The sequence below is a fragment of the Oenanthe melanoleuca genome, chromosome 1, assembly GCF_029582105.1.
Source record: "Oenanthe melanoleuca isolate GR-GAL-2019-014 chromosome 1, OMel1.0, whole genome shotgun sequence".
NCBI classification, from domain to species: Eukaryota; Metazoa; Chordata; class Aves; order Passeriformes; family Muscicapidae; genus Oenanthe; species Oenanthe melanoleuca.
This window is the reverse complement of record NC_079333.1, coordinates 55281107-55569464: the sequence shown is the minus strand read 5'-3', so window position 1 is coordinate 55569464 and position 288358 is coordinate 55281107. Positions and strand designations below refer to the sequence as shown.

At 40.9% G+C, this 288358-nt stretch overlaps 7 protein-coding genes and 1 long non-coding RNA gene across 36 annotated transcripts; 4 read left to right on the top strand and 4 right to left on the bottom strand.

The window, feature by feature from the left end:
* Positions 1 to 18652: 18652 nt before the first annotated feature.
* PCDH8 (protocadherin 8) lies at positions 18653 to 22979 on the top strand. 4 transcript variants are annotated; one of them, XM_056493671.1, is made up of 3 exons: positions 18653 to 21154; positions 21285 to 21492; positions 21958 to 22979. In XM_056493671.1, exons 1-3 carry the CDS (start codon positions 18743 to 18745, stop codon positions 22329 to 22331), a joined length of 2994 nt encoding a protein of 997 aa, XP_056349646.1. In that variant the 5' UTR covers positions 18653 to 18742; the 3' UTR covers positions 22332 to 22979. The 4 variants fall into 4 exon arrangements, with proteins under 4 accessions (XP_056349646.1, XP_056349638.1, XP_056349661.1 ...); XM_056493663.1 differs by having other exon boundaries at positions 21282 to 21492; XM_056493686.1 differs by having other exon boundaries at positions 18653 to 21013; positions 21958 to 22977.
* A 20510-nt stretch (positions 22980 to 43489) lies between these two features.
* CNMD (chondromodulin) lies at positions 43490 to 59702 on the top strand. The gene is made up of 7 exons (XM_056493949.1): positions 43490 to 43623; positions 43852 to 43986; positions 46349 to 46489; positions 49521 to 49634; positions 52184 to 52337; positions 53475 to 53677; positions 55993 to 59702. Exons 1-7 carry the CDS (start codon positions 43552 to 43554, stop codon positions 56206 to 56208), a joined length of 1035 nt encoding a protein of 344 aa, XP_056349924.1. The 5' UTR covers positions 43490 to 43551; the 3' UTR covers positions 56209 to 59702.
* Positions 59703 to 62442: 2740 nt separating this feature from the next.
* SUGT1 (SGT1 homolog, MIS12 kinetochore complex assembly cochaperone) lies at positions 62443 to 86901 on the bottom strand. The gene is made up of 13 exons (XM_056493961.1): positions 86769 to 86901; positions 86647 to 86692; positions 83157 to 83247; positions 82407 to 82476; positions 82019 to 82089; positions 77960 to 78013; positions 77120 to 77136; positions 76119 to 76150; positions 75603 to 75699; positions 74585 to 74692; positions 65032 to 65122; positions 63582 to 63763; positions 62443 to 62975 (listed from the first exon to the last, which is right to left on the bottom strand). Exons 1-13 carry the CDS (start codon positions 86810 to 86812, stop codon positions 62874 to 62876), a joined length of 1005 nt encoding a protein of 334 aa, XP_056349936.1. The 5' UTR covers positions 86813 to 86901; the 3' UTR covers positions 62443 to 62873.
* A 2384-nt stretch (positions 86902 to 89285) lies between these two features.
* On the bottom strand, positions 89286 to 175427 carry ELF1 (E74 like ETS transcription factor 1). 14 transcript variants are annotated; one of them, XM_056493765.1, is made up of 9 exons: positions 175275 to 175427; positions 126093 to 126402; positions 117683 to 117857; positions 109193 to 109300; positions 108424 to 108585; positions 103488 to 103571; positions 100319 to 100511; positions 98792 to 99259; positions 89286 to 90969 (listed from the first exon to the last, which is right to left on the bottom strand). In XM_056493765.1, exons 2-9 carry the CDS (start codon positions 126162 to 126164, stop codon positions 90354 to 90356), a joined length of 1878 nt encoding a protein of 625 aa, XP_056349740.1. In that variant the 5' UTR covers positions 126165 to 126402; positions 175275 to 175427; the 3' UTR covers positions 89286 to 90353. The 14 variants fall into 14 exon arrangements, with proteins under 14 accessions (XP_056349740.1, XP_056349699.1, XP_056349755.1 ...); XM_056493724.1 differs by having other exon boundaries at positions 108424 to 108588; positions 175275 to 175421; XM_056493780.1 differs by having other exon boundaries at positions 89286 to 90966; positions 108424 to 108588; positions 175275 to 175382.
* An 8-nt stretch (positions 175428 to 175435) lies between these two features.
* On the top strand, positions 175436 to 198064 carry WBP4 (WW domain binding protein 4). 3 transcript variants are annotated; one of them, XM_056493921.1, is made up of 10 exons: positions 175445 to 175535; positions 181882 to 181954; positions 183357 to 183419; positions 183520 to 183643; positions 184428 to 184640; positions 185435 to 185490; positions 188316 to 188382; positions 190361 to 190500; positions 191530 to 191762; positions 193016 to 198064. In XM_056493921.1, coding segments are annotated over exons 1-10 (1179 nt in total). In that variant the 5' UTR covers positions 175445 to 175533; the 3' UTR covers positions 193224 to 198064. The 3 variants fall into 3 exon arrangements, with proteins under 3 accessions (XP_056349906.1, XP_056349915.1, XP_056349896.1); XM_056493931.1 differs by lacking the exon at positions 181882 to 181954 and having other exon boundaries at positions 175436 to 175535; XM_056493940.1 differs by lacking the exons at positions 181882 to 181954; positions 183357 to 183419 and having other exon boundaries at positions 175439 to 175535.
* Positions 196991 to 220005, bottom strand: MTRF1 (mitochondrial translation release factor 1). 9 transcript variants are annotated; one of them, XM_056493901.1, is made up of 12 exons: positions 215348 to 215449; positions 214056 to 214139; positions 211930 to 212237; positions 211779 to 211841; positions 208503 to 208594; positions 207597 to 207678; positions 207289 to 207396; positions 207025 to 207197; positions 205733 to 205850; positions 204444 to 204580; positions 202740 to 202838; positions 196991 to 201147 (listed from the first exon to the last, which is right to left on the bottom strand). In XM_056493901.1, the coding sequence occupies exons 4-12, from the start codon at positions 211786 to 211788 to the stop codon at positions 201028 to 201030; spliced, it is 939 nt and encodes a 312-aa protein (XP_056349876.1). In that variant the 5' UTR covers positions 211789 to 211841; positions 211930 to 212237; positions 214056 to 214139; positions 215348 to 215449; the 3' UTR covers positions 196991 to 201027. The 9 variants fall into 9 exon arrangements, with proteins under 9 accessions (XP_056349876.1, XP_056349824.1, XP_056349869.1 ...); XM_056493849.1 differs by lacking the exon at positions 215348 to 215449 and adding an exon at positions 219600 to 220005 and having other exon boundaries at positions 211779 to 212237; XM_056493894.1 differs by lacking the exon at positions 215348 to 215449 and adding an exon at positions 218943 to 219033 and having other exon boundaries at positions 211779 to 212237.
* LOC130254447 (uncharacterized) lies at positions 209052 to 211772 on the bottom strand. Its single transcript, XR_008840727.1, has 2 exons — positions 210227 to 211772; positions 209052 to 209576 (listed from the first exon to the last, which is right to left on the bottom strand). It is a non-coding gene; the product is annotated as an uncharacterized LOC130254447 (long non-coding RNA).
* Positions 219368 to 281131, top strand: NAA16 (N-alpha-acetyltransferase 16, NatA auxiliary subunit). 3 transcript variants are annotated; one of them, XM_056493705.1, is made up of 20 exons: positions 219395 to 219675; positions 231667 to 231751; positions 233983 to 234087; positions 234660 to 234817; positions 235909 to 236043; positions 242032 to 242185; positions 243694 to 243813; positions 245938 to 246033; positions 249521 to 249627; positions 268759 to 268831; positions 269073 to 269242; positions 269604 to 269760; positions 271674 to 271798; positions 272343 to 272556; positions 274296 to 274489; positions 275195 to 275303; positions 275803 to 275901; positions 276487 to 276630; positions 278977 to 279074; positions 279332 to 281131. In XM_056493705.1, the coding sequence occupies exons 1-20, from the start codon at positions 219622 to 219624 to the stop codon at positions 279530 to 279532; spliced, it is 2598 nt and encodes an 865-aa protein (XP_056349680.1). In that variant the 5' UTR covers positions 219395 to 219621; the 3' UTR covers positions 279533 to 281131. The 3 variants fall into 3 exon arrangements, 2 of the variants coding, with proteins under 2 accessions (XP_056349680.1, XP_056349670.1); XM_056493695.1 differs by having other exon boundaries at positions 219397 to 219675; positions 269604 to 269756; positions 271670 to 271798; XR_008840675.1 differs by lacking the exons at positions 269073 to 269242; positions 269604 to 269760; positions 271674 to 271798; ... (5 more) ...; positions 278977 to 279074; positions 279332 to 281131 and adding an exon at positions 259568 to 259740 and having other exon boundaries at positions 219368 to 219675.
* Positions 281132 to 288358: the final 7227 nt, after the last annotated feature.

The window sequence follows — 288358 nt, the reverse complement described above, 5'->3', positions numbered from 1 at the left end:
AAGACAAAACCACCAGAAACCAGTTAATGCTCCAGGCTACTCTGAGCTGACTTGTCTCTCAGCTACAAAAGTTGCCCAGTAACTCAGGGGATTCTCACAGTGATGCTCACAGAGGCATGTGGTCCATAGCTGAGTGAACAGAAAATATCAGCTGACTACAGCTACATCACAAAATAACTATTTCCATCCCTGCTACTCTACCTGAAGAAAAAATACAGTTCTATGTTGATAACAAGCTGGTATAATGGGGCTGATCACCACTCCCATGTTGCTGGGCCAGCTCACCTCCCACTGCAGGCACTTTTCTGCTCCAGTCTCTTGCTACCCTTTTGTACTCATCCATTTATACTTTGTCACACACCAGCTTAGTGACACAACAGAGGATTTCAAGGTGCTGGCCTCAACTGTCCACACTTTCATTCTCTTGGGTTGTTTGCATTTCTATAACAAGCTTGCTTACCATCAGCTGTACTTTTTAAAGAGAGATAACGGGAATGGGAATTGACAAAAACTACTGAAGGTAACTTGGACATTTTGAAGCCTGGTGTTGTAGCTCATGTTAGGTTGCAAAAGTTTTGTGTTTAATGAGTCTCTCTGCTGCTCTGGCAATATTTACATAAGGAATAGAGCAGTCCACTGGTGTAAGGATAATTTTATATATGATGGGGTTTAGGTGCCCCATTCAAAAGCTTTTTAGCCCTGGAAGTACCTAAATTCAGTATTCATTCTCTTTCCAGTTGAAAACATGGAAACCATTCTAAAAGATTCAAAGTTCTGGCTCCTGGCAAGCCTTGACTTGCTCCAGGTGTAGGGAGCTCATATAGACTCAAGATAGCTCATATAGACTAACAAGATGCAGGCAAAATATACAACAAAGTTCCCTGTGCAGCCCTCTCCAAGACTTACTGTTAAAGCACACCTAACACTGATGCAGTCCCAGTGCTCACAAAATGTACCCTGAGGCATTCTACTTTTAAAAAGCATCTGGAAAAGGATATGTTGAGGGTGGTACTTTTCATATAAATAAAAGCTTGAAGGGGCTTTTACAGAGTTCACACAATTATCTTGTCTCTAACAATTCTTGTCTCTTCTTCCATCCCTTCTCCCTGGAATCATGTTTAAGGATTGGTTGCTTTTTTTTCCCTGCAATGTTCCTCTCCACTTTATGAGCCCATCACCTGGTAGTTGTGACCTACACGTTCAAACCCTCTCCACGAGAGCAGAGAACAAACCTGGGTCTGTCACTTGGATAAATGTCATAACCAGGAGGCCACCATGCAAGAGACAGACCCTTTGCCTTGTTCTTGATGTCTCTTGCAGAAATATAAAGAGACTTGTTTTATCCTTTAAGAAAAATAAAAAGTGTTGCTTGCAATCAGTGAGGTGAGACCTGCTCCCTTACTGCATTTGGAGGAGGTGGGCATCTGGGGCTGCAGGCTGGGAGGGGTTTGAACTCTGTAGCCCTTAGCCACTCATTCCCAGCTCACAGGTCTGGTCAGCCCTCCAAGCCATGGAAATACCTTTGGGAAGCCAAGCCCATAGCCATGTTTGAGTGCTTCAGCTTGGCAAGTGAAAGATGGGCAGCAGACCAGCCACGTGGGATTGGAGCACTTCTTGCCTCTGTTTTTTTGGGTACTGCAGTGCCTTGGGCTGGAAATTCTGTAGCATTCAGTGTCACATTCATTACAAAAATGAAGGATGTTTCTAAATTAAACACAAGGATGAATAATGAGTGCACACACGCTGTTATTTATCTGACTTTTTAAATAATTTTGCATATTTTATATATCAGACCACTTCAAGAACAGAATGAATCATAAATTTGTGTGCAGCTAACTCAGTGTCTGCATCTTCAGATTTTCCAATACACCTTCTGTGGGATAACTTGGTATCCGGGAAAGAATGGAGTAAATTTGGTTCCTGGATGTCCCTGATAAGAAGCAAGCAGCAAAAAGAGACAGTTTTGCCATTGAAATGTTAACTTTCCTTTGCTGCATTGATCCAGCTCCTGAATAAAGCCAATCAAATCCCTTTAGATGAAAACTATGGCTTGAGGCTATCTACAGCCACTTATGGATAGTCTACTTTTGGGGCATCTTCCTTTTCTGCTCTTTCTGGGAAAAGCTAATTCCCTGGTCACAGTTCTGTGCCAAGCTATAGTATCCCCAGCAAGTTCTTTATTGGGGGATTTACAGACTGGGCACCCAGAGCAAGCAGAGAGTCAAAGCTGAGCTGAATTAGCAAAAGGTCTATTTAAGGAAACAAGTCCAGCATCTGTTTTATCGAGCATATGTACTCTGCTCATTGCTGTGCACCATTTAGACTTCATGCAGAGATCATAAGGCACACATGAGCACTGCAGAAGCTCTGAGATTGCTATTTTTTTTTTTTTCCTTCTTTACTTTGCCTCATCAAGATTTCATTCAGGACCACTCTAGCCTAAAATTACCCCAGTAGTAAAATTAAAATCCCCCTGACAATGATCTGAAGGACAAGGAGGCATCAAATGCAGAGGGAATTTTCAGAGTGACAAATACACATTGGGGACGTGACCTTATTTCAGCTACAGGAGTCTGGATCTCTGAGGACAGATGCACTATGTGATACATGAAAACACATGTTTAACCACTGCTAGTAATGACAGGTTCTCACAAGGCAGGGTGCTCTGTCCTGTCCACAGCCACAGGATGGCTGTGTTGATCCCAGCAGAAGAATGTCCTGAGTCAGTTTGCCTTCCCACACACTGAGGGAGGACATCCAGTGGGAGAACAGTCCCCCCTTCCACTATCCCATGTTCCATGGAGTGTCTTTTTCAGGAGCACCTTCACCAAACACAGAGCCTCCTCCCCACCTACCATTCATGATGGATGGGACAGTCCTCTGCCACATGCTTCTGGTCCCTGGCTCTGCACACTGGGAGAACCTGGCAAGGAGCCTTTCTCCAGACTATTCCCAGAATGAAGCATCCCAGCTACATTTTGTGGAGTCTGAACCAGAAGGGAAGAAACAGCCCTGCTCAAACACTGAGCTGTCTCACTGCCTTATTTCTGGTGTCGACCCCCCAAAAGGCACACAAGCCAGGAGGTTAATCTAAAATAACAAGGATGTTCAGAAGCTGGCAGCTGGATCTCCTCGGGGTTCACAAGGGGCAGATCAGCCACTCATTGCTTTCATTATCTGGATTACAATAAAAAGAGAGAAAAGAGGGTAAGAGGCAGTCACTTCCCTGCAGACTTCTTGCCCAGATGTTAAACCAGCTGGCTACAAATCCCACACAGAGGCTTTGCTGCCAAAGCCAGGGTTGACAACAGGAGATGGAAATATGGCCTCTACCTTTTCCTCTCCCAAAAAAGCAGATCAAATTATCTGTATCACAGCCTGAACCTGCCACAGCAGATGCCACCTGGGCTGCTGCTCTGCAGAGTCACATGTCCCCATTGGCACCATGTCCCTCAGGTTTGGAGAAGACCTTTGCCACAAGCACCACCTCTAGCCAGTGGGCCAGGAAGGGCAGTTTCATGAGGATTACAAGCTGTGGGACCGTGGGGCCCATACTTTGCATTGCTTTTGCCCAGAACATCTGCATCTCCATCCCCATATGACCTCACAAAGTCTTACACTCCCCACCACTGCTTCAAGCTGTCACAGCTACCCTCCTCCAAATACTTTTCATCCTTCTTCAGTTAAATCTTCACCTTCCCATTTGTCCACCACACATCTCCTGTTTGTTTTTAAAGTACACTGCTCATGAGAAATGCACTTAGTCCACCAGGCAGGGCAGGAGAGAGAGAACAGTTCTGCCTTCATCATATTCTCTGCCATATGCAGGGAATTCAGCAAATCCTCCTTAGGAAAACTCCCTTGTGTCTCTGAACTGAAGGGCTGGCACTCTGCACCCTGTTCAGCCACAAAATGCTGGCTTTCATAACAGGTAAATAAAAACATTATTGTCAAATGCTTTTCCCTTCTTGTTTCAAAAAAAAAAAAATCAACCCAGCAGTCTGTTGATAAAAAATTTTGATTTACATAACTATCAACAATCAACCTGATAACACAGAGCAGTCAACACCGATAAGCAGAAATTGGGACATTTACCAGCTTCAGCATGCTTGAAATCCTGTGTTGTCTCTTTAAAAACAATGAAAAACCATTCTGGATAAAATCTTTCAGAATGTTTTATTTCCTCAAGAGAACAGATCTCTGTTCTTGAAAAAAAAAGCCTCTCTAATATTAAAATATACTTAACCTGATAGAACAGAATGTCTCCTTTGAAGTTGCTTCAATCTTTTTAAATATCTAAAGGACCTAAGCCACACAGGGCTTGCACGTTTTCAGCTTGAAAAAAAAAATCAAAGCTTTCTCCCCTATTTTCCCCCATGTACACCCGCTTGCCAATTATGGGAATTAGAAAAAAAAAAATCAATGTATGAAAGAGGTAGAGCTTTTTACACTTTTGTAATTATGCACAGGATTTAATCATTTGGGGAGAGGGACTGCTTGGGGGAAGAGGAGAATTTTATTCCAAGGCACTTTCATCCTGGACCAAGTGTCAGGCGCCAGGTGATTTTTCACAGGGATCGCCACGCTCCTCTGCTTAACAGCTCATCTCCGATTTGCACCAGCGATCAACAGCTCCTCATCTTCTTTATTAGTCTCTCTGTTTATCTGCCCAGCAATGAGCTCCAGCTCCCGCAGCCAGAGAGCAAGCCAAGAATAGCCAGATCCAGAGCTGTGAAAGATATTCTTCCAGCATCATCTGGCTCCTTGGCAGAGTCTGCGGGCAGCTGTACTCACAGCCCTGTCCCTGCCGCTGGCTATGTCATGTGGCCGTGCCACAGTGGTACTGGCTGAGCATCTCTGCCCTCCTGGACACAATTTTCCTTTGATTCACCTTGAATTCGAGAAACCCGTTATGTGACTGATGTCTGGGATTTGATAAATAAGGGCTTTTTTTTTTTTTTTTTTTAATGGTTGCCCATAAAAAATAACCAACACCTCTTGTTTCTGCTGTCATACTTTATAAATCTACATTCTGCCTTTCAGGACCATTCCCTTTGCTGAACAGGGCATACTTCAGCAGCACTTTTTCACAGCACACGAGCAGGATCTTTTCCAGCTGATTTGTAGCACAGGGGCTGGACTTCTTCACTGAGGGATAAACAAAAAGCCTGAAAAAAGAGGCATGGAGCAGAGGACAGGAGGGATACCTCACAGCTGCTCTGGAGATTAGAGATATGTTAGTCCGTCCACGATTTTCAAAATATGTTTACCTTTTTTTTTTTTTTTTTTCATGAAAACACACCAAATAATTAAAGTAAGCAAAATATTATCCCTGATTCAAAGGATGCAATCCTACACAGTTATTGCCTTGTTCTTTTCATTTCCTTCTTTCCTCCTTCCTCCTTTTCTTCCTTCCACAAGAAAGACCAGTAAAAGCTCTGTGTATATTAGATATCTATAAAAATGCTGTCTTAAAATATTACTCATATCACACTGTTGCACAGTCAAATTTCATTGGAAACAAAGCACTAAATGCAACATAAATTACATCAGCATTGCAATTTGGGCATAAATTATCTGAAATAAACAAAATCTGACCTTGCTTCTACTAGTTTGATCAGTGTCTCCATTTTAGATGCTGCAGGTCATCCTTAAACATAAGTTTGTCCTTTCAGTTGATTTTTACATTTAAATTGATTTAATAAATCATGACATAACAAGCATTAAAATATAAGCATTTTCTACCTAAGGAACTAGCCGTCTGTCATCTTCAGCAGTAGATGTGACACAGCTGAACACTTGAATCAAAAAAAAAGAGAATATTTCCATGGACTGCAACTGATGCAATTGTATACAGGCATTTATTTGTCTGCTTAAAGTTTCAACCCCAATAGTTTTTCCCTTTCTTATTGTATTTGTTTAAATCCAATTATGAGTTCTTCAGGGCAGCAATCTGTCTCCTCATATGTTCATAAAGCACCATGTACACCTATGGCACTCTGTAATAAGCAATTTCTGATCTGTTTATGATTAGAGAGGGATTTCAGGTGAAGCATTTTAAATTGAAATAGACAGGCAGCGAGGACAGCTCACACTGCCAACATCCTTAGGTTGGACATGGTGCTCAGCACAGCATGGCAGCCAACATGCTATGCACAGTTTGAGCTTGCCCATGTGCATCTCTAAATGCATTTTGAGAGCCACCCTACAACCATCCACCATGCCCTGACACCATGCCCTTAAAAAACACATTCTGCAGCATGGGAGCACTCTCTGTGAAATGCTTTGAGCTGTGATAGCCTTCTCTTTGTAAGGATATCTACTGCTTTTTCCAGGGGTACTCTCTGAGAGCAAGCCAGACATGCTGCAGAGTGACTGGAAAGACAGGAGTGCACTGTCTCGACAGGAAAGAAAGTGGGACAAGCCACACATGGGGGAGCAAAGGGAGAAGGTGAGAATTTGTTATATTAATAGGATCACCTGGTGGCTTGCTCAAGGGATGAACACATCCAGACCAGTCTGTTCCTCATTTAATGGCAGTTGATTTGTGCAGGTGATATATCTAATATGAGAGTCCAGCTGCCTGATGCATGCACAGATGAAGCTCCCAGCATGCTTAAGATTATCATATTTATGATGGCAAGAAGATATGTGATAGCCTTCTGGGAGCAAGCATCAGATCAAGCCTTTGCCTGCACCCCAGGGCAGGATGATGCTATTGGTGGCCATCCTAAAATCCCCCATCTTCCAGAAACTCAGCCCTACACATGCCCTTGCTGGCCCAAACACAAGGGCTTTTCCTCAGCACTTCCCAGTCCAGATTCCTCAGCTTCCCCCAAAGTGCCTATACCCAGAATTTGTGGTCCCAGACCTCTTAAACCATTTCAGAGTTAAAATTCCCCAGCTACTTCCAGACCCAGGTCCTAGCCTCTCCCACTCCAGCTGCTGTCCCCAAAGCCAGCATTCCCACCATATCTCTCCCATCACTTTCCCCACCAAGACCTCAGCTCCCCAGGATTCCCCAAACCCCATAACACCCCCTCAAAACCCTACCCTGCACCACAGACTTGTTATCTCACAGCTCCCTTTCCTCCCTCCAGGGTATACCCATATTTCCTCCCTTTCAAATAGTCCCACCAAGTCCCTTTACCACCCAGTCCCCCCACCTGGTCCTCCCTCTCCCACTTTTGCTCACAGCCAGAATTTTCCCATCACCCCATCTCCCTGCTATGTCCTCTCTGTACAGGGATCCCTACCTGTCTGCATCCCTGCCATTTGTATTTGCCATGCTGCTGGCAGGCCCCACATCCCAATGGGAGCTTCAGCTTCCCCCACCAGATGAAACCCCACAGCTCCCTTTCCCTGCCCACTTCTTCTCCAAAAGAGTCAGTCTGAAGGAAATTACCATCCATAAAGACTTCACTGACATTTTAGGGTCTGGAAAGGATTCAGAAAAATAAAATCAATATCTTTGATTTTGTTTCATTTCAGGATTTCAAAAGGAACTAGCTACAGACTGAACCCACTGCCCTCTGTGGAGTGCAATTTTAATGGCAGCACAAGATGTCTTGCCCAAAAACACACACAGAGGCCAAGACCTGGACCTTCAAACTCACAACACACACCTTAACCAAACTGTGCCTGTGCATCATTTTTGGCCACCCAAAATGAGTTCTGCACAGCTCTGCTTTAAGGCTCACCTGGGTCATCAGTCTCTGACCACCTTAGAAGCCTCCTTTCTTCCTCAGAAAGCTGCAGTCTCCAAATAAAACTTTGCTGCTATTTATTCTCTAAAGCCACATTCCCAAGGCAGCAAAACGAGAAAGTTCCATGCAGAGGTTTCTGCCTCAAGGCAGGAAGAGCAAAGAAGGTTTACAGCTGCAGGGAAAAGGAGACCAGGAAGGTCACTGTGTACCAGGAGGACAGTAACAAAAGAAGTCACCACCTGGGCAGCCAAAGTTTGTAGCTTAATAAGCAATCACTGATCTAAACCTCCATCATGCCAGCTCGTGTCATTACAGGGCAAACAGGACAGGGTTTTCCCTCCACAGACCTATATACTTCCATGGCTGTGACACCCAAGAGAACTGCACTGAAGTACATTGGTAAGACTGCAAAGTCAGGCACTTAAACTAGAAAATATGGGGCCTAAGGTGGTTTGCAGGACCGGTCACACTGTGATGCAATCCTTATTTTCCCAGAGAAGTGTCACTTCTCCACCATTCTCCTGCTCTGCTCCACAGACCCAGTGGCATATTCTGGGTCCTTGCTCCTTGGTCATAATTTCCTCACATCACTCTAGCCCTACTCAGGATGGAAGCAATAATTTACTCATAGACTTTTCTTTGGCCTTCCCTGCTCTTAAATTAGAGTGATTCACAGATGTTAATTATCTTATTTCCATAATGAACCTGTGGAAGGAAGGTGTATCATTAACTCCGCATTACAGCTGGTGAGCTGAGACACAGAGCTGCAAGTTAGTAGATTAATATCCGCTAATTTTGCACACCTAAGCTGAAACACTCGAGGCTAGCTTTCCTTTCACTCTGTAGGGCCTGACATTGCAAAATCCATGATGCTTTATTCACATCTCCTTGGACTTTTAGGTACAGATCTTGGAAAAGCATAACTTCATCACCAGCTCTCCTGAAGCTGTGCCCACAGTTGCAAACCTTAGGTCCATTGTACAGAGCACATTTGAGGAAGCACAGAGCCAAGACCAGCATTGGGCTTCCATGGCCAACCATTCCAGAAATCCAGAGCGTTAGGGATGTTTTGCTAGAGGATTTTGGTGGCTTCTTCCTGATACCAGACAAATGGTTGGCTCTGTCTCTCAAGTAGCCAGAATACCAACTCAAGTTTGTAGCAGACCAGGAAAAAAGAGGGGAAGGTTGCCTGCCTAACCTCTACTCTACTTAACTCCTACAGGCTGGGCCATTTAAAATGTGTAGCCCAGTTTGGTTGAACACTTACCAAAATGGCACAAGTCACCTGGCTGCATCTTCTTGCAAAACATCAAGTCCTCAAATGAAATCATGAGAACTCCATGATTAAGAGAGAGAGAAAGAAAAAAAAAAAAAAAAAAAAAAAAAAAAAAAAAAAAAAAAAGAGGCTGGATATTTATCCCACAGGCAAAACAACCATTAAAAAGCCTAGGATAAATTTACCCTAGTTTCCATTCTGGAGATAACTAACCTGCTTCAGCTGAAACTTTCTCTTAGAAAGAACAAACAGCCTGGAGTCAATACCCAGGATGGAAAATTTCAGCTTATAACAGTTAATACATGCTGAAGAATGAGCTCCTGTAGACAGGACACAGTGACTGAGCCCCGAGTGCCTTTCCCAACAGTGCCTGCTGTCTCTGCCTCCACTACCTTTGCCTGGCTCTCTGCTGCCCCTTCCCAGCCAGCTCTCCCAAGGCAAGATTCACATTACCACCCACACAACCCGACCTGACAACAATTTCTCACCCTGACTGTTTTACCTGGGGTAAGATATCACAGCAAACCAAATTCTGGGGAGTCACTAATCCAGAACCTTCAATCCAAACTATGGCACCCCAATATATACTTGCAGTTCTATGTATTTTGTACTTTTTACTGTCCTTATCTCCTGTGGGTCTGCCACAGGTTTTTTGACTGGTTAATGACTTCATCCCCAAGCTGAGCACACAATCTCCAGTCATTAGTGAGCTGCATTTGGATGTGATATATCATCCTCTTTGCAATGCCAGGGGTGTCTTGCACAAGCCTCCCTCACTCTTTTGATGGACTGTAGACAGCTTGCTCATTAGTTTGGTATCTAATTGCATATCAGTCACACTCTCAAGCTTCTCATTACTTCACTTACACAGCTACAGTAATTAGATTTCACATTTCTTTACACTCTCATGGCATTGTTTTAGCCTACTGAGGAGGCACTCATATATAATACACATATATTATAAATTATCTCCTGTAATTATCATATTCATTATAATATATAACACATGCATATACATACATAATGCTGCTGAGGCAAACTCAAACCTCTTCAGTTCTAAATGTTCAGGATGCTCCAAGAGCATCTCCAACTGCTTGTTTGTTAGTTTTAACTTCAGCGAGGCTTCACCCATCTGTGACCCTTCTCTTACAAACCGTGCCTGATTGCATCATTTCCTACTTTTCTCCCACCACTATGCACCTCTCTGGAAAAACAAAGCCTTTGGATCTGCTCACTGCAGAGATGCAAATTCTTTTAGGCAGAAAAATGAATTTGATGTTTAGTACAGCAGCAAACAGTAAAGTCACTTAAGCCGCCAGCCCTTATCTTTTGGGATAACATAGATTTTATGCCTCTTTTTTGGTTTAATTTGATGCATTTCTTTAGCACCTACTCTCTAAGCCTCCAGCTTTTATGTGAGATCATTCCATACATTTATTATGGCATTTAAGAAGCGATAACAATTTATTTAACATTTCAGAACAGAATTCTGCAGACTTCAGGGGCAGATGATATTTTTTTCCTGGGAATCACATGTGAAATATGTATTTCCAAATGCAAAAACCACAGACATGGGGTAGCAATGTGCACCTCTTTTTAAAGGGAGTTAAATAAGTGAAGGCACCAAATGGCTAAACTTGAAAAGGCAAACAGGTAATTCCCCACAAACTGTAAAAGGGCTATATCTTCATAGAATAAGTCTGCAGAAGTAAACTAAGCAGAGTCAGAGTATGGAGTGTTTTATTCATTGTTGTAGATGTAGCTGCAGAGACTGCAGTGGTTTCCAAATTGCCTCCTTGTCCTGCTGTGATGCACATTTACAGGTGCAGGAGGGACGGGTGACATTTGGGGACTGACTGGCTGACTCCTGAAAATGGGCAAACATGCCCTTCAGGGCTGTGGTACACATGTATGCTTCAGCCACAGAAACAGCTCCACTCCTCTCCGCTCTGTCACCAGCTCCAGCCCCAGGTCACGTCACCCTGGGCCAACATTCTGCCTCCTCAGCCAGCGCCCTCCAGTGAAGCATAAGCAGGGAATGAGCAAATGCCATGCATGAAAGATGAACTGTGAGTACAGGAATGTTTCATGGGTCTGGAGGTGCTGCAGAGGTCAAAGAATTGCAGATATGGTCAAAAAAACCTACCAGTGGCCTCAAAAATCAATCTGATCTAATCCTGAGCAACACCCCAATCTCATTAAATGCAGCAGAAAACCTTAAAGCAAACATCCTGGATGAAGCACTCAAGAGCACCAAAATTATTTAATAACCAGATTTGCCAAGCTGATGAAAAGTTTGCTTCTCATCAACTCAGTAGGAATATCTAAAGCCTTTTCATCTCTCTTGTAATGGGATGTGTTTGCTCTCCATCCTCCTCTGTACAGCTTTGTGCTGTTTTCCTGCCGTGTTCTGCCTGGAGCTGGCTGCACGTCAGGCAGTAACACCCTGACAGACATCGAAGATAAAATCCGTCACCGACACATTAAGGGCGGGGGCAGAGAGGGACATTTAACACTGAGCCCTCCTGCACGTTGGAAAGGCAGATGATCCCAAAACCAGGATGAGGCCGACCAGCCTGATGGAGCTCACCAGCACTCCCCCCACATCCTACAGGCGCGGAGTGCTCCTCGCTATGCCAAAACGAAGCCCGGTGCTGGGCACACTCCCAGCCCTGGAGGCAGGCAGCAGAGGGAGGATGCTCGCAGAGTGCTCCTGCCCTGGCAGGAGGCCAGGAGCGGCAGCCGCCTGCATCTGAGCTCTTGCCCTGCTCTCACAGCCTCTTCAGCAGAAGTGACACGAGGCACACTCTTGCTCACAGCCGGCTGCCGCTCAGGAGCCAGGGAGAAGAAGAGACTTAGTCCTTCACAGCTGGGGGCTCTGCCTTTGCAAGCTGAGGCGCGATTAGGATGGAGGACGGGGGGGAAGCAGGGGGGAAGGAGAGGAGAGATGGAGGAAGGCACTCATGGCACATGTCTGAGTCCCTGATTCTCTGTCGTGTTCTCCCCCCATGCTGCCTCTCACTATAACCCTCTGGGAAATGACTGGGAGCAGAGCAGGGCTAGAACCTGCAGGCCCCCTCAGCCTGGGAATCAGAAGCTGTGGCACTGTGCCCAAACTCATTAACCCCGCTGGGATATTGGGCTAATTAGCTCCAGCATGGCATCAGGCTAATGCAACTTCTCAGTTTCCAGGACCTCGACAAGGATTGCTTCCCAATATCTCCTCCTATGCCAGATGTATCAGTGGAGGGGATGAGAAATCACATGTGCAGGTAATATCAAAAACATAAAGACAGCAGAGAAATGGGAAGGCTATTTTTATGGGCATAGTAAAAATATATTGGCATGTATGTAACTATCCTTGTGCTTGTATAATGATATTATCTTGCAGGGAAGGACATCCAAAACTGTAGGAAGCAGAGTCCAAAGAGAGACTGGGCCATATTTGTTTAGTGTGGCACTGGGTGGGTGACATTGGCTGGGCAGGGGCAGCAGAAGGACATGCAGAAAGGGACTTTTTGCACATCAAATAGCCAGGGAGCTGTTTCTCAGAGAAATCAGTGGAGCCCACCACAACCATCCCACATAAGTATTCGCAGAGGACTGTACTTCTTTTCTGGGAGCTAAGAGGTGTATTTCTTCCACCCATTCATCATTTGTAAGAGTCTAAAATTCCAAACAGTCCTTCAAGGAGGAGAGTGTGAATGAGACCCAGGAGGAAACAAGGAGCTGCTGGAGGAAAGCCAAATATATCAGTCCAGACACCTTCAAAGTGCTATGAAAGACATCCCAGCCAGGCATGCAGCAGCAGCCATGGAGCAGGAGCACCAATTCACACCAGCCAGGGAGAGAAGCTGTGCAAGTCCCCTCTTCAATATTCCCATGATCTGATCAGACCACAAGCTATGGAGAAGGTAAGCACTTCTCCTAAAGGTCCAGATTGGGGACAGACATGAATAACTGCTCTGCTACCTGCAGTCCCTAAAACCAAAGGCACCAAGGCAAAAGAGCCAGAAGGGATGTGCATAATAAAGGTAGTTACTTCTCAGGGCATCTCTGATCTCCTAACAGACCTCGAGGTGGGCAAACAGCAGGACTTGGGCTGTCACCTGTGCAATGCACGCATTCTGTAGATGTGAGGGGTTGAACCTGAGAGAGCCTCAAGCCCTCAGTCAAGCTGAAATATGTTCAACTTCCACAGTGTTCAATGACAATTGAATATGTAACTACCTCAGACCTTGGTGGGACTGAGCCTTGCTCCAGGTGAGAAAGTTGAGAACTGAACATGAGAATCTGCCTCCTGGTTTAACAGGTTAAAAGTCTCATCTCTTCTGGGGCAGAAAACATAGAGGGTAAAGAGAGCTGAAAAAGGGGAGGGCGGAAGAGAAGAAAAAGAAAGGGGCATCAAGTAAGGTTATGTGGGAACATAAGCTGAGTTAAGAGGCAAAACCTCTTATTCAGATACCTTGCAGGCAAGACAGACCAGTAAACACCCTCAATAAACCTGCAGCAGACCTGGCTGAGGACAAGAAGGGGAGACCTTTAGGAATGCACTGCCCCAAGGATACCTCTAGGCAGCTCACACGAGGCCCACGCTGTGTGGGGAATGCAGAAAACTGGTCTTTTGTTTCATGCCTCTTTGTTTTAACCTCTTGAATCAAAGACCCCAGCTGCTACTCCGGGAGAGGCTAGAAATTAATCCAATTAAAAAATAAATTCCCTGTGGAATCAAAACTGCTTGCCGGGTGGGGGGTACGGGCACACGATTTCTTTCTTCTGCAAAACAAATTCCTTCTTCTAACTCACATTTCACAGAGGGGAGATGCAGGCAGGGAAGCATTTGAAGCAAATAAACAAATGATCAGGATGATTTATAACCCTGGTACCAACCCACAGCTCAGGGGAAGGTTTGCAGCCTTCTATAGCTGCATGGCCAGAGACAGAAGCACAATGCTGCATGTTACCCTCCAACACAAACAGGCAGAGAGCAACAAAACCCTGCCTCGCTTCGTTCCACTCCTTTGTTTTCCAGGGGTTTTTGGTCAGCCCAGGCTGGCAGAGCTTGACAGGTTAACCCACACTTCCTTAGTTTCAGCAGAAATTATTAAACAGGGGGGATTGTTTAGGCTCTGAAGCAGAAGGAATTCTTTTGTTTTTGTAGATCACTCCAAGGCAGCCAAGCCATGGGGATGCCCAAGAAGAAAGAGGCAGGGCCTGAGCATGGAGATGAGTTTCCAGGGAGGGAGGACAATGTCACCACTCTGCAGGCTAAGAGACAAAGGGTGGGGGGACATGTTGCAACTTCATGTCTGGAGAGAGGGTCAAGCAGACCCTCTGGTATGTGGGTGAGCAGGATCAACTGGAGACCCTGCTCAGATAGCCTGGCTTCTCCTGAGAGACAGTCATACCACCCTAGGGCTTGTGCTACAATGGGATCCCACCCCAGCACTCCCAGGACATGCACTCACCATACAGCCTATGTTGAGAGAGCCAGAAGGGGACACCTTCAATAGCAAGGCTTGATGCCCTTAAGATCTCCTGGGAACAGGGAAGCACACTGCCCTGTGCTTGCATGAAGCTGCACACTCTTCCTCAAGGTACATGTGGTCGTGAGATAGATGGGAATTCAATGGGAGCCTTACCCTCTCTCATACCTCTAAAACATAAAACCTTCTAGCTTATCTCCATGAACAGAGATCCCTAGGCAGGATCCCAGGCACCTGTTGAGAGGAGGAAAATCTTGCCCTGTTGCACTGGGAACGCTTGATGCCTTGAGACATATGTGAACCTACAGTGCTGTAAGTGATGGGAAAAAGCAATAGAGTGTCATTGCTCAGCTGGAGGAGTGAAGAACAGAATGAGATCCTGGGGTTTTGCCATCCTTTGTAAGGCAATAACTACCTGGGGAGAGGGAAAAGCACCCACAAACTTTATTCCCAGGGCTGAATAGGGGGGAAAAAAGAAGGAAGTTTAAAGCTGAAAAAGAGACACCTGGAGTGATTTGCTGGTAATCACTTACTTGACTGATATTGCCAACATATGGTGGTCTAGGAGTGCTCCCCCTCCTTGGGAAGAGCATTACCCAAGAGCCCAGGTTCACAGAGGTGCGTGGGGAAGCCTTGCTTTTTCCTTTGCCTAACACCCCTCTCTTGGAGCAGCTTTGATTTCTGTGTCTAAAGAGGTACAGAAAGGATCTTGGCAGTAGAGATCAGACCTCTGGACACCACAAAACACCTCCTTCTTTGCACGCTCTGAGTCTCCGCAACAACGCTAAGTGCTAGAGAGCTGGTAAATTATTAAAACAACCTTGCAACAGCTCCAGAGAAACCACCAGTGCCTCAGATTCAAAGGAAAGGCTGTGGTGTGAGAATCCCCATTAGTAACAATACGCACAGTTTGCAAGAACATATGTCCCCACATGGAGCAATCAACCAATCTGGGCTGTTTAACCACAATATTTCAAAGAAGTGCTTTTAATGCAGCTGATCCGTATGTTTATTTTGAGCTGTAGAACAGGATTCTTCACTAGCCTTTCAGAACATTTCTTTGGTGGACTCTACTGGGGAGAAGGCAAAGAGACTGATACATTGGGGTTTTTTTTAATCAAAGTCATGATAGTAGAAAAAAAAATAACCCAATCAGGCAGAAAGTGCATTTGTATTCTAAAACAAAACAAAACAAAACAAAAAAAGTGGGCATGAGGAGCAAGACCCCACTGTGTCCCTCTTGAAAATAGGTTTGGCTAGAAAGCATGTGAGAGCAGGACCGGATGGATGGGAAAGGGGGAGGGTATCCAAGCCTCCCCTTCTGATTCAGATACTTGAGCACACATTGAAAATACAGCCCTCTTCACCCTTTTCTCCTGCAAAGTGCGTGGGAGGTGAACACAGGTCCTGGTTTATCGATTGATTGGCCTTTTTGTAAAGAATAAGAGCTCCTCGTGGAATAGCCATGCCTTTTCGGGGAGGGGGAGGTGGGGGAAAGGTCTGCTCTCCTTCCCTGCTCGATCTAATCCTAATTAAAAATAAATTACATGCTGTATGGAACTTGAAATGGCAAAGATAATCCTGTTACACACGAGGGGCCGCCCCGCTGCCCACTGCCCGCTCCCGACCAGCGGCCCCGTTCCCAGGCAGCCCGGTCCCGGTCTCTACAGCCCGGACCTCTGCCCGGTGGGGACCCCGGCCCGAGCGCTCCCCGCTCCCCGGGGCTCCCGCGGGCGGGGGAAAAGAGCTCCGCGCAGGTTCGTTCGTATGGAAACCGCGCGTTCAGGGAGCTTTTGTTGGCGGCGGAGCGTGCCCCCCTCCCCGCGCCCCCGCAGCCAGGGCAGAGGCGCGATTTAAATCCCATTTCCATAAGCCGGCGCTGCGGGCAGCCCGCCGCCCCCCGCTCGCGTGCCGCCCCGCGCACCCCGCACGCAGCCCGGGATGAGCCCGGGATGGGGATGCCGGGATGAACCCCGGAATGAGCCCACGGGATGAGCCCCGGGATGGAGCCCCCGAGGTGGAACCCCTGGGATGGAGCCCCCGGGATGAGCCCCCGGGATGAGCCCAGGGATGGAGCCCCCGGGATGGAGCTCCCGGGATGAGCCCCGGGATAAGCCCTCGGGATGGGGCTCCCGGGATGAGCCCCGGGATAAGCCCTCGGGATGGGGCTCCCGGGATGGAGCCCCCGGGATGGAGCCCCCGGGATGGAGTCTCCGGGATGAGCCCCCGGGATAGAGCCCCCGGAATGGAGCCCCCGGTATGCTACAACTCTCCGTGTGCCCAGCCGAGCGCTTCTATCCCGGGTTTCCAAAGGAAACCGGCGCGGGGTTGGACCGCACCGCATTCTGTTTGTCACCCTCTTCCTTCAAAATGCATCTCTTGAGTTCCCTGAGACATCGGGAGAGGAGAGGAGAGGAGAGGAGAGGAGAGGAGAGGAGAGGAGAGGAGAGGAGAGGAGAGGAGAGGAGAGGAGAGGAGAGGAGAGGAGAGGAGAGGAGAGGAGAGGAGAGGAGAGGAGAGGAGAGGAGAGGAGAGGAGAGGAGAGGAGAGGAGAGGAGAGGAGAGGAGAGGAGAGGAGAGGAGAGGAGAGGAGAGGAGAGGAGAGGAGAGGAGAGGAGAGGAGAGGAGAGGAGAGGAGAGGAGAGGAGAGGAGAGGAGAGGAGAGGAGAGGAGAGGAGAGGAGAGGAGAGGAGAGGAGAGGAGAGGAAAAAGGGAAAGAGGAGAGGAGAGGAGAGGAGAGGAGAGGAAAAGGAGAGGAAAAAGGAAAGAGGAAAGGCATGAGGTTTCCCGGAGAACAGTTGCCTCTCAGGACCCCCATCTTCCTCCCCGTCAGGCCTTCTCCCCTCGCCCAAGGCCGGCTGCCGCCCTCCCCAGCGCTGCTGAGGCGCTGCGGGGCCGGGAGGCTGCAGCGGGCTCCGCGCAGCGCCTCGGTGCCTTGCGGGGCAGATGGTTTCGTTCCCCCCGGTTCGTGCCAGGTTTCAGCCTCATGCTGTTATTTTGTTCTTCTGGAACGAGACTGGTGTTGCTTCCCAGAGAGGCCCTATTAGGACAAAAAGAAAATCCTGTGAATAGGCGTAACAGGGCACCAGGAGGGATAGGTCTTAAATGTATTTTAATATGAGCAGGGCATTGTGTGTAATTCAGCGCTCATCATCGTTTAGTCAAAGAGTTATGGCAGTGATTGGGAATGAATAGAGGGACATAATGGATACATGTGGCGTTTGCTCATTATATTCAACTTAGTCCAACTCCTCTGTGGAAACTGTTCAACTTTCTCTCCCTTTAGCCTGTCATAGTGAAATAATACAGACATTGGTTCCTCGAATGGGATAGCCTGCCATGCTATTATATTTCTACAGCTAACGAGGGCTTCATAAGCCTTTGATACAGCCTGATCTTTGAAACCTTTCCAAATCTCCTCAAGCTTATGCTAAATCCTATTTGGAACTTTTTTTTTCTTTTTTTTTCCTCCTCGCCTGCTAGTGCCCCAGGCTTAAGAAACCCGGGCGGTGACATGCATACTAAAGCATGCGGGGACACCTCCTGAAAGGCGACTTACGGCGCTGATCACAGGCTCTCACGCGAGTGACACACCACTCCGGGCGCAGCTGAATGCCGCCCCGCCGCCCCCCCGCACCCCGCTAATGCGCGCCCGCCCGCGCCCCCGCCCGCGCCCGCGGCACGCCGCGACACGGCGCGACATGCCACGACACGGCGCGACATGCTTCGGCACGGCGTGCCGCGGCATCCCGCGACACGGCACCTGTCCCGACTTGCTGGCAGGATTAACAAACCCCACCGCGCATCGCGCTCCGCGTTCCCCGCGCCAGCTCCGCTGCCGCGCCTCCGGAGAGAGGGAAGAGAAGGGAGGGGGAGGAAAGGAAGGGGGGGAAAGGAATAAACAAATGGGGGGAAAGAAATAGCGACGGTGCGGGGAAAGAGGGGAAAAAATGAAAAAAAAAAAAAAAAAAAAAAAAAAAAAGAAAAAGAAAAAAGATAAGAAAGCCCGCAGACCCCGCAGAGTTAAAGAAAACAAAGGCGAGCGCCCCGCGACCCCGCTCCGGCCCGGCCCGGAGCGCCGGGGGCCGCCCGCGCCCGCCGCGCCCGCTGCCATTGGCTCCGCCGCCGCTCATTTGCATAGCGCCGTCTATGAAAGGCGGCGCGGCGGCGCGGGGGGCGCACACGGCGGCCGAGCCATCCCGGCGCGTCCGCCCGGCACAGCACAGAACAGAACAGAACAGCTCCGCGCCGTCGGGCTGAGCCCCGCCGCTGCCATGAGCCCCCTGCGGCTGCTGGCCGCCGCCTGCCTGCTCGCCCTGTCCCGCTGCAAGACGGTGAGGTACCGCACCGACGAGGAGGGCGCGCCGGGCACGGTGATCGGTACTCTGGCCGACGAGATGCCGGTGAAGGCGCCGGGGGAGATGAGCTTTCGCCTGATGCGGCAGTTCAGCAACAGTTCGCTGGTGCGGGTGCGGGAGGAGGACGGGCAGCTGAGCATCGGTGAGGCGGGGCTGGACCGGGAGCGGCTGTGCGGCCAAGCCCCGCAGTGTGTCCTGGCCTTCGACGTGGTGAGCTGCTGGCGGGAGCGCTACCGCCTGGTGCACGTGGAGCTGGAGGTGCGTGACATCAATGACAATGCACCGCGCTTCCCCCATGCCCAGATGGCGCTGGAGGTGTCGGAGAGCGCTGCACCCGGCACGCGCCTCCCGCTGGAGGTGGCTGTGGATGAGGACGTGGGCTCCAACTCCATCCAGAGCTTCCAGGTCTCCCTCAACAGCCACTTCGGTGTGGAGGCACAGACACGGGCAGATGGAGCGCGCTGCGCCGACCTGGTGCTGCTCCAGGAGCTGGACCGCGAGCGGCAGCCCTCCTACACCCTGGAGCTGGTGGCCAAGGATGGTGGCAGTCCGGCACGCTCGGGCACAGCCACCGTGCATGTCCGTGTCCTCGACGCCAACGACAACAGTCCCACCTTTGCCCAGAGCTCGGTCACGGTGGAGCTGCCCGAGGACGCACCGCCCGGCTCCCTGCTGCTCGATCTGGATGCTGCTGACCCTGATGAGGGCCCCAATGGTGAGGTGGTCTATGCCTTCAGCAGCCAGGTGCCCCCTGAGGCACGGCGGCTCTTCCGCCTCGACCCGCGCTCGGGCCACCTCACGCTGGAGGCCGCCGTGGACTACGAGCGCACCCGCACCTACGAGCTGGACGTGCGCGCCCAGGACCGCGGCGCCAGCCCCCGCGCTGCCACCTGCACCGTCGTCGTGCGCCTCACCGACGTCAACGACAACGCCCCGCGCATCAGCATCAGCGCCCTGCGCGGCGCCGCCAGCGCCGCCGGCGTGGCCTACGTCAGCGAGGCGGCGGCCACCGAGAGCTTCGTGGCCCTCGTCAGCGCCACGGACCGCGACTCGGGCGCCAACGGGCAGGTGCGCTGCAGCCTCCGCGGCCACGACCACTTCGCCCTGCAGCGAGCCTACGAGGACAGCTACATGATCGTCACCACGGCGGCGCTGGACCGCGAGCGCATCCCCGAGTACAACCTCACCGTGGTGGCCGAGGACCTGGGCTCGCCGCCCTTCAAGACCGTGCGCCAGTACACGGTGCGCGTGAGCGACGAGAACGACAACGCGCCGCTCTTCGCCAAGCCCCTCTACGAGGTGGCCGTGCCAGAGAACAACCCCCCGGGCGCCTACATCACCACAGTGGTGGCTCGTGACCCTGACCTTGGCCACAATGGTAAGGTCACCTACCGGCTCCTGGAGACGCAGGTCATGGGGGCCCCCATCTCCACCTACGTCTCGGTGGACCCCGCCACCGGGGCCATTTATGCCCTCAGGACATTCAACTACGAGATCCTCAAGCAGCTGGACCTGAGGATCCAGGCCACCGATGGTGGCTCCCCGCAGCTCTCCAGCAGCACCGTTGTCAAAGTGAGAATGGTGGACCAGAATGACAACCCTCCCGTCATCATCCACCCGGTGCTCACCAATGGGACTGTGGAAATCGGTGTGTCCAGCAAGACCTCCCGTGATTCCCTGGTGGCCCAAATCAAAGCTCGAGATGCAGATGATGGGGCCAATGCTGAGCTTACCTTTGCCTTCCTGGAAGAGCCCCAGCAGGACCTTTTCAGCATCAACCCAAGTACTGGGGACATCATGCTGAGGGGTGACCTCTCTGAAGAGCTGGGTCAGCTATTCAAGGTCATCCTCACTGTGACAGACAATGGCAGACCTCCCCTGGCCACAACTGCCACAGTCAACTTCCTAGTGACTGCCACTGCTCCGTCCAGTATCCAAGACATAGCCAAGCCCAGCTCCTGGGAAGGAAAGGCTTTACAGTGGGACATCCCTCTGATCGTGATCATTGTCCTGGCAGGCAGCTGCACCCTCCTCCTGGTGGCTATAATCACCATTGCCACCACCTGCAACAGGCGCAAGAAGGGCAACAACATCAAAAACAACACTGCTTTGAAGGACCAAATAGACATCTCCCACCTGGAGAAGGGCCATCAGGAGGAGGGCAGCCAGAGGGGGAACATTTTTGAGGTACGAACCTTTCCCAGCAAAACCCCTTTCACCAGCCCCGACCCCTCTCCAGCTGCTGAAGAGATCTCCACCACTGAGAGCGGCAGCGACAGCACTTGCCTCTACGAGGGTCAGAAGAGGCTGAGGGGACAGAGTGGGGAGGTAAGGTCCCACCACAGGGAAGTGGGGCATGTCTTGGAGGATGTGAATTGCAGAGGTGTAGTTAAGGTTGGTTTACCTTTTCACCGCTCCCCTTTCTCATGTCTCCTTTGATTTTCCTCCCCACCAGCAGGGTTTTGCTGCCACTCCGAGCTACAACAAGGAGCCTGCTCCCCCCGTGGCCATTTGGAAAGGGCACTCCTTCAACACCATCTCTGGCCGGGAGGCAGAGAAGTTCAGTGGCAAAGACAGCGGCAAAGGTGACAGTGATTTTAATGACAGCGACTCAGATATCAGCGGAGATGCCCTGAAGAAAGATCTCATCACACACATGCAGAATGGTAAGGGCTCTGCCCCTGCTCCCCACTGGACCTCAGACAGAAAGATGGATGGGTGGGGAGGTGGATGGAGGGATCCATCCGTGGGGCACGGTGATCAGCGGGGCAGCTGGAAGGGAAGCCAGACACTGCATGCCTCAAACTGCCTATTTCCATGAAGCTGGCTGTTAGATGTTGGTTCCCTCTGCACTGAGAGTCCAGCACTAATTAGCATATGCTGGAAGTGCTGTAGGATTTTGTTTTCTTCCCAAAAAAAGGTTCCCTTAAAGTTAGAATTGTGAGGAGTGTCCCTAACAAAACAACATTACCTAACCAAGCATGGGTTTTTGTTATGCTGTAAAGCATCACCTCCCCACTCCTACCGTCAGTGCAGTGAATCATCCTGTGACTGGTAACTCTGAGGATTGTGAACGGTGTGGATTTATTCCTGCAGTAACGACAGGTTTCTCCTCCCCTATTTCTCTCTAGGTCTGTGGGCATGCACAGCTGAATGCAAGATCCTGGGGCACTCCGACCGCTGCTGGAGCCCCTCCTGTGGCCGAGCCAACCCTCACCCCTCTCCACATCCTTCAGCACCCCTCTCCACCTTCTGCAAGAGCACGTCCTTGCCCAGGGATCCCCTTCGCAGGGACAACTTTTATCAAGCCCAGCTGCCCAAAACAGTCGGGCTTCAGAGCGTCTATGAGAAGGTGCTGCACAGGGACTTTGACCGGACGATCACGCTCCTCTCCCCGCCGCGCCCCGCACGGCTCCCCGACCTTCAGGAGATCGGGGTGCCCCTCTTCCCAGCCCCCTCGACTAGATACCTGGGCCCCCAGACTGAGAGCTCTGAGAAGGCATAGCCCAGCGTGCTCCCCCTCAAGTGCACCCCTCCCTGCGCACACAACTAGGTCGCTCCCGAGAGCCTTTAAGTTATTGACCAGATCCGGTGTCGTATGTGTAAATATGCAAGATGTGCCTTAAAAATGAAGTCGTTTGGGAAAGATTTCCAATCAGATCAGTACTGTTTGATATTTGCAAACAAAAAAAAATTGTTTGTAGTTAATGTAATTTTTATGAAATGTGCAGTATTTAAATTTCCTCTCATGTTTTCTACATTGGGGTTTTTTCTTTTGCTTTTGGTTTACCCATGGCCTGCCATTTTTTGTAGTGTTTTTAACCTGTACATTGTGTAATGTAATGTTTGTACATAATGAAAATTTGTTATATTTTTATATAATAAATACTTAAAAATGGGAATTCTTGCCAAAGGAGCTGTCTGAAAGACACAGTAATAATAATAATATCCTGAATATGTAGAATCTTGTAAGGGAAATTCCTCTTTCACGGTGTAATAATAACATAAGCAACCCAGTGTACTGAGAAGTTTGCCTTGCCAAATGTGACTTGTATTTCTTGAGTCTGTGGTCAACTTAAGTGTTATTTAATTGCCTTTGGTTCCTGTAATCTGTATCACTGATAAACACTAATAAAGGTTTTGTGATGTTCAGAGGGTTCAGTCCATGGATTTTATGCTTCAGAGCATAGAGGTCTTCACAGGTCAACATAAGTATTTTGTGCTGGGAAATGCAGTGGGAAGGAGCTACTTTTAGTCTTGCCCATCATTGGTCTCTGGCAATACCTCTGGAGGTTTAGCTCTAAAGCTTTTAATGCTGGATGGAAAGGAGGCTTGGGTGACAGAGCCAGCCTTTGCTTGTCACTGCCTGGTCTGAGCTTTTCCAGCTCGATCCTTCACGGGCAGAGAGCAATGTAATTTTAGTGAAGCAAGTGAAGCTCCGCTCATCAGAGGAAATGTTCGTGCTGTGCCGATGTTTCTGCATCGGCAGCCACCAGAGCTCTTTGCTTTCTGTTCTGGCTCAGACATCGAGTCAGGCTCTATGGGTGTGTGCTCAAATGTTTGCCCCTTGTTAAAGCAGCTTTGCTAAAGGACAGTAGCTTGTGTTTGTGTACATATATTTATACTTCAAGGGAAAGGTGCATAAAACAGGAATTTAAAATGTTGATTATATTGACATTTTCTATAATACACATTTCTCACCTCCCTGAAATGACTGTCCTGGGAAAAAAAGTCATACAGAGCTTTGAAATTTTTTCCTATGGGAATTTCAAGCTAAAAGCAGATCTCATATTCTTCTGCTGAAATCAGGTATAGAATAGCATTTAATGAAACAAACTGAAGCATGAATGTTTCTTCCTGTGTTCAAACAGAAGTAATACTTTGAATGAAGTTTTAATATTTGATTGAAGTTTTCCAAAAGGGAGAACTGCTCCTTATGTGGACTATATAATTGCACATTTTGTACAAATTAACAATCCAAAAATCTGTACGTGGCAAAGCTTTGGGGTTTTATCATGAATTCTTTAACTATTTATCCAATTAGTATGGTACACATATATAGAATATGACTCACCAAGGAAATATAAAACCTTAGATGTAAACGAGGCTGTATTTGGCTTTGTGTCTCAAAATAGAAGTAGAAAATATTATCTCACCTGTATGTCCCTTAACCAACAAAAATCCCCTTTCTCCCCCAGCTTCCAGCTTTCTCAAGCCCATGTAGCAAGAGTAGCAGAATCCAATCAAGCTTTTATGCATGCAAGGAATGAGTTTTAACTGGGGCTTCATAAAAGCCACGGTGTGAAGATTTGTGGTAGGCAAAGAGTTTCAGAGATTGTACTTGAAAGGAATTTAAATCAGGCTAATGCAAAACTTCATTGGGAAGCAATGTTAGTGCTACATCTCCTATGGTCAGGAAAACAGGTGAGCGTTTCTGGTGATTCCTCTAAAGTCTGGTAGTAAAAATCGTGATGCATCTAATGAACTTAGAGGGTCATTTTGGCTAAATTTAGAGCTGAAGTTGTGGCTGGAGGATGGGTGCTGAGAAGGAAAGCTGGTAGCCTCCCTTCCAGCTAATCACCAGTGATGCAGAGCAGCAACGCCTGCATGGGAAGTAATTAGTCATAACTGAACTCAGGGAGGGAAAGGCTCTCTGTCAAAAAAAAAAAAAAAAAAAAACAGGACCGTCTGATAAGCTGGTTCTTCACCTAGTTCAAAAGGCTGGGTTACATACCCCAACATCTTCACACAGGTCCCTAGGCTCCCCTGGAAGGGTCAACAGGAGGTAGTCACATTTGATTTGGCATCAAATTCATGCTGTTTCCTGCAACAGAGCTTATGCCCTTCTGTGAAAAGATTGATACTCCTCACTGCCTGGGCAGGAGTTTGGGCCACCCCAATGCAAGGCAGCCTTGAAAAGGCAGGAAAATAAAGTCGCCTGTTCCTGTTCCCAAAACAGCTTTCAGCAGCAAGCAACCACAGTCTCATTGGGGTATGGGATCTGTTTGTTCTGGTATCCCACGTGCTGTAAAATGTGGGATTTTAGTATTAAATACCACTTAGTATTTAAATCTGAGCCCATCATTTCACAGGGACTCTCTGGTTTGTGGGAAGATACAGGCTTCTGAGAGCTTCTCATCTTGGCCTGGCCAGGCAATGGTGACTGTTCAGGTGCATCACTGAAGCTCCTGATCTCCCCTCTTCTTGTAGGGCAAGGGGCAGCAGTCTAGACTCCTGTAAATTTAGATGTTTAAAATTAAGTGAGGGAAGTTTCCAAGCTCCATTGGATAAGAGCACACACCACCCAAAGTGCAGCTGAATGCAGAGGAAAGCCTAAGGCTTAGCTCCTGGGCTAAGTCCCCTGGATCAAACATTTGCTTCATTGATGCTATTTCACTCTGTATGTTCTATTTTTTTTCTTTTAGTTTTTTATTATCATAACGGAGATTTTTGCTAACATACTTCAGAAATTAATGCAGCAGCTCTATCAGTTAAATTCCATTTTGCCAAGCATGATGTGACATCAGCCCTATGTCGCATGGTGAGACTGTATGACCACAGAACCTCTTGGTCACAAAGAGCTACCTTCTCCTCTCTGCCTTTCCCTGGCTCAGAGGGAAGAGGTGAGGATGGGGTGCCAAGACACAGGACTGGAGACAGCACTCCTTCACTGAGCCAGCATTAATTCCATGGCCCAAACAGGCTACAGCAGCAGGACATCACAAAAGCACTGACACTGAGCTTGAGCCTGCTCCTGCTGAAATCTGTGGTAGTCACCTACAATGGAGCCAAGCACCCTCGACACCCTCCACAATCACTGGGGAGAAACAGGCACTTTTAGGACATGAAACATAGAAGTGGATAATTCCCACAGGCTCTTTTCCAGGTATACCTTCACAGCCATTAAGGCGTAACTGCAGTATGTCTCCTGAGTGCCCCAATGATATTCTGGGACTGTGGGCTTGCATCTGACACTATGCACCTTGGGCAGGCCTCCAAATCTGTTTTAACTCTCAATAATTTAAATTAATTTTCCCAAAGTCAAGTCTGTTTCATCCATGACAGTAATTGGTAAGTGATCTCTCTGTATCTATCTCGACCCATGAGGTTTTCTTCATCTAATTTTCTACCTGCTGAGGACAGGGACTGAGTGAGAAATGGCAACAGGTTCTGGCTGCTGACCAAGGTCTACCCACCACCCACACCAAGGAGACAAGGTCCCAGGAATGCCTTCTCTGGTGCTTCAGCCAAAAAATTAGTCAAATTCCCACTGACCTGCTCTTCTGTCCTGTGCCACTTGAATGCCTTCAAGGATGCTTTATGTATTGAGATATGATGGAGACAAACGCTGCTGAAGTGCCTGATTCTGGTTCCTGCAGTGCATGCCATAGGTGCAGGACTCCTCCTAATGCAGTAGGCACCTGTATTCTCTTTTCACAAGTGCTCTCTAGTCTCCCATAACTGTGTTGACTACCTCACCATTGTATAAGACAGCAGACTAAGCACCTGCCCTAAACACAGGCACAGACCTTGTGGATATAGAAATTCAGGTGAGTGCACTGTCACCTAAGGGGATGGTCTATCCTCTCCAGCTCCAGCTTCATTTTCCCCTGACTCCTTTGGCATCACTACCCAGGAAAGTCAGGACGGAGGTACCAAAGTAACAAAATCAGGTAGATTGCTCCACATTTAGCTCATCTGGATGTCAAGCAAATGTTAGGAAGGGGGCAGAGAGAGAAGAGGGCCCCAGGGCCTGGAAAGAAGATAGGACTGTGTTTTTGAGCAGCAGCCAAAAAAGTAGATCAGCCTATATGTAATGTAAAACCTCTGGAGGTTTCTAATCGATTTCAAGGTTGGTCAAGGAGAAAACATTGCCTTGTGGATAATTTGAAGGCTAAGCATCACTAGTGGTAATGCCCACTGACTCTTAACTGTCTTCTAAGCCCAAATTTAGGTTGAAGAATGCAGACTAGTAACTGAAGAGAAGTGTTACTTCTCACCATATACACCAAGGTCTTCAAGTATTCCTTATTTATATGGACGGTTAGGAGAAGCTCCCTGAAGTTGGGTTTCCCCCTCAGCTCCCGCCACATACAAAGCCAATTTCACACTCCTGCCCGTGATGCCCATGGAAAGGGAGTAGATGGCCACCAAGCTGAGAAAAGCAATTACTTAGCCTCGGTGTGAGAAGCCAGTGGGTTCACTTCATTGATAAACATTTTTTTTTTTAGTGGGCATTAGAATCCTCAGGGTCATAGGCATGAGAACTCAGCCTGCAGCAGGCAAACCCCACTTGCCTGTCAACTCCTGCTGCAGTAGCTGGCTGGCTGCTGTGCCTAGAGGGTGCCTTTTTGAGTAAGGAGGACACATCAGCCCCACAACTGAGGCAAGGAAGCAATCCTGTGTGGTGCTATAGTCAAATGCTGCTAAAGAATGCAGAGGTACTTGTGGCAACTTCATCTTTCAGATCTGAAAACTGTTCCAAGTTGTGCACCTTTGCCTTAACTGACATCAGATGAATGTGCTGGAGGCCAGAAATGGAGGTTGCCTCTTACCCATTCTCCTAAGTGGATGGCCCAGTGCTGGGTGACAGGAATTACATTTGTCCCTGCAGATGTCTGCTAGGCAGCCCCATCTTTGCAGCCCAGCTCCCAGGACCTTTCACCCCCCTTGACTGCTGGCTGCAGCCTTCTGCCAGGGTGGTGAGTCCTGGCCCTATCTGGGTTGGCTGCTCTGGGGATGGTCACTGTACCCCAGCCATGTGTTCCATCCCCTCAGGATGGGCCAACTCGCTGAAGAACAACCAGCCCAAAGGTCCCTGCAGACAAGTTCTCCATTTTTACCAGTTCATGCTCTGTGTAGAAATACTCCTTTGTGGTTAAAGCAACATAGGTCCAGCATAACTTAAATTTGCTCCTGCAAGAAGAGGGGAGTTTTGCAGAGGTCATGATGATAGAGAGCTCAAAGGGACAGAGAGACATGAAAAGAAGAAAGGGCAGCAACTTCCTCCCTTCACCTGGAAAACTCTTCTCCCACTCACAGTGAGAAGACAAAAAAAGCAGGGAGTTTGGGAAGACAGGAGAGAGGGACCCACATGATAGGGGAATAAGCTGTCTAGAGGCTGCAAACACACAAAGGTTTGAGAGGATGATCCCAGTTAAATAAGTAATTTCATTATGTACAGCGGATCCTCAGCTTAATTCATCCTCTTTTTCCATGCAAAACATATCCACTGGACTTGGAAGAAATCCAAGAACCTTGACTTTCCAAAAGTCCTCCAGCAGACACTAAGAGCAGGTTCAGTGGACAGCTAGCTAGAAAACAGCATAAAGAGGCACCTTTGCAAACCAAAATCTTAACATTGCTTTTGCCTGCAGATTTGCTGCCTGAATCTCTGCATGTGGGACAACAGTACACAAGTGTATTTGGGGCATGAGCCCTAAGGGAGAGCATTCCATCCCCAGCTCTCTACTGCACCTAGAAAAGAATTCACCAAGGTCTCCTCCCTCCCCAGAGTTCAGTTTCAATTCTATGCCAAAGATTTTCCTCCTTCCTCTCTCCCTCGGTGGCTAGATCTCTTCAGAAATGGGATCCATCCAGGGCTGGCAGCCTGCTGACCTTTGGCTGTTGGAGTAATCTACAATAGCAAGAGACCCAAGATACTTCTGAACACACAGCTTGGCAGGATGTTAATTAAAACAGAGTAACACTACCTCTACCCTTTGCAAGGCCGGAGCTGAGAACATTTTATGAACCTCCAGGAGGTAAAGGAACTTGTTCAAGGCTATGCCACGTATCTGTGAGAGAGCTGGGAGTAAATCCAAGTGCGTTTTGTTTACATATCAGCACACAACCTGACACATGCAATGAATCCAGGACAAGACCAGATGGATGCACCAGAGACCAGTGGCATGAGAAGGTAGAAAAAATTTCTTCCAGTCGCTTCACTTGAAAGAGAAAGAGAGTCTTGCCTCCATCCTCTCTCACCCACACCAGCAGCAAGCCATCACTGTCCAAATGGCCTTTGTGAAAGTCCCCACGGTCCCTTGGTCCCCTGTCAGATGATAACAAAGAGGTTCAGTCTGTCGCTTCCAAATTCACGGCTCCTTTGGGCCCCAGGATGGCCGGGGTACTGCTTTGTTTTACCACCCTGGCATGACCTGGGTTTTCTTAGCAGTTATTTATTTTTATTTATTTAACTGCGTTAATTGATTATCCATGTAACAACTTTAATCAATTATCTGTGGCAAACAACTTCTCTGCAACTTAATTTGCAAAGTTCTTCCCTGACCTAGCAATATCTGGTTGCATCATATAAGAGCTTAACTTTGAAATGGCAACACATTTCATTAAAAATAACTAATAGCTGCAGGGTTTAAAGATGTAAATGTTAATTTTCTTAATGAGAAAAAAAAGGGCATGCAGACTCTACCTGTCTATATTCATTATACTGTGTCCACATGGGATGACTCACATTTGCAAAACTCAGGTTTAATTAACATGCTTATTTTTACAATGATATTTCTCATTATAATAAATTAAATGTTTAAACAGCCAGTGCAAACATTTTGATCCAAGACAAAAATGCTTGCACAGTGCTAGTTTAAGCATTTAATTTATTATAATCCTTTCCATAACAAATGCCTTAGAAGTCGATTTCTTCGCTGTGAAAGGCTATTAGTACTATTTCCTCTGGTAATGTTTAATCCAAGACAATCAGAAGCGTGAGGCGCGAAGGGAGCGGGGCTGGAAGGGATGATGCGGATGCGATAGGAGGAACCTGCCCGGCCGCAGCAGCGGGTGCCAGCCCCGCACGGGAGCCCAGCCAAGCCATCCGAGATCCGGAGCGCCTTTGGGACAGCAGCAGGGTGTCTACCCCATCCACCCCATTGCCCGGGCCCTGTAACCGGGCGGCCCAGCGGGGGCTGGCGCTGCTCCGGAGCCCCGCTCCGCCTGCCCCGGCGGGATCGGGGCTGCGGCCCCGGGGCCGGGGCGCTGCCGGCGGGCGCCGCCAGGGGGCCGTGCGGGGAAGCCCCGCCCGGGGAGCCGAGAGGCAGCGGGGTGTGCTGAAATCGTGGTGTCCGTACGGCCGAGGAGCTCTCTGGTGGCGGAGCTCCTTATTTCCCTGGGGTTCCCAGCCCGGGGCTCGGCGGGGCCGGGCTGCGGAGGGAGCGCCGGAGCGGCGCTGCTGTGAGGGCACGCTGGGCCTGCTCAGCCTGGGCAGCAGACAGCTCCGGGCGACCTTGTGGCACCTTCTTATAGCCCCTCACAGCCCTTCCAAAGGGGCCGCAGGACAGCTGGGGAGGGACTCCTGACAAGGACGTGTAGTGTGGAATGGCTTTGAGCTGAAAGAGGCTGGGTACAGATTATACATTGGGAAGAAATGAGGGTGGTGAGGCACTGGAACAGGTTCCCCTTAGAAGTCGTAGATCCAGGTTGGATGGAGCTCTGAGCAGCCTGGTCTAGAGGAAGGTATTCCTTGTCAGGGCAGGGGAGTTGGAACAAGATGGTCTTTAAAGTCCCTTCTGGCCCCATGATTCTATGATTTCTAAAAAGCTTCTGACCCAGCTGCTGCATGGCCAGGGTCCTGGCAGCAAGCTGCATCAGGGAGTGTGTCCTTCTCCTCTCGGTGTAAATCCACCGAAAGCACTATTATTCCCGAAACAGATGCCAGCTGTCTGGGCTCTGTCAGCTCCCACTCGGGACTGGGACTGGGGCATGAGGCTCTGTGAGAAGTTGGGAAAGCAGACCATGGCAGAGCAGAACAGAACAGGGACTCTCCTGCGGCATGGGAAGGAGCAGGGAGGGTTGCTCAGCCTGGCTGCGAGCACTGAGACAGCCTCCATCTGACTTTCCTAGGGTTTGTGCTCCCAGGAGACATCTCCTTCACCTCCTCAGGGGAAGTTTCCACCTCTGAGCTGGAGTAGTGTCTGCAGAAAGAAATGGGCCAGGAGGCAAATTCCTTTTGAAGTAATCCGAGAAGAGAAGTCTTGGAAGAGCTAAAGCTAAGGCAGGGTGGTGCAATCAGGTGAGAAAAGCCCATGTGTTCGAGCCCCCCAGCAGCCAGAGAAACACAAGGCAGGGAGCTGCCTGGGCTGGGGACAGGCACGCAGTCACCCACCGCGTGTCCCCAGGGTGAAGCCACCGGCATTCCCTGTCACCATCCCACCCTTGCACCCAGGAAAGCTCCCACCCCAGCTGCGGGGCCTGGCACCAGTGACAAATATCCATGGCTGTACAGGGTATTTCGGTGATGCTAAAAAGTTAGTCTGCAAGTCACTCTAGTTTACTTGGTAATTCAAAAGTATATAATTTGAATTCAGAAGTAAAACCCTTTAGGGGATCTCATTACTCTGTGAAGAGCATTAGCGAAACACAAGTTGTCAATCACTTTAGCCAGCAGACAAGCTAGAAACCAGATGATGATCCAGGCTGAGCCAAATCAGCAGAGTGGAAGAAAAATCTCTCCTGAATTTACTTCCAATGAATGACCAGTGACAAATGACCAGTGATTTTTTTCAAGAAATGGGCATTAAAACATTCATGCACAAATCGCCAAATCTCCCCAGACCACTGAATTATGTTTAGGGGTTACTCATTGTCTGAAAAATGTCCGGCCAGAAGGCTCCCATTTATTTTCCATTGCTTGCTGCCTGACAAATCTCTGGGCTCACAAAAATTCAGCAGATTAATAAGCTGATCCCACTGCTTAATTAATTGTGAAAAGCAAAAAAGTGATTTGAGTAGAAGTGCGATGGTCATTACAAAAATATCCACTGACTTTGGAAAATTGAGGGCACAAAATTTTTACCTCAGAGGGCAGATTTATGTAGGCCACAAAGTGCCTTGGGTATTTCTTAGAGTCCTCGAGTTTATTCATGTATTATTTCCTCCAAAATTCAGTATATTTTTCCAGCAGGCAAGAAACTGGGGCTTCTGTGTACAAGTTTCATCTGCTCAAAATGTGAAAAAATATAGATCCCCTTAGCACATTTTGCTACAGTAGAAGCAAAGTGTAAAAGAAAAATTCCAAATATGTAGATTTAAAAATAAAAACACAGAACTCTCCTCCCTAAAAGGGATTTGAAAGGGGAAAAAAATCCCTCAGCTACAGATAGGTCTAGACTTTAATTGTGGAGCTGCCTAAGAAAAATTGTTGGCCTGAGGTCATTTTAATCAGGTTGCATGTCAGCTTGCAAAATCTCCAAATTAGCTTACAGCTTGGGGAGAGAAAGATGTTTTTCTTTCCTGAAGAACGCAAACAGATTGTTGTGACATGTTCTCAGTCATCATGACAGATCAGATCCCTGCTTTGCTCTGTGAGCTGGGAAAGAAGGCAGCCTCTTCTCCAGCTCCTTCAGAGATTTGGGCATCTCCCAGTTTGTCAGAGCTGGGGATGGAGTTTACAGAAATCCTTATGAAAGGGAGGTTTATATGCAAAGACTCTGATAAAAGAGGTTGACCTTAATTGGGAAGCAAGTTTCTTTCACATTTTTTAACAACCTCCAGGCCTTCCTATCAGTCTGATGAAAGGGAAGTTGTGAAAAGAAACAATCTGTATTTATGCAGCAGAAACTATCATATCCTGAGCTATGCAGAGAATGACAAGGAACCGACTCATCCTTTTAAAAAAAGGATTAATTTGCCATTTTCTTCCCGAGGTTGTAAAAAGCAAGGATGTGGGTGGATTTCAAAACAGGCTGAGTACTTTAGGTGGATATACAGTGAGCCCTGAGCCTGTGTGAGACCTGCATTGTGGTGTGGAGTAGCTGACCTGGGGTGATGGCCCTCCCAAGGTGTCCTTAGCTTATGTGTCCAATTCAGTCCCTGAGCAGTAGCACATTTGGATACTCTTTTTATTTTTTGCTTTTTATTTCTCCATGCTCAGTTTTTCATCAGCATCAGAAGATGGTTCCAATGGGGATCACAGGAGAAAAAGAAGCAGGAGGACAGGAGCTGGGGCGGTGACTTGGTTTCATCTGGAAAGACTCCCAAAGGGAGAGGCAGGGGAAAACTGGCTGGTAGTGGGACACATCTCACCTGTTTGGTGGCCCCCAAAGGTCTGCATCTGAGCCAGTAACCAGCAGTGTCCCATTCATAGGAGTGGAAGAAATGGGTGTCTCTGAATGGTGACTCCTCCAATTTCTAGCTGCTACCTTCTTCTCTTGACCATCCTATCTAGGGAAAAGGAATCTATCCTTGTAGAGGCTCAGTAGTGCCTGCAGCTGAGAAGGGCTGCAGACAGAAGCCCAAGACCCTGGCATGCCACAAACAGGTGCATGCCTGGATAGACATGGATTTGGGACCACTTTGCCAAACCAGGAAAGGATGCCATGTGCAAAAAGCGCCCATGCATTTGCCATGAAGGCATCATCCTGAGTAGCTCATTTACAATCATAGAATCATTTAGGTTGGAAAGACCTTTAAAATCATCAAGTCCAACCCTCAACCCAGCACTGCCAAGTGCACCACTAAGGCATGTCCCTAAGTGCCACATATGCATGTCTTTAAATATCTCCAGGCTGCCCACTTCCCTGGGCAGCTTCTTCCATGTTTGACAACCCTTTCTGTGAAGACAGTTTTCCTAATATCCAATATAAACCTCTCCTGGAACAGCCTGAAGCCATTTCCCCTGGTCCTTTTTCTTGTTACTTTGGAAAGGAGATCATCCCCCACCTCGCTGCAACCTCCTTTCAAGGAGTTGTGGAAAGTGGTAAGGTCTTCCCCGAGCCTCCTCTTCCCCAGGCTAAACACCAGCTCCCTCACACCCTCCTCATAAACCTTGTGCTCTGGAACCCCCCCAGCTCCATTGCCCTTCTCTGGACTTGCTCCAGCCCCTCAATGTCTTTCTTGTACTGAGGGGCCCAGAACTGGACAGAGGATTTGAGGTGTGGCCTCACCAGTGCCGACGACTGGAGGCAATCCCTGCCCTGGTTCTGCTGGCCACACTGTTTCTGATCCAGGCCAGGATGCCATTGACATTTTTGGCCCCCTGGGCACAGCTGGCTCGTGTTCAGCTGCTGTTGACCAGCACCCCCAGGTCCTTTTCCACCAGCCAGGTTTCCAGTCACGCTGTCTCCAGCCTGCAGCACTGCCAGGGGTTGCTGTGACCCAAGGGCAGGACCTGGCATTTGGCCTTGCTGCACTTCATACAAGTGGTCTTGGTCCATCAATCCAGCCTGTCCAGATCCCTCAGAAGGGCACCAGAAATAAGACTCTCAGGGCTTTAAAACTGGATGGGACAAGACAGTGGGGTTGTCCCAACAGAGACAACCTGGTGTCAGGAGAAGAGATTGTATTTCCCTCTTCCCACTCTCTCCTTAGGTGGCTTTGCAAGCCAAGAGAAGCCACTACTGTACATCTCAGGTAGAAACTTCCAGCTTATTTCTCCCAACAGCATCCACATTGACAGCATAAAAATCTTCATCTGCCCTGTTTTAAGAGTTTGGGGAGTTATTTTTTTGTTTTTTGGCTCCCCGCCATCAGCCCTGGTGAGACCCAGGACAAGGAAGCAGTGCCACACAGCCCAGATGTCAGCAAACCATTAATCCCAAGGGACAGACCCCTGGGGTGAGAATCCCGCTGCAACTTCTCCAATTAGACAGCTTACCTCCTGCTTTGCCTCTGCTTTAGCCATTTCAGACCGAACATATTTTATTGTTCAGACTCCTAGTTAAACGGCTGGGAAGCTCTGGATGTAAGTACACGGAGATTACTGGTTCAATAATAGAGTCAGGCACGTTGGCTCTACATCGTTTTGCTAATAAAGCTGCAAAATAAAGCTGTTGACTCTTCTTTCATCAGCATCAGCCCCATGAGGCTCTCCCATGTCTCGCACGGTGATTAGAGCAGAGGACTGGGAACATGGGTCTGGAGTTCAGCCCTTAATGAGCCTCCTGTTCGGTGTGTTTCACTCGGGGATCTTGACCTGTTTGCACCTCAGCCAACTCAGCTGTAAAACTGGCTGAAGGATGGACCTCGTGGAAACCATCCACCATGCCCCAGTTGAGCCTTGAGTCCAGATTTCATGGGTAAATACAAAGTAAAAATCAACAGCAATTTGAATCTGCGGTGACCCAGCTCAAATGCCACGAGGTTGTCAGGCCTTGCCAGTGTAAACAGTGCTCAGTCTCTGGGGTCCCCCATTACAATGTCAGAGCAAATCTAAGAGCTATCCCTGCAATTTGTGCTGCAGTGAAAGAAAGCAGTGCTGCAGTCTCCAGCACACACAAGGCAACGTGGTGCCAGCTCCAATATCCAGGTACATCAGCGCCTGCTACACCGAGCAGTGCTGGGAAAACTGGGTGCCACATGTGGTCCCAGCTAAGGGAAGCAAGGTCCCCCTTGGTCCCTAAATCTCTGAGCTGCCAGTCAGTTGACATCTCTTCCCTTATCCACAGAGGCCCCTCATGGAGAAGTTGGTATGAACCATGCTGAGGACAGGAAAGCCTTAGTCCAAAATGCTTCCAAACTGTTCCGCAGGCAGCGTGGCACCTCTGTCAGCACCTGTCACTCAGTGCAACAGAAGGAGGCGGAAGGAGGTGCTGGCACAGCTTGTTTGCTGTGCAACACCTTCCAAGTATGACAGTGATGCTGAAGAGAAGCTTTGCCTCACCACCTCACCCTGTCCAGCACCACACACATCTACTCACACAGTGATTTCTCTCAAAGTTGAGAGCAATTGAGAGCTTTTTCCCTCTTAAGTGGAAGGTTGCAGGTCAGACTTCTAGGTTGCATAGAGGAGCCAGAGCTTCCAAGCTGGCACGTAAAGGTAGGGAGCAATGAAGAAGAGAGAGGCACCATGCCTTGGGATTTCAGCAGAGTGGAGTCAGCTTTGCACATGCCATTTGTCACAGCAAGCTTAGCAAAACTGAGCAAGAAGCTGTTTCCAGACAGATCAAGAGTACCTGGGATCCAGTTAATCCAGTCCTGTCGTGAGACCATTTGCTCCCAAACCTGCTCTGCACCTTCTCATACAGTCCTGCACTCTGCAGCCATGTGAAGATGAGACTCCTGACCAGAAAGGTCTTTCTTGGACATCAGCAAGAATCCCAGGTGTACTTCTCTGTCTTAATATTATCTCACCTTGCACCACGCAGAAATACCCAGCCAAGCACAGGCTTGGAAAAGGCTGAGGTTGAGAACTGACTTCCAAAGCCTTCTCCATACCAGGTACCTACCCCTTATAACCCTAGCTGCCCCAGAAAGTGCCCTTTAGTGACTGGTGGCTTGTATGTGTGAAGAAGAGGCTGGAGTGAAGCCTCCTCTGGAGCTGGGAAGGTGGGAATGTGCACAGCATGGTGGGATCGGTACTGGTGGCTAGGTTTGAGCACAGACCTTCCCCCTACAGTGCCAATCTCTGTTCTGGTGTAAGGATCCTTTTGCTGAGGCGTTTCCATCCCTTGAGGAAAATATGCTAATGGACTTTAAATAATTAAACAAATCACATTGCAGGCAAACTCAAGTTGATCTTTAAAATGCATTGTGCTCAGAAGGCACTAGAAACACTCAGTGCTTTACACCCTCCTCAGAGCTCTTCACACATTAACTAATTCATCACACAAGGGACCACCCAGCTGCATCTGGACCAAATGCTGTGCCAGTCACTTCCACCTTTAAAACTGTGTTGCCACAGCTGGAGGCCAGGTTTATTCAGCACCAACTAGCTGAGGCAACAAAGCTCTTTTCATCAGGCCAGGTTTGCACAGAGGACGTTTCTCCCACAAAGCCACTTGCCGATCCCGGATGGAAGGCGGGTTTCCCTTGTGGCCACGAGGTACTCTGTGGCAGCAGCAGCCACCTCCTTGCAGGAAAGGGGAGTCATGTATGGTAAGGACCACAGGTTTGGCTTTCCATAGACAGAGGCCAGGAAATCAGCTGCTTTGAGTATCTCCTCTGGGCCAGCAAGGCCATGGATTGTGGAGAGACATTTGCAGAAGAAAGAATACAGGAAGGCAGGGCAGCTGCAAGGCAGCTCTGTCCACCTAGCATGATGCTACAGAATGTATTTATCTGGCTCTCTGTAAGCTAATTGTTCTTATTCCCCAAACCAGACCCAAAACTGCCCTGATGATAAGTCCTTGCTGTCCCTGACACACTGTGCAAGGACAGGTGAACTGCTTGAGGCAGCAGCCAGAAGGTCTGACAGCCACGAGAAAGCCTGGCTGGTGAAGAGGGAAAGTCTATGCCCATCCCCAGCCTTCACCAGTGTCCCCAAGTCAGGTGTGCTGGGCATTGCCCTTGCACTCACAAGGACCCCACACAGAGGACAAACTGGTGGACAAAGGGCACTGCCACCCCTTCTCCAATCAGACACTTTCCCATGGTGGTGTTTGCCACCCTCAGCTCTCCCCCATGCCATGCATGGCCCAGAGCAGATGGCCTATAACAAATGGAGTTTAAATTATTTGGCAGTTCCCCTTTTGGAATTTGGTAACACCATGGAAATGGCTGCGTATCCTGGAGGCAACTGCAGCTGTGAGCCCCAGAGCAGCTCACAGTTCCTTCTCCAAACTCACCTGGCCTCTAGGGTCACAGGCTGCCATTCCTCCCTCCTCCCTTACTCTTCCAAGCTGTCCAAAGTGAAAGGTCCAATCTTTTTTCATGCTATTTCTCAAGCATTTGTTCCCCTCAGCAGTCCACAGTGGACACACATGACAACCCTGCTGCTCCAGGCTTACCAAATAACATCTTTGAGATAGGAGATTTGGCCCATAGCCAGTTCAAAACTGTTGTTGTTGCTAGTGCTTCATTTCTTAGGGAAAGTGTATCATAGCACTGTCTGCTGGACTTCCCAGCAGGAATTCACCCCTTTTCTTGTCCATGTTCCAGCCTAAGCACACAGGTTCTTAGAGGCAATGCAGCTCTCACAGCTTTCAGTGGGGAACAGAGGTCCTGGTACACCTTGATGGATATGTTGTAATCTCATGGTCATTCCTGAGGGCAATGAGGCTCAACAAAAGGGTTTGAAGACAAAAAGTCCCACAGCACTAACATTTCTCATGGTTCTTTCACTCTCCTAGGTTTAGTTTATGAAATCTGATGTGAGGAAGGGCATTATGGAAAAGAAGAAATTTAAGTAAAAATATCTAATCTGGGGGAAGAAGTATTGTAGATTGGCTAAAAAAAAAACCAAAAAAAAAACTGATATAAGAGGCAAAATAATAGAATAGGTGAATAAGGATTCTCACAGAGGTGATGAAAGCAAAAAAAAAAAAAATGTGTAAAGTGTTGTCAGAAGGCTGAGTAAAATACACAGTTCAAAAGATTGGATTTGTAAAAAACATTCTGGTGCTGGAGATGCCTGTGGGACAATCTCATTGGAAATATTCTCTAAAGTCAGGTCATGAAATTATTAGGAGAGCAGTCCATAGATCGATATAGTTGATTCATGGGTGCTTTTGGGTGAGGGGAAGAAAAAAGAAAAAAAGAAAACAACTAGGCTCAGCCTTAGCCACAAAGCAAAAGGAAACTTAGCAGATTTCTCATCAAAGTGTAAAGGAGCCTCTGGGAAAGAAACAGATTGATGCTACCAAGTTGTTTAAGATAATAACTACCTCCAAAGCATGAAATGGGGTTGGAAGTTAAGAAAGACAGTAGCCTATGAGCAATTTGCACAGAACAGCTACAAAAGAGACCACATCGTTAAAGGTAGGAATGAAAGCATGTAATGACAGCTAGTTATTTTATTTTATTTCTTTAATTCAAGGAAAACAGAAGGCACAGCCACTAGCTAAATGAAGAATAAGATGAAGACATATGGATAGATGGGAACCAGCCCTGAGGAAAAACAAATCAGCCTTTAGTGTCCTGGGGTGAGGAAGAGCAAACTGTGACAGGCCATATGTCCCCACCCAGCCACAGGAAAGAAGAGGGAGGATTGGGATGAGCAGCATCCTGCACCAAGCACATTTAAGGCCATCCTGGGGCCAGCTCAGCTGCACTGGGATGTCCTGCTGGATGTGTCCCAAGCAGGGCAAACAGGGATGCTCATCTTCCCCAGAGAGTCGCATTAGAGCACGGACCTTGCAGGGCTTTCCAGGGAGAATTTCACAGCCTACCAGGAAAAGCAATGGGTTTGAAATTTCATGAGTTGCTGGTCAGAGAAGGGAGGACTGTGTCAGCAGGGGAGGAGAGGAAGAAAAGAGAGCATCCCTGGAACAGCAGAGTGTCCAGGGATACCACATAGATGAGAGCCATGGTGATGACAAACACACATGGGTTTTCATCCTTTGGCCTCAGTGCCAGCAACAATCTTTAGAGTTGATAAAATTCTTAGGCTGTCACAAGTTAAATAACTGGTTTTAGGAGCAGAAGATCTGTGGGGGCAGCTTCTGTGAGAAGCTGCCAGAAGCTTCCCCAGTGTCCAACAGAGCCAAGGCCAGCCAGCTCCAAGAAGATGTGCTGCTAGCCTTGTCTTAGCCCATCAGGGACAGCAGTAGCACCTCTGGGGTAACAGAGTTAAGAAAGAGGAGGAAAAGCTGGCAAAACAGCAAATAGAGACAGGAGTGAGGATATGTGAGACAAACAGCCTTGCAGACACCAAGATCAATGAAGGAGTGGGCAGGGGTGCTCCAGGAGCAGATGGATGCCAAAAGCAGGTTGTTACCATGTTGGAAGCCCGTGATGGAGCAGGCTCCTGGCAGCACCTGTGGCCCCACGGAGAAAGAAGCCCACCTGGAGCAGGTTTATTGGCAGGACTTGTGATCCTTTGGGGGACCCAGCCTGTTCCCAAAGAACTGCACCCCATAAAGGGACCAAGGCTGGAGCAGTGTGTACAGAACTGCAGCCATGGGAAGTTCTCATGCTGGAGAAGCTCATGGAGGACTTATCTCCTAAGGGAGGGACCCCACACTGGAGAGGGACAGAGTCTGAGGAATCCTTTCCATGAGGAGGAAGAAGCAGCAGAGACAACATGTGATGAACTGACCACAGACCCCATTACCTGTCCCATTACTTTGATTTGATTGTTACTAAATTAAACTAATCTCAGCCTGTCCTTATCTTGACCCATGAGCCTTTTGTTGTATTTTCTCTCCCCTGTCCAGCCAAGTGATGGAGCTTGGCAGGCACCTGGCACCCAGCCAGGGTCAGTCCACCACAATACCAAAGTTAACATTTTCTTTTTCTGTAGAATTTCTTTTCCCCAAAGACTTTGGTTATTATTGAAGAGATATCAAGTATGAGGAACCTGAATTGGCACCACATTATGGTGGAGCAAAGCCAAGGAAAAGCAGAGCAGTGAATCAGGTGGCCAGTCTCAGTAACCCTCACAAATTTTAATTCAGGCCATAATGGAGTTCAAACAACTATTTGGACCACTTAGAAAATGAAGATGAAATGCATAAGGCATCACAAGAGACTTTCAGAAAGGCACACAGCATGACCAAATCCTTCTCATTTTTAATATTTCTATTTCTTCTTCTAAACTTTTTCTTTAAACTTGAAAATAATGAGAAAATGTGCTTCCTTGAGACAAGCCAGTACTATCAGCTAAGCAGCCTCACATTCATCGTAGCACTCCAAGTGCTCTGGAATGCTTTTCAGCCCAGAGGATAATAGTATTAGACGACCAGAAAGGCTGTCCTGTAAAAGACTGTTATTATGATTTCCAGTCTCAGAAGTTGGCTTAATCCAGCTGAGCACACACATGTTATTTAGAGAGGAGACTGAGCTCAGACACTGCTATCACCGTCATCTTTATTGCAAATGAAGGGTTCAGCCAGTGAAAGGCAAGTCACGTTTTTTTTTGTCCTAAGCCCTGCAAACAGTGGCTGCTGCAATCAACTTTGCACTCTGCAGCGAGAGTCTGGAGCTGCTGAATGTGGAGCTGTTTGCACAGATTTGCATCTGTCTAAAAACTCCTGTTTTCTCTGTTGTCACCTAATCAATCAAACAGCAAAAGATGCACTCCCTGCACCCTCCAAGGAAAACAGCTCTGTGCCCACACAAAAGGCAAAGCGTGAGCATAGGGGTTAACTAGGGGTGCTAAGCTGTGAACCCTGTAACAGGAGCATTTTTTTCCACTGCTTGAAATTTCATGCTGCTCTTCCTCTATCTGTGGAACAAAAGAAGAAGAGGCAGTGATGCTCTGAATTGGGAAAAAAATAATCTGGGATTGTTCCCTGCATGAGAAAAATATGTTTGGAGGATTACTTGGGGAATTTGCACCTTGACTTGAGGAGGAAACGCTGCATAGCTTCTCTCCCAGGGTTTAGTCAGAACAGCTCCCTCCCAAAGGACTGGTTCTCCCACCCACAGTCCCCAGGCGAGCAGGACCCATCTCACACTGCAGCTGCCAAGGACCAGCAGCCAGGCACCAATCCCTGGGGGACAGCTTGCAGCTGGCACCACTGCTTGGAATTGCTCAAACCTGCCCGTGCCAAAACCTGCCAGGGCCACTGTTGCCCCATCAGTAGGGTGGGGGTGAACCTTCCAACCCTCTCTTTTTACTCCAGGGATATTGCATTTCACCACACAGCACTGAAGGCCCCTCCATGAATATCCAGCACAGAATTCTACCTATTCATTCTTGTACTGGTAGTGTCTTTGCTAACACTCCTTGTCAAGGCAGCCTCAGCCACACTTTTGCAAGACAAAACAGCTCAGCCTCCCTCTGTCCTTCCAGTCACCTCCCTAGAAAGGAGCCACTGGGCACTCAGATTCCTGCCAGGATGGGAGGGACAGCAGCTTCCTCTCCTTAGTCTCAGGGAAGCAGCTCAAAGAAGCTGAACCCCAGTGAGCAACAGCAGCTCTTCCTGGGCAAGCACTCCTTCCCTGGCACATTTTCCCATGGGAGACAAGCACAGGGGCCTTAAAATAAATCTGTCTTTTTAAAGCAGTGATGCTAAATGAAGGTTTGAGATCAAAGGCTGGGATTCTCACATTTTGCCAAGATAGACATATCCATTCACGAGATTTTTGGTGTAACAAAATACTCGCTAATGAAGAGGATCATAATCTTATTATTAGCCTGAACTACCACAGTATGTCATTCAAGAGCGGGTTGGAATATGTCCTAGTTTAGGAAGTTGCACAGTGGGTTTGGTTTTGATTTAATGAGCTGTGATTGTGTTTATTTTCAGCAGCAACTATGCCCGTTAAATTTTGGTTGAAGGTCTGATCGTTAATGACAGTAATCGACGGAAAAGATGAATTTAGGTTGAAGGGGAGGAAAATGGAAATCCTATGTCTCTGGTATTCAGTCCCCAAGCAAGCAAACACAAGGTGGTCAGGAGAGCCTGAGTTTCTCTGCTTTTGCAGTGCTTGATGATGGGTTTTCAACTACTGCTTAAGCCAGTTAAGGGGATTCAGACATGGAAAAACAAAAATTTTCTCTGTTATGGAGTGGGGCACAGAGGAGACTCAGGTGTAGGTAATCAACAGGGAGGGCCAGACTTTTCTTTTGTGGGATGAGCCACAGTGTGACAAGGTCATCAGCTGGCTTCCACTATCAAGATCCCAGAAATTCTAAGATGGGGGGGACATGTCAGTAGTGTGTAACAACTGAGCAACCTGCCAGATGAGCAAAATGGAGAAGAAGGGGGAAGAGAAGTATAAGTAGAGACACATATTTTGAAAAAAACTATTGCTGCAGCAGAGCTGGTTAGTGTAGGCCCTGCTCTGGAGTGAGATGGCAGGGTCTCCCCAGATGAACCCCCACTTACTGCTGCCTGTCTGGGTAACTGGAGCTGAGCCACTGAGCAAGAAGGGCAGGGCAGGATGGGTCACAACTCAGACCTGCCCCCCATCACACTCCTTTTGGTGTGTCTCTGTTTCCAGCCTTACAAAGGATGCTGTACTTTGTGCTTGACACCACCAGCCCCAAAGGGGTCCAGCACAGTTTATTTTCCAGCATCAAAGCATGCACACACAGACACATGCATGTATGTGCATGTATGCACAGGCAGGACATCCATAAGGGGTGTGAAGGAAACACAAACCTGGACAGACACATGGATAGACACACAGAGCCAGTTGCAGCCCTTAAAAGCATGCCATGTACAGTATTAGAATGAGCCAACAGATGTAGACGGATATTCCTTCCACCCAAAATTTTTGATCCTACCATACCTCAGATACTCAAAAAAAAAACCGCTGAGCTGAGCCTGGTGAGTGACAGGAAACAGAAGAAATCCTAGGGATACATGTGCTTCAGGTATAAGGATGCAAGGTGTCCTTATTACATGGAAAGATTAAATTTCCCCCTCACTTAGCCTGCAGCAGGCCCGGGCCCGCTGCTCCCTTTCCTGGGCTGTGCCCAGGCTGGACACGGGGCTCAGCCGGAGGCTGTTGGCTTGTGCCGCCAGCGAGGTGTTCGGCGGAGCACTCACCGACCTGGCAGCTGCAGCGCCTGCGAGTTCCTGTGGCAAGTGTAAAAAATCAGTTAACACGTTGTTCTATTTTAAAAGCTGTTTGGTTTTTTGTTGTTTTGTTTTGTTTTTTATGACGGCCGTCTGTCTGACGGGGCACCCCTGCTCTCCGCCACGGCGTGCGGGGGGTGCGTGTCCCCCGCAGCCCGAGCCCTGCTCGGAAGCTGGAGACGAGGCCCAGGGGCCGGCTGGAGGGGCCGGCAAAGGGGCAGCAGGGCACAGCCCCGGGAGCAGCTGAAGGGGCTCATTGTGGCCGGGACGGGGCGGGCCGGCGCGGGAGCGGGGCGGGCCGGGGCGGTGCAGCCCCACCGGGGCCGGGGCCGAGCCCAGGCTGCTCTCCCTGCCGCGGCAGCCATGGCAGGGGGCTCCGAGAAGGTGCCCATCGCCCGAGCGGGGCCCGACGATGTGGAGCTGTGCCTGCCCCCCGTGAGTGCTGCCGGCAGGCACCGCGCGGGACAGGGTGGGATCGGGACAGCGCGGGCGTGAGTTGGGATGGGACGGGACCGAGCGGGTCGGGACGGGATGGGACGGGACGGGACGGTAGGGAACGGGTGGGGCCGGTCAGGTCGCGGTGTAACGGGACGGATCGGGACGAAGCGGGCCCGGTCGGGTCCCGGTCGGGGTCGCTGCCCGCTCCCACCCCGCTCTCCGCAGGCGTACGCGGCGGCCGCGCCCCCCGCGCCCGGGCGGCTGCTGAAGGCCGGGGCCGCCGTGCTGATCGCCGGGGCGCTGCTGCTGCTGGCCGGGGCCATCGGCGCCTTCTACTTCTGGAAAGCCACGGAGCGGCAGGTGAGCGCGGCGGCCGGGCCCGGGCGGGCAGCTCTCGCACCTGGGAGAGGCACGGGCTGGAAGCGGTCCTTGCGAGCTCTGTAAAGAGGTCTTTCAGCACACCTGTCGGTTTTTTCCCGTGCTTTCAAAAATCCCAAACACCTAAAAACCCAAAGCCATAATCACGGTCTTTGGTGGCTGTGTGGATGGAGCTTCCTGGAAGCACATTTATTAGCGAACACGAAACACCTCTTTGAGAGCACAGACTCTACATTGATTTTTGCTCACAAATCCTCAGTTAACTCAAACCCCAACAAGTCCCCGGGGATTCACATCCTGGGCAAACTCCAGCTCTCAGGACAAAAAAAGCATTGAAATGTGTAAATTCTTTTTTCACAGCCATCTGCATTCTCGGTCCAGATTCTACCTGGACCCTCAAGTATGTAATGCTATAAATTAACTCATTAACAGGCACCGTTAGTTCTGGTGCTCTGGATGACTGTGCATACACTTAAGTTTGCAGCTGTGGAGCAATTTTTAAAGTTAAGTTTTTTATTTATGATTTCTGGGGTTCACGAGAAATACTTTATGCAAAGAATGAAACTGAGAAGCTGATGATCAAACTTCAGAGCATTAGAACATGTTTACAGATTAACTTTTCTTTCTGTTTACACAGAATTTGTGTTTCAAACATATTTGAAACATGATGGTCCACATATGAATATAACTTCCTCCATAAATCAAATTAGTACCCTTGAGTTTACTTTGGAAGAAGTTTTGCACTGCCTCCGGCCACATGCCAGCCCTCATCAAGGAGAGCCTTGTGTGAATTCCAGCAGCCAGAGCAAAGGTGGCCCTGTGAGATACACCCCCACACATAGGGATAATTCAGATAACCAGAAAGAAAAGTACAAGGTTTTACAGTAAAAGGACACATTGCTGGCCTCCAAGACCTGCTGCAAGAACCATGTGCTTCTCTAGGCTTTTGAAAAGGGAGAGGCATGCACATGGGACACAGGCAAGGGACAGTGCTTGCAGCTCTGAGCAGGTGGGTACTTTTGTGGAGTACAGGACAATGCTTCCCTTTTATAATGCTTCTGTCATCTAAATTCAGCCATACAAATTATGTCACATTCACAGTTTTCATTACGCTTCAAAGTTGATCACTAGGTGAAGACACTAGGAAAGCTGAGAGTTACTTTTCCAAGCTGCCTTCAAATTCAGAAAGCTGCACTTGACTTGCAAATGTTTAGGAAGGAACTGCAAAAATTACATCCAGAGTCAACATTAAAAAAAAAAAAAACAACATAAAAAACAAACTAAGGCAAATTTTGAATTCTTGGGGGTTTTTTTATATCCTTAAATTCTTCCCTAACTGACAGGATCAGTCTCAACTCTAGCTCAGCCCCTATCAGGGGGAGACCATATACACTGGTCTGGTTTTATGGACCACATTCAACAGGAGTCCTAGAAAGCAGAAATATGGGAGTGGCTGTGTATAAGTGAGGAACCATAAATCTTTAGCACCTTAGACTTCCATGAGCGAAGGTGAGAGAAGAAGAAATTTGTCTCTAGTTGTCAGTGTAGATTTTTCATTAAAATGCTGTAAAGGCTTTTTTAAGACCCAAAATAAACTGCTTGTGCAGCACTTTTAGAAGAGCTGCACAAGAGAATCACAAAACCCCTCCACAGATTGTGGTTCTCCAGCAAATACAAACCACACTGTAGCTCTCCTCATTGAAAATAGGATAAGGGCAAATACGCTGACAAGGAAAATACGAGTCTATACAACTTCACATCCAATTTAAACAAAGTTCACATCCATTACAAGCTGGGAAGTATGTTCGTATTCAAGAGGAACCTGTTTTCCTGTGCCTCAGCAGAACATCCTAAGAGATAAATAGGGGTTGGCTCCTTCAGAGCAGGACATTCACGCCTGCTGTCCTTTGGGAATCATGCCAGCATAACAAGCAATTCCTAAAATGTCCTAGAAGAAGGTTTTTAGGTGAGAGTGAACATGGATGTGGGCTCACCCCACTTTGTTTTTGAAGTAAAACTATAAGCACTCCCTGGAATGTGGATCTCAGGTCTCTGGTCCTGCCTGATGCTCAGAGCAAGGACAGCTCTGGGGTCAGAGATGTTGCTCAGGGCTTTATCTAGTCAGGCCTTCAAAACTTGCAAGGATGGAGACTGAACAACCTCTCAGGGCTGGCTGCCCCTGCGCTGAAGTAGTGCAGTGTTGGTTGTTGGAGGGTTATCAAATGCCTGCAGCAGCAAAATTTAGGAGCTAAAGAGGGATATGAGAGTCTGACCCATTGCCTGGTGTAGGAGGAAGGCAGTAAGTAATTACTGGCATGTGCTACCGCTCTTCTATTGATTCCAGGTGTACAACGTTCACTATACTATGAGCATTAATGGAAAAGTACAAGATGGATCAATGGAAATAGATGCTGGAAACAACTTAGAGACATTCAAAACAGGAAGTGGGAGTGAAGAGGCTGTTGAAGTCCATGATTTTCAGATCGTAAGTAGTGCCACTCTTGTCCTTCATGTAACACACTCCAGAGCTGGACTCTTAAGGACACCTACCCTAGCTGGTCTCAGGTTCCAGCCTCCAGCCATCCACAGAAACATTTTTGCTCTCCTGGCTTGCTTTCACAGGGAGACAGGCAGTTTCCTCCAAATCAAAAATCTAAGTGCTTTTTGGAGACCAGCCATGCCAGGTACCACTCCGGGAAGTGGTGTGGATTAGGCTGCATCAGGTTTGTCTCCATGTAAATACTTTGCATTTTCAATCCACTGAGCAGAACTGTGACACGTGACATTGGGCTCTTACTAGCAAAACATTCTGTCAAGCTGTGACACAACTCTCGCATGATTTCATGTGGTTTGAACTGACAAAACCACCTCCCCCAGACATCCCTGTTTGAGGAGCCTAGGGTCAACACAGTGAGCCAAGGAGATACCAAGGAGAGACCACTCTACAGTGCTTGCCTTGGGGAGCTTCCTTTGCCCTGAGGTCAAGGATGGGATCTGCTCTCCATGGCTTGGCCTGGGTTCATCCCCATGGTAGAGGATGGAGGCATTTAGCACAGTTCATGTATCCTTGCACCAAACACCAGGTGCTGTGCCACTTGGGCTGACAGCAAACATATTTGGGCACCCCAGCAACTTATGGCTGCTCAGCACAGAGCCTGCACTAACAGAGCTCAGCAGCTTGGATATAGTGGGTCTCTGAGCTGCCCTGAGCTACTAAAGCACATCTATGTGATCCTGCAGAAACCCATTTACAGGGCCCAGACCCTGCAGTTAAATGTTCTTGGGTGCAAACTCAGGTTTTCAGAGTTAAGCACTCTCCAAGTCAAAGCAGCACCTAAAATAAAGATGCTGCTGCTGCTAGGAAGCATCTCTGCTTCTGGAGGGCTCACCTTTCTCTTGCTGGATCTGTAAAGGCAAGGAAATCCAGCTTCTTGGCTTTTCAGCAAGAACAAACGAATCCAGGAGATGCTGGACCCCAACTTTCCCAACAGCTGTGGTTCTGCCTTTATGCAACTCTCATTAGCATCACCATAGCAACATTATTAGCAGCTGACTAAGAGCATCCGCAGTGAGCTCTTCTCATTTGTCTTTGCCATTTCACATCTGCACAAAAGCACCAGTGCACTGGAGAGATGCTGAATTCATTTTGCCTCCACGTGTGTTGCTGGTGAGGTCCTGCCTGTCACAACCAGGTCATGAATCAGCTCATAATACCAACCAGCTAAAGGAACCTCCCAGGGGCAGTGCCTGCTTGTATAGAGGGCCAGGACAACCTCAGCAAAGGGATGATGCCACTTGGGTTTTCAGCCAACAGTCCACACAAAGCAGAAAGCAACTGAAGACATGTGTTTCCAAGTCTCCCTTTATTTACATCAGCAGTAAAAACTGCTGGTGTTTACATTAGCAGATTGCCTGGCACTGCTGAAATGACTGCATGGTCAGAGAAGTCTTGGAATTTGGCAATATTAGAGTATTCCTAGCACAGTTGGTACACCACAAAGCCTTATGTCCTAACGTCCATCCTTGCATAGCCGTTCCCTCTCTCACTTTTTGTAGTTATTTTGTTTTGAAGGGCGTGTGTCTGGCTACACAGGACCTGTAGACACACAGGACAGGCTTAGTTGCCCCAGTACCATCCATCTCATGCTGCACATGACCACAATGTGCTGAGTTAGAAGGGACCCATATGGATCATCAAGTCCAACCCTGGCACAGCACCATCCCCAAGTGTCACACCCTGTGTCTGAGAGCACTGTCTAAATGCTGCTTGAACTCTGCCAGGTTGGTGCTGTGACCACTAACCTGGGGAGCTGTTCCAGTGCCCAAACACCCTCTGTCTGAAGAACCTTTTCCTGATATCCAACCCAAACCTCCCTTGACACAGCTTTAGGCCATTCCCTGGGGTGCTGTCACTGTCACCCCAGAGCAGAGATCAGTGCTGCCCCTCCTCTTCCCCTCACAAGGAAGTTGTAACTCCAGTGAGGGCTCCCCCCAGTCTCCTCCAGGCTGAACAGACTAGGTGACCTCAGCTGCTTCTCATACAGCTTCCCCTCAAGGCCCTTCACCATCTCCAATTTCCTCCTTAGGATGCTCTCTAACAGTTTAATGTCTTTCTTCATTGTGGCACCCAAAATGCACATAAAGGCATCCATGATACCCCTTCAAGGCAGATGAGGGGTCATACTGACACCCACACCCCTTTCTCCTGGCAGCTAGAGGCCAGGCAGAAAACCAGCACAACTTAAAGGGCACCAGGTAATTATATTTAGGTGGTTGACTGGAGCTTGTGCAACCACATGAAAAACACAGAAGTTTTGCAATTTACAATGAGATATCTAAATTTATAATGTAGAAGAGAGCTCCTTTATGGATACCCAAAAACCTACAGCAGAAACATAGAAACTACAGACAATGGCAAAATGTTGATGCCTGAGGTTCTGGCACAGGGTTGGAAGGTATATCCCAGGACTTGCAGGAAACTTGCTTCCTTCTCTTGTGTAAAACTAGACATTTATGGTTTATGTAATTGCATTCCACCCTAGTAGGCCAGATGAAGTCCCACACACAGATTTCTGCACCAAACTGCCCATCACAAACTTCCCTTTGCTGTCATAGTCACTTAATTTGTACAAACTGAACCAAGGTGCCCCCACATTTTTGCAAAACTGTGTCACAAGGGTACCACATCACCAGCTAACACCATTTCAAGACTGCCTACGTTAGGTGCTAAGTTACAGTTCAAATCATGTCAGCTAATTCCTTAACAGAGCTACTCCAAGTAGCCTACAGCCTGCATGGAAGCACTTACATAAAACACCCCCCACTTTCAGAAATCAAGCAAAAACTTCTAGATCAATTTGACCAAAATTGTGAAGCTACAATGATGAAGTAAGAGCGTTTTATTGCTTCTGGTTTTGAATAAGATTAACCTTCAGACTGAAAATCCAGTGGCACTTCCTTGGGGGTGGTGAGGAGCTGGAGAGCTGTGCACAACTCCCTGCCTTCTGCTTTTGCAGGGCATAACTGGGATCCGTTTTGCTGAAGGAGAAAAGTGTTACATCAAAGCTCAGCCAAAAGCTCACATCCCTGAAGTTGATGCTATGGCTAAAGCAAGCCTCTCATCTGAGCTGGTAAGGGGTTGTTGTTGGGTTTTTTTCAACTAATCTTTGGATAGAGAGAGCCTAAAGGAAGTACTTAAGTACAAATGGCATTTGAAAGCCACTCAAGCTCATGGGAGGGTTGTTGAATGTAGGATAGAATAGCTGAGGATTCATTGATTGGTTGCAAGGAATGAAAGGGTAAGAAAAGGCAAGAAAAACAAGATTGGTGTCAGGCATGTCACTGTGTCCAGGGACATTGTAAGAGGCTGCAGATTAGTGAGTGGGGAAGCCACAGACTGATTTCTACCCGATCCACAGGAGACTTCCATGACAAGAGCACCTGCCTGAGACCAGGCTGTGCACAAGGCTGGAAGGAAGGGCATGGAAGAAGCAGCTCTTTAGTCAGTGCAAAGGAGGACAGTGGGAGACCACAGGAGATTTCTATCAATGCTTTTGAGCAGAAGCATGAACTCCATCACTCTAGTCAGTAAACGGGAATTGTGGAAAACATGGCAAAAATTAAAATTGCAACCCAGAAGAAATAATTTCTTTTAAAAAATATGACTTTGCCTTCTTAGCATAAAACTCTACATGTTAACTAAATTTCATAGAATTTGCATCATAACCAGTACAGAAGCTTCAGTTCTCACCCAGATACCACCAAACCTCCTCAAATTTTCCCAAAAAGCTGATTGCTTTATGTGTTCAAAGCCTGAGTTTTCCAGCACTTAGACCCCCAGACTCGTTGCTCACACAGGAGTGACTCCAGTGACACAAGGAGATCCACAGCCCCTTTCCCTGGGTTTGCTCTGCTCCTGCGAGAATAAAGGCAGATAGAATTAGCTGGGAGAGAGGTGCTGTTAAGGCTGCACCTCCCTGCAGTGGTGCTGTGACTACTGAGCACCTGCTTTAAAAGGAAGGGGAAAAAGATCTCTCCTAATAGAATCAGAAAGGCTGGCAAATGTTACAAAGCCTCCTGAAGCTGGCAGGATTCTCCCCATGATGGGAAAGAGAATTTGCATGGATTCCAGAGAGACAGCTCCATCTTTCCTGCTTTGCCTTAAAGGCAAGCTATTGCTTGAAGTCAAAGTTTGAATTTTTCATCTTTCTGTAAAAACAAAGTCACAGACCTGAAGACATCATCCTAGATAATCAAAAAGTTATTTCTAATTCTACCTGGTGACAGTAAAACTATTTCCTTGTCCTGTTTTTTATGCATCGTCTCCAAAGATGCATCACCTATGTGACTGTTGCAATGAATTGCATGCACCAAGCAGGTGACTTAGTGCTACCACTAAGACATTAACTTTTCCCTGTCACTCAGTTTTCCAGGCCAGATGCACTACAGGAATGGCAAAGTAGTATTTGTTTTTCTAGGCCAAGTCATCTCTCTGGTATGGAAGTATTTAGGAGAAAGTATGCCTATGCTGTTTTCCTACAATGGGCATCATAACAACACTATCTACAAGTAATATGAGTTTTATAGATAGCTAAGTTCTGGCTGCTCACAAGCCAGGATCATTTCAAACAGAAACAAAGGATGTTTTTATTTCTGAAAATTAGAGTCAGATATTTCTGATGTTGTTAAAAGCTTTAGTGATAGAATATAAATAAAGAGCAGTAGACAGATTGGATAGCAAACTTAAATTATTTGAGACCTACAAAATAAATCAATAAACACACTAAAGAAACAACAACTCAAGGGAATAAATTGATCTAGTCAGTTATATAACAAGTCTTGATGACTTTTATGAAAGCAATTTAGAATTTTAACTTTGAAATCATGCTGGTTTTCATGATTCAAAAGTTAGTTTTCTTTTAATATTTCACCGTTGCTATAAAATACTTACACTTTTTATGTAAAATAATACTTTGAACTAACAACTTTAAAGAATCAATCACTGGCATTTTCCTACATTACTTTGAAGATATGAACCAAAAACCTGCAGGGTACACTTCAAAAAGGCAGGCTCCTTTAACTTGCACTTCAAGCTTTTGGTCAATTGAATTGCTTTTACCAAACAGGACCTTTAATCAGACCGATCACATTGACTTAAAACTGGAAGCTGGAGCAGTTCTCAAGCTATAATCCTCTCTAAAACTTTTGAACAAGATTCCACCCCTCACCCTCCCTACACACATTGTAAATACAGTTATATATTGGGAGTATGTCAAATGAGAAGAGGGCATGAGAAAAATGAGGGGCTTGGGTTTTGCTGGTATTTCATTGCTGCTTTGCTGAAGGTGGTAGATGTTCGGTTTCCCCCACCTGAAATTCTGGTGCTTTGAGCTGAAGGATCTGACACCCAGCCCTCATGCATGGGGCAGAAGCCTTCTAGGAGTGAGATGGGTGAAATCATAGCCCCAGCAAAGCTGACAGTGGCTTTGCCCTTCATTTCAGCGGTGGCAGCCTTTTCCCAGGCTTTGGCTCAGCACGATCCGCTCACATTCATGACATAGAAGGATGCTCGGTATTAGTTGCAGTGGATAATTATACAGTTTGGTGCTCAAGAATTAACAGCAAGCAGGCACATGACTGCTCACTGAGCAGCAAAGGATTTATGCTCTTCTATTTGCAGGAAGATGAAATCATGCCTGTGAGATTTGACAAAAACTCCCTTATCTGGGTGGCTGCAGATGAGCCTATCAAGCATAACAGCTTCCTAAGCCCCAAAATTTTAGAGCTTTGCAGGGATCTTCCAATTTTCTGGCTGCGACCAACATATCCCAAAGGTAACATTTCTTTTATTTGAAAAGTATGTTATCTCTCCCTTCATCTGAATGCCTTCCCTACATCAGGTTTGCTACTAAAACTAGCACATCTGGGAAACCAGACTCCTTTCCTCCCTTGCCCTCGCCTTTCTGGGCTTGTGCCAACATTGTGGGTTTGGAGTTTATCTCCTAGATATTTTCCATCCTTGTATTTACTCAGACAATTTGCATAGTCCAACTGGGTGACTTGCTAGGAGATGAAACATTTCCAAGAGAAGTCAGCCTCCTTCTAGAGACAAGACAAACATGTAGGCAGCTGACATCAGGTAGCAGAAACACTGGCCAGAATTGGGGACCACAGCCTCTCCTGTTTTCTACCCAGCTTCCCCAGAGGAATTTAGTGGAGTGGGAGGAAGATGCTTTAAGCCAGCCTGCTGGTGGATGGTTTATAAGACCCTGGGACAGTCCCAGCTCTGAACTCAGGGCCCATAAGCAAGCTTATGCAAATAAGCAAAGGTGTTCAGGAGTCACCAGGAAGATGGCAACTCCTACCAGTAGCTTCCAGGCCTAGGAGGAGAGAAGGCTCAAAAATATTTATTCCTCCTTCGTCCAGTTAATATCAGAACACTTGGATGGGACAACATGTGTGAAAAAACAATTACCACATTTTAGAATACCTGTGGATCCAAGCTACCAGTATTTTCCACTTTCCTCATGATCTTGCACATCCCACTGAGCAACAAAAAAACAGTATCAAAGCTGTCCATAACCAGATGTCCTTGAGAGCAGGGCACCATCCTGCTATAAGAGCATTGTTAAAAAGTGAGATGTGTACAGCTGGTCTTGCTAGTGCTGGAAACTGCTGCTGGGTTAGTATCGTTGACTACAGGCTGGGTGAAAAAACCCCCAACAAATCTCCTCACACACATTTTGCCTCAGGGAGAGGTGGGAGGGGGAAAGGCAATCATACTGGCATTAGCTGCAGACACAACATAGGAAGGCAAGCAGCAGCTCCCATGGCAATGCATATCAAGTTCGCCAAGACACAGTTTTGGCTTTCTCTGCTCTCCATCCTCTCCTTTTTTAATATTTGAAGAAATCACTGAAATACTAGGACACACTCAAGGTAGGATTGTCCTCCGGTGATTATTTCTTCAGATAACCAGTGGAGAGAAATGAAGAGAAACAAGCGCCAATCAGAATCAAACTTTGGTGAGGAAGACTTGGAAGCTGCTTCTGAAGAAGTAAACCCCAGGTCACATGCTGTGCAGCTGACTCAAGAGCTTGGCCACCAGGCTAATGAAACCAGGCCAATGGGACAAGAAACTGATCAAGCATTTAATCCAGACAACCCATACAATGTAAGTATTTGCACTGTAATCTTCCTTCAGAGCCCAGGACTGTGTTGGGCAGGTAACATGGGTAATGTGGGGCTTGTCTTTTTTCTTTTTTTTTAAATCTGCATAGTCTTTGTTTGTTCAGCTTTTCTAGGAAATAACAGGCTTGTTAAAGTAGCAAAGAAGCTCAAAAATGTCTTCCCTCTGTCCTCTTCTCCCAGTTTTCATTAGATTTCCGTCTGAAACAAGCACAAGTGCTTGAGGTTACAAGGTTAAGGCAAATTGATGCCTTAAGTTGCTTTTTGACATTTCCAGGCACATATGGAAACAGCACTGGAGATCTGACAAGGGCAGAACCTTCTAGAAACAAACCAGAGCTGGTCTTGATCAGACAGCTGAGCCCCATAATTTGCTATGTGAAGAGAGTCCAGTAGCTAGAAATAGGCTTAGTTCTCCAACAGAAATTAGCACCAGACATGACTGCTACAGGGAACACAGCAGAAGTGTCTGGGTACAAAGAGATAAAGGTCCAGCCAAATAAATTTCTTTATCAGCCTCTTCTCTATGAGGATAAGCAACCCTAGACTGGCAAGAACCTGACAGAGAAGAATCTGTTTTGAGACAGCAGCAGTGGGTGGAGGATGACTGTCGTAAAACTTGTTCTCACCCTTCAAGAAGCAGCAGCCCCCAGAAAGAGCAGAGGAGCCACCCCGCTGTGTCCCAACACCTCTGCCACGCTGCAGGGACACTGGCTGTGCAGGAGGCACCTTCCAGTCTGCTGCACCAGCGCCAGACAATTTACACCCACCATTTGGTGCAGCAGGAGTAAGTCATTTTAATACAACACTGTCACAAGATAAATGCCTCCTTCTTTGGAAGTAAGTCCCAGCTTTGACTTGACATTTATGCAACAGCAGGAGATCATTATACTGTGACAGCATTCTGCCGAGTTGACATCCCTTAATTAAACTTAAATTAATCACTCCAAATAAAGTGGATCTAAATCGACTCTCTCACGAGGTCAGTAAAACAGCAGTGGCGCTGGAATGTAGCTTCTCCTCACAGCTACTAACGTGACCATCTCCACGAGGTCTGAGCTGCCCTGCCTCTGGAACTGCCACAGGTCTGCTCTTCCAGCCAGAGGGCAGCTGGGCCAAATGGAGAACAGCCAGACAGACTGCCCTCAGTCAGATTTGCCTTCACCAACAGCCTCTGCACCGATGCCTTCACCAGGCTTTCTCAGAGACCGAATCATTGGACTGACAAGGACCATTAATCATGCTCCAGGTCTTTCCTGAAGGATGAAATGAATCCTCCCTAGAGCTGTTTCTCTTTACTCACTCTAAGTGGAGCCTGGATGATGAGCTCAGATGCAGGTATCTGAATTCAAGGATGATGCATCCTTGAAAAGAAAACATCTTCCCTGCTCTCAGGGCTGGGAAGGAGTTGCTGGGGTCTGTAAAAACACCCGTCATTAGTGTCCTGAATAAGCCCAGACAAGGGGTGGGCACCTTTCTGTGTCACTTTTTTTGTTGTGCTGCTGCTTTTCGAAAATGAATGAAAAATGCTAAGGTAAAAAGCTGGACTGATACTTCAACATTTGTGCATTACTGCTGCTTTTCTTGAAACACCAATGGGCAAAGAACAACCCAAGTTTCCAAAAGCAGAATATCTGGTTACCTTTTTTCCCCCAGAGATGAGGAAAGGAATTTTGAAGGGTAAAGAGTTTCAGGTATTTTGTGCGTGCTTTGCTCCATTTAACTTCTTACTGTCAGCTACAGAACAGGCAGAATTCTCACTGTCCACAAAGCAGCTAAGTGTGGTGGGGTGGGAGGGAAGGAATCAGACTGAGACAAGTGCCAAATCCTCAGAAAAGTGCAGGGGACCAGAGGAATAGTTTCCTGAAAGTGCTATAAAAAGCATTAAAATACACTAACTAAAACTAATCATAAAAACCACATAATATATTTCAGGAATTCTCACCTTCATGAAAGATTCAGGTAAGTATCTTGAAATCTTTTCCATTGCTAATATTTAAAAGCTGGGAGAAGGTTACCGTTGCTGAAACTTTTGCAAGGACTGTAGAATAAAAATAATGAAGTTAGAGCTGCCTGTCCTTTCCATTTTACAAGGGTGATCACACCAATTCTACACTTCTGCCAAAGAGAGAAAGACAAACAGAATAATAAAGCGAGATGCATGGGTCACTTGGTGGGAGTTCTGTCAACTGCCCAAGACTGCAGGTCTTACCCTTTGTGGGGATAACAGGAGCATGGATGCATTCTGCTATTCCGTGAGAAGCAGAGCACCAGGATGACATGTAGTGTTTTACATTCCAGCAGCTGGAAGGTGAAGGGATGGCTTTTGACCCCATGCTGGATCACCTGGGCGTGTGCTGCATCGAGTGCCGGCGAAGTTACACGCAGTGCCAGCGGATCTGCGAGCCCCTCATGGGCTACCAGCCCTGGCCCTACAACTACCAGGGCTGCCGCACCGCCTGCCGCATCATCATGCCCTGCAGCTGGTGGGTTGCTCGGATCATGGGCGTTGTGTGACAAAACCCCCTGACCAAAAAAAAAAAACTGGAGCCTTGACAAAATAAGCAGGAATACAATGAACTGGTAAAAGACTACAACCAAAGCAGTGATACCAATCCTGCCTTACAAAATCAGAGCTTGTTCTTCTACACCAAAAGCAAGGTCAGATAGTACAACTGCAAATTAAAATCTCAAATTAATATTCCATTAGCTTTACAAGAGGCAAGGGTGTATACTAGCACTTCCTGAATAAAAAAACTGAGATATCAAAAAAAAAAGACAATATTAAACTTTGCTCATAATTGGTTTAGCATTCCAGAAGCTTGCCCATACATCTAAATTCAAACTTTCAAACTCCTTTCTTTCCAAGTTGTATGTGAAAATTTACATCCAATTAAGCAAGTAGCTCAACTTGTACACTTGGGAGTGCCTTTAATCCATGTAGCTTACTTAAATAAATCACAAGTTAAGTTGCTCCTTGTTGCTATTCAGAGTTGCCAGGTCATTATGAATGGTTATAAACCAATTACAGCATACCTTTCCCACAAAGCTGCTCCAGGGGACACGGGAAAGTGCACATTGTGCTAAATCGGAAACAAACAGCAGGAAAAGGGGCTGTGGAAGGGAATGTGAGTGGCCGCAGAATCAAAACCCTTCACACATCCCAACATCAAAGAAGCCCCAGCATCAAGAATCCTGTATCCATGATACCACTGTAGTGTCTAACGAGTATCTGCTATCCAGCTACTACAGCAAAAGTATTTACATGCAATTGCAGACCAAGGAGTCTCAAGACCCTTCAGAACCTACAACAGCCCCTGTTATTTATAAATCCTTGAACTAGACACTTTTGACACAAGATTACAACCCCTCTTTATTTCACATGGATAGCAGCCATTTACACCAGTTCCTTTAGTTTTGCTGAAGCTCACATCCCTTCCCCAAAAGAGAAACTGTTTACCAGAAGGGAGGGGAAAAAAAGCCGCCTTTTTTTTTTCCATCTCCTTCTCACCTCACCTTTTTCGTTGAGGCAAACTCTGCAATTATTTGGATTGATCCCATTACACATTAAATCTCCAAGGAAGGTACTAAGCTGAAACACTCAAAGGTTGAACAACTTAGTGTTTCTAGCCTTGAAAAACAAAAATAGTGATATTGCACAGCCTTTATCCATACTATGCATCTTGAACCCTACCACTGAGTTTATGGAGCCATCTACATCATCTTTATTAACAAAATGGTTCAATTTTTCTTAAAGTTTGCTTTCTGGAGCATTCATTTTTGTGACTAAACAGCTCTTGAGATGTTGCAAGCCCAGTAATGTTATTAACACTGCATGACACACAGAAAAGAGGAATTAATTTGACATAATCGTGGCTTAAATAAAGACAACCTCATGTGAAATGCTAAACTGCATATCTAAAAAGCAAAGTGTTAAATGAAAATAAGATGAGAATAGAACTCAGTATTTTGTTCTATTGTAGCTTTTTAGTATAAACTTCACCTTCCCTTAATCTGAAGGACAGACTTGCTTTGAAATATTTAAATTATAAACTTCTTAAAGTGGGATTTCAAGGCCTGTTAAATTTGAGTTTCTGCTTTTTAAACTGAAAATGACCTTGATCATTATGCTGTTTTAGAAGTACGTCTATCATATGCTTAGAAAAGTCAGTTTTCCTTTTTTTTTACTGCAGATTAAACAAACACATTAAAAAACTCCAGTTGCTTTCTGTGCTTTTTTCAATGTAAAAGGTGTAGCAATTCTTTCACATACTCATTCAAGAACCATCTGAAGAGGAAAAGAAGGGCATCAGCAAGTGAAACACTGGAGGCAAAGAGAGAAATGTGACTGTGTGTATGTCTAAACTAGACGGTTGCTCTCTTTTGCATCTTAAGGCAACCTGTTATCTGCTTCTCCCTGTGTCCCCCAATAGAACAAACAGCCTTTTTCTGAAGACGCAAAAACAACTTTCTTGTAGGTGCTTTTCATGTCTACACATAGTTAACAAAATTAATTCTTCCTTCACAAAAGCTTGTAATCATTTGCTTTCTGTAGGCAGTCACAAAAAAAATGTAAGAAGCAAAAAAAGCATCCTGCTCATGGATATGGAGCTGTCACATATGGCACAAACGTCTTGAGAACACATCTACACCATGCCACAAAAGCCCCAGTGACCATAAACTTTATCTATTTCCAGAAGACAGGCAACAAAATGCCTTCTCCAACCCAAGCTTCAAGCAATCAAATTCCTATTTACCTTCATATCAGATTCAAAGAGAAAAGTAAAGATCTTGTGCTGCAGCAAGGTTGGAAAAAAAATCCTACTTCAGCATAACATCTGATTTTGAAGGAAAAGTTCTGAGGCAACACAGGGATGGCAGTAAAACCAAAAAGCCAACAGTGTGAAAAGATATTGTGATATTCCCTGCAGTTGCAGCTCAGACTCCAGCTCTAACCCTCCACAGTGATCCTTTCACTGCTGTACAGTATTTACTACCAGTGTTGAAGTTTCTAACTGCCATCACAAATGTAATACCTTGGCACACTAAAGAGGTTACAACATATCACAGCATTTGGGGAAGTATGGAGCAGGGTGTTCCTTGAATCTGACCCTGGGCCAGCAGAAAACAGCTGAAGGCCTTCCTTTGGCCAAAGTTTAGGGAAGGAGAAGAAGAATGAGTTTGTCATCAACAGTGTCTCCCACCACAGGTGGGTGGATGTTTGTCACAGCACTGCAGTTCCATTATCCTTAAAACTTAATTACCCATGTGATTTTACTAGCAGGATTAGAATGGCAGAGCAGATTAGAGCAGAAAAAGGGGCTAGTGAAAAGAGATGGAAAACAGGGAGCAATCCCATATGGTTAAATAGATTGAAAGCCAGTGATGGGAAGGCAGGAGGAATATTTTTTCTATATCTACAGTTCCCTTTCTCCACACTTAAAACAAATTAACCCTTTGTCCTTTTTCATACAAGAATCACCCTCCACTTTTATCTACACTAAAAAGCAAAAAAGCTTGGAGGCATGGAAGGAAGGTGATGTGGCTTCTCCTCCCATGTAACACTTCACCCCTACTGCAGCACAAAAAAAATCCAATAAAGTCTCAGTGAAGAAAAGACTAATCACTTGTTCTATCCAGTGCAGGGGGGAAAAAAAAGTAGTGAAGCACAAAACTACAGTTGGCAATGAACTGATTGCTGATTGACATGTCTGGGTGGACAGAATCTCTGGTCAGAAAGGGCAAAAGAGAGACAACCAGGAGCACCATCTCCTGCTTCTGAGAGGCTCACCTGGCCTTTTACAAACACACATCTACAAACTGGTCTTTCACAAGCAAGTATATCAAAGATGAGAGAGGCGGCCTTAACCTGCAACAGGCGTCTTCCCCGAGAATACGAGCAGAGAGCAATCCCATCTATGGCATTAAATGGCAACTGTTTCATCTTGCTGTCCTGTTCCAGTTTTTGCATCAGTACAAATCAGAGCACTGAGGTGAAACTTCCTCAGTCTTCCAGACAGTACTATCTATAGAAGACCAAAAGGCTTGGGGAAAAAAGCCCTCAAGCAGTTTGAACACAATTATAACATCATCCGCTCTGTCCTTGCAGGCAGTTCTCTTCCTCCAGCCAACTCATTATCAGTGCTGCTACATATTCCACTCACTCTCTCCAGTCCCAAAGGAAATTCCCTTTGTCACATTGTTTTTTTGCAGAGCCTCTATTCAACACCCAAGCTACTGCTAGCATTCTATTGATCTATGGATTCTGGTACGATTTTGTGTGTGTGTGTGTTTTGACAAGAACAAAATGCACTGCTCATTAAGTTCATGAAGCACCTTTCCCCCAGCTTTCTAAAGAAATTTTGTCTACTTATTTAATCCAAGCCCCTCCAAACAAAAAACCCAACATCTCTCCCTCCCCCACAAACACATTCCCCTCTGCCTATAAGGCAGCAAGACTTGCCATTATTGATCAACCTAAACCTGAAGGAGGAACACACACAGATTATCTGCCTGTGCTCAGAAACATGCTGGAATTATGTCTAGACCTGCAAACTTGGCTAACAGTATTGAGATGGACAGGAAGCTCTACCACTTGATTGCTACAAGTTTTAGCCTGAAGCTAAAGCATTATATTTGCATTACATATGCCTCAAGAGTACTTGAGTAGCAATGCATTTTATTTTACTTTTTGCCTTAAGCTAAGTGAATTGAATCTCAAAGCAGTGAAACAGTACCCATTTAATACAAGAATATATTGTGTTTATCTGACATAATACTCCCATGGTCTTTCAGTAAGTGAAAGACAGAGGAACCTCTGCTATGTTCTCTTCTATAAGTAAGAGCAACTTGATTGGCAGAAAACATCTTCAAATTACTTTTTAATTTCTATTTAAGAGATTTTTACCTAGGCTTTTCCCCACAGCAAGCCTTTACTAAGCTCTTGTTAAGTACTCTGAATGACATTTAAAAAGCAAGGCTGGCCAAGAGACAAGAACCCAATTTTGTGACAAAGGGAAGCACTCAGACTTTGTCTTCCTTCTACATTAAAACGAAAGAAATGCTTTTGCGCATAAATAAAAAGCAGCAAAGCACTTATCTGGGAGAATGGAGTTCAAGTACCTATTCCAAATCAAATGAACTCCAATGGTAGCATCCCATATGGACAGACAAATGCTCTACTTTTGAGCAACCAGCTACTCAGAATTCTCTGAAGGTCAAGAAAAGCCTCACACCAAAGTGAAAAATCTTCTCTGAAACACATCCTAAGTATATGCTTTGAGAAACTCTTCCAAGAAGCAGAGACTGTTCAGTAAATGTTAAGAGGTAAGGCACACAAAACCCTTCCTAAATACAACCCACCTCGGTTCATTGCATTCAAAGAGCAGGGTAACATTCAGTTCTGAAGGTTATCAAATTTGAACTTTGGAAAACATGTATAAATTCTGAAGCCAGAAGTGATGCAAAAGAAACCACTGCCCAGCCAGCATTACAGGATAGCAATGATCTAAGTGCATTGAGAAACTGCAATTATATCAAGACTTGCAGTCACAGTCTATATCCAGAAAACCTCTCTTTTTAACATTTGTGAGATTTTAAAATCTCAGTATATCCATACAGTAACAATAGTGGGGAAAAGCCACTGCACTTTCCCAGCATCACTAGGTTCCTATCTAGGTTCCTATTCCTCAGGAGGAACAAAATATATCCTTCCTTCCTTCCTTCCTTCTCTTTAATTTTCAATCATCATTTAATACCTAACAGCTGCAGACTTCACTCATCCTATTAAAAACACCTGTTCTAACAGCCTTTCTATTTTACCAAGCTCATCCAATTGACACTCTAGAAAAATAACACAACCAATACAAAGACAACAAGCAGAATAAAAAGTGGTCAGGAAAACTCATGTAATTAGGAAAGCAAGGAAAATAGCAAACTTCAAACAGCATCCAATGGTTAGCAAGGAATGAAGTGGTTTTCATGCTGCTGTCAATATTTGCAATTAATGGTGTTTCTATGATGACAGAACATTTGGCTATCTCTGAATTCCCAAGAGAGAGTGGCACATGGGCAAGGCACATTTAGCACAATTTTCTAAGTTCATCTTTCATGGATAGAAAGGCTGAGGCTGGAAGGCACCCCTGGAAGCAGCATCTTGAGCCAGGTGCCCAGGAACACATGCAGATGGCTTTTGAGTTTCTCTAGGTCCCTGCAAACTCGTACACAGGAAGTACAAGCACAGACAGTACATAGATTCTCAATTCTTTTTCTCTATTGTTATTTACAATTTGATCATGACAATAAAGCTGCACTGATGGAAATAACTTGCTGTTCTTTAAAAACAACTTGTTCTTTAAACAGTTTCTAGTATTCAGAAATTACAAAACTTAAAGCAACTGCTTGCTGGCTTTGATTCCAGGTAAATTTATTTTTACTCTAGCAGGCAGACAGAGGACCTACTTTTCTGTAAAAATTTCCAGTCACAACAAATTTGCCATGCTCCATGACTGTGACTACAGTTCAACTTATCACACAGGTGGAAGGACTCCAAAGAGGCTATTTAATGTCTGCATCAAGAATAGTAATCTCATCCTCTTCACCAAATGCACATTCTGCTCCTATACATACCAGCTTTTCTTTTGAAGCAATACATTCACATCCTTACCTTTTCTTTACCTATATGCCCTAAGTGATTCCCCTATCAAAAAACAATACTAAAAATGAAATAAAGCAGCTTCCTTATAGAAAAAGTTGTATTTACAGTTTTATTTAGCAGAGTTAAGGAGCAAACAATTTTAACACTGTTGTGAAAAGTGTTTTTACCCAAAATTGCTAAGATCTAATAAGTTATTGAACAGAAATACCAGGTGTAAGGCAATAATCCTGACCAGCCATTAGAGATCACCCTATCCCAAAGAGCAGAGCTGATAAAAGTGGTAGAAAATTTGGACTGATGGACCCAATTCCCAGAAATTAAGACAGAGATGATAAAAATAGGGTTCCACTCTTGAGTATATCTTTAAGATCTGCAGATGAAGGAATTTCTAAAGCACGCAAAATGTACAGACAATTCCTGTTTTCAAGGGAACATTCAGTGCTTTGAATCCAAGAATGCTATGTCCATACATAGGTGTCAGTACATGACTATGGCAACATATAGATGGTAAGGATCAGAAATAGGATTAGAATTTTTTCCATTCCACGTCATCAGGAGGATTTACTTCTACCTTCCTTTTACCAACATCAGACCAGTTGGTGCTCAGAACTGTGCCACCAGACTCCATCTGCAATATGAGAGAGAGTTTGTTTAGTTTGCTGAGAATTCCAGTAACACAAAAGCCACATTTCCTACAGCAAACTTCAAAGAGTAGTGATTACACAGAAATTGTGTACCTATGAAATAAAATTTGACAGAGCAACATTCCATAATCTCCACCCCAACAGCACTTTTATCACTGCTGGACACACTGAGATGCTGCTTCATTAACAAGAAGCTTTTAAAGGGTCAGTCATGTCCTTGTCTGTGATGACTACAAATTAAACTAGATTCAAGCAATCAAGAAGAACTTGATCCTTTCACCCCTGGCAAGTCTTCAAGCTCTGTATGAGCCAAACCTCTACTTCCTTTGATAACACTTTGATTGAAATGAAGAGACCAGTGACAAAGCACAACCTTGGACTTAAAGAGTCACATTCATTACTGTACATCCCTGTAGTTTTCAGTGAGAGTAATTGTACCAATATCTCCAACAGAACCATGGCCAAAATGCATTCATTTATAGGCCCAAAATATTGGTAATGGAGGCTTTCCCCAACATATCCAAAATTTAGTAAATCATATCAGTGTGCAAAAGTCACACGTTTCTTCAGAGAAAAGAATGAAGACTTACAAACGATTTGTTCATGGCACGTTTTACTTCATCTGTACCATCTGAATAGATTTGCTGGAAGAGTTTATTTAAAGCAGCATCTCCTTCTAACTTCTCATTTTTCTCCTCTTCTTTGATTTCAACTACTAGTTTGTCCCAGTTCCTTGTATAGTGAGACGATGATGGGTATAAGTGCTGGGTATCTGAAAAGAGAAGTGTTAGTTAACTAAGCATTTTCTCACGACTTTGAGAGTGGCAGAGAACACAAACACATGTACCTGATGAATCAGAGATGATAATGGGACATGAAAATGCAAATGGACTCCTCTGAACTGATATAAGCATTGAAGTAACAAAAAAAAGGAGACTAAGAAATGCAGGAGTTTATTTTTAAGTAAACAGTTATATAATTTTGTTATCCAACACACACAAAAAAAGCTGGCCAAGAGCAGCACAGATAATTTAAAGCAAAATGAGGCAACAGACATTGGCTGACAGAAAAAAAAAGCCCAGCAGCCTAGAGCCACAGAATAAGTTAAGCTAAATATTAAAAAAACTGAAATCAATAAATCAGGGAATTCAAATTCTGCCAAAGATAGAATGTTTACCTGTACTGAAAAATTCCAATGAATTAGTTTCCCAGAGAAATCCAATACTTAAGGAAACGATAATTATTTAAAACAACAGGTCACATAACAGCTGCTGTCCTGGGTCTGGCCGGAACAGAGTTAATTTTTTGCAGGAGTGGTGAGGGGTGGGGCCTGAAGCTCTGTGGGCATGGCCAGGAAGATACTTATACCGGGGCAGAGCTATAGATGAGACTAAGGGACTCTGGAACCCAGAAGAAGGGCAGGGCTTCCAGTCAAGAAAAAGGTGTGGGGAGGGGAAAGCCATCCATCATCAGGTCATTGTTACCCGGGGTCCACTGGAACATTTTGCATGTAAATCACTCTCTCTTTTGTAGCCTTTTGTTATTCACGTTGTTGTTGTTACTGTTTGTTTCCTAATTTAATTGTTGTTTCCAGTAAACTGTTTTTATCTCAACCCTTCACCTATAGTGCCTCCAATTCTCAATTCCATCCCACTGCAGTGAGAAAGAGGAGGGGAAAGGAGAGTGAGATCATGACATTGTCCTTTGTGAGAGTCTCAGGGGGGCACTGAATTTGGAGGTACCATTCCTGAACCACAACAGACGCACTTAACAACATACAGAACTGCAAAACAGGGACCCGAACAGATAAGCAGAATTAATGACAACCATATGCCCTTAACAATTCATCAGATTAACAGAAGTTATGACTAAATTTAATACCCATGTTTCACTAATGGCTTGCAGACTTTCTGTCAATTCTTGGCAGTGAAGACAAGACTATTAGGCTTTTAACTGCAAATATGAAGCTGTAAACAACACCTAACACAAAATTATTAATAATAACTGTAACCCACTCAATACAAATAAACACAAACAAACCTGGTGTAAATTGCTTTAATTTAGGAGAATCTCCCTGGCCCTCCAGCTTCTCCCATCTTACAGCCTCTGTCTTCTTCATTTTTATCTCAACCTACAAAACACAAGACAAATGAATCCAGATGCAAACGCATCTGCCAAAGTAGTTGGATCCTGCAGCTGTAAGAATATACATACGAAGCCTGTATCACAGCCAAATTTACCTACAAGACAAAGTTACTCGAGTTCAAGTAACACATCAAGTAAGCTCCCATGTGCCTGTGCAGCTTTTGTATCAGACTTCTACCCTTTGGTTTAGGACCACTTAACTTCCTTTTTCTTACTATTCATTTGATTCTTTTTGTAAATTAAGGCATCCCAAATGTAATGATCAGTCTCAATGTCTCTACATTGCCAGGCTCCAAGGTATTGCCTTTCAAGCATCCCATTCTTGGCAGTCAGCTCTAGTAAGCAGCAGTTTTGAAAGAATACAAAATCCAACTTTATAGAAGCTTACACTTCATTTACCAAAAAATTCCATGTTTGAAATTCCATATTTGATGTGTAGTACACAAACCAGAGAAACACCCTGGGACTATGCAGATCTTCCCACAGGAGAAATTCAGAAGCTGTATTCATTTGGTTCAATGAGCAAACACTGCTATGGAGAAAATTGTCGAGTATTCATTGACAAAACTGGCAATTAAAAATGGATGTGGTTGCAATTATCATAGGAGAAACAAAATTAAGTGAAGTATGTCATGCCCTATTCACAACTTCACATAATCCCTTTAGACAACCATACTGAAATGTTTTTTTCATAATTAACCTTCTCCTTTGTTTACAGGGTTACAAAGTTGCAAAACAATGTCTGCGAAACAACGACTGTCTAATGTCACTCCAATTCACTTAAGGAGATGTCACAAAGTTCATCTGATATTATTAATTAACTGAAATCAGTGCTTGCTAAACTTCAGTGCTTCTTTATTTATGAACAGCACAGCAGAAGCAAGTTCTTAGTGCTGCCTAAAGCCACTACAACCTGGGGATCCCTGCAGACCCAAGAACAAAGGCACCACTGTAAAAGCTAACCTTAGATTCAAACAGCAAGCTCAATGCACACAGCATTACGTTGATCTGAAATTTGAACATTATTTAATCAATTGTTCAAATCAATCACTGGTAAGCAATAGAGTGAGGTATCTTACCAAAATAAAAAAAATTAGCTCACTGAAGTTTCAATGTTTCCATGTTTGCAATCAGGATGAATTTTAAGAAACAGAATATTCAGTTATAAATGTTTCTTTTTATTATTTATCCCTCAGGAAGCTACAAATTCCCAAGATAAGTTTAAATAGTTATTTGCCACCACTAACATGTACTGAAAGCAACAAAAAGTCTAAGATAAGAGGCATGAAATGTCCTTCAAGGCAGGGGAGAGCTTCAGTAAATTCTTAAGTCCAACACCCACATGTATTTGATTTCCCACTCCCTGCATCTGTTGGATTTTTTCAGTATTTTCAGCCATTTTACAAGTCACAAATTCGGATTATAGTATCCATTTTTAAAATAACATCACAGAACCAAAACTGACCAAATAAAATCAAAATGTTGTTAGTCTGGATGACCAACCTACCATCCCTAAAAAAGGCCTGCATTCCAGAGTTTAATATCACAATCTGTATGGATGCGGAGATTTCTGTTAAACAACACAGAAGAATTATTCTTCAGTAAAACAAAAGTCAATAAAGCTACTTCCACTGGACTCTTTTAAAAACATTTTGAAAATTGCAATTCTAACATTCATTTTTTAGCACCTACACTCATAAATCTAATGCTCTGTGATTAGCTTAAGGAAGGAAAAAATATTTTAATATCTACATATAAGACAGTCAAGTAGTTCCACAAGTGGCAGAACTAGCAGGTTTTTTTTTCCCAGTGGATTTGGATCTCCTGAGCCAAACATTTAAGTTAATTAGCTACTTACAAAGGAACTAATTAGTTACAAGTGAAACATAAGTATTAATTTAAAACTACTCTCCTCTGTTTCTTATATAAACTCTTCTCAATCTGAGGAGACTCTGCTATCGATTGAGTTGTGCATTTCAGTTGAGGCTCTAACGTTAAGATTTTATACTCTACTTATTAGTTCATTCCCCAACATGTTTTAGGGGAGTGGAAAAAAGAAAAAAACAGATGCTTGACACTGAAACTGCTCTGCCCTATACCTCTTAAATTTGTCTGTTCAGTTTATCTTTCACTAACTCCTCATGCCCTTCAGGCTTTCTACCAATACCTTCCACTATCTCAAATACAGATTATTTCATCATTACCAAGAATGACCTCTAATGCAATATAATGCTTGATGTGAGCTACTAAACATGGACTTCTTTCTTCTCAGAATACAACCCTCCTCAATGAGGGCTATTGGCTAATTGTCCTTTGGCTATTCATCACAGTACTCTGCCCATGCATAAAAAGAAAATAAGGAAGAACTTTAGTTTTGCTACTCTGGTAATCCCCCTTCTTTTCTATTCTGCTAGCTCTTACATTTTCCTCTCTGAAACTGTCACTAAACCATACTGCATGATAAACATCCCTAGGGAGAAGCCAATGACACACACTAATTCCCAGTATAAGGTACAGATTTCTTAACTCTAAACCGTTTCAACCCTGCCAAGCTGGAAGTGCACACAGCTGAAGAACTGAGACAATGTATTTCTGACACGATTAAACTTTTACTCTGTCTACTACATCCACTTCAACTGAAGTTACTCATTAGCCGAAGTGGCAGGCAGGAGCAAAGCTAGGGAAATCATTAACTTCGTACTATTATACAACCACATTTTCCAAAAATATAAAGTTAAAAAGTTCTGCTTGTGAAGGCACATGTTTCTTCAGCTTGAGAGCTCCATTTGATCTCAGAAGGAACAACTTTGTGAGCCCCAATTACGTGCACAAATGGCAATAAATGCATTTTAATGAAGGTTTTAGTACAGATACTGATAGCTATCACACAGAAAAGTAACACATCAGCACAGACATTTGTGTCATATCTAGCTTTCTCCTCTCCTTTGAAAAAAATTCACTTGGGCAAGAGAAATACATCAACACTTTGCCAACTACTTTGATTCAACATTTATATTTCATAAAACGTATGCCTGTGTGCCTTGTGCCAACTTTAGTATATAAGACAGGAAAATTTAACTGCAAATTAAATGCTCTGCATGCCACTTAAGGACAAGCCTGATTCCTCAGCTTCTCCTTTAGCTCAAGCCCTGCAGTCACCTGACCATCTTGGCAGCCCCAACAGGACTTGCTTCACTACATCAGTGCCTTTCTTGTACTGGTAAACCTACAATGGGACATGGTACTCCAGACCTATAAAAAATCCCAATGTAGATATAATACACTTTCTCTTTAGAATCCCTTGTGTTTTGGGTTCAAAGAGAGCAAAGCAAAAAGGAAAAGACACATGGAATTTTGAGAGTAATTAGTGTATTACTTGTTTGAAATACCATCTTGAGAGATACCTACCCCTCTGAGATAAGGGATTTACTGTCTAGAAGAAACACCACTGACAGTGACAGGACACAGGTCAATTTCTACTCAGAATTTTCTAGTCATAAAAGTAATCCATTTTTTAAAGCATACCAGAGATTTGGACACGCTTGTTTGCGGCTTAATCCAAGTGCCAGCTATCAGGAAAGACACCACAGTTTACTCTCCAAAGCTGGTCTGAACTATTTCATTGATAGCATAAAAATAAAACACTACCACCTTATTTTAAGATGACTGGCATAAAAGAGCATTTGATCCAGTTTTAGGAAATAATTCCTCCCCTTTGGTAAAGATCAACATAACATTAGTTAGACAACATTTATTTTCTAGGTAGATACTAATTGTTAAAAGTGAAAACCTCTGATGAACTTGATTTCACCTGAATTTACATTCTGGGACAGGCAGTGTCAGTCTAACTGAGATACATTAAAAGGGGAAGAATTTTCATTTTCCACTCTAAAAGGAGATTCTGGCGTACACTGACAAACTTCAAGGGATTTTTTTTTCTAATTTTTACTGTGTTTTATATTTTACAGTCCATGATAAGGGAAAGTTCATTTACCACTGGCAAATTTCTGTCAAACTCTGATCAGATGGATGAAGGAAATCAGAACTGGCAAAGCTTAAGCAACAGTCCAGCCATTAATTTTAAGACACACCAAAAATACTCTTTTCAATTCTGGTGTTCTGCTGTATCAAACACATGAAAACAAGGACTTAGTGTTTCTAATCAACTACTTTTTTATTTACTGAACTACTGATTGACTTAAGTTGTAAATCTTAAGGGTTTAGAGTTGTCCTTTTGTGATCATCTCATGATTTTTTATGATAAAATAGAAAAATCTTCTGAAAATGTAAGACCTATTCAAGTGTACCTCTAAGAGCACATGTGCCTACAGTTTTGGTGCCCTAATGATTCAGCAACCTTTTATATATTGCTTGTAGTCTAAATTCCAAGATTTTTGGTCCGTAACTTTAAACAAAATATATTAAGATGAAAATAATTCCACAGTGTTATCACATACAAATGATAATTAAGAAATTTATTCTATAGAAAGTATACTGCAATGGAAGGGATTTATTTTGTTTCTTTGAAAAAGGTTCAAGTTTCCTCTGAATGATATTACATAACCAACACAAAATTTTTGAATTTTAGAGAAGCTAGCAACACAGATAATTTTGGTATTCTAAAGCTATTTGTCACTTTATTCTCCATGTAAACCATCATTATTCCAATAGTTCTCAAGACAGATAAACCCCCTTATGCATCGTTTTCTTTTATGCATTTATATAAAGCATGGGCACTGACTTATATGCTTGTATAAAATAATAAGTCTAAATCTGTCTCACATCCATCTTCATTCATACAGAAGGAAAAGAATAAAAAATCAAACTTATTGTTAAATAAGTCAATATCAAGCCAATCACAGTAAAGGTTTCTTTCTGGTCTATCCTACTCCAACTAGCCCTGCCTAAAAGATGCAAGAAATTTCAGAAAATTATCCCTTCATTTTAAATATTAGTTAATAATTTATAGAAAATGCTCAAGAATATACATGGGAGATAGCAATCTGCATGAAACCCTCATAGGGAAAACAAGTACATGAGAGCAGCCAAGTCTGCATTCAAGTGTCTACAAGCAATTTAATGCAAGTACCCGAAACAGGAAAGTACCTTTTAAGGATTGGACTGCAATGGTAAGACCCAACTTGAGTCAAAATAAATCTGTTCCTCTGTTTATCTATTTGTGCGTATTTGCCTCTGAATAGAGACTCTGATGACAGTCCAAGAGCGTGTGAAACAGTTTCACTCTTTGCCTTTTCCCTTACATTCAGCAACAAGCATCAGTTCCAGTTAGCTTCACAGGATATTTCAGCGTTTGCAAAGCAAAATATTGGTTCAAGGAAAAAAAAAACAACATTCCACTGATGCACACAACCATATTCTTGGCATGAAGCTGCTGAGAGTGTGCTTCTACCTCAGACATCTCTATTAAGCAACAAATGTCAACTGTAAAAGAGGCTGAAGCTTTTTAACACCATCCCAGTTTGCAGCACAACTTTTATTTCTAACTAAAGGACAGTTCTAGGGTAAAAAAACCACTTTTTACCACTTTTTCAAGTGGCTCTACACTGCTGCAAGTCATTGCTTGCAAAAAGCCCAAGGCACTACAAACTGAAAACTCACAGTAATTGTCCTGTCTATCAGTGGATGGGGGAAAACCAGAAAGCCCTACCTCAAGTTTCCTTCAAGGTCATAAGCACACATGCTAAAAGCACACAGTCATCTTCACTCCCCTAAGTCTGAGGGGAAGAAAACCCCAAGGACCACACAGAACTCATGAGAAGACCTACAGAAACTGCTCATGTTACACAAGCTTCCAGGAGAACATTGCAGAATGCTCCCCTGGAATCCCAAATACACTAACTAATACACTGAGCAGAAGAGGGAAAAGAGAGTGAGGCTGATTCTGCATGTTTAGTAACAGTAGAAATCCTTACACTATTTGTGCATTTCTATTTTCCTGACACATTTTCTGGACAGATACAGATTGATTAGTCTTTTCTTAAACCTATTTAGTCCCTCATTTAAATTTTTTATGCCTTTTTCCTTCTGTGAAGGGAACATGATGACAGTATGCACACTGAGCCAGAGGGCAACTGCACCCAGGCAACTTGCAAGGAGCAACGTGGTCCAGCCTTTACATTTTGGCTCCCTCTTCTGGAAAGAAGCAAAAAACCAAGCAGCACTACTAAAGGTGCCTTCCTCCTGTGAAATGCTGAATGCAACAGTTTTCAGCTTCCATTTGTAAGACACAAAATCTCAAATTTCTCCACTGCTTTTAGGAGCAGCTGTTACTTTTCACTTGATCAGATTGCTACAGTCAGACACCTCTGACAGATGAGGAGTACAATCAATAACATCAATTGATCTAGTCATGATCAAGGGCTCAGTTCAGAGCTATTCAGTATTTTCTAACACAAACGTTAACCTGAAGTCTTAGGCCATCAGAATTAAATCCTGAACAAGAAGCAACTCTAAGTAACTTGCCACTAAATGTGAACCATGAACAACTCAAAGCTGAATTTGCCAGCAGTATTATCTATTGAACAGCAAGTATATTTTCTAATTAGGTTAAAAAGAAAAAAAAAAGGCTTCAAGTATGGCAATAACAGATACAGTCACTATTAAAGGCAGCCTGTATCATCTGTAAAACTGCTGACAATTGGATAATATAAAATACTAGAGGATGCATAAAGACAAATTTTAAGATTTTATCTCAAAACTGGACTTCATCCACACACTATGCTGTTCTTGAGTTGGCATTGAGTATTTCACATCTTCACAGCTTGAAGTCTGCAGATGACAAACACTAATTTATTTCTGCTCTAACAGAAACTATTGAAACAGCTCAAAACATCTGTCTATGCTACCTCTGTAACACTTGCTAGTCCTGTTTTTTTCCAAGCAGACTTTGTATTTCAGAGCTTGACACAGCATGGATTGATAGAAAGGTGTAATTTTAATTTCCTTGCTAGGGAAGAAACAATCCTTACGTTAGCAATTGTATTTTTCACCACTGTCAACACTTGCTGAAAGAAACAATTCAGAGTCTGCTCTCTGCAGTCACTTTAGAATTTGTAATTCTGCAAATACAGTTAAGGCTGTTTTCTCCTCCTGAATTTTCATCTTTACCTTCATGCCCTTCCATTTGTCAAGTGATGCTGAATTTCAAGCCAGAGAAAACTCTCTACAGCTTCCCTTAGCTCCAAAATACACAGGGTTGCTCTACTCTCTGCCAGTTCTGCTGTTTCATCCTCTATTCATTGAATTTTTTAGTTGTACAAAGATCAACTGTACCCAAACTACCCACCACATAGCATGCTCTTACATTTCACTCTTTTCTCATATATTTGCTTGTGTAAGTGAAAAAGAAGGGCCAGAGCCTTTGTTGCCCAGTGATGATTATAGGATACTAGTGGCAATGTGGCTCACACATTCAAAACAGCAGGACAAAATAAAGCAGTATGAATAAATAAAGTTATTGTCACCTGAAATTACTAATCTGCAGGAATAGGTCTGTTTCTATCCTATGAAAACTCAACTTTTTTAGGAGTGCATAGTAACAAGTTCCTGTAATTGGGAAGATAATGAGATTATGTCTTTCTTTCCAAGTCCTTCCAAAAGGACTTCATGTAAATAGTACAAAATAATATGTGAATGGTTTGAGAAGTTTTGATCAGTAAGTGTTGGATAATTTACTCGAAGTACTATCTGCCTGTTTTCCATGCTGCTCATAAAAGCCAAGTATACACAAAGCTAAGAAAACTGAATTTCTAGTAACCAAACACTAAGGCAATCAAACCTTAAAGTGCTTAATATTTTCTAAGGAAAATATTCTAAACCTGTAAAGAAGTCTTGACATACTTACATAGATCAGCTTTTAATTTTTATTTTTTTTTTTTATTTCCAGACTCCATCTGGTGGTCAGAACAAGAATCAGCTGGGGCATGGTTTAAATTGTATTCCTTCATTATGCCCTCACAAACAGCTTTATACTACTCCTCTCTCCAAAAGTAAGGACATGCTGAAGCCCTTACTTCTGCAGTTAGAACACCTTCTGTGTTACCACTTACCCATTTTGTCTCAAAAAATAGTCTCTCACAAGTATTTAGGAACAATTATATTTGAAAAGAAATGCAAAATATTTACAATTCAGACAATGCTTGAACATAACTCAGGCTTTCACTAAAATTTTGGAACCTCAAAGTAAACCAGGGTTTAGACTACTAGAGATTATTTCAGAGAAAAGCCCAGGCTAGAGATGGCAGTGTGGGAAAGACAGTCATGTGAATTTCACAGTTTATGTAAATGCCTCCTAAGAAAGTAATGGTAACCTTCAAGACAGAATTAAAAATATAACACAAGCTAGGTAAGAACATAAAGAAAACAGGACCTCACAGTTACTCTTCCTGACAAGGTCTATCTTCATTCCACTCAAATTTATACAAATACTAATGGACTACCAGATTTCCTGCATACTTTGAGCCATGTAAGCTCTTACACTGTGGGCGGATAAGTAAAGTGCTCAAACACACAACCTGCCCAGGATTCTTTGTACAAGGAGTGGAAAAACAAGACCAACTTTCTGTGGTAATCCTCTCATACCATCCTTAAGTCCCTCTTCCATGAAATGATGCAAGAATTATTATAAGTACCTTTCTGAGAACAGAACAGGTAAAATGGAACATGAGTATACAATTATGGAAAGAATTTCCATAAGCTCTGCAGGACCACTGCTGAAATACAAGAGAAGAAGCAACATCATATTCGAGCACTGGGGATTCAGGCTTGGCTCTATGGACAAAGCATATGTCTGTCTATCTATTACACCAACAAGAAATGCTATGCCATACCACTGTGTCTTACTTTTTTATACTTGTAATGTAAAAGCAGCAAAATGCTGGGACAGAAGCGTTTTCTCACATCATGCCATTTTCAAGTGTCTCCAGGCATGTACTATTTCCGGGAGCAGCATGGAATAACATGCTCTCATGAAAAGCCATAAACAGTTAACCACATGGTTAACCTTTACCAGTGAGAAACCATGAAAGGGTAGAGAACAATTTCACTGAAATCTTCCAAGTCTGACTTTTATCTCTTGGGCACACAAAGACAACAATGCTTTACCAAGCAAGACTGGCTCCTGAAAGTTTTGTAAATGGGTGTTCATGCCTTCCTAACACCTGAATTTTAACAGTGAAGATCAGCCTTCTTTCTCTAGCAACAAGTGAAAGAATCCTCAACATAACTCTGACATTTACACTTCAATAAGTACCATCATATTACTATTTCTGATATTTGCACGAGTTTAGAAGGCCTCTCACCAGCCGAAAGATACCTTGAACAAAGAAAAAGCATTTCTGTATGAAAAGCAAGACTGTTGCAAAGAGACAAGACAATAGAACAGAAACATTTTCAGGACTGCAACAGTCTTACACTTTAAGAAGCTTACCTTTGTCGAAAGCACTTTAAACGTACTTTGCTCTGGCACTATAGAATGAAGAAGATCAAGCTTTAAGTTGAAGTCTTCACCTGATGGAAGTCTCACTGATGCATTCATCTGTTTAAAGTTAAAAACACTCTCTGGTCATCTTTGACAGCAGCTCCATTTTCAAATAAAGAACAGTCATTTCACACAGAGATTAAGTGATTAAATCAATATAATTTCAGACCATGCATTAATGGACAAGATGTTTCTAAGATACACTAGAAAATGAACAAAAGATTTCAGTTCTTGCTACACGTCTCAAAAACCTCACTATCTGGTTAGCTTGATCTGAAGTCTTTAGGGAAAGAATTACACAACAAATGGAGTATCAACACATTAATAATGGAACATGAAAATAATCTGCAGCTTCTCTTCTAATATAAGCAAACTACAGAGCAAGTGCTCAGACTATTTTAACAACCCAAAGCAGATAATAATCAAGTACTTCTGGTATTTCACGAAGCTGAGAATATTGGTATTTCATTAAAGAGATTACTGTGCTTCCTTAAAAATATATTTTGCTGCCACAGTTTTAGTGGTGCCAAAAGAAAGAAAAATCCACCCACCAATATTCAGTCTGTTTCTATAACTGTCCTAGAGCAAAATATTACTCATTCATACCTATTTTGAGAATACCTTGTTTCTGCCCAGTCCTGCTCCAGTTGTATGCATAGTCTAACATTTAAATCCACATCACTTCTTCCCCCACCCCCTCCACACAGGCAGCTGAAAACCAGATGCTCCCTTGCAGTATGCACACCTCATACTGCTTGTTTTAAGTCCTATGGACACTGCTGTGGCCACTGATCCCAAATCACCTGACTGGGCATACATTCCTGTGCAGCACAAAAGTACAGAAGAGCTCTGGCAGAACAGCTCCCACCCCATTCCTTTCATGCTACTGCAGCATATAATGCTCACTGTCTGGAGTACTGCATCTCAGGGAATTTAGGGATGAGTATCAATAACCAATAAAAACCACCTTTCTCTCCAAAAACTGCACACTGACATCATCCTTCTGCGCGTTCTTGATCATTATGGTCACAATTACTTGAGATTCTGTCTGGTACCAGTCATATCTTTAAAAAAGAAAAAGAGAAGGAACAATTTTTTTTTTTTAATATCACACACCATATAAAATTAGATCAATTTCTTAAACTATTCACTTTTTAGTTCAGAATCTTAATATCTCTCAAAAACATTATCTATAGCAGGCACAATGGAACAGGCCTTGACTTAAGCTCAGCATGAGAATGAGAAAACAGAAGCCAGGATGCTGATGCTATTCCACTCTCTCCTTGTTAGGTTTAACTGCCTGAAGGTACCATTTAGTCTGAACAAAAGCGATGGCACTGAGAAACACTTCACTTGGACTACCACATTTCTAAAGTTACCCCAAAAAACCTGTTACATTCATTATCCTGCTCTTCAATCCCCAAGACAAATAGCAAATATGTCAATTACTTTAAATTTCACAGTAAAGCTAAAGTAAACTTACTTGATCTTTGGTGGCAGGGGCTGCTGTGTATTCTAGTCGAAGCACATTCAATTGGAAAGAAAGTTACATCAGTGTAAGTGAAAATATACCATTAAGTACTTTTCAAGGCACAAATCATTTTCACCAATTGCTCCCCTTTTCTTGATTCCAACTGCTCCCCTTCCTTGATCTACATGTGAATATTAACTTACAGGTAAAGCTCTTCAGTTTAATAATTTATGGCAGATTACAAATTAAAAAGTTTCAATTCATATTAAATATGTCAGTCTGTAACTTGAATGTATTTTATAAATAGCAATTTAGCTCAACCTAAACTCATTTCTTCCTGGATAAGACATATACCAGGAAAACATTCAGTGACTATGCTGCTAATCTATAAATCATGAAGAAAACCTGAAACAGGTCTGAGAACTCAAGGTTTAACTTTTAAATATAAAATCCTTCTAAATCTAAGATGCCTTTACATCACCATGCTTCCTGTACATTTTTCTCCTCTACCCCATTCTTAAAATGTAAAAAATTTAGGTAACTATTAAAGAGGGAGCAGAATATCCAAAGCAAAGCCTTTTTTTTCCCAAGGGGAAAAAAAAAATCCAGAAGGACAGGTCAATTTCAACATTTCCTGCGAAGACTTTCAATTAAAAAAACCCAAACCTGAAAGTTGAGCAGGTTATAACAGAAAAAAATGACAACACAATTAACCACAACTGATTGATCTGTAAATTAGACTGCAGACTGTGAGCTAGAAAGTAAAATTTTACCTCAATGAATGCACAGTAATTGCCAGATTTGTTAAACATTCCTAAGAGTTTTCAGGATTCCAATTTTGCAGCCTTGGTCTCAAAAGCACTCATGTTTAGAAGAAAAGCTAAATGCCTCAGAATTGCACGCAATATGAAAGTTTCTTTTTAAAGTTTGGAAGTGAAGCCACTGATGCAGAAAATATACTGTAGCATAACAAAAAAGTCAACACAGTAAACATATTAAGGAAAACATCTTACCAAATCAGTCTGTGAGGCTGAAAAATAAAAAGAGAATTTTCAGAAAAAGACATACTGAACTTACAAGGCAGATTCTTACCCTAACTTGTTTCAGTTACTCCAGACATCCTGCACTCACTTTAGTCTCAACAGCAGAGGAGGTCAAGTTTTAGTCAACACATTGACACAAACATGTTCTACTGTCCCATTCTCCAATGTGCAGCACAGAGAGGAGGGCAAGTCACAACAGATGGAGGAAAAAACTACAAGAGTTATTCTGCTTTCTTTCATCAAAATCCCCCTTAAGCTCTGTGGATGAGTTAATTGTCAGTGCGGTCTGTCTGTAGGAAGGCATGAAAGGAAACTATACTCAAACACAGTGACTACCATGGGTAAGTTACCAGAACAGCCATTAGCACCTATGGTACTTTCCACATGGAATCAAGGAGTAAAATCTCCAAATTTCTATCTCTTTCCAACTTCACTATCTGCAAGACTTCAAAACTTATTTTGATGTAGGCTTTAGATACCAAGCTGACACATACTTCTACAATTAAAATTAGTTCGCTGTTGTGTATGAAAATAAGTTAAAATTAATCATGATAGTCTGATCTTTAAATAGGCACTCTCCTGGCACACTTAATTATTACACTAAAAACCCAATATAAATGCTCCTATAAATCTGAATGAAGCATACATGTGCTAAGGCTGTTTACTCCAAGAAAAACATGACTTCTAAAAAAGAAAAAACAAGTAATTTTGTTCTAAATAAGAGGAAAGCAGCGAATCTTGGAAAAACATACATAGCTTCCAAACACAAGGCATATCAAATCCATCACTAGTAAACATGTTTTTTCTTACCATTTAGTGTTTCTTCACATCTTTTAATCCAAATAGTAAAGGTATCATCTACATCTAGAAGAGACCAAACACAGTAATATTAAAACTCTTCAAGCATTACATGTATCGTATGAAGAAAAGGCCTCTCAGTTCCCAGCTGAAACAAATCCATCCCAAACTTGGATCAATTTACTAAAAAAGGTGTTACCTTTTACCTTCTTGTAAGCTCTGTCATCCCACTTAGACTTTATGTATTTTTATACAACTCTACTAGGTGTTATACTTAATTAAATTCTAATTAATTTGTAGGAGATTAGATTTTGTCTAACAGACACAAATATGCTATTGCTTTCCAGTCTGTTCAACCCCTATGTAAATGTTTAGAAAACAAGAAGTACAGTTTTACACATTTTTCTTTAAATTACTTTTTCAAACAGTCACACACTTCCTCTCCAGAGAAATGTAAGGAGAGACAGTCTTGTAGGTGGACAATCCAAAGTTGTGCAACTTTTGACAAACATCAAATACTCTCTCCTGGAAGCAAGCCCCCCAGATAGAAATTAATTCACTGGAAAATAGCTAAAAAGATGATAGTGTAACAACAGAACAATTATCTTATTTCAACAATATTACCAAAAATTCTTTGACAGTGAAGAAAATAAAGAAGTGGCAACAATACTGACCAACTACTAAGAAGAGCTGAACTTTTTCTCGTTTTACAAGTCAATAAATGCTGTTAATTATGAGGCAAAGAACACCAAGAAGCTCGACAAGAGTTCCCAGCAGACACGCACCTAACACCAAGTCTGACTCCACTGCAGCTATACAATGTTACCCAACCCTCCAAATATAAAATGTACATAAATTCTGAGGTGCATCTCAGGTCATAAAATTGCTACCCTACTTCTCAAGCCATTTCATCTCCTCTTTTCTTCTGCCATCTTAAGAGTTATCTAAATTTTTTACTAAAAGAATGGGCAAACCCTTAAGCAGGCTACCCAAAGAGACTGTGGAATCCACAGTCTTGGAAATACTTGGAAAACAACAGCAAAAAGTCCCAAGCAAACACATGGAAGTTCAAAATTAATATTATTTTCGGTCAGAGCATAGAATTATATGAACTGCAGAGCTCCCCTGGAACCTAAATTAATATTTTCAAAACTTAGTACCATAACCTAAAGATTTCCAAGTTTTTCAGCCTAAGCAAAGTCTCCACTGATCCAGTCTCCCTCATCAGCAGGTAAGGAGTCCTCTTTTTAACCACAGCCTATGACTAGACTGCTATGCAATACAAACCTAAAAAGAAAACACCAGAGTAAATCCCTATTTTCCAAGATCACACTCTTTCCCTGCATCCTGGCATATTTTCTAATTTGAAGCAATTTTTTTTTTTCTCTAAAATTTTATTATCCTTCCAAATAACTTATTTCTATTAATAACTGTAGCTTAGAAAACTTCCTGGGTTTTCACTTACTAAAAATCTACTAGATTAGAACACAAAAAGTAAGTTTCTTTAAAAAGTTGCCACATTCCAGCTTTACTAAACTCATTCAGTGGTCACAGAAAAAAACCCAAGAAAATATGAGAATAGTTCTCCTAAACTCACATAGCCTACTGAAGAGTACCAATTACACTCGTTCCTCAACTAAAGCAAGAGGAACTGCAAAAATCTACATGCATAGCAGAGCTGAACAAAAGAAGTATTGCTTTCTAAAGTTATTTCATAAAATAAAGAAACATCATACATTCCAGACATCATCATATCAAGTCCTACTTTGATATCCTTGTAGGTGGGTAATGGGAAGGTTGCTGTGGTACCCTGGGCCTGTCAGTACTACCAGTGATGAGCACAAGTAGGAAGCTCATCCTTGTCAGCATTCCAGATTGAGATTTAAAACAGCCCTTACATTAGTGAAGAACAGAAATGTGCATCCATGTACTTCTGCCCACTTGTGTGGCAAAGAAACCAGCTTTGCCAGCAAAGCACCACAGCAATTCTTCCCAAGGCAGCAACAGATGAAGTCTCTCCATCACCTGCTTAGAATATGTTGCAAATTTTCCCTCTGTGCTTTGTTCATTTTGCATTAGCTGCATTTAACTGGAAGTTATTTGTGTTACCAAAATGCCTATGCTCACAATTGTTTTCACCCGGGATCCATTAAACATTCCACAAAGGTAAATTGTTACTGACACAAAGTTGACAGCAAATTAGGCAATATATGAAAGAGAATCAACTAAGTCTGTAATTTTAAAAAGGCCTTCAGGAGACTCCTCATCTCACAGCAGGCTACAGAATTTTGTAATGAGATAGAGGAAGCACAGCAGAAAGTATCTCCAGATAAGAGAGTAATCAGGAAGTGCCAGGAAGCTTCAGAAACTCTTCAACTGAGTAAGCAGCCAAACAACAGCAAATTAAATTCAAACAGGTAGAAATGAAGCAATTCAATACAGGAAAATGTGCTGTATTTCAGGGATTCTGAATTACCCAAGAGAATCCTGTTATTCACTCACTTATGTAAAAAAATATCTGTAGCTCTGTGTTGTACTCTACAACATAAATAGAATGTGAGGTTATCCATCCACATGAAAAACCTCAAACTGATATTGGCTGCCTGCAGTGGGGCAAAAACATGAAAATAAAGATTAGTCATTCAATTAAATTCAGCAGTGATGAGCTTGGAGATATACAAAAAGTTACCTACCAAGTAAGGAAAGCATTGTAGATCAGTGGAAGGAATCTCTTCCTCTCACAGAGAGTTACTAAATAGAGGACTTCACAAGATTGCAAAGACAAACCTGTCTCTACTGCAAAATTCACAGAGACCACCTGGTTATCCACACTACCAAAACAGAAAGAGCTTAATGAAATTTCTTATTTTCAACTCCTGCTCCAGGGCAGCCTAAACTGACAGCCGTGAGTTGCTGCAATTTCATCACATCCCCCTTCTACCACTGGCCCAACACTGCTTTGCCATTTCACTTTGGATGGCTTCAGCACTCAGATGCTTTGTTGGGCCATTTCAACACATTCATCCAGGAAGAAAGACTTTTAAAATAGTAGCTTTCCGCAGACTTAATGCACTGAAAGAAGAGGCTAAACAAACACAAGAGTAATAAGGAGCATGACCACCTGGCATCAAGCACAAACTAGCTTACACTTCCATGAAATGCCACTTTTAAATCAGATGATTAGATAATTTATTTGGGAAATGCAAAGTAATTAAATTTTTGCTAAGCCTACATGTCCCAGCCACTACTACTACGGATAAGACAACACACTGGAAAGATCTGAGACCATGACAATTCTTATGAGATTAGCACACTTTGCATCACCTTCCAAGGTGCCTTTTTTTACCATCTTTTCTTGCTGTTTGGAAGGAAGTTTTACTTATAACAGGGGATAGGAGAGAAAAGAAAGCTGTCACAACCATCTTGCAATGCTTTGTTTTGTGCTTCCCTATGTGTTCTACCAAATCTTTCTGTTTTAAAGTACTTCTTTCCTGCTTATTGAATAAAGTCAGGTTTTAAAAAAGTTCTAAGCGTTCCCAAACTAAAAAGTGCTCAAGTCCAGCTGAAAAGCCAACACTGTAAGAAGAAAGGAGATATATAATAAATATGCTTCTCTAATTAAGTGAAATCTACTTTATCCGTTTAAATACCAACCAAGTTGCACATTCTTTCTAAAGACTGAACTTACAAACTGTTTAAGAGGAAATTCCAGTTATATATAAAGAGCCTGCTCTATTAAAAAATTTTTCTATGACACTTAACACTACAACATTGCCACTGTTTATCTTCAAGCCCTCCAGGAAGCAGGAAAACACTCCCCATTTTATAAAAAAAAAAAAAAAAAAAATCAGCTACTAATTGCTAAGAACTTCATTACACATTTTCAAACAGTTTAACACTTTCATGCAGTGACTGCATAAAGGTTCCCAAAAGTCAGACAGCTGATGTTAGGGACACAACACATTAGACTTTAAAAAAAAAATAAAAATCTTTGGTCTACATTTTAATCTAACACATACCCATTATTTTAACATAAGGAGTACTGTACGCACAAGAAACTTTAATACTTACTGTCCAGTCTCTGTCCCTCTCTGAAAGACTCTAAAGCAGATGCATAGTTTTTGATATGATATTCACCTAACCTGCCATAAATAAAGAAAAACAGAAGAAAACAGTGATTACTTTTTAGTGTAGTCCACATTCTATGGATAACAAGCTGTATTGCTTAAAATTACATGTAGGAATTTAAATTACTGAAAAGCTGTGGTTTTGGAATAGCGAGAGCATTAAGATAATCACCCCAAACTAAATGGCTTTATTACAAATGGGTTGCAAGCAGCATGGCTTTGAATTTATTCATCCTCAGTGTTGTAAAAAGCTTGCACAGAACCATATCCAAGCTCTAGTATTGACCTACAGACTATCACAATATTCCTGAAGTCCCATAAATGATACATACCCTTTTCTAAGGAGCGCTACAGCATTGTTTGGGTTGAGTTCTAGAGACTTTTTTGCATCTGCAACCGCATCTGTTGAAAGTCAGTTTAAAGTTGAGAAACACAATAATGTTATAAAAAGCAGTGAATTGTCATGTCTTTAAGTAGTGAAATTTTTCTAGCATTCCTATGTTATCTTTCTTAGCTTGCACTCAAATCACACTGTTTCAATTAAGTCTAGTCACAACTGCCAAACATTAATCTCTCATGGAGCTGCAGAGCTCTTATGTAAGATGCAGCATGACTTTCATTTAGTGAAATCCTCTGCTTAGATCTGAAGTTTGATTCTGTTTGTTTTTACTGGGAAGAAAAAATAAAACAGATCTTACTCAGTCAATCTTTCTCCTAGGCATTATTCACTCATCACATTCCTACCACGACAGGATTCAGTCACTACCAAGAACACAACCATGGAAGACACAACGCAGAAATCTCGAAATCTGCGTAAGAAGTTTGCTTATAAAAAGCTGCCAAGATAATACTAGACTGGAATCAAATAGAAAGCTGGGACTCTAGAAAACTCATTTCACTGAGTTTTTCTGTAACAAAACAATCTGAGAAAACTACACGATTACGTCCCAACACCAAAATTTATATTAAGTTACAGATAACACTTTCACTCATTACTGTTTCTGGCTTCAGATTGAAGACATCTCCTGTAAAACATGTGTTATGATACACTTGTAAAAGGATTCTTAGACTGAAGATGTTACCAGCATATTTCTGTAGAAGAATATGAGCATAAGCTCGTTGACAATAACATTCGGCATCATCTGGATTCTCTTCCAAAGCTGTTGTCAGTTCCTGTAAACACACATTAAAAAAAATGAAATGGTACTTCAGAAATCCTCATAAAAACAGTTTCAAACTCTGTCAACTAAGAGACATTTCAGAAGATAAAATCCTAACTGATATTTCTGTTTACCTGTTGCTTAGTTCTCAAGCACAAAGCTAAACATCAGAGCCTGAAGTACAAGGAACCTGCCAATTATACCAAATTCAAGCAGACTGCTTCTTACTGCAAAGGAAATGGGATTTCAAATACTCTAAACATGACGTCTAACACAGATGATCCTCTCTATTCCAAAAACCTTCCTACAGTTTTTAGCACAGGTTGTACAGGTTTGTACACAGGTTTGCTGGATTTGAGAGAGCAGTGCAGTATTAGAAATTTGGAAGTCAATGCACAGTATGTCAGAACAGCTGTACAGAGATAAGATGCTATGAAATACCATATAACACATATTATAGGGCATAAGAAATTGTTTCAATTTATGCTGAGCACAAAAGTAGAACAAAAGATTTATGCAGCACAGGGCTCAAAGGAGGTACTATTGCACAATGGAAATAAGCATAAAGTAGTCCTTTGTTAAGGCAATCACTGGATATATGGATTGAAAATATAACACACTGCTCTCTCTAAAAGTTCATGACTTGGCATACAGAACAACATCACCGCGACTTGAAGAACACACCTAGAAAGAGCATCTCCAGTTCTCTCCTTACTGGTGAGAGAAGTTCTTCCCTTTGCTAGAAGCCAGTCAGTCTTCCAAAAGTGACAACAGTACATTGCTACAGTACAGTAACTCTGTTTGCTAAGCTGACTTTACTCAGACTTCCACTTGGAATCTAGCAAGCATGAATGCAGCTAAGATAAAAGCTTTCAACCTGCAGAAATATTTGTAGAGCAGTCGCCAAAACTCTGTCCCACCAAGAAAGAGAAAAAAGAAGGGAAGGAGGACTTGTCTTAGTTCTAATTCAGACCAGTGTCTTTTTATAACAGATGTCACATAAAGTGCTTATGCCATATAGACTTATGGGGCCAGAACAGCTTCTTCGAGCAATGGCACAAGTTCTTACTATATAAGATACATACACCTCTATAGAGGTACAGCACATAAGCCTTGGGGATCTCTGAAGAAAGGGGCAGGCAGTGGACAGCAGTAACCAGCAGTAACTTAATCTAATTGTACCGATGCCTTCCTGAAATTTAAAGTCATTTAAAAGCAGCTGTCATTATGGAAATACTCATGGCTACAGGTATTCCATATGGCAGGGATGTGAGGCAACACACATATTAAAATTGGTTCATATTATGCTGAGAGGTGAAATACTTGACATTCGAAACCAAGCACGGTCTGACTCTGAACATCACAGGCACACCTGTGCAGAGGCACTGGTTTGACAGATCACCTCTTCCCCCAGACATTACTTCCTGTGTTTATGCTGATGACAGATGCACTGATAAGAGCCGGCAACATATGAATGGATCCTCCTATAAAACTAACCCTCACCTCAGGAAAGCAAAGCAAAGCCAAGCATTTTCAACAGTGTGAATCTTCTCTCTTTGTGTGCTTTTTATCAGCAAGTCACCACACCTCATTCAGGCACACGCACGGAGCAAGTAACTCCTGTAAGCTATGTGAAAAGCCAAGTAACACAGGAGTAGCACTGTGAACTCCAGATTGTGGACATCAGCAACAGTTACTTAGCTTAGACTTTGTCCTCACACTCAAGTATGTGCTTTCTGCATATTTTGACTCTAAAGGCCCTTACCATGTGACCATATTGCACATCTGTTACTAAACACACTGTAAATTTGATAGAGTTTGCATTAATTAAAGGTGCCTTCTGTCTCCACATAGCAGCCTATATTTTCAACTTAAAATGAGAAGTCATTCATGAGTCCACAACTTTATCATTCACACAGTATTAAAAGATGGATGATGATCTTTCAATTGCATCAGATCCAGCTGCAATTTATGTACGATCTCCAGAAATTAAAGCAATCAAAAATCCCACAGACAGTGCAAAAATGCCAGGCCAACTGAACAGAAGCCTAACCAGGTATGAAAACATTACACAGCACCATCTCTACAGAACTGTCCCTCAGATTAGAAATATTAAGCACAAGAACATAGAGACCACACATAAGACCCTGCAAACACAGTGTAGCACCTGGAGACCCGAGCCCCTAAGTCAGCAAAATGCTACTCTGAGCTGTGGGACTTACCAGCTCAGAGACCACCAAGCACAGTCTGCCTACTCAATCCATGAATTTGAGAACAAGGCCTAACAACTGACACCAGTATTATTGTGTCAGGTATTAAATAATGCCTATAGAATGTGTTACATAATGTTCTGAAGTACTGAATGCACAAAGAACTGAAATATAATAAAAAGCAAAACAATTATGTTAATCCAGGAAAAAATAAAGAAGCACATTCTAACAGTATTCCTTAATATTTCTGAAGACCTTTTGGTGTCAGGGATTTTGGGTTTGTTTGCTGGTGGGCTTTTTAAACACAAAATGTGAAACTTCTATTTTTTTAGATCTTGAATTAGTTTTATTACGCCATGTAGATTTGACTATTCCAAAGAAGTTTTTAAATGTCATTTATCTTTTGAAAAACCTCTACAAGGTACAGCCTAAACCCCAAAGAACTGAAAAATTTAGCTTCACCATTTTCTTTGTGGAAAGATAATTTAGTATCATTTAAGGGTTCTACCACCCACTCTCTTCAAGCACTACTAACCATTTACATCCTCTCCCCTCTCAAGTAGTTAAATAGAAATACTTATCCACCCTCCACTTCTCATCAACCGTCTGTTTTATGTAAAAAATAACCTTAGAAAACACATTAAAACATGCTAACTGATAAACTCATAGAACAGGCCAGGTTGGAAGGGACCTCAAAGGATCATCTCATCTAGCTTTTCATGGGAAAGCCTGCCTAGGTGAGAGTATCCAGCAACCTGCCCATTCGTGCCAGGACGGCCTCCAGTGATGGGGACTCTGACACGTCCGTGGGGAGAGTACTTCAGTGAGTCATCCTTCTCACTACTTAAAAATTATTTTCTGTGGAGATGAAAGTAAGATCAGTCGTGGTGCCCACAAAATACAGGGAGAGAAGAAAAAAAATAGAGAAGAAAAAAAATAGACCAGGGCAGAATAAAAACTAAGCTGGACTACCTCCTTCAACAAGCTTGGGGGTTTTATACCCAGAAATCTTAACTGATTCAGTTATGTGACCTATCACCTACGGACACGGAAGAGAAAGTTGGTTTGTTTCGCTCCCCCCCACTCCCTCTTGCCCCACAGGCAGCACTAGTACCGTGCCAGGTCTGCGCCGGGCTCCCCTGCAGCCCGACCTCACCTGAGCCGGGCTCCGGGGATCCCGCCCGGCCCGGCCCGGCCCTCACCTGCGCCGCCGCCCCCGGGTCCCGGTCCACGTCCGCGTCCGAGAACCTGCCGAGGAAACACAACGCCGTCAGCGGGCGGGCGGCGGGGCCGCGGGGAGGGCAGGGCCGGGGAGGGCGCTCACCGCGGCGGGGCCGCTCCCGACGCCGCTCCCGCCCCCTCCTCCATGCCGGCCGTCGCCCCTGGGAAACTTCTGGAGCCGCCGAGGCGCCCGCGCCGCACGCACCGCGCCAGGCCGCGCCGCGCGAGGGCTGCCGGGAGCGGGGGCGCCGCGCAGGCCCCGCCCGCCCTTCCGCCGCTTCCTGCCCGCGGCGCGGCCGCCTCCTCTGCCGCGCGGCCCCGGCCCCTCGGGCTCTGCATCGAGTTCTGCGGGGTTTGTCACTTGGTAACCGGCGGCTGTAGCTGCACCAGCGAGGATGAAGCAGTGTCGTTGTGAGCGTCGTATGCGTGGCTAAACTTTAGTTTTAAAGGAGAAGGGAAGACAGTCACAGAGGAATGGGCTGTGTGGAGGAGCCGGCAGGAGTGAAGTCAGCGGCGCTGGGCAGGAACCGGGGAAAGGTCATTGCGGCAGTGGGACGCGCTGCCCACCTGCTCCGAGCGGAGCGCAGGCTCACAGGGAGGGCGGGAGAAGCCAGGGACCGCAGAGGAGTTTGGCTGGAAACGACCCCGGAGATCATCGAGTGCAGCCCCGACCGAACACCTCCATGTGAGCCAGGCCAAGTGCAGTGTTTCCTTAAACACCTCCACCACCTCCCTGGGCAGCCCATTCCCATACCTACTTGCCTTCGTTCTTCCTGATGTCCAACCTAAACCTCCCCTGGTGCAGTTTATGATACCACTAGCAATAGGGGTTAGAGTAATCTGTAACTAATGAAGGCTGATGCCTTTGTTTGTTAAAATTTATAACAAGTGTGAAGTTTTAGTAATCAGAGAACCAGCCTTTTGTGGGTCATCACCTAGTTCCCTACTTTGCAAATCAGAATTAAAGCCAGAAATATCTCTCAGTGTGTGAGCTGGTGTGGACAGGGCTTCCCAAAGGCAGCCGGAGGCCCCCATCCTCCTCCTCCGGAGGAGGAGAAGGATGGCATTTCCTTCTGTGAAATGCCTCAGAAATAAAAAAGTGCCTTTTTTTCTCCGTGGCTTCACACACGTGTGGAAAAGAACTGCGGCCTCAATTTTTCTTTTCTGACTCAGAAGTGGCTGGGATTTTAGCTGTCGTGTTTTGTTTGGCTGCTGCCACAGGCACAAAGGGGAGGGGTTGCTCAAACTCCCAATGTGAGCTCTCATTTTACGATTTACTCCAGCTTCTCCCTTCCTTTGCAAAGAGAGTTCGAAGTACAGATCCACCCAGCTGGCACACCGGAGCCCAAGGGATATGGGGAAGGAATGATTTCCATTTTACTGTCTGTTACACAACAGTCTGCTGCTGGAGACACGTTATTGCTGCTGGAGATTTTCTCCACTTCTCCAACTGACATAAACTAAACTGACAAATAATTTTCCTTGTGTAATAGCTGCATCTATGGCATGAAGTTTTGTTGATGAAGCTTATGGTGCAATTTTTTTTCCCTCCCACATTCCCAGTAAACACCAATGCAACTTCCCTGTATCAAAAACCACTAATGTCAGTCAAGCATTATCGTTTCAGTTTTTCTAAAATTATGAAATACTTGTAGTACAGGAAAACATCCCTATTTAATAGCTTGATTAAAAAAACTAGCCTCCCTCTCTAGTGCTTCCATCAATCTAACATAGCACTCGGGATGAGGACTGTTACCAGATACACTTCCACAAAGCTTATCCACATTCCTAAAAATATTGCCAGCACTCCCCAGCTGCAGGGAGCGCTGCCAGATCAACAACTACCGGTGTGGGTATGACCAGCCTTCCTGTAAATGGGGTGAGGCTGGGTTTGCAGGTGGAAGCCTGACTGCAGAGTCAGAGGGAACAAACAAACATTGAACTAACACTGTAGCTGTGGCAGAGAACTGCTTGTTCAATAGTTTGTAGAGTTTCTTCTGTCAAGCAGCAAGACCATACTCCCTCTGCCACAATTTCTGATCCTATTAGTTTTTCTAATAGGATTTTTTTTAGTACTAGTGCTAAAAGTTATATTTAACCTTACCAACCAATCAATAAAACTCCAACATTAATTCAGTCATAGAAAGTCATATTCCCTTTCATTTTATACTGACAGAATCATAATAATAGGCATCATATTTTTTATTAACTTACCCTCTGCTTAAACACTGCAACATAGAAGTTTTTGAAGCCCCAATAGTTCGGGCTGTCAGTTGTATCATATGAGCTACAACAACCTTTGCAAATTACACTCAAAATTTTGTGCTGTTTGTCTGTAACGTACTGGGAAGTGATGGAAAAGGAGAAGTCTAGTTCCTAGAATTAGCTCAACCTTCAGTGCAGCTATAAAAATATACATTACTGCTGTTTCAAAGGATACCAACAGCACACCGACTGCGTTCAAGTCAGTTCAGAAGTGATTTGTGAATTGCTCATGTTCCACCCCAGACCCACACTGACTAATCACATTGTCCTGTCCTCACTGTATTTTAGTTATTTATGATGATTGTAAAAATACTATAATAATAAAAAAAAACAACATTTCAGAGTAAATACAAAATGTTTTTCCATTTGATTTATTTTCATAATAAACCAATTAAAAATACAAAAGAGGGACCCAAGGTTCAATGGGCTCCATCATTTAAAAATTTGTCTTTAAATACAAAGTCACTCAGTAATATGAATACATATAACATTAGACCTCTAAACATAACAATCTTATTGATCTTATTTGCATCTATCAAAAATTTGTATGGAAAAAAATTAGCTGAAAAAACTTCCCTGCAACATTGAATATACAGTATTTACAATCAAAAACAAGAACTCTTAGCAGTATTAATCTCCAAAAACCTGCATAAATTGTATATATTTAATTTCCCTCCCCCCTTACAAAATAATCTGAAGTAGAAAGCGAGATTGTTAAGCTTCATAGACGCAAAATGGCATGAAAAATTTGCACCTGTAGTGATGCCGTTAGCTCCTGTAATTAAATATATCTGATGTTTTCATATAAAATATAGACATGGCATTGTCCATTACTGGAATATATGTTTCGAGTACTCTCAATAGGAGTGTATATTCAATTTTGCACACACAAGAGCTTGTGCTGCAAAAAATGCAAGAAGGATACCTGGTTATCAAAGTCTAAAACTGATGTCATTCACTGATATGAAACAGATACTCGATCATAAAAATTCAAACACATGGAATGAAACTGCTGTACTAAAATTAAGTGCTGCTTCCAAAGGTGATACACATACAGATTAAACAGAAAAGGTTACAATAACATTACTGCAATGTAACTGGGCAACAGACTGACAACAAAATAAGAGAGAAGTTTGAAACTTTGGCCAACCTCAAGAGAAAGTTTTCATAGCATAAAAAGCATGTTCCTTCATGCCTGTACTTTGAAAAATGAGTAATATATAATTTTATTTATATGACATTTAGCAATTAACAGAAAATCAAAATCCATCCTAAAGCATGAGTTCTAAGAATTAACTGCAGAAATTGAGTAGCTTTGCAACATCATGCTTCAGAATCAAATAATATATACATAACTGAAAAGGTCCCATCACATTTATGAAAATAATCATCCACAGGGTCTTTTTTTAAAATTATTTAATTATCAATACAAATTGGGCTCCAATGGCTCATTTTCTTGCTTCACTTGCACAGTAGATGGGAAGTTATTTGAACTGGACACTACCATCACAAATGGTTGCTGCTGGAATCTCTGCTCTGACTGCTCAGCATCTTCTACTTTAACACTCTCCTCCTTTTCCTCTTCTTCTAGGCCAACCTGCTTCGTGTCTGGTGCTTTAATGACCGAAGTGATCACCGTGCCCGATGGCTGAGACACCACCTGTGAGCTGCTGGGCGAGAACGTCACCACGGGGGGGGTGGCACTGAAAGATGGAGATGAGGCCACGTTGGCTGTTCCATTGCAAATTGTCTGCACGCTGCTGGTGAGCACCTGCTGGACTTGTGCTGGGCTCAGCACAATCGAGGAAGGAGGTGAGACTGGCTTCTGAGACTGTAGCATGATGTTTTCTTTAAGAACCGTCATGGGCTGGGAAGTAGGAATGGCTTGTAAAATGAATTTCTGTGCTGCTGTTACTGAGGCTGGATCTGTGCTGGCTATCACTGTAGTAAGAGGCACTGTCTGGAGTGTTACAGTATGCAGCTGTTGATTTCCAGGAGAAACAACCACTGGAACCTGGGCTGGAGTCTGTAAAGTCCTGCTAAGATTAGAGAAGATTATTGGGTCAGAACACTTCCATGCTGAATTTTGAAAAAATAATTATAGATTTACTACAGAAAAAAACATTTGGCCTCATAAACATTTAATTTACCCAACATTTCCAAGAGGTAGCAGAATCTCTCTAACAAAACAAGAACTGGACCTGACCCCTGAACTCAGCAAGATGGTTCCCAAAGTAAAGGTACCCTGCATGAACAATATTGCCATTGGCAAGCTAACAGCCTGCCTTTGAGACATTCAGTGTTCATCAGGAAACCTGGGAATCACATCCAAGACCTCCATCTCAAGCATCAAAACATCAACATCAAAAGCACAACCCACTAGATAGCTGCCATCAGTTTCAAAAATTAAGCAAAGTAATTAATAAATCACAAGCCTTAATAATTTGCAAGTCAGGCCTTGATTGTCCTGACATCCCCATATACATTTAACTATATTCAAAAGTATCCACATGGTAGCAGAGTCCAGGCATAACCTTGCCACACTCCCAGGAAACAGAGCTCTCTTGTCTGCCAGGCTCACACACACCTTCTGGTAAAACAACTGATCAGAACCTGCTTCCAGAACATCATTTTAAGTTAGCAGTGATTCCATCAGTTGCAATTACTGTCTAGAGATGTAGAGCTGTGGGGACAACATTAGAGAATTAAGAGCTGTATTGCTGGAGTACATAGCTACTGCAGTGCACAGCAGTGACTTCAACATGGAAACACACTCCAGACACACAAATTAAAACAAAATAAAACAAAACCAAACCCCTGGAAAACATAAATGGTTACCATGGGAAGGAGAGAAAGGAAGGGATGGATAACTGCCTAGAGATCCTGCCACAGCTTGTTCCATCCCACTGTGCCATGCTGTCTCTGGCACTCTTTCTTTCCTTCTGTTTGTCCTGCAGAGTTCTCTCCAATCTTCCTGCTTCTCCTCCCTCTTTTGTGTTTTCTTAAAAATAAAAAATTAGCTATCTCCACCCCCTAGCTTGTTTCTACCCCTGTCAAAATCACTTTAGATGGAAAGTAATTTACTGTCAACATTTGTGCTTTCACATCCATGCACAATATTGCCTGCTCTTCTTTGTGAAGACTGGACCTCAGATACACTGTAAGGTTTGTCTGCCATACATCAACCGTGGAATGTCCTCCATTCTACAGTCCTTCTACTCATATAGAATTTATTTTTCACAGCTCTGTGAAAGTCTACATGTCAGCATTTTACCACTGACCAGTCCAACCCAATTCAGCATATTCAAAACTTCAATTTAAAACCACACTCTGGATACCACAGTTGCAACAAAAAGCTTAGCAAAGCAGGACTTAGGTGGTGCTGAAGCTATGGGACAATGTGGATGCAGATGCTGCTGCTGGCCATAGTCCAACCACACAGGGAGCTGCATTCCCCCTTTCTTAGTGCAGCAGCAGAGACAAGTGCAGGAATTTATGAAGAGGATTCCTCATATCCAACTCAGCACAGTCCGCTGGAAAAGGCCTCTAGCTGACCTCCAAAGACTGCTCCAGCAAGAGCAGGCCCAGTAACCCTGCTGGTGCCAGGCTTAGAGTACATAGGTGCTTCCCTGAGGATCCTCCAACTGCCAGTGCCTGCTGCAGGCAATCTTTTATCCAGTACTCATATAAAGAAACAAAATTTCCATCTGTAGCTTTCTTTTCCTCCCAAGAAAGACAGTTGCAATTCCCAGCAAAGCTGCTACAGCAAACCAAATCCAAATCCTTGCCAAGGAGGCTCCCATGCAGGTCTCATCACCGTGGCCATCATAACCGTGGCACAAAATTTGATGTGACTGACATCAGAGTCAATCTTGAGCTCCTTTTTCACACAATGGAAGAAATCCCAAGGAAGAAGTTCATGGAAATGGGGCTAGTTGAAGGTGAAGAACCAACTAGAGTGATTGCTTCTTCCTTTCAAACATCTGGAGAACTTGGTGCTGGCACAGCAAATACCAACAACCAAGCCTAAAGTGGAGGGCTCAGAATGACAGTACCAAGGCTCACACCAAGTCTCCTAAGGGTTATCAGTGCTAATTATTTTTTTCCCTCAGCAATTCCCCTGGAATTTTGACAGAAAAGTCACTATTGTCTGTCAGAAGTAGCAACAGGATGAGGACATCCACTAGGTTCTTTAAAAAAATTTAAAAAAATAAAATAAAACTACCTACAGTTAAATAAACTTGTAATAAAATCAAAACGTCATATAGGTACAGCTCAACCCAGGAAAGTCTACAGAGACCAGCAATGCAAGTGGAACAGCTATGAAGGAGAGATAACTAACACTGTCCATTAGAAAAGCATCAAAAGTATCAGAATAGATACCAAGCCAGTTCTTTAATCCATGAAGAAACTTCCCTGAGTTTGAAGGATTAAGAACAACTCAGTAGCTGCAATTTTGAAAGTAGGGGCTGAAGCTGCTAGCCTGTGCTAGTACACCCTCCAGGTATTACCTTGAAGCTACTTCCTTGTTCTGCAGTTGTTTGTAAAAATAAAAGCTACTATCTACCAAGTGGCTTTGAAGGATAAACTCAAAATGTGTGAACTGCATCCAATCAATGAAGGTATCTGCAAAGCACTAGGAGCAACAGCTCTGAGACAAGAAACCAGACCATTTGTCTCAGCACACTCTAATTAGTATCTGCATATTGATCTTAAGCCATTTTATTTCTCTTGAAAGGCAATTCCATGCCTGAGGTTTATTCCAGATATGTTGTCTTCTCCATCAGCCAAGATACAAATATATGATACACACAGATATACATACACACACAGTGTGAAATTGTTGCAAGGGAAGCATGCAGTAGGTATCTGTATAAGTACACCATAAATATTTCTTTATGCTCATGGTGGCCAAACAAGACATTTATTTGCTAAACCTGATTACTAACTATAATTGGAAAAGATATAGCTTGGTTAATCATTTTGTCTGTTTTACAAAAAAAAAGTACACAATAATTAAGGTGATTTATTAACACTGGGCTACACTATTTAAGGTGGTTTTAAGTCTATATTTTGCTATTTTGCTATTCTGAATTTCACTGGCATTTTACTAACAGCCTTTCTTCTCTAAGGTACAAATCTTTTGGGTGATTATTTTAAATGATGCTGCTGAGGTTTCAAAAATAACAAGAGCATTGTTTTATGGCAGCATTTCCTTTCCATCACTGTTGCTCAATCTGATTACAACTGAGAAAGGAATGACAAAAATCCTGAAGTCATTTTAGCTTGGCAGAAAATGATCATCTATTTCATTTCATCTATTTCATTTTTTACTGTTAATGGCCTAGAATTGTGAAGTATCTTATTAGTTCATCAAAACATAAATAGTGACAGGCAAGAAAAACAAGTTTATTTATGGTAATTTATGTGAAATTTATTATATGGAGAAGACACCAAAAATATTGAAGCTGCAAGCAAGGTAAACCAAGTATTTCACAGCACAGTAATAACATGAAATAAAGCAATATTAAGAAATACACAGAGAGAGGTAAGAGAGGACAGAAGCAGAGGCCTCAACTCTCAAGGTGTCCTTTTTACTGAACCACAAAGTCTAACAGTCTTTCCAGAATTTTTCAAAACTGCACAGTCAGTGCAGTTAATTAAAACTCAGGAACTTTGCTACTAACAGACCTGCAGAGCCTCCATCTCTTTCAGCAGTGCTGAAGAAAGAGAGCTTCTGTGGATATCTTCTTATTGTGCAGAAACAACAACTAATCTGATTAGATTACACTGTAGTCCTTTCTGTCAATAAGCAGACGCCTTCTTGCATATCACAGAAATTAAATCAGAACTGGGCTTAAGAAAAGGTCTTCTTCAGCTATAGGAAAATCAAAATGTTTGGTTATAACCAAAGTCTTTGCTGTGATAGAAGTTGTCCATATTGGAAATGTGTTCTGAGAAACACACTCTGTTGTAAGCTAAATCAGGGTTTCTTGTAGAAGCTCACTGAGACCACATCAGCCTATTTCTGACCAGCACCTCCCTCAGGAATTCTTGGCTTTGTCACTGCTCTTACACAGAATGCTCATGCCCTGAGAACACACGATTCACGTTCAGCTACTTACTCTTCCTCTTGAATCAGGATCCTGCCACTGCAATCCATGTTTCTGTCACCTTCAGAAGTAACTTTCTACTTTGAAGGTTGCAAAAAGATAAAGATGAGAACTATGGATGATTCATCATGTCAAGGTTCTTCCATTCAACGTGAACACAGAGAGCACATGCCACTGGTCCTCTGTAGCCTGTATTCCCCCAGCTACAGAACTGAGTCAGGATTCTGGTCTTCTAACATGCTTTGTCCAAACTATCACAATGACAACTTGCAAGCACAGAAAGGAAAGATGAATTTTGATAGAGATAGATTAAAACCTGAAGTGTGCCAAAACTTTGCACAGGGTCTGTCAGAAGTCAGCTAATTGCAAGTTTCTTGGTATATAGAGCTGCCAGCTAGAAGGTTCACAGCCATGACCCGTACAACCAGTAACAGACAGACATATAACTAAAAATTAGTTCCTATATGATATTCTCTGAACTGTAAGCAACATAAGAATCTCTCTTCACTCCATCTTATATCACTACTGCTCTAGATTAAAGGTAAATGAAAGTGCATCTCTCTTATCTGCAGTCCTCATCATTTAAGGGAGAAATTTACTTGTCCAAATATGGGCACCTTTCAGCCCTGCAGGATACCCTAGGCAAGGTAAGTCACTAGCCCAAGAGGAGAGGTGCACTTTCTGCAGCAACAGAAAGGATGCCCTTTAATGCTCTGAGTGAGCCAATGTACACAGAGCTAAATCCCAGGCTGGTGCCTCCTAATTCCAAGGCCAAATACAATTACTCCAATAACCCAGGTATTCTGATTAACCTGTGGAAGTTATTCTGGTTTAAACAGAATAATTTTACAAGCATAAAATTCAAAGAAACTTTTTTTTCCTCATAAAAGCTGGCATATTGGAAAAAGTAAGCAATAAAACGCTCATCCACAGAGGCATTTTTGGTTTTGTCTTCTCACTGGAAAGATGTGGTGCCAAACTTAGTTCCCAGTTGCACGACTGGAGATTGCAATAACTGTGCCTGCAGATACCGAGCCAGAACAGTTAGACCTGCAGACCAGCAGTGTGTTTACAATTCCAAATATTCCCAGTGGGGATACTAGATGTTTTCCTCAGTCAGCAAAACCCAGTTTGCTTGACCTGACCCTGCTCCTGCCCTGTTTCCCAAGCCTCAGTTAGCACATCACAGCCTTTCTGTTTAAGCACTGGGGCTGAAGAAGAGACTTTTATCCTTATAAGTAACTATTCTCCTTGTCTCCCTTTCGTAGAGCAGCACCAAAACTTGTCCAAAAAGCACATCAAAAGCCATCCAAAAGCCAAGACCTTTCCACTTCAGAGTAAGATAGAAGCAGCTATAAATAAAGTCACATGAAGATTCAACCAGAGATTTACATCAACATGCCCATTCCTTTGAGAAATGCCAAGAGGCCTTGGGGAACTTGGGCCTTGGGCTGCAACACTCTCCCAGTGATATTTTGGGAGTGGTCTGTATCAGGCAGTGCTGCCTAGTGCAGGTCAGGGATGATGACACAAGCACTTCAAAACAATCTTCAAACATGACTCTTTTACCAAGTCTCTTCACAGAGAAGAAGCACGTTCAAACCTTCTCTCAAGGCTATGGTTAAGTGTTAAGAAACCAATTGTTTTGACCTCAAAGATACTCAATATTTTCTCTATTATTTTTTTCGTCTCACAACAGAACAGAAGCAAATTGCTGCAGAGGGAAAAACATTTATTTCCATGAAGAAGAAGGGTGAACATTTACATGAGTAAAACTTTAGAAACTAAATTGCATAAGGCAAATTATATGGGTTCAAGATGTTCATGCTTCAAGGCATAGCCCAACCATTTACCAGTATGCATCAGAAAACCTTTTGAGGATCATTACCATGGTTGCTGTTTTGTCCAAATGACCTTGGCTATTTACATGCCCCAGCCACTGAACAGCAACTGGCAACCAAAGCTGCTATTTGTCCTCATGTTTCCCACACTAAAAAGTGACTTCAACCACAATGCCACAGAGTGTGTGCATGCATCAGACGGTTTGTCAATTCTTAGTCTACAATGACAGTCATACCTGCTGTACATTTTCAAATCATGCAGACCATTCATTTCAAGCCTTATGGAAGCCCTGCTGCAGCAATTCAGAATGTGTCCACAAACACATTCATTGGCCTAAGATTTACAGCTGTCTGAACAAACTTTGGTTTCAGCCTTATTATAAAACAAGATGTAAAACATATGCTCTGAAAAATGTTCAATGTGTCATTCTACCTCAACTAACTAGCTGAAGCTTGACCTTTGAAGCTGAGCAGAAATATATATGTTATAAACAGTATTTTAAGAGCCTGTGTCTATTGCACAGGACTCATCAGCACCTATTTTGCAGCTTGTCCCAACCTGGTTTAAAACTTACAAAAAAAAGTCTGGATTGTAGTTTTTATTTTCACTCTAACTGCTCAGACCCTGTAGTATAAACTTTCTTAATCAGCAGTACTTCTGTACCATTCTGAAAAGGTTTGATGCTTCTTTTTTAACTCCTTCACTTTGTCATCATGGCTAAGTATAGTTAGAGACTTCATGGAATAAGTTCTAGTTAAAAACAATGGATGTAAACCAACATAATACAGAACTCTAAGGATTTAAGGCTTCTGTTTCATTTGTTTCATTTGAACTTAACACATGTATCATCTCTACTATTTTTTCCCTTAGGTTATTACCCAAGGTCTGACTGGGAAATACTATAAAATGCAATAATTGGATGTTGTAATGTCACTGAATAGTTTTCCAACTGTTGGGCTGGACTTCTTGCCTGCCTTAAGTCTTACAGCTACTTCTGTTTGTGGTTACCATTCTTTTTACTATCTATACCACTGATATTGTTTGTAATCCATAATCTAGAGTAGGTCTAGCCTAGAGCTATTTAACTCTGCAAATTGCTGAACTTTCCCCTATTCATATTTAGTATTATTGTTCTGCTGACTTATATGGTTCACTATAGACTCAATTATGTCTGTACTGCTTTCCTTTTACTATATTGCCCTTGTCCATTTTTACAAGTAAATCCTGCTACTAAGGGGTGGGTACAAAAGAGCCATGATGCTTAAGTGCTGTGTAGTGTTAGCCAGCTGACTCACAAATTAAGCATAGAAGCATAACTTTCTCCCAAATGTCTGCAGATGCACAGCTCCCAAAGGATTATTCTCTTAATTGCTTCCTACAATCAGAAGAACTTGTAACAGCAGTAAAATGCTACAGCAGGTAATATGGAGCTTTCCCTTGTAACTGGGGACAATACAAAATATGACAAAAATTCTTACGAAGGAAAATTAAGAGCAAGAAGGAAAATAATTTTGAAGGTATCATGCAGACCCACCATTTATAATTCAAAAGCAACAACACCAGTGTAAAAGCAGATATGAAAACACAGCTTCTGCTGTGGGACAGAACTGACAATGTCAATTTTAAAGAGAAGTTGTATATCTTTCCTTTTTAAATGATATGCATTGGGCCTAACACCATGGAAAAGATGAGCCTCCCTCTGCCATAGGCAGTACAGTTATGTGTGTACCTGTCATATTATGCTGTAGTAACTCTAAATTCCTAGAATGAGCCACAAAGACATTTCACTTCAACCAAACTGGAAGACTAACATTTCTTGGAAGCAAAACAAAGAATCAAGTCTATCTAGGCATCATCCAGTGAATTTATAATTATTCAAATATTTATTTTCTGTACATTTTCTTACCTTATATTCTGAACTGAGGAATTTAATGATTCATCTGGAACATTACTGGTTACAGCTGCTTGTCCTTCTGTGAGGGGCTGCAATGGCTGCATTACATGAACTGTCCGAAAAAGCTGAGTGGGATGTACTGGCTGTGGAGATTGCATTGTCCTCAAAACTTCTGAAGTCAAGCCAGGTGTCTGCTGCTGTACAACTTCTACTTGCTCCTTCAGCTTAGCAGGCTTTGAGTTTCCTGTTTTTGCCACTGAGGTTGATCCTCCCTTTGTTCCTGCGTTTGCAGACGCTCTAGTTCTGCCTGATTGGTTTCTGTTGGCCACAGCAGGTGAGAGCAGAGTTGAATCTGATGATTCAGTGCTAGGGCTTGCATCTTCATCATCAATATAGATGAGGTCTTTTGGCATGTCTTTAAATTGATATACTAGGCGCTGACCTTCTACTTTAGCAAGGATTCCTCTTTGGTAATAGTATCTGTTTAAAGTGCACACACATCAAGTTACATAGGTTTTTTGCCAAAAACAAAACTCCCAGAAAAAAAACTCCAGCAGCAGCAGGTTAAAAAACTTCTGTGTCTAGTTTCCTCATTATAAAAAGTGGCCAATTTAATAGTATACTTTTTCCTCAAACAACTTTCTTTACTGATATTTCATGCCACCTTTTAACTTCAAACTCAGATAACTCTGAGAAAAAGAAGAACTCCATGACTTGGCAGATCTGCTATCAACTCACATTTTGTAAAAAGTTGCATGAAACTTCCAGTTCTCCTTTTGCCTCCTACAGTTCTGTCAGTTATCTGAATTCATGTTTATTCACCAGTGAGCACAGAGAGATATTTTAGCTACAACAAAGTGAAGGGAACAGGACAGGAGGGCACTATTTCAAATATTAAAAATTAGTAGAACAACTTGAAATCACTCACACCAAGGTGACAGGAAATGAAAAGAAATGCATACAGCTCAGTTGGACAATTATCAATCAGCTGATAAGGCTGAAGCTCCATGGTTGTCTACTTACTTTGCACAGTTTTTTATGTATGAGAAAACTTTCAGCCTGACAGGCAGTGGTACACACTTCTATGTTTTAGAATTGTCTGTACACACAAGTTCAGAGAAATGAAACTAGAGCTAAATTCTAAAACTGATTTTCCCTTGGAGATGGAATCATGTGCAACAAATAGAAATAATTTAATGAATACACATAAATGTTGGCGATTTTTTTTTAAAGAGATTCAAATTTTATGTAAAAGGTTTACCCCACTTGAAATCTTCAGTCTCTTACTTAGTCTGTGTCTGACTGTGAAGATGCAGCAGCAGTACTGAAAAATATCTATTCTGAAACTAAAGGTGACTGATTTGGAATTGAGGTTAGTAAGGGTCACTTTTAGTTAGCTAATTTATTTTGCTGAAATAACATTTTCATTTCCCAAACTAATAGAAAACTAGATTTTTCCGTTATTCAAATTAGATGAGGCATTTAATGCACACCAACACTAAGGCAACAAAAACAGTCTACTATTAAAAATGCACATACCTGAGAGCTCTACCCATTGTTTCATAATTCATGTCAGGTTTGTTTTTGTGTTTTCCCCACAACCTGGACACAGCTTTGGAATCTACCAGTTTGAAAATGCCCTTCTCTCTTTGAGTCCATTTGATATATTTAGGACATGTAGCTTTGTCCTGGAGCAGTGCTAGTAAGAACTCCCAGAGATAAATTGTATTTCCTAGAATAAAAGAATTTTGGAAATGAAACAAACAAACAAACAAAAGAAAAAATAAGTTACTTTGCCATATTTTATATATATAATAATATATATAATCTTAAAATTAAGAAGTTGGTATCTTTACAAAATACATTATATCATCAAGACTAGAAACTAGTGATGGAAAGGCATGGGAAGAGAAGGTATTATAATCTTGTGAGTTATCATAATCTAGGTGTCCAAATACCCCAGCCACTCTGTAACCTACAGCCACACTGTTTGGACCACCAACATTAGACAGCATTTGTCACCCACGTGCCCATTTTCCTCCTGCCTAATCCAGTTACAGAAGCAGTCACTTTTGCTTTACCATGAAAAGGAACAGTTTTATCCCCTAAAAATGCTGGAAATTAAGCTGTTGCTTAAATGCTTTGTTGAATCAAGGTGAGTGTTATAATCCTTTAAAAGGCTAAACAAAATCCTTGCCTTTAGCAATGAGATTTATATGGGGCAATCAGTGATATGTGCTGAGGTAGGCAAACCTTCAACAGCAAAGTACAGAAAAAGATAATTTTTTTTAATCCAGTGAGTGCTTGTGCTTGCTGGTAGACAACATTCAAATTTCATTTTACAAACAAGCGGGGACAAACACTTCTATATGGAAATCCGTCACATCTGTTCAGTGTTTACCACATATAAAGAAAGAGTATTAAAATCACAGATTGTGAATACTTAAAACTAGCACAAAATTTGCATTTTTTTTTCAAAACCACATTTAAGGAGTCTAAACTCATATGACTAATGAGAACCTTTTTCCTGCTTTTTTTTAAGGCTTTTGGTGTTTGATGTTCTTTTGGGAATCTGAAGCTGCACATAAGCTTCTTAGCTTATGTTAGTCTGAGAAAGCAAGAAAAAAAACTTCTCGTATCACCTCCCACAAGTAGCTGTGCAAAAACAGCAAGGATAGCATGTGTTGAAGTTTCACAAAAAATTATGCCCAGCACACCAGAAGGTGACAGGATCTCTTTTCATAGCTTCAATTTAGCCCAGCAGGTTTTTTTCAACTTTAATGGCCATCAGGCTGAACTTTTTTTCAATAAGAGATTTCTTAAAAACTGAAATTCCTATAATGCTATATTATAAACTGTATTTAGCAAATATTCATCAAAGTCATCAGCACTGCCAATACAAAAATGTTAGCAGCTCCTTCGGCAGGTGGAAGCTTGAAAAATGAGCATTCCTAAAGAAAAAACACTGCCTTTGCAACAAATGTCTCCCAGCTTCCTTAAACCAGCCTCCTGGCCCTCAGATACCTCAAAGGCAAAGACAGACTGCTCAGGCAAGACACAATGGCAGACAGGAGTGAGAGCATTCCCAGCTATTTACCATCTAATCCAGTATGCTTTTGTTGTAGTCTAGAATAAAAATGTCAACTGTATCAAAGCAACCTGAAAATTTGTCACTGCTTAGCCACTAAAAATCACTGTGGAGAGGGCTGGATGCAAAAAACAGGTTTTCTTTACTTACAGGCAGAATATTTAACCTCCTCTGAGTTACAGCGGAAAAAGAAATATGTGGAAAAATCAGTTTTTTCTATGCATTGTATCATAGCATTGTAATTTTAGCATACAAGCTCCCCCTAGGTAACAGACAGGCAGTTCTTGTGATTTTCTAGCTGCTTCCCTGCCACGGATGGTCATATTACTATGTTTTTTACTTCAATTCTGTGTTCCTAAAAATGCAAAACAAATGGTTTTCATAACAAGCAGTGGTTTCAGGCAACGTGCTCCATTTTATTCCCTTCAGAATTAACAATTTTATAACAATGGATAAATGTGAATTATGGAGTATCCTTGCTATCATTAACAGAACTATTAGACTCTTCCGCCTTTTAATTTTGTGGCTAGCTGCTTCCATATTTTCTGTAATTTTATTTGAGCATCACTTGGATGCTCCTCTGATACTCCTTTCATTTTAATGTAAAAATCAGGTATTAATAAAAAAAATAAAAGCAACAATGCATATTTAAAATGGATGGCATTGACATGTAAAATATTTATTGATTGCCAACAGGTTTTTCTGCCTGTTATTGCAGAAAATGCCTCTTCAAAAGAAACAAATAAACACCCCACATACTCATTTGTCAGAATAGAGATTTTTCTGACCTGAAGAGTGTGACATTCTTTTGCCACCAGTGTCCAGGACTGGCTGGGCTGCTGTCCTGGCAAGTACATCTGTGCCCAGGTGTACCAGCAGGCACATATGTCACAGGAGAGGCTGATTCCCAGCCCCAGTGAGCTGTGCTGCACTCAGTGGGAGCTGGAAATGACATCACTTCCCTTCAAACACCAGCCTGGGCATAGGTGCAATGTTGGACCTCACAGCAAAGCAACCCATTTGTTGACAAAACTCACAGACACTACTGAACAGTTCAGGCTGAGCAAATGATTTATTGTATCAGTTATGTGGCATTTATTATTATCTCTACCTTTTAAACACAGAAGGAATGAAAGTATCAAACCCTCAAGTTTTCTGCCTGAGTGTTCAAGCTGTGGTATAACTTTTTTCAAAATTCAGGACTCGGTACTTCCTGCTGTCAACTGGCAGCCTTGGTTAGCCTCATGCAGAACTAGACACATACAGATGGAACACATTTTCAAAGATCATCTGTCAAAATAACCACAGCCTAAGAAGCATTAATATAATGCAAAGCACTCCCCAAGACTTCATTGAAAACACAGCAAACTCTGCAGGGATGTTGAAGAGTTTCCAAGAACCCTTGCAACTAAAGTGACAAACACATTATTCTCCCAAGGAACTGAGTATTTCACCAAGAAAACTCATGTGCTCATCTTTTCCTTGCCTTGAGACGTTAACCACCCCTGAATATAAGACCTATATTTACATCACAAGTGAACTGGTGAATTTTTTTCTTTTTACAGATCACTCAAAAACAATGTTCTCCTAAAAATTTTGGTGACAACTATTTTGACTTACCCTTTCCATCTTTGTTTTTCTTTTTCACAGATATGTTTGGAGTTGTAGTAGGGGACTCAGAACGAGACGGTTTTGGTTTCTTCCCTGAAATAAATCACCAGTAAGTTAACTGCAGCTTAAGGGGCGGGGGTGGGGGGAAAATAAAAGAAAGGCCTAAAAAGGAAACAGATTTGCTTCTCCAATTCAAAAAAGATTCAATTTCTAGTAAGTCAGGAACTTAGCTCTGTGCTGAACTTTTTTTCTATGGCAGCCTGGACCTCCTATGCTCTGACTTCTAAAAAAAGACTACACTACACACTTTCCTGAAGTCGATGTACATTGGAAATTTCTGTGGCTATTTAGGTACTCTTAAGAGCACTTGAAACAGACAAGATGAGAAAAATAAGCTATTAATTATGTGTAATGTCTTAAACAGGAAAGTTAGACAAAATACAGAGCATTATCATGTTCACTCAATTGCCAAAATGGAAGTTAGGGACAAAAAAAGCTTGTCTCCTTGTTTAATCTATTGCAAGTGTACACTGACAGCAGCAAACTATGCTATCATCTGAAACAAACTTTTTTTTTTCCAGTCCTATTGTCTTTTACACCATCTTTACAGTGGCTGCAGGTAAAGGGAAGTCACTTGTTTATGAAGATCAGAAGAACCAGTAACAGGCTCTGAAAAAATACCCTTTTTTAAACTCATAAGCATGGTGGCTCTCTGGTAAGGAAGACTGAAAGGAAGAAGTTACTTAAAACTGATTACAAAAATGAAGAGCACTCATTTGAAAATGTTGAGAAATCAACTACTGACACAGAAGGAACAAAAAAGCTAAGTCATGCTGAAATACTTCTCAATACAAAACCTTGAACCTATTGTTTCATTAGTTCTCATTCCCTGCAATGTCAGCTTTTACAGGTGACATAATTAATCAAAAGCCTTTAGAACTTCCTTATGAAATCAAAGTTTATCTTACCAGATTTTGCAGCAAACCATTACTACATTGACATTACCTACACTATTACCTATAATCTTTTTAGAGGTAAAATAGACTAAGCATACACAAGACTCAGAGAAACATATTTCTAGTTCAGATAGAATACTGCTACAGTTAAAAATCTAAAGGATTTTTTTTTCTCTACTTATTGCATTTCAAAAGTGTTGATGCTCTAAAGAGGCAAGACCAAAAGGTCTGTGCAATCCCATACACTCAAATTTTCCAGTTTTGGTTTTGTTTTGAGGGGCTGTTTTAGTAAGGAAACACCTCTGCTGCAGAGTGAGAGAGAGCTTTTCACTTGTTCTGAAAAAAAACAACAAACTAGTTCAGTGCCAGCCTGCGCTATTTCCATCATCTTAAACTTTCAGTATCTACAGAGAAATAATAAGAAACTTTGGCTTAAGCACTCACTTTTTGACATTAGCAGTCTTGCCAAGTCCATCTTTGTACCCTTTTTTTTTTCTTTTGACAGTGCATGGGGGAGGAGAGGCATGGGATAGCTAGTTGAGAGGGCTATCGTGAGTAAACTAAACCTGGAGTCCTCTAGTTTTCTTGCTTTCATCCAGACAGAATTCATGACTCAGAATGGGACATAAATGACACCCACTGTTTTGACCAGTAACGTCATCCTTGATTTGAAAGAAGGTAAAAGGGAGAAAAACATACAGCATTGTTTTTTTCATATATCATTATATGAAAGGATAAAGAACTACTGGAGTATATTTTTAGCAGCTTCTCTCCAATCACCACTGCAGGTTGCAGAGGTGTCAATTTTACCTAAAACATCCTAGACAAAGTCACTGGCATGGATGAGCTTCTTACGAAGAAGATGTCCCTCAGGGTAACTTGGCTAAGTGCTTTCCCCATTAGAGCTGTGGGAAGACTCTGTTGTTTCATTTCCCCTCTTGAACAGGTGTAAATGTAGCCATTAAGGAGTAGAGAGTGTTATTTTGATGTCACTAATTTAGACATTATGTCTAAATGAGTTCAGTTCTTAAAAGGAAATGAAGTGGATGAGAGCTCAATTAGGTCAGGACTGAACTACTACTCAGCTTCAGGAAACTTAAGTACTGATCCCATATAATTTATGCACTTCTGATTAGAGATAACCTAGGCTACTACATAGGAATAGGACTGCAAGAGCAATTCTAGGCTCTCTTACTTCAGCCTAGACTACTTCAACGCTCTATAAGAAGCCCATCCAAAATTAGAAATCAGTGAAGGATGTGAAACTTGTTTACAGAAACGTATTGCTGTTACTGCTGTATATCTGGACTAGAGAAACTTTATTTGGATAGTTTTAGACTACACTGTGAGCTATTGTCTCCAGGCACTGACTGATACCATCAAAAAACAGTTAACAGAGACACATCAGATATGCTTCCTTCGTTTAAAAGAAGATATTTTTTAAAAGCACATTAAGCACTAGCATGCTTCCTCCTTTGCTTCAATAGAGCATGAATTTGCTGTTCTTCAGAGTAAATTCATTTCAGGAAAGAATTTTGCAAAGAGGAAGGATAAAAAGTGTGCAAGAGCTAATCCTTATGTGGGCCTACCATAATTTTGAATAGCTAATTGGATTTACAATTGGTATTTTCACTTTCCTATTTTCAGGCTGTAGAACACTTCAGGTTAGAAATTCATGCTAAAAGTTAAGGTGACATTAGGCAGTGAGATGTTCATCCTGATTAAATATTTTATATCACACCAGAAAATTTAAAAATCCATTTTCTTGCACTATTTTCAGTGAGTTTTGTTAAAAAAATTACATATGTACAAACAAAATAAATTACATCTATCTAAAATACTATGATTACAATTTATGTGTCCTCCTGCTGCCAGATATCCTCCACAGCAAACACAGAACTGAAGGTATTAATACAGCAAATTTCCAAGTTTCTTTGTCTGACATCTCTTTGTTTTTCCTGTCTTTCTGATCCATAGCTGAGCAGTTCAGTGCTCAGACATTCATAAGTACAAACATCATGCTGAACATGGGTTTGGAGTTGAGCAGATGGGATGGATGGATGCTGCAGCTCTTCTGCAGCAATAAGGCCAAAAGGAAAGGAAGTGAAACCACCAATTTGCTTCAGGTGAACATTCTTTTGGAGGAGCTCTACTAGGCAGCACCATTCTGGGCCAGTTAGCTGGCAATGCTCTGCATTGTGCATCCCTCTAACTTTAGCCAATGGATTATGTATGCTGTAAGTCTATAAAAGAAGTCTATAAAATCTGTAAAAACCCTATAAAATCATGAGTGATATGGACAGGGCAAAATGATCACCATCCTTTGCCATGCCTCAAAACTGACCAAAGGAAGGTAAACAGAGTGTACTTAAAAAAAATATATACCCTACAAACAAACAAAAATAACAAAACCCCAAATTGCACATTATCCTAAAGTGCACTAAAAACTTAATAACATTTTGCAGCAATTCTTGTACAACAATGCCTTACAAATCCCCAGATATTTTGAAGTAACACTTCTACATCACTCAGACCATACCATCTAATTTATGAAGCCTCGAGTTCACTGAAAACTAGTACTTAATGAAACACTAAGCTGATGCATGCTTTCCAGCATTGTTTTTTTCTAAAACAAATACACATTTTCTGTGAAGCAACTGGTTTTCTAACCTACAGCTAGGGAGGAGGAAGGAGTGGGAGTAAGCAGAAGCACAACACGAAAGAGCATGAAAACATCAAACCAAAGAGGTTAAATGTCTGGCAGACAGCAGCTCCTTGTTTTGACCCACACAGCAGTCAACATTAAAAAAGAAGAAGGGAAGAGAAGAACAAACAAAAACCCCCCAGTTCAAAATCCTCTTACAGTTGGTTATCTCACAGTAGTGTGCATAGCCATAGTAGCTTCCCCAGCAGCACTTTCAGGGTAGCTGCTGGTAAAGCTCTCCTCCACAGCAGTTTCAGTTCAGCTTTCTTAGGGGAATCAGAGACTTCCTGACCTACACCCATCCCTATGAGACCTTGTCACACACACAGGGCTCAGGAAGCTTCCCCAAGATCTTCACAGGCCAATGTGGTCTGTCCCACACATAACAATTCCAAACATTTGGAATTAGCAGCAAAAGTAGCAGCAAAAATGCACTATTCCACAGGAGTATAGCTGAGTAGCCGAAGCTGTATTCTGGAAGGCTATTACACAGGGGAACCTGTTAAAGTCCTCATGCTCTAGGATGAGCCCTAGGATTAGTTCCAGAAACATAACCTCCTTCATATATTTTTTTTTTATATTAATTTGTTGCAAGAGCATTTAACATCTATATGTACTGCATGATTGACTCCCTTTTCCTGAAGACACCAGCTTCAGAGCCTCTAATGGGGTCTACACTGAAGCAGGGTAGTAAAATAGGAGCAGAATGTCTGGCTAACACCACTTCATGGCTCTTTGGCACAGCACTGAATGCAGTGGAACATCACTACACTATGTAAATGTAAACTGTTACAAATGGGAATAATACTTACTGCAGCATGCAGCTGCTAATAATAATTTAAAATTCAATAATATTTAAGAAAAGCTAAAAGTCCCTCCCCATTATCATCCCGTTTTCTGAACTGATCAAGTATCTTCAGTTGAAGCTAAGTAAGAGCTAATGAAAGTTATCCCAGATTCACAGCAGCAAAGCTCTATGGCTTGTATTGCAATTCTGTTCTGAAGAAGAAACTATAATAGGAATTAGTAGAGATGTAAGAGAGAGATGTATGATAAGTAGAGATGTATGATAAGCCACCATTGCTACCTCTACAATATCATTAGTCTAAGCATCTGTAAATGTGCTCACACTATACAGGAAGAAAATGCTTTCCCTGAATTTCTGGCTGAGCTCACTCAGTTATTTTGGCCTGACACCCAGAATGGTTCCAGACACCTACAAGGAAGCAACCATGCCACCCACTACTTTCCTGCTTCACACTGCTGTTCCCTGGTAGCATCTTACCTTTTTTCTTCTTTGGTTGTTCAAATTCTGGAGTCTCTGGTGATTCAGCATAAGGGTCTGGGGCTTGGTGAACTTCCACCACCTCAGGGATCCCATCGAGTGTCACTGACACATGTGTGATAGGAGGCACCATTTCTTCCTCTTCAGTTGCTCCAAACATAGCTGCTTAAGGGGAAGGGACAAAAGGAGTATTTTCAAATAGACAAGAGGATTTTAAAAAGCTGGATTTAGAGCAAAAATTTAAACATAGGATCAAATCAAACTATGACACTTAAGTCTTTCAAGTGAGAGAAGTTTATAGTTCAATAGAATCGTTTATAATTCAATATATGTACCAACAACATTTTACACAAGCAGAAGCACTACTAAAATAGAACAATTTAATGACAGAAGCTACCCCACAAAAAACACAATAATCTGCTGATCACACATTCATATTTAAGGCAATCTGTAAATGTAAGTGTACATTGTTTTATCCTGACAACATAAGCATCAACAAACAAAATACTGCAATCTAATCCATCCAACTTCATTCACACTTTCTCTCTGTAATTTGTGACTTTTTCCTTTCCTGTTCAACTCTGGCTTGGCAATGAAATCTTTCATTGCATATGACACTGGATTTCTGATACCTAATTATGTATATAAAGGCTATCTGGAAATTATAAAAAAATTTACCAATTCTATGCAGCCATGGTGCACTGAATCCCTCCTCCTTTCACAAATAAACCTGGTAAATACAGATTGGATTTTAATTAAAAAAACTTACTCATCCTTTTTTCATCCAACATAGGATCAGGGGAGTCCATATTAAGAAGAGCTTCAGCAGCCTCAATTGTTTCCATCGTTTCATCTCCATTATGACAAGATGCTTCAACTAAAAGCAAGGAAGAAAAATATATTCTTAAGAAGCTATAAACTAGACTTAAAGCTTAACATGATATTTATTCATATTAAATTCCCAGAAAAAGAAAAAGAAAGAAAAAGTGATAAAGATGGTCTTTTACTAGATGTGTAGCAACAGATTAGCTATGGAGAAAATGCAGCGTAATAATTCCATTTATTTAGTACAGTACATTTTTCAGATTGCATGTATAAAAAAACCCCAAACAAACCCTTTTGTTTCTGTCTTATCTTGTTAACCCCTCTCTTTGCTGATCAAGCACATGCAGTAAAACACAACACCCATGAAACTAAGAAATATCAGTACCACAAGCAATATTCCAGAGATTATTTAAAAACACAATATTGGTAACTTCTTATGATGCTCCTACGTCCTATCCCCAGAAAAACATGTGGATATGACACTCAAAGACATGATTTAATGGTGAACATGGGGGTGGTTCTGGGTTGACAGTAGGACTTGATGATCTGAGAGGTCTTTTCCAACCCTAACAATTCTGTGGTTCTATGAATAGAAGTGAACTCCATAAATAAGAGATGCCCATCAAAACTATTCAGTCATTTAACCTGGAGGAGAGACATGAAAATATTCCACAAGTTCTATTAGAGACCATTTGATGTAAAGGTGTAGCTGAATCCTAAACCAACCAAATTCATGGGAATTACATGTAGGACTAACAGTGCAGTCTCCAAGAATACACTGGAAAGCAAACATGAAACACGAAAAGCAATATAGAAGGCTGGCAACCTTTTCAAAATTTTTGACTTCTAGACAATTCCTCATCAATCTCATGAGGGCAGCCATTAGATAAACCCAAAGCTCCTGAGCATTAATTAAAATGCTTAAGGTACATGTTAGGTCATCTGGGGGTACACAACAAAAAAAAAAAATCCAATAAAATATCATTTTGCAAAATAACAGCTGCTCCAAGAAGACAATGCTGGTTTAACTGGAAGAGTACTTTACCAGATGATTTTTAAAAAATAACTGTAGCATAAAAAATAACATGGATGGTACCATAAACATTTACAACTGTTCAACACATCCTTTTAGAAATTACTGCTTGTTGAATGGAAATGATTGGGCTGGGCTTCCTTATCCTTTGACATGAACTTGATGCAAGTTTAGGGAATTGGGAACTTGCATCTATCAAAATGATAAAAAGGGCTACATTAGTATTCCCCTCTCTAGGACACCAAGAAACCTCAGCTACTTTCACAGGCTTTTCACCCCTCTCCCTGTTAAGATTTGAGGAATTTTGGGTGGGGCAGTCACATTAAAAACCAAAACAAAACTAAAAAACCACACTGACTGACAGAGCAAGCAAATATACACGTTAAAACACAATGTAGTGACCTTTGAATATTTTTGCACACAAAAGCAAAAAGTTTATGCCAGAATTTATGTATTTTAACCTTAAAAATATCACAGCAACAACAAAGCAACCAGTTCAATTAGCACTAGGCAATTATATAATTAAAAAACCAACCAAACGAAACCCACTGGTTTCATACCAAATGTTTACAGCTTCAGCTGGCATCCACACATCAGCCCTACCCTCTTCTACAAGCTGTGATTTACAGAAGCCTCCTTACCTTCTGGACCTTTCCTTGAGCCCTTAGTGTACGACTAATACAGAATAAAGTAGACAGGTGCTGGGAACCCCTGATCCACACAGCAAGTCACCCTGTTTTCTACGAGGTCACCTCCACCCTTTATCTGGCAAAGACATTCGGACAGTTAAGGATCTATCTGCACCTTCTGGCTAACATCTCCAAACAATATTAAGAAATGAGAAGCACAGAGCTGGGAAGGAGGATAGCATGAAGAGAAAGTGAGTATGGACTAAGGTCCTGAACTTGGAAGCAAGAGAGAGCAGCAAATGGCTGACAATTTTTTCAGGCAGCTGACAGGCTCGAGAGTTCAGACCCAGGGCATCCCAGCCCCAAGAGGTGTACAAGGAACATCTAGGGAATGCCTGGCCATCAGGAGGGGACAGAACATGCTCATCCCATTCAGTCTGCAGCCATGTACACTCTTGGTGCTGGTGACTTGATGCTTCTGGTTCTAAGTTTTATCTGGATGAGAACTTCCCGTATCATCTACCAGCATTACCAGGACCTCAAGAACGATGTCACATCATACAAATATAAGTAAATATACACAGCATTGCCAAAGCAGCTGTTCTCAGTTCTCACATTGTTTGAATGGACAGGAAGGTTAGCCTGCCACGAACCAGCTCAGTCAAAATCACGGAGGATGGCTGGCTTACCACATACAATTTTAAAGCCAGCAATGGTACCCCCAGGTTCTCAGTTCTGTAGGCAGGAAGGAGAGAGCTGCTGCTGCCTGCTCTTTCCTCAGAGAGAGCTGCAGGAGGACCAAATAGACTTACTGGCTTTCATGTACTAAGGTGATGGAGCAGAGCCAATTCTTCTTTGGAAGTGAGCAGGTGAGGAAGAGGCTATGAGCTTTACATCACTGTTACACCATATGGCTAGAAGTTTACTATCCCTATCCAAGACTAATGAAGGGACCTTATAATAGCCATATAAATAATGTAAACATAGAAACCAATATGATTTGCTGCTCACAAAAAATACAAGCACGTTAAGGAAACTTCCCAGTGTGACCATTGATGAGACTCCCTGGCAGTCCCATCCCAAGGCCAGACACGGCCCCTGCTGGGTCAAAGCCCCTTCACAGCGGGCGGCTCCTGTCACGTGTGCCCTGGGCTCCCCACACAGCCCCTGCACAGCCAGACCAGGCTTCCTCACCAGAGCAGCCCCAGCTGTGCCCTGGGCTCCCCACACACCCACTGCTCAGCCAGACCAGGCTTCCTCACCAGAGCAGCCCCAGGTGTGCCCTGGGCTCCCCACACAGCCCCTGCACAGCCAGACCAGGCTTCCTCACCAGAGCAGCCCCAGGTGTGCCCTGGGCTCCCCACACAGCCCCTGCACAGCCAGACCAGGCTTCCTCACCAGTGAAGCCCCAGGTGTCCCACAGCAGTCTCAGATGTCTTGTTCCATAAAGCCATTTATTCACAGCACATAACACAGAAACAGCCTGAGCTGGTGCCCCCAAGGAGGACCCCAACCAAGGAATCCCTGGGATTTTATAGCCTTATGGTCCACCCAGGGCAAGTCTCCCTCTTCCTCTCTGTGTCCATCCACCCTGCTGCCATCACCTGTCTTCTTCTCCTTTCTTATCCAAAAGACCAGCAATTCCCAGCTTCTCTCTCGCTGTTTATTGCCTGCTTGGCCCTGGTGCCCTTCATTATCCCAAAGGCTGGCAGTTCACAGCCTCTTGTGTCTGGCTCACACCCTAAGCTCAATCTGCATCTCACCTTGCCATTTGCCAGCAGAGCCACCTGGAACAGATGTATTCCTCTACAAGCAGCAGCACTATCTTTCTATCCACAAACACAGGATGGCAATAATAAGTTTCTTAACCACTCCACTCCTCTTGCCAACCCTTCAAGCATCTTCTGAGAAGATGATTTCACACAGTGGTTTAAGACAAGTTAATATTTCCCTGCTGCTGAAAGAACCAAAAGTTGTGGTTTTGCTCCCATCCCTGCCCCTGGTTTGTGATCCAAACTACTGTCACTTTACACATGCCAGACTTTAAGCTTTTTTGATCACATAGTGAGACAACTGAGATCTATAAAATGACTGAAAAGGTTTTGGGTGTATTGCTGGGTAAGCAAGTTGAATTACAAGAACTCAAGAGCTGACACAAAAAAGGTGTGGGGCACCTCACAGAAAAAGTGGAGGATCACCTCTTTGTCCTTTTAACAGCAAGATGCTCATTTGCATCCTTCAGCATGAGACCATGTTCAGAGATAACCAGCTCAACTACCAAAGGCAAGCTGTGTCTCTTATTTTAGCATTTCCATAATGCTGAAGAATGGTATTCCAATCACTGGCTGTTATGATATAGTCCCAGTTTTAAGAAGAACTAGAGTTAAATGGCTTATTTGTTCCTCTTTGCCAAAGTCAGAGCTGAAAAACTGGGACAGCAGGGAGTGTCATTTCTGCAAAGTATCAGGTTTCAAACGTTATTTGAAATAGGAAAAAGTTTTTTTTAAAAAAGGAAAAAAGGGAGAGAGGGAAGAAAAAAACTGGAAGAAAAAATAAAAAAAAAATGAAAAAGAGAAAAAGAAGCAGGGAAGAAAAAATGTGTAAGAAAAAAAGGAAAAGCGAGATGGAAAACCACACCTAAAAATATCTTCAGTTTTTCCCAGGGTACTCTACAAGTTTTTGTTTATCTGAGCAAGCCACAAACATAAGCCTCTGTATCTGCATGCCAATTTCTGCCTAGTTACTGTGAATCCAGGTTCCCTATGAATCAGCATTAGCACAAGGCTTGCCCAAACACAGCGTTCTGCTCTGAATTTATGCCTCATGTTGGAAGTTCCCCACCTCAAAGACCTGCTTTCTCTACTCCTGTCCAGTGCCTTTATTGAAATTTTCACACCACTTTGGGTAATTCTATCCCACTCCCATTGCTTCCCTGGTGGCTGGAAGCTCTGGAGAGTGGGCAACAGGAGTCCTTATCCAAGCTGAGATAAAGGCTGTGCTAGTCACAGCTGTGTTTAAATTCACTGCTGGTTTTACTAGAGACAAAAACAGGGACTGCAGAACCTCAAAATAATGTCAGAAGAAATCTAAAGTTGCTAAAAGAAGAAAGAGAACCATTAGACGTGGACAGATGCCCCTTTATTTACAGAATAGCTGGCTGTTAAATTTAAGCACTTACATTTTAGTATTCACTTTTAGCTGATTGTTATCTGACACTGGAAGACTAAGTTTTAAAACACAGGTATTTCATGAGAGCAGCAAATCACCATTTTCTTTTTTAAATAAGGCTTTACAATTTGTAAAGAAAATTATCTCACTGAGGAGGCATATAAAAAAAAAATCCCTCTGGTTTTACCAGAGCTACAGGCAGCTGTGAATAATTTCTTTACAAAGTAACTGAAACCAAAACCTGTTTTTTGCAACTGGCATCTCATCAACTCACAATCCTCACAGATTAACACTATGAAGTTCAGTTTCCACCTAACTACTCCTTTGGATTTCTTTGTAATATCAGAAATGACCACCAAATAAGTTGTGTTTGTGCAGGACTGCTAGAGCTTCACAAAATGTACCAGGCAAATGGTACCAAACTCCAAAATGTTGCAAAATGAATTGGTTATTAAGAAGCATTATCAATCTATGAAAATGCACACTTCCATGCTCCCTATTCAGATGAGGGCACAGGACATCTAAACTCAAATTTTCTGTCCCTGCTCTCTCATCCCCTCCCCCCCAAACTGTCTCAGTGCAGACACTTCCCTGATCCCATGAAAACAAACAATGCCAAACAGGTGAACCACAAAATGGCAGACTCTGATTAACTGTGGTTTTCAATAAATTAAACTCACGAAAATTGAGAAAGTTAAAAAAAGATTACAACAAAAATTAAAAATAAATGTTTTCAGGAATTACATAATCTGATTAGTTCCTCCTTCCTGTGCACCTTATATCCATAATTAGCCACATTAATAAGATATACAAAGTGCAGCAAATTGTACCATCTGACAAGTTGGTCTTGAGTTCTCCTGCACAAAACATTATCCCCTATATATTTAAGAGAAAAAATATTTCAATATTCCCTTTAGAGATAAAACTTCATGCAAAGCCAAATGTTCCAATTAATTTTGTTAATCACCCTTTACTACATGATAGTTAATCATTTAAAATCCCATAAGACTGGCAACAAACTGACCATAAAATTGCCATTGCAGTTCTTCCAGGGAAAAGTGCTTTTAAAGAGGAGAGTGACAAGGCACGTCTGCCAATTAATTACAAAAAAATTACAGCATAAGAATTAACATAGGTAAAAAGCTGATTGCTGGCCATGTCTCAGCAGGGTTTCATGTGCAACAGATGCTGTTCTTACAGTTTTATGCAGGTTATAATTTATATGGCAGGTAAGTAATAACCAATGTGATAGTTGTGCTTTTGAAGGACTGAAGCTACATCCTATAGATGAAAAAACCTATCAGAATCCACTATTCTGCATATATATCCCTAAAAACTGATAGGTTCAGTTTCACGAGGCCTACTGCTAATTTCTGTTTATCTAGGAGAAAAGAGAAGCCCAGTGGATGACAGTCAAAAAATAGTACTGAAAAACTAGAGATTTAAAAAAAACCTAAATCCTTAATATTAAACAGTAATTGCTCAGTAACTTTAGTCATAAATTATGGTGGTTTCAGTTTTGTTTTGCTGTGAACTTCAGTCTTATTAATATTTTAATGTGGAATTAGTAAAGTCTTTATGATGTCTGATCCTCTCTCAAAGGCGTAACGTGGAAGTGACTGAAAAGACCGGTATTAACTTCAAAGAACAAAACAACACATTTCACTGTTGAGAGCAAACAAAATCAAGAAGCAAACTTCAAAGAAGGGAGAAAAAAAAAAAAGCAGCTGAAAAATAGAGTAGGTGGAAAAATCGAGCTATGATTAGCCCCATTTCAGAGGCAGCCTACAGCAATCTGTACTTGAACTGAGGTCTCTTCCACACAGCAGCCTTGCAGTTCAACTGGGCAGCTTGGCCACAGCCAATGCTTGTCCACAGTGGGCAGGGAGCTAACAGGGGCTCCTTCCCCAGTGTCCTCTTGTCTCCTCCCGTGGGGTGCCTTCACACTCCTGGGCCCCAAATTCTACCCCACTAGAGTCAGGCTGGATGGCTCCCTGCCAGGGACCAGGGGCTGGGCTAGTGTTGCCAGCCTTGTCCTGTGCAGGAGCTTTCCAGCCACAGTGCTGCTCCTGGCTCAGCCTGCATTCATCCCCTTTCCCCTCTAAGGAAATCCACAGCATGCACAGGACAGACACTATGGAATGAATAATTAGTTAACATCTCCTTCACAACAACCATCTCTGCAAAGGGGCAGTCTCAATTTCTAAGGACTTTGCCTTTAAAGAAAACCAGATTTCTTGAATTATAATGGATGATGGGAACAATACTGTACTTGTCTGCCTCCAAAGTATCCCAGAAACCCTTGGACACCATCGGTTACAAGGATTAAATATTTTCAGTTTCTGGCAGCAATTTGCATACCCTTCTCAAGTGACCAGCAAACAAAAAAAAAAAAAAAAAAAAAAAAAAAAAAAGAAGGTTAACAAGGGCATTCACAAAAGTGGAGTTTCACAATTACTCATGCATGTAAAAATTCACACACAATATATTACAGTGAATATAGATTCACAAAAATGATCTGCTATGAAATTCATACGGACACATTAAGTGGTGCTTAAGTAACACACTGGGGAAATGCCAGTTGTAGTGTGAATAATTAATATGAACAGCAAGTTGGCAAGAGGTCCCAACTTGAAATACTGTTGGAGTATGGAAAGCCTTCTTGAATAATAACCTAACTTATTCGTATGGTCACGGTTTGTACACAGATAATTCACTACTTTAACAAAAAAGGAGCCATATTCATCAGATAAAATCATTTACTGAGAACAGCTCATGTCAGTTTAGTCTGTGAACTGTTTCTCATGTCATATTATATTGAGTTCCTGTTTTGCTTTTGGTAGTAAAAGATTGTATCAGAGCATATCTTTGGAAATAATATCAAAAGCATAAGTGAAACCAGCAAGCTGTCTCCATCCCTGGAGACAGTCCAGGTGTGGAGCCTAGTGGCTGCAAGGAACTCTCTGTAAAGTATCTACCTTGCCTTTGAGACTTTTTCGGCAAAAGCACTTCAAATACATGCATTCAGTGTGGGGTTGTTCTTAACACATGTGACAAACCTTTGAGCTTTCCTCTTGAAAATTGTTTGCTCTTTAGGGCTACCTTTTCTAATAGAATTTATAAAAAAAAAAATAAATCTGTATTTTAGGTGTGAATCATTACTAGAGATCCAAAATTAATACTATACTGAGTATACTTACACCAGTAAGTCACACCAGCATGTACATTTTAATTTATAACTGTATACCCTCGGGAAGTTAAAAGCAGGAATATGCAGCTTGAGTAGATGTACTGCTTGTTGGTATATATGTTTATTTAGGAACGTACCACCTATTAAGTAAAAGCAAATAAAACCTATGAAGAACAAAGAAAAACCTTGTTGGTATACTCCAAGCAGGACTCTGCCTTAATCACCATTATCAGCCGTGCAACTGGGATTGCAAGCCACCTGCTAACAATATTAATGCCATTTTCTCAGTCTTGTACAGAATTAACACCATTAAATGCCACTATTCATTTTGCTCCCTGTTATTTTTTGTCATTAAACTTTCTTCCTCCATTAGTCACAGCCATCTTGGTGCACAGAGATGGTTTTATTGCCCACCTGTGAGGGTGATATCATCATCTTCTATGATTTGCTCTTCTGCGACATCCAGAGAGTTCTCAGTGATCATGTCACTAGGTTCATCCACACAGGTTAAACCAGAGTAGTTATGTAGGAGTTCTGCACTTGGAACATGTTCCACAATGACAGCAGGGAAAATAGATGGATCACCAAGCTGGGAGGGGTGGAGAAAAAAATAAACAACAAAGTATTAGTCAGACTGCCTCCAATCTAGCCACCTAATGACTAATACTTCAACAGACCTGTACTAAACCACCTGGATATTAAACTGTCAGGAGGGAGTACTAAAGGACAAGATGATTTTTAGCACCTGAAAGCAAATAGCAGCAGTGTCCCACCAGGAGCCAGAGGTGGAATGTTGCTGTAGTATCTACCATACTGACTGTTCTGTACTTCAGTATGTAACACCAGACTTGCACGACACAGATTTGCAGCATTAAAGTTGACAATACAGAGAGGTGGCACAGTAAGTGCTACATTTTCCTGGCAATAATACTGGGTGAACAACTTGCTGCAAAAACCTTCACCTTCTGCTCTTCCCATCAATCTGAGAGTGAAGGAGTCTTGTGGCTAGGAGTACTGGACAAAGCTCTTACAGGCACCAAGTTTCCTATGAGACACTATTGGAAAATCAAATTTTAGGGGACTCTTGCTACAGAAGGTAGGGGTGTAACAGGTTGATGTAAGGGCTGCAATACATTCCCTCTCTAATTCTTATGGCTTTACTAATTTAACATTACTCACACCACACACCCCTTGCTACTTTCCTTCCTAACTCTGCTTTTAGATATCATCCTTTGGCCTTGATAATAATTTTGCATCAGACACAGAAGAAAAGAGGCAGCTGGGAAACAGAAATCAAACTGACCAGCAATAATAACAAGATCCACTCTCTCTGAAAAGGCAACCACTCAACAGGAAGAGGTTTTCAGCAAATAACTTTCAAAGTGAGTGTTTTAAAATGCCATTTGCAAGAAGAAAGTCATAGCAGATTGATAGCAGAACAGGTTCAAAGAAAGTCCAGTGTAACTCTAAGGTTCCCTGACTACAAAAATAAAACACATTATGAATGTGTCAAGCTTGAAAAGAAGAAAAAAACCTTAAAAAGTTGCAAAAACACATTTCTGAAAAAACTAGTATATGTACATTTGGTCCCACCCTCCACAGAAGAGCACAGATATGTGTAGATCACAGAATCACAGAACGGCCTGGGTTGGAAGAAGCCTTAAAATCATCTAGTTCCAATCCCCCTGCCTTGAACAGGGGCACCTTCCACTACATCAGGTGGCTCTAAGTTTCACCCAGCCTAGCCTTAATCATTTCCAGGGATGGGAATACCCAACTTTTTTTGGGCAACCTGTTCCAGTACCCTTCCACCCTCACAATGAAGAACTTTTTCCCAATATCTAATCTAAACCTACTGTCTTTTAAGTTTGAAGTCATTCCCACCTGCACTGACACCACAGGCTCTTGTAAACAGTCTCAATCTTTCCTGTAGGTTCCCTCCAGGTATCAGAAGGGAGATCAAGCAGGTTTTTTAACCACACAAGTTAAAAACTCAAGGGAAAACCCAACTGTATGATTATGCCGTTGTTTAAGAATTACTCATCTCTCCCTCTTGCCGCTACGCACACCGTCACGGATGGAAAATGGTATCAGAGCCATCTGCTCAACCCAGACAAGCTATGGGAGTAAGCCTCCCCTAGGGAAGAGCCTGGACTGTAAGTACTGAAAGTAGAAAGTGCAATTAGAAGTTTTAAAAGGCAGTAATTACCACTTTAAATTGCTCTGTGTTTTGTAAAACATGTCTCAGCAAAAACCGTGGTAAAGGGCAACCAGGAAAAAAAGAAGAACTAAAAACCAAAAAGAGTATTTTAATGGGCTTTTATCATAGACAGTCTCCTAAACAAAAACAAACAAACAAAACCAAAAAAAGCCAACAAAACCAAAATTTTTAAAAAAGACACAACAAATAATGACCTAATCTAGGAAACATGTTTCAAAAGACAGCAATATGGTAGAAGATCAATAAACATGAACAAAGTGCAGACCAGTTAAGGTCCTCTTGTGCAATCTTATCACCAGATGACAGGTGTATATCAAGACATGCAATGAGACAGCTGCTACTCCACACCTTTGTGGGCACCTCTAACCAACGCTGCATCGTTCTGGAGCTGAGAAACCATAAATCATTGATGGCCAAGAGGTCTGTACTGTTCCTTAGAAAAAGTAATGTACACATTTTGCATCCTATTTGTTTACTGACCCTAATATCCTTGATCCTATTTGCTTCCAGGCAAGAACAAGCAAATAGATTTGATTAAATAAAAGCCATATCAATAAAAAAAGATTAAACACTGTAAAGAGAAAATAAAAATAAAAAAATTATATGCATTTAAAAAAAGTTTTATTTTCAACAATACATTCCATAAGCTACAAGGTAGATGGTCCATTACAGCCTCATTCCTGAGATACAATTAGATTCTCAAAACAGTGTAAATATCTCAGTTTCAGTAATATGCCATGATACATAACTTTTGGGATTTAAGTTACAGACAGCTATGGTGCAGGCACTTGGACCAAGCTCTCTTCCCAGCCAACACACAGAAACAGTATTTCTAGGGCACAGTTTCCCTGCCCAGTTTTAGGTCCCTGTGCTACGACAGGATGCCATGCCCTAAAACCACCTATTTCTCTGCATTGACTATGACATGGCAGAGGGGTTGGGGTGCTCCTTTCTGCTGTAGGTATCTGTGTCCTGCACACTCATCAGCAAGCGGCCAGCTTCCTCCTCCCTGCACGTCTGCGCAGCGAGGCGCGCTCCTCGCCCTGCTTCCGCCCTTGCACCAGCTCAACAGCTGCAGTGTCTGCAGCCACAGATCGAATTGCCTGTGCTCCAGATAAGCCTTACATTAGCTTCTTCTGGAGAAGAAAATTACTTTGGCTCAGCACTGGCCTTCTCTAATGACTGATGCTCTCACCACTGGCTTGGCCTCTGAGAGGACAAGTTGCAGAAAAATGTTTGAGAATAATAAACAAAACACAGATAAAATCAACTGATTTTCATATGTTTTCAGATCAGTTTCTCACAGCCCTATTTATATTACACCCTACTCACTTTGCTATGAAATCTAGTTACAAAAGCCCAAACATCCACATGTTCCTAAAACACACTTCACTACATACCAGAATGTTTCCTGTGATAATGAACTGTGCTGCTTCATGCAGTTCAGAAGTACTTGGTTTGATCCATATGACCAGATCTAAGCTGCTTTCCAAGATTTAACTGTATTTTGAAATGTCTAGGAACAACCATCATACACATACTCTGATATGGTCACTGTGTCTGCCTGCAGGCAGAGGAATCTCCATGATAGGGCTATACCCTCTTTACCTGAACTTGTGCCGGACTACCCAAGGAAGCTGTTGGCACACTATGCTTCCAAAAGACTGGAGATGAACAGAAAAGCATTCACCCATGGTAAGACACTTTAAATGTGTTTTTCTTTAACTTAATCACAGTTTTGAACTGGAAGAATCAGAGTAAATATCACTTCTTGTGGCCTTTTATTTTAAAACTATTGTTATAACTGCTTCCAACTTATACCCTACAGTGGTACCATCTATGGACTTTCCTTCTCCTTTCTTCTGCAATGTTTGTGAAAAGTAAAGAACAAATTTTAATATGATCTTATTGCAAAAAGTATTCACACAACTGCAAACCAATATAATTTGAAATTCATTTTTGCTGAAGTGGTCATTGCTTTTTTGTACAGTACTTGCAAACGGTTATGATTTCCTTAGCAAGCCTTTCATTCAGTAATACTAATGTACACAAATGTACACATGACTGTTGTGATGTTATCACCTCGGTACTTTTATAATGTTCTTGATTTCACTGAAAGCATCTGAATCGCAGTTGAGAGCCACACTAAACCTTCCTCTAGATCTGGTGTTTTGTAAGACACAAAAATAATGGTACACATTTGGAACTGCAAAACAGCCCTTTTTTACTACAGGGCCCTTTGAATCTAGTGTGCAATGTGTATTACACACAGGAAAAGCATTAAATTAATAACTACAAGGTAGTGATCCAATTAACACAAATTAACATATCTCTCTAACAGCAAGATCACAAAATAATTTATTACTAATACAAACGTGCTTCTATACGCCCTAGCAAAAAGAAAGAGTGCAGACTATCCCAAAGTTCTAAAAAAGTCCCAAATTAAGGTGTCAGCAATGATTTTCAAGAAATCAATACAGACATCCATAGAAGAACAATTTGTGTTTTTAAACTTCTCTTACTTGTGCTGCTTCATGTTTCTCACATAAAATACAGGTAAAATATGACACCCTAGCTCCAGCAAAGCTTTGACTTGGCTTCAACTCATCTCCCATATCTGGTGAGCACATAAAGCAATCGAGCTACTGCTAAAATCTTCCGAATCTTAGACACAAAATCCCTGTAGACTGACTTTTACCAATTCAGAGGAGTGCAAACTTCATACAGATGCTGAAGTTCATGGAAAGTCCCACAAGCAGGCCCTGAAAGCATTGTTTATACTCCACAATCCCCTAAAAATTGAACCTGGTCCTCCTCCAGGGGCTAAAGGCAGCAATCTTCCTTCCTGCTCTCTAACTCTTTTAGTGTATTTGACATGCTGACAAGGTGTTTCTTTTTTTCTCTGAAAATTGTCTCATGAACTGTCACCAACTGACAGAAGATCAAAGCACCATCCTGCCCACGGAAATGGAAAATAAGGAAGGGGATTTCTTCTGCTTTGGAGGTATTGTCTTCTTATACAGTCTCATACAGGATGACAACTTGTCCCAGGAATAAGGTGACTAGCTTTTAACTGGTATGGAATATATTTTGTGCCAGTGAATGATGGGTAGGAAGAAATACATGCAATAGATAGTAGAAGGGAAAAGCTACATGGGAGGAAAATAAAGGAGAAAGCAACCTCAGGGAAAAAACAACTGTCTTTTTAATCAAACAATAGCATTCAGACTTGCAACACAGATGGCCATTTACATTTAAAAAACAAACAAACAAACCACTCCCAAAGGAGCAGATAAAACACCCCAAAATGCCAAACAGAACTAGGGGAAGTGACCTTAGTGACTAGAAAACAGCTTTTGGTTCTTCCTTTGCTGACAGCCCCTGTGTAGAGGCAGCTGCGTAACTTTAAAGGTGTTCCCTCTGCCAGCATCTGAGAAGTGACCAGATTGCACAGAGAGATGCTGCAGGCAGACATATGATGCTCACTTTGCTGGGAAGACAACCGCATTACAGATTTCATATTTTCCTTAAAGTCTTCATAAAACTGCAAGTGGGTAAGAGGGAGGAACCTTCTGCAGAAGCTGGAAATAGCAAAAAAAAAAAAAAAAAAAAAAAAAGTAGACCTTCATCTTGGCCTGGTGGCTTAATCTTTCTGAAAGCCCATGGTGATACCAGGGAACATGGATGAGCAAAGGTAGGCATGAGATGATGGTGCAGAAGTCATGGCTCAACCTAAGGTCTCAGACCCCTCCTTATCAGAAGAAAGGAAGAGAGAAACAATTGCTAGAGGTACAGAAGGGATCTTCAGGCAAAGGTTACTACAAGCATCAGACCACCTGAGAGAGCACAGCCCAACACAGAGCAGTCATACTGGGAACTATGTTAGTAATGTAATGGTTGTAATGATTCAACTTCTCCCTGGCACCATTTAAAACTTCCTACTATGGATCTAGCCACTGTGGCTGCTTTTATACAGCTTTTCAAATTAGGAATGTCCTGATCAAACATCACATTAGTTTTAAGTCCTCAAAGGACTAAATGAAAAGGTATTGAGAGGAGCTGCAGAAAGAAAGAGAGGCAGGTTTAGGCAGTGGTGTTGACTCAGCCAAAGCCTGCAGAAACTCCTGCCCAGTTTTGTGTGTGTATTCTCTCTCTGTATCACAACAACAACATAAAAACCCAAACAAACAAAACAAAAACACAGAAAAGAGGAGAAAAAAAAGCAAACTCTATTATAACCAGATCCCTGGCAGGTAGCAGAAGCCAGACAGGTTATCAGCAGCCTTAGCCCAAGCCAACTTGTTCCTTTCTGAAAATAAGGATATTTTCACTTCATTTCTCCCTCACCACAGATCTACTATGTAATAAATGAACCCTCCAAAAATAACAAAAAATTTAAAAATCATTATTTTCTAAACTGCAAAAGATAAAGCTGATAAAAGCAAGCCTTTCCCATTCACACGGGTCCACGTGATTGAGTCCCTCCCATTGGCATCTGTCACTGAATGCTGAATGCTTGCATTTGAAAATGGACGGTTCATAATTTATGGTTGTTTAACCAAGACAAAAAAAATTTAAACAAAATAGCCATGAATTATGACTTCCCTGAAATACTGAGCACATTTGCCACTTAGACCCTGAACCTCTCCCCACAGCTGTTCCATGTCCCAAGAGCTCTTGGCACAAGAGAGCTCCAGGCAGAGATTTAACAAGAATAAAGTACCAAAGTTCTTAAAATGCCAGCTTGTGGGGACATTGCAAAAATAATTATCCAAAGATGAGTTAAATGACACCTTTTATGATGAAGATCCAAAAAAATGTTTTTGCCCAACACAGAGCACTTACAGAGCTAAAATTTTTGCAAAGTATGCAAATTGTATTATCCATCTCTAAATACAACTAATCTAAGAATTTAAAAACTTTAGGAGTAGCAATAGCTCCTGTGTAATAATAAGCAGGTCAATCAAGTACAAGCTAGAAGCAGTCTTTTTGGGCTAAAGTACTATGAACCATCAGTCAAACTAAACCTTGTTCCAGCTTCCCAGCTCTTTGCCTGTGCAGAACTTCTCTTCCACAACTGAGCATTTAAGATTTACCTTCAGCCAGCCAGCTAGCTGGATTTCTGAACTAAGTGAACCCAGTGATTTAAAAAGAGTTTGCATCTGACTGCAGCAATGGACTCTCTGCTATGCACCCTTTATCTCTGGCCTTTCATATCTTTGATTTCACCACCTTTAGGGTATGCTACAGAGCATCTTTTCTTAGACTTCATCTAGAGCAGAATTTAGTGGGGTTATGAGATAAACTTCAAGTTTGAGCTTGTTCTGAAGCTGTAGAAAGCTCTGTTTATAAAGGTTTATCTGTCCTGTTGAGTTCTCTTTAGTATTTTTAGAAGTTTCTCAAGTGAGCATCTGAAGTAATTACAATTGTAAGAAGCAAAATGCACAGCTTTCACAAACAAAACAAAATCATATCTGCTTGCACTACCTCTCCCAGGAACCATACTGAAGTAGCCCTCCCTACCTCAATTCTGCCCTCTCCTACTGGCTTGTAAAGTAAAACTAGCAATGAACAACCAGCAGAGGTAATAAGTAAGGCTCATTTTCAACTACGCTTGTGCAATTCCCATATCTAAATCCCTAGGCTACCACAAGCTCTGGAAAAATACAGGGAAGGAAGTTACATTACTAATTCCACCCAAAACTGAGTTAGCACTTTAGACAGACAAGACTCAGTTCATTGAAATGATCGCATGACTCTGACAGCAGAAACAGGCCAGTGACCCAGCCAGACATTAGGACACACAGAAAACCAGAGACAAGATTATAAAGCCAAAAGCGGATTTTTTTTAAGAGAGGAGAATAAATGCTTTTTACATTAACAAAAAAGGAACAATTTGTCATGGCACTTAGCCTTTTAAAAAGGCTCATACATTTCTTGGTAATAAATGCAAGCTCTCATATCAACCACCAGCTATAGAGAAGCCACATGATTTTTACAATAGGAATCCTACACTGAAGCTACAGGACTCACAGGATGTGGTTTAAATAATCAACACCTAACTGAGAGTTTGCTCAGGTAGAAACAGATGTATTTTCCCTGTGTAAAAGAAAGCAATTTAAATTACTTTCAAGCTTGTTTCTAAATAGCCAGCATGCAGTAACACAATTTAGAAACCAATCTGTAAATAACAGTGAGCAGGTACGTACTGCCCCTTCCAGTCAACTGCAGTGTGACTATTACACCTACTCAGAATTTTATCCTAGCACACTAGAGTTGAAACTACTATAAAATACTGTAATTTTGGGAATTCTACATCACACATGCATGGATTCTACTGGCACAAATTAACAAAACAGGAAAAATATTTTTGGAGGAGAATGTCTCTGCAATACTGCAGTGTTATAACATTTCAACCAATTTCTGTTCCGCACATGCAAGTTACAGGAAGCAACAGGAAGCTTTTGAAACAGCACAAAGATCTGCTGCAACAATAATGACCTCAATGTTTCCTTTTTGTGTTTTACACCACATTTTTACCTCTGTTTCATATTTCTCTTAGCACTGACTTGTACAAATATGGTTTCTTACACCATCCCATACCTGCTGCTCATCCTCCATGACGTTGCTGGCAAATTCAAACACAAGCTCATTCTGCTGTACAACTGCTGCCATAATAACGCATTCCCAGGTCTCAGCTCCACATACAAAGAAAAATGTTCTTGAATGTGAAAGAACAGAGAGCTTCACTGAGGTCCAGCTGGGCAGAAAGGCAGGTTCACAAAATGAATTGTGTATCAATGTTTGTTTTTCTTAGATCATCAGTGTTCCTGGGTTCTTCTCTTCTCAAAGCAAAACAAACCAAGGCAAATCCTTTCCTGAATTGTTCTTCCCACCTTGATAGCCTTTACCACTGCGGAGGGAAAAACAAAAAAATCATCATTAAAAAGATGTTAAATAGTAGCAGCGGCAATAAAGCTTTCCACATATTAAAACTGTTGTATCTACATCCAAGGAAGTCAGACACTTTTGTGTCTCCAAAGGTATTACTTTTACTGATTATTGTACAAGAATTAATGTTTCAATATCTGAAACAGAACTGTTTCAGGAAATAAGACATCAGTTTCAAAGTGTTTCATATTAAAAGCATGAGACTAAGGAAAAGTTACAAAAGCTAACAAAAAGAAAATCCATATTTTCATTTGGTTCAGATAAGCAGTTTTCACACTCATTAGTACCTCTCATCTTCATAGGTTATTCAGAGTAAAAATACAAAACTCAGACCGACCTACTCAACTGTAGGATATCCCAAGTATATCACATTTCTTCTTCACACACAGTTCAAATTTAGCAAAGTTGTTGTTTTGCAAGTAAAATGCTCTGGATCTTGAATCCCCGTGCCAAAATGATGAAACCAATACAAAATTTCCTTGTTTAACCCAGAGAGTGCCCACGTCCCCACATGAAACAGATCTTGAGCTTCATGTTAAAAATGCACTGTAAACGGAGCCTTATCGCTGCCAGAGGCTCGCAAGCAGCCGGAAGGAAACAGCACTGACCGCGTCATGGCAAATTAGAACTATCAAAAAACCTGCAGAGTACAAAGAAAAAAAAAATCCCCAACTACAGAATGTAAACAGCTTCAGTGAAGGGATGCATGCCCACAGCTCCCACGTTGTTACTGACTCATTAGTGCCAAAGGTAAACTCGGTTAGGGTGAGCTGACCAAGAGGCTGCTGCACCACCTCTGGGGAAAGAGGCAAGCGCAAAAGAACTCATCGTACACAACTCAGGTGACCCAGACACTAATTAAAAAATCTACCACTTCAAAATAACAGCAGGAACAGGTGTCTAAAATTAGGAACCTATGGAGTATGTTGGTGCCTAGGAATTTAAATCAATATATTTTAAAGGAAAAAAAATGTGTGGTTCCTAGCGTTTTGAGCAAAATTCTTTAAACTGTCTTTGATTAAGAGCTGCTGTGACAAAGCATAAGGGGCAGAGGTCTAACACATACTCATCCAGAGTGAGACCCCCAGGAAAATCAACATCAGTGCCATTGGTGATGATTAGCATCTGTCTTTGTATAGGAGGTTTAACTTTGCCTTGTTTTTGCAGTAGGCTGAAACTCAAAAAATGAAGAGCATCTTCCTCTCCCCAGTGCCAAGCAATTTAATTAGGGAGGATCATGTCAGAGACTTGTACTCCCTCACTCTAGGAAATGTAACAGCTGTTTTTCCTATGTAGATTGTGGTATTCCCAAATTCCTAAGTAGTGATGGCAGAGCATTTAGGCATTTAAGTCACTGGATCCCTTCCCTTCGAAGAAATCAGGAAACCCAAGATTATGCAAACATGAGAACCTCCCCAACTTCCAAAGCGTTCTCTAATTAGCTGTTAAAAGGTTTGTAAGAGTAGCCACAACCCTAACTACAGAATATTTGCTTTAATGAGAGTTGCATGCATGAACAGGGAAGGAAGTGCTGTGGGAACCATTTCAACCTCAGCACCTGCCATTTTACTGGTTGACTTGAATAGTTAACATGAATTTCTCCATACTTCAGCAGGGTTATGGCACAAAATGAACATGAACATGAATTACATGCAACCATATAATCCTGGGTGTCTTTGCTAAATGTAATTATTTGGCCTTGCCTTTTAAAGATGTGGATACCATTAGGAAGTAGATACAGATTGCCAATACAGTGTGAGTAAGCACAGCTTGGCCCATCCTAGACTTCTACCATCCTGTATATCAGCCTGAAAATAAAGCATTTAACTATATAATATATAAGTTAATATTGCCTACAGACAGCGATTCAAGTGGTTGCCAACAGAGATTTTCCAAATTTTTTCAGAAGAGGAGACAGTTAAGGAAATTTATTGAAGTACAACTTCCATTTTGGTTCCTGATTAGGAATAAACTGTAACTGTCCAAAAAGATTAAATAATATTTTAAAGTCATACCCTCTATACAGTGAAGAGTAACTTCACTGTAATGGATCACAAGGCAAACATGGAAATACAACAATTGTATTTCCCTCAGTTGTCCAAATGGCGACTGTTTAAATGGGGGTTTAGCTAATTGTCCAGAGCCAGAATACTGCAAGGGCTTATTATCATGGCCATTGCACTAACTGAAGCCACATGTATGAGCAAAGGCTACAAGTTCTTAATACCCAATAACTTTCTAAGGTCAATAACAATTAATAGAGTCAATGTAAAATATTCATTATTCTGTAAAACATTAATATTTTACAGTAGATACTACAATACCAAAATGTACACTAAATGCATAAGATCCAAAAGCTGTGGCAGTAAACTTACTAAAAGCCATAAGGAAATATTTTCTTACTTTTTATTTTAAAAAAGAAACAACAAAACTCTCAATGCAAAACTAATTATCCTGATTTAATGTAATTTAAGACACTGCAGCAGCATAAATGCATTTGATTCACACAAAGACTACTTAAACCAGTCACACTTTAGGCTAACATGAAACTCCTAACTATCTGATACCATTGTAGGAATGGTCAGTCAAAATCTGTTTTATGAATTCTGCATTGCGGTGATGCAGTGATGTGAGATTGTTCCTTCTCCCCTACACCCCGTCCCCAAAACCACCAAGAGCTCTATAGATAAAGTCAAGTGATACATTATATTTTTGCAAAAAAAAAAAAAAAAAAATCTAACCACAACATTAGTATCAAATCCAAAGACAAGTAAGTGAACAGGCTTTAGTGAACTTTTATGCCTATATATATTTTATAAAGACATATATTTATCTTATAAAGGTTAGGGACTCAGACTTACTGTTTGCAGGATATTTTTCATTACTTCTGTTGCAGTGTATGGTAATAGCAAATGATCCGTTGGGCAACAACAGCATAGCAGAATAATGCAAAAGTGCTTTCCTTTAACCCACATTACTTTTTCTGCCATATAGAAAACAAGAGCAGCTTTTCACAGAAGCCAGCAGAATTCTAAACCAGCTATATTTTCCTTCACATCTATTTTTATAAATTGTGCTTTCATTATTCCAACTATCACAGGGTCTTGCTGTCTATAGGCTAACACAAACACAACTATTGTTTTTGTTGTGTAATGCTACTTATCCCCTGCCTGAGTTTACATACATCTGTGAGTAGAACATACGTTATTTGTAAACAGCATAAAATGTGCAAATTCTATTCACATTCCCAGTAAGTCTGACTACATACAAATAATCCCAGGAGAATGGGAAGCCCATATATATTATCATAAAATTTACATCAAATTTTCAGAACTACAGAGGAAGTAAGGTTTTGCTTTCATTTTTACTAATTGTTGTACAAATACATTATAAAAAGCAGCATTAAGACACAACAGTATAAACAAACATCTTAATTTTGCTTAATCCTTGAAAGTGATCTCAAATTATTTCAATCCCCCTGGAAACTCCTTACATCCACTGAATTCAACATCTAGAAACAAGCTCCTCAATCAATCTGTCAAAAAGCACATTCAGTCAATCTAAGCCTTAGTATGCTACAGAAGACACACTGTAAGATTCTGTCCTAGACATTAGCTAGACATCACAACTTTTTCCCCACCACTCTTCACCATTTATACCCTCCAGTTAGTACTAGCCTGTTGAGGACTAACTGAGCCAATAACACTTCTCAGAAATACCTCCAGAACCAACATTTTTGGTCACAATGGTGAAGCTGCAATATTGCAACTAGGCTCCATGTTGGAATCCACAAATTCTCCTTCAAATCCTGATAATATGAGTCAGTATAAGCCACACTGCCTCATCATTGAAGCACTGTAATGCAGAACACCAAAATAAGATAATGGCACCACACTGGAACAGGTGTAGCAGGCATCAAAGTACCAGGGAGAAACACAAAAATTTGCTGAAGGTCAGCTATGAGCTTAGAAGACTCAAGTCTTAGTACTGAGAGCAGATGAGCCAAAAGATGCCTCCAGCAAGCTACTGGATCCAGTCCTGTTTAGAATTACTAAAGATGACTATAATCATCCTACACTGCCTTTCTCAAGAAATTAATAAGATCATTCATACATTTAAAATAAGAACCAGCTTAGCTGCTTTAAGATTCACGTGCAGATCTGAATTTTGAGTTACTGATGAAACAGCTCCACTCATTCAACACGGGAACAAATCACTTGAGATTGGAATTTCCCACTGATTTCCTAAGACAGTCTGCAGCATTAGCACTAGCCTAGAAATGTCAAAGTTGTGACTTAACAGAAATGCAAAGCTGAACTCTCTCTCCTCTACACTATCTTGGATACAGGGAAAAGAGGGACTGATTGAGAGGAAAGGGAAGATTAAAGATATCACCTGGAAATCTGAACAGAAGGACAGAAAACCATCTCAGGTGAGATCAAACACACGGACGGTAGCCACATCATTTCACTCAAATTTCTAACTCCATTCTACCAGTGGAGGTTAAGGATAGCTCAACCCAGGGTCAGTTCACCTTCTGAAGAGTCACATCCCTTTAAGATAATGAGCAAGTATCATCACAGAGTCAGGTTTTCTTAAAAAGGCGGGCAAAGATGAATGATATTGCAGCTCTGTTAATGTATGAATCCCAGATCAACAATGACCTTTATACACAGTCAACACCAAGTACAAACATTAACAGTTTAGTATTCTGCGTCATTCTTCATGGATTGATTTTTACTATTCAGTAATATTACAAATTTGCACAGGATAAGGGATTTGAAACACGGCCTTAGACACAGGGCATCTGCATCGATGAAATGAAAAGAAGAACAAATTAATATATGTCACTTGGCACAAAAAGTTTCTGAAGGCTCAGTATTTCAACTGCTCACACAAATTAAAGGAGATAGAAAAACAACACGGTTAAGAGGGTAGCACTAAGGAAGGAAAGAAACAACACAAGGAACAGACTCAAGTCTTCTGAGAGCATCCATGCTGCCTAGGGCAAACTGTGCAAAGGGCAGCTGACATAATAAAAGCCAACAGAGTGACCTTTGCTGAGCTTTCATTAAGGACAAAGAAATCATTAGTATCAATAAATCCCTGTTTCGCAGCCCATCTGGAAACCACAGGCTCTCAGTGCATGTACAGCAAGGAAAACAGAGAGTAAGAGGGTTTATCTGTTAAATATAAGCAAGAATAAAACCCCAAAACTGACACAAAATCCAGTCAATATCAAAGAAATGAAATGAACCCACTTGACATAAAAACAGATGTTTACTCAAAAGACAGCAAAAAACCACAAACAACAAGCTCTTTGCCATCACAAAAAAAAAAATTAAAAATCACATTTTCATCTATTTTTTGTAACTATCTCTTTTAGACTGAATATTTAATTTGAGGCAAAATTCCTTTCCAGATTGTTAACAGTAATAGCTCCAGCACTGTTTACAAACTCTCCCACCCCTGAAAACCCTTTTCTTCCAATCTCCCATGTACCCTCATATTTTTAAAGTCTCTTTTATTCAGCACATTTATGTAACACAGTTGTTGTACACAAACCCAGCAACCTGGCAGAGCACTGCTGGGAAAGCTGAAAAAAATTAAAGCATGGTTGTGGCTTTTTTCCCTCTGTATCCTTTCCTGCCAGCACGTCCAATGTGTCAAGGCAGCCCCAAATCAGCACACGTGTGTAGATGTGAAGCACTGTAAGTAATTGATTTATGCTGCAACAACAAAAGATCAGCCTATCATTAACAGGCCAGGCCTAAAGAGCAACCTAAAAGATATTGAGGTGAGACATGCTCTCCCCAGCTTTATGACTGAAACTCCTGAGCTCCAAAAAAAAGTATTTGAGAATCTGTTAAGAGCAAGCCTCCCTAATTTGATCAGGCAAGGAAGGGCCAGGCTGGGTTTTAGTCACCTCACTGGAACATTTGCTCTAGAAAAGTAGTGCCAACTGAGAATAAAAAGTTAGCTGACCTAAAGTAAGGGAGCAAGGATACTCCAGGGGGTATAGAGGGTCCAAATCCACTCTCCTGCTTCCCCACTCCCCAGGCATGAAAATAACTGAATTTTGCACTTTCATGGACTGACTGCATAGTGTGACAAGAGGTTAACGAGATGGAACATGACCCATCCTCCATGATGGGACAACTCCATCCCACCCCTCCTCCCCAAATCACGTGAGACCTCTTTTCCTCCTTGCCTGCCTTCCCCAGCGCTCCTCCCATCCCAATCAAAACTGTTTAGTGCATTCAAACATCATTTTGCAGGTGTCCGACTTTCAGCACATTAGACACCGAAAAGAGAAGAGCAGGGTAAATTTTTAGAAGTGGTTAAGCCATCACATGGCTACTCATACAGCTTTGAAACGTTTCAGATTGAATTTGGGTTACTGAAGCCTCAGGTCACAGATAAATCACTTACTTCAACTACAGTTAGATAAAAGCCACGTAATGTTGCTCCACTGCACAGCCCCTACTCTATCTGCCTGCACGGACACAGCTGCAATCGCACGAACATGCTCTACATCCATGTGCACATGCACCACACATACACCAAAGCATATGTATGAAATGTGTGCCCTTCTGCTGACTTGACTTTTAAATTCTGGTGCAGCTGTTTTACCTAGCAAAGATTTTTAAAACACCCCACAATCTCCCACATCTCTATACAACAAGGGGATATGCCAAAGTCCTCCTTCTCTGCTTCCAGTTCAGTCGCCTCTACCCACTGCTGCTCATCAACACCCCAGTGCTGCTGGGAAAATATTTAGCTTGACCTTCCCCCCCACCCACTGAAAGCCAAACAAACAAGATGAACTGCCCCCCCCCACCACACACACCCACCCCTTAAAAAGGACACCTAAAAGGACAGTGTCGCCCCAGGCAGTGCATGGGGACAGGACACAGTTTGCCAAGCCTGCAAGAATTCCAGAGTCTGTCTACCAGACAGGGAATGGAGCAGCACCAACATCTCAGGGCAGTATGAACATCTTGGTCTTGGAAAGCTAACATCTGTGTATAGGCATTGTCAAAAATGAGAGAGGGGTGTAAGTCAGGCCTTCACCACCTGAAAAATGCTGGTCACAAGCACACCATCACACTGAGCTCCATGGCAACCAATAGCATGACTGCCCATCTTTCTAAGAATTCTCTATAAGACTATCCAAAGGTCTCTAATCCTAACAAAACCATCAGGTTTCATTATGTAGAATGTTTCTGAAACCATGGCCTTGCTCAGCAATGTAATATGGATCCAAGGAACAGCTGAAAACATAACATTCATAGCAAAGATCTGCTTCTCCTCTTGCTACTCCATAATGGTACACAAACATGCTAATGTCCAGTAAAGGCAGAGACTGGGAAATGTGGCTTGATGGTTCAAAACTCCTGGCAATCACTAACTTGGTCTGCCCCTTGATTCTGCCTTTTGAAGTTAATTCATCACTATTGGCACAAAAAAAAAAAAAAAAAAAATCAGGTGATCATATTTCCCAGCTAATAAAATGAGAACAAGGAGACATTCAATTTAGTAAAGAAGCAAGCAGTTTTGAAAGGATGAAAGGAAAGCAATTAAAAATGCATCAGCTAGATGTGCTTGCTCAAACTCCTTGCTATAGACATCACAGAAGTCAAAACCCTAGGAAAACTATAAAATGTTTTAAAAGCAGCTCAATGTAATTAGACCAAACCAGCCCCATTATATAAGGATTTCTTTTTAAACAATGGAAAAGAGCTGTCTTAATACATGACAAACCTTCAGTAATGAAGATTGCAATCACATCTCTAAATGCAGAATTTTGCTGTCATTTTATTCCTGTTAACTGCACACTTTTGGATTTACATATTCTCCACCAGAAAAATAGTAATACATTAAACTTTGCAAAACCAGAATATATGGCCTACAAGTTGGACAAGACACTGCAAATGTCCACTTAGTCTAGCTCATCAAGTGGTAAGTGATACTAATTAGAGAGAAAGGAAAACAAAAGATCTCTCATTACTTCCTCTCCTACAACAATTAGTATATGCTATTTTATCCAATAGTAAATTTGCAGAGACAGGACTGGTTTTATGTCTTGTAATAAGATAACCAAATCACCAGCATTAATAAGTAACATTAGTGTCAAATATATCTTCCTATTGTTTACACTGCACAAAATCTCAAAAAGCTGTTTTAAAAAAAGATAGCAAGAAAACAGTAATTGATGAAATCCCATATCTGGTTCAGAAATTTTTGCAAACCAAACATATTATTCCAGTGACACAAAATAAATGTTTTAAAAGGCACCTTTAAGTGGTTTCTGGCATTTAATAGCACCTTTTATGGAGCATTAAGACCACAAGCCCATAAGCATCTATAACAATAAAGCTGCAAATAAGTCAAATTTTACTGATTTCCAAGGGAAAGATCCCAGTACAAAAAAAGCTCAAGGTCTGAGCCCCAAGACAGCTAAAACAGGATATGAGGAAACCTGTAAAAGAGGGGTGGAGGTGGGAAGAACTGTTTGACCCTGAAAGATCTTGCTCTTTTGATTAACGCACACACACAGGAAAATGAAGTAGTGGCAGTGGGAGGAAGAAAGATCAGAGAAATTAAATATAATTGCTTTGGAAGGGTGCCAAACTTCACAAATTACCAGTTGCCAGTCTGTACTCAATACTGACATAAAACTGTCAATCGTTTTCTAAAAACTATTTTGCCCATAAACTAGTAACACAGTCATTATTTTTAAATTACCTGCAGGTAAAAGTTAAGTTTACCAAAGAAAAATGGATGGCCAAAAACAGTAACTTTTTTTTCAGCTGAACTATGGATGAGCACTACATATATATAAAAGAGGAAAAGAATAAAAAAAAAAGAGGCCAGCAGAGATCAAGTTCAAGTTAAAAGTTTCTTATTGCAGGCAACCTCTTCCAGCTAAGCATCAGTAATTCTAGAGCAGGGAGTTAAACTCCCACAGGACTTTTTCAGTGTTCTGCCAAAGTTGCTACAAGACCCAGCTCAGTAAAAACCCTATCACAACTTCTGCAACACAGATTTTTAGCATTTTGTAGATCTTGTTTTGCAATTAATTTTTACAAAAAACTTCTTCTAACTGGACTGAAAAGCGCAACAAACAAAATATTTTAATAAATTCAAAATTACTCACTGATATAGCCATAGAAGTGTTGTGATTTGCATTTCTATGTTTGACTACCCGAGCAGTTTCAGAAGTCTGAATTTAATGGATGTGCACCAGCTAGAAAGGGGCACAAACTAATCCACACAGAACCTGCTGAGGCCTCCCCTTTCCCAAACTCACAGACCTGTACTTCAAGCCTCAGCTTGGTAATTTGCTCTTGTCAGCAATGGTGATGTTCAAGGTTGCATTCGCCAAGTGCCAGGTTGAAAAATATAAAGGGTCTTACCTTTGCAGTGTCTTTAAAAAAATCTGTAAGAATATAGAGCAGATTAGGCCATGTTTCTGTTGTTTGCCTCTCATTTGCTGTCAGCTGTCAGCAAAATGAACAGTCAAAAGCCTCTGGAGCAGGCTGGTATTAGTCAGCTAGACTTGAATTTCCAGTTCTTTTACATTGCTGTCTATTTTCCTCCATTAGGTTAGCCTGTCCTACCCTGGTATCAGATTACACGGAGCCAACATTTATAGCACCTTGCAAAACAGTCGAACATATCACATACCTAAGTCTGCCTATACCTGTTGCCCTCAATGCTTAACCCTTTCTACCAGCAGCAGAAACATTCACTCTACACTGTATCACCTACAAAACATTTGCAGCAAAAGGAGTCATTTTTCCTTCTTAGCTCACAGCTGGAGTGAGATTTCATTTTAGAAGCTGTTATGCCAAGAACAGAGGCTTCAAGATGCCCACAGAAACAAACCTGCACCTGCAGACCCTACCTCCAACAAGAACCCTGCTCTGGAAGCACTTGCTGCTTATCTCAGTGGGTCTGAGAAACCCCAGTTCCCATTCTGGGTTCAAGATCATGTAATTGCACTGATTCCTTGCCTCCTCTCAGACCCTGGTGCTACAGCAGGAGGCAGGGAGGTGTGTTCTCAGCATATAACTGGAATGGTGCAAGGAGATGGTGTTTCCAGCCCACAGCTCTCCCAGCAACACCAGCTTCCTTCTGCCCAGCCAGGATGGGGTGCTGCCCCTGGCTTGGCTGTTCCACCATGTCCCTGATGGCTCTTAGCCCAACTTCCCTTTCTGGAAGGTGTCCTGCTAACCCTATTTCCACAGACTAGGGGAATTTACCACAATTTAGACAGTGCCAAGTCAAACCCTGCAATGCTGAAACTAAAGGAGCAGCGATTTCCCTCTTTACACAAGATGCATGGCCATCCCATGGCCATCAGCTGCAGTGGTAGTGCTTCAGAGAACTACACAAGGTATTTTATGTGTTCTGGTACGACAGGTACCTTAGGTTTCCTACTGCTCATCATGCATCTTTGACTCAAACAGTTTTAACAAATGAGTATGTATATTCTAACAACTCATCCAATGTTATTTAGGCATCCTCCTTCTTGGGACCAGTGGTTTTGTTAAAGCTGAGAATATAGGGTGGTACACTGTTACACTCTTACAAGCAAACTAACTCAAGAGAGCAGAGATGAAACACACAAGAAGACCTTTAATTACATGCTGCTTTAACTTAAGTCTTTACTTAAATAAGTTTTACTCCTTCAGATAAGAATCACAGACCAAGAGGGCTTGTAATAAGAAACAGTACAGCCCATACCATGAAGCACTGCAACTAACACTTATCTATAAGATGCTCTACTCACCACTAGACAAGCATTTTGGTCTTCAAGAGATTCTACTCATTTAAAAGAACACTTTTATTTATATTTAAGATAGCACTGTGGTTAACAATGACATGTGAGTAAAATAAAGATACATATTTCAGTCTTATTTATAAAGCTTATCAGTTAAAACATGTTTTTGCAAACCATGCCTGAAGCTTTTTAAACTATTTGCCACAAAGATCCTCATTTAGCTTTACCCATAAATATAAGAAATTAAGTACTCAGTCACGCATTTCCAATGGTTATGCCACAGGAATTAATCAGTGAGAACTTTTGCACAAGGCAAGAAGTCACCTGTTTTCTCCCATCTGTAACCAGTCAGAGCACCTGTACAGTGCTTCAACACACACCTTCCCTAAGCATCTCCAAAGGTCCATTTTGTCACCCATTCAGTCACAACCATTAAAACTACTTCTTTTCAGAAGTTTTTTCTGAAATAGTTTGATGAATGAACTAAGGCAAGTAGTATTGTGAACTTTTTGGTTTAAGGGCTTGGAGAGTCCAATGCTATTCCTAACACAGGCAGGAATTTACTCATGAGGTTGGGATGAGAGAGACAAATCTCCATCAGCAAATCACTTGGAAAAATTAAGGCACATCTCCTACTGTCAAAATCACAAAGCTGATACTTGCATGGAGCTTTCGTATAGATTCACAAAACCCCAAAAACAACAAAAATGCTCAGCCCAAGAAAAGGTGACACCACCTCCTTACATCAGAGTCACTTAATTCCCAATCAGAATTCCTTAATTCAAAAGTCTGTAGAAATTGCAACGAAAGGTAACTTAAGCAGAGGTGCAAAGTACCAAGCCATACCTACAATCAGGTAGACTGATAAGGAACAGCTGCACACAAGGAAGTCAGAGCCCTCAGTCAGATTTCTGAACTCCCTCTCACTGACCTCCAGGTCTGATGAGTCTGGGTTATTCTTTTTCACTGCTTGTATTTTCTAATATAATTGCCTGGAGTTTTTTAGCACAAGAACGTTCAACTTAATTTTTGGCTTTAACAGGTTTTTTTGTGGTAATTCAGACAGCATTTATGTAGGCCAGGGTAGACCTGGTCTCTTAAATAAGACACCAAAACAAACTACATGTTTAAGAGAGTCTTCCAAGGCAAGACATTTGTTACTTCTTTCTGAGGTGAAATCTACTGCCTGATACCAATGTATCATAATTTACAGATCACTGTAGCTGCAATTCACACGTCATCTAAAGGCTAACAAAAATTTTTAAATTTATTGAAAATTGTAGACTGAAGGACATAAACTTTTAAATTCGTGGGTAGAAGGGTAAAGGCTAATTTGGGTTGGAAGGCTGTAACTGCATATTTTCCCTCAGCATGGGTCACAGCTTTGAGCTGGGACATGCTTTTCGCTTGGGCAATTTGTACCAGTGTCACAGCTCACCAAGAGAAAGACAAGAAGGAACAAAATACTCCAGATATTCTCAAGTAAAAAACAATAGGTAAGATCTACAACATGCAGGAAACATGCTGATGAGTTTGCTCTGAACTCAAGGAATACTTTCAAAACATTAGCTTAAAACTGAATTTGAGATTGGATACAACTTTCAGAAAATACCAACACATACAGAGCACTGAGACACGGAAGAAGGCACATGGTCTTGGTTAGAAAATGTATTGCATAGCCAGAGGGACTTCAAAAAAGAAAACAAAGGAAAAAAAAAACCAACTAGCAAAACCCAGACCTTAGGCTCTTGCTGTAACTTGTTTGGTACACAAACCACTTTGTTACTAGACAGCCAACTACTTATGGGTGTGGAGCACATAGCACAAAGAGTTCTATGTGCAGGTTATACCAATAATCTTATCCAGTGCAGACACACTGAGTATCTCCCCATTGTACCCAGAAAAAAGCAACACAATTCACTTGTCTCTAAACCTTCCAGAAATGACTCCTTCATCCCTGCAGAGAAGCTGCAGGTTTGAGTTCTTTATCTCCAATCTTAATAATCATCTTTCCTTCTTTCTCCCTACCAGCATCTTTAGCATTACTCACTTGATATGCTTTAAGAATAACATTTTGACAGGCAAATGCTTCTACACTGTTCTTATTTCTCTTTTGCATATGTTTGTCTCATTACAGCCAGCTTTTCAAAAGGTAATCATTACCTTTCAGGTTCCAAGTCAGAAATTCACTGAACTGCACTGTTTTCACAGAATCACAGAACTGTGGGCTCCCAGGAAAGCAGAGCAGAGGGGCAGAATCATATCCCTCACCCTGCTGGCCACACTGCTTTTGATGCAGCCCAGGATGCAGTTTGCTTTCAGGGCTGCAAGAGCACGTTGTTGGGTCCAGCTTTTCATCCGCCAGTCCTTGGATTTGGAGTACGACAGTATCTTTGCTTCTGAATCCTGCACAGTAAGAGTCCTAAACCAAATGCCTTTTTAAAAACAATGCCCTTCACCTATTTGTTCAGTATTGCCCTTCCCCAAAAGCCACTGCTGGGTTAAATCAATGAGGCACTGAAGGCTGCCTGAACTGGAGAAGCAGCATTAACAGTATGAAGACTGCAGCCGTTTCTGCCATACTGAACATCTATCCAGGACATAACATGTTACAGACCCAAGTAATTTAAATGTCTGCAGAAAGAAATCTTAGTTAAAGAACCAAACAGAGAATGTCTAAAATCATGCCTTTAAAACCTCAAGGTGAGAGACTGCTTACACAGTTGTAGTGGAGAAGAACATACACTCAAGACATAATAAAAGTTAGTTTTTTGGGCTTTTAAGCTCCCAATTTTAATGCACTCTGAATGCAATATATTTATTCAGATTATTCTAAAAATGCATATGCTTTATGATGTTTAGCATAATTACAATAATAAATACATTAACTTGCAGCTATGCAGAATAAGACAGAAACTAATATTCCCATGCCATTTGTACATTTTTCTTTTTACAGATTAGTGCATCTTAAATTCATGCTCTAAAGTATTTGCATAGGGTGGGATTAAGAAGGGAGACTATTAGTCTGGGGAATTTCAAACTATTGAACTTGGCTATTAAGAGAGTATAAATTATCTTCTGATTTGTTGTTAGACTAACAATTCCCACCGTGGCATTTCAAACAGTGACAAAGCAGAACTTAAAGATCAGCAAGATCAAAATAAAAAAGCAGAAAGATTTTTCTTAAGAGTGTTATGGAAAAGGAACAGGGTCTGCAAAACTCCCTCCAGGGAAGGCAGTGTCTGGACATGCCAGTATTTCTGATTTCGTAATGTCTGGGGAAGTGTACACTAAGCCTAAGTCACTCTCATATGAGCACACACCTGCTCCTGGGAGACACCGAAATTCACTGCTAATGAAATGAACTTGACACAGAATTTATGAGTGTTGTATGAAAACACCTACAGAATCAGTGTATTCTGGAAACAGTCAGAGCTCCCACAAACCAGGGATAGAGAAATTCAAGCCTCACTTCTTCCTCATTTCATCATTCAAGTTCCCATGTCTTTTGCAGAACTAAATAAGACATCAGAGGTGGCTGCTGCGCATGTGCCTGCGCCATCCAGCTGCATCCCCTACCACTGGGCTCTCTGTGAGCCAGCCTGACTCCCCAGCTGTGGGGGAAAGAAAGGAAGCAGGCAGGGCTGGGGGGGAAACCAAATCACCTGGGGAAAACACAAAATCGTCCCATGACCTTGTGATGAGTTGTGCGCCCAAATCAGCCTCATTCTGCAAAAGGAAGCAGCACAATCTCACCACAGCCAGTGGCTCACAAACCTAGAGACCTCTTTCTACCTCCCCTCAGCTCTGCAGAGAGTAATACAGATATTTCAGCATGCACTTGCCCCCTCTCTCAGGCATTGTCTGAATGAGGCTGTTGCACAAGTCCACTCATGCTTCCCAAAAGAGAAACCCTTACAGTATCATACACAGAGGGGGAATTGAGGAGATGTATTTCTCCTACAGCAGCTTTCCCCCACTTAAACCCACAAGGATAAACTGTTCCTACCTTTCCTTCATTCTAAGAACCTCAAATGCTTCCATCAGAAAGGACTGAGATTGCTCTAAGTTTTCCATACAATGAATGGGAGCAAAGGTAGGTTTGCATCTCCTGAAGATGGAAGGTCCTTCCTTAGGTCACTTCTGACTTGGCTAAATTATTAGGAGTTGATGTAGGCCTCAATGCAGAGGACCAGAAAATGGTTTGGATTGCAAAGGACCTTTGCAGATCATTGAAGTCCAACCCTGCTGCAGGGACATCTGTCACTAGATCACATTGCTCACGGCGCCATCCAACCTAAGCTTGAACACTTCCAGGGACAGGGCACCCACAACTTCTCTGTGCAACCTGTGCCAGTGACTCTCCACCCTCATTGTCAAAAATGTCTTCCTTATGTCCAATCTAAATCTTTGCTCTTTCAGTCAAAAACAATTGTCCCTTTTCCTGGCACTACAGGACTTGGTAAAATGTCTCTATCCTTCTTACAAGTCCCATCTATACACTGAAAGGCTGCAACAAGATCTCCCTTGAGTCTTCTTTTTCCTGGGCTGAATAACTCTTAGACTTTCTTCACAGGATAGCTGTTCCAGCCCTCTGACAATTTTCGTTTAGGTCTCTGGGAAAACAAACATTCCAGCTTTTCTTGCAGCACCACAGCCTCATCACGCAAGAAGCTCCTCAGCAGACATCATCTCTGTTATGAAAACCCACAAATTATCATAGGAACCAGAGGCAGAATGTTTTTTATGCATCACTTCTAACTTATCCTTTCCTCTCCCAGTACAACATTCAACTCATACAGAGTTAGGAGGAAAAAAAAAGAAAAAGAAAAAAAGATAAAATAACAACCCACCCTACACCACAAAACAAACAAAACCCAAACAAACAAAAAAGCAAAAACAAAAAAGCCCAATGAAACAAACAAAAAACTGTACAAAACCCTCCACCCAAAGAATTAAAAAACCCAACCAAACAAAAAAAAGCACCAAAAAAAGCAAAAGAAGAAAACACAAGGGAAAGCTGAGGGGTAGATGGAAGATTAGCTAGTGCAATAAACAAGGTAATGCAGAGACAAGCTGCTTTACATAGTTTCTAATCCATCCTTTAATTTATCCACCGTTCTGCTTTCTTTTCGTCATTTCTGTGTCTAACATTCCATCTGCTTCTGTGAAGTCTCAGTGGTTTACTGTGACCATAGATACATTGAAATAATATCATTGAAATTGTGTGGAGTTGGGTAAAAACCCCCAAATCTATGCATTTTTTCAAGATGCCATACACTTGAAGTGGTTTTGTGAAGATTTTACTATGTGCTCCCCTCAGAGGCTGTGCCCTGTTTGTATCTTCCCTTTCTCAAACATGACAGTACTGAGAACAACAGTGCTCAAAAACTGAAAGGCAGAAAGGCCAGCAGAATCATCCTGTCACTGTGAAAGGCTTCCAGCGCAGCTATGTTAGAAATGCAAGAGCTGGTGCCTTTCACAGGGGCAAAATGCCGAGTTTTGCCCTTGTGGTGCTGACTCCTGGCTCTGCAGAAGCCCAGGGGACCAGGAGCTCAGAGCAGTGCCTGCCTCGGTGAGAGCAGCTCTTCTGTCTATGCAAAACCTTTCATGCAGGCTGCAATGCAGAGCAGCCCATAGTCCAAGGATGCAGGAGAAAAACACCTACACGAACAGCAACAAAAAAATCCCAAACCCCTTACCCATCCAATATCACTGTCCCTACAACCTTTCTAGTCTTCCCCACCCTGAGCAATGTGCCCCTCAGGCTGAGACCCTCTATTTTAAAGAGCATATAGTACAGAAACATTTTATCACATGGCAAAGACAAACCTACTCAATGCTGGCTAGTCAACAAACATACAGAGAGAAGAGAAAAAAACAATATTCTGGGAGCTGTGATGTCACATAGGAAGAAAAGATCACCAAATAAGACAAAAAGGCTGCAATGTATGCACAGTTTCACTTCTAAAATAATTTTGATGTGCAGAGTACTCGGTTCCCTAAAACCTGATGCTGGGGTAGCTACTACTAGAGTTTCTAGTTTCAGTAAATTAATTATGTTGCAATAACACATATATCTTCAGAAATCATGCAACCTACACTAAAAAATTTCATCATTTACAATAGAATGTTTTATGTGCTTTCTCTGTGCACTACTAAAAAGCTGTTTAACTGAAAGCCAGAGCTATCTCAAAAGCAAAAGTGTATTGAGATGAAAAAATTAATAATTAAAAAAAAAACAAAAACAAAAACAAAGAAAACCTTAAAAGATCACAGATTTTACAATAAAAACTGATCAGGTAACCTGCCCAGAAAGACATTTGTGAAATTGCACTTCTCAAGGCCCAACGTGCCCGTTTCTCAGCAGGATTTAAAAACTCCCACACTGGTGGCAGTGGAGAATGAAACACTGGACCTCAGCTCTTGCTGTATTGGGATAACTCCCATAGTTACTCCCTTACAATTCAAGCTTCAGGAGCCCAAGCCCTGCATTCTGTTGAGCTAAATAAACCCTACTCTTGCCTGCCAGGTGCCCAAGCAGGGGTTTGGAGGGAGGCACACGGGGTGGCGGAGCATGGCGCGGAGAGGACAGTTGGTGACACAATGGCTGCTCGGGGCAGGCGGCGGCGTTGCCATCTCCGGAGCATCTGCTCCCCTGCTCGTGGTTTAACCGACAGGAAGCGCAGCCCAAGGCAGCCGGGCCCGGCCGCCAGCGCTTCCTGCCTGCTCTGTCCCCCCGCGCGGAACGCAGGCTCAGACACCTTCTGAAGAAACAGAAGGAAAAAAAACAAGCAAATTAGGCCCCACATGCAGAAAGCCGGCCAGATGGATGGATAAAGAAGCAAACAGGTCAAGCGTATTGAAATGCGGCCCCAGAAGGCCACCAAAGCAGTGTACAAAACACTGGTGGCACTCACAGGGCCCAGGGCAACAGGCAGGCCAGCTGTGGAGGTTTTCAAGTCTGATCTTTCTCAACCAGACTTGTACACCATCACTTTACTTAACAAATGAAATATTTTAAAACTCTTTCTGAAATCTTCAGATGTGAACCACAACCAGTGGCAAAAAACCCACTGCCAAATACAGTATCAGCCTTTTCTATACCCACCCTGTCCTAGAAACAGGACAGGTTAACGATCTACAGGGCTTTTCCAACACTAATTCCTGGAGTAACACACCTATTAGTCTACTGCAAAACTGAAACCCTGAAGAAGCACTGGGTACCCACACGGTAAGCACAAAAACCAACTGCTAGACAAAGCAGAACTTCAGTGAAAAGCAGAAACTCCAGCACAGCTAAAACTTCTATACTATCTGTATGTGGAGAAATATGTTATACTCAGCCCCTCTGTAAGTTGTCCGCTGCTCAGTCTTAGATTGCCTCATTATATCAGCTGTCAGAAAACATCATCTCCTTAGTCGGCCTAAAAACTATTTTCAGGTAGGATGAGAAATTTTTAAAATGGCCTCATATTCTTCCTCCATCAATGGCCAACTGGTGGTATAAAATGGAGGAAAACCGATTTTGTGCTGGTATCTGCAGGGTTGCCAATTAAAGCAACAGAAGATAGGTCGGTCATGTAGTTAAACTGGGAACTGTATCAACCAGTAGATATTTAGTTAATTTAACACTACCACATACTGCTGTAGTCTAGGAGAATTTTCTGCATAAACTTAAAAGCAGTACACATCTTCATTGGATTTCAAGGAGTATCTGACACATTTCACCCTTGGCAGAACCAAGGTGTTCCATCCTAACATGGTCTCCATCCCCATTCCAAAACAGTTCAGAATAAAATCACCTTCATTTGGTGACTGGCACTCTTAGAAGACCACCTCAAAGTCAGAGGTTTACAATTCCCTGGGAAAGAACAGGGTCCAAATTCTCCTCATTTCTAACATAGAAACATTCCTCAGTTAGGTTCCTCTGATAGAGCATATTGGCTCTGGCTTTCATGCACTCCCACATGAGCTCTGTGGCCACCTGGGTTATTCCACAGGTGTCCCCTGCCCCAACAGACAAGACTACATCACTCCATGTCACTGAACACTCGACCACTTCATGCCTTGGAAATCAGAATGAAAGCCCTAAACTAGTACCCGTGAGACACTAAGAGCACGTTTGCTTCGGCAGCATTTCTGACATACACTTAAGATGCATCTCCCACCCTTGACAAGTACTCAAGTAATCTCAAGCAGCCAACAAATAAAAAAAATAAAAAAAAAAATAAATAAAAAAAAAAAAAAAAAGTTGCTCAAAAGTATTTCTGAACAAAAATGCCTTGCAGCATGAACTGAACCTTACTAAATTTTGCTGGATTGGCAAAAGGAGAACTGAAAAAAAAAAAAGTATTTTCCATCTCAGATTCCAACAATACTATGTAGCCAACAGCATTTTGCAGATTTGCTTCTTAGTTTGTAAGTCACGTTGGTCATATCTTGCAACATATACTGGCAGGATTCAATGTTTTCCTAAGAAAACTAGGGTGGCAGATGCTGACACTGGTCCAGAAATGGTTTGCTCTCAAGCTGGATATTCTTTTTAACCCTGAAAGCTTATCTGTGTTCTGCTACAGAACAACAGATTTTATCACAGCAAACATTTCAAAATTCTCATACATATTTATTTTCATGGTGTATTACTATGGTACTAGCTCTAAACATAACAAACACAAAAAGTATTTACATGGAAAGTCTATTACATGGAATATCTATTACATGAATTATAGATTATTAACTTAGAAATTTAATGTAAGAAGCATAAACTATTATAGGGGGAAGGGGTTGTTCGTTTATAAATAATTTTGAGGCATCTTAATATCATCTAATTTTCCATGCTCTGTATAGTTTAAGCAAAACTGCAAAGACAAATATTGTGGTATTTAGAATTATAAAAGCAGAACAAAAATCAGGATGACTTAATTCTTAAGGGACTGAAAATTTATTCCTTGAGACTGCTGCTGCACAGCATCTGTAAGGTACCCACATGCTCCTGCATTTATTCTTCTGTCTCAGTTACAGCTAGCACGGGAGGAGTGGTCTCCACAGAACAGCTTTCCCAGTAGAACAGCTATGAGTGAACTTGCCTCATGTCTCTGCACCTAAAAGCCCAACTGCCTGGCTCTGGTGTGCTTTTTGGGAAGGTGGAGGGATCACACCTCATCAAAGCACTGCCAAAAGAGAGGAGCAAAAGCGAAACCAAGCCGACCAACAACAACTGATCAGGCTTCTTAGACAGAAAGAAAGAAACTGCCTCTGTGGATTTCTACTGGTTTTAACCAGCTTCAGAGGGGCACATGATTTTTAATTCTACCATATCCCTTTAATAAACACCCCAAAGAAGACATTTTCCAGATAACTGAGGAATTTTTTACAGTGTTGACTTACCAAGCAGAGCACAATAACCAGCTATTCTGTTTGCACTACAAGGCAGTACAGTGCAATGAGTTAATAATTTATCATGGCATTGCTCTTGGCAACTGACCATAATCAACTTCTAAAATTCTTCCTCATTCTTACATTTTTAGTCTCAGCAAAAATATGGCACTCTTAGAACCTCAGCGCTATCAGAACACTTTTTAGCTGAGGTAAGAGGTTTAATCTTCTCAAACACCTGCTTTCCTTCTGGATTGTTTCAGGCTCAGAGCAAAGGTCATCATTTCATTTCAATAACCTGATTTAGCAGACAGGAATAACTAAAATATTTTTAAACAAAGTAAGAAGCTAACATTCTTTCAAAACTGCAGCAATGCAGTTCTCATCTCTGTGCTTCCTTCCCCTTCTTCTTACAGAAGTAAAAAGAACAAAAAAGTCCAAGCTTCTGCCTTCACCAAAAGCTTTTATTTGCACATGATCCCAAACTAACAAGCAAACACCTTTTTCTCCCATTTTACATTATTGAGACTTATGCCTTTACATAACTTTGGGCATGACTATTAGTTAATAGATTCTTCTTCTCAATCAGAAGCATCTAGCTGTGGTGTTCAGATAACTATTGGAAATCAAGTTTTGATGTGATGTGCAGAAGAGAGTAAGTCAATCATACTAAGGTATTGCTTTGTTGAAGCACTGGCCATGAAAAATGGTCCTTTACCAAGGACAACTGTGCTACTTCGTCCTTCCCCTTATTGCTCAACCCCAGTACTTACAAACTCCACAGCTCCACCACTCTGAAATCAATCCCCAACCTAGTTCAGTCAACCAGCCCAGCAACTTCTGTGGCATCGACATCTGACTTGCCAACTTGGCTCATCTTGGCTGAACCAGATAAGGAAAAGGTTGCTCTTGGCAAGCAGCTTGGACTGCAGATAGGAGGGGAAGGCAATAAAGCTCTAGGAAACAATCTATGCTGTCAGCCAGTGGCAGTCCTCAAGCAGGTGGATGAGTGCTTCCGCCAAGGAAACATCCAGGAATGACCATGGCCACCTCTGACTGTTTCACTAAAGGCACATTTTAAATTAAATTAGACTGGTGCAGGCTTGCATGCTCACAAAAACATAGGTCTAGAGTTTAAACTGCAACTTTACCTCAACTAATACAGCTTTACTGTTGAGCCTTACCCAAGGGCAAGCTAAGGGCCTGGGCAGCTGAGCTGTTTCAGGATTTACAACCCATCACCTCCAGGACAGCTCACTATCCAAGTAAAACTTGCTTAGCCCAAACCTCCCTCCTGTGCTCCAGGGCATATCCACGTAAACCGCTGCTATGTGGGTTTAATGGGATGTGCCACCAAGCCAGCAGGGAAGTTATATATGCTGCCTTCACTTATGAGTGAAAAAGCAGCTGGTGTGAGGCTGAAACACCTTCAGTGTGCACCTAAGCTCTGTAATACATGGTGTGTGAAAATACCAGAGCCAGTATCGAGGCACTAGCATTATTCTCCCACCTAGTTAATAAATACTAGGCTTGTTCATGACAGACAGTGTAACAGGTTCTCCAAAGACAGTCTCTGTCAGAAAGAAACTGCTTTCTCCACACAGTAGAGGTTTCACCCCACCTAGAGATCCTCATTTAAGGCAGCAAAAATCAACCACCAGACTTCACACTGATTTTTTCTATCTCCTTTTTTTAGTGTCATGTTGCATCTGTGCAGCATGCACGCATCAGTAGTCCTGGCCTTCCTCTCTCAAGGCAATGGGATTTTACCCAGCCAGCTATTTGCAAGTAATAACTGCTACCGTCTCTCCCCTCAAATGCACAGATTTCATGTTATCATATAGCAAAAAATGTCATCACAGCTTTTCTGTTTACGAAGTCTAAAAGCACAAATTAACAAAATGCTTCCAGAGCCCACCTGAACACATGGCACCTGTAAGAGACACTTTAAACATTACCAACACCAGAATCCAGACACCAAATATACCCTTCTAGCTACATTGCTTCAAAAGTATTAAACCTTTCCTGCAAATAACCCTGTTACAACTAAAAAACCCGAACATTTGCAAGTCCAAGCTGTTGTCTTGTAGTTTGGCAAAAGTTTTTAAATATTTCTGACTGCTGAGAATTATTTCTAGTCCAGTACCACTGAAACATGATTTAATACGTGTCATTTGAAGGACCATAATAAAAGACAATTAGGTCTTTATATAAACAAATGGTAGAATGTTGCATTACATCAAGTATTCATAATCAGATATATGTATTTCAGAAGTGCCCCAATAAGAAAACATTCTGCCAAAAGAACTTTCTTGATGCTTTTTTCCTCCGGAAATCCCTTCATAGTCCATATTTAAACTGTCTAAATTAATGATTTCTGCATAAAAATCATAGAACAGTTTGTGTTAGAAGGGACCTTTATAGGTCATCTAGTCCACCCCCCTACTGTGAGCAGGGACATCCTCAACTAGATCAGGTTCCTCAGATTACAGCCCTTTCAAACAAATTAAAACTGTGTTTCACTTAGTTGCTTCAAAAGCAACTTATTTCCTTGTTGCTTTGAACTGATACTAAAAGAAATACATTTTTTTCACGGAAAAGAACCAGCACTTTTGAAAACGTTGCAAGCCGTCCTCAGCAAACTTCAGACTGTTTTTCAGCACAGAAAGTTTCATTTTCATTCATATGACTAAGCCATCTTTTTTTCCGTAAAGAAAAAAGGTCCTCAAATAGACACTTCCCTCTCTATAGTTCCTTCTTTTCTCTTTTTGAAATTAACATTAGCTGGTCTTTAGAAAAAAATACCTGAACCAACAGGATGGCCTCCCAATAGCACACCAGCAAGAGTACCTGGAGCTCTTTGCTGGGCTGACATAGCTCTCAACAAGCTGCTTTGGAGGCACTGTGAGACAGGGAAGTGAATTCTTGCAATGTGTGCAGTTTGCGACCCTTTGCCCTCCATGGCCCATAAGGTTCACTATTTTTTTTTTCATTTTCTTCTTTTACTTTCTTGATAGCTAACACTCTCGTTTGCATGCTTAATTTGCAGGCAAAATCGGGACAAAAGCTTGAATAGATACAGAGAGTAAATAGTTTACAGAGACTCTAGAGATGGGGGAATGACAGCCCAAAACAGAAAGCATATTAAGAGGATGAGAGTGGACCTCTGAGGACAATGCCAGGCAAATTCTGTCACCAGCAGACAATGTGCAAGTCCTAGTGCCTTCAAGACAGTTTTCATGAAAGCTAAGAGGGTCATCTTCTGGTTGGAAAGACATCCTCCACTAAAAACAAACCATGTCATCACATCCTTGGGAAACTATTCCTGTTAGCTCCAAAATTATGTAGAGCAGCACATGTAGCAGGCACAAAGAGTGGGAAACTGACAGTATCCTTGTCAACTTGCTTTTAACTTGAAATTGAGTCTAGTTGGAAGGGCAAGTTAAACATTAATTTTCTGACAGTGGTCAGCACTGGATATCACAAATTGTAACTGCAGTTTCACAATCATATTTTGCTGCTTCTTTCTGTAGCTGCAGCTTAAAACTGAATAAACACCAAAATAACTAAAAACTGGAGAACAAAAGAAGTGGCTTGATACAAAGCTCAGAAAAGCAACGTAGTTTTCTTCTAACCTGTCAGCTGAAGTCTGTCAAAGGATTTAAAGAAAAACAAAAGTAACTCTAGAGGAACATACAAAAGAGTATATGCAGCTACAATAAGTAAAAATGTTTATTTCTCTCAAGAGCAGACAAAAATTTGAATAATCCAAGCTCACCCCTTTCTTCCAACACAGAAACTCAAGAGCTGTGTGGCATGACATTTATACTGAGCCCACTTCAGAAGCCAAACCACTACCACGCAAGAAGGTGAAAGAAATGCGGAAGGAGCTCATAAGTGAGGCAATGAAACCGTTAGTACACTAACAACATTCAAGAAGTGCAGTACATTCCCCTCAAAACAAAAAATGTATTTAGTATATTCGCACAGAAATGTTGTTGATGAGTTAAATATAGGGTGTTCTGGAAATAGACTAAAATGTCTAATTATAGATGAAGACAGTGACATTCAATCCACCCCAAAGCAACTCTTTCCCACAGTTTCCAACCTATGTACTTAGCATTCCTATTCTTAGCAAATTATCCTAACCATAATATCTTTTCCCCCAAAACAGAGAGAAATCATTTTTACATGCAAATTTAGGAATTGGAGGTTCTTTCCAGGCTAACAAAACTACTATCAGTTTTACATTGAAGCTTGCTTGAACCTAGTACAAACTCACAAACGACACAAGAAGAGTGATCTCTTTAAGGACAAATAAATTACCTGAGCTCCAACACTCTGAAACAACACTGAAGATGGCTGACAGGTAAGGCCTAAAGCACACCAAGGTAAGAATGCATAAACTTTGATTCCTATCCAATGGGATCCTCTCAGCACAACCACTAACACAGTGGAAAACTTTGCCAAAGGCTCATATTGAAGAATAAATCGTTTTTACCTCTAGATAGAATAGCCAGGTCAGGAAAGTGAAAACGTACAGAGCCTTTCACGCAACTGCTGCAGACTTGTGATAAGAAAGAGACTTAAAATTCCAGTATGTATAGTCCCTGTCAACTACTTTATCTGTGAAGAAACACTTAGATAAGATTTAAGAAAGCAAGATTTAAGAATGCAAATAATCTCTAAAACACGTCAGCAACATCAAAATTATAAGCACCATAAATCACTGGCATATGGTAGCAAAGTTTCAGACCTTATGGTACAGATTGTAACCAAGGCTGGAAAGGTGAACTCCACCTCCTGCCACTCCTGTGCTGAATCACTGTGTTGAGGGAAAGTCCTTGCTCCTTCTTACACACCCAACAAAACTCCAGCGAGTTACCAAAACTGTCAGTGAAAACAACAAAATCTGCAAGCAAAACCTGAGAAATTTTTGCTAACACCTGCAAGAAGAGAAAGCTGTTTTGGAGATCAAAGCTTCTCCTCAGACACAGAGAGAAAACCTCTATTTTTCTTTCTGTCAGCTCAATGAGGAAAGTCCCGCCACAGTTCCCTCCCTTGAATATTGCTGTGCTGAAATAGTCCTCATGTATCTGGCTTTTTTCATACATCAAGTGTCCAAAAAGTACCATGCTCAACTGAAGTATGAGTTTGCAGCAATCCTGAAACATCAGGCTATACCAGGCCAACAACATTCTTCAGATCTGGATGTCTACCTCTTACCTTCTTCTCATTTGAGGACCAAGACCATGGACTTGATAATTCTAATATTCAATGGATGAGAAAAGAGCACATTAGAAAACCAACACTTCTGTAAAAGCAGGTATCTGGAAATAATGTTCATACTAACTGGTATCTAATGACACCACTCCCATGGCTCTCTCAACAATCACAAAATCAATCCATATGGAAAGATCCCTTCCTTAGGGGTGTGGGAGAGGAAAGGTGGGATTTTTTTTTTTGAGACAAACATGAGCTTCAGCTATATAAAAACTAATATCGTTTCTCTGTACCTTCTAATCCACTTCTCTGCCTTCTAGATCTGTCCAAGCTGTCATCCATCTATCTTGGGAGAACTTTCAAATCACTTTTTTCTAGCTCCACCACTGTACCACAGATGCATCCATAGCCCTGGCAAAGTTCTTGTACAAGAATAGAACATGGCAGCTTTTGTACCTTCAAAGAGGAACTGCTCCTCTGTGAAGCCCTGATCAAGAGAAAGCAGCAGCAGCAGCCACACACCCTTCAGAACACAAAAAGTCTCCTGCCCAAGATAAGCAGCTGCAGCTTGGGAGATGACTTAAAAAGAAAAACTTAAAACATCAAGTTTTTTAGGGCTGGATGTCTCAACAGGGTCTGGTGCAAAAGAAAGAAGGGGAGAAAAGAGATAAGGAAAGGGAGGGTCATGTTCAACCAGTTGCAAGCAGAGGGCCCCAGGATCTGAAAATAAAAGTCATGATGATAAAAAGAAAGATTCAAATATTTTAAGGATTTTTCAGAAAAAACCTTCTATTACTAACATAAAATATTTTTTTCAAGTAGTTCCTCTTTAATTTTATCCGCGATTTTTCAACATGTAACAATGCACTAAGTAAATCTCCCAAACACTTGCAAAACTTGCTGCTTTTAGAAAGAAAAAAAAAAAAAAAAAAAAAAAAGCAAAATGTAAAATGAAAAGATAGTGAAAACACATTGTACTGTAAGATGCCAAAGAAGATACGGCTGAACGCTGGGAAGGATGAAGACAAGAGACAGCCTCACCCAAAACATGACCATTTACTTAATGGTTGCCTCCCTCTGTCCCTCCCCTGCAACTGATCACAGCACTAAGCAAGACTCCATTATACTTCTCAGATACAGGCTCGGGACAGTAAACGAATCTGGAAAGCATTCCCCTATGCACAACAGCTCAAGTGCCCGGTCATTTAATTTTCAGTAAGAAGATATCGAATTTGATTTCTAGAGTGACAGACTGAAATACAAGGTCCAAAGTTACATACTCAGACAAAACTTTTAAAGAAGAACATTTTCATTCAACAAAGATGGAAACAGTGATTCTTTTTCAAAATACTTTGCTAGAGTTCAGAAGTACATAATTAGGAGAATCGAAGTGGTTTTTATCCACTGGAAGTTTAGGAAGCAATTTGACGCACCACAATTACCTCCAAGATTTTCTTCTCCCTTTACAACTACCACTAAGCCTATTTTCTAATTAGCCTGCCATGCACACCATCACCATAACTTCCATTTCTTAATCATTTTCAGGAAAAGGTGAGTACCTGCCCGCGTAACAACTTAACTCTTCTATTTTGAAACGACACGGTAGCGGCTGCTGCCAATGGCTCTGTTTCGGCAGAAAGAGAACTTCAATTTAAGGGCGTAAAGAACGATCTGTCTTTGAAATGATATTTTAAATCTGCCATTTTAAAGTCACCACGGACCACACCGGGCGAACAGCAGCGGAGCGAAGGTGCTCAAAGCCGCAGAGCTGATAGCCAACACTTTGCCCGAATCGCTCTGGACCGTGCTCTGCTCCAAGCTAGCCGAGTCCAGGCAGCCGCAGCTTCAGAATAAATAAAATTCGTGTATTTTACAGTCCGCTGAGCGGCGGCTGGAGGGCTCAGACCGGCAGCCTGCCTGGCACCCCCGCACCCTTACAAGGAGACAAAAGTATAAAAAGCAGCAGAATTACAAACCAGCTGTCACACTCGCAGCGCGCTGCTCGGAGCGGCACAGCCGCGGTGCCCTTTGCCCGCAGCAACAGGCTCAGCTCCAGGCAGCTCACGGCGCTGCTGCCCCGAGACGTCCCTTTACTCACGGCCCAAGTTATATTTCGCCTTTCCAGAAGTTCCCTCTCCCCGCAGTTTCTCCCGACGGCCCGGAGCGCTGCCCCGGGCGCGGCCGCCCGTCGAGGCAGCGGCAGCCGCCGCCCGCAGCCCGGGGCGCCGCGTCCCCCGCCCGCGCCCTGCCCGCCCGGCTCCCGCTGCCCGGGCAGCACGTACCGCCCGGCCGCGGGGCCCGCGGCGCCGCCCCGGCCTCCCCGCAGCGTCGTGCAGCTAAAATGGCTCCTGTCGAGAGGGGGAAGTGGTGCCCGGGCCCCGGACGGTGACTCACCGCGGGGCCGGGCGGCTCGGCTCGGAACGACACGACACGCCCCGGGGCGGCGGCCGGCGCTCGGCCGGGCCCGGCCCGCAGGTGGCGGCGGGGTGCGGGGGGACGGGCCGGCGGCGGCCGCGTGACCCGCCGGGCTCCGCTCGGCCCGGTCCCGCGTGTGCGGAGCGCGCCCGGCCCGACAGACACCGCACCCGCTCCCTTCCATCAGTAATAACTCACAGCGCCAGTTAGGCTGGAAAAGATCTCTGAGATCATCGTGTCTCACCCATGACCAAATACCCCCCTGTCAACTAGACCATGGCACCAAGTGCCACCTCCAGGGACGGTGACTCCACCACCCCCTTGGGCAGCTCGTTCCAATGTCTAACCAGCCCTTCCGTGATGAAATTCTTCCTAATGTCCAACCTAAACCTCCCCTGACACCGTTTAAGACTGTTCTCTCATACTAAACAAAATGAACAAACGCGTTTCTGTGGAACATCTCATCTTTTCAACCAATATCATCTTGCTCACACCAAACCCCTGAAAAAGAGTGAAACTGGAGGGCCAAAAAGCTTGGGGAAATTTCGTTAAAGTCAAGTACCAATAGAGCAGAGACAGACAGCCAATGTCAGAGGTGGGGTTCCTGGGATTCCTGGTAAATTTCTGATACACTGTTCATGTTCTTTAAACAAACTTTGTGCCTGGTAAACAAACCTTGTGCCCAGTAAACAGCATGCTGAAAGCCACCTAGCCCACAGCAGCGTAGGTGCTTGGGATGGGCTCTACAATCGCACAGGGCACACTGAAAGGCCTGACAGAAGTGTAATCTTAAAAATATGGCACAGCGGATGTGGACAGAGTTACTTCCACCTCGTTCCTGTAGGAAGTGTAAGCTCATGCTCTGTTTGCAGGCTGGCATGTGCACTGGTTTTCCACAAATGCCCAGAAAGGTAGAGTCAAAGCAGTGCAATGCCATAAGGGAAGGCATGGCACAGGGACCCAAGCCATGCAGCCAACTGAGAGGGTGTACCAGCAGGGCAAGGAGGTGGGAAGTGAGGAAGCAGCAGGAGCGACCTTGCAATGAGCAGGGAAGATGAGAGTAAGAAAAACTTGCAGGTACTTGTAGCAAACCCATTGAGATAAATTCAAATATATTTCAGGACAGCTGTCATTAGCGCTCCCAGTAATAACTAAACAATAATCCCACAAGCTTTGCACTGCATAAATCCCATAGTTCTATGGACATTAATATCTCCAACTACTGGTTATGTTTAATTACCAAGAAGAAAATTTTGGGGTTACTTCCAAGTAATTGAGTCCTTATGACACCTGCATGGCATTTAAAATAAAAACTGGATTGCAGTTTATTGTTTGAAGGTCAGTTACCCATGTGTGATTTTATTAGATGTAATTTGTCATTCTGTTTTTGCAACCTGCTTTAGTGGAAGATGTGAAAAAAGAAGAAGCAGTACAATTTTTATGACTTACTGATTAAAAGTATTAATAAAGTCAGTACTAAAATATCTTCACTATAGCTCTTTATCAAAATATGACTTCATTTGTATTTCTCAGTTGAAAAAAGTCCATGAGGAGACAGTGTCATTATTTTAGTCACTACATATTTTCCACATCTCATAACAGACGTATATTCTTTCTCTCTAGCAACTTAAGTCTAATCCAATCTTACATCTAAAAGCACTTGTTTCTTGTGCTGCAAAACCCTTTGTAAATCATGAGGCACAGAGGGAAGAAATCTGACCCAGGTGCACAGTGGTTACAAGGACCTGTAACATGGGCAGAGGGAGAGCACTATTTTAATAATTAAAGAAAGTCTAATAGTTATGTTTTAGAGAGGAAAGAAACAACACGTTCATATCCAGGCAATCAACTAAATTGAAAAATCATTTCATAGTGATGTATCAGCACAAGCTATGCAAACATCTTGCTGTTTCTAAGCTAAATCTGGAAGCAGTATGTTATTTAAAAGCAAATATAAAATGTAAACATATTTAGCAAGAAAGAATACAGGTGGATGTTCATCCCTGGAACCGTATCAGGTTTCTTGCTAATTATAATTTTGGCTTGAAGAAGAAGTGACCCTGCCCATTGCTGTGATGAGTATTTCCATGAAACTTAGATCACCGTTTGCCCAAAAGACATAGCTAGACACTGACCAACAGCACAGCTTAAGCCAATTTAAACAGCTTTAGCCCTCCACTCCATCCCAGCCTCATATTCCTCACACTGAGCTACTCCCACCACTCTTTCCCAGAGCAAATATTTGTGCAGCCGCACAGCGTGGCAGAGGGTGGAGCCCACCAGCAGAAAAGTTAAGGCTGCACAAATAAATAAATAAATAAATAATGCACAATCCAATTTTCACATCGCTGTTGGCCCCAGCTCCCGCAGAAACACATGCCAAATCATGTGCTCCGAGGGGAGCAGTGAAGCCCAGCAGGCCTGGATGTGGCTCTCACTTCTGCTAGCCTCAAGTGAGAACCCAAGCAAGCTGCTTCTCTTTTCACACCCTGCTTTGGTAATCACCTCCGTCCTTTACAACTGGCTTTGAAAGCTACAGGTCTGCAAGGACAGGATGAGATGGGCTGCCAGGAGTCACAGCAGCAGAACAAAGCAGCTCTCCTGCACAAGGGGCAGCCTGAAACTGAAGCCACACGAGGACACACCAAGAATGATGTGCTCTGGAGTTATTCTGCCCCACCTGAAAGACATACCATTTAGTCTCATAAAAACAAGCCAAAAGGAAGGTTTGTGACTGTTCAGCTTTCAGTTTTGGATGGGGGCTGGGGAGGAGAAAATACCGCTTCGATGAAGGAAAGGGAGCAGAAAATTTAGATCCAAAAGCTCTTTTTATTTTTCTGCTACATTATACACAAGTTCACCACATGAGAAGCCCTAGCAAGCCCCCATTTATGTGACACCCTGTGATACCATTCCTAAAGCAGCTCAAGATGCTGCAACTCCTTTCCACTCTTGCAACAGCAATCCCACTACCCTGCTCCTAGCTCAGGCTCATACAGTCACCTCATGCAGACTTGGAGCTTCATCAAATTCTATCTCAAGACTGGATAAAAATCTGATTTAAGAAGCTTCTGGTTTGTGTTTGTTTTTGTAGGATCCCAGTATCTCAAGCTTTGCAAAATAGTGTGTCTCTGGAAAGGAAGGAAAAATTCCAACAATGCGATTCACAAGCACAGCCCTAAAGAACACCTGAGCAACGGATATACCCAACATGACACTGTGTATGGAAGGACAACACTTGAACCTGCTTTCACCCAAGTCTTAACACCCAGACTCCTGCACCTTCTGCTCTCCTTGTGTACAACACCAAGAAACGTTAGTAGCGGTGCTATCACATTTTAATCCAATAAATATTATGTGCATCTATCACAGTGTTACTGTCCTGGTATTTTGGGTTTGTGGGCCAGCACCTCTTACATAAAACACAGGCTGACACTGCTGTATGTTTCTAATGCTGACCAATGCATAATGACCTAAATATTTACACACATAGAAATTGCATCAGGAGATAAGGTAACTTAATCCTATGCCCAAAGGGAGTATATACTAGGACTTTAGGCATAGAAAAATTCCTACCATTGTGTTATTTAAAAACACAATCACAAATTCAGGCAATACACTTCTGGTATTTTTAAGACAACTGTTTGCCAACTACAAATGTGCATTTTCAAAGATTTCAATAGAAAAGAATCTCAGAGAAGAAATGGTGATTACACCTGGATAGTAACCCATGCAGCTATCAGTTAATTTGCAATTTAAAGGTATGGTTTAGTGATATTTTAATGCACATTGTGAAAGTAGAGCAGAATCAATTTGAGAAAATACAGTCTACTTTTACCCTGAGCTTGTCTTCTGAACTTTAGTTGAATTGTTGGAAAAGAAAGGTAAAATTAAACAAAGTGCACATTAAAAAGCCTCTATATTTTCTGCAGTTGAGAGGGGCCATCCATGTTTAATTGAAATCCTTCAGAGAGTAAATGTCATTTTTACAAATACACAAGGGACTTTTTCTCAAGTCTGTGATAGCATAAGTCTCCAGAAAAGATTCCTTGTTAGCAGAAGGGCTAGAGAGGTTTCTGAAATTAAATGGATTCACAATTGAGCACCAGGAAGCTTTAACCTCGTTCATTTTGTCCTTTCAACTGTGCCTCCAGTGTTTCCTACTGAAGGCAGATGCTGCCTTTGCCAGCAGTACAGCAACATCCCACACAACTTCAAACCCCTGACCTTATACAGCCTTGCACAAACTCTTCTTGGATCACCTCTAGGTTACATCCTAGCAATGGGAAGCCTCTAGGAAAATCTAATTTTCCTCACTCTTTCAAGTTCCTCCCTTCCTCCTTTTGTTATAGGTTTGCCTCTGCTGAGAATCTGGGTATATTCTCCTTTCTACTGACAAGCAAGCTGTGGAGGAAAAGAATTGCTAAAATCCAAGTAGTAGATACAGCTCTGACACAGGATAATCTTATTCACTCTCAGCCAGAAACTAACAGGCTCCCTGGCACTTCTTTACCAACCCCAACCATACTTTTCCCTTCCCATCCTCTCCTTGCACTGGTTCTGATCCATGTGGTACCTGTTAAGCCTTCCACTGATCCTATTAAATGCCTTACTGTGGCAGAAAGCTGACTGGGGTGGGTAGGGAATGCTGGCTGCTCTTAAACTGGATCAGACTGTGATGAGCACTGCCAGCCAAGAATATTAGACCTCCCTCTGTGGTAGTAATAACTAGTACACTGGGCCAGCACTCAGGTAAATTTTTCACCCTAAGATTCACATGATTGCACAACAGCCACCAAAAAAAAAAAAAAAATTACTTGGGAATGTTAAAGGCAGAGGGGAGGGACAGAGATACTGTTTAACCCATGGCTTTCTGACCTGAGTTAGCTCTTATTCCATCCTCCCTCTGCACACTCCTTGTCTGCTTGTTTCAGAAAGTGCACTGAAAGTTATTTAACATTCTATAAATACCCCTGCCAGTAAGTGTGACAAAAGTCACACTTGTAAACCCACAGCTCAAAGGCAAGTCATGCAAAGAAATGAAAATAGAGATAGGACAAATTTATATCTCATACTACTTCTCTCAGTGAGCTTTAGACCCCACAAAAATAATGAAACAAAAAGAGTTAAATCATGATCTGCAAATATTTGCAAAATTCGCAATTGCAAATTGCAATGAAATGTTACCAGGTTTTCCCAGGACAAAAATGATAAATCGACATGTGTCACCTAATGCTATTGGTAAGCACTCTCAGACAGACAGTTAAAGCTTCAGCACCCTAAAATCCAGCTCATTTCTAATTTTCTAATTTCCAGTTCTTCATTCAGAATCACTAAACTGATCCAAAAAGGTCAACTTTCCTTACAACTTTGAACACCATCTGCAGAAACTGTTCCAGCAAGACAGTTGCTACAAGAACACCCTACAAGAAACAAGGCAACTAACCAGAAGGAAATGGACAGAGGAATGCATTTTATACCAACAAAGAGCCAACTCTATCTGGAATTACTTTTCTAAAAAACTAGAAGAGCTTACTGTTTGAAAAGGCACAACTTGTTATTGAAACAAGGCAGAAAATAGTATAATTCTAATTAAGGCCCAAGCACAGCATTGCATTATAAAGGCAACACTATTTTATATACAGAACACCTCACTGCAACATACTTGCAACAAACAAAGCCAAAATGAACTCATTTTGTTACTGAATTACTGAATATCCCAAGAGAACCAACAAGGGCATAGCAACATCATGTCTTTATTCCGAATTATCACACAGAATGTGTATCAACTCTGACAATTCCTTTAAAATATACTTTAATAAAATACAAATCTGTACAACCCTGACTGCAGTAAGATTATGCTAGATCCTTAACTTTGCAAAGGAAATGATCACTTGTGGGTACAGCTGGTTAGAAAGACAAGTATTAGCTTGCCTATCTATCTCTACAGATTTGTACTCACAGCTTTTAAGCAAATATGGATTTCCCACTACTGTGCAAGAAAGATACAAAGGGGGTACAAGACATGAAGTAAAATTTATAAATACTGATAAAATTCAAAGACATATGAATGAAAAATAGTTCAGAGTTTCCAAGAATAAGAACCAATCTTTCCAGTTTTGATTCTTGAAGAAGAACAGCAAACCCAACATCATCCCAGAAGCTTCAGATCCCCCACTGTTATACTCCTTCAAAGCTGCATTAACAGGATGGTTGTATTTGCTCTGGAATCCTTGCAAGGATAGTTTTTGAAGAATACTAGCTTAATCTGAAACCATTAGAGATGTCACTGCACAAGCAGTGACAAACTTGGCCTTTGCTCTTTTCCTTTCTTCTTTCACACACTAACACAAAATCCAGAACTATTTGTAAACAGGTTGTTCTGTAGTCTTTCTTTTTGATGTTGGAATGTTGTAATCCCTGATGCAAGAAAGAAAACAAATCGGAGATGTGAATGTGCAGAAATACATACTAAGTGAAACTATATTGCAAATACATCCAGAAGGAACATAAAACCGAGGGCTGTGTAAGTTTTATATGGTCCAACAGTGGTTTCTTAACTGGGACACTTTGTAGTTTGCTAAAAATCCTCATTAAAAAGCTGTAACTGTATTTTTTCTTCTGCTCATTCTGTGAGTCACTCACTACATTTTTGGATGTTGCAACACATTTATGAATAATAAACATATTGGGAAGAAGAAAAAATAAAACCAAAACAGTGTTCATGGTGGATTTTTTTAATGTCTGTATTTATCAGTATAAAAATCAAGAACTTCTGAGATTTTCAGAAGTTTCTATGCAAGGAATGCTATTAATCACAGACAAAGTATTTGGTACACCCAGACACTAGTGCACAGACACATGCCAAAGTTACAGCACAGCAGTGTCAGTATTGCTGTTATTGTTTGGCCTCTTTACAGGGTGGGAGCAGAAAGGGAGGGATCACTTGTTCCTCATCAAACCCTCTCCTGAGGAAGAACGGCTAGGCACCGCCCTTAGCTAGACAGTTCTGGACCCAAAGCCACAGCAGCCTTTTTTTTTTTTTAAACTAATTTTCTTTTAAAGACCAGAGGGTTAGGTTGTGGAGGCTGTGCAGTCCCAGAAAGCCACCCGTGCTACAGGAAATTACTGTTGATGTCTTAAAGAAGTATCAGGGAATTATTTATCCACATTTGTGTTTTGGACAATAACAAAATGGGCATCTGACAGATGCCTGTGTCAGGGTGGCTGGTGCAAGTTTTTCTACTGCTCCAGTCAGATGAAGAAATGTTTGCTTCTATTCTGATTTCTTTTATCCTTTCAATCTTTCCACCTTATGCAGACCACACTGGCTACCTCACACACATGTGCTGACTCCCTGTGTGGATGCAGACAAAATTAATGGAATTAAAGGAAATCCAGATAAACATTATTTTTAGAAAAATGTTGAGCTAGAGTTCCATGAATATTTTAGATTCTTACAAGAATGCAACAGGGTATTTCTCCACTGCTCAGGATATGAACACAAAGGAAAGGAAAGCATGTTTATTACTGCTCTTCCAGCTGCTCTAATTAATGGAGAAAGATAAAAGCAGTAACTTGGAGAGGCAGGAGACAGAAAATGAATTGTGAAAAAAAGAAAGCTCATGTGTATGAATCAATTTTCCATTGCAACTCACTCAGGCAGACACCTGGCTATTAAAGAACAGTTAGCTAGAAACGCAACCTGGTTACTTGGTTGTTCAGGAAATAATATTTTTAGTAGCAGGCTTACCTATCCAAATACATGCTACATTAACCAATTGGTGAATACATAAATCATGAAGAGAGGGAAGAAAAACAAAGACTGCAGGACACAAAAAGGAGGGGTGTTGAGCTCAGTGTTGCAGGGAAGGGGAGCTGGCTGCTGGAAGGCCAACATTTTTATCTCTCAGCCACATTTCAAGTCACAAAAACAACAGCTTTCACCTCTAAGCTCATCTTCAGCCAGGCAAGCAGTCCTACCAGCAAATCCTGTAAGACTGACATCCTGTGGATCTGTCCAAGAAACCAAACCATCGCCTCTGTTATTGTCACTTGCCCATAAAAACAAGGTACAGCAGTCACTCATATCCTGAACAGGGATGGAGTTTCAGTTCCAGAGAGAATTGCTGCTACTATGATGTGTTTTCCAAAAGCCTCCCAGGAATCATCTTTCTTGGTTCTGTGGTTTAGGGAGCCCTGAAATCAAAACTGGGAACCAGAGGCTAAGAGAACAAGAAGGCATTATGGCAGGTACAGTTTCACATATGTGATTTTTCTCCTTTCTTCTAACAGAGGTCATTCTGTTATTAATGGAAGCAGCTCAATATTCTCCCCAAATAACCTGTCACAAAGATTTAGTATTCTCAATGCTACATTCAAAGTACTATATATAATTTATATTTATTATTTCAGTCTAATTCTGTCTCTTTGGCATTTCAATATATATGTTTAACCTTATAATCCATTTTCTTCTGCATTTATTGAAGGTCCATAAGGTTTAAAGATATGTGTGCTCTGAAAAACACCCACTAGAACTGAGTGATTTCAACTCCCTTCACCATCAAGGAACAGAAGTGCTCACATTCTAGCACTGTAGCCTAAATTCAGAGTGTCTCATCTACTGCTTCCCTGTAACTAATTTTATTTCTTGAACTTTTCCTTTTAATGCTCCCCATATTTAGCAAGATTCATTAAAAATGTTTTCCAGCTTTGCATAACAGACAAAAATATATCACTTGTGACTGAGATCACAGAAATCTTCATGTGTGAGTAACTGAAGAGTAACATCAAACTAATTTAATTTTAATATTCAGAATAACAATAATTAAAATAACCTTTTTAAGACAGTAGTGAATTATCTCATTGAGGAAGGAGAAAGAGTAGTGAAAACTACTTTTTTGTTTCTTTTTTCAGTAATTGCTCTCATCCTCAGGCCTGTTGGTTTTATGATATGATCCCTTGCTGCTTTGCATAAGCTAGCAGCAGCTTACTTCCTGCTACTGTTTCATGAGAAAATGAATTCCCCTACCATAAACAAGCACCCTTTAATTCTTTTATTGCTAATCCTTACTTGCATGCAGCTGGCTGCTGCTTCCCCAGAAGATCCTAAATAATCTGTCTCGGGGTTGTGGTTCCAGGTGATTGTAACAGTATTAGGCACATTATTTCCACTTAACTTTCTGAGAATACACTAATTTCCCTTAATATACTAAAATATACTAAATTTCCCCCTTTCTACTCAAGTAGATGACATTATTTAGTAAATGTTTTCAAAGTTACCCAAGTAAGTTATTTGTGCATCATTCCAGCAAAAATCAAATTTGGAGGTACAGGATTTATGGAACAAAATTATACAACACATTGGAAAATTCAGTACACAACAAACAGGAAAAATGCTGCCTGCATTATCAGAAAACACAGATTTGCATTTTTGTGGTGAGATGGTGGCTGGATATCAAAGAGGGAGAAAATAAAAGGACAGAGCACCCTGCTTTGGGTACAAATCTACAGGTACAATGCCCAGGGAACAATTCATGCTTATAGGCAGAAAGAAGTAGGCTGAAGACCTGGCCTGAGGATCTGCAGGTCAGAGTTAATGCAGCAAAAAGTTGTTAATAGACAAAGCAAAACAGAGGAATGGGGGAAACAGTGTATAATCATTTAGTAGTTGTGTTGGCCCACTTTGAGCTTAAAATCATTGCATATTATCACTATCTGACATAAAAAGTCCCTATCGCTCCTTTCTGTAAGTCACGACAAGGTCTCCTTGGAGCCTTCTCTTTTCCAGGCTCCGTCAGCCTGGCTTTGTAGGAGAGGTGCTCCAGCCATCTGATCATCTTCATGGCCCTCCTCTGGACCTGCTCTAACAGATCCATGTCTTTGTTTTTGCTGAGAAGGCCAGAGCTGGATGCAGCACTCCAGCTGGGATCTCCCAGAGGAGAATTGCCTCCTCACCGTGCTGGCCACACCAATTTTGCTGTGGCCCAGGATGTGATCAGCCTTCCAGGCTGCAAGCACGCACCTGTTGGCTCATGTCCAGCTTTTCATCCAAAAGAACCCCCAAGTCCTTCTTCACAGGGCTACTGATATTTTGTTTTGTTACAAAGCTCCTCTCTGCCATCAACATCACAGAATCATAGAATAGGTTGAGTTGGAAGGGTCCTTTAGAGATCATCTAGTCCACCCTATTCATCATGGATAGGGACTCCTTGCACTAGATCAGGTTGTTCAAAGCCCCACCCAACCTGACTTTGAACACCTGTTCATCCACACCATCTCTCTGACTCTGAGTAGAGCAGAAATACACTTCTACTAGCTATGGAAACAAAGCCCCAAAAAGATCTCCTTGTCATCCATTATTTTCACTTTTATTAAACACCGAAAGTACAAAGAGTTGAAATCCTTAGGGGAAAAAAAGAACAAATATCATTACTGAGCTAAAACAGAGCAGGTGGAAGGCTGCTAAGTCATATACTTTTTTCCTCTACATCCCCAATGAGGTCTTACTGCCTCACTTTCCCCATTACTTTCCCCTCAGGTATGATCACTGGCACCAATTCCAAGCTAACAACCACACCTGACTCCCCACAGAACTGCTCAGGGCTTTCTGTACCTCCCTCCTCATTTGTAAAGCACAGCAAAGTAAGTCCTGACTGTCCAAAAGGAATTGGAAGATCTTGAGTTTGAACTCTTGGTCATAGCTAACTGGGAAAGCTCTGGTGCTTCACTGATGGCTATCATTCATTTAGAAAATCCGATCATTAGTTACGTGAAAAAACTGCTTGTCCACATTTCATGCTCTTAATCTCCTCAAAACTATATCACACTAACACTATGTTCAAGAGCCAAGGGGAAAGAAATTTAAGATGTAATTACAGGTATCTTGTCTTCAATGCTATTTGGTAGCAGCACTCAGATTTGAGTCCATTTTTCTCACATTTAACAAAAGGTAACACTGTTCTTAAAAGGACACCAAAAAAATCCTTCAGTAAACAAATATCCACACACTAAGCTAGATGAGAGGGATGTACATTTCTCACTACAGGTAATCAATAAAACTCAACAGTCTTCGGCAAGCATTGGTCTAGATCCCAGTTATTCAACAGGAGTTTAAATTATCACAACTGGGACTATTCAAGTTCTTTTGTGTCTCATTTCCCTGGCTCATGTTCTTATGGTGAGAAGGAAAAAGCTAGTTTGGATTGCCTTTCTCTATTTCTTCCCCTTTCTAATTTGTTTTACCTTATTTTCTTTCATTTCCAGCTCTATTCCCTATTCTTCAGGCATATAAATGAACATTCAAGGCACATTTTGTAACAAAGATAGGAAAATTCAATTGTGGTGGCTCTCCAGAGCAAAAGCATGGAGACATCTGCTTTTAAGCCACCCGAGCTCTGATCATGTTCCAGCCAGAATCCACATACAATTGTCATTTCCTCCCTGCTTATCTGGAGATGGTAAGTAATATTTTTCTGGCAGATGAAATGAGTAATCCCAAAAAAGGGCTTCGTCCCCAGAATGGTGAAAAAAAAAAACCCAAACAAAAACACCTTTGGAATTTTTATTTTTACTTGTCTCCAATTCAGTAACAAACTGAAAGCCATGATTTGAAAAAACTTAGGTAGAAAGTTGGAGCACATAAACAACAAAGCACCAGTGACAGCATTCATAATGCCACCTTCTCACATCTAACCTCCAGTTTCTTTAACGCAGTATCTAAATCCAGTTGTTTCCCTAATACTTCCCATTTAGGATAGGTTGCTCGGCTAAAAAGCAGTCCTCCTGCAAACAGTGCTATGCAACAGAACCACAATTATGCATTTTCTCCCTTAAACAATACCTGAACAAATACTTCTGCCTATTGAAACACCTATAGAAAGACTACTGCTCAGTCTGGTAATAACATATACAGAATGGAAATTTATATCTGAACATACATGTTCCAACTCCAAAAAAAAAGATGGGGAGAGTTGATTTGGTTATCCACCACATCATAAAATAGAAACTCCAACAAACTACACAGTGTCTAACTTCATTTAATGTTGCCACATGTCTTGATGTCCATCTGAAACAAGGAAAGTCAATTCAGGAGACCTAGAGGATTAAAGAATAAAAAAGAGTAATATTCTTGACAGGTATTGAGGCAAAGTCATGAGATCTGAAACCTAGTCTGAATCTGAAAGTATGGGAAGAAGTACACAGTATTTTGCAGTTATTCTCTCTAAAAAAATACTTATTTTTTTTTCCTTCAGGAAAACTTGAAATTAGCAGTTTTCTTTGACTAACATGTATGGATTTGGGAAAAGAAGCAAAATCCCCACCTACCTGGTAAACACAGTGGAGGGCTTGTACAATAACAGTCTCATGTATGACTTGACCTTTCAGCTGCTAGTCACACACAATGATGAAACAGAGACTACAAACCTCCATTTCTGATTCAGCTTTTATCTCAGAGCCACAAAACACAAGATCTACAAAGGTTAACACAATGGTTTTCTCACAGAAAACACACGAAGACCTTTTACGCCAACAACATCCTGAAAACATGCTGTCCTGAAAATCTGTTCTGTCTGACCTTTGCTTTAGACTGCCCCAAAATGTACAGACTTTAGGTAATGCATTTGCAATAATTCATCTCAAATGAGGTACACAATGATGCAATCACCCTGTCTCCTCCCAAAAGAGTACAATAATGATAGAAGTATATTGGTATATTCGAGCTTAAGGACAGGAAAACAATTTAACATCAATAGATGCATCCTGGAAAAATTTCAGAAACGGTCATTTGCAAATAATATCAAAGTGTATTTCTGACTCTCAAGTCAAGTTTTGCTACATTATAATATCAGCATTTGAAAACTGAATTTGAAAAATTCTTAGTAGTCATTTTATAAATTCTTCAGACCAAACCTATTAACCCACAAAATTAGATCAACTAAGAAAACCTGAAAAAAAACAACCCTAGAGGTTTGTTTTGGATGGCTTAAAATGAAGGTTTCAATTGAAAAAGCATTCAGTGAAAGACAGCTGCACAGAGCACATGGAAATTCAAACACATAAGAAAAGAGCTCAGATCTACCTCAGTGGAGGTAAGCAGGTGCTGGGGGATCTATACTCTGTGCTAAACTACATGTGGGTATAATTCCCCTTTATCAGAGTAAAATGCTGGCACAGGTCTGCCAGCACAAGGTTCGAGAAAGGTTTCCAGTTCTACGTTCTGTGGATACATCTCATTTCCAGTATCTCCACTAACACACCAGTGATTTCCTTAACCTTTCCCCCAGCAATTTCTCAGCAGTTACCAGAAACTGCCTCAGCTTTGCCACCTAAGCTACTCAGTCCATTTTGTGTGAAATAAATAAACTGTTTTAACCAGGTAAGTTAAGCAAAATAATTTTGGCAGAAACAGAAGGGTTCCTGTTTTCAGCTGGCAGGTCAGGAGCAGTAAATGCAAGCAGAAGATGAGTGACCAGCTGCTGGGGGTGAGGGGGTGACTGATGCAGAAGACAAGCAGACATCACAGCTATGGACTGTGCTCTAGAGATTCATTGTTTGTTAGACAACACATTATTATCACAACATAAGCTGGATGTTGGATTCAGCAGTGACAAAGTTGGATCAGACAGTGTTCCTATGGCAGTACATGAACACTAAGCACTGTCACTATCCTTTTTTTGACCAGTCTTGCTGTTCTCTTACCCACAATACCACTTCCCTTGCCATTTATCTTAAAAAATACGAAATCCCATGACACAGGATGGCATAACCTCATCACCTCTTCAGTAAACTGGTGACAAAGTCCACCCACAGCTTCCCTTAAAACAAACAAATCTGCTGTAATTCTCTTGATCAACAGTGGAACTTAAAAACAACAGACCTTTCAATTTCTCCTAGAACTTTCCCTTTTAACAGAATCAAGGAACAGAGAACAGATACTAGAATGCTGCTCAATACCCTCTTGCCTGGAAGAGATCTTTAAAGATCTGCAGCAAGATGCAGGATCCTACAGCTTTTGCACCAACAGTTCCACTGCTCCACTACCAGTTCATGTCCCCTCTCCAAAGAGCCCAAACACACTCCAGAATTGTCCAACACAGGCTAATGTGCAAGCTGCTGGAAATGGCACAGTGGCAGTGCTTCTCTGGGCAGCAGCAGATGCTGAAAAACAGAAGCTGCAGCAGCAGATACCGTGTGAACAACCTTCTGCCAGGACTTGGAGAGTGCTTGGCTTCCTACCTGAATCCATGACAAGCAAATGAGTCACAGAACAAGGTCAAGCAAGCTGAAACACCTCATTAAATTTTGTTGATGCCTGTATCACCAGGAACTCCAGACAATGTAACAGCTTAATGTCACTATTGTATTCATGAAGGAAAAAAAACCCAGGATATCCATTGCCTAGAGTAGACAAGAGGGTTTTAGGACTAAGTTTTAACAAGAAAAAACTATTTCTGTACACACATACAAATAAAAGAAGGAAGTTAAATTCTGAAGAGTGGGCAAAATTACATCTTCACTGGCCACAGGTATGCTCGATTAGGAACCAAATGGGAAGTTTGCACAACAGCTACAGAGAAATAAATTCCACAAAGACACCTAACTTGACTATTCTGATTATAGTGGCTGTGGAGAGGTGGAAAATCAAATAACAGTCAGATAACACAGTCCTACTGCTATTTCTAGCATTTGTTAATTCACGGTGCATAATCATCCTACACATAAAAATTTGTCCTGTTAAGCATACAGTCAGCTACATAGCTCAACTATTTAACAGTATTTTGTTTAAATCTGATATGCCTCTGAGATGGACACTTAACAATTCTGACAAGTTTAATCTCACCCTCAAACATTGTTTCACCTCACAACAAGGAAAGGAAACTCACTAAATATTACAAACACTGTAAGATGTCACAAAGTGGCAAACTACAACCCATGAGTGCACTTTCAAAACAGACACAATGTGGCAATACTCATTACCATCTTACATTAACACAAGTTTTATCCAAGTACTGAAACATCAAAATAGAATGTCAAATTCACTGTTCTCTGATTCTACCATTTTCAGAGAAGAAACTAATTAAATAGCCTAACTAGAACTCTTTAAAACTGAAAACATCCAATCTGATTTGTACTTTTGTTATTAGGTCAGCTCCTGCATGTCCTAGAAATCAATAGTGCACTATTATTAACTCAAATGAACAGAGCAACAGGCATATGGGCCAAACCCTAGAAATCAGTGGAAACACTCACATATACATGCTTTCAACTCTAAAGATAGTGACTTACAAGAACTTGGCCTCCTCAAGTTTCAGTTGTTCTCAACAACAAAACTTCTAGTAAACTCATCATATACGGAAAATATTTTATTACCTTAAAACCTTCATAGGATATCTTAAAGTGTGAGTGAAAAAGCCAAACCAAAACCACTGTAAAAGATCGAACATCAGGCTTTTGATACCATATATCGCTAGAGTACATGAAATAAAACAAGTTTTTTACAGAAAGAAATAATTCAGTGTTTTAGAGTATATTTGTCTTAGTTCAGCTGCCAGAGGGAAAAAATGTGTCTGTTTGTTATATCAAAAAGAATGGACTATGGGATTCTAAAGCATCATCTCATAGCTATCTAGGCTCAAGTTCAATTCCCAGGCCAAATTAAACCCTCAGGTTTACTGTGAAGCTGCCTGAAAAGGAGTGTTGCAGGTAATACTTCAACTTGATTCAGGCAGTCAGTCGTGTTTCAGGTTACAAAATTATTTCACTGACATACCCTCTGTTGTTCTAGTGACTGCCAGGGGTGTTCTGCTGCCAGGCCATGTGCACATTGCCTGCCTCTGTCTGCTTGCAGCAGATGTGGCTGCAGGAGAGGAATGCTCGAAGGACAGAGAGATGGTTAAGGGGAGAGCAGTGAGCAGCTGACTTCTGAACACTGAGCAATGTCCTTGCCTATCTAAAGGCAGAATTTTTTTTTTTTTTGATCCCTGGATATAACTGACAATACCCTGAACAAAGAAAGATGATACACCAACCTGGGAATAGGAGGGGACTCTGTAAAATGAGGACCTGATATCCTGTCACCAGCTGCCACCAGATGCTGATACCCCAGAGGAAAGTGTACAAAAATTAATCACACTCCCAGAAGTCACATTAAGCACCAAGAAAAAATGGTTCTCCTGACCCAAGAGAAAACCAGCCAAGTTATGAAGTATGGCATTTTATTGTAATCTTGTCAAGATAGCAACATGTGCTACAATACATGGAAAGCACTGCAAGTAATCTTGTTTTTTCAATCTAGGAAAAAAAGCAGGTGAATGGAGTACAGTCCTTCCCCCTTCTACATACACTGGAAAAATCCTCCACCAAAGCAGTTGAAAGCACATCTTTGAGAAGAAAACCCCAGTAACGTTAAACACTCTCAGCAACTGCAAATCCACTACAATCCTTTAGTGCCCTCGTTGCTACTTATTAGTTCAAAGTACAACATGCCTATCTTTATCTCTCAGGCACTGGATGAGAGATAAATATCATGTATTTTCCTTACACACATGTATGATATATACAGGCACCATTTCCTCTCTCAGATGTACAATCTGCAATTTTGACACCTGGCCTCCAAACCCTAGATCACTTTTGTTGCTGTGCCCTTAGTAATGTTTCAAATCCTTCCTCATGTGTGAGCAGCAAAACCAGACATGGAATTCCTGTGATCTTACTAATGCCATGTACTTTCCTACTTCTATGCAATATTTATATTGCTACACAGCCAAAGACCACACTTCAGTTGTAGCATTGCAATGAAAATTCCTGTTGAGATGATTTTCTGCACAAATTCTTAAGCCCTCTTTCAATAAATCACCAGTCTGAAGACAGTCCCCTCTCATGCTGCTGTAACCACAATCCTGGTTTCTTTGTATGTGGCTGCATGAAAAATGCCTTCTGATGGATGCTGATCATTTTAAAAAATTATTTGGAGCATTGTGTACTAGTAACTTGTTCTGCACGTGCACAAACCTGCACATAATATGCTGGTAATGATGCGATATCATCACAAAAGCTGTGAATATATTGAAATTAACCAGCCTTACACCAAGATCCAGCCCCCAGGGAACCTCACAAGAAACAGCTGCACTCCCATAGAAGAAAGTCACGCCTAAGTTCCTCTCTAAACTAAGAAAGATTTATGAAGCAACTTTGCCAATGTTTGTGGTATTTATTCCACAGTGACTCCATGGCACAATTGTTTTAAACTCACACTTCACTGCAGACTTAGTAGATATATCAGGACACAATATAGGGTGAGTCTGCTACAATATAGCAGTTGATTAATAACTTAGGAATTTGGGAGATGTGGGTTTTTTACAATTCAAAATGCTGGGAAGCAAGTTGCTTTAAGTCTACTGTAAACTGGTCTTTAACAATCATTAAGTCATTTTGAAATATTCAGAACAAGTAAGCCCTGGCTTGTCATTTATTTCAGAGGTCCCATTTTAAAGTCTTCAATTTTTCAGCCAGGAAAACAATGAATAATGTGAGTAAGGAAAATCATTCATAGTATTAAATAAAGATGTTTAGGTTCCTTTCTCTAGTAAGGAAAAAAACTCAACAAACCAAAAGAACAGTTAGTAGACTAGGTAACCAACCAAATAAAATTGTACTTCAGCAGCATCTTTCCATGTACATAAACATATACACAGGATTCATGAAGCTTGTAGCATCGCCTATTAGGCAGCTGCTGAACACTTCCAATGCAAGATGCTGCTTCCAGCTGCTTGTAACTTGGCCAGACTTTGACTGCTTGGGTTGAAATTTTCCAAGCTGAATGTCTGCCTTAGGCTAAATTTTGTTCCATGTGCTGTAGAAGTTACCTCTGAGTGAGGGGTCCAAAAAAAACGCAGACTAGGATTAGAAGAACTCAGCCAAAATACTTGAGCTGTTTTTGGAAAAACAAAAAACAAACAAACAAAACAAAACAAAACAAAACAAAACAAAAAACAAAACAAAACCAAAACCAAAAACAAAAACAGGGAAAATGCTTTCTCCTAGTGGCAATAGGCATCTGGCAAACTTGAAAGGCTATAATGCTCTTTCATGTCCTGATGACAGATTTGAATGAGGGGTGGAGCCATATATTGGAGGTCCCCCTTTTGCTGCCCCCATGAAAAGTCCACCTACATTTGGTCAAATGTCCAAAAGCAAAATGCACTGTGTTCATTTTCAGTAGGTGTTTGCTAGGCCACATCCACTTTCTTCTCAGCTCCTCATGGTGATCACGATCAGACAACACAAGGGATGTGAGCAAGTACAGCAACACAGACCACAGCCATGACCTATCACCACTGGTTACCCTCAACAGGGGGCTCTGACAGCAGAGTCACAGGTGTCACATTACAAATCCAGCTGATGAAGGACAGTGACACAAATATGCTACTTCAGGCCACCTATCTGCTTTTTGGCACTTTTCCTAAGGGAAATCTAGGAAGTTACTTCCAAAATGCAGTATTAAAAACATGATAAGCAAAGCAGCATTTAGAATCTATTAGAACTAAGTGGCCTATGGTAACTAAAAATGTCTTCTAGTGTTCATATGCATCAATCTCTAATTAGATCAATCTGTATTTGCAACTGACCTGGTCACATTTTTTCCCACTGAAGCTTTGCTATAATTAACACACAAACTCCTCTTTTTGCCCTTGTTCTCTAGAGCATTACCACACACTTTCAAATCACAGGGGAAATTATTTCTTTTCTCTCAGGTTTTTTTTATGGTTCTCATCACTACAGTAATCTGTAAGATAAAGGATACTGTTACCCGCTTATTTTTAATGTGGGAAACTAAGATAGATTAAAGCAAAAAGCTACGGACACTGAGTGAGCAATTCTGACACTCAAGGCTTGTATTTCTAACATGCTTAGACCTGCAAAACATCTTCTGTACACAGAGAGCAAACAGACACTTCTGTTCCAGATGGATAAATTCAGCATAACTATGAAGCAGATCCCAGGGATTCAGGCCAGGCTCCCAGAAAACCCAACAGACCACGAGCAAAAACCTTTATGTTTATATGGAATGGCAAAGGCCAGGGCTGCAAAATCTGATTCTCCAGCTGTCTCAGCTACGAAGCTACCTCTACCTCTGCATACAGTTGTTTGCCTAATTCATGTTAGCTCTTCTCACTGCTGCCCAGCCAGAGAGCTGCTAGACCTTGGGGGACACACCTGTTGTCCGGGAAGACCAGAGTCCAGACTCAGTGCCCAGGAAGGACGCTGGCACATCCTGTCACGACCAACACCATCCTCGGGCACAGACCCGCGGCACACGGATGAGCCCGGCATCCTGAGCACTTGGCTTTGCAAACTTACCGACGGGGTAGGGCAGGGCACAGGGGAGAGGCGGTAAATGTATAGAATACATATAGAGATCAGCGACATCCACTGGGTGGCAGGCATGTTTCACGGGAGCCAGAGACAGCGCGTATACAGAGGTATACAAAACGAAACTCCTAAATATTGGGCTTGTTCTCAGAAGCAGCAATTGAACGGACACGGTGGAAAAAAAAAAAAATCCCACAGAGGGAAATTAATGTATTCTGCCTTGATTTTAACACCAGCTTCTTGTCCACGGTGCTAAGGCATTGGAACTACCCTGGCACTCGGGGGTTAGAGCTGTGTGGACACACAGTACCCCATATCCCTTCTGTAGGTGGGTGCTCTCACTCAAGGTAGCAAGGTAGGAGTCTTCAGAGTCTCTGCTGCACAAATTAATGACCGATGCCTACAGAGGCAAAGCCTTTAAACTCTCCCCCAATTAACAAACTCAGGAGGAAAGAATTTTTTTTTTGGACTAACAGTTATAAATGAGCCCATGTGTGTAAGCAGCTAAATTTTAAAGTTGAAAGAAACATAAAAAGCCAGTATTTTCCATGGACTTCCACTTAGCATCTAAGCAGAATCATTTCAAAAGTTGTTTAGATGGAGAAGAGGCCACCAACCAAATTTCAACCCAGGGCATATATTTATAGCCATATTGTGAACTACATAAAAAGTACACTTATAATGGAAATGCTGACAAATGCAAAACTCCTGCAGCTAGCTATGACAGTCTGACCACAAGCCCTCCTTGTGAGAGGAAAAGGCAACCTCCCCACCTCCTTTCTCAGGCAGCCCGACTGGGGCGGGGGGTGCTCGGTACAGGCAGCACTGCCCCGTCCCTGTAGGATGGATCGAGGCAACTCCCCGTATTTCCCACATGTTGAAAGAGACACCCCCCTGTTTTTGCCATAAACAACCGGAGGGCCTCTTACAGCCATGACTCACTCCGCAGGCTTCTCCTCCACCCCTGTGCGTGACTGTAGCAAACAGGCTGCCAGCTGCAGCCGGTGAATTAACACGACTTTTTTCGTAGAACCGTGGGGAGATCAGTCACACAGGGCTGGGCGGGGGGGAGGGGAGGGTGAGGGAGGGCTGTGGAGCACCAGCCCGGGGTGAGTTTTACTGGGGGGGAAGCAGCGGAGGAGGCGATCCAGGGCCAGTGTGCCGGGGCCGCCCGGGTGTGACCGTGTGGTGCCCGTCCCCCCCCGGCCGGGACGGCGCCGGCCTTGCCCCCCTCACCCGCGGCCGCCCCACGACGGCGGTAGATAGGGAGGAAAGGGCGGCGGCGACAGGGGCAGCGGGGAGAGGGAGAGGTGAAGCCGACACGCAGCAGGAGCCCGCCCGACACACGCACCGCCGAACTCCCAGAAAGTTGGCAGCGGCGCCCGGCGGGACGCGGCTCAGCTAGCCGCCGCCCCAGGGCGCGCACTGCCGCCCGGCCGGGCCCCGCTGTCTCCCCGGCCCCTTCGCACCCTATCACCGCCCTTCTCCCCACTCCATCTCCCACGGGCGCCGCGGGGCAGGGACAGCCCGGCACAGGGCGCTGCCGGTGGCGGGGCTCGAACCCGTGGTCCGAGGTGTTTCTCCCCACCGCAGGGGAGGCGGCTGAGCCTCCCGGGGCCCCCAAGCGCGGGACTCGGGCGGCGGGCGGCACTCACCGAGCGGCCGCGGCTCCTTCTCCCTGTCCGGGCGGCTCCCGCTGAGCGCTCGCCTCCTCGGGGGCGAGGGAGGAGGAGCGGGCGAGGGCAGGAGGTGGAGACGGGCGGAAAGCAAAGCGCGGCTTGAGCCCTCCCGGCTCCCGTCGCCGCGCTCCCTCCCTCTCCCGGCGCCGCCCCATCCTAGCCCGGCGGCGCGGCGAGCGGAGGGGAGCGCAGGGCAGCGGAGCGGAGCGGCGGCGGGGCTGCCGGGGGAGCGGCGATGTGAGTGCCGGGAGCCGGGAGGGAGCGGGCACAGCCCCCCGCCCTGCCAGCCGGGGTCGGGCAGGGCTGGCGGCCTGCGGTGCGGGGCCGGGCCGGGCCGGGCCGGGCCCCCGCAGGCCGTGGGGAGGTCGGGGCTAGTGGGGCTGCGGCCGTGCCCCGGCTGCGGCCGGCGACCCCCGCCCCGCCGAGTGAGGTGTTTCACTGTCGCTGCAGCCCCTCTGCTCCCGTCCGGCCTGCCGCTCGCTTCAGGTTGTTTGTTTTTGCTGCGCCGCCTTGCTCTTATCGCCCCGACACACGCCGGGCAGCTTCGCCTCTCTCCGGCGGGGACTCGGCGTCCCTCAGAGCGGGGCCGTGGGGCCCGTGGCTCTCACCCTCCTCTTTACCCTTCTTCACCCCCCTCTCTCTTCTCCCTCTCCCTGCACTCCCCCGCACTCCCTCCCGGCCGTCTCTCCGTCCTGCCTCCCTCCCTCCCTCTCCCAGGTCCCCCCACCTTGCGGCCTCGTTTGCCGCCTTTGGTTCTGGGCGAGGCGTGAGGAAGAACATTGTCTGTGCCTTGGTCTTACCTGGCCATCACTACCTGCTTGAAGCTTTTAGTTAGAAAATTTGTGTTAATACCTGTGGGGAGGGGATGTGTAAAAATCCAAGCTGCTTCTTTATTAGGTGAGAATGGCATACAGAATGGTATGTCTGTTTGCTTGTTTCTGTTACTTTTCAAAATATCCTAACTTCCCTACTGAAAAAAAAAACCATAACCCGGTCAAAAATTTCTCCAGAGGTCTGTCTGTGGGGCAGTGCTTGATGGTGAGCTGTGTGAGCCTGCTTTGCAGACGGGTATTAGGTACAGCAGCGTTCTTAATTTTAGTTTTTGCTAAAATTATACCTGAACAGATTCCTGACCCAATTTATGTTGCTGGTTTTTTCCTCTCTTCTAATTCTTATCACGTTCTTCCTGACACAGCCCATATCTTCCTTCTGCATCTACAGCAGCAGACCTCTGCTCTCAGGAGATATCCCTGACTTCAGATATTTAACTTTTGAAAGCTGACTCAGGCAGTTCACTTTAGGTTCTCTGTATAAGGATGAAACACGCACCTAAGGAGTTCAATGTGCTTCTCAAGTGTCTCTTTAGTATGCAAAGAGTGCTGTTTTTGAGATGACAGTTTCCATCTATTGGCAGGGAGAACTGAGACAACTCTACCTGACTATTTAAAAACTGAAGTTAGAGGAGATGAGCTAGAGAATTGGAGCTCCATACATGCAGAAGGCTGCTTTCCCTGATATCTTTGTGCTTTCTTGTATGTTAAAAGTATTTGTGGCATTGGAAGTGGTTTAAGTCAACATCCCTGGAGGTAGTTAAAAGACAGGCAGGTGTGTCACTTAGGGACATGGTTTAGTGGTGGATTTCGCAGTGCTGGGCTAAGGGTTGGACTCAGTGGTCTTATAGATCTTTTCCAAACTAAATGATTCTGTGATTCTGTAATTTACAATTTTGAAAAGAGGTCTGGTTTCATGCAAATACAGGTCAGGCTGGGCAGCTTCTGCAGACTCTGTTTTCCATTGGATATTGTAATTTTTATGTAGTTCATAGGGGCCCAATATAATGATAAAAAGAAGCAGACGTTTGGGTTGTGAATTAGAATTTATGGAGGGATTGCAAAAAGTATAATTGACTTGAGGGCCAGAGGAGCAAAGCCCTTCAGAGAACTGCCATGTTTCATGTGGTTGAATCTCCCATCTGGTTCTGCTCTGTAAGAGCCCATGTATAAACATATATATTGTGTAGTCTATTAAAAAGCCAATAAGCTGGGGTTAGAAAGAAGGACAGTCCCATGTACTCACAGTGTCACGGATACTCTTTTCTTTAGACTTTATATTTAAATACCTTAAAAAAAAATTGAGGGTATTTAGCTAAGAAGAGTGTTTTTAGGGTACAATTAGTACACTATGGATGAACAGAGTTGCTGTGAATTATTAGGGAGTGAGAGTCATTAGGGGCCATAGTACTGGGACCTACTTCATAGTACAAGAAAATATTTTTTATCTTCTTCTCTGCCAATCTTAGCATTGCAATTTTAGATCTCACCAATGAAGGGATATTTGAATTAGAATTAGCTGTTCTGGAACAGCTTCCCATGTGGAGGAGGGTTTGTTGTGAAATACATGGAATTTTTTTCTTTTGTTTTTTTTTTTTTTTTCTACTTCTTTCCATTACAGAAATGTTACTTTTGTTCAGAAGTACACAGTATTTCTAAATAGTGCTCAGAAATAAAAGCAGATTCTGTCCTTTTGAGTGGCTGTTATAGAATAGCCACAATATCTACCCTGAATTAATTTGCTTATGTAGTCAAGAAATTGACTCTTACTCACAAACATGTATTCAAGGCGATGTAGCAGCTCTTCAGTGCTCAAACTTGCAAAAAGCTGTAAGATGTTAAATTCTTCTAAAGTGTTTGGAAGTTGTAGATACTCAAACCAAAGAAGACTGCTGAGCCTGTGTGTGTGCTGTTTTTTACCCCCGGGGGCTTCTGATTTGAACAGATACATCCCTAATACAAACCCCCTGCATCCCTGCCAGATTTCAAGTCAGAGATTTTAGAACAGAGTTATTCAAATGCTTCCAGATTTTGTTTGTACAATAAAATTCTTTTTCATTGTGTTCTGAACCACCAAAACCAGTTTGATTTCAGTACATGGTAGGAATAGAATTCTCCAACCCAATCTCCATGTAAAGTTTAGCAAAGCTGTCTCAGCTCAAGAAAGCTATTTTATGAGAGGTTTTAAGCTTCCCTGTGTAAGGAAAGCTGCTTGCACCACCTGTTGGAACATTAACAGTAAAGTAACGTGAGGAGAAGCAGCCTGCAGGTTGAGGGTTCAGGGCTCTGGACTACAGTACTTGAGTTAGTTTGCAGGTTACTTCCTGAAACTGTCCTTTTTGCATACTCCCAAACACGTGGTTCCTGTGCTGGGATGCATAACTTGGTCACTGTAGCGTAGGCTGTGTGATTATTCTGGCTCAAGAGATGTGTTGTGCAGAGTATAAATACCTGAGTTTCAGGTATTGATGAGTTTCATCATTTTCATACCTTTTGGAAGGCAAATGGGACAGGCATTGTTAATGCAGAGTTGTTACTTCTTCTTTCTTTTCTTCTTGTTCACTGTGGTGTTTTAAATTAATTTCAGAAATCTGAAAATGTTTTTAACATTGATCAGTTTGCATTCTGTGGTTTGCAGCCAAGACTTTGTCATCTCATGAGCTTCAAAAAAACAGCTTGATGTTCATTTCCTTCTTTTCTTTCCTTTTTCTTTAGCCCCCTTAAATGTTGTACATTCTTGTTGTGGTACATTCTGAGTGGTATAACTAGTAAAAGTTGAAGGAAAATCTTCATTCTTGAGGAGACACAAATTGGTTGCAAGTTAGTATGGGATTTCCAAGTCTGGATGAGTCTACAGCATTTGCCCAGTACCCATCTGTATTGGTACTGCCCTGTTCTCTGGTAGCAGGCTACCAAGTTGATTTGCTCAGCCGACTCTGGAAAGTCAGGTTCCAGAAACAGTTGGTCTAGAGCCCTTCCCTCGAGTTAAAGCTTTGCAGTAAGACTGGCACTGACTCTCTGGGTCTGTGTCACTAAGCTCCCTTTTTTCACACCTGGTGAAATGTGTGCTAAACCTCAACCCTACAAACATGGACAAGGCAGACGTGCTGTGTTCTAGACTGTGTTCTTGTTTTATGAAGGGAAGAAAGGGAGTTATACTGGTGCTGGCCAACTTTCTAGTCCTTAGGAGGCTGGCCCAGCTGCAGAGCTGAAAACAAGAATCAACCTTTACTTCTGGCAGAAGACAAGGAGTCTTAAAAGCTGTTCCATTTTGACTGCAATGACTTTATAAAATAACTGTGTTTCTCATGACTTGTACACAGTTGTTCAAGAATAAAAGAACTCTGTACTACTTTAAGAGCATCTACTCTCAAGCCTGTGTTTGTCAGATTGATAAAACAATCACAGACTTAAAAAATTGTCATGGATCTGAATTTTGACAGGAGCCCATGAAGCACTTGTAGCATCTCAATAAAGCGGGTTTTTGCTTCAGTAGCTGCTGCTTTCCAAATATTCCTCTTTGGTTTGCTCTCATTGCAGCACCACTGAAACTTTGCAGGTTCTACTGTTGTTACAGTGGCAGATGTTATTTCATGGATATTTCAGCTGAACTTGCTCTTTTTTTTCCCAGTGGTGTGAACTCAAGTAGAAAATCTTTAAGAGAATTATTTGGTAAATAAGTTTCCTCATGCTCATAAGCCACAGAATTGAGATCATAAGTTACACAATTAATTTCATTAATCATGAAATGCAGGATTTAAGGTTCTTAGGATATCTGTGCACACTACCATTTACATTTATTTTATATGTAACAGTAGAGAGACAGCTCCAGTTGTAATGAAAACCAATAGGAGATGAAGCTAAAAGACTTTTATCAAGTTGTGGATTTGTGCTGAAACCACAAGTGTGCCCTCAGGTTCTCCAGAGTGATTACCTATGTATTGCTGCAGTGATTTGCAACAGATGTGATGGCCAGCAGCATATAGGAAAGAAATTGGTGTAAAATAGAGCTGTGAAAATACGGCTCATCAGATTCTCAGGTCTTGACTTGTGGTGGGTGCACCTGTGCAATCTTAATTTTAGCACTCACATTTGAGTCTGTTGAAGAGAAAGAGCCTCCTCTCTTAGGTTAAACTTGGAAGAAGGCAGAGGTTCTTGCACGTCCAAAACATACAGTGAGGCTTTATTTACAGTTTATGTTTTCTGTCAAAATTGGTCAATTGCCATAGGAAATTCAGCCCTGCATTTAGCTGGAAATTTATTGTAGATGATGTCAAAGGGTTTAGAGACAATTTATAGCTCAAGCAGGAAAAAGGATCTTGAGGTATTTCTGAGCTTTGAATTTCTCCCTCCCACTCGGCTAGTTTTCCAGCCAGAGAATCTTGGGCTTTGCCCCAGTATGTTTGGGTATAAGTCTCAAAAAAACCCTTTTAATTAAATATGTGACTAAGTAATCACACAGCTCTAAAGTACAGCATTTAGAGATGAGCAGATTTCTGTTTAAATTGGAGAAAGCCCAGCTGTTTCTTTCTAGATTTCCAGGAAATTGCTTGAAAAGCTGTGCATTTCTAACACGCTATTGCTTACAGATTCATACATTTTTTCAGAGTACATCCTTTGTACTTAGACTTTCGAATAATCATAGTCTCTTGGTGATTGTATTTTTGTGTGAAGCAGTGGTGGGAGAGTGTATTTCAATACCTGCTTAAATTGTAGGAGTTGAGTTGAACAGGTCTGTTTCTCTAATTAAAGATTTGCTCACATGTATCATAAGGGTTGAGGGTGCTATTGTTGTGCATGGAGGAAGTTTTGGTTTTATTGAATAAGAATGTGAGGAAGTCTTTTCCTTGAACTTTGTACAGTGGTCTTCAGACAAAAGGCCAAGATTCAATTTTTCCGATATTCTCAGTGTAATCATGAATATTTTTAAAATTTTGACCCTCATTCTTTGTCTTTTTAACTTTAAAACACAGAAGTCTGTTGCTCAAGTGTGTTCTGGTGAATCAGAGTATTGTGTTTGTTGCTGCAAGTCAATGAGAAATAGAATTGCTGCTATACAAGTCTCATCTGGCATTAGGAAGCTGTTTTTGATGAAGAAACAGCCATTGGAAGTTGTTGGTTTTATTGTTAAATACTTAGATATACTAACTTTTCAGCTCTGAAAAGTTTTCCCCAAGTTTCCTTGCTTATCTAATTACATGGTTCAGAAATTCCTATGTTTTTACAATGAAACATCCAAACAATTTACTGCTGTGTCTGTGACCCCACAGGTCAGAATCTGGTCCGGGATTCACTCCCCACAGTAGCTCAGTGTTGTCCAGAACTGCACCTTGTGTTGCTGAGTTCACTGTGTACAGGATCCAGCATTTTTTATGAAAAGCAGTGCAAGTTGCTCTTTTCTGAGCATTCCACATTTAAATGGGGTGTCCAGAGCTGCTTATTTATCTGCGCCTTGCTTTGTCTTTTATTCCTGGTTCTTACAGCACTGCCTCAGTTGTAAAAGGTCTGCAGTTTTTGGAGATGAGATGGTCAAAATCTGACTAGTGAACTGTGCTTTATGAGACACAGTTGTTAATACAGCTACTGGCTCCCCAGACTTGGTTTAAAAAAAAAAAAACAGAAAATCAAACTCTTAGTATTTAATCACCCAAAGAAGACTAGATTTCGTTTCTGAAGATATATATAAATATATATGAAAACTTATGGCTTTGGTTATTGTTTCAGATTATACATCTTTTTTTTTCTTTCCCCAGGGCCGATTACTGGAAATCTCAGCCTAAAAAATTCTGCGATTACTGCAAGTGCTGGATAGCAGACAACAGACCTGTACGATGGTCTACCATACTATGTCCATTATTTGAAATATTAGGAATTTGAATTACAGGCTTTAAACATCACTTTTTGATACTAGTCTCTTGATGCATGAAATTTGTTCTGTAAAAATGCCTTTGATACCTGTGGTGCTTAAAGTAAATTACATCAAGAGCCAGATACCCACATACAAGATGGTGTGTGCTGTTCTCCTTGACAGTACAGATAAGGACTAGATATCTGACCCTGCTTACTCTTTGAGCTCTGTAACTTAACATTGGTCTGTCTTGAAACTGTCTGTGCCTGTCCTTCACTTTCATGTGCAAGTATAAAGCACAGCCTGGCATCTGTACTGCTTGTATGTGGTAGGCACAGTACAGCCAGTGCTTAGCTCTTAAAGCAGATTTCTTTCATTTCATGCTGCCCACAGAAGCATTACTGGGTTACAGAAAGGTGTTTGAGGCTTCCAGATGCCCTTTGCAGACTACTAGACACATTGGTGTCTTCCTTAGTACTAAGTTTTGCGTTTTTGACTGGATACCAGCGGTACTCCTAGAGCTGAGCTTCCTCTGGCTTACTGTAAGATACCTAATTAGCTCACGTGAACTACAGGTATCTTCTCAGAGCAAGTGAAGAGAAATACATGTCAAGGGAGGGATTTGAGCAACTTACAAATTCTGTCTCTAAACGAGATGAGTCATTCCTGGATGTGCTCTGCACATCGGTTTGTGCAAAGGTCAGGCTTAGGCATCTAACATCTGAACACCCAAATGAGCACTGATGTTTTTATGTGAGAAGCACATGAGGACTACTACTGTTGTACCTGAGCTTCTGAACTTCCAGCTCCTACTGGCTTCAGTCTTTCTGGCAGCTTTTTGGCTTGCAGCCTGTTCCGTTATCCATGGTTATCCAACACTCCCACTTTCTTCTCTCTCTCCTTATCAGATTTTTGAACCTGCAGACTAGTTTAAATTCATGAGCTATTTCTGAGGGGTAGCATAATGTAATTAAGGGCAGTAGCTAATACTTGGAATACTAAATAACCCATGCGGTTTTTAAAAGTTTGCATGAAAATGGGAAAAAATCGTGATGATACATGGAAGGATAGCATGAAGAGGGAACCCAGATTCCCTGTTATTTGTCACTAGCATGTGTGATGAGCAGTATTATTTGAAAAAAAAAAATCGTATAAATATACTATGAGATTTTATAATTTCTCTGTTGAATGTTTCTCGGTATTTCTGTATTCTCGTAGCCATTTTAGAACTGTAGTGTTTGCTATAAATGTTCTCAGAACAAGTTACATTTTGGCTTGTTCAACTAAAATTAGTCCAAGTAAATTTAAAGTAACTAAAATTAATGGTTTTAAAATTGTTTAATACATATTACTTTTCTTGGTTTTTTTCTTACTTTGAAGAGCATTGATTTTCATGAAAGAGGAAAGAATCATAAAGAAAATGTGGCAAAGAGAATTAGTGAGGTAACTCAAATATCTTAATTGCACAAATGCTTATTTTTACTCTCTTTCATTATCAGATTGGTTTAATTTATTCTCTTGGGGGCTTTTTGTTTTGTTTTAGATTAGGAAGAAAAGCTTGGAAAAGGCAAAAGAAGAAGAAAACATGTCAAAAGAATTTGCCGCAATGGAGGAGGCTGCAATGAAAGCATATCAAGAAGATATGAAAAGGCTTGGAATTAAGCCAGGTAGTTCATATAGCTGCTAGAAGATTAAAGACAGAATTGAAAGAATATTGAATAGAAAAGTTTTGTCTTAAATTAGCTTTAGGAGCAAGAGAGGAAGCCTCCAGGACTGTTGCTCATTAAAAAAAAAAAAAAAAAAAGAGTCTGCAAATTGCCAGTAGTAGAAGTTGCAGTACAGAGTATTTATAGCTGTGGTATCCCCTGATCCATGAAACAATCAAATTTGGAGTAAAAAATTAAACAATGCGTTAACAGAAAGTTAGGCTGTAGTTGGTGCTTTGAATCAGCAGTGCAGGTTCCTTCGATTAATTTTATGTTTCAGTTTTGCCAGTTGGAGGCAAAAGTTCCCATGAGTAAGAGAAGCTGGGTTTCTACTGCTGGGAATCTCTTAGTCAGCTTGCAGCTCAGCAAGTACCTTTGCACATTGAAGACATATTATCCTTTAAAAACAAATTTGTAGTTTCAGGCTCCTGAAGTAGCTGTCTTCTTCATAACTCTTTTAGTTTCTCTTTTGTTGTTTAGTTAGAGCTCTTTGGTCCTTACACTTTTTCTCTTTGTCGCTCATAATTTTAAATTTGGACGTTGTTACGATGCTATAGGAGTGGTACGAAGCAAGATTCTTTTGATATAGTCTTTTAAGGGCACCTGCTATGGGTATAATACTAATGATTTTCACTCGAGTGAAAATATTCATAAGAACAAAGTTTCCTATTTTCTGTTGTGCAAGAGTGACTAATATTTAAGTTCAGAATAGTACTCTTTTTTAAAGGATATTATTTTCTCTAAGATGATGTAGGTTCCAGTTCAACACAGAATAAAATGCAGAGTAACACAGTGGAAACTAAAGCAAAGAAAGAAAAGAAAGAGAAGAAGGAAAAGAAAGAAAAGAAAAAAAAGACACCTCAAGACGCCTCAATGCCACCAAAAATTGAAACAAAGGAGTGGGTGCAAGGATTATCTCCTGAAGGCTATACATACTACTACAACACAAAAACTGGAGGTAAAAGCTACTGAGGAGCAGGTGCAGATATAATTATTGAATACAAGTGAGAAAAGACTAGCTGCATTTTTTTTTGCTTTTCTGCTCTTCCAGTAGCATGCTGTTAATTAAAATGTAAACACTTAGGTGGCGTTTTGGTATTTAACATTTGAGACTTGGGTATCCAGAATTTCGGTCTGGTTTTACTGTTGATTAATAATGGAAGAATGGAGTAATTCCACAGTTTCTGGAAATGGTTAGCCTACCAGAGGTAAAATACACAAAGATAGTTGTGTTCTTCCTGAAGAAGCTTTGTGATCAGGAATGTGAAATAAACTGCTTGTGTCTTTCCACATTTACGTGATTTATCTAACTGGCCTCTCTTGAGGAGCTGCATGTTGTGATTTACTTTAGAACATAAAAGCAACCCTCTTTTATAATTAATGAGAATGTTTCAAACTGATTCTTATAAATTTAAGGATTGATGTTAGTATTTACTGTAATCCTTCATAATTCCATAATTTTTTTTAAAACCAAAAATCGTGTATCTCCGTATCAGGCATAGTAATGGAGTCTGGAGGATTGTTAGCTCCAGTGAAGCTAGCTGTAATTATGATGCTTTGGTTTATTGGTCATACAATAGTCTGGTCAAGGATTATTCATATTCCAGTGTGGTGTATATATAGTTATATAATTTGTTTATATGTGTGTACGCAGCAGTGTCATATTAGTTAGAGCTGGTTTTAGTAAAGATTATTAAATATAAACCAAGTTGATTGATATTAAATAAGTGAAATATGCTTTTGTTTTTTAAGAATCACAGTGGGAGAAACCTAAAGGATTCCAAGGCAACTCTCAAAACTCACAAACGGTAATCAAATTATTCATAGGTTTTTTTTTGTCCTTGTAAATGCTTAAATAGTCTAAGCAATTCACAAGTCTTCCTCTGATTGAGGGAAATTAATTTTTTTGTCTTTTATAAAGTTAGGAAAGTATTATTTGAATATGTAGAATCTTTTATGATTAGCTGCAGTTTTACTATAGAAATCTGATTTGGTTAATTTGTCTGCCAAGGAAAGAAGTGGTGATTGGGTTCCTGCAGAATATACTTCTTTTATGCTTCAACTCATAAAATTGAAAGCTTTTGAGAAATTCTGAATAAATTCTGTTAAACCTTTTTTGAATGAAATGTAGTTATAAAAACTAAATATTACACAGATGTAGTAGCTAAGCTTTCTTTATTGGCAACACTGAGACTGCATTGTCAGGTAGTTAAAAATAATGCCCTTTTTTGTGTTTGCTTTATGATACAGTTACATAATAAATTGTGTTTTTACTGGGTTTCGTATGATCATGGAACCTATATGCAAGCAATTATTCAGCAAAATTAGTAATTTAGTACATTACTTTATTTTCCTTATTTGAGGCACAGAAAAACTTTGCAGAATAATCCAAAGGCCAAAGAATTCCTTATTATGATTAATGTGTTTTCTCATGATACTTACCACTCCAGGATTGTCATGCTTCGCAGCATCAAAACCGGGATTTTTCCAACACTCCTGTGGTGTTATGTTTCCCTGTTTTCAAGATTGGTATCATATATACACTTAATTTGATGTCAGTTTTGTTGAGTTTGTCAGTGTTGGATTTTACCCTAGAGTTCAAAGAAAACCTGGTGTTTTCAGAATGCTCAACATTCTGTAGCTCTGTATCATCACATTGTTTGCAACTCTGGCTTTCTGATTCACTTGTCCTGTTGGTTTGCACAACTTGTTAATCATCACTTCTACTTTATCTTTCCAGTCAAGGCATAGTGTTGCAATATGTCAAGTCAGTCTTACTGTAGCCTTCCACTGAAAGATGTGGTCCTGAAACTAATCTTGTATGGTCCTTGGCACATAGTTACCCTGACAGTGAACTAGTTCAGGCAGTGGAGGCATCAGAGTTTAGGTTAGTGCTTTGGAGACTTATTTCCTTGCTATCAGTATTCTGAATAATCAGAAAAAATGCCAATATGGGGAGAGCAGATTGGAGGGGAGAAGGCACTCCCTTCTTGGCAACAATTTGAAGTTAGCTCATCCTAGCCATATCAGAAGCTCACACCTTCAGCCCCCAGTATCTCTAACACCACACAGCTGTATTTTGCCATTCCTCTCTCAGTGTGCTCTGTGACTTTGTCCTGTCTCGAGTTATTTTCGCTATGGCTAAAAACAAGCATTTGATTGCTCCCTTATTTAGTCTGAGCTAAAGATACAGGGAACATTCCAGATCTCTAACAAGGACTCACTGCCCAGAAAGTAAAGGGCATGCTTGCAATATGTCATGCCAGGAGCCCTCCTGATTTTACAGTGCATTAGGTTTTGCTCAGACTTGGTAAGAGGTGGGGAGAACAGGGTAATGAAGGGGCATGTTGAAGGCTACCTATGACCAGTTAGACCAAGAATGTGCTTCCTAGTATTTCAGTGTGCCTAGTGTCAGATATTGGCTGAAATCTTCTAATCTCTAACAGGTCTACAAATGCTCAGGATCTAATTCTTAAAAAAAAAAAAAAAAAAAAAAAAAAGATGGGTGATACTTAAGACTGGGTTTTTTTTATCATCTTTATACTTAAAAGAAACTTTCCTTTTGCTTCTTTTGTCAAAACCGGCACACTGAAACTTCTAAGGGCAAAACCTTGAAAAAACCTTATTCTGAAGGCTTTCATGCCTTTGCCTGCTCTGAACCTACCAGTACAATTTTTTTGTGTTTGCAGAGTGGGTGCAAGAACTTTAACTTCTGGTTGTGATGTGTTTTTATTAAAAAAACCCGAAAGTTTTAATAAGAGTACTAAGCAAATGTATAGTGTGCAAATGCCTGTCTGTATATCTCTGTATACACACACACATTTGTTGATACCAAAACAACGCATGGTGAAGTTGCCCAACACAGAGTATTGGTACTTAAGGAGCAGGGAAGTAGTTGGGAGTGTAAGAGGGAATGAAAACTGTTTTTTTAAGGAAGATGTTAGGACATGGGTAATGACTGATTACAGCTGATTCTGAAAAAAAAATTACACATCCACCAAGATATGCCAGCAAGTTTGGCCATATTTCATGTTTATTTATTAATCAGTAGGGGAAAAGAGTGTATTGTTGAAATTGGCGCTTTGGTAAAGAAGTAAAATTGTTGGCATGCAAAGTTTGATTGTGTAATTATTTGTTGTCATGTTCTATTTTGGAGTAAATTTTTATTTGTTTTTGTATATTTAATTTGTGATAAAATGTATTGGTACAAGTTTTCTGTAGCCATCACAAAGGCCTAAGTTTCCCAGATAATTGTTACAGCAGTCTCCTCTAAAGACAATGACACAAATAGGAAATTACAGCCTCAGGGGTGAATACTTTCAGAAAACCCAAACATGTCAAATAATGGCCTATATAAACATTTAAACAGTATGGCAACATTTATTATACAGCCTTATACTAACTGTCTAGTGTTTGAGAAATAATTGTGTTAGGTGTATTTGCAGTATCTTAAGTTATGGGATTCCATCTTGTTGAAGTCAAAGGGTGTACTGTCAACAATGTTAAGAATTCAAGCTTTCAACTAGTAAGATAATCACAGACAAAAAGTACTCAGGGGTTGAGTAGACTTTTAAGTGATGCTTTGGCTGATCCTGAAGACTTTTTTCATGAACTCCTCTATCTTTTTTCCTAGGGAGCAGAGTGGGTGGAAGGTGTCACTGAAGATGGTCATACCTATTACTATAACACACAAACTGGAGGTAAGGAGAGCTTTCTTTCCAGTTAAGCTCTGTTTCAGGAGAGAGGGTTTTCAGAAAAGCTTTTTGTTTTGCAAATTACTGCATTTTTTGCTAAGTTTTATATTTTTTAAGCTGCTGTCTGAGTTGGAATAAAATAGTTGCTTAAGTCAGCACTGCCTTTCTGGCTGCAATGTCAGTGTGCATACATTTTTGCTTCAGAGGGTTTTTTTGACATTCAACTCATAATTCTAAACTAGGAGTTTGTCTTTATTACATATATATTGGAATTACAATTTGGAAACTAGAAGAAGGCAGGATTTTGTGTTGATGGGCATGCAGACCTGACTAAGGATCTCCTAAACTTTTCCTCTTGCTGACATAGCATTGATAAGAAAGTCCAGAATATTGCCTCCTACTTTTTTTCCATGATTTTTCCCCTACATGGGGATCTTTTAGGTGACTCCCTCAGAACAGCATCTGTTTTCTAAATCTATTTGAATCGTTTTAAGGTCAATGGTGCCTCTCTGGAGAGCAAGTGGTTTTTTTATGCTGGCTATGAATTTTCCTTCTGCAGTTGGGTATGAAGTGGCATTGCTAATGATGCCAATAATAGAGGGAGGGGGAAATACAACGAAAAAACCAATCCAAAGCCTTTCAGTTTTTCACTGAGCCACTCCCCTGCCCAAATGATTTGCAATTTCTTTTGAAAGGGAAAGGAGATGTTGGTTATTTTTAAACATTGCCTTCCAAGTTCAGATACATTTTATGCCTATGTTTGCTGTTCTTTTAAGTACTTCATGGACATATGACACTTGTGAAGAATGTGTTTCTGATCATCACATTTGTCAGAATTTTGGCCTTTGAGATTTCAAATTGATTCCTCACTTTTATATAGCTGTAAGTGTCTTGGGAGTGCTTGAAAATTACTTCTCTGTACTGCTAACTGTAATCCCATCCTCTGACGACAAGACAAATTTTTAACTGTTCTAAATATTGTAAGTGTCTCATTTCAGGGGGACTGATGGCTTCAGGCTTGGTGGTGCAAGTCTGGGAGGCTGCACCTACTCCACTCTTTTTGTGGCACCTGGGAAAGTGGACTTGCTCAGTTACTGATCTGAAGCCAGATGACAACAATACCCTTAAGAGATTGTGCTGTTCTTTGTCTGTCAAAGTTATTCATTGCCAGTTTCTTATATCTTCAAGATACATCTAGGCACTTACATGTTATGTTGCTTGCAGTTAGGAAAAAGAGTAGAGTTTTTAATATCTGAAAGTTTATATAAAATTATAGACTGAAAGTTGGTGTACTTTTGCCATATTCTTACTAAAACCAGTTTTAAGATCATTGATTCAACTTCTATTTAAATATTTCTTCTCAATATATTTACTGGAATACTACTTTTAAATTGAAAATGAGGATATATGTGTATGTACATATCCTGTATATACTTCCATGTCTTTTCAGACTGATGTTTGTATTTCCTTGTTTGCTTGAGAGCTCTTTTAATTAGAGACCTAATGTTACTATGAGACGTAGTGCTAGAAAAGGGTTTTGCTGCCCAGAGACCTGAAGCATGCAGTTATCATTCTTACTTTATCCTGTCTTTGTAAGCAGTGAACAGCTCACATCAAATAGGCACATCTACGGAGCAATTAATTTATTTGCCTGTCCTGTGGAAGGATGAGAGGGACCATAGTCTTGTGGGTCACGGTTCACTGTGTGTAATGTTTTTTCTAAGAGCTAATTAAAACAAGCTTTATCAACAGTGAACTCAGCTGTCCTGACTGTGTCTCTGCTGGGAAGAAATGTTATCTTTCTGATTATGGTTATTAAAACAAATGTACCAAACCAAACAAAGCAAAAGCTTTTTGCTAAATTATTTGCTGTATTTTTGCATAAGGCAGCACTGCTTCTGAAAGGTTATGTTGTGTAAGCAATAGCAGTTCAAAATGAGAAGCATAAATAATGTTCAAATTGTTGTTCAAATCTCTTGAACAGTATCCACATGGGAGAAACCTGATGGTTTTGTTTCATCTTCGAATGAGAAGGGTCAGCACGACAAGGCTGCAGAAACAACATCTGAATCAGACTCAGAAGACAGTGAGAATGAAGTGGAGAATTCAGAAACAAACTTCAAGGTACGTTTTCTTCAGATTTATTTTACATAGATGGTCTTATACTAGGAAATTATAACTGAATACTTTATATTTTGTGGTAGGCTGTACATACTGAAATGAGATTAAAACGTGTGACTGAAAGTAAAATTTTGCACTTCTTAATAATTGAATAATTTTTATTCAATTATTTGGCTCATGAGTGGCACTGTTCCAGAATAGAAAGCATGATCTTTCCTTCAACACACCAGAAGTACCTTGAATTCTACGAGGCATGTGATGCTCTGTGATAAAGGTCACTGTCATCTCTCTGAAATAATCCACAAAATGGTTTGGATTTCAGTGTGAGAATGACTTCAACTTTTCATTGGTAAATGTGACTGCCAATACACCTCCAGGGAATGCTTTGGACTGAAAATGGCATGATTGTAGTTTCCTTATTAAATTGAGAAAAAATATAGCACATAGTACAAAATCTGTATCAATTATATATTTAAAACATAAATCTAAACTTGAGATGAAGGATGTGATAATATCTCTGGTTGGGTTAGGTGGTGTCCCTGGAGCTGGTAATTCAGAACAGAGAGAGACAGTTTAAATACAAAATGTATTCATAGACAGGTGTTAATTGTAGAATTCATATTTTTGTATCATTGTGCATCTTTATAAACTGCTACCAGGTATTAGTAATAAGTGTGTGCCATCTGCATGTAGAGAAAGTTGCATGTGAAATTTTTCCTTTTTGTTTTAAGATATGCTAAGTTTTGTTTTCAAGTGAGTTTGTAAGTTTGTTGATGTCAGCCTTGGTAGATGGGATTTTCCTGCTTTAATTTCTCGTAACATTTAAGATTTTATTTTCATCCATAAAGTTCACAAAGAAAAATTAGTAGATTATATCACAATATGAATTTTTTTTTAAGTTACTCTTGGTTGAAAAGCATGAATAGTAGACAATAAGTAGATAATAATAGTAGCAAATAAAAGATGTAAAATAAAGCTACATTATGTTTTTATTTAGGCTTTTTTGCTTAAGATAGGTTTTTTCCTCTTTAGAGGAAAGGAGATAATGACGAAGAATCAGAGGAAGGGAAAAAATCTCCTAAAGCTAAAAAGTTAAGCCCTTATGGGAAATGGCGAGAGGTTAAGTCAGAAGAAACCATGGATAAAGAGGAGAGTTCATCAGCTTCCCAAGAAATCTCTAGTGATGAGTCTAATAAGACCAACCCTTATGGAAAATGGAAAGCACTTAAAGAAGTAGGGGAAGAACAAGAAGAAGAAGAAGCAGGGTGAGTATCTTTTCACCATCCTTACTTTCATAATGTTGTTTGAAGAACTGAAGCTTTTTCCTCTACATTCCGGCAGAATTAGCACAACTGTGATTGGCAATGTTGCCCAAATACAATTCTTTTCACAATGAGCATTATAAGTAATAGCATTCCATTGCAGATAGAGGTGGTGTTTTGGGTTTTGTGTAGAAGTTCACCATGAGTACAAAGTATATTCAAGTGATTTAAGAGTCATAGTCATGCACTGTTTTCTCAGAGGCTCAGTATCAAATATTTGACCGTTGTTACTCTAAGCTTATGTTCCTTAACATCATCTCCTTCAACAATCTGATACAGCTGCCCCAGGAGTTTCTGTGGGCTTTCCTCCATGTCAGACCAATAAACTACAGATGTTTTCATGAAGTGTATCTGATCAGAAGGGTTGTTTCGTTTTTCTGCATAATGCCTGTGGTGGATCTTTTGTTTTTTCCTTGTGAAGCATGCTCTGTTCTTGTCAGCTTCTTCTTGTGGATCCCTCAAGGAGCCTGGTTTTGGAGATTTGATTTTATTATCAAATAGGTTTTGGAGAATGAAAAGAGCCTTCTTTCTTCATATTAAATTAAGCACTGATGCACTTCTTGGAGATGATAATGTACACCTACCACCTCCTGAACTGGACCAGCTAAACTGCTTCTTTGACTCCTGAGCTGTGTTCTTGTGGAACACAGTGTTTTGCTGCTGACCCCATAAATCTGAGAGGTCATTTTTAGTTGCTGTCTTTGATTTGTTTGGATCAGCATTGGCTGTGATCCTGCCCTCCAAAGCTGCCTCTCCAGCTTAGGGTCGCTGTTTGATTTGGTAAGCTGGGTCTCTCTTCTGTCATGCAGTTCCTTCTGAATGGACACTTGGGAAGAACAACTCAGTGGTGTTCTGGCAGTGAACCACTACTACTACTCACTGTCTACTGTCTTTCAATATTCTTAAATTTACAGGCATACAGCCCTATTATCTCTTGCAGGACTGTTGACACCTCGAGTGCTTGGGCCATGCTATAAATTCTGTACAGAATAAGGTGTTTGTACTTTTTATGGCAGCCCACACAGAAGTAACAAAGAACATTTTTTTTTTTCTTGATGCTGTCGTGATGATGACTAGAAGACTGCATCTAGCTCAAAGCTGTTTTGTCAAATAAAAATAGCTGTTGCTGTCTGCAGTACACCATGTTGCTTTATCCGTGTAGATTAACCCTTTTACATTTTCCTCTCTTCTCCCAGTGAAAAAGTGGACCTGGAGCTTCCAAATACAGAGAGTGACAATGTAGCACCCCCAGTGCTAGAGGATCCTGAAGAGGAAACAGTCATATTTAAAGAGAAGACCGTCACATCCCTTGGAGACCTGACAGAAGGGATGCCAACATTTAAGAAGAGGAAATTTGAAAATGGAAAATCTAGAAACTTAAGACAAAGACTAAATGATCAGTAATACTTAACAAATCATTTTAGATTCCGTTTAAGCTAGAGTGAATCAAAAGTTTAATATTTTAAATAGGCTTTTATAAAGAAAATATTGGATAGAAGTTAAGGATTTATAGGTATTAAAACAGATGTGAGTTTAATTTTTTTTATTTTATTTTGATGTGATTGGTTTTGGAATGGAAGTTTGTGTTAAATTACTTATGCAATATTGTAAATACATGTATTCTTTATTTTAACCATGCCATCCAAGTTCTATTTGCTCTGTGTATGCTATTTTAGATACATTTCATAAGGTTTTTTACTCCTTTTCTAAATATATAAGAATGTAGTAATCCTTAATCTAACAAAAATGAAGCAGACCATTTATTTTTATAGAGGAACTGGATCAAAAGAATACACTAGAGAGTAAAATCATCCCCCAAGATTGTTTATGTGGTGCAGTTTCTCCACTAATGAGTAAAATGTTGTGCTTACTAACCTTCGTCTGATCGCTTGCAAAAGAGTGGGTGGTGAGACTGCCAGCATTTCAAACTGATCATTTAGAAGAGTTAGTCACATCAGTGCCACCCATTCCAAATGATGTTCTGAAAAATTATTTGTGTATCTGCATAGTAAATGTATTAAACCACTGCAGAAGCTCTAACTCTGCTGAATCCTAACTTGTAGGAGCAGCATCAGAGCCAACCCTGTTGGAGCAGACATTTTTGTGATGTCTTCCTGTCTCCTGCTTTATTGTTGTCTAATTGAATTTTTCCTTCCTTTTATTTATCAAGTTTTCTTTTTTTAGTCTTGCTTTCTTTTCGTGTCTTTCCTAGCCAAAAAACACTTGCCTGATATTTTAGTGAAAAAATACTCTAGAGACTTGGCCCTGCTACAGCATACGGGACCATTTTTGAGGTGGTTGTGTTTTTTCTGTTGATAAGAAGTGTGTGTTTTATGGTTGCAGTGTTTGATAAGCTGAGAGGGCCTAAGTGTGTTGAAGCTTCATCATTTTCAGTACCATAGGGCAGGAAACCAAAACATCAGCAGAGCTTATGGCTGTAGAGTCCAAGATGACTTGGATATTTTCTTAAGGATTGTAGATTAGATTTCTTCACTTGGTGAGATTGGTCTGCTTTTAGCATCACCAGAATTTGTTGTCTGTGTCAGAATATAGCTGCACTCATTGCTTCTCTAGCCATCAAACAGTGACCAATAAAGGTCCAAATAATGAATCTGTTAAAAACTATATCTCTATTCTTAAAGCTCAAGGTGTTTTATTCAGGAGAGTCTCAGTCATAAAAAAAAGGCATGCAGCTCAGGCAGTTGTCAAGAATCTAGCAAAATAGAGTTGGTAACTGCTGAGCTTGAATTTCTTTGAGAAAATAACTATTAATGTGTTGTATCAATTGAGAAAGGAGTACAAGACAGGGAACCTGATTTATTGTTTTGGTTTGGTTGTATTGGTTTATTACAATGGAAGTTGAAGTTCTTTTTTCTATTCTGTGACTTCTACTGTATGTTTAGAAGAGAACTAATTATTGTATTAAACCCCATATGTTTTCTTGGCTTCCTCAGGGTTGGTGCATTTTGTCTGATGTTTGTTCTGATAAATTTGAAAGTTTGCTCTAATATCTGACCCTGGATTATCATTTAGAGATGCAGGACACGTTCAGGATGCTTCCAAGTCTGAGATGCAGGAATGTACAGCATGTACTCCAAGGAGTACATGCTCTAACTTGAAGTTTCCTTGTGTGTGTGGCCAGTTTACTCTTCCAGTTTACACAAGTCCTGCCCTTGAGCTAAGTAGCTTTCCTTCATCTTGAATCCATCACATCTTCTCTCTTTGAAATCACTAACAGCATCCTTGTGTGATAGGATCTTCAGTGTCCCACTTCTCTTCGCCAGCCTGAGTCTGCCTGGACTACATTTGGATTTCCCTGGGCTAGTTCACCTCGATTAAGGCCATGCATGATGTCACCAATACTTCTTTAGCATAATGGAAGTAACTCTGGATACATCCCTAAACCTCATTTACTTTTCACATGACCCCACACGCTGTCTGCCATGGGCACCCTTACCAATGACTTACCACCCCTTCTGATTCTCTCTGCTCCTTTGCTTTTGCCAGCTGCTGAGTTTCCCACTGGTTAAGCTTTCTGTTTCAAGCACAATTACTTTTTTTCTTAGACATTTTTTGTACTACGGTACTCATCACCCTTTTGTTACTCCAAGTCTAAAGTATATGCATTTCGTTACGATTTCTGAAAAGTTGTTTTGGTTTATTAGTATTAGTATTTATTAGTATTTATTATTTTTATTGAATAGTTTAGTGTTTTCTTGTAGGCTCCACTTCTAATATCCTCTGAGGAGGGTAGCTTTCCTCTTTTAGTGAGGCTCCCGAAACATTAGCATCTTTCCTTTAAAATGTTTAGTTGCTTTGAAGTGGTCACAGTCAGCGATTTAAGATACCTGTAACTAAATCTCTTGAGCAGATGTTTAAAGATATCTGAAAATGAATGTTCAAAACTTGTTTCCTTGTGGAGGGAGCTGCTGTTGATTGTAACATGAGCCAAAGGTCTTTGTATTGTGTTAAATAGACAAACCAGAACATTAGGAAAAAAGATTAAAAGTTTTCTTTGCTCACAGCTAGTAAAGGTAGTTTAAATACCATACATGTGATTTTAGACTTTTAGAGCCTGCATTTCACAAAGAAATACAGCACTTTGCTCTCCACTACCTCTGAAAGTCAGAGACCAATTAATTCTTTGATCTTAAGTGTAAATTATATAAAGGGCCAGTTGAATGAATTTTGATATATTCTAAGCCATTGTTTAATTTTGCAGCGTGCTCTCATTCAATTTCCTTGTGTGTATCTAAACCAAATATTTTCTGCTCTACACAAAAACAGTCTTGTGTGAGATTTAAGGCAGACGTTGCTTTTCCAGGACATCTGTTCTGCACAGATCTCCCTCCCTTCTGTCCCATCTCCCTGCAAACTCTTCTGCTTTTGCAATTTCCTATAGGAACCCTCTAGGTATTGCCACAGTTATGCTCCTCATCTGCTAACCCTTCTTTGGGCTGTGCTGGCTTTTGACAAAGGAATGTTCCTTTTACTGTTTCAGCCAAGTGTTGTCTTTTCTGGCCAGTCTATTTTCTATCAGACAGAGTGCTTTTATCTGCTTGCCTGTTTTTATTGCAAGCTCCTTGAGTGAGGACTACACCCTTGGTTTTATATGATGTCATAGATATGAGTAATATGAGGAGAGCCAGAGAGCAAGGGGGAGTCATTGCAATTTCTGATGGTGATTTCTTCTGTATGGTTTCGAACCAGTCAATTCACCGTTGTGTATTTTTCTTTCCTTGCCTTATGTTTTCATCCAACTTGTCTGCTTAGAAAGGCAGCTTCACAGCATAAGACTTGTGTGTGTTTTTACAGCAGGGCCTGCCTGAAGTTGGTGATGCTTTTAGAAGCAAATATATTGCATATACAGAGAAAATAATTTTTTTTTAGGCATTTGCTATGCCAGGAGCTGTGCAGAGACTGCTCAGTTTTACCCATGTTATAGAATAATCCTTGTTCCTATTTAGGCTAAAATACATTTTAATCCTTCATGTGGAGATTTGTAGATTGAAATCCACACTTTTGTAATAATATAAAGTTTTGTTTGACCCTCATAGATAATATCTGTGCCTGCAGCATCATCCAGTTCCAATATTCAGTTTTAGAAGTGGGAGAGCTGGTCATGATGTGGATCTGAGCTAAATTCACTAACTTGTGCATGTATAAAAATACTTTTTCTTTTTTTTTTTTCTTTGAAAAATTTTATTTCAGAGCAAATTTTGGCATCTCAGAAAGGAAGTAAAAAACAATCTCATGCTGTTTGGTTTCTTTGATTAGTTTTTTGAGTTGTCTCCCCTTTTTTAGTTCTTTTCGTATTATTGCTGTCTTCCTCCAGTATTCCCAGATATGCAAATCTCTATCACTGCTGTGCCAGGTTTCTGGTGTCCACCTTCACCTTTTCCCCTGCTCTGCTGAGATTCCAGAAAGCTTTGTGTTTTTCTGTAGCCACTGTGTGTCCAGGTCCCGGCTCCCACGAGCTCTTCTGCTGCCTGTGTGCACTGTGCCCTGAAGAACCCTGTCTGTTTTCCAGCAGCACACAAGCTCTTTCGTGACTTGACTACACGTGCTCTTTTGATTTCCTTGGTAATTCCTTTTCCCAAGACAGATTCCATTCCATTCCTCCTACAGGGTTTGCAGCCCTTAGATCTTTTTGCTTGTTGGTACAAAAGCTGTCTGTATACCTCCTTCTATCAGCTGTGGCAGCCCTTGGGTTCTGTTTTGTCAGCCAGACCTCTTTAGTCTCTCTTCTATCTACCTCTTAAGTGCCCCTACCTTCTACCTGCTAAATTATTTAACTTAGAATTTGTGTTAACTATTTGTGTGATTAACAGGTTTAGCTTTGTGAAATGTTTCAGGATAGAACTTGAATAAAAGTTTCCATATAAAACAAAAAGTTTTGCAAATTATCATCTCAGAAAGCTAAATTTGCTCAAGAGGATTCCCAGAGAGCCAGATTCAGAGATTCTTGGAGAATTTGGGGAATCCCCAGGATTCTCAAAAGCAGATTTGATTTTACCTGTAATACCTTAAACAGCCTGTGTTAAAAACCAGCAGACAGTGTTGTATAGACCATGGGCTGGAGACAGTGGATTTTAATGGCTTGCTTGGGGTGATTGAGAAGTGTTTTAGTTTATAAGTAATGTCTGCAAAGTTAAACAGCTGGTTTCTCAGTTGCAATTACAAAATATTGCAAGCTCTTGGAGTGGAATTTTCTAAAATACTGAATAAAGCTTTTATTTGACCAATCTGCATTAGATCGTGTATCTGTTCAGGGGGTTTAGGGCAACCTGAGAGATTTAGGAGTGCAGATTCTGTTCAAAATGTGGTCTGGGGTAAATATAAACTAAAATAGGTCAGTAAATATGTAAATGCTTATTAAAAATATATAGTTTTCTTTTGTGGCTACCAACAAAATGTCTGTGTGCCTTCCTGTAGCACCTTAAGCAGTAACTGGAATTTGGTTTATTCTGTGCATCAATTATGAAGAACATAAAACCCTGGGTTTAAATTTTTTATTTAAAAATTTTTAACTGATTCAGGTTAAAATTTGTTTTAGTTACTGTTTAGTAACATTCAAAATAAAGTTAAATATATGAGCTTTTTGATGATAACCGACTGTGATTCAGTATTGCATATTTGCTGGCCTTAGGAACAATAAGCAGTGCTCTGGGAGTCAGGTACACACTCAATAACTCAATGAAAGCAATCGAGGTGAGCTACCCGGGCTGCCCTCCTTTTGCAGAGGGTAAACATCCATCTCTCCACTGCCATGGAAGGGCTGCTCCTTCCAGCTTTGTCTGGCTTCCCTGCTGGCTGGGTGAGATGCTGCTGCTGAGGCCTCAGCAGAGACATGAAAAGATCCAGGAGCTGCATTTCCTATCAATCAGCAGGATCTGCAGAGAGGTGAAGTTGGTGCCTTGCACGAGCTGTGATGTCTGTGGGTAAGGTCCCCAGACGGTGCTGAGGGGAAGCCAGGGAGATGGGTGCTAATTCATGTTTTGTAACACTCTTAGGCAAGGAAAGCTGCAGGAGAAGGCTGTTTTGGGCAGAGGAACGTTCTCTTGCTCTGTTGTGCTGTTCCCCGGGGCTATTTGTTCCTTCCCGAGAAACTGTTTCCCTTTTCCTCCCCGTGCTTTGTAACTGTAATTTTTCCTGCTATGGATTTTGCTGCTGCAAGTCCTGATTGCTTCTAAGAACCAAAAAGCCCAAGTTGAAATATTCCATCCCAAAAACACTTCAGAAATAGCAGCATTATGCTGCACGTCTCTTCCTTGAGGACAAGTGCCAGGCCATGGTCAATTTCTCAGCACTTACATCCCACAGAAAGGCTGGGGTAGAAGAGCTTAGAATTAAATACAGCTTCAATATTTTTTATGTTTGGAGAAAACAATTTCAAATAACATGTTCTCAATAAGGAGAAGTAAATATAACTGGTTTTAGCAAAGCAGAGCCTTGCAGGCAGTGGCTTCCAGTAGAAGTGTTTCCACTCTATCCAAACTATCATACCCATGTTTTGCTGACATACACATGTATATGCATTTGCAGGAAAAGTTAGGACAAACACCCTTCAGGATCTCCTGAGCCAGGCTGGCAGAAGGGGCTCAGCTTCTAAATTTCAATACCTATATTTGGGACATCCAAAACTTAGTAAGGAGGGGAGATGCTGCCTGCTTTCCCTCTTCTTCATCACTCTGCACAAAACCGTTGACAAAAAAGGGCTACAGAAAATTAATCAATCACAAATATCCACAAGGTGCTGCAGAAATATCACTATCTTCCAGTAAAATAAACAAGGCTCAAATTTTTAAGTGTTTCAGTAATTTTTCATAGTAAAGAACTTCATAGACACTAACTAATCCTGAAAGTGGAATCTTAGTATTTAAAAAGTTTTAAGAAGTTTCTAAGAGAAACTTAGAAATCTTTGAAAGATATAATTAATAAAATTAATTGATGCATTTACTTGCATAATGGAAGTGAACGTGGTAATTGGATAACCATGTTAGCTGGATATTCTCCTATTACAGCTGATCATACTAGTTATTGCCAGTCTGTTGGCACTGCAAGAAGTATAAGCTCAGTTGCAGATCTCTCTGGAGGGTTCTTTTTCTGGACTGCTTACTGAAAGAAGTCAAAGTCCAAATGAATCCTGAATTGCACAGTAATAAGTTCCCTGATTGACTTGCAGAGCTACCAATTAAAAAAACCAAAAACCAACCAACTCAACCAAAGCCCCAAAGCTTTTGTAATTAAAGTGTTGGAATTGTCAGACAAAGCTTGCTGATAAGAAGACACAAAAGAATGGAAAAATAATTGCAGAATGGAAGAACTGAGTATAACTTTCCTGCTTTCTTCCTGTTACAAATTCTATCTTTTTTAATATAGCTGAATAATGTTACAATTGTTGCTCTATATAGAGCAATAAAAACTACAGCCTTTAGAAGAACATTTCCTCACACATCGTTCCTGATTACAGAATAGATATGCAAATATAAATCAAACAAGGCATAACTGAAACCATGAACTGGTTCTTCTCATGCAGAAGACAGTACCGAGCAGCTTTCCAGTAGAACCTAGGACACGCAGGATGAAAAGAGGATGCCACAATCTGGCAAGTGAACTGCAGCACAGGGCCAGTCCCACCACAAGCTGACCCAAGTACTCCTGGAAGAAATTTAACAGGCTTGTCCCTTAACATTCTGGCCCCTTCACTCCTTTTGTTTTTGTATATTTACTCTAAAAAAAAAAGCATCCTAATACAAAGTTATTTCTAAGGGATTTAATTTAGGAAGTTCACACAATAAGTGGAAAAAAATAAATAGTATTCATGAGGCCAAGTTCTAGGCTCTGTTAGGGGAGTTCAATTTCTTTCACTTGGAAAGGAACATCTCCCACCACCAAACAAAAAGTGCACTACATGGTATTTATTCTGCTCCACCACCACAATTCTGTGCCTTTCCAGCTGCAATACTGTCAAGAGAAGGACCAGCTTAAAAAAGCCCAGCTGCCAAGACAGGAGGAGCGTGCACACAGAACTCCAAGCTGCCAGGGCTGCTGCAATAAATTCAACCCACTTACACCAAGATACAAAAATAATAGGATCACACACTGAAAAACAGAGAAACAGCTTTTAATCAACACATCATCTGAAAAATACATCTGTTCTATTGGGCTACCAAACACAATTCTGTTTTAATTCTACTTGAGGTTTTCAGCCTCCTCCTTCTAAAGCCTGCAAATTTTCTAGATATTGGGTGACAGCCTCTATCTCTGCAAACTCCAGTAGCCTGTTGATTAGCTTATCCAGTGCTTCTTTCCCACTTAGAATTTCCTATGAAAAAAAAGGAGACAAAAGCATTACTGACTGTCCTTCAGCATTATTCTAAAACACAGAAGTGTATTCTGAAATACACTTTGCCTGCAGTCCCTCCACTTGCTCACCCTTGCAGGTTTCTCCCATGTGAAAGCAGCAGTGGTGGACAGTAGCAGGGCAGCAGCTGCCTGATGCATTCTGGCAGCAACAAAACCAGCTACCGGCCTGCTTTTGTGTAACCCTTGCACTTAGAAGAAAATTCCCTGCAAGAACAATCAAGGATTGAGGAACCTCCTTCAAATACTGTTGTTCATGGCAAAAGTGAGGCTGTTTTCAAGCAAAGCTCGACTAACTCTTGTTACGCAGTTTATGGTTCCAGTTTCACTCCAGAAAGATCCAAACACTAAGTAACTGACTAACAAAAGCCACTTTTATTCAATCATGGAATTATTTCTTCTGCCATGGTATTCTGCACTCCAGTTACTATGAACCATTCAGTATGCCCTGCATTCTCTGGAGTTACCCAGGACACCTGTGGGTACAGTTTAAAAAGTGTTGTTCCTTATGCAACAGCACTTACAGCAAACTGGATACCTAAACCAAAACATTGACGGATCACCCTAAACTTTGTTTATCATAAATTTAATACAAAAAAATCCAATATTAGGGTGCTTTTTCCCATTGTAAAAACCCCCAATAAACAGAATCATAGAATGACCTAGGTTGGAAGGTACAGTAAAGATCATCCAGTTCCAACCCCCCCTGCCATGGGCAGGGACACCTTTCACTAGACCAGGTTGCTCAAAGGTACATCCAACCTGGCCTTGAACACTGCCAGAGAAGAGGCATCCACAGCTTCACTGGGGGGTTACCTGCTCCACTGTCTCTTCACCCTTACAGTAAAGAAATTTTTCCTAATATCTAATCTAAATAAACATTTAGATTCTATTTTCTATTCTATTTTAGTTTGAAGTCATTCCCCCTTGTCCTGTCACTACATGCTCTTGTAAACATCTCCCTCTTTCTTGTAGGATCTCTTTGAGTACTGAAAGGCTGCAATTAGGTCACCCCAAAGCTTTCTCTTTTGCAGGCTGAACAATCAGTAAGATTCAAGCCATATGTAGATATTTACTCAGAAACAAGATCTTAGATTATCTTAAAATGAAAACATTCAGTTTCAGTTTCTTTTAACTGTGGCCTGTGATGCAAACATAAGTTTTTCTCATTCTTTACTCCAGCATTAAGAGGAGGAAAGAATGGTCTAACAAAAATAAGAAGTCCTTCCTGTCAGGTTTTTGGTTTTGATATACTATGCTTTAAGAATATCAAATGTTAATTGCCCAGTTTGGCCAAAGGACTCATGGATGTCAGAAGAAAAACACACAGAGAAGTAGGCCAGTGAGCTGCAGCCTGTGCCAGTAATCTCTAAGACTACAAGAAGGCAGGAAAGAAAGTTTAAGCTTTCTAAATGTAGTGTTCTGTCAGAGCACAACTGGCTACTCTATACTATATATATATATATATATATATCTTAAGTTGTGCTCACTAAGTTAATTTTTTCTTCTTATGGTAAAACTAAGTATCTAAACATTTTCCCAAGCAACCCTTACCTTGATATTGCGTGCATCATAGGAGATCCTGTGGTCAGTGACTCTGTCCTGGGTGAAGTTGTAAGTACGAATTCTCTCTGACTGGGCTCTTGTTCCCAACTGCAGCAGAGAAGGAAAAAACAAAATCTGTTGTGTTTTAAAAAGAACAAATACTTCTCTAGAACAGGATACTTAAAATAAACTGTAATGGATCAGCCTGTTCCAACTACCAACCTAGTGGTTGCTGGCTTGGCACATGGGATTTTTAAAAATATTGTGGCATTACTGAACTGTATTGTTTGTGATTCTGTATCACAGACCAAGTTTCTATATCCTCCAGCACATTTCTGTTCCAGCTCTGTAGCTGAAAGAACCACATAACTCTCAAAGGTTGTGTAAGGTACAAAAGTCCTTACTTCAAAAAATATACATGTGGGGTTTTCTGGGGGGTTGCAGCTTCCACACAAAATAATGAAAATTGGCTTCATTAATAAGAAACAGCACGGTCAACATGTGGCTGTTGGAAATCAGCACCAAAAGAGATATAGAGTAAGAAGTTAAGTTACCCTCTAGTGGTGAAGTGTGAGAGTGCAAACAGCAATTCTAACCTTTTGAAACAGAAACCGAAGTGTAGCACTGGTGGGGTTAAACACTTCAGTAAACAATGTGGTTTCCACTAAAATGGAGAATTAAATGCTAAAGAACACTCAAAGAAATAAACGGGTACCCGTTTCAGTGGGATTTGGTGAAAATTTCATCTGCACTCAACATGGAATTTCTGGAATAAATTCTGAAACATTAGGAAAGGTAATTTGCTTTTGCTTGATTTCCCACACTAGTTATATAAATATACATAAATATAAATATTATAAATATTTATATCTATATTATATAAATAAATTAATGTTTATATAAATATTAATACAAATATTAATATAAATAACAATACAAATATTAATACAGAAACATAAGTCCTTTATGCAGCTTTGAAGGTTCTCAGACTGAAATTAATAACAAAAGATAAATGGCTCACTGCTTACCACCATGGGGTTAATAATCTGCAGGAACAATATGATTAAATGCAACCTGAAGTAAGTGATTTAATAGCTGAGATAGAAAATTTGGAGTACTGAGTAATATTGTGAAGCATTTCTATTCCAACAGATCACTGTTGAAGTTTGAACCATGAACAGGAAAATACTCAAAGAATGGGAAAAGAATGACATTTCAAGAAAAAAAGCACACCTTGCAGCCTAACTTGACGTAAATCTTCCAGAAGCTGTTTCTTCCTCAAAATGTTACCTAAACTGTATCAAATAAGCAGCTACTTAATTGCATAGGAGCAGGATGTTTATTTACTTGTTTCTTTCAAAAGCTCCCTATGGCCTGAAAACACTCTTTTTAGAAACTTCTGAGAACTCCTGATCCTGGTTTTCATTGAATATAACTTCTTAACGGGGCCATTCACTACATTTCTCTTTTGAAAAATTTCAGCCAGCCTTTTGACTCTTCTTTCCAGCCACAGTTGATGTCTTCTTTCCATTGCTTGAGAAGTCCATAATAGTAGAGGCAGACTTACCATGTTAAGAACAAGATTCTCCTCCCTTGCAAGCACCCCTAGCTAGACACACACTCTCACTTGCTCTGTCCCTGTCACCCAAAGAGACCAGAAACAAATGTACATGACAAAGCCCTCTCCAGCTCCCAGGCACCACTTGTCCTCACCTGCAGTTTCCTGGCGCTCTGCTCCTGGCTGAGCTGCTTTTCAATGAGCTGCTGGTACAGCTTGGCTCTCAGTGTCCGCAGAGCTGTTTCCTTGTTCATCAGCTGTGACCGCTCCTGCTGGCACTCAACTGCCAGTCCTTCACAGAGCACCCAAGGGCCCATTATGACAAAGAACAAACACGCTGAATTAATTCTAATGCATTAGGCAAATGAAACCTACTGGAGTGCTGGTTTGTAGGGCCTTTCAGTTGGAGGATAAAAAGTCATTTTAACACACTGGCCAGAACCATTAGTGCGTTTTTAAACTTGTCACAGCTGCAACGGGGTGCTATGTTCTGTGCTACAGAAAAGTCAGGGATATTTTCAAATTTCATGAAGCAAACAAGCTTCTGACATTGTCTCTAGAAACTGAGTTCACTCCAATTAGCTGTCATACGTTAAAAATGCAATTTGAACAGTCTACAAGAGCATGCTTAAAAGAATGTAACACAAGTTTTTAAAATCTTAGTCCAGATAAGCTCTTGGAGACTGGAAAATTCATGATTACACGAAAAAGGAGTGCCTAATCAACACTGGTGGGTCTTGAACTTAATTATGAAAAATGAGATAAAACAAAATAAAGGTCTTTAAAAGAAATGTATAATTTCTCGTTTGATTTCTGAAAGAAAAAGTCATATAGGGAACAGCTGTTTTCAGGTCACTACTGGAATGTCCCATGCCTAAAAGCAATTCTGCATCTGTACAGAGAGAAGCTCACTGAGCTTCAATAAAACACATGCCAAAAAAGACAGAGTGGTCCAGTCTACACAGTACCTTCTCATCAATATACGTTTTCCTTTCTATCCAACATATGATAGCATTATCTAGTATTGATTGAAAATCTTCAAGCCTTCTTTTTAATCAGCCATGTAACTGCACAGATTCCAGCTAGGCTAAGCATGCCTTTGCTTGCCAGTGGCCATTACTGCTGAAGGTACAGAGCACACAGTGCAAATTGTTTACATCTTCTACCCTGTCCCTGTTACCCTCCATTTGTTCTTTCATCCTTCAAAGACTGTGTGTTCATGACACACTCCCTCTAAAGACAAAACTGGCATAATCATTCTGCCCCTGGCACACAGCCCCTTTCTCACACTGCCTGGCTACAAGAGAGACAGAACCAGAAGGGGATACTTCTCTTTTTTTGGTATAAGGTCCAGCTCTGCAAGAGACAACCTGCAGGATCACAAGCTTCCTTTTCAAGATACAGATTCAGTGTGATTAAAAGTAGGAAGTACAGCCAGACTCACCCGTGGGAAGGTGCACAATCCTCACAGCACTATCAGTTTTGTTAACATGTTGCCCTCCTGCTCCTTTGGCTCTGAATGTGTCTATACGCAAATCTTTGGGATCCACTTTAATATCAACCTAGAATCAAAGAAAATTACTACTTCCTGCTCATTCTAATATTTGGATGTCAGTGACACTCAGCATTAAGAGGAAATCTCTACTCAAAAATTTGCTCCTTTACAACTGTTCCTAAGTAACAGTCAATCATTATAATTTAAAAAATGCAGTGGCAAATACCTCTGAAAACCAAATAATGCCTTACAGATTTCACTTAGTTTTTCCAACTCTTATTCCAGCTCTTTCACAAGAAAAGGTACATGTGTGTGTGAAACAAAACAAAATCACTATTTTGCAAAACCACTAGTTTTAGCAGAGAGACTAAGAAATACGCAAATATTTAAAAACTACTTCTAAACAGCAGTGCAAGGATCTTGTTCATGAGTCAAGCCTGAATTATTTCTTGCAACAGTACTTAGACCCATCTGAGGAGAAAACAGATATATCTAGATCCATTCAAGTAAGGATTGCCACACTGGAAATAGGAGTCCATGATGACCTGGACCATAGTTTGAGCTCAGTGGATGGGAAAGGAACGTTCAGATCTGATCAATGTTGCAAGGAAAGTATTACGAAGAAGCAGGAGAAGGTGCAGGTAAAGCCTACAGGATCTGTATTTTGTTGGGTTTTTTTTCTGTGTAAATTGGTGGTCTGAGTGAGAACTGTTGGTATCAGTGAGATCTCAGACAGACTAGCTAACATACTCATTCACATTCAAAGAAGACTGTCCTTGATTTACCAGAGAAGGACAGCAATAATTTAAATGAAACAAAAAAAAAATTAAAAGGATGTACAGAATCACATTACTATGCAACACCGAGTACTTTCTTGGATGTATTCTGTGTCTTAATAGTTGATATAATTTAAAATTGGCTTACTCATAGCAGTGAGCCTTGTCAGTGTTGGGGCTGCAACACTTAATGAAATGATCATTCACTCACATGCCATTTCAGGCAACAGCAAATCTCTGCAAAATTGCCTCTGATGATCCATTTATACATGTAGGTACAGAGCCAAGGACTATCACTTCCCAGAGTCAGAGCACTTGCAGTTCATTTGCTGGGACTTGCACAAAGCACTTGGTTATCAGTGAAACCCCCAAAACAGTAACATGGTTTTAAATAACACCTACTCCAATGCCAAAATGGGTGAGCAGGGGTTCAGCACCACCTTACCATGCCAATGAACAGTTTACCTCCTCTGGCTGAGGGAGGACAATGACTGACATTGTCCCAGTGTGAATACGCTGCATTCTTGCCGACATGCCTGTCTCAGGGATTCGCTGGACTCGGTGAGTCCCTCCTTCATACTTCAGATGCCTGTAGACATTCTCTCCTGAAATATGAGCAGCAGCATGATGCAAGCCTCCTGGAGAGACAAACAGTGTGTGACAAATACAGCAGAGAAACACTGCTTTCAATTTCATTGTCTTGGTGGAACCTCTGAAGAGCTGCTGTACCGATCTCAGCCGGCGTATAGTTCACGATGTCAAACGTCCAACGCTTGTAGTCGGCGTAGTTCTGGTACATCTCAAACATCTCTTTAGTGAACTGTTGGCAGATGTCCCCTAAAAATTAAAACATAAACAGCAGTTTTTAGATTTAGCTGCAGCTCTAACCCCAGTCATTAGGCAAGTTAATGCTCATCTTTAGAAAGTATTACTTTATGTCAATGAAAGTATAAAAAAGCATTAAGAATAACCCATAAGAGGTTTAATGGAGTTGGATAGAGGTTGGAAGTAATCTTCACTGTAGGGGCTTTGCTGACCTCCAGTTGTTCTGCCAGCTGTCACTTCTAATATGACAGGACTTCTATCATATTTTTCCTTTGGCACTAGAAGCTGGAAAAGCTGAAAAAAAAAAAAAAAAGAATGCCATTATCTCCTTGATGACCCTGGATCTTTTCTTAATCAAATTTACAGTCAGTTTTCACAAATGCCACAGCCTGAGCATACACAACCACTGACTTCCTTTAGCAAGCTAGTTAAGTAGTTAAAAACTGTCCAATGACCATTGCAACTCAGTGCAGTCAGTGTGGAAATGCAATACGCTAGTGCATCCACATGAAAGCTAGCTGAAAATCCAGTCCTGCCAAGTCAGGTGCCAGGCCACCTACCCCAGCCCCAGCTACCTGTGAAGACAAAGTTATTGCCAACCCAGCCAATCTTTACATTAATCTCCTTTTTCAGAAAGTCACATTTTATATTATTTCAGTCTGGGTATAGAAATGAGTCCAAGCACAGTGGTCTCCATGGAATTGTTTCAAGTTCTTTGCTTATATTTTCCCCACTCATGGAGTGCTGTCAGCTGAAGAGTAAATGAAGGACTGTAAGTTCCAATCAAAATCCTTCAAGAGTGCATGCTCCACTGCCACAAACAGTTACTAGGATGTCATGTCAAGACTCAGTAGCACAGACTCACCACTTTTTTAATCCCCTTCAGCACTTGCAGACAGACAAGCAAGCAAGAGAAATTATTCAATTCATCATCTTCTAAGACACAATCATCACTAAGAAGTTTACTAATAATTAATAATGCCAGTTCTTTTCAAGAATACAGAAGCTGGACTTCTGTTTCATTAAGCTCAAGTGTCAGAACCTATTGGTAAGATCATAAAGGAAAGGTTTTCTGACATCTTTATTCACAAAGCTGTAAAATTTTACCCCAGGCTCACCTTTCTGCACAACACGTTCATTTTTTCATCCAGGCCTTTCTTCTCTTCTAAGGCAAGTTCTAGAAGCTGTTTCTCATCTCTGCTGTCTAGCTCTAAATTCCAACAACAGGAATAGACTGTTAGCCAATCTCACCTAGAGCAAATTATAACAGCTGTCCAAAGACAGGCACTGCAGCACAGAAAAGCTTGTAGTGTTTTGCCAGCATGAAATACTCAAATAAGAGCAGCCCAAGCTAGGATGCACATGCTAACTCAATGATGATACTTTCCAGGTGTGCTAGAAGGAGCAGCAGATATTTTACCTGTGATTAGACTGCCCTTCCCACATTTTAGAGCTTACCTACAAACTATGACACATTCTCATGTAAAGCTCACAGAAGCTCCAAGCCTTTTCTGCGATGGAGGCTCCAGGTTACAGTAACAAAAAATGCTGATCAGTAGCAATAGATTATACACTAAGTAGGAACTTGGAAGACAGCTGGATTCAAGTAGAAAACCTGTCACTGCTAAAACAGGGAACCCCCTCTCCTCTTCATCTTTTTTTCCACATTTCTACTCACCAGAAAGTGAAACAATTCAACTCACTGAAATTAAAAAAGCAATTCTGGTTGAATAAATGCACGTTTTTACCATGCCAAGTGGAACTAGATTTAAATAGCAACTGGATAACTACCAACATAAATGACGAGGTAATGGTTGAAGCCAGCTTTGAGCAGCTGGGAGTAAAAGTGAAGGAACAAAGCAACAAAGAGGAGGTGAAAACCTTCTGCCTTGTGGCCAGCATGGAAACCCTAGGTTTGTCTCAAATGCAGCATAAAATTGGACTCTCAAATCACTTCTAGCTGGTCCAAAATATTTATTGATCAGTTAGATAAAGAGTATCAAATTAACTACCGTCAAGAGCACTGAGAGATGGTCTGGTGGTGACTAATGAGCTTCAGGCTCAAAGGATTGGTATCCCATTCCTACCTCCCTGCAAAACAGAATTCACTTAACCTACCTCGTGACTCACATCACCAGAGGGAAACTGGGAAATATTTTTCTGCTTCAACTGAGTGTTGCAAATATAAAATCCTACATCTGTCACATCCTGAGGTGTCTCCTTAGACCTGAGATCACCTCTGGAGGACATGCAGGTGGTTTGGAACCCAGCTCTTTCCAATGCCCGCCGATGAGAGACTGCAGGAGGCTGTTCTTAGATGTTTTCGTAGTTGTTTATTGTTCCTTATCTTAGGAATGCTTTGTCCAGCGAACAGCAGTCTGCTTGCCAGACATCCAGGGCAGAATCTGCCTGGCAGAGGCAGGACTTATCTTTTATACTCTAAATTACGTACTAGGTATTTACAAATGACCCCCAATACAATACAATCTTGTTACATGGTCCAGATCTGTTCTCATCCAATCTAAAAGTGCCAGTGTGTCACCCAGCATGGATGACATGGAGAAGAAGGAGGAAGAGGTATCCACACCCCCAATTTTCCATCTTGGCCACGTGTCTCTTATCACAAACATTTTAGAAATCTGCTAATTCTACATTCTAACAGTCTAATTTACACTCCATTCACTCTTGTGGCTTGCATTTCTTCTCTCAATGTTGGTAAGTTGCTCCAAGAAGCCAAATCCAGCCCCCGAGACACCTGGGTCCCATTCCAGGGTCCTTGGGGACCCCGCCAGGGGAGTCTTAAACCTTCCAGGGAAGCCAGAGGAATACTCTGGACTCCCACATACATCAATTGTCAGGAATTCAGGTACTAGGGAGAAGAGAGCCAGCTAGGGAGCTAAGTGGAAAACAGTGAACAGCCAAATAAAGGGGACATCTGTGTTTTAACTTGGCCACAGGATAAATGGTACAGACAAAAATTTGTTTGGCTCTATTTAATTAATTTATTGGCTGTAATTTTTTACCATTCTTTTCCCTTCTTTCAACTAGAACTTGCTCCATCCCTCCACATCATAATTTATGGAATTAGAAAAATTCTTCATTGTATTTATTTGATCCAAAAACAGCCTTTCTAACTTGAAATATGAATTTTCCAGAGTTTTCTTAATACTTTTTAATTATTTCAAGAACATTTCTTTTTCAGCATTAAATTTATTCTCTTATCTCCTTCACTCTTTCTCCTCTTTTCTCCTCTTTTCTCCAGTGAAGAGAATCAGAGAGGGTTGAGGATTAAAATACATTAAATAACCTTTTTTTCAAAAAGCACAAACATCTCTTTTTTTCTAGAACTAAAGTATACAAGTGTTTTCTACCTGTATAAATAAGTTACATTTACATCTTAATTTCAGAATGGCTCTTACTGTTTTGTCCACACCCCTTGGCTCTACCTCTGAAAAGCACCATGAACTTTCGTCCTCCTTCATTTACACTGCTGGGTACTGATTTCTCCTGTCCTTTGATTTTCCCCTCCTTCACTGTTTTAATGCAATCCCCATTCTCCCCAGGTCAGTGTTTCCCTCTCTTGGCTTAATACTTACCACTGTAGCAGAATGGATGCCTTCTTTTCTTTCCTACTGTGTGCACCTCCTCACACTTGTAACAACACTTGGGTTGTTTCCCCAAACGTTGCACCACTACTTCTTTTGTAAATTCTTTTATTTATTCCCTATGTACTTTCTTATTCATAGATGGTACAAAAATCAGTGACAATTTCTAATTCTTTTTTACCCCAACTTCTTCTGTGGCAGACTACTGAAAAACAGCAGCTTCTTAAACAACCATCATTTTTTATTCCTTAAAGGACTCCCCAAATATTTTCAAAGAAATATTAGCTTTTGCCATTTAAATTGGAAGCTGATAACTCAGAGTCTAATGAAAGTTCATGTCATTTGCTCAATAAATATCACTGAACTGGTCAGATAGAATCCTATTTTAAATAACACGGCTGAGGTCTGCATCATATCAAAGGTTTTAGGCTCGCTCCTTTTTTTTCTTCAGTTCAAACTGCTCTCAGTTCAACCAAAAAATAACCTCAAAACGAATACTTCCCAACTATTTCTGTTAGATGGATATCCCTGAGGTTCCAGACAATCCCTACTCTCCTAAACTGCCATATTAAGACCTCAAACTAAAGTGAGGTGAGATGAAGAACAGAAGGATGTGGCTGGATGCAGAAAGCCCTTGCAGCACACAAGCTCCCGAGAGCAGGGAGAACCAGGGAGTGTTCCAGGGCTGGCTGAACTTAGTCACAAGCTTTCCTCAAAGGCTGGGCAATGAAATTTATCACAAGCACAGCAGCTGTTCTGAAGCAAGCAGGTAGATGTGTTTGCCTTTACCTGTGCACATCGCTTCTAACTCCTGAACTTCTCTTTCAGCCTCTTTGATTTCGTGAAACGCAGCTGCAATGGGGGACAGATCAGCACATCTTCTCCTCAGGGCTCTTTGCTCAAAGTCATTTAATGAGTCTGTGCTTAACTGATGACTAACCTGCTGGTACTCCTTGCTTAGAGTCTCCAGATACTTCTGCACGGCCTCATGCTTCCACAAAGCCTGAGAATCTTTATGGTTTTTCCTGTGCCGACTGCTAAAAGACAGAGTGAATCTAGCTGTGTCCAATAAAGCCTTTGGCCTCCAAAATCCATGGCTGTGCAGTCCCACCATGCAGCCTATCTTCTTTGCCACAGGAGAGAGAAGACAGCTGTCAAGTTGGCTGTGACAGCAGCAATTGGCAAGCAGGCTCTTGAAAAGACACACCTTTTGGAAAGGCTTCATTTTGTTTCTTATTTTTCCACTACCTGAAATTAAAAGTATAGTGGCCAGTGTTATTATCTAGAAAAAGAAAGCATTCTATTAAAAAACAACCACAACAAACAAACACAAGTACAAGTATCAACTACATATCCTGGCTTGATTCCGTTGACACAAATGTAACTATCATGGACAAAACTATTCCTATTTTAGTCCCAGTTTAAACCAGAAGTTCTCATCACCACCATTGTATTGACTGAGGGTAGGAAAAAGTCTTTTCTCTCACCTCCTCAAACAGTTTATTTACACTATGGAAAAGCTCCTGTGGATGAGACTTTACAGACAATAGCTTCATTTTGCCATATGTCTCATTGGAAAAATTTAACCATTTCATGCCTTACTAATGAAAGAAAGATGTTGCTGAGAAGACAAATCAATAATAGAGGCAAAGAATTCTACATAGAGAATAAAAGAAATGTCCAGAATTATGTGCCAAACTATATCCACTGCCATAAAAGGAGGACATTAGTAGATGACCACATAACAGATCAGTCAATAGGACTGCAGTGCACTTAGAAAAATCACTCACTCATACATGAAGAAGACAGGAGAACTGCTTTATGTTCCCTATTTACTCCTTACTGTGATATATTTACATTAAGCAACATAATATTTTCCATCCAAAAAGGAGTAAGAAGCAGGTACTTTGAAATACAACTCCTGTATTTTATTAAGACACTTGGCCGACAGTTTTATAGACCCAGGCTCCCCTTAGCATTACTGCTGCCCTATGAAAGATCATTTCCTCTTCATTTTATATCATCAATATTGCAAACTATGTTATGAATTACTATTGTGCTCTAAAATTTTATATTGGAGTGCGAGGCTCTATCAGGAAGACTAAACTGAGATCACACTTATTCTAGGACTACTCACACAGAAAAGGTTTAAAATACAAAGAAGCATTCCTAGTAACCCTGCCAGTGCCACAGTCCCATCTGCCCACTGATTTTTACAACAAAGTGGATTCTGAGAAAATAAGAGCATGAACCTTTTTGCAACAAGATCATCTAGAAACACACATTTCAGTTTCCTGACACAATTATTTTTTACTTATCAGTGACAAGACCTTCTGTGCATCTTCATGCATTTTAATAACAAATTACTGTGACACTCTAACTACTCAACTCATCCATTATTCTCACCTATTTACTTCCATCCATTTGTCCACAATGAAGAAAGAGCAATATGCAGTAAAACCAGAAGTACTGCATCTTGTCTGAATGCTTGTTTTACTACCTACAGGAGGAGGCAAGGACCTTTATTCTACTTCTGTACCCTCTCCAGATTTCCCAGCCAGCAGGTGCTATTGAACCCACAACAGCAATTTCAAGACTGCTTTAATTTACAGAAAGCAAATTATTCCCCTCCTGGATTGCTATAGTGACTAAAACCAGCTGCAGCAGAGGGATCCTGTTCCCTTCACCAGGAGAACAGCAAAAGGCACATCAGGCTCAACATCTGTGATCCTGGATTTAGGCATGAGTGGACTCAGTTCCAAAAGGCCTAATTCTGCTGATGAATATGGACTTGCTCCAGATCAGCATGGCCTCTTGTTGTTTGGCTAAGTGCTGGCCATCATCAACTCAATTTTAAAATATTAACGTTATATTTTATTTAATTCATTAAGCATATTAATTACAACCATCTAGCTAATTTTTACTGGAGTAGTTAAGAAGCAATGCACTCAAATAATAACAAATTTGCTGTACTGCTCTGCCTGAGCACTCAGAAATAAAATTCTTGGGTTTAAAAGCAAAAAAAAAAAAAAAAAAAAAAAAAAAGAGTAATGAAATGACACAGACCTTCAAGGAAGTCAGAAGTTTCAAAATAATTTTGCTATGTTAAAGAAAAAGGTATCTCCTTCTTTGAGAGGGGCTGCCACACATCTGCATAAAAATAAACAGACATATAAGTTATACAGAGCTATGAGCATTAAATAACTTATTAAATGATCTCCAAACCAGATTTTAGTAACCTTTTCATGTGATTAAAACTACCTCGTGCACATCACAAATCCAAAACCAGTACGCGAAAGTGACAACTGTAATTGTGCCATTAAAGATAATAATTAAAAATAAATAAATTCAAGACAGAAAAGAGTTCTCAATCTCATGAACTCTTTCAGAGATTACAAAATGCATCTCTAACAACCAAAGTCGCTACCGGCGACATGCAGCAGCACTCGAGCACATATGAACTCGCAGGTACACGGCAGGAGGTACTCCAGTGCTCACCGACTGGATCGGGAACAGCTCTCGAGGCCGCGCTCCGGGAGCATCTCCCACACACCCCTGCCTCCCACCAGGGAGGCTGCCAGCCCCGACAGCAGCGCAGGGAGCGGGCAGGACAGAAGGCAGAAACGGGCAGGAGGCAGGAGCGGGCAGGAGAGGCAGGAACGGGCAGGGAATGACGGCAGGAGCGGGCAGGGAATGACGGCAGAAGCGGGCAGGGAGCGGAGGCAGGAGCGGGCAGGAGAGGTAGCAGCGGGCAGGAGAGGAGGCAGGAGCGGGCAGGAGAGCAGGCAGGAGCGGGCAGGGAGAGGTAGCAGCGGGCAGGAGAGGAGGCAGGAGCGGGCAGGGAGAGTAAGGAGCAGACAGGGAGAGGCGGCAGAAGAGGCAGGAGCACTCACCGGGCTCCACTCGGATCCCGGCCCCGGCACTCACCGGGCCCCGCTCGGATCCCGGCCCCGGCACTGACGGGCCCCGCTCGGATCCGGCCCCGGCACTCACCGGGCTCCACTCGGATCCGGCCCCGGCGCTCATCGGGCCCCGCTCGGATCCGGCCCCGGCACTCACCGGACTCCGCTCGGATCCGGCCCCGGCACTCACCGGGCTCCACTCGGATCCGGCCCCGGCACTCACCGGGCTCCACTCGGATCCCGGCCCCGGCACTCACCAGGCTCCACTCGGATCCCGGCCCCGGCACTCACCGGACCCCGTTCGGATCCAGCCCCGGCACTCACGGGGCCCCGCTCGGATCCGGCCCCGGCACTCACCGGGCCCCGTTCGGATCCGGCCCCGGCACTCACCGGGCCCCGTTCGGATCCGGCCCCGGCACTCACCGGACCCCGTTCGGATCCAGCCCCGGCACTCACCGGGCCCCGTTCGGATCCGGCCCCGGCACTCACCGGGCCCCGCTCGGATCCCGCCGGGCCGCGGGCCCACGGCGGACGGGAAGTGCGGCGGGAGCACTCGCAGTCCCGGCATGCCTGTGTGAAAACGCGCCGCTTCCCGTCTCCCCGCCGCCACCCGCACCCCTGAGCCACGCCGGCGGCAAAGGCAGCCTCCGCCTTTCCAACCTGATTAGTGACAGATTAATTTCAGAGAAATCTGAATAAAATTATATTAAGCTCCACTTTGTGTCATAACTCATTATTCAAGTCCATTTTAAATGAATTATTACTGAGCTACTAAATGCAAACAAAAATTAATAAACATTACAATTCTTATTATGAGTATGCTAGTTAGCTGCAGCTTTTAAAACATACTATGTATGCGGACATTTTAAAAGCTATTATTAAACATTATACCACTAACTAAAATTTTAAAAATACTTAAACAATGCTTTTTTATACCTATAATCACCAAAATACCTTTTTTCCCAGCTACTGTTATTCTACAAAATTAAAAAGAAAAAAAAAAAGAAGAAGACTATTGTATTTGGTATGTAAAACATCACTGGGATTTGGTGTGGTAAATATTCCAAAAGACTGAAAACAGCCCCAGACGATGGGTAGGATTTGGATCAAACCTCAGTGCCTGAATGACAACAAACTGCTTGCTTAGACCTTAGGACAGCTTCTGGCTTTGCTCCACCCGTAGAGACAGGAGGCAAGGCAGACAGATGGAAAACCACTTCCAGAGAACAGGACCCACCCGGGAGCTGGTCCAGTCTTCAAAAGTGCCACAGCAAACGGCACCCTGGAATCTTCCCCGGGCTTGAGCCCACAATAATGTGCTGTTAGAGATGCCACCAGCCAGACACCATTCCCATTGTACTTCATTCTTCTACTATGACTTCTAGGGCTCAGTGAAATGAAATAATAAAATTATCCTTGCATTGGTACTCTAAATATGCAACGTGATACTTGAAAATATTGGGAACATACTCTCTGGGACAACAACCAAGAACCTAATAACCTGAAACTGCAAGTAGACCTCGTGCTCCAAAATTGGTTTTAAAAGAAGAGGGTAGGCCAAGAAAAATCAAATCAGGTTCTACTCCAGCCAGTAATGGCTCTTGCATTAAATACTCTGATTAAACATGATCATGTTTTGTTTTTATTATTCCTTGTGGGTGAATGTTTTAACTTAAGTGTGAAAATAGAGACTGCAATAAAGTCCTGCTCCCTCCCTACCAGGCAGCAAAGCATGCAGGGGTCACACAGGCAAGACAAGGGCTGGACTCTGTGCAGTCAGCAGGGTTTCCAGAGACCATCCACCACAGGACCTGTCCATGCATCTCATATTCAAAATATGTCAAATCACTATTTCCCTAAATTTATGGTGTGCTTTCAGACTGCAGTATGGGAACTGAGTGTGAAGGATGTGCTTCTACCCCTTTCACGGTTTGTTTTGTTGCCTGAAAACCTGCATGGCTGAAGCAGCAGCTGCTGATGGAGTTGGTGAGGATCAGGGCTTATGGGGCATGGGCTGTTTGGGGCAGTGCCACCACCTTCCTCAGCAGCCCACAGTGACATTGGGTGCAGAAGGGAAGAGTGACAGCAGGAAGACAGCTGGGCTCCCGGGCTTCGGGATAGATATGGTGGTCCTGTACTTCAAAACTTGGCACTCTTAACCTGCCAATTTAGAAACTGGAGGCAAAGGAATGGCTCATCAGACAGAACAGGCCCCAGGCCTTACAAAATGCTTGGCTTGAAGGCAGGTCCATGCCCATCCCGGCCCTGTGCTGCCCAAGGGGTCCTAACTGGGTTTAGTGGGGTGCGAGGCTCTCCCCGCAACTTCCACAGGAGCAAAGTGACACAAGGGCAAAAACAGCAAACTTGTTGCAATGTAGGTAACACTTCAATATTGTTCCCTCCCTTTTCAGCCCAAACAGTTCAGATTTCTGATACCTTTCTGTTTGAAGGAAAAAATGGTGACAGAATCATACGCATCTTGAATACAGTCCTGTTTATTAACAAAGCCTGTAGAGAGAGCTTTGTTTTGCCCAGCACAGTGGGATTAAATGACAAGAAGTTTTCTTGACTGCGCTCCCAAACCTCACTTTCAGTTGGAGCTCTGCCTTCCCACAAAGCTCATTTCTTTGTTTATTTTCTCCCAGCTAGCCTACAAACGTTTCTCTTATTGCCTCCCTGCTTTCCTTTTCTTGCTGCTTGTAACACAGACTTTTAATATGGACATATCTAGATGCAAATTGAACCCCTGCCTATTATTTGCAATTTGCCTACTTTCAGACCATTCTTTCCAGTGTTTGGACTATCAGGAAACAGAGACCTTTAGCTATCAAGAACAGCCTTATTGCTTCAGATCAAAGGTCAACCTAGCACAATATTTGTCTGACCATTCTCCATAATGCATCTGTTTATCATTCAACCCAACCAGAGGCATAACGTATCTTTTGCTAAGACAGAAACTAGGGTCCATAGAGTCAAGGCTTCAGCTAGTTGTTAAAAATGCTGAAGACATGTCATGGTACAAACAGGCTCTGAAAATGAAGCTGCAAGGGCAAAACCAAGGCTGCCATCCCTGTCAGCAATACACCTGCTTTGTAAAAATCGGGTACCCAATGCAGCACTACTACAGCATAAAGCAGAAAAAACAGTGAATTGGGTACTGAGTGTGGAAAACACACATACTGTGATCAGTGACCCTGCTGACTGACATCATTAGAAGCATATCAGAACAAAAAAAGTGAGAAATAAACACAATAGAGATATTCTTTATGACAGACCATGCATCTAGAGAGATTAACAAAACAATATGGAAACCAACAACCATTCACAAAAAGCGTCCATAAGCAGATGGCTCAGCTATGAAGACCTATAGGAAAGCATATACTTTGTGTTCTCATCTTTGCTGTTTTCATCTCAGGAGGCTTCCTAAACATACCACTTCTTTCCCCCCCCCCCACCCCTCCCTAATTAGTAGTCCTCAAGTTAGGCTGACATCCAGGTTACTCTTCCAAGAAATTGTCTACTCTGTTGTTCCCTCTGTTAGCTGGAAAGGAAAGCAGCTATCATGTCATCAGCTTCAGCAAGGCTTGTGTCAAGTCAAGGACATGCTGCTTGGGATCCTCAGTCTCATAGCCATCTACTTATTGAGTACCAAATAAAAATATATTAAGTACACAGACTTTCTAATTGGCCCTTGTGAGTTACTGTTTTACATACACTTGCTTTACTTGGGGATATCTATCATGCTCATCATCTGCGACTGAAGGTGGGTAACCATATTATTACAAAACAAAGATACTTTGAAATAAACGCCAAAATATAATTAATATTTTTAAAGGTCAATTATATAAACAGAGATTTTAACTGCAGTCGCCTAGTTTATTTTCTCTGTAAGATGGTCTTTTTAATTGGTTGTAACCGTGACAGTTGAACCAATTTTCCTTTTAAGTAATGCCCTGGGCCATGTAGTTTTAGTGTTTCTAGTTGCTGCTGGTTTTGGTTTGGTTTTGTTTTCAAGAACGATTTTTGGGAATAACAAGAAAAAATACAAGACCTTAGACCTCCTTCGGTGAAGGAGCCAAGCGATGAATAAACGGCGCCGTTCTAGGGGCGCACGATGGTGTCGGCAAGTTTTACATAACCAACTGCTGAAATGCCTTAATGCGACGGGGGCCGTCCCCGCTTGCTCAAAGCCTGGCTGCCAAGTTTGCTGTTGTTTCCTTAAATACCAGCCAGGACACCGCAAGCCCGCAGAGCCTCTCCGCGCCCCGCCGCCGACAGAGGCTGCGCTCCTCCCCAACGCCGCCTCCCTCGCAGGCTTGCGGACAGCCGGGCTCTCCGAGGCGGCCGTCTGAGCGCCTCAGCCGCCACTCCGGGAACCGCGCAGGGAATCACGGAGGGAATCCTCACTCCCTGCCAGGGGCCGGGCGGGCGGACGGGGTGGCCGTGAGGGGAGCGGCGCTGCGCCTGCGCCGAGGGGACCCCGGCGGCCATTTTGCAGCGTCAGGCGGGCGGCGAGGCGCCCCGGCAGCTGCGCAGAGGGGCCCGGGGGAGCCGGCGGGGAGGGCGGGCGGCGCAGGGCTATGAGTTAAAGAGCCGCCGCCGCCGCCCCGCCGAGTTCGGGCTTTTCCTCCCCGGCGTTCCCCCCTCCTCCCGTCCCTCGTACCGACAGCCGCCCCTCCCGGGCCTCCCCCACCCCCGCCAGCCGTGCCTGTCCCAGGGCCGCCCGCGCCATGCCGTCCGTGCCGCTGCCGCCCAAGGAGAGCAACCTCTTCAAGCGGATCCTGGTGAGCCACCGGCCCCGCTCCTCTCTCCTCCTCCCGCCGCCGCTTCTCCCTCCTCTTCCCTCTCGCACGCCGGCCTGGCTCGGTGCCCTCCGGGTCACTTCGCCCGCCGCCGGAGTTGGCCCCGGCTGAGCGCACACGGATGCGGCGGCCGCGCTCGCCCGGGGGGAGCCGGGCTGCCGTCGCCTCCTCGCCCCGGTTCGTCCCCGCTTCCTTCCTTCCTTCCTTTGTCTGGGGCCCGCCGAGCAGGCCGGGCGAGCAGCCCCTGCTCGTGTCGGCGGCTGGGAAGGGCTGGTGTGGCCCCCGGCCGGGCGAGGGCGGGAAGGAGGGAGGGAGCCGGGCAGCCTCCCCGGGCCGCCGAGCGCCTTCCCCCCGCCCGCCCGCGGCGGGACTGCGGGGCCAGCCCGGGCTGCGCCGCCGCTCCGCTCCCTCCCCGCGCGGCGCGGAAGGACAACACCTCGAACACGGTGCGAGCGCAGCAGGATCTGCTGTTGCTTGGTTAATTCCCATCTGTGCTTCGTTTCCAGCGAGAGCAGCGGTTTTGGTGTAGGGACCGGGTTAAAACTAGTTCGCTCTCTCAGCAGTTTTGAGTGTAGTTGAAGACGTGTGGTGGATTGAAGTGTCCTGCTTCTGTGCGTCCTTTGGAGGACTTGTCTCAACTCCTTTGTGCTGGGCGAATTCCGCTCTTTGAGACTTAATTCTGCAAAGGACGGTCAGTGTTTGCGAGATAACTTAGAAGAAGCAGCTCGCTTTAGCTGTGAGTTTCTAACTCAATCACTGTATACTTTATCGTGCTAACACTTATGAAAAGAGAAAGCGCCACTCCTCCCTCCCGAGGCAAGAAAACACCACACTCCCTTTTCATGAACTTGTCAGTGTGATAGTAATGGAGTTCTAGCCGCAACAAAATTGAGGTGTTTTGTGTCAGTTTACCGCTCTGCAGACAGAGGACGTCTGTGCAGCGCACTAAGTAATCCTGCTGGCAGGAACAAATTTCTTTAGTTCTCTCTGAATTGGTTAGGTAGTTTCAGTACTTTGTGGTTCAGAGGTAGACATTCAGGCTTCAGGAAGCTGAGCTCAAACAGTGTGTGTAACCTCCTGTACTCTGTATGCAGCTGGTGTGTTTCAGCAGGTGCTTCAGAGCTGTTTTCTTTTGGCTGCTTTTCGTAGTATGCAGGTTTTAAAAGATTTACTGGTTCTTAATGGAGATTTGTTGCTTACTGCATGCTTATGGTATGCATCTTAGTAAGTCATTCTAGCACTCCTCTTTCTCTCTGCTAAAAATAAGTGACTAATATTAGAACAGTTAAGTGATTATTCTTACTAGCAGCAGACAAGTTCACAGTAGCAGCCACTTCTAAAGTTTTTTTGATTGGATTATAGAATGGCTTTTCTGGAGATCATATTTTAGACAGTTTTTTTTTTTTTTAATATTAAGCAGTGGATAAAACTGTTGGAAATAAGTGCTTAGGCAAGATACATAAAAATTCAATTAAGTTCATACAGAAATTTACTTGCTTTCTAAAACTTTCAGAAGCTTTTCGCTGATGCTGTGTAGTGGCCAGATGCAGTTCCTAAAGTGTTGATCATAAAATTACTGGCTTGTCTCTTCATATAGTGTCACTTCTTGAAACTCAATTTCTTATAATTTTTTTCTGGCATTCTCTAACTTCATGGTGCACTTCTTTCTGGGATACTAATATTGGTGTACTACAAATGGAACCCTTTGGTTGCTTGACTTGTTTCAGAGTATTTTTGTTTAGTAATATAACTTGTGGTGCTAAAGGCTCTTCAATCAAACCACCTTTTGCTTACTTTGACACTGCTAGAATATTTAAAATGCTCATAGCATTCCTAGTAATTTCAAAAATTGGGGGCCAGGATTATGTGGGAGGCTGCATAATAAGACCCTACAAGCATGTAGTGATTTAATCACTTGGAACAGATTCAAGGAAATTGCACTCATCTATTGAGACTTGAGTATTTTTATGAGCACTCTGCAGAGAGTTAGCAGTTATGAAAGGGAGAGTTATTTGGACATCATGAGAAATCCTTTGCAGTGACTTGGTGTGTATGTGACATATGAGACAGGTTATCAATGTTCTGAACGAGATGCCCACATAACAGCAAAGCTGTCAGAGCTGTCCTGGTTAGTGTGGCTTCCTGGAGTTCCATGTAAGCTGGGAAGTCTGCTCAAGAAGCTGAGTAAATAGACTTTAAGCCAGATCAGTTTGTGTGCTTGTATGCTTGGCAGTGCTTGAACAAGCTGATTTAAAACTAGCAATTAGGTGATTAGGGAAATAATAGCAATTGTAGCATAGGTAATAGTCCTAGTTGATCGGGACTACTGTAAGGTAGTGCTAAAGTTCCTTTCTTGCCCTGTCTTACAGTTCTGTTTTGTTTCTTAGGCCATACTTCCACTCTTCTGCAGAGACTTTCTCAGTCTAGTTGCTCTTCTCCTGGAATATCTCTTGGTGCTTACAGGTGTGATGTTGTTTGGGAGTAAGGGACTGAATAGCTTCAAGCTCTTTTGCTTCACAGCCTCACAGAAGGCATGGATATTTGAATCTGTTTCCCTCTCATGGAAGGAGAAAAGCATCATAAATAAGAATTAATACAGGAGTGCATGTGTGTTTCTTCCTAATTAAAGTCAGTCTTCAGCTTAGGTGGCTTTTTAAAGTGAATAATGTAGTCTAAAATAAACAGATGCGGTCTAAAATAAACATACTCATGGTAACTTAGAAATGCTTCTTGTTAAGGCTAAAGTTTGGTATCGTGTACTTGGTGTTTACTTCTAGTAAACTTAGCCTGATCCTCTATTTTGTGCACTTAAAATTGAGTTGTAAACTAGCCTTGAGAGTATGTTTCAGTTTAAGCAGCTTTGATTTTTTTTTTCTTCCACCCAAGAGCCATACTTTAAACTGTCTCAGAAATAGTCTTAAACATTGGCTTTATGAAATCAAATCAGCTCTATCTGGACAGGGCATGGCAGTAGTCTTTGTAAATGGTCTAGTAGATTTAGAGGAAAGCCTTAGGGTTCTTGTCATGCTTTCATGGCTCACTTGCCAAGTTGCTTTTAAGAAATGCTTACTGTCTTCTAATAAGTATTGGTGTCAGCCCAAGCTCTTGCAGTGTAAGGTATGGTCTGATGTTTATTTCCTGCCTAATAGAACTGTGGATAGTATCATGCCTGTAGATGACTAATCCTTTGGTTTCTTAGCAAATTCCTCATATTGTTGCCTAAAATAAGGTTTGCTGTTTTAATTGCAGCTGACTTCAACTAATAAAACACAAAAAGTCTGCAAGTATCTAACCTTGCAGCGGTGAGTTGTTGCTGCTCAGTTGATTCAGGCATGTATTTTCCATTTTCAGGGTAAGGAAATGTTAAAAATTACTTAAAGTGCCTTGTCTGAGGACTTACTCAGCTTCTCTGTAACTTCTTCAATAACCTTAAGAGATTTATTCTTTGATAAAATATAAATATACAGGTGTTTTATTTAGTGAAATAATAATGGTTTATAAGCATGCAACTAGTCAGTCTCCTAGGAATGACGTGAGGGAGTTACTGAACTATTAAACTCGATAATTGGGAAGTTATATTGTTATGCTAATTACAGCCTCCCAAATGAGATAAATACCATAGGTGAGGTAGCCATTATTAATCCACCACTGGAGCAGTGAAAGTTTGACGTTTCTAATATTAAAGATCCCTTTCTTTTAAAGACAGGAGTTTGGAGCAGTCACTTAAAATCTTCTGGTGTAACTTAAGACTGAATCTTGGTGTGGTTGTGCTGCTGAGGTCAGGAAGCCTAGGAAGAATGTAGGCAGTTCCCTTGATAGGGACTTTTAGACGAGGTGGTGAGGATGCCTGGCCAGCTGCAAATGACTGAAATGACAGAATTGTGGAGGATAGATGCCAGGCTAATGGTAGCAGTCAGTAAGACTTTCATAAGGGAAAGTCACACTTCACATTTGTCAGTTGTTTGAGACAGTCTCATTTGGAGAAGACTTTATCCCAAATGGATATTCTTGGTTTAATTTTTCAAAAGAAGTTTGTGAAGGTCATCATGCAAGGCTCAAAAAGCAGGTTTCTGTGGAATGCTGTGGGTTGTTTCTTTATTCTGGACATTCATTCCTACTTTTATTTGAAAAAATGGTAATTTTTCAGAGTTAAGTCCCTTGGTGTTCTATGCTGGAGTTATTTCTTATTTGGCTGTTTATATGGAACTGAACAAGCACTGAATAGCAAGAAGAGTTCAGTTCTAAGTTATTTGTGGTGCAAAAAGTGAAGGCCATTTGAAAGCTTCCATGTTTTTGGAGCAAGTTGAGTCATAACAAGTAAAATTGATCAGAGATGAATGTAAGACTTGGAAATCCTAATTTAATACAGACATCACATGGACTGTGAGATCAATTGCCCTGAGATTTGAGATGTTTAGAGGTATTGGAAATTTTTTTAGGACAGTTTCTCCTATACACTAAAAACTGGTGAATTCTGGGAAAAGGAATATGCTGTTATGCCACTGCCCAAATACACTGCAAGTCTACATTTGCAGTGCAGTGTGCTTTGCTCTTTCCCCTGGTTCCTTCACCAAGCCTCCTCAGAAGGAGTATGAAATTACCTTCTAGAAGGAGAAAGACCTTTATAGAAGATTCAGAAGTTAAGGAGGTACTTGGCTATCTTCAAGCTATCGTAATTGATTTTGATTTTGTTAGAAATGGTAGCTGCAAAGTAGCAGGCTCCAAACAAGAAGTTGTTAACAAAAAGGTTGTTATACTGTGGAACCCTTTGCTGCTTGATGTATTAGCCATATAAAAAGGGTTTGGACACTTTGAGGAGTGTGTGTTGGGGACCCTCTTTGCTCTTTTTGTGAGTGAAGATAAACCCTTTTGCTTGGAGTGTTGGTGAGGCACAAATAACTGGAGGCTGAGAACATTCTGGTGAGAACTGCAGTAGAGCTTGTCTTACTCATAAACCTCTCTGCATCCAGCACTTGTATGTTACCTTTAGTGGCCTGTACCAGGTGTCTGATCTCAGCTCTGATCTGCTGTGATTCCTGTGATTTTTGGCTGAATCACTGTTGTTAAGTATGGACTGTCGTGATTAATTTTATGTTGAAGGCTTGCATTGGTAATTGTCATGAACTTGCTTGAAGATGCCTAAAAAATTGTAACTTTTAAAGCCTAATGTTTATTTTACTGTGTGTTGTATCAGATCCTACAAAACAGTTCTGGTGTTCATGGTTTCATTTACTTAACTGCTCTCAGGTGCAGTTCCACTAGGTTGTGGAGCCACCTGCTTAGTCTGAGCTCTTGCTAAGCAAATTGCAATTCATCCCAGGAGATGTGGCAGATTGGTCTCCTCAGTACATCTGTATAAAGTGCATATTGAAAACTATGGGAAAGTGTCTGTTGGGGCTATAACTTGTCTCATTTCTAGTGTTGCTGTTACGGTCTTTGCTTTGCAGGGGCACACGTGTTCATAAACAGGAGAGAACTGTATTAAGGCAAGCAGTGTAAAAGTTACAAATGTGAAGTACTTGTCAGCAAGTTTCTGTTCTGTTTTCTTGTTTCTGCCCTTTTGAAGTAAAGGATGTTCAAGGAATTCAAATTGTATTGAATGTGTGTGCATAGCATGAAATTACAGTAGGCCTTAGTTTAAGGCAAACTTTTTGATAATAGCTTCTCCTTTTAAAAAAGATGTAGCTTATAGGGCTGTTAAAGAGGTCTATGACAATAAATGGTGGAAAAACATTGTACATGTTCTTTCCCATAGTAAGTACAATATCAATTTTATTCCACCAATAATAAAGAATATAGACATTAGTGATTACAGCTGTTACTACCAGCTGCATTATGTACCAAGTTTTGTGTCTTCTGATGATCTGAACTTGAATAATTGTGAAAATCTGGTTAAGGGACAAAAATGCTGTTGTTGTATACAGAGTATAGTGATAGTGAAAGCTTGGATATTACTGTGACATTAATAAGTTGATCAGAATGTTACCGCCATGTAGTGCTGGCTCCTTATTCTCTTGTACACCATTGTCTGTGTTCTGACTCAGCACTGTTCTGCATTGCTAAGCCCCTAGGTCTGGAGAAGAATGATGTGGCCAGTCCAATTTGACAGTCAAAGCAAGCAAGGATGTGTCTAGGTTGTCTTCCTCTTTTTGTTTCAGATGATGAGATTAACTGCTTTTACCAGCAGAGTAATAGCAGACGTGGAGTGGCCATGCATATATAAAATTCTAGTAGAGTATGGAGAATGGGTAGAAAAACATGTTGATGCTCTGGAATGGTTGCCCTGGGACTAGAAATTTAAGATGCTTGTGATAGGGCTTTCTTGGCCTTTTGTGAAGGTCTGCTGATACTTTTTTTTCATTCTCTAAAACATAGGTGAACTGAAGTTAGTGTGGAGAGAGGGATGCTGTTTGGAAAACCTCGCGGAGAGGTTTCTAGTCTGTCTCTGAATTTCATTGGTATCATGATGCTTTCTTTTAATGTATCAGAATTGTAAATATCCATATAGTTGGTAATATGAGGAGCATTTCCAAACATATGCTGAACTCCTTCAAGCAAGATAGACAGACCTTGTCTATATATCTTGGCTATCAAACTGGTGAATAATTTAATAATAATTTATTAGCTTAGAAGCAGTAGCTACTGAGTGTTGCCTAAAATCTAAGGTACTTAGACAACTAATTTTGTCAGCTGCTATAGGAAATAGATTGCCTTTTTTGTGCTGATGACATTGTTTTATAGATGTGCAGTAAAACAAGGCTTTGTAAAAGTTCCAGTTAAATGCCAATTAAGAATACTGACAATGTGCTGATGTTCCTGTATTGGTTGTGCCTGATTTTGGTCAGAAGTGTGTATCAGTAATTTGATCAGCCCCAAGATAGCTCTCAGGAAAAGGTGCTGATCAGAATCTGAGTCATGGATAACTCTGAGGGTTTTCTACTACTGAACTTGGTCACCGTTGTGACTGGGGAAGATTTCCACCATAACTGACTTCCAGCATTCTTTCTATAAGGCTTGATGTGTAAGCCTTGTCTTTTTCCTTAGGCTCTGATGTTCCACATTTAGTACTTGGCTTTCTTCTTTAAGCAGCACTTCCATCAGTGTTAGAGAGCATTGAGAGCATGAGTAATTTTTAATGAATCCTAGGTGTTGCCAAAACCCTCCCTGAGTTCTACACCAAAATCTTGGCAACAGGAGCCAAGACACAACCTGGCAAGAAGAATGTTGAAGCTGTTGAGTGCTGAGAGGTCTACAGGCAGGATTATTTGGAAGTACAGTAGCAGGGAAGACTAAAACAAATGATGTCTCAAATAAGTGTTGATGAGGAGTGGCTGAGGGAGCTGTGGTTGTTTAGCCTGGAGAAAAGAAGGCTCAAGGTAGACTTTATCACTTGTTACAACTGCCTGAAAGGAGGTGGTAGTGAGCTGGGAGTATTTTCTCCCAGGTAATGAGTGACAGGTCAAGAAGAAATGGCCTCAAGTTGCATCAGGGGAAGTTTAGCTTGGCCAGTGAAGTGGTTGAGTCACCAACCCTGGGAGTATTTAAAAAGGCATGTAAATATGGCACTTGGGGGCATGTCTCAATGAGAATGTGACAGCTGGACTTGGCAATTACAGAGGTCTTTTCCAACCTAATGTTTCTCTCATTTGTTCTATTAATAAAACTTGAAGCTGTATTTATGCAGCTATGTTAAAATTGTGTAATTGGTTTGAAATGTTGTTTTTCTTATTGGTGGCTCTTACACTCCATCAAGTTTCTGGCAAGGCAGCCTATTGATGTGCAGATCTGTCTTAACAGTATGTGGACTGTACAAGTAGGATTGGAGAATAATGTTAAAATGTTGATTTGGATTTTGTGTTTGATAAGTTATTATTGAGAGACAGCAGAACCTATTTTTAAATTGCAGTGTTGTTGTTAAAGAAATTGCACATAGTTATAGAGTAGCTTGGGTTGGAAGGGACCTTTAACGGCCATGTAGTCCAACTACCTGCCATTAGGAGTGACATCTTCAACTAGATCTGGTGGCTCAGAACCCCTTGAATGTTTCCAGGAAGGGATCATCTGTCACCTCGGTGGGCAACCTAACCTTTCCAGTGTTTCACCACTATAATCATAGAAAATGCCTGCCTTATGTCTAATATGAATTAATGTTTTAACATAAAAACATCACCCCTTAGCCTATCACAAGAGGCACTGCTATAAAGTTGTCCCCATCTTTCTTGCAAGCCCCCTTTACACAAACTCACCATCTGATGGGTCACTGTACAATTTGTGTGCCACTGCAGCTTTGTTACAGTCACAGACCATCTTAAACAACTTTAAATTATTAAAACATTTAAGCTGATCAGAGAAGCCCGATTTCTATGCTTAACACTATTTGGTTTGATGCAATAGCTGTTCTCAGTATTTGAATGTGATGCTACTCTTGATCTAGTCTTCACCTAAAAATGCTTTATGAAATAATACATCACTTGAATACCTTCAGAGGCACTGGGGCCATGGAGTGAGAAAGGGAATTGGTTTCTGCAGCTGCAGTTTCTTTTCAAGTCGCCAGTTGAGAATATTTTTTGTTAAGACGACTTCTTGGAAGTGAGTGTTTAATGTCTGAGATAATGAGATGTTCTTCAGCCATAAAATTGCCTAACTGTATTAAACTGCGTATGTGAAAAATGTAACTGTTCTCTCAATGCAGGGCCTTTTTCAAAGTAGCAGATGCTATGTCTAGGGAGATGTAGTTTGTAAAATCATCCCTGCACTAACCTGGTGTTATAAATAGTTAAGTATAATAAGTAAGATGTAGGTGACATATGTGATTGAGTGGTGACATGTGAAGTCCTTCTGTTTTACAAGTAATGCTAGTGATTCAGATCCTTGATTATGTTTTATTTAGTAGTGGAAGGGATTTTAGGTCTTTAAAAAAACGAGACATTGTACAAAAGAAATACAATTTATGAATGCCATTTTGCTAAGTAGATGCAGCAAGGCATTTTAATACAGGAATCAAGTCTTTTCTTGTTTTTCGTTGTTGTATCCTTGTTAGTAGGAGTTTTTACCTTTATAATTATGATTATTTCTCAAATGCAGTGCCAGTTTGGCATCTGTGTAGAGGCACTTGATACTTACCTCAGAGTACACAAAATGGTATCTAGATTAATTGTATGGCAATCTACAAGCAAATTATATTATTGAGTTAGTGTTGAAAAAAGCTGTAATGAGATTTTTGCTAGACAAGGTAGCATCCTTCCAGGAACATCTCATAGTGGAAGTTCTGGATAACATTTTGACCTTGCCACAATTTCCCTCTGAGGTTTCAAGTTTGTGAACATTCATGATTTGGTTTTAGCTTTATCAGGAAATGATTGCCATAAAGGAGTGCTGGGGAGCATCACATTAAGCACTACAGATAAGAGTTTAAAAAAAAAAAAAAAAAAAAAAACCTCAGCAAATTAACTCAAGCTTTTAGTGTAACAAAGACTTTAATGCAGTGGGACAGATTCTAGTGGATGCATTTCAGCCACATTTGTCCTGATAAGTAAAAAACTTGAGAACACATATGAAGACATCAGGCGTCCCAACTGTGAAATGTCCATCTGTGCTACAACTACCTGAAAGGAGGCTATAGTTACATGGGGGTTGGTCTTTTCTCTTAGAAGCTTCAGGATAAGAGGAAATGGCTTCAAGTTGTACCAGAGGAGGTTTAAATTCGATATGAGGAAAAATTTCTTCAATTGGAAGGGTTGGAAGCATTGGAAGAGGCTGCCAAGGAAAGGGGTTGGATCACCAACCCTAGAGATTTAAAAGATGTGTAGATGTGGCACTTAGGGACATGGTTTAGTGGTGGACTTAGCAGTACTGAATGAAAGTTTGGACTTGGGTCTGAGGTCTTCTCTCAACCTAAATTAAGGATGCTGCTTATCTTATCAGCAAGCCAACAAACTGAATATTTAACTTATATTTGCTCTCAGTGTGGCGTGCATTTATTTCTCTCCCATTCATCTGCTGGGCTTTAGAAAATGTGATCTTGTATGTCCTCCAAAAATCACATTTGTTTCTAATTATCTTCAATTCAGTTCTTATTCTAGGCCTAAGACTGAACTCTATAGGATAAAAATGTTAGAACAGGATAATGGATCTGATTTTCTCCAGTAGTTAATCTATTTTAAGTGCACACTTGACTGAAATAGCTTCTGGTTAAGCACCACTATATATATGGGGTTTCACTCAACATTGCAAGAGTTGTAGAACCGTGAATGAATGTTCACTATTGCTACTTTTTTAGGCATACTTGAGTAAGTTTAGAAAGTTAACAGGTTGTTGGTATTTTCCTAGGATTCTTTAAAAGTGATACTAAGCATCATGAGTTAACAAAGAAAGTAGATGAATAGGAGAACTTCACCTTCCCCTAGAGGGGACTCCAAGTTTTGCTACAACCTAGGTTATTTCTGGTAAAAGACATTGAAACAAGTTCTCAGTTAAAAAATCTCAGAGCTTTTCTGTTGTTGTTGTTGAAATGTGAATTTCCATAGTATAACTGTTTGTTTCTGATGGGAACTCTCTGGCCATCCTGCCAGAAGTCAGTCAGGCAGATCAACCTGATCTACTATCAAGGTTAGCTCTGTTTTGTTTTTAGAGTTGATTTTCATGACCTCCAATGAGGGTTCCGCTGACCTAAATTATTCTATGATTTAATCTGCACTTAGTCATGGTTAACTACAAATGTCTTGAGTTTCAGGCAACAAGAACCTAAAAACTGTGTGCAGTTAAGCCCTTCCTCACAGACTGGGGGGAGGGCCCTTGTTTTGTTACCTTAGCCAATTACCCCAAAGTGGGCGTCGGTATGTTTCTGTATTGCTTTTACCCTGTGAAGTAGTGGGATGATCTGTTCTGATTGCAAAGAAGTTGCTATCTACATATTAATTTAACACAGACTTTGCCTTTGTCCTGAAAGATTGATGGAGTGGGTATGATCTATGAGAGACTGCTAAAGCACTAAAGCACTCAAGCACATAACTGGAATGACATATCTTCTCCTGAGAATAGCTATCTAAATTACAGCAGGACAATACTCCTTATTAACTGAAATTCGTGCCAAGTTTTGCCTGGTTTGGTGGTTTTCCTACATTAAAAAGCTTAAGTAACCTCAAGTCACTTTCATGTTTACTGACACAAGCATGCCTTTAACTGGTTTAAACAGATTTGTTTTAGTGATCCACTGTAGTGATCAGTAGTTAATTTAAATTACTAAAACCTTAGTGATTTAGGTAGTATCTTCCTAAAGAAGAAAAGGGACCCACGTTCACATATTGTTTCTTCCATACGCTCCCACAGTTGAACCACACTGTTTGCCAGTTTACCTAGTAATTAGGTAAATTGTATTCTAAGTAAATCTGTAAGGAGCCCTTAGCTGTACTATTGCAGGCTGAAATTAGGTGTTTTATTTTTTTAATACCAGGTAAATTCTCCCACCCTGATACCTCTGTATCTATTTCTGAGATTGTAAGTCTATCCTACTTCATGGCTTCTCTCTTCTTTCCAAAAGTCTTTATTGGCATCTAGGAAAGTCTTCTGTCTTGAGATATCTTGTTCTGGGAAGTCACTAGGCCGGGGAAATAGGATTTTGAAAGGAGTGCCTAGACTCTGAGATGAATTCTCCTCAAAAGTTTTGTTGAATCAAGATTCTTGACTCTGTGTTCTATTTTAAGAATTTCTGAATTGAAGTAAGTATTGCTACTTCCCTTTCCTATTTCTGTTGAAAAGGAATTACTTTTTTATAGAAAAGTAGACCATGAGGTAGAGTATTTGCTGCATGTTCTGAATGCTGAGAAGAGGCAATTGGAGTAGGTATATTTGCCTAGAGTTTGTTAGTGATCTGATCACCATACCTTGCTGGATGAATGGCTACATTTGTAATAGTATGTTAAGGTACTGTAGTTCTAAATGCTTTTCAGTGATTGTATTTCACCTCTTTTACAGAAATGTTACGAACAAAAACAGTACAAAAATGGACTCAAGTTCTGCAAGATGATCCTTTCTAACCCTAAATTTGCTGAACATGGAGGTAACTGCAGACTCAAGACTTTTTTTTTTTTTTGTCTCCTGTCAAGAGCTTAAATGCACTATTAGTCTGTATCATACTATTGGGAAAGAAAAGAGACTGTTGTGGTGTGTGATTCTGTTGTTATGACTGTATAATTACTCTGGATTTTCAGTCTTTGTGCATTCGGATGAGGTTTCTACTCTGCTTCAGTCAAACACTCCTGGTGCAATGGGATGTTGAAGATGAAAAATATATGGTGGAGGCTACACTTTGTTGAAGTTTCCAGCTTATCTTTCTAGGTTTTTGGGTCAGAATGCTGATGTGGGTTTTTCTTACATTCCTATTTAAAGCAAGCCCAGCCTTTTTTTGAATATTATATGAACGTGTTCTGCCAATAAATTAAAAACGTGGAGGGTTCTTTTGTCAAGTTCATAGTCTTATACTTTCTGTGCTGCATACCAAGTTGCTGCCTAAAGGGAGCAGAGCTAAGTGTAATACTATTGCTGTTAATACGTGAAGCTGAAGACAGAATCTGGTGATCCTGCTCTGATAAATATTGTAGGAAACAGGGTGGCAGTGTATTGCTTCTATTTACATCTGTTAAATTCTATTTACATCCTCAATAGGATACTGTAGTCTTACTGTATTACAGGTTTCTGTTACATTATTCAGACCCTCTTTTCTGATACAGAGAATTTTTTGGGTTTTTTGTTATTGTTGAAGCAACCTTACAGAGTGTTCATCTACTGTGTCAGTAAAATTACTTTCCTATTTGGTGTTGTCAAATCTTGTCAGTGTTTGACTAATCCTTTTCATGCTTCCATCCATGCCTGCTATTTCTTTGTTGTCTTCATTACTTCCCTAGAGATAAAAGTAGTTTTTTTGTTGCTTCAAAGCTAGAGTGGTTTGTTCAGCTTTGACCTAATGCATGTGTCTCTACTAGCACTTCTGTTTTTATGTCTCAGTATACAGATCAGTCTTTTCTGCTCTTGCTACCTCTTAAACTTTTCCAGGACAGCTAGCTTCCTTGGCAGTCCACATACTATGAGGGCTTTGAACCCTAATGACTTTGAAGCTAGGGAGTAAAGCCTGAAATGAACAGCTGAAGCAGAACTAAGCCAGCGAAATAATCTGATGGAAAGCTGTACTTGTCACACTTAGCCTCAGAGAAAAGGAGTTTCAAAAGTTTAGTGAGAAGGTGGCAAAACAGATTGGTGTGGCTGGGCAGTTATCTCCCTGGTATGGGAAGGCAGGATTAGCTTACTTCCATTCCCACAATGTGGATATTCTTTTTAAAACATTTTATTCTTTGAAAGGTACTCTGACTTCCTCTGTTCTTACAGTATGGATGTAGGACTACTGAAAAACAACCAAAAAAAAAACCCCATTGACTAATTTTGGGTCATCATTCACTTACAGGTGTATTGTGTAGAAAAAGTGTTAAATGGGTCTATCAATAAAACTTCAAACTGCTGTTACAGCTGACCTTGAGATCAGTCTGTTGCCATTAATACTGGAGAGGAGGTTGTAGCTGGAGGAAAACCTCATGAAAAAAGTGACTAATCTTCTGTCAGGAACCTAAACAAGTGGCTTCTTATTTAACAAAAAAACTGAAGTATTAATCTGGAACAGCTTTCAAGCATAGTGCATGCATGACATGCAGCTTGCTTGTCTACTGTGTGCCTTGAAGAATGGGGAAAGAGGGAGGGTAGTCATACCAATGTACTGTTTGAAATCTTGTGCCTCTGAGAATGTTGATTAAAATGTTATTGCATTGAGATCTCTTACATTCCTAATATGGTAGCAGTAAATATGCTTCCCTTAACTAATACTTTATAATAAGTCTGTAATAGGGGAACTGATTGTGACAGTTTTGTATCTTGTGGTGTGACCCAGCCTTTTTTTCCCTTGGTCTTTGCATCTGGAACTTTAATACACATTGAGGAGCTCTCTAAATTTGCTTTAGCTTATTGTTAACATCATCAAAGTGAGCTAAGTGTATTTTTAAATTAATAAAAGTTTTTTGTCTGTGATGATCACATCTGTTTGATGCTGCTCAAGTGGTCTTTTTCAGACCAGTTTCAAGAAAGAAAATGCTTCCATGTAATAGTCTTCAGCTGTGCTAGGTTGCTATCCTGGTCTAAATTATATTTTAATGGGGGACTTCACTATGTAACAATTTCAAAGGATATCTGCACTGTGAAGCTGGCATATGGGAAGTCAGAAACTCAGGTATCTGATACTTCTTCCAGAGACACTTGCGATGAAAGGACTGACCTTGAACTGCTTAGGGAAGAAGGAGGAAGCATATGAATTTGTTCGTAAAGGACTTCGTAATGATGTCAAGAGTCACGTCTGTATCCTTTGTAGTACAAAACCTGATTGTTTTGGTATGGCACGCTATTGATGGAAATCTAAGATGCTGAGATTGTGACAAGGACTTCTGATGCACAAAATGCTAAGTTTTCCCTTTTGTCAATGGATCAAGTAAAGCTCTGTATTTTTCCTTACTGTAAAATCTGGAGTCTAATTGAGGTTACAGACGGGCAAGAGAGGAAAAGTAGAAAGTATACACAAATTCCATTGTTAGAATGAAACACTTACATGAGTAAGTGTACGAAGTACTGTAATTATGGCAGCATGTTTTAAGCAGTAAGTCTGTGACTAACTCTTACAGTCTGGAGTTTGGATAATTTAGTTTCTATAATGATGCTCATGGGGTTCTGAATATGACTTAAGCAGTAACAGCTCATGTAAAAAATATTTGGAAGCATTTAATATTTTACACTACTGTCTGGCTGCAGTACTCCATCTTCATTTGTAATGATACTGATCTTCAAGGAAGATGTCAAGTTGTTTGGCCTATAATACAAGTGCACTGCAGTTACTTGGGGAAAATTGTGAATATGTCTTCCTTAACCCGCATTAGGTTGGCATGTCTATGGTCTTCTGCAGCGTTCAGATAAGAAATATGATGAAGCCATCAAGTGTTACCGGAATGCACTCAAACTAGATAAAGATAACCTACAGATCTTGAGAGATCTCTCTTTGTTGCAGATTCAGATGAGGGATTTAGAAGGATATAGAGTAAGTATTCTCTTTGAATTCCCACTTATTGCTGTTATCCTTCTCTTGTTCTGTTCCAGTGTGAAGCCTTTTATTGGCAGTATTTCTGTTGCTACTCTTTTTCTCTTTCAAAAATGTTTTAAGCTATTGTTTAGGAAAGCAGGAAAAGATACTGCAGTAGATCTCTTCATGAGGTTGAGAGCAGAACTAGAAATATTTGTTCTGTGCAATTGGATTCACCAGTCACTTTGTAAAAATAGTTCTTAACTCATTTTTCTCTAAAATAGTAAGAAAAAGGGACGATACTTAAATTAGCAAGTAGAAGTACTTACCAAGCAATTGTGAACCCTACAAACAGGGTTTTGGGTGCAAATGCTGAAGGAGTTTTTGGTAAGAAATACACATGATAATATAAGAATACCATGTTTCTTGTTAGTATGTGGATAACTTGCCCCATGATGACTGATTCTGGAATTTCAGTGATGATTATTATTAAAAATGTAACCTTAAAATTTGTTCAAAAAGTGAGTAGTTTCCAAATGGCTGAACTGATTCATCTGTTTCATGTGAAGTAGAGGACTGAACTGTGGGCTTGGCATTACTCTGTCTCCTTACTAAGGATGTTAATTCCTGTGAATTTACTAATGCAAAGGGAAAATAGAATTGCTGACCTGAGGATGATTTGACTCGAGAAGAAGTTCTGAGTGTTGCAGTAGTGTGTGAGGACCTTGTTCCTAGGAGAGTGAATGCCACTCCTTCAGTTACAGTGAGCTCCTGACTTCTGATAGAAGGGGCTTTGTGAGATTTCCAGGCTCTATCTTTGCAAATAATTTAGGCCCTTAGGCCTTGAAAATGTGCTCTTGAAAGTGACACCTTCTGTGTCTCCACAAATAGATTTTATGCTTTGTTCCATGACTTGTGTGTTTAGAATGTAACCTCCAAATTTATCAAACAGAACTGTGCTGCTTTTTCCCACACTGTTAGAATTTCAAAGGTTGCCTAGGGCTTTTAAAAGTTTTTAAAATATTGACTGTCTTGGTGTTAAATCATTATAAATGTGTAGTAATTCTGGTTAAAAATTCTTTTTTAAAATTGCTTTTCTTTTACTGAAGGAGACAAGATACCAGCTGCTTCAACTGCGCCCCACACAACGTGCTTCCTGGATTGGTTATGCCATTGCATACCACTTACTAAAAGATTATGATATGGCCTTAAAATTACTTGAAGAGTTTAGGAAGACCCAGCAGGTAAGATTTCCTGGTCTGGAAAGGAAACACTTTTTGTATAAGGGATAGACTCTGGGGAATTAGTTCTTTGGAAATATAAATCAGTTATGAATTAGGAATAAATTTGTTATTTGTGGAGGTTTCTGCTTTGAGCAGAAAGATTTCTAGGACCTTAGCAGCAGACACAAATTAGACAGAAATACTTTCCCCCCTTCTCAATAAACTGTTAGGGTTGAAGACAAGAGTACAAGAGTAGTCATGCAGAGAAACTTAATGTTTGTGGGACTTGTAGCTGTGATGATCCTGCCCCTTTACAGTAGGTGAAACTACAGAAAATAGGGTGAATGAGCACATCCAAAATACTTTCTCCTGCCATAGTCTGGATGCCATTACATCTCTACAAAGAACGAAATATTGTCAGTGGTTTGTATGCATCTGTATATAGTACGCTCAAAATCAATGCTTTGTTTCAAGAGTAACATGAATGTGTAGCTGAAAATTCTTTGACTGGATTTGGTGTTGCTGAGATCTGAATAAATCAAATGGTACAATCCTAAAATCACTGAGTATAACCTTTTTTGAGAGAGACTGTTTCCTTGTTCTGTTAGTGGTAATGCAGTGCTATAAAGTCTAAATTAGGAGAACAGAGTGGATGTGGTGATTATTCTGCAATGTGGAAAGAAAAAGAAGCATTTATAGAACCATTCAGCTGGGGAGGCATCTTGGAAGTAAGAATACACTTGGAAGTGTAAGAATACTAAGATACTACCTGACCTCTACTCTGTGTGTTTTTAAAACAAACATCTCATATCCTTTCTGAGTTGTTATATATGGGATTAAGTATAAGAAAGGAAATAAATGGCTAGGAGAGACCAGTATTTGTCCTGATCACATAAAATGGTCAGAAAAAGGATGTTGCAAGCTGGGTGCTGGGTATATATAGCTTGATATTTCAAAAGAACTGTAACTTCAGCATTTAGTAAAAACTGAGAATAAGTTTTATTCAAAATTGGGTCAGCTTCTGTGAGTGTTTGACAACCAAAAAGTTGTTGTTCTCAAATGAGTCAGCAGCACCCAGTCTGAGTTTGGTGTCAGAATGACTGTTCGAGTTAGAAAGAATATATAGTAGATGGAAATTTTTTTGCATAAAAAACTGAGGCTCTTCAAGGACTAAGAGCTTAGAGGTTTTATTGGCCCATTGGAGAGAATGGAAGTGGTGTTTTTAGTGTTTTCTCTTCTAAAAGGTTGTGTGTAAATATGGTTGGTTGAGGGCTGTCATGTTCAGTCTAGTGACTAAGCCTGATTCAAATACTGTAGATGAATGCATTGTATTGAGTCTGCTGTGCAAGTTACCACCATCTCAAATCTTACCCTAAAACAAAGATGAGACCAAGCACTTATTCCATTTTCTGATAAAACTGGAGATATCTGGGAAATTCCCATAAATAGGTAGACTGCCTGTACTTGTACATGAGCTGGTTTAACTGTTGATTAGCATTGTGTCAGTCAGAGGCAAGTGGTAGAAAAGCTACTTAAGCATTGAAGGACAAAAATATGCTACAAATGTTGGACAAAATAGTTTTATAGGAAATTAGTCCCATCAAGCCTGTCCTCTTCTTTTGAGATTGTTAGAGACAGTTAAGTGTTCTCCTCCAAAACACTAAAAGCACATATAAAGGCATTAGTTCTATTTCTCTGGAAAATAGTCTTGTGGTTTATTGTGCCAGCTCCCTGATGAGTGCAGGTCCAGGTGGAGCCCCAAACACTGGAAGGGAGAATCAATGTGTTGGGTCCAGAACAATCAGGAGAGCCTAGGTGAACTCAGAGCTCAGGTTTGCCATGTGATGACTCTTCCACAATACTCCTCAAATGTACTGGTTTTGCGGTGTTGGGATTTTTCAGTCCTGCAGTTAAAATAATTAAGTTCAGGACATTGTGTGGATCTTTGAGAAGGTATTCATCTTGCTTACTTTCCTTCCCAAATCTCCCCTCTTGGCTTGTAGTTTGTATGCACTCAGCTTGATAGATGGACTTCACAAAATATTGCATGTGACTGCCATAGAAGAGTGATAGTTTAAAAGGAGGATTGAAAGACTGAAGGGTATCCAAATGACTCATGAGCGGGACTCTTTAATAAATGGATGTTTTGAGGAGTTTTATGGCAATCTAATGCTGTTTACCATTCATGTTAATGAATAGACAAAGAAATGTAATACATTACATAAAATCTGGTGTCACAAAAATTGATAAATAATGGTAATGTAGGATAGTGATACTTATTTACTTGAATTACTCAGGCAGCTCAGTCTTCTCAGATGTGAATGCAAATAGCCAAGACCAAGCAGTAAAACTAAGGAAAAAATCAAGAAATTGTAGTTTTAGTGATTGTAGATTAATATCTGAAGATGCAGTATTACAAAATAATACAGCTAATCTAGCTGCAAATTGTTGCCAAAACCAGCAATCTGAGTTTTTCCTGTGTGCTCACACCACTTCCTTGTACAGCACTGGCTGACTTGTGGAGGGTTGGTTCAGGAAGCCTAAGTGCCAGAAATACAATCACTCTTTGGGAGGATTGATTGGCTGAACTGAACAACTGTGAGGTGAGAGGGGACAGAGGAAGGGGAATAATAGAGGGAAGTGAGCTGCCTTTGTTGATACAGGCTGCATTTAGTCTGACTTGTTTATTGTGAAACTATTTCTCAGGGCTACCTTAGGAATGAAAAGTAAAATACACTCTTAGTTCTGATAGCAGGGATTTTACCCATAAAGCACTCATTACTGAGCAATCAAGACTTACTGATGAGCCTATTGTCAACAAAAAGTTAGAAAATGAGAAGAACAATATGGCAAGATAAGATGACTAGAGAGAAAGCTGCCTGTGAGGGGCAGAGAGTCTTTTTGTTTACTGTAAACAGAAAGAAGCCTTGGTGATTTTAGTACAAATTCTATGCTGGGTTAAGAGCATAGAAGAGCAATAGCTAGGAAGCTTGCTTAGCAGGCAAAAAAAGGGAAGGAGTTGTGTCAGGAAGTTGATTAACAAATTAAAGTGATAAACTGCTTTTTATCATTGACAGTTTTATTCTAAGTGGCTAAGTTATCACTAGAAATGGTGACTTTTCTGTCTCTTAGTGTATTAAGATCAGTGTTGCCTGTCATCTGTAAGCTGTAAATTGGCCAGAGGCACAATATTTCAGTCAAAAACAGGTTATGAGGTTAAAGGTAGATATCTCTGCAGGAATTGTAGCAGCTTATGCTGTCCCAAGTTAAGTTAAAATTATGTAAGAGTCAATTCACAATTTAAATTTCGAGAACCAAGGTATAAAACAGCTATGCAATTTGTTTTACTGTTGTATGTCCCATTTTTCCTTTCTTCTTTTCCAGAACAATTTTTTATTCTTAATTTTTATTTTATTCCTAATTTTTGCATCAGGCCCACAAATACAGATATGGACAGAAAACCTCTGGAGTTTTGGGGGTCTGCTCTTAGGTATGTTTTGGCTGCATCTTGTCACATTCTTTCAGTGACAGTTGTTAGGGGACCTGCTGTTGAAAAGTTGATCCTTCTTTGGTCCAGGAGGAGAGGAAATTTATTCTGAAACAGCAGAATTGAGTTCAGGAGAAAGCTGAACATCTCCTGTGCAAGAATCATAACTCTTTTGGTGGGAGGGAGGAGTAAAGATGTATTGAGCAGCAATAACGATGGTGTGGACATTGTCTTTATAGAACATCTTATTCTTTATAAAACAATCTGATTATTCAGGTTAACAACTGGGGTTGTTAACTGCTTGCCTTCTGATGAATTACAGATTTCAATCATTGTTAAGTTGTTGAGATTTCAAAATATCTTTGAAAACAGACTTTTCTTAAAATTACTTTTAAAAAACGTTTTAAACAGAATGATAGTAAGTTCACTATCTTTCTGGCAAATTTATGTGTAAGAATAATTTAATTTGAATTTTTTGGCGTGGTGGTTTTTTTATTTGGTTGGTTTTGGTTTTTGTTTGATTTTTTTTTTTTTTGGTTGATTGGTTTTTGTTGGGGTTTTTTGTTGTTGTTTTTTTGATTTTTTTTTTTTGTTATCCAGCTGAGCCAAAACAGCTACGAGGAAGTCAGTTGATATCCGTGTGTGTATTGTGTATATATTTTTTATGGGTTTTTGGGTAATCTCTGTTTTGAAGGCCTAAATTCATGATGTGCCAGAAAGCTGTGCAACTTGTGGAATTTGGAATTTAGATATGTATGTTGTGTTGGAGGAGAGGATATTTTTAGGAGGAGGTGAAAGAGAACTAAATTAGTGCTCTGCAGTTTTTTTCTGTGGTATTGCAGTAAGGATAAACAGGAAGACATGCTTAATGCTTAACCCTTGTTTCATGTGTCCATTCTGTAAAGAAGTTAAAAATACTTTCCACAATATTTTTATTAGTGATTTCTAGTGGGTAATACAGACTAAAAATTGAGCAAAGATGGAAATGAAAGTGAAGCTGTATATAAGAGAGCTATTTGAGAAGTGGGTAGAATTTCATGCTACCTGCTGACTATTATGGGTAAGATATAGTCTTGTTCCATTCGCGATAATTTGCTATGCTGTATTAGCTGCTAGAAATGGTACTTGAATGATACTATTTTCATAGTAATGTTCATTGTCAGGTACACACACCTTTATAGTATTTTATTTAGTTATACTATCTTTCAGACCACTTATATGCAAAAGTAAATCTTTCTAAAAACACCCAGCAATACTGTGAAAGTTGCCTCTCAAAATCTGAAGAGCATGTAATCAGAAGTGTTAAATCCTGTAAAATCTATTTGTGCTTAGGGAGGGGATGGAAGTAGTGGTTTAGGACACTATTCTTAATAAGAATGTTCCTTTCAGCCAGTGTAATGTTTTGGCTTTTCATGGTGTTTTTGTTTATTAACTTATTTGTCTCTTTGAAGACCAAGGAAAAGCTTTTTTCAGGAACAGAAAATAATAGTAAACTGTTTAGTGACCGATGTGACTTTAAAGTGTTGGTTGCTCAGGAAGAAACGAAGTATGTAGTGTCACAGGAAAAAAGATCATGTGTCATACTCAACTGCTTCTCATCTCTAATTATGTAAAAATAATGTTAGATTATAAGTGTTTAACAATTTCTGTTGGGACAGTGCATTTTATATAGTTTTATTGATCTGCTTGGTGTTTTCTGGAGATGGCATTTGCTTGCTAATATTCTTGCAGTTGGAGTAGTGTTTTGTGTATTAGTGAAGAGTGTTTAGTATCAAAAGAATTACTCTAACTCTGGCAAGACTTTTCATTGCCTAAATCTGCTGCAGGGAGTTATTGCTGGAAGGAATAATTTTGAATGTCACCCTGCTTCCTTGGCTGTTGTAGCACTGAAAGGTGGATGAGCCACTAGTTGTACTGTAGCCTCTAGAAAGTCCTGGGTGTGCAACTGCAGGCTGACCTAAAAATAATTATCTGTTGCTTAAAAAACTCTATATGCTTGTGTACTGTGTTTTCTGGGGGATTGAAGTTTAGTACAGAGAACATTTGGTTAGAGAGAAATAGTGTAAGTTCTCTATCTGAAAAATTCCAGTTGTCAAGCTATGGATGGGTCATTCCTCTTAGAAATGGTTTGGTCCAGAATTCTGGTGTACTGAAAATGATTACTGTTAGACCTCAGCCATCTGCTGTAGAACTAGTGTCAAAATTGTTGTGTAGTGCATAAGTGCTTCAGAAAGCAAATATGTGAAGATCTTTACTTTCTCTCATATAAGTCACTTTTTAATTAGCTTGCCACCACGATAGAAAAAAGAGAAATAAAGGACTTCTAATATGTTAACTACAAAGAATATCCTTAAATGAATCTGATTTGATTGTGAGTAATGGGAGTTTCAAATTTTTCATGTTTAGATGGTGTATACAAACAGACCTGATTATGATCCATAGCTTAAATTTGTATTCTGTAATACTGCATATATTTGAGGTACATGTAAATGTTAACTAATATATTGTTTTCTCCCTCCCAGGTTCCTCCTAATAAAATAGATTATGAATATAGCGAACTGATTTTATATCAGAATCAAGTGATGAGAGAGGCAGATCTTTTTCAGGAGTCTTTAGAACATATAGAGACATATGAAAAGCAAATATGTGATAAATTAATAGTAGAAGAAATCAAAGGTAAGTCATTATTATTCTTCCCTTAGCCAATTTTGTTGGAAATTTTTGGTAATGGCTTTCAGATATGATAAAACAATAACATGCATGCTGGTTTTATTTTTTTTTTCCTTTTAAGTCTTTAATTTATTTGTAACAGTTATTATAGGCAAACTAGTACCAACAGATTTACAATTTTACGCATGAGTAAATAATTTTCCTACCAGATTGGGTGGTGGATGGAGGTAGTCTGTCTTGGGTTGACACAGGAATAGAGGAAATCTCAGATTATATTGGTACACTAGAGTACCTTACCATAGATCAGAATTATTATAACCAAGTTTTAATCTTATGGAAAAGAATCCCGTAAAGAATACTGTTTGAAGTACAAACACACTTTTTTCTTCTTTTTTGACTGAAGTATCAAGTTCTTGTTTCCATTTCAAGCTTTCTGATGCATTTACTTGTTGAAGTGAATACTGAAATTTACTTTTTTGGTTAAAAATAACTCACAGTTGTTCTGTGGATTTGAAGTGCTAATACTGAATTCTGAATATGTGTGAGTAATGACATGTGTTATTCAGCTACTCCTTGCTTGCGCAGTTATAATGGGCTGACCCTGACCAGTGGAGTAAGCACCACACAGCTGCCCACTCACTTCACCCAGCCTCAATTCTCAGATTAGGGGAGAATAGGAAGAACAAAAGCAAGAGAACTTGTGCATTGAGATGAAGGTAGTGTGATGGAAAGAAGGAAAATCAAACCCAGTTCCTTAACTGATGCAGTCACTGTATACTTTTGTAGACTGATGCTCAGCTAGTCTCCTAGCAATGCCTACCTGCCCCAGCACTCCTCCTCAATTTTTATTGCTTAATATGAAACTAAGTAGCATAACATATCTTTCACCAGTTTGGATCAGCTGTTTGGCTTGTGTAGGCTTCTGCCTTATTGTGCATCCTCTTCTACTTGCTGGGTGGCAGAGTGGGGGTAAAAAAGACAAAGCCTTGTTGGTCTGTAAATACTGCTGTGGTGGGAATGTTGGTGTGTTTATCAATATTTAGTCAAAATCCTGTAACACAGCCTAGCATGAGCTGATGTGAAGAAAATTAATTCACTGCATGCTAGACCTAGAACAATTTACTTAGTAGCAAACCAGAGTGATTTAACCAGTTAAAAACTGCTTAGTTGATGTGGAAAATGTGCTTAAGTAAACAGCTTGATAAAAACTGATCTAGTTGTTTGATTAAGTCTTGGAAAGAGGAGTTGCTTGTTTGATATTCCCAATGGTTATTTTAAATCCTCAGATACAGGCATTCAGGTAGTCTTTGTTTTCACAGGTGATGAATGTTCTGAGCTCTATATGTGGTAGCTTCAAGTAGCATTCGTAACACAGCAAATGCCTTTGGGAAAAATAAGGACTCTTTCCAATAATCTGTGTATGCTTAAGAACAATTTTATATATCTAGTATTGTAAACTTCATTCATGAGCATTTTCTGATGTAATTCATAGTTCTGTACTGTGTTATTTCTAGGAGAGATGTTACTGAAGTTAGGAAGACTGAAAGAAGCTGGTGAAGTATACAAAGAGTTAATTGAGCGTAATGCAGAGAACTGGTATTATTATGAAGGCTTGGAAAAGGCCCTACAACCCAGTAAGTTAAGCTACACAGGTAACAGTGAAAATATGGATGATATAGGATACACTTAGAACTCCTGTTTGGTATGGCACTGCTTTAGATTAGGAAGTTCTATTTGGCAGAAAATTGTGTACCTTCTGATCTTGAATATTTTGTAGTATGTTCTTGAATTTTTAAAATGCTCATGGAAAAACTTGTATGCATGAAAATACCAACAGCATGTATTATCTTCTTGGAATTAAGGGTAGCATTTTCTAAGATACTTATATGAAGAACATTCCCTTGCCACATATGAACTTGGAAACCAAATGGCAATGAATTCCGGTCTAGTAGTTGATTGTCAGACTGCTATCATATGCCACAACGTAAAATTGTAATTTTGAAACTTGTTTAGGTGGTAGCTCTTTCTAGGGGCATGTAGGAAATAGTCAAATATCTACTTAAGATGGCCTTTTAAAATAGACCATCTGAAAAAATACCTTTTTTTTTCTTTTTTTAAGTTGGCACTTTAGAAGGAAAGATGATAAATGTGATAAAACCTTGGTTACTCCAGTACCAGCTCATGTTTCTGCTATTGTGTTTTTTCCAGAAAAAATGGCTTATTTTTCAAAACTACAATTTTGCAACTATTTAGGCTATATTAAGTGTTTTGCAGTGATAACGTTCCAAAGTGTTTACATTTATACAGAATGGTTTCTTTGTATTTAGTTTTTCACTAATTGGTGAAAGTTTATTGGAGTTATTCTGATGACATCATAAATCATAAGCTCACAATTATATTATTTGTAGATGTTATAGCTGCATTGCATTTCTCAACCAACTTTCTTCTAGAAAGTTTTACCATTAGGTCTCAGGAGGTCTGAGAACACAGCTAGTGATTGGGTAATGAAAATTATTTGTTACATATATTCAGAATGTAGTGTTGCTCTTTGAGTGGTTTTCCTGATGTATCCATAGAGTTGAATGACATGGTTATTGTCTCTGAAATTAAATTACCAGGAACTCAGTTATTCTCTGATACAACAAATATGTTGATGAAAGCATGTAGTTTGTAACAAAGAACCAGTCCAGCAGTTTTTGACATATTAAAATCCTATGTAGACTAAAACTGTACTAATTCTATACAACTAATAATGCTACTTTATTTTTTAGGTGGTCTTAGGACTATTTCCTCCCCCATGGTAAGTTCTGGAGCTCCAACTTGTGACTTTAATTAGGGCTTTTATATGCTTTAGTTCCAGTCCAAACAATATTTTAGTGTTACTTTTATAACTCTACATTTCTTGGAGACACTGGGTAATAGATTCCCCCCCCTTCCCCAGCATCTGAGCTCAGTGACAAGATAAACTGTTTTTCTTATGAAAAAAAAATGGATATATTTAATATTTATGTATTGTAGCCTTGATCTGTACATTCAGTTTTAAATTGTTTGATAAATCTAATATTTAAGCAAAACTTATTTATCTAAAAAATGACATTTTAAAGCAAAAGATTAGTGTTATTTAAGTTCTGACCACATTGGAGCTCCAAAGCATATTATGGGGGAAAGGGGAGGAGTGGGCAGAAAATCTTCAAGTAGCTTTATTTTTGTTAAGCATTAAGGTATATAGAATTCTAGCACTCCGTACTTACACTGGCAGTATTGTACTCTGGTTTTGCAGTCACCAGAGGACCTATAATAGAGGCATGCTTGTATAGTGTGCTGTTTGTATACCTGTGGTTTAGAAATTCAACGTTTCTCTGAATGCTTTAAGTGTCTGAAATGGATGCATAGTGAAAAAAAGGGTTAATTGAAGCTATGAATGTAATACAATGTGTGAATGGGTCTGAACAGCATGTAACTGAAAGAAGCCAAACTCCAGCTCTGTGTGATTGAATGTGCAAGGTAATGGTCCTGTTTAAAGTTTATCCTTAGAGTGATTAATGCTGGTAGTTGTGTATTGTATGTACAGTGTGTTCTCAGTACAGTTTTTATTTTTGATTAACTTGAAAAAATAACAAGACGTTTAGATTTTCCAAATCCACATAAGGAGTCTAGCTCATTTAATTTTCAACACTTAAATTCTCAACATTTAAAGACATTTAAAGGAATAGGTTATTATGTCTGTTACTTATATCTATTGTATTTGCTGATAATAGGCACTTTAGAAGAGAGGCTTCAGATTTATGAAGAAGTTAGTAAAAGACATCCCAGAGCAGTTTCACCTAGAAGATTACCATTAAACTTTGTTTCAGGTAACAAGTTGTATATCTGTTCTGTAATAGTTTTTTTCGTTTTTTTCTGAAGTTTTCATCAGGTTATTTAATGTGTATTTAATACTTACTTTTGCATGTAATACCTACTTGAACATGTAGACAAATATATGCATTTCTGTTGAATGAGACAAAATTCTTTTATGTTTTAGTTGATAGAAAAGCTTCATATACTCAAATATGATATGAGCCATGTGGTATTTGTGTTGATAAAATTACAGTGCTGAATTATATGTAGATTGTAGGAGTTCCTGTACATAATTGTTCTGCTTTATGCAAGTTAAGAATCAAGAGTTAAAATGTAGGGTATAGTACACTTCAATTCAAGATGTGAGTGTTTATGTATGCATACCTCCTCCTGTATCTTTAATGTGCATATTTTACTGTAAAAAATGTACACCTACTTTCTTGTAGAGCCATTAGAACTTAATTTGACAACTACCTTTGTGCTGCTAATTTGATAAGAAAAGGAACAAAAATATCTGTGGTATTATGTAGTCCAAATTATTACATTTTATAGCTGAGTTCTTTGTGACTTTGCCCTTTCAAAATTAGTTTTGAAACACAGTGCACAAATACCCACAATTTTGGAAGGAAAATATGTATATACTTGTTAAAAAAAAAACTTTGCTCTTCCTAAATAGAAGAAGGAGACTAAATGCCATGGTAAATACCATAAAAATATATAATTAGTGTGTATCTGTCTAGCTGCTGAAACTCCAGTAGAAGACTTTTGGAAAGTACATAAGCTAGATATCAAGTGTCAAGAAATTTGATATCAGCTGCAAATTCCCAACATACCTCCTCATGCTATTAAATTTATAAGGTTAGTTTTTAGTTTAGCTCATTTGCTGGGCACCACATTGGTTGGTACCTTTAAATGTTCCAGAGCACATCTAGTCCACTCTCCTGTTGTTGATTGTGTTTGAGTGTGCATACGCATTTCCTGTGTAGAATCAAAAGATTTTAACTGCTTCATAAGAAGTTGCCACTTGTGCCTTTTATCATCCTATATACTTCAGTTTCTTTGAAGGTACAGGTGCAAATTTTAAGGCATTTTAGCTAGATTTGAAAAGCTGGGTGATGATTAATTGGGGTTTTTTTATGTAATAAGTTTGTTATGGTAACACAGCAAACAAGGAAATAACTTGCAAAACACTTTCCTCTATATCTTTATTAATAGTGTGGTTTGCTGTTGACTTAATTTCACTGTGTGTTTTGCTCTAGGTTGCCTTATCTGCTTATGTTCATTGAAGTAGAAATATCTAGTAACAAGAATTAGTTGCTTACACTGTTACAACAGGTTAAATGAAAGCAAAAATCATTATTAGGTTGGTCAAGACAAGTCTCTTGGCTACTTAGTATTTTATAACAAATAATATTTTTTCAAAATTAAAACTTGTTTTTACTTACTTATTTATTAAGCGTATGAGGCATGACAATGTAAGACTGTTTTTGATCCTGTAGAGATTAATCTAGTTACTAGATGATTTTCTCTGTTTACAAGTACAGGAGACAAGAATTTCTTTCAGTTGAAATTTGGTAGCAAGAATATGAAAGTGTAGAAAGGAATCTTTGCAGAAAAATATTTGCAAGTTTCAAGAGGATAGAATTTCTGGTTAAATGCAGTTACTGTTAGTGTGGTCACTGACCAGTTGCAGCTGTCACTGTTTGATTCAGAATTAAATTTATCTTAAAAATTAAAATACTCTAATATCCAGGTTTATGTTAAAAGGACAAATTCTTGTCCAGACCTTGCTGTGCATTGCATCCTAACCTTGTATTTGATACAAATCAATTCCTTGATGGAGCTGAAAACCACCTTTATGGAGGAATGCTGTACCATCAATTTTACTAGTGTGTGTGCATGCGTTTTTAGATTTGTTTATGCTCCTGTGGTCAGGTGGGTACCTCAGAGTCTAAATTGTAGCTTGGCTTCTTGTAATAGTTGGTGCCCAGCTGTGCTCTTTTTTGTATTGTTTTTTTTTTTAGACTTTGTTTTAAAGCTGTTTTGCTTTCTAGAAGTAAATAGGTATTTAATGGAAACTTGAATCTTGCTTTACTAAATTCTAAGTTATGATTCTTCCAGCAAGACAATAAATTAGAAAAATTCAACAGGAGAAACTGAGATGGACTTTTTCTTTATGTTAGGGAGTTTCTGTAGTGTGAGACAACACATTTTAATTAATCCATCTGTAATAATGCATGTGCTTACAGTCCAGTTATTGATCTCCATCCACAGGTAGGAGTTTCTATATACAGCAGTTTGGCTTAGTGCAGCAAGGTGAGAATATGAATTACTTTCATTAGTCTTTGTTAGCAACACTGCTGATAACAGTGAATGTAGGACAATTGAAAATTGATAAAGTAAATGAAAGTGTAGTATATGAAGCAATAGTGTCTGCATTTTCTGAATATCTAAAAACAATCTGTTAATCAAATTCTTAATGTGTTCTTATTGAAGTTAAGTTTATTTCAACAGTTCTGTTAGTTTTATGGGTGAATCCTACTATTACGTGAAGTGTGCTACTTCCTTGTTGAGAAAGTTAGGGAAGTCCACAACAGAGGAGGCACTGAAGTGTGGAAAAAGTTCATCCCTATGCAAAGCAAAGTCAATAAAAATAATAGAAAAAAAACCCAACCAAACAGCAGCCACCCCCTCCAGCCCCCTCACCTGAAAACAATCACTTTCATCATAGCAAAGAAACGTGAAAACCAGGTGTTTTCCTGGCTGAATGTCTTCTCTTTGAAGTACTGCTTTTTCTTTTTTTAAACAGCATTGCTTAGAAAGATATCACTTACTACAAGTATTGTAATTTTTAGCTGAAAATATAATTCAATCAGATTTTTAGCTCTCTGCAGTATATTTTGATACTGGTGATTCTGATATAGAGCTTGTGTTTCTGAAACAGTAAATCTTGTTTCTAATTCCAGAAACAATCATACCGCAAGTCATGTCCTACTAATAAAAATAGGACTAGAAGGGAGGGCAAAGGATTAATTTCATTCATCCTTCTTCCTCAAATCAGGATATTTTATATCTGCACTACTCCTAAAACATACTTGCCTAACTTTCTCATATAAACCTCCAGTGATGGAGCTTTTGCAAGATCTCCATGTTATTCTTAATATTATAGGGTATCTTCAGTGTTTGTTTAAATAGCTTTTGCTACATCCTCTGTAGTCAGCACCTATATTTTCTCCTTCTAATAGACTGCAGGTTTGAAGTCTGTTACCATGTCTGCCAGCAGACTCCTAAACACTAGCAACTTAAGCATTTTACTCTGATTTTTTTATTTTTCTTTTTAAATCTGGAGCACATTTGAGTCTTATTAAATATCAGCAAAGATTAAAACCGTTCATCGCAGTTTCTCAGTTTCTGTTATCCAGAGTTGCAGAGCAGTTAGTGCATATATTTATTTAACACTTGCAACCACTGACATATAACCAAACACACTTTTGTTCCTAGGTGAAAAATTTAGAGAACTAACGGATAAGTTCCTGAGGGTTAACTTCAGTAAAGGCTGCCCACCCTTGTTTACCACTTTGAAATCTTTATATTACAATCCAGAAAAGGTAAAATTTAGTATTTATTTGGTTTTAATGAAGTCTTCTGTATTGAATTGCTAATAGACTATCTTAAGAGTTTTTGTAGCTTTCCCTGTAACCTACCAATTAGAGTTGTTGAATTTTTTTTCCCCTTATGTGCTGTTTTGTCATATGTGAATATTCACTTGATGTCAAAATGCTTTAATAGTGCACTGAGGTTCTTGAAAAATAAAAGATAATCATTAATTTTGTGTGCTTGAGTGCAAGTCTTACAGGATTCTTTCAACTTATGGTTTATGATGTCACCAGAAGTAATGCATTTATAATATCAGGTGGCTGTTGTTCTATGTACAGTTCTGAATTGCATTAATACATTAGTATTTATCACAAAGGCCTGTTTCCTGTTTCAGTCTTTAGCTGAAACTTCAGTGTATAATTTTTGTGCTTTCTAAATTCAGATTTGGTATAATTGTCTCATAAGAGCTATTGTTTCAAATGTAATTCTTGCTTCCAAACCTGACAGTAAGGTATATCAAAAATAAATTTTTGAACTAGAGCCTGTTACTAAAGTGTGTAGAAAACAGAATAATTAAGATCAGATCTTTGCTACAAACACTATGAGTATTCTAATCCATTCATGATTAGGTAAAAAGAGGGGTTTGTATCTGGAAAAAACCCTAAATACATCATGCAGTTTTTCAACCAGAAGTGAATACTCCTTTATTTGGACTAAAATTAGTCTTCTTTCAAAGAGTTTCTTTGCTAGTGTTCTAACATGCAATTTTCAGTACACTTCTGTAATCTCTACTTTTTCCATGATTGACATAGTTTTAGTTAATTCTGGTATCGTATTGTTGTGGTTTAACCTCAACTGGCAACTTAAGTGTCATGCAGCTGCTTGCATATTCCACCCCTACCTGATGGGGAGTAGAAACAGAAACAGATCAACCTTGTGGTTTGAGGTAAGGACACTTTAATGTTGAATTAAAATAAACTATAATAATAATTGTAATTGTAATTGAAAAGGGGAAAGAAAAGATTAAAATTCAAGAGAAAGAAGTGATGCACAGAAGAACTGCTCTCCATTCACTGACCAGTGCCCTGTCCATCCCTGAGCAGTGAATGACAGCTCACAGCCAACTCCCCCTGTTCATATACTGGCCATGACACTGTATGGTATGGGATATCCTTTTGGCTACTTGAGATCATCTGTCCTAGTGTCCGGGCGCGGTGGCAGGAGAAGGGAAGCAGCGGGGCAGAAGCAAGCGGGCAGCAAGCAGCAGCCGGGCAAGCCAAGCAGCACAGCTCCCGGGGCACCACCCCCCCCAGGGGGGGGGAAAGGGCACTGGCGGCAGCTCCATGCAGACAGAGAGGTGTGGGGGCGGGAGAGGAGCAGGCACAACGCCAACCCAGGACACGTAGCCATGCTCCTTCTTGACTTCTTATGCCCTTGCTGCCTCACAGAGTATGGGAACCTGAACAATCCTCAGCTCAGTGTAAGCATACCTTAGCAGCAACTGAAACATCAATGTTATTAGCTTTATACTCATACAGTGCCTATTGCTGTGCACATTTATCAAAGTAAATGAAATTAAATCAAAATTTTAAAATTTTGATACATCGGGTTTCTAGATAGAACTACAGTCCATGTTAGGGAAGTTTTACCTCTGCTGTTTGAAGTGTGAAGAATGGATATTGAAAGATGTATAAACTCATTTGGCATCTGAAAAGATTTTTCAGCACTTAATTAGTATTTTGGGGCAGACTTACACAGAAAGGTGCCTTCCTCGTAGTCGTCTTCATTATATCAAATCATTGCTGCTCAAACTGCCAGCTTAATCCTCAAAAGTAATTAAAATCAAGAGTTTCACCTTTTCGAAACATGCTTGAGATTTGTTTATGCCGTTAACTTCTGGAAAAGCATTTTTGTTGTATTTCAAATCATTTCCTTACCAAGGCAGGCTGTCTTTTACGTCTCACTTGGTTGGGTTTACCAATAGCTTTAGTATGAATAGAACAATCTTTGAAGAATATAAGAATCTTTGAAATGAAGATAAAGTTTAATTTTAGTTCCTGACAGTTAATTTTAGAATTACTATAATTTAGAGGTTGAGGGCAGAAAATTGTGGCAAACATGTGTGCTATATCTTTCAGGAAAATATTCTATTTTGGTATCTAATTTGTCTAAGTTGGAGGTTAGTACTAGCTTCTCACATATATTACTTGTATAGTTTGACAAAGAGAGGATTGTAGTCATTATTGTGTTATACGTTCTAGAATATACCTAGCAAAATTCTGATTTCTCTACCACCTGGGAAGAAAGTTCCCCCTGTGTTTCTTTGGAAACAAGTGCAGTTTGGTGTAGTCAGCTGCAGCTGGATTTAAGTGGCATAGTAGATATGAAGACTTGATGAAAGAATTGGTATTTAAGTCTAGGAAGTTCCTTCTTTCTAGAGCTCCATGTGGGTCTGTGATCTTTGCACAGCAAGGAGAAAAGGGTGGTTGTATAGAAGGCAAACATTTGTCAGTTTATTCAGGAAAATGTCATTTATTATCTAATTGCTCTGAGTTGATACTCAGCCTTTTTGTTGTGCTAGGTAGGTTTCTTCCCAAAGTATCTCTTCCATGAGCACTTCATATCTGTGAAACTAACATTGAGGAAGCTTTCCCAGCTGCTTCTGGAAAGAACTAATGAATGCCCCACCAAAAATAAAGTTGAAATCACTGCAGTGCCAACTGGGTGCATGGGATGTTTCCAGCTGCTGAAATGGAATTTGTTTACCTACTTGTGTGAATATTGGTGTGGTGAAGGGTGTGGGTTACAACTTGCTCTTCATCACTTCATAAAAGTGATATTTTGGTTTAGTAGGAAAGATGGTTTTAATCTTCCTTCACAGTGTAAGTAGAACTGTTCAAGATCCTTTGGGTGAAGTCTCAGAAGGGTGCCATTAGTGGGAAAAGTAAAGCTGTTTCACAGAAAATTAATCTGAAGGTTATTGCTGGAAGGAATTTTCTTTCAGCAACCAAAGACATCAAAATCTGAAATATGCTCAATAAAGAAAGATTGCCAAAAAGCAACAAAGTTCTATGTATACTCAAAAACTTGTTTTCAGGTAAATCATTCCTGAATAAATGAGTTAAAATATGCTTCATATTGCATTATGCAATCTATGACTTTGCTGTAATTCTGCAGCAGAAAAAATTGTGTGTGTTGGCCTTGTGTTCAGTTTATAATGTACAGAGGTATATATTTGACTGCACTATTAGGTTGAAAAAAGAAACTGTTCAAGGTTTGGTAACTGTGAAACTTGGATGTTTGAGAAAGTAACAGAAATGGTGTGGTGACACCTGGGACAAGCAGTACTGGATTTCTTTTCTCCCAGAAATACTGTTGCCTCTTAGGAGGAAATTGCTAACCCATTGAAAATTATAAAGCAGACTTTAAAAGAACTACGGAAACTGATGGGTAGCAAGTGTTAAGCTGGCTTTGCTGTAAATTATTGTGCATGCATTTGCAGCAAGACCCAGTTTCAGACTTTGAGATCCATCACTGCTTACAAGTCAATGAGCTGACTTATGTTTTTCTCCATAGTTTTAGAAGGGAGTTAAAAAAGACATGGTTTAATCCTTCAAAGCTCTTCAAATGAGGTTGTGATTTCTTCAGGTTTTGTGCTGTTATGATATTGCAGTAAAGTAGCACGTGAACTGGTTTGCTTTTTTACTGTTTCTTCTTTTTTGTCAAGCCACCTAGACTGGAGGAGACATAAGTAGTTCAGGCTGAAGGGTGAGAAGCCATAAAAAAAAGAAGCTAACAATTATCCTTTGCCTAGAAACTACTGTCTTTTTAACTTGATCAATGTATTTTGCTTTGTAGATAGAACTTTTGATTATAAAAGCCTGCGTACTTAAAAAAATCATGCCAGCTGTTCAGTATCCTGAGTGCAGTTCTATACCATGCTCTAGCATAAAATTACTCTAATATTGGAATAAGGAAAGGGGCATTGAATTGCAGAACAGTTGGACAAAGGCCATTTGAGTCTTCTTTCTTTTTTAATATTGGCAATTGATTTTGTACAGGTTATGTGCATGAATAAGGAGCAAAAGGAGTTAGGATGTAAAGAGTTTGAGTTATTTCTGAAGTAATAATTGTTACTGTGTTCCCTATTTGCAGATACCAAAGGCATGCACTAGTCACTTCCTAACTTGCTACACTGGTACACAGCCAGATTGTGTCTTTCCAACTGAAGACAAGGTCAATTGGAGGGTGCTAGAGACTGCTGGACTCAGTCTTACACTATTTTTCGGAGTCTCATTCAAAGGAAGTTTGTAATACAATATAAACTGTTCAGTGGTACATCATTGCTGATATTCAGTCATAGATCACTTTTTACCTGCAAAATATTAGAGAAATCATTTAATGGAACACTGTCTTTATGGCTTTGTATTAAAAAATACTTGGAAAATAATATTTATCACTGTCAGTTTGTTTCAGATGATTCTTGAAGTAATCACTGTATGTTGTGAGGGAATTAGCTATGCTTTCCTTCTGTTTATTATATGGCAGCCTGAGGCTTTAAGTGTGAAAACCCTTGGTTGTAATGAAGTAGTGTGAATGAATGTGGTTACCTAAAGGCAGAGTTCAGAAATGTAAAAAGCATTGCCCCAGATTCTACTCACCCATGATGCATGGAGAAAAAGAAAATGGCTGAGTTCATAATCTCGTGTTCAGTCACCTTCTCAAGTAACAACCTTTGCCTGTTTGTACAATTCCTCTTGAAACACATAATTGGTTCTGGCTGTTGTTTAAGACATCCTAAGGGAACCCTGTGAATGTCTTACTGCTCTACAAAACTAAGTTCATTCCATGTTTGTTTCTCAGACCTTTCCCCCCACCATGTTAATTTTATTTGGATAATATCTATCATAAAATGGAAGAATTCTGGGGTAAGAGTTACCTGTAAAGGCAAAGCACTCTGTGATAAACATCATCATGGTGATGTTGAGACTAAATCTGCAGTTTAAGCTTTACTCTTCACACGTTGCATCTATGGCTTTAGTTGGTAGATGTAGCGCATGCTTCATCTTCCTGGGAGGAAGACCTGTCCCAAGCTGGTACCTAAGTTTCTTTTAGCTTCTCAACCTGCATCTTCATATCTGCTAGCACCAAGGCAAACATTGGATATTGTGATATTTATCTTTTCATCTTCCAGGACCCTTTTGCTCCTCCAATAGGACACTTCTTAAATCAGGCACCTGCATACATTCTGTAATTGACTGCGTACAACACAACAGCAGTGCATTGCTCAGGTGATGCCAAGTTGGTGTATGTAGTGCTGTCTTGATGATACGTGCGTTTTTCCTTTTACATGTCCAAGAGCAGATTCCTGTTACATTTCGAGGAGAAGCAGAAGATACCAACTGTCAGTGACTTCATTGACAACTTTGCTGTTAGGCTAAAAAAAAAAAAAAAAAAAAAAAGGCAGACAAATGAAGCTTCACACTTCTTCATGAGGCGAATGCAGTAAAATTCACATCACTTTCCATGATACTGTTTTTTGGTCATCTTTTCTAAGATGATTTTCATTTCAAGCTCAGCACTTCTGGTGAATCTTCTGTTAGTCTTCTAAGAGTTGCTGATGAAATACCAAGATATATCAAGGCAGCAGAGACTGTACACCACTTCTGTGATTTTTATTTTTTTTTTTTTTTAATTTTTTTTTTTAGTATGTGGGTGTCACTTTGCTTTCTTAAATACACGCATCTTGGTACTGGAGGATAGAATATCTAAATCTACTGGATGTGCACATCGAAGTTGATTGGGATGCATCTCTAACTCTTTACAGAGGTAGACAATGCAATTGTGCTTCTCAGTCTTTGAGATATCATCATGATGGATGAAGTTTCCTAAGGCCTCGAGTGAATGTCTCCTATTTTCAAGTACAAAAATGAGGATCTGAGGAGCTGTGAGCCAGTCAGGTTGATATTAGTGTTTGTGAAGCTGATAAGGCAAATAATCCTGGAAACCTTTACCAAACACACAAAGGACAGTAGGTAGGATGGATTTATGAAGGGGAATTCATGCCTGATTAACTTAATAACCTTCTGTAACAAAATTACTGTCTCAGCATACAAGCAGACAGCAGTTGATCCTGTGTATTAGCAAGGCTTTTGACACCATCTGTGATAACACAGACATGTTGAAGTTACACCCTAGTAGACAGTAATTTGTACTGAAAACTGGCTGAACTGCCAGGCTCAGTGTTGTCATCTGCTGTGTGAGCTCCAGCTGGTGTCCCCAAGTAAATAACACAGGGGCCAGTAGTGGGGGAACATTCTTGTCAGTGACTTAGTTCGGCCTGGAGAAGAGAAGGCTCAGGTGGGATCTTGTGTATGTAACTAAATGAAGAAAAGAATGAAAAAAGACAGGGATGCTTCTCATTGGTGCCCGGAGACAATGTATTATATGTACAAATTAAAATATAAGAGAATATTTGTGCAAAAGAAAAGACACTTTTGTCACAGAGGTTGTCAAACATGAGAACAGGTTCTTGAGAGGTGATGAAGTTACCTTCTTGGAGGTAGTCAAAATGTGACTAGACATGGCCAGGACTAGTCTACTTCAGCTGTCCCTGTTCTGTAGTGAGGATTGGACTAGGCAGTCTGTAGAGCTCTCTTCAGACCTTAATGATTCTTCTTACTGTGTTTCACGTTGAAGTGCAGGAGCAGCTTGTAGCCATTTACTTGCCAGCAGGCAAGCTCATCTGAACTGCTACTGCAGTGCCAGGGCATGAGCACTTTATATAAGTCTGGCAGCACTGAGACCCTACAGCAAACAGTGCGGAAAGGCACAGTAAAGAATGACATGCTGACACATGTGAATGCCTGTATCCAGAAGCACTGAGATCTCTAATCCACATAGTGTAATTTGGAATCTCCAGTTGTGATTTTTATATCCATTTTCCAGCAGAGCCCTAATCACTTCTTAGAATTTCTTGCTTCAGGCTATTCGCAAAGGAAAAAACTTGCCACAGAATCTGCCTTTTAGAAATGGATTAACTTCAAAACACAGCTGAGTAACTTCAGACCCACATTAGGTTTGTTAAATGTGAGTAAATGCATGGTTCACCACGGGTCACATGAAGCATGTGAAACTGATGCTTCAAGATAGGCCAAAGTGCCTTATTAAAGAGTACAGTGGGGTTAGGCTGAGGATGTGATCTACCGACCACATATGATTTGTTTCTCTACAGTCCTTCATCAGTCTTGATTTTGGAGCTTTCAGAGTGGCACATACGGCATCTGTCTTTATTTCTGAAAAATTTCACAGTGCAAATTCTAAAAGGAAGCGTTGTGCATTTGGTATTTTGTCAGTGATCATCTGCTTGTAATCTCAGTTAAAAAAGAGCTGTGTAAAGAATACTTTCAGCTTAGAAGTCAGCAATCATTTGGCCAGGCTGTTGGTGTAGATGCTCACTGAAGATGAGTTTGCCCCAGATGGTGAAGGAAAAGTGGAGGACAAAATACTGACAAAAGTCTAATCGTAATTGCATCCAGATTAATTTCTCAGGTCGGATAGCTCATGTTCACTTTGAGTAGGTTTCTGCTGATGGAGTTTGTTCTAGCAAATGTGTTGGTAACATTATGCAGCCTGGACTATCAGTGTGACACTGGCATCAGCGTGCTCTTGTCTCTACTCTTGATGTGCTGTGTAAATGCACAGCTGCTGGGAGGTGCTCAGAGGCATGGTTGTCTAAGGCTTGACAGATGTTGTATGTGAGGTTATAAATGTGGTGCTGTGCTTTGGAGATCAGGACTTCCATTTTAAATAACTATTAGCTATATCTGCTGTTCCCAGTACCTGATGCCTTACTGTGATCTCTAGTGACAGCTACAGTGGCATATGTTTAAAGAGAAGATGGCCTTTAGCCCAAAAATAGATTGCTTTATGGGAGGTGAGGTCATACAAGTCCCTTGAGCTGTCATCCTCGTCTTGGAATTCTAATATATAGCAATTCTGCACCAGAAAAGTTCTTGCTTTTTCTATACAGCATATTTTGAAAGGGAAAATAAAAGACACAGAATTTATAGGACTCCAGCAGATTATGTTCTTAGGGAACTGATTTATGAGTCTCTCATGCAATTCTGAATGAATTATCTGAGAGCCCTGAATTGTGGACAGAGTAGTTCGCATTCCCAATTGTCCATTCCACCCTGTCTTTCTGCCCTGCCATTTTTGCTGAAAGAACAGTCAAAGTGTTTGAGTACCAGTGTCTGAGTCTATATAGCTTTAAATTTGTACTCAATTTTTTTTCTTTGCGTGTTGTGCTATTAAGCTAAAAGTGGAGCCGCTCAACAGAGCGTTTCTGCAATGCCAGACTTGAAAAGATGGATGGATTAAACATGGGGGAAAAAATACTGGCTGTCCTAATTTGGGAAGTCCACAGACATGATTAAAAAAAAAACATGCTACAAGATGTGTTTGTGTGTAGTGAGGCCAATTATGATAATGTGTTTTGAAGAATTGTAGTTATTTCTGAAAAAAAAAGGTAGTACCTTAAGAACACTTAAGAAATGTAGTTCTCATGTTGCCATTGGAAATATATTCACTTGATATTCTTGATCTTGCCATAGAATATTAAGGTTTTTGCATCATCAATTCATAAACATACTTGGAGGTAACATGTATTTTAAAGCGAATTTCTGGTCTTTGGTCTTTTAACCAAAAACTAAGTAGTAAGAATTGTAGGTCACTAGTGGCAGTGAGCTCATTCTAAGCAGGAGAGGTACATGGGAGGATAGCAGGGAGGTTATAATAGAAAAACTTCATCCAACATGAAGAAACTTACACGGTTGTGTTTTGGGGGTTTTATTAACAAGATAACCTGCTTTCCTCTACAACTTCGAAATGTTATTTAAAATACAGCTTTTAAAAATATAAATATGATAGGTTTTTTTTAACTTATAATTGATAGTTCTGTAATGGTACGAACAATTAATTTTCATCATTTGTGGAGACTTTGGAGCAATGACTTAAATTACTACTCTGTGAATGAAAGGTTTTGAAATGTGACTGTATGTATGGGGTTTTTTATATGCTGAGAAACATGGAGCATTTACAAGGAAAATGTATCAACACAATATAGTCTATGTGTAAATTTAAGTACTGTGATATGGGTGTCTTAGTCTCCTGTGCAGGAAAAGAGGTTTACTATCTAGCTGCTGGACTTTTATGCTATGAGTAGTTTCATAGCTTTTATACTTTGCTTAGTGCTTTAGTATCTGGAGTTTGTTATTAAAATACTGACATCAGTAAAGTATATCCATTTTCCTTGAGTTTCCTTGAGTTATGTTAAACCTTTAATTTAAAAAGCCTACGGCATAACTTAGAGGATTATCACATCTTTTTATGTCTTTTTTTAGCTCTGATTAGCAAGAGTACTTGACTATTTAAATGACATTTATCCTACTGTTATCTTTCTGCTTGGATAAAATTTACACAGTTGGTACAATTCTCATCTCAGGAATAAGTTGTAGGCTTTGTATGTTTGGGAAGCAAAAACTAGCATTTAGGAGTGCCACTTTATTATTATGAGTTTTGTTGTTTATGCAAAGTTGCTGCCCAGAGTGAATGTAACTGTGGCTCTTGGCAGAATGTTTCTGCTGGAAGCTAATAACCTGAAGTATAAGCAATTACATGAGAAAGTAAATTTCACATTCTATAAGCTACAGTCCAGATGTATTAAAAATATCTGTGAACAGCCTCATTTGTTATTCTTCCTCACAAGAAACGGATCTTGGAGTGCTGCCCTCACCTCCTCCCCAGAAAATTCTCTTTGTACTTGATCAATGCTCAGAAATCCTCTTTGGTTCCACGTACATGCTGGTCTCTGTATCCATGAGATAAAAAATCCAAAGAGTGAAGATCTTCCATTAGTCAACATCAAGATTTACGTCGATTGTGTTGCAGGTGCATTGGTTGATTCCATTGAAGCTCGACATTAGTGCACATGTGCCCTTTTTCTGAGTATCTAAAATCATGGAGACTGTGAGGAAGTACTGGATGAGAGAAAATGTCTGGCTGGAAGAAACATCAGAAAACACCAGTCTCAAAAAAAGGTGTAAGACTGTCTACACAGGAAGGTAGGCTGTCTTCAGTGAAGATCTTTCTTTAACCTTTCTGGAAAGAAGGCATATTTCTTCCTTAATGTGGAAAGCTAATGCAATATAAAGCAAGTTGCCACTGTTGGTTGATTTTTTTTTTTTTTTTTTTTTTTTTTTTTTAATTAGATGTTCTCTGTAGTTTACTGGTAGATTCCATAAGGAAGTAAAAACAATAGTTTTGTTAGGAAAGAAGAAATAGGTCTGTAAGATTAATCAAGGACAGCTGTTTGTTTGTACTGGCTCCATCATTTCAAGTGCTAGGAAATAGTCTTTTGAGTTAAAGTTCCAGGAGGAACAATCTGGTAAGTGGGCTTACCCAGTATCTGGCTGACAACTGGTACATTCATAGTGAAAGACAGCATTTATGTTGTGCAGTTGGATCATAAGGAGGAGCAAGGAAATATTTAAAAATAAGTACAGGAAACAGGCTTGGAAATGTCATTGTAGGTACAGCAAGGCTGTGATGCTTCCACTCTGCAGTGAGCATGGGGAGTGTAAAACATGCTGATGGCTGACAGTTTAGGTCTGTGAGGTAACATGTGAGACAGGAGCTGACAGGAGTAGCAGCAGTTATATGAACTACTTTATCAAGAGATCTTTTTTAGTTTGAATCATCTATATTGGGATTAACTGCTGCAAATAACCCATTTGGAGACGCATAAGAAGTGCTCTAGATATCTCTGCTTATAGTTACTCCTGCTGATGTTTTGCTCATGTGAAATGATTTGCTTTCTTTAGTGCAGTCCCCAGACTTGTCCAAAAGCTTTTCAGAAAACCAGTTTTTCATTGAATTAGTTGTGTGATGGCCACAGTGTCATCTTAGAGTATTCATTTGCTCTGAATTTGTATTTGTATTGTACTACAGCTGCTATAAACTTGCCAATTGATGATGCTTGTACCTAGCATTATTTGTAAGGGCATATTGCTTCAGCGGAGCAAGCATACAGAATAGCTGTTACAAGCTAGTTTTTGAATGACAGATGCAAACTAGGCTTGCTTAGATAAATGGAGGATGTTTTTTTTCTCTGGAGTTTAGTGTTTGAGATAGCAGCACAAATGAACACACAGGCTGACACCAGAGAAAGTATCACTTGCTTTATTTCAAGATCAGCTGTTAGCAGTGTTAGCGACAGTGGACACTAGTGGTTTTAAATATGGTAGTGCAAAATTACTGCTTTGTGGTTAGCCAGTTCTTAGAAGCTGGTAGCTCTGTGGCAGACTTCCTGAGAGTAACTGCCTGCTTAACTGCTACACACTGAGAAATGCTGAAGTTGGGACTAACCATGATACCATAAGATGTGTGTTCTACTGCAGTTCACAGATTTTTTCTTTCCCTATGTAACATGAGCATATACACACATTTAAAAAGGGTTTTCTCATGGAAGCAGAAGGGAGTATTGATGGCTCAGCTGAATAAATTTAGAAATGTATCTACGTGCTGTTAGTTTTAAAGCAGTTCTTTCATTGTGTGTTACACAAAACAGTAAAGCTACATCCTTGGTATCTGTATATGTCAAAGATAAACAAGATATTTAAGGTGACATATGTTAAGTAAAAGACTGCTTGTCCTGTTTTTCTGGTTTTATTTCCATGGTGTGAAGGTTGTAGAATAGTTTGATTTTGTAGAATAGTTTGAATTTTTTGATAGTGCCTTTTTTATTGCGTTCATATGTTAGCCTAACATGTAAGCAATGGAAGTTGACTGTATGAGGCTAACTAGACTTTCACAATTGGAGTAATTTATTGGAATATTTTCTGTGGTCTTGTTCATACTACATTGGGTGAGGAAATCTGTATCTGCTCTCTAAAAAGTTGTGGAGCAGAAACTTCTCAAGTGAGGCAAAGAAAGCAGTTGCAGGTAATTTAGTGGATAGCTGCCATGACTAAGAATGGAAATACTCGGTCATTTGCATACCCTACACGTTTTACTTTTTACACTGATAAATCTAAATGTTAATATCTTGTGTTTGGGAGCAGGTAGATGGGATATTTTTTAAATAATGGAGAAATGTTGCTTTTTTAAAAAAAAATCAAAATCAACCAGCCTGAGCCTTGCTGCAGAGTTTTTTTCGTTCTTCTCTAAACTGTCTAAACTTATAGATGCTGACATCTTAAATATTGATTTACATAAAATTATAATAGGCCATAGGAAATGCAACTTTTTAGGCTGCCCATAAACATCTTCCTGTGTGGATTACATTGGGAGAGTGTGAACTCAAGCCTTTTGTGCAGTGCAAGTGTGCCAGCTGGCTTGTGTGTTTGGTGTGTTTTGTTCTTTGCCTGGATAAAAAGTAGATCTCAATACATGCCAATCACATCTTGGCTACAGATGAAGGTGCTTCCTGTCTTCATAAGGCTGTAGTAAAACACTTTTTCTAAAGTGTAACTGCCCTTTCCCCCATGTAGTTAATTGAATTTATGAACTTTTATTCTTTTTGAGTCTATTGGCAGATTCTTTATTTGAAACTTCCTTCCCTTGTCCATCCAGAAAGGTGTGGTCAAAATGCAGTGGACTGAAATACCATTTATCATGTGATAGGGCCATGCTAGATAGAGATTATCAGAAGTGTGCCTCTGCGATCATTCTTAAGTATTTCTGCAGGCCTGAAAATTCACATCTAAGTATCAGCATTTGTACGAATGGGAACTTCAGTTTGCAGATTTGCTATATGGGCAGAGCTTCACTTGGTCTTAACCTGGGATCCTCTATCACAGTGTTTACAGAGACCCTTCTTGAGAAGTTCCTTGCCAGTCTGTATGTCTGGCTCATCCATCAAAGCAATTAAGTAACCATTTTTAGGGAGGCTATGAAAGTGTCTCTGTGAGCAGTGGCAGACATTCTTGTTTGTGCTGTCACTGAGTCAGAGCTTTTTCTAGTGCAAAGCTCTTTTTGGGGAAGGTTCTGTTTAGAATGGTATGGAGACTGCAGAATCAAAAGGAAAACAAGGAACCAGCTTATCATAGCGAGAATCTTCATTGTTTTGTGGACTCGCTTTCAGCTCTGTTGTGTTGGCTGGCTTTGTGTGTGTATGATTACCACTGTCTCAGAAATGACTGATACTGGAGACAGCTCAAGAAAGGCTTGATTTGTTGTTAACAGACCAGCAGCAAACCCTGTTCAAAATATTGTTAAATGTTGTTAAAGGCCTTCTCCAGAGCTCTGAGCCAGCAACTACATTATATTTTTTCAGTATTAATTTATTTGGTACTAAACTCGTAAATGTTATTCAGGGTGTATTGGTTCCACTTCTGCATGAAGTGATACTGATACTGCTTCATGCACCTTCTTATCTCTCTTAGATAAAATCTTGCTGTAGCAAAGACTTCAAGTATTGACATAGTACTCTTGTGGACTGTTTTTTTTGTTGCTTCTCCATTTCCCATAAGGCATTTAGAGTATTGCTTTAGGGCATGCACTAGATGCTTCTTTGTGTTGTGAAAGATATTCCTGATTTGGTCACAAGGACTTTCTGTTTATGTGGACATGGTTTTCTGGCACAAGGAGAGCACTCAACTGCTGTTAAAAGGCTGTTTGTCATTCAGTCTCTAGGTATCCTGTTTTTTCTAGATCAGGACTGACTATTTTGAAGTTACATAACAGCACTTTCCTTTGGGTACTATGTAGCAAGCCGTTTGCAAACAGTTTCTAAATATCTCAATCTGTCAATATGGAGATACCTAGAAATAGGAGGTTTAAATATTTTTATAAGTACAGCTATTTTTCAATTTCTTGAATAGATGTAAGAGTGGCAAGTCTAACAGATGTTGCTTCTGCTGGGCTGGGAAGGTGGTGTCACAAACTCAAATTCCATATTCCTGAATAAAAGAATATTATTCTTGTGGAACCAGAAAACTTTCAGCACCACTACTAGCAAAGCCAGTGAAGGGAGATACTGTTAAAATTTGGTTGTACTTGGAGATGTAAACCAAGGGATTGATTTATTCAGCTTTGACATGTACTTTTCTGCTATTGAAGTTTTTGTGTGTTTAGGAGTTGGTTTTTCAAATAAATACTCACTTGATTTGGAGATGTTTGATTTGCTGGTGATAATACAAGTGCTGCTTTGGGATTAGTGACAAGCAGGGTCACTATTGTCAGTGTTGTCATGCATTATCTGCAAGAAACAAGTTTCCTTCAGGAAAGATGCTTCTGTGGAGAATTCTCTATATAAGGAGAGATGTTGTTCAGTTCCAAGTTTCAAGGACAGATGGCATAACCTTTCCTTGAAGGGCAACAACATATGCTCTTTTTTCCCCTGTATGTATCATTTTGCCTGAAGTGAAAATGCAACATGTGGAAATGCCTGCCTTTGCAGGTTGGTTTCTGCAGTCCTTCTCCTGCTCCAGAGCTTCAGAACCACCTGAAAAATCCATCTTCCCAGTAGTGAAGACCACCCATATGGATACTTTGAATCATAAGAAGCTGGCTGATATCTGAGTCAGATTGTCAGATTCCATATTAGAAAACATCTCTTTTAGGAATCATCCTATTTCTTTTCCAACACAGAAGACCTTCATCCTGTAGAGGATGAGGAACTTTATGATGGGTGTCACCTCCTCCCAGCTGTTTTCCCTCACTTTTTCATGCTTTTCTGCATTAGATGTCCTTTTCCTAGAACAGTAGTAGTGCTTTATCAATATAAAATTATATTCTTATGAACATAGGAGGGAGAAAAGTTTGGCAGCAAACCACTGCCCTCCTCAGGAAGTGCTACAATTGTCTTTAAAATTGACTGCATATTGAAAGGTAATGCTCCATATAACGTTGTCCCTGAAATTAAGAGCCTGCCCATAGAGAATATATCTGATTCTTTTGCCAAAATACAGTTAGTGTTTGAACTTTCAGGCTGCTAACGATTTGGAAGATACATGCTCAGTAATACCAAGGCAGTTTTGATTCCTGAATATTACAGTATTTTTCCTGCAACTGACAATTTTATGTACTTCAGGATTGGAGGTCTCAAATGAGTTCTGTTGTGTAGGTGGGGAATAAGAAGCACTCAGACTTTCACTGTTTTTTCCAGTCTGATACTAGATGGCTTTTGAATGTAGAATGATTCTTGTGTGTCATCCTTCTCTTACATTTTTGTTCAGGAGCTTTCTGAGACGGATGAATCTGAGCAGGTGAGATTCTTGTGAAATTTTTATTTTTCTAGTACCTATCTATTCTAATTGCTGCCAAATAAGTACCCAGAAGTTGTTTAAGAGAAGCATTGTTCAGTCACCTGCTAAAAAACTGTTGTCTAGTTTTTTTCCTCTAGCCCTCCTGTAGGACGTTATGAGAAGCATTAGCCAAAGTTTTCTGACATGGAAGAATCTCCAGCTCAAGAGGGTTTCAAACTTACAGAATCTATTGAATTCTGTTTGAATAACAAGATAAAATATTAGACACTGATATTTCAGAAGCTTGTAGGCCTGACACTGAGGCGAGACGACTTCTGAGATGCAGCATCATCATCTTAGAGACATTGTTTGCTGTGTAGGAGTAGGTTGCAGCAAACTGTGCTTGAAAGAGAATAAAGTGACTTTCATGAAAGTAACTGAACAATTAAAATTACTCTGGATGCAGTACAGAACTGTGAATAGCTGGTCTTTAGAAAGTTTCAGTTCTCATAAGAACACAACATGGAAATGTTAGCTTTTGGTATGTATTATTATTAGGCATTCCATAAGAAGGAAATATTCAAAGTGGTTTTCTAAAGCATCAGTGTCCTACTGTGTGATTATACCCAGAAGTGATCCATTTGATGCATGATGATGGACCATTTCAGTGTTTTAAATGTTACTCCCTGTTTAGTGTTCTTTTCTCTGCTAATGATGTTCAGGGCACAATAGTGTACCCATTACCTGAATCAGTAGTGTAATTATGTATGAATTTTGCAAGAGTGAAATCTTTTTATAAAAGCACATACTAGAACACACATCTTAAAGTATTTTGGGGATTTGCCTGAAGTCTTGCCTGTACTAATGCAGAACTAATTTTTCTAAGCTTAAGATCATTGTTGCCTCTGTGTCTATGGATCAGTAGCATGTTTTCTTGTTTGGGCAGCTTTATGGGTGCACCTTGAAACTTTACATCTCAGTACCGGTATTCAGAGTTTCTCTTTTGGTCATTTGGCTGTGTGAATGAGCAGATCATACTAAATATGTCCTCAGGAAATCAAAAGGCAAGGACTCAAACCAGTGCCAAATGTTAACATGTGGGTTGTTTCCCAAACTGCCTTTATACAGTAGCTTTTGACTTGTGTTTGTGCTGGAAGTGCTCATAACTTCTTACTAAATTCTAAACTGAAAACAAAAAGACTTAAATGAAGCGTTTGTAACTGAAAAATGAAGAAGCTGAAGCCTTTAAAAAAACTACTATTGGCACAGCTTAAGTCTAGCCACTTTATAGTACACTACAATAATTTGGTTCCTCTTTTTGCAGTTGTTTCCTTGAAGAAAATACTGTATTGGTGTTTAGAAGGTTGTTGTTGAAACAACAATTTTAGAAATAGTAAAATAGAAAATGTTACTGCCTTTAGGATAGCAGCAGTGACTGCAGAATACAGATAATAGCAAATTCAAGAGACACATTTTGCAACTAAATTTGCAGTTAATATGGACACAGAAATTACGGTTCATATTTCCAGATAATTTGCTCCCTGAAGCAGTGCACAAACCTGGAATTATTTTCCTAAATTACTAGCAAGAGACTGAAGCATAAGCATAAAAAGTAAGGGAAAAAGATAATGCCAGTTTCATTAAGTATGTCTGCAATAATCCAGCTGTCTCATTTGCATTTTCTTTGCTGTTTCTTTCACTGAATACTTGTTTCCAAATGTATTGTTCATAGTAGCTTTCAGGATGACAGTTACACTGTATTTTCTTGAGCTGCAAAAGCCAAAACTACTTCAGACATCTGAATTGGGAAGAACTTGACATCTTTTACAACAGAATACATCTTGATATTCTCCATCTCCTCAAGATACAGAGTATTTTATTTCATTGTTAATGTCAGCTGATTGAAGACCCTCATAAAAATATGTCCTGGTCTGTCCATTGCCAGTGCCTGCTGCTGATGGGGATGAGTAATTGGGCATTGGTGCACTGAGGTGGAACAGGGAGGAAATCACTCCTAACCCTGGATACAGTCACTAGCACTCAGCCAAAGCAGTGACCAGGCACATGTGGCTCAGGGATGGTGATGCCATTCTTTTTGGTGGTAGCTTGGTCTTTGTCCAGATGTGAAGCTGTGCTCCCAAGTGTGCAGTAATTGAAACATTTATATATGGAGTCTGGTGGTGGGGTGTGCTTATTTGAGAAATGAAGCAGTCTTTCTCCCTTTACACATAGCTCACTGATTGAGGTTAGTGGCAGCCGGATGAGGATAACTTTGGAAATACATGGAAATTGTGGTGAAAATCAGCAAGGAAATAACACACAGTTGCATATACACACTGCAACCCTGCTACCTGAAGGAGATGCTTCTACTTTCAAAATTTTTTTTAGAGAGAAGAATCTTCAAATATTTTCTGAGGGTGTTGATATCTTCCAGAGAACAACTTAATGCATTTGCTTTCATCCATTTACTTGTGACTTCACATTCCTTTATCACTTTGTAGTTATTTGAAGTCCAGTAACATTTTATTATATTTTATGAGATTTTGCTACTAAAACTCATTTCTTATGAGATTTGTCCAGAGCTTTCCAGAATGTCTGTTTATACACTTTATTACACTTTTGAGATATTTACAGTGGCTGTGTGACTTGGGCATGTCACTTTCTCTGCTCTCTTTGAAACCGTTTTTGCCTATTGTGCTGAACTAGGTTAAGTCAAGTGGTATCCTTCAAATTGTATACTTTGATCTTTTAGAAAAAGGTTTATTCTCTTCTCCCTTCTCTTCCAAAGTATATCTTGAAGTGAAAGCATGCATTGTCAGTTTGTGTTATTCTAAAATTTTGCTGTCTCCCTACAAATGTATTTTATTCTTGCAATCAGCTTTTTAAATGTAGGATCATCTTACTTTTAACCATTGAAGTTTTAGGTATTTACCATCCGGAGATTTCACGTATTGGTAAATGTAGCCATTATTCTGCTGTGCTTAAGTCAAGTCTTACGTTTTTAAGCCCCTTCTGTGTTTTGGGTGTATATACATAGATTATACTTTTACTGTGATACTGTTTTTGTTACCTAAAGAGGCTCATTGGTTACTTGCTGGATATGTCAGACATGTTTTGAATGAAGCTACAAAAGAGGTTGAGTGCTTCATAAAATGTTTAGAAATACTAAATGGCATTTTTGAGCCATGGACCTGGAATTGGAATAGTTGTCATAAAATGCACAAATACTTGTGTTTGTACTTACAGTAAATGTCAGACTGTATAGTGTGAGTTAAAAACTATATGGATGAATTTTGAGTCTTAAACGTAGGAATGAAAACCAATATTGTTGACAAGGTCTGATTTCAGAAAGTATTAGCCTTCAGTTGATCAATGTATAAATTTTTATCAAAAGATGGGACCTGCATTCTAGACAAAATACCTTTCAAACAAAACAGAAATCATTAATAGCACAGATCAACCTGCTGAAAAAACACAGAAGTCTCTGTTTCGTCATTGTTATGGGAAGTTCACACATGGTCTTTTTCAAAGCACCTTTTTTTTTAATTGGCTCGGTTTCAGTGCTTAAAAATGAAGAGCATAAATTAACTTATACTTTGGAATTTTTCTGTAAGATACTAATCATATGCACTTGAATACCTTCTGCTGTAAGCTGCCTGAGATTAACCTGTTTCCCTGCCACATCACTAGTTAAAATGGGTGATCAAAATACCTGTGAAAGGTGGAGTAAACTATGTGAAGATACATCCATTTTTTTTCCAAATTAAGTAGTTTTTTTTTATATAGTTTCTCTAATTTGCTCAAGTATTCTTTTCAGTGTATATGTTTCTGTGAAAATGATAGTGAAGCAAAACTTAAGCACATTCTGTTTTCGTTTTTTTTTTTTATATGTAGGTTTCTACAATCCAGGAGCTTGTTACTGGTTATGAAGCCTCTTTGAAAACTTGTAACCTTTTTAGTACGTGTGGTAAGTTTCTATGGTTTTACATAAATTACCCTGCAACTACTAATACTGTTCATGGAAGTTACCAAGAACTGTTGAAGTGCTGATACTTTTTGCAAAAAACAAGTTATTATGTTTTCTAGTAAAAAAAAAAAATCATTAGCAGAAATATTTTCTGAATTTGCCAAGCTTTGTTTTTGTGTTCATTTTTCAAATGCAGTCTTCAGCTTTACTGGTTATTGTAACCTTTCCCATTTTGTTGCAGAAAATGGAGAGAAAGAGCCCCCAACAACACTGCTTTGGGTTCGGTATTTCCTGGCACAGCACTTTGACAAACTTGGCCAGTGTTCTTTGGCCTTGGATTACATTAATGCTGCAATTGCAAGCACTCCAACATTAATAGAGCTATTCTATTTAAAAGCAAAAATTTACAAGGTAAAAGGGGAATTTGGACATGTGGAGTACCTAGTATATAAAAAAATCAACCCATCAAACTGGTGTGAATGTGTGGGTAATATTTCAGTTAGCAGTGGTTATGGGCATCAGTCTTCATGTGGTGTTCTTTTTGGGCACTGTTTTGTCAGGAAGAAAATGAAAACCCTTTTGTTTGGGTTTTGTAAAGCCAGTCACAACTTACAGCAAATTGTAATTCTGAAAAAAATCTGGGAGTGGGGGGAGTGAGAATAACACTGGCTTTTGGTTCTGATGGAGAAATACCAGTAAGAAATACAGATTTCAGGAGATGGTCAATAGCAGGCCTATTCTATAAGTTAACTATTTAATTTCTCCCTAACAGCATGTAGGTAACATCAAGGAAGCTGCCAAATGGATGGATGAAGCACAGTCTTTGGATACTGCAGACAGATTTATCAATTCTAAATGTGCTAAATATATGCTGCGAGCAAATATGGTGAAGGATGCAGAGGAGATGTGCTCTAAATTCACAAGGGCAAGTATATTGCTTTAATTAAGAGGTGTTTAGCTTGCCTCTGGTGGTTTTTCACTCCTGACTTTTGATCAAGTATCTTTTATTGATATCCATTTTTATTACAATGCTCCTACCCCTGGTGGTAAGGAACTACACAGAATGATTGCAGGGTTTGTATTGGGAAGGGCCTTTTAAAGATGGAATAGTCCAGTGCCACTGCCATGGTTATGAACATCTTTGGCTAACTCGGGTTGCTCAAGGCTGCATCCATCCCAGTCTTGAGCACTTCCAGGCACAGGGCATCCACAACTTTCCTGGGCAGTTACAATGTAGTGTTATTGCCCAGTCTTCACAGTAAAGGTTTTTTCTCCTTGCATCCAGTTTAAAGCTGCCCTCTTTTAGTTCAAATCTTTTGCTCCTGTTAATGTTGCTACTGATCCTGGTGAAAAGTGTCTTCCTTTCTGTCTTATGAACTTCCTTTATATACTGTCAGGCTGCTGTAAGGTCTCCCTGAAGCCTGCCTGCTCTTCTCTGGGATGAACCTCAGCTCTCTCAGCCTTTTGTCATAGGACAGTCTTCCAACCTTTTGATTTTTCCTGGCCTTTCTCTGAATCTGTTCTAACAGACCTGTGTCCCTCTTGTGCTGGGGGTCCTAGAGATAGAAGCAGTTCTCCAGGTGTCTAGACCCACAAAATACTGAAAAAAATGGTTGTTCAAAGGTGGTTTTCCAGGAGTATTTTTTATTGTGATACTTCAAAATAATGCTTTTGAAATGCATCTGATAGATATCTTGTTGTTTCCCTTTGGTACCATCTGATCTAACTGCACAAGAGTGTGTACTATATTCATTATGATTTAATATTAGCATAAATTCATTTGGACTTGAACATTTCATTCCTTTAAGCTAGCATTACACAAAAAATCTTGTTAAAGCAGAGTCTATCCCTAAAAGATGAGATAAGCACTTTAAATTCTATTTTCTTGACATTGGACAAAATTTGAATTCATAAATGTCAGATTTTCATATAATTTATGGAACTAAACATGAAAACTACTTTGTAGGATATCCTGGAGTACGTAAATTAGGCTCCTTCATTCTTCTAAATTTTAGGTGTGGTAACACTTGAAATTGGATTCAAGCTTGCTAAGTATTTCTGGGAATGACTGAAAATTTGATTGCTAAAATTCACCATGTTTGCTTGTCAAAAGTGTTAAAGTAAGAAAAACAGAACTTCATTGTAGATATCTAGAAAGACATGATACTGAGTATCATCCTAAGTAACTAAATATTCAGTGTAACTGGGTCTCTTTTCTGCTATAAAGACTGTTCTGAAAAATCTAATGGCTAATATTAATGATATATGGGATGTTTTTCCAATTTACTTAGTCTAGAGCATTACAACTATTTTAAAGTCTCAGTCCTAGGATTTTTTTTTCTTGTCAAAATATCAAGTAGAAATCTAACTTTGCTTATTTAGACAAACAAGTTCTAAGAAATGTGTTATTGCTCATACTGCATGATAAAGCAGTGAATATATTGGTGGATTTTTAGACTGGCACATGCCACCTGATGGGAGAAAAAGCAGCTAAAATTGTTTGCTGAACTCAAGGAATATTTTTAAATAATCTTGTTTTCTGCCCAGAAATTGTACAAGTGAGAATGTGTATAAAAGCATGAGTTAATCTTAAAAAGCTATTGAGACATTAATCTTAAGATAATTGGGTTTTTTTAATCATTTCAATTACTACTTTCTATCTGGGGGAGCATAAAATATCACAAATGTTATTCTCAGTCACTAGGTGTTCATTTTCTGTTGTGTTCCAAGTAAGTTGAAGGATTCATTGTTTGTTCTTAATGTCCTGAAACCAGCCACAGTTGAAAGATGCAGCTAGTAAATTACAATAGCAAAACCTGATGATGACACTTATTTCAGGAAGGGACTTCTGCTATGGAGAACCTTAATGAGATGCAGTGTATGTGGTTCCAGACGGAATGTGCTGCAGCTTATCAAAGGCTAGGGAAGTACGGTGACGCCTTGAAAAAATGTCATGAGGTAGAAAGGGTAAGTAGGTGCAAACACCACCCATTGCTTCCCCAGTATTTCTCATAGACAAGTGAAGGTATTTGTTGATATAATCAGAACAGTTTTGTATGCTAGAAGCATAAAAATCTTCTAGTATAATGGCTTTTAACAAGAGGTTAATAGTTGATGGTTTATTGCAGCAATATGTCTTCTCTAGATATTATCTGAAAGACTGTTATTGAAGTGATAGGTTTCAGTATAAAATGCCGTATCTCCTAACTATGCAGTTATTCATACATTAACTTTATGCTGACTTTTGACAATTGTGTTTCTAATCAGAGCAGTCACATTTCAGTTGGCTTTTAGAGTGCCTCAGTCTTTGAATATTCGCATTATAGACATTGTTAACTGAGATTTTTTCCTTACTGATAGGTTCTCTTGAACAGTCAGTATTATAAGGACATGTCTATACCTGTTAAGTATTGTCTATAAATAATAACAGTTGTAACTTTATTCACCTCTGTCTAATAGAAAGTAGACTAAGTAAAGGTTGAGTATATGAGGGTATTTTTTTTTTTTTAAGCATTTTTTTGAGATAACAGATGATCAATTTGACTTCCACACGTACTGCATGAGAAAGATGACTCTCCGTGCCTATGTAGACCTTCTGAGATTAGAAGATGTGCTCAGGAAACATGCCTTCTACTTCAAGGCTGCCCGATCAGCAATTGAAATTTACTTGAAGCTCCATGATAATCCTCTTACCAATGAAAGCAAAGAGCAAGAAGTGAATTCAGGTATCTGCACTCTAATGAAGGTTCATACGTATATGACACATGTAAAACCTTAAGCTAAGTAAGTTGTGCATTACAGAGTAAATCGAATACAAGCTTTTCCTCTCTGTCACAATAACTGAAAAGAGATAATAGATAACAGGCTGCAGTTCTCTCAGTTCACATCCCATTACTTTGTAGAACTAGAACATGAATGAGCCTAGCTGTAGTTTTGGAGTACCTTGGGGAGGAATAACATTTCAGAGCATTCAAATCAGATTCAGTTCAGCCATTAGATAAATATTATTAACTAATTAATTTTGAAGCAATAGATTTTGTGGGAAAACAGTCTGAATTGTAAGAATTTAATTTTGGTCTTGTGTATTTAATTTATTACATGGTGATCTAGTTACTACTGCATCAAGTTTTACCATTTTTCACACAACTTGAGGACCAAAGAATAAATGGGTAAATGTATTAGCAATATTAATACATTTAGAACGTTATTCAAAACTAATATTAAACGGAAAACAGTCTTAGGAAGCCAGTGGGGTGTGGTTTGGAAATCTGAGGATTCAGTGGCAGATTATTTAAGGGTTTTTTTTTTAACTTTAAGATAAATTTAAGTTCTCCTTTAGTGGAATTTACTGTCAGCCTTGCAGTGGCTGTTGACTAATGCAGTGAAATTGATGTCTGGCTTTTTGCAAAGGGAAAAATATTTGACATGGGGAAAAAGGGAAGCTAAACCAAGAATGTCACTTAATATTGCCAGTAAAGTCTTACCTTTATTCTGAAGTGAATCAGGATTTTCGTACCTGCCCATGAATAATAAAGAGGCATATTTGAACAGTTGAAGTTGCACCTTTTTTCTCTCCAACTTTAATTTGTTTCTGTATATAATGTAAGATCCATGTGTGACAGAGAATGTCACAGAGGATAGCAATATATCACAAAGATGGGTGGTGTCTAAGCAGTCACATTAGTTCATTGGCCTGCTGCTCATTGGGTTTCAGTAGGCTTATCTGTGGGAGAAGGGGCAGCACTTGTGGATGGGGTACAAAGAATGTTTGCTTCTCTGCATCAGAATAGGGATGACCCAAACAGGGTGATCATGCTGCCATTGCCACAAAAAGGATGTGTTAGTTCCTTGGGAGCCCATTTTTCTGTGCCTTGTCACATTTAGAAAAAATCCTATTCTCTGTGAAACGCCACAGTAAACAGACTGGAAGCTGCAGTATTATTCTGGCTACACTGATCATTTCCATTTAGTTATCCCGTGGCATTTGCATGAAATCAGTGCAGTTATCATGGCTGTATATTAGTCAGACGCTTTAATGAAAAATAGCAAATTTAGCACGTTTACAGATGGAGTGTAAATCTGTCTCGGTGTTTCTAGATGGCATTAGAGGCAAGCTGAGCTACAGTCAAAATGAGAGCTTAGTATAACCTTTGTTCATTTTTTAAGGTAGAAACTGTGACAGATGTAACAACTTTGTGGCTAACCTTTGAAATCACTGAGGTTTCTGTAACAGCCGTGTAAGAGAAAATATGCAAGATCAAGTGTTGTGTTAGGCTGTAAGAAGTAATCCAGCAGCAGTGTTGATCTGTGTAGTGGTGATATTCTGGTGACTGTTGGTAGTTGTGGAAATAAGTTAAAAGTTTGCCATATTGAGATGGGGAGAAGCATAATGACCTGAGTTGTTTGAGAGAAACAAGAGTTTGAATTAAATACTTTATATGTTGTCCTTTACTTTAATGTGTAGAAAATCTCTCAGCCAAAGAATTGAAGAAAATGCTTAGTAAGCAAAGAAGAGCCCAGAAGAAAGCAAAACTTGAAGAAGAAAGAAAGCATGCAGAAAGAGAACGACAGCAAAAAAATCAAAAGAAAAAGAGAGATGAAGAGGAGGAGGAAACTAGTGGACCCAGGGAAGAGCTGGTTCCTGAAAAACTGGAAAGGGTTAGAATGCTCTTTCGTGTTAAACTCTTGTGATTATCATAAAAATGGGTTTGCTATGAGATTCTCCTAAAAGAAACTAAGTGTTTTTATAAAATTGTTTTTGCATGCAGAGGTACCATTTTGTAGTCCATCTGTTTTTACATTGAAGAGAAATATTTTTCCTCAATAAATCCAAGTTCTACATTAATATTGTTAATTCACTTAAATTTCCGGGGTTTTTATTTCCAAATAATAGGCCATACTTCATTAAAATAGATACTGGACAAAAACATAATTTTTGCCTGAAGAAATCTGCTTTCCATACAGTGAATAGAGGAAAAAGTAACTGAAATTATCGTAATTTACAAAGTTTGAAGGCATGAGCCTGTGTTTTGCTATGCACAAACTACTGCCTCTGTTTATCAAATTAAATATCTAGCTAGTTGTCTAAGGGGGTTGTATTTGTTTCCTAAATGATTAATTACAGCACTGTGCTTAAGCAGTGCCAGAGTTAGCAATGATGCTTTGTCAACATAAGATGATGAATAAACACTTTTAAAAATCTTGCTGTTTAAATAAAAATGTTGTGGTGCAGTTTAATTCAGAAAGCTATTCACCTTTGACCTCTGATTATTTAAATGCTCTGAATAACAGAGACTACTGGTGGGTTTTATTTGACATTTATTTTAAGCCATACATTTCACTGGTTTTTTTTTATTAAAACAGGTAGAAAATCCATTAGAAGAAGCCATTAAGTTCCTTATACCACTTAAGAATCTTATTGGAGATGATATAGAAACACACTTATTAGCATTTGAAATATACTTTAGAAAAGGTAAAGTACTGCTTAATTTTATTTTTGCTCTGCCAAGTTTTAGTCCTTCAGTGCAACCAGGTGTAGTGGAAAATGATCTGGAATACTTACCTGACTGAAGCTGAGGTGTGCTTCATATTCAGTAATAATAGGGTAAATAGTGTTTTTGTTTAGTCACCCTTAAATTTAAAAAAAAAAAAAAAAAAAAAGACTATATTGTGGTATATACTCATAAATACTGTGGAATGGTATTTCTGGTATGATTTTTAATTATCTAGAGGAAACAAAAGGTACATAGGTGGTGACATCTCTGCAGTGTTGCCAGAGTTTGAGCAGCAAGAACTTCTGTTTTATTAAGCAATTTGAATGGGAAAATAAACTTTCTTTGTAATTCTGCATAGAAACTGATGTTTCTGGTATTTGTACAAGATTTAGTAAAGAAAACAGTAATTGATAATGAAGAGAAAGTTCTGTATTCTTAATCTTGGTTTCCTAATATTTGTTTTTCTCGTTCCCACAGGAAAGTTTCTGTTAATGCTACAGTCTGTCAAAAGAGCTTTTGCTATCAACAGGAATAACCCACGGCTACATGAGTGCTTGATTAAATTCTCTAAAGCTGGTATGTGTGTAGGAAATACATAATTATAAAGATACCAGAAGTTACATTCTGCAGGGACATAATTACATATTTTTGTGTTGTATACTCTTGCAACATGAACTGATACAAAGAAAAATAAAAACAAATGGGGTTTTTTCCATGGCAATACCAAACAAAACACAGGCTGTGCTACCCACTGTAGTGTATATGTATTATATTATACTTCTTCCTCCATTAATCCACCAGGTGGACTCAACAACTTGTTTTTGCTAGGTTTCACAGAAAACTGAGTGTTCTAAGGATCCTGGAAAATAGTAAGTTTTAAGGAAATAAGTAGCAGATACAGAATAGAGATTCTGACTCAAACAATTTGTGTAGTGAACTTGTGATAGAAAGTTCACATGACAGAGCGTCCCTTATTAATATTTCCTCTGTAAATGCTTCAGCAATGTTTGTGTTGACATTTTGATCTTAGATTGTGTTTCTGTGCACAAATTTTAAAACTGGGACTTTTAGCAGTGTGTGGTTTCAATGTTTTCTACAGTTGTTAAAATGGCTTTTTTTTTTTTTTTTTTGCTTCTTTCCCCCCTGCCTTCCCTCTTCTAGTGTCTGACCATAGTAACCTCCCAGAAATTGTGAGCAAGGTCCTAACTCAAGAAATGCAGAAAATCTTTGTTAATAAAAACTTGGAGAGTTTTAATGAAGAATTTCTCAAACACAATGCTACCTCTATTCAGCACCAGCTCTCAGGTTTGACTAACTTTTTCATGTTCTTGAAAAGGAGATGATTTAAGTGATATAAATCCAGAATCTTTATCTGCAGTCTGCAAGGCCAGGTTGGATGGGTCTTAGGGCATCCTGGTCCAGTGTAAGGTGTCTCTGGGAATGGCAGGGCATGTGGAACTAGGTGATTGTTAAGGTTCTTTCCGTTCCAAACCATTCTTTGAATTCACACATAAATTCTAATGAGATGTAAAACTGCATGTTTATGTTGGGGGGGCGTTTATATCTGCTTGTACCATTTTTAAAAAATGTACTTCACTTTTTTTATTAGCTGCATAAGGGACTTGCTCCTTACCTTCAAAAAGTGCAGTCAAACCACCAGAGATATTCAAGTTATGAAGCATGACATGCTTTCTGTTACACCTTTTTAAGAATTAGAAAATATAAAACAAAACCCCATATCCATCAGCAAGTGCTTTTTCCTGTTTTCAGCTGGAATGTCTCTGTTCCTACTCATAACTTTGTCGCATAGCAACAGCATCAATGAAAGTACCATGATGAACTTGCTATGCAGCCTTTGCTTTTCTGCTTCATGGTCAGCAGTGAAAATGTTGAAATCTGACACTCAGACACTTTATATAGAATAGCCACAAGTAGCTGCTGGAGCTAAGTCATAGGGAGTTGGAATTGAATGAGCATGGCAAGTTTTGATATATTGATGTGATGTGATAAGTTGGTAGAGAAAACAAAATGTATTTCCCGCAATTAAGAAACAAAACTAAGTGTAGTTATATCAGACACTTTAAGTACTTAGTGCTAACCTCACCTGGTCTTTAAAAGTTTCCCAGGGTCTGTCCAGAATAACTGGAAGAAGTTCGTTTCAGAGGATTGCTCGTCACTCCTAAAGGAAAGTTAGGTAGAATACCACAAACTTCCATTGGCTTTTATAAAGATCTGTGTTTCAGGACAGCATTTTGAGAGAAATACTTTTACCCCTTTCCTGCAAGCAGGCTCAAGATTTTGAGAAGTCAAGTACAGATATCTCAGCAGTGTGTTCTTCCACTCTTGTAACTCTTGAGAATCTCACTGGCTGCTTTATAGGTCTTACTTTCTTGTCTTCCAGTGTTATAGCAAACATTAGTCACTGGGTAGGTTCTTGGTAGCTTTAGGACCTGAGCTGTGTGTCAGTCTTCTGTTTATGCTGGAGCAGGTTTGAGGCAATTGTACCTGCTGTACAACTTTAAAGTTTCTTCAACAGTTATCTTTAAATTTCACAAATGTGAAGATCTGAAAGACCTAAACCCTAAGCCTGAGAGCACAAGTGAGTGTTTTCTCAGCTTAAAATTACTAGTAAAAAACTATAAACACACTTCTAACCTCTTTCCAATTTCTGTACCATAGCTTCCCTAACTTTAAGCAAGAGTAACTAGGCTAATACCAATGTTTTGGGAAATAATGGCTCTTTGTTGAGTCTAGCACTTTATTTTCTCAAACCTACAAAAAGAACTAGGAAACTTTATTTAATTGGGAAAACTAATAATTGGGGAAATGAGTTGAACAAAACCAAAACACAGACAAAACATCCAGAATGTGGGGTTTTAACATTTCCAGTAAAATGATTAAGCTTTTTTGATTTTGCAGTAGATTACAAAGTGGGATGAGTCTGGACTTTGTAATTGGGCAAAGGAAAGTACACGAAATGCCAACACATTCATTAAGATAAGATTTTAAATAAGGCAGCTATGATACAAGGAGCAGAATTTTGCAGAGATGCCCAGACCAGTTTTGGTAAACTGTTTGTGGTCTGAGAAGCTGTGTAGTTCCATAATGCAGCGTTTTCCTTTCCACCAGTGTAGTCTGGTCCAGGCAAAGCACCAAACTTGTGCTGCACTTTCCTTGTACCCGAGCTGTGTCCTTAGCTCCGGGTGAGCAGCCATGGCCATGTGTTCAGGGGCCTGAACTTTCACTGGGCCATGTTCCACATCCAGTACTTCTAAAGGGAATTCAGTGTGTCTGAGAATACTCACTTCTGCATTTGTTGGGTGGAGTTCAGCATGCCTGCTGATTTGAAGGGTTTGTCATCAATATACTCCATGATATTTTTCTCTACTCAAGACCTGTCAGTCAAGTAAGGCACGTCAGTGTTGCAGGAACAGCTCTCCTGTATTATTCAATCCTTATGCTTCTAATAAATTTCAAATGGTTTTAGTTTCATTAGTTTTCAGTTACAAAATCAGGGAGGAAGATATAGTTTGTTAAAACTTGTAAGAAGTTTAATTCATGTCTGTGTATAAGTTTTCAGGTTCTGTGTGTCTGTATATGTGATATGGCATTTAGGAAAACTAAATATTGTGGATTTTGTCTTGTGATAAGGTGCAAAGATGATGTATTTCCTGGACAAATCAAGACAAGAAAAAGCAATTGCTGTTGCAACTAGATTGGATAAAAACATGAGAGACAAAAATGTGAAGGTAAAAGATACAGTATATAAAGCCACTGACTGTGTGGGATCTTAAATCGTGTATAATTTAATGTAGGATAATTAATATTAATTACTTCATTGATCATGATAAATTAATATTTGAAAGAATAAGTTTTAGAATTTTTTCTGTAAGTAAAAGATACGTAAATACCAACAGAAAAACCTGTTTGGTCAGACTAGTATTGTGCCTTTAGAAATAAAGCAATTGTAAATTGCATTTATTAACTGTTGCTTTTCTTTCTTTAGACATTGACAAAGGTTTTTGAGGCATTGCTTGATGGCAGTTTTGGAAGCTGCCATGCTCAATGTGAAGAATATCAAGCAGCATGTCATAAACTGTTTCCTTTTACATCTGCCTTCATGCCTGCCACAAACGAGGACAACAGCAGCATTGCATCTGTGAATCACACAGCCATTAACCATGATTTGCTGTCCAATGAGATCTGAAGTAGTGTGTGCAAGCTCCTGTGTGTGTATACCTACATGCACACGTGTATATGAAACTCTGACTCTCATTACATGCTGGCTGGATACAGATCAGGGTTACTTTTCCAGGTTGTATTTTAATATCTTTAATAGGTATCTAAAACAAAATATTTGGGTAGTTCAATGGAGTATGCTATTAGGGTTTTTTTCTCCTCCCAATGAAAACTGCCAATATTTATGTAAACATCTTTAATCAGCATTTTTCATGTTTATACTTGTACAGGTTTAAGTCTTTTAATAATTCATCAGCCCTCCCTCACAACAATATGGATATTAAAGACTGCTTTCACATAAGTGTTGTTACATATGCAGATATATGTGAACATATCTTGTTAATAAATTATCATTTGAGAGTTTTTAGCAGATTAAGACTGAAGTGTGCTGCTTGAATTGCCCTCTTTGTCTTTACTGTTCTTTAGGGTTTTTTTCTGGGTTCTTTTGGTTGGATTTCTTTTTTAATCTTCGGTCAGTTTGGTTTCTTTTGAAGCACAGTGACAATGAAAGCATAGGGGGTTGCATGTTTTTGTCAGGTGTGTGTCTTATATGGAACCAGTGTTGACAGATATGAAGATTAGGTTTGTGTAAAAAAACTCCGAAACAACAAATATCTAAGGATTTTTGAAAACTATTCCTTCTACCTTGTATTCCATAGCTATTGTTTCCTTAGTTTTATGGTCAGTTTAACATTTTAAAGTTTTAATATCCTGAAGCAATTCTTTGAGAAGACATATAATGAGTTTGAATACTGTTGTTTGTCCTTTGTTCCATCTCCCCTTTTCTCTTTTTCCTTCTGGTTTCTCCCTGTCTGTTAATCTTTTGACACTTAGGATGAAAAAAGCTGCTCCAATTTTGGGCAAATGCAGAAGGTACAGTAACAGGGAATACAGTTTTTGTCTACATCATAAAAACTCACTGGTGGGTGTGCTGTATTACCTCCATTAAAAATCTTAGTTGTCTACTTATGGCCAATACTCCAGAACTTCTCCTGCCTAAATGCTATGGCTGTAGGTGCTGCAAAGCAAAACTGTGTGTGAGAAATACGTTTTACATTTTAAAACTGTTTAAAGGGAGCACAAAGAGGCTGGCTACAAATCATAATGAACTTTTTTTCTTACTTTGTATTCTGGTGCATTAACTATTAAATATACAACACATCAAAATGGAAGTTTAAATCTAATATACCTATTTAAAGCATAGCATTGCTAGACAAAATGGCTACATATCACATGATGGCTTTACATTCTATACAAACTGCTATCAAAACATAATTATACTGTGGCTTGTACAGAAAATCTGTTTTCCGGAAACTGTAATGGAATTATTCAATCTCGATTTGTTTTTATTTCACTGCAATGTAAATAATTTCAATAATATTAACTAGCCCCTCAAAGGCAAATACCAGTTCATGAAGAGGGGATTTTATTAAGACAAATAAACTGTTCTAATTAAAATTCTCCTTTGTGTGTCATCTGTTCAGATTTAAAAAATGTTGAATGGAAAATTCACTGTAAAATATTGCCAACATATGTTATGCTGTAATAAATTATTTTGTACACACTTGCCTTTGGTTTGGAATTTTTGAGTATTTATGGACATCAAATTTTAGCCCATCATTCTCATTTCTTTCTATTGAGTTGCAACATTCTCTGGCTTAACATTAACTCTGTAAGTAGTTAAGAAAAAAGTGACTATTTAGCAGATTGAGATGTGTATCTATAAATAGTAATGGCTATGAGTCCTGAATTTGCAGTTGAAGTGAAAGGGGTGGTTTCTCACATATCTGCAGCTGTAGCATCTGGGAAAAGGTCAAGTGTTAAGTGTGGCACAGAAGGTTCAGGCATAATCGTGTTGGCATGTGTGAATGCACTTGCCACTTGCTGTTTCAACAGCAACATTATATGTAGTTATGGTATTTGTTTTTCTGTGCCTTAACTGCAGCTCCTAATGAGAAGTTCGTGGATTTTCCACTAGAGGGAAGCCTTGCATCCTGAATAATTTCATAGTAACAAAACACTGAAGTCTTGCAGGTGGTGTTTTGTAGTAAGAGTATAGGAAAAATACTTCTATGTTTTACTCCTTTCAGGCATTGGACAGAGGTTGTTGTTTTGTATGTGCTTAAGTGTTTGTATAACCGAGCTGTCTGTAGGCATTGATGTGGGGATCTCAAGCTCAGAGCACAGATGGTTGGATTTATTTCATATCATTGAAGAACAGGCATACTGAGCCCACAGATGATCAGATTGGCTTTTTTGGAAATCCCATGTCCTGTGCAAAAGGTTTCACTCAACCCCATTCCTGCCTTCAGGCTATTGAAGAGAGGCAGAATGTGTTGGCCTTGAAGATCAGTCTTCACTCCAGTTAATTTATCATGAACAAAACATGTGGTCTGTTCCCCACTTGGACTTTGCTGCTTGAACATATTTCAAGTCTAGACAAAGTATTTGAGAATGTTAGCACTTAGGGGGAGGCTCAGGTTTTGAGAGGTTCCCAGGTGTATTTTAGGTATGCAGTATGATGGAAGAATTAATACATGGTAGTTTTAGGACTGATTTAATATGATAAATGCTCATATTTAAAGCAATATGGAAAGGAGGAAGCAAGGACCAGAGCAGGAGCTGTGTTCCTCTTCCCCATAGCTAGCACAGAGAACTAGTTTGAGACAAGGGTTTATTTCCACTAAACTGTCATAAAGCCTATCAGGCTAACTATACCTGCTTGAGGCCAGGCTCTGTAAATGTAGTGCAAGAAACATCCAGGAGTCCACAAAAGGCATCAAGCACCAAAGGAGTCCTAACTGTCACTGGAGATGTTCAATCTAATGTTAGCTAATCCATGCATTTGGTTGTATTTAAAATGAGCTCTCAGAGTTCCTGAAGTTGGAGGAACTTTTCTATTAGTAACACATTCCCTGCACGTCTAAATACCTGTCCAGGGAAATTCAGACCTCTGGGATGAAGCCATTAGATTTGCTGTGGGCAAATTTTTTTTGGATCCATAAGAGAGAGTGTGATTCATTTGCTCAGGGGTTGGAGGGCTACTCTAAGTGGTAAGCTGTGCTCTGGTGATTAGCTCAGGCATTGCAGAGCTTCCATCCCCAAAGTGATACAGGAATGTCAGCAGTCCCTTGTTGCTCCTGCACTGCTCAGGACCATGACACTCAGCTGAGTCATTTGTGAACACTGAAGGACCCATAAGGTGATTCTCTAGGGGACAGGCAATGAAAAACTGACAGCCCTGTAGTCATACCAATAGGTGTAGTCAACCTCTTTGGGACCTTACACCTTCACTGAAGTCTTTCTGGTTTAATAGGGAATTAATTCATAAAAGACCAGAAGGCTGGACAGCTCTGTTGTATATAGGGGCACCTCTATATCCAGTGCAAAGCTATGGCCATCTCAGGATGCCAGACATCTAAAAATAGTTATTGCAGTGATGAAATTTGCAGGGAGGATTTTATTTCTGAAGTGCCACCTAGACTATAACAAGTTGATGTACATCCATGTTGTGATCCTTCTGGGTTTTCTATGACCATGCCTGGCTCTGCCTACCATGTTTCAGAGGTAATCAGTCTCTCACAGTCCTGGCCATCTCAGAAGGCAGGGACACTGTGGAACTGGCACCAACAAATAACTGATCAGAAGACAGTTGTCACTTCATTTCACTCTTTATTATTAGAACACTCTCTCATGAGCATTGTCCATGCTGACAGAAGCCCTGGCCTTCCTGAGGAGCAAGAACCACAGTGGGCAGTGGCCCTGCTGGTTTGACCAGGTACATGGCCTACCATGATATAAACTGGCTGCAGAGATCCTCCAAAAAGCATAAGCTATTTCTTTCTCTGGTGACCACCTCTTTTCCTCTGTTTTCTCCTCCTACTTGCTGAGGGTTTGTAATCTTGCTGTAATAACAGGAAACTCTCATCTGTGTCAAGTGCCAAGTGTGGCACCCTGCTGTGTACGTGTTGAGTAGGTGTGCGCTCCATGAATTTGCTTTCGGGAAGACCTGTGGCCCAAGTAACCCTGGGTATAACAGCACAATAAAATGTTTCTCAGTGCCATGGTGGGATAAATCTGGATGTGCAGAGCTGCGTTTTTTAAGTGTCTGCAGTGGCAAAGCCTCTGCTTTTCAGTGGTGTTTCATGTTCCTTTATTTTTTTAAACTGCCTCTCTCTCGTGTAAATGCTCTGAACTCTAGCTTTGGGTGCAAGTCCTCTGATGTAGACATGCAACTACTAGAGCTGGGCAGTCTGGAGTGAGGAATTCTGAAAGCCTGTTATTTATGAAATAAGAGTTGAAAATAGAAAATGGGCATATGGAAGAAGTTGCTGTCACGGATCCTCCCTCTGGCTGGGAGAATTAGAGCATGCTTTACTTAACTTCCATTTGTGACGAAAACAGGATTCTGCTATCACAGGCTTGTCACAAAAAATTATTTGAAGCTGAGAAAAATGGGGAAAATACCCGGGGCTCAAGAATTATTCCTAAAATGAAGTGCGGTTGCCTCACTCAGAGGAAAGGGCTGGATGCAGTACATGGTCATTGGCTGTAACACCGATTCTTTTCTTCCCATCTACACACTCCCCTGTACACTGGGAGCAGGAGAGGCTCCAATGGACTCAAAGATTTTTATTTCCCAACCATAAACATGCAAATCCCCATCCCGTAAAGGGGCGTGAATTACTGGCTAACCAAAGCTCACGGATTACTGCTTTTGTTCCACATTTGTATGGTGACTGACTCAATGGGGTCCTGCTCTATGACTGGCACTACTGCAACACCAATAGTTGAAGAACTCCTGTTCTAATCTCTGCAGCCACATGCCTTCAGCAAATAAGCAGTCTTGGCTTCTCCCTCTGCCTCCTACTGCCTTTCAGCCAAGAGAGCATGGGAGGGACAGTAAGTCTTGGTTTTTTCAGCCTGTTTTGGTAGCTTGTTTCAGTGGGGTGGATGGGAACAACACCCAGCACCCCCTGCCATTCCTAACTTCCCCTGTTCTTGTGGCTATACTGGTCTAAGTTTCCTTGAGATTGGTGCAACACACCTGGAAAACTCAAAATATAGGTTTAATAACACAAGGACAAGTAGAAACAACAAAATGGAAACCCATGTATATTTTTAAAAACAAACCAAAAAACCACCACAAAACGCAAAGGGTATTCAGTGTTCCCAGGAAAATCTAACTCGAATTCTTTAGCAAGATGTGTTTTTATCCCTTTAGATGTGGTCAGTGTCTTTTTGGCTAGATATTTTGACCACAAGTATTTTTTATTATCATTGTAGCTATTCATTGCATCTATTTAGAATCTCTATTTCCTGGCCAGATTTAAGACTCTGGAAACACAGAGTCCACAAACAGTGTTGGACAAGAAGTACCAGATGACTGAGCCAAACAGCCACTGTGCATGTGAGTGTGTGAAATTTAATAGAAAAAATACAAAATGTAATTTTTAGTCACAGCAAATAGCATTGATGTGAAATATATCTACCAGAAAAATTCACTACCTTTTATTTTTCTAATGGAGGAGAAATTAGGAGAGATGTCTTACTATTTTATTACATAAGAGCTCCCTTATATATTTCTCTTCACAAGGCTTTGAATTTGCTTCCAAGGTGGTTTGTGTGTCAGATATTTTTCATTAAATACAAGCCTCTCAATTCCCTTTTTTTTTTCTTGTATGCAATCACTCACTGTTGAGTGAACATTCCTCTCCCTTGGACAAAATTGCTGTTTTTTTTCTGAAGTAGCACAATATCCAGCAATTTTAACTCCTCAATTTGTGAACAATTCAGAACCAAAGTAGGTAGAAAACAACTGTTTTTCATTTGTATTTGAAATAGTACAAGTTTCTTGATGGAGTGGTAGTCATGAAAGGTTTTGAAGCAAAACTGGCAGAAAAGTAAAGAATTCAGCAGCTCCAGTTCCTGATCCATATATATGGACCCTGGTATGGTGGCAGCAGCACCAGGTAGAGGTAGAGATAGTGGTTTGCCCTGAGCTTGAGCCCATAGCCTAATACAGGAAACAAATTCTTTACCTTACATTCTTAAATGTGCCTTTTCCTTTTTTATCCCCCCACACTACCCTTTAACACTGGACTCTTATGGGTGGCTTCTACTGAGGGAGGACTTAATGGAAGAAGAACAAACCCTTCCCTCCACTCAGCCTTGTGCAGTCTCATGTGCAAGCTCCCTGTGCAAAGGATATGTGCACAGCCTTGTTTTCCTGAAAACAGAGCTAGAAGGGAGGCAATTTCTTCACCTCTAATTGCCATACAGCACTCCAAATGCCAGGCTCTCTCCCCCTCCTGGCTTACTGCCGTGGTCCCTTTGCTTACATTTTCTTGGCTTTTTTTCCACTTCTCTCTGTTTGTTCTCTGCTGGCTCCTTTGCACTGCAGGGAAAAGACTACCAGACAACACCCACCTCCTTGCACTGAGATCCAGAAACACTAGCACAGCTGTCAAGCAGTGTTTTGGTTGGTTTCTCCAACATCTGAAGTTATCTTGCTCAGAAAAGGAGCTTCTTACCTCTCTCCATTGCCACTCCTGTATTATCTACTGCCTATATACTTTACAGTCAGTGCATGTTCTATGCAGTAGGATTTTGAGGATTTTCTGATGGACATGAAGTTTTACTGTGACTTTTAGTGAATTCAAGATTGAAGCTTCCATCAAACCTGGCTGTAATATCTGTTATAGCCCACTAACTCTTGTAACTCTAATTTTATAATGCAATCCATTCAGTTTGCTTTGCTCTTACACATTCTATTTCCAGGATTTGGCTAATATTTTGTACTAACTAAACAAATATAGGCATCACGGGAAAAAAAAAAAAAAAAAAAAAAGTGACCAATGAGGAAAAGAGGAAAAAGTCTTCCAGCTCCATAGAAAAATATGTTTCTGTAAATGTGACCAGGAGTTAGGTTGTCAACAGTTCTCTCTTTTGACCCAAACAGTTAAAATTTAGGTTTAAGTTACACTAATGTCATGAACACCATGCATTCAGGGAGTACTTTCCTGAGTACAGAAGAAAAAACCTCATGTTTTCAGGTCCAAGACTTTGGCTGGGACCTACATGTCTCTTGTGGAGTTGGGGTACATTTGAGCTGGCCTTCAAGTTCAGTTTACTCTGAAAGAAGTCAGCTCATGCACAAGAAAAATCCTTAGAAACTGAGCTGGAGACAAAATTGCTATGATTCCGAGTCAAATTAATATGAACACCTTTTTCATTTTGAGACAAATATCCTTTAATTTTCTCTCCACAAGTCAGAGAATAGTTATTTTGAAACTTCTTTCTCTCTTATTTACTCACTACCATTCCTCTCCTTACCTGAGCTTCTTTCTGTTTCCCAGGCAGTGCTCAGTCAAAGTCCCCTAACCCAGAACATTCAAAGTCTTGGATGGTTTTGCTGTGGACAGAAGCTCAACATTCAACTCTGTATTCCAGTGATGTCAATATAGGTTACAAGTCTGCTTTATCAGGTTAAATGCTTTAGACTTAAAGACTTTTAATCCAGCTATGACAATGGTGATTAAATCCAAACTGCCATAAATATGTTTCAGTGTCATTAACTTATTTAAAGACAACCATTTAAAACTCCAGGGGATTCTGTCTCTAGTTACGGAAAGACAGAGGAAGAGACACAGACCGTGTCATGTTCACATTTAGGAGGTCAATTTGACAAGCAGAAAATTTAGAAGGATAATGGGCCAGAGAAAATGGGTTTGGGCAGAATTCAGCAGGAAGGTGTATGGTTTGCTCACATGGTTACAGCTGTGAATGGCTGTGAGCAGGTCCACAAGTTTGCATCCACTGTATATCAGTCAAGGGCAGAGAGAAAACCAAAAGGAAATGCATCAGTCTGTAATAACTCCAGGTTCCAGCTCAAGGTCTACAGAATGTGTTGGGAGAAGAAGTAAAGTCCTGTGAAAGACCTCTGGCAAAAGATTTTTTATTTCACAATCTTTCAAGATCTATATATTGCTGTAAGTCACTCTTCCCACTGGTGATGTGGATGTGGAGCTACAGGTCATAGGCTTTCATTTAGCCCAGCTGGCAGCAAAAGTAGCAAAACACCTTGGATGGTAGTTGGGCAGCCTATGTAAAATGCATGGCTCATCTCTGACAAGGTTTAAGTAGGCAGCTCTCCTCACTACAAAACAAGTTTAGCCTTTAACTCACATAGGCAATTCCACTTGCAGCATGAAAGATAAAATAGGCTGGAGTATCAGCCACTGCCTCCCTTCAAAGGAGCGTCCTGAGGGCAGGGGTGTGATGAGCTGCACAGAGAGACAAGTTGTGCTGGTGATGTTTGCTCTATTCCTGCTCTGCAGCCCAAGGAGTTGGGTTTCCCTGTGTGTCAGTCTGGCTGGCACCTGTGCTTTTTCATCCTCTGGCAGTTTTCGTTTTTCTCTTTGACAGCTGTCTTAATTTGGGGTTCCCTTGCTTCCTTCAGCTAGAAGTTTGGCAATGATGGGGTGTTGTTTGTCATTCACAGGTTTTAAATTACCTACTTTAGCAACTTGGTATTCCTACTTATGTAAAGAATTATTATTTTCACAGACTAATAAATATTAAAAGACTTGTGGAAATTAAATATTCAAAACTCCAGGTTGCTTCCATGGGCAGGGATCTGGCCCTCTGGCTTTTCTCCAGTATCAATACCAATGAGAAGACAGGTGTAGGTTTCACAACAATCTGTTTTTAATTGTGGGAATATCATACTTACTCAACAGAATTGATATTTTAGGTTATTCTTGATCTTTGAAGTAGTGAAAAGAAATGATTT

Excerpts from the sequence above, each read along its gene's own strand:
- PCDH8 (XM_056493663.1), top strand. The coding sequence starts at position 18,743 with ATGAGCCCCCTGCGGCTGCTGGCCGCCGCCTGCCTGCTCGCCCTGTCC. Across the intron at positions 21,155-21,281 it reads TGAGGGGACAGAGTGGGGAG|CAGGGTTTTGCTGCCACTCC; the intron begins GTAAGGTCCCAC and ends CCTCCCCACCAG. Across the intron at positions 21,493-21,957 it reads CATCACACACATGCAGAATG|GTCTGTGGGCATGCACAGCT; the intron begins GTAAGGGCTCTG and ends ATTTCTCTCTAG.
- CNMD (XM_056493949.1), top strand. The coding sequence starts at position 43,552 with ATGGCAGGGGGCTCCGAGAAGGTGCCCATCGCCCGAGCGGGGCCCGAC. Across the intron at positions 43,624-43,851 it reads TGGAGCTGTGCCTGCCCCCC|GCGTACGCGGCGGCCGCGCC; the intron begins GTGAGTGCTGCC and ends CGCTCTCCGCAG. Across the intron at positions 52,338-53,474 it reads GCGACCAACATATCCCAAAG|ATAACCAGTGGAGAGAAATG; the intron begins GTAACATTTCTT and ends TTATTTCTTCAG.
- SUGT1 (XM_056493961.1), bottom strand. The coding sequence starts at position 86,812 with ATGGAGGAGGGGGCGGGAGCGGCGTCGGGAGCGGCCCCGCCGCG. Across the intron at positions 86,693-86,768 it reads TCGGGAGCGGCCCCGCCGCG|GTTCTCGGACGCGGACGTGG; the intron begins GTGAGCGCCCTC and ends TTTCCTCGGCAG. Across the intron at positions 65,123-74,584 it reads TTAAAGTGCTTTCGACAAAG|GTTGAGATAAAAATGAAGAA; the intron begins GTAAGCTTCTTA and ends TGTGTTTTGTAG.
- ELF1 (XM_056493724.1), bottom strand. The coding sequence starts at position 126,164 with ATGGCAGCAGTTGTACAGCAGAATGAGCTTGTGTTTGAATTTGCCAGC. Across the intron at positions 109,301-117,682 it reads TGATGATATCACCCTCACAG|TTGAAGCATCTTGTCATAAT; the intron begins GTGGGCAATAAA and ends CCTTGCTTTTAG. Across the intron at positions 100,512-103,487 it reads GAAAAACAAAGATGGAAAGG|GAAATACAATTTATCTCTGG; the intron begins GTAAGTCAAAAT and ends CTTTTATTCTAG.
- WBP4 (XM_056493921.1), top strand. Across the intron at positions 183,420-183,519 it reads TGGCAAAGAGAATTAGTGAG|ATTAGGAAGAAAAGCTTGGA; the intron begins GTAACTCAAATA and ends GTTTTGTTTTAG. Across the intron at positions 191,763-193,015 it reads CAAGAAGAAGAAGAAGCAGG|TGAAAAAGTGGACCTGGAGC; the intron begins GTGAGTATCTTT and ends CTCTTCTCCCAG.
- MTRF1 (XM_056493849.1), bottom strand. The coding sequence starts at position 212,214 with ATGAAGCCTTTCCAAAAGGTGTGTCTTTTCAAGAGCCTGCTTGCCAAT. Across the intron at positions 205,851-207,024 it reads TCCTCCCTCAGCCAGAGGAG|GTTGATATTAAAGTGGATCC; the intron begins GTAAACTGTTCA and ends CTTTGATTCTAG. Across the intron at positions 201,148-202,739 it reads ATGATGCACGCAATATCAAG|GAAATTCTAAGTGGGAAAGA; the intron begins GTAAGGGTTGCT and ends TTTTTTTCATAG.
- NAA16 (XM_056493705.1), top strand. The coding sequence starts at position 219,622 with ATGCCGTCCGTGCCGCTGCCGCCCAAGGAGAGCAACCTCTTCAAGCGG. Across the intron at positions 274,490-275,194 it reads TTCCTGAAAAACTGGAAAGG|GTAGAAAATCCATTAGAAGA; the intron begins GTTAGAATGCTC and ends TTATTAAAACAG. Across the intron at positions 276,631-278,976 it reads TATTCAGCACCAGCTCTCAG|GTGCAAAGATGATGTATTTC; the intron begins GTTTGACTAACT and ends TCTTGTGATAAG.